This window comes from Stylophora pistillata, chromosome 14, assembly GCF_964205215.1.
Source record: "Stylophora pistillata chromosome 14, jaStyPist1.2, whole genome shotgun sequence".
Classification (NCBI taxonomy): domain Eukaryota; kingdom Metazoa; phylum Cnidaria; class Anthozoa; order Scleractinia; family Pocilloporidae; genus Stylophora; species Stylophora pistillata.
Window position 1 is genome coordinate 9,015,322 of NC_142532.1, and position 288,358 is coordinate 9,303,679.

Here is a 288,358-nt window from a genome sequence, read left to right on the forward strand (position 1 = left end):
AAGTTTTGCACATTATCGTCAAGGAGACTGCTTGGCTTGATTTTGAATTAAAGTGCTACTGAAACGTAATTTTCATATCCGAGATTTTTGCAATATAATAGAGTTTGAACGTTATTTGCAAATGCTGTATACTTTTTTTGGGCCAACGCATGGCGGAAAGTACATTTTTAACCATTCAAAGTTGACCGGCTGAAATCAAATTTGGCGGCCATCTTGGCGTGGCCAAAACAGCCCTGCGACGTCACTGGTTGTGTACTTCTGTGAAAGAAGGGTGAAAGCATGGACTGTGGCTTGCATGTTGGAAAGCCGAAAAAGAGGATTTCGGGCAAAATGTCATCCTCGTCTTCTTCATCGGCGGCCATATCGGCATCTTGGCTATATGCGAGAGGTTCGCCTGGATAGGGAGCAAAATTCCCGACTGATACCGAGAACGAATCTCTACCAGTCTATTTAGTTAATCGGCAACCGTCGAGATCCACAAGATTAGGATCGAAACCGCGGTCTTGCCTGACCATCTACAGAAAATGTCGAAAGACATTATAACGGCAGATGGGCTACTAAACGCCCTGGGCCAAAGCAATGCCATTCAGAGAAGAAAAGATGGAAGCCTCATACGACACCGCCACTGAAGATGATCTACTCGGCAAGTCTGAGGATAACGAACAAATCCCTCTGTACCAAATGCCTACCAGACCATGCCCAGAATCCCTACAATATAGGACGAGAGCCAAAATAAGAGCAGACGAGGATTTCAAAACTGAGATAAAGCAAATCCTCAACGACGCGGAGCAAGAAACAGTAAAGGCGATAATGTGTTTCTATGAACGTGAAATCGGTCGTTTTAATACCGAAATAAAGAAAAGAAAACGAGCCAAAACGGCTTGAAACACTGAACACTAAGAACTATAGTACGATCGAGTCAGCGCGCGTGGCGCAAGCTGAAAGCAATCAAGACAACTTAACGATCGTGACAGTAAAAAAAAAAAAAAAATAGCTGTACATCTACAAAGGCGAACGATTCGAAAAAGACGCAATCCCTGATGTGCGTACTCAGTGCCACACATAAAGCAAATTCTCATGAAAAACTGGCATTTAATAGAAACACAACCACTACTGAGCGAACTATACAAAAATCCGCCGCTCGCATCTTACAAAAGAGGGCGGTCGCTCAAAGACATACTCGTGAGGGCTAAACTTTGAATAGGCTACTCTAAACACACGCTGGGGAGTCGTGTAGGCCTGTCAACCCCATTTTACGCCACCATCTTCCTCTTCGCTACTGGAGAAAACTTCGCTTCGTTCAGAAGAAGATTCACTTGACAAAACTTCAATATCTGCCTTCTCCTTCGCCCACGAATACAAACAAACAGCGAGTGAAATAAACCACGCTATCGGAGTGAACACAACCAGTGACGTCATCAATCCATTTCGCTCGGTACCAGAGCCCGGACATGGTTTTGTGTAAAATGTTTGATTTGAACGGTTAAAAAATATATCTTTCGCTTCTTTTTGGCCAAAGCAAATTATCTCATGATGATCAGCATATTCAAAACTACAGGTTAGAGCAAAAAATTCAGATACAAAAATTTTGTTTCAGTAGCACTTTAACAGTTAAGACCTCGTTTTATTTTTATGTACAAGAAAAAGTTTCTCAAATACAATTCAAGAATTACGGTCCTTATTTACTTTCTACGCCCCAACAGAACACTTCGGCCATAGTCGCTTGAGTATGTTTGCGAAGATCTGTCAAACCAATCATCGCCTCGATGGGTTATTTACCATATTTACCACGGTCCCCGATCGATCCTCCATCGTGCGACGGTTCCAGTGAATATTTTATGGGTAAAGTTATGACTTTCGCTTTCGCTTTCGGAATTTGCGTTGATTAGAATTTCTGCACTGCACAATACTGTACGGTGAAGAGTCTTTTTGGAGAGTCTTTTCGTACTTAAGCCTCTTAACTGAATTCTGTTCTCTGATATGGGGCAATTTCTTAGCAACAGCAGGAACTTCCTCGTGCAGACGCATAACCCCTTGACACTCAGACTCACTGCCTGACTTCGGATTATCTACACAATAAAAACCATACAACTGAGTACCATGGGGCCTCCTTAATTTCCATACACCTTAGCCGTGAGTTCAAGGGGATCTCTGCCATCCTAAGATTCCTCAGCGTGGGTGCAAACTCAGTAAACAAAACCACTAGAAGTTGCTTTGGAAGTAATTCAGATCCAGCATCTAAATCATTAAATCATCATCTAAATCATTCTAAATCATAATCGTTAGTTATGTTATATAAGTGCTTGTATGATAAGGGGCCATTTTATATGTGATTTTTATAATTTTAGAAATGTACCGTATAGTTTACGTGGGCCCAGTACAAGGCTAGATTTACATCCATTTAATCTTCAGTTTTTACATCGGTCATTTTCATTTTTAGCTAGTAAACTTTGGAATACGCTACCCCCTAATCTCAGAGAATCTCAAGAAATTTTTTCATTCAAGCGTTCTCTTAAAGTGCCCCTGAAACGAAAATTTACCATTTTATTTTGGCCTAAATTGTTTACACAATGTTGAATTGGGTCAAGTTAAGACCCTTTTTGCCATTAAAAACTCAAAAGAAACCTTCGATGACCAATTTTTACCGCTTCAAAGTCGTCCAAAAATCGTCCGCCATTGCTGAAAACATGTTCCAACCGAGCTCGCAAAACGTCATCATGACGTCAAAGGCTCAACAAACTTTGCTTTCTCACAACTCTCTTTGTTCGCTGCACAGAGAATCACACATTTTACTTTTTTGAGAACTGTTTCGTTGTCAGTCAGGAAATGTCGACTTTTTCAGACGATGAATTGTCCCAGAAATCATCTGAAGCTTCTGTGGATAGTTTTGCGTCGACAAACGATGAATTTTTGCCATGCGAATAAAGATAAACACAGAACGGCACGACATGCGGCTTTTGTGGTCGCATCGCTTTATCGCCTTCGAAGTGTATTTTTGCTTGTCGTAAGGGATTCTCCTTTTTTGTAAGAAATGATCGGGTGATTAGTAAAAGTAGTTTTCGGCAATGGCTAATTGTGTATCCGAAGGCGGATATTGGAAGTTTGTGAAAGCCAATTCTAAGCCATCAATGTGTTTTCCCCGATGCATTTGGTCTCATTAACCCTTTCCTACGTGTTTTCTACTGCGAGGATCGTGCATCGTACGTGTGTCTTTTACTATCTGTGCTTTGAGAGGTTTGAAGTGAACTCTGTTGTTGAGTTGCACATTGGCCTCTTTTGTCTATTCTGTCTTATTCACAATGACTATTGTTGTGTTGCTTCAGTGAGGTTTAACGCAGAGTTTGTTTCAACTCTTTTAGAGCCGTGACCTCATTGCGTTACAAAGTATTTTTTGGCTTAGACGGCAGTCTGCAAGTAGCGTTATGACAATTTTCCAAGTAGCTCTGAAGGGCGATAGAAGACTGAACCGGTGGCATTCAGTTTGATATGAAACAGAACTGGTTTTTTGTTTGGTCCGTGAAAGGTGTAACGGAGGCGCATTCGTCTTGCGAATAAATCTCGCAAAAGTTGGCCTGATTTTAAATTCGATTGTCACGGGCGTTGGGATGAATTTGAGTTCCTTTGATAGCACGCTGACTTGGCTGTCAGATGGTTGATAGTTTGACAGGTTTTTAAGGAAATCTTCATTTTCTTGGTTTTTTGGCTGCAAGCCAACATTTTAAAGTGTTTTTACGCTCTGTGTCTTAAGCTGTTTGTTCTGCTTTTGCTGCAGCTTTTTTTAGAATCAGAGCACACAATTATATTTTTCATCTCTTTTGTATTAAAGTGAGCTCTTTGAGGTCAGAAAAGTCAATCCTCAATTCGGCTATTTTATCATTCTTATTTACAATGTTCACCGAGTACTTTCCCTTGTGTAAGGTATTCTGCCAGAGAGTTGTTAAAGGGGGATATTTATCATCTCATATGTAAAGGTGACAAAATCCGTGGAGGTTCGTAGACTTCGCTTTCTGGCGTCGAGATCGCACTGAGGACAGTTTTTCTTGTCCCTTCTCTTCTTGAACAGTAGACATTTAACCCGACAGAATTCTTCGCATAGATCATTCAAAGTACGCAGATCTCTCGAAACATTCTCCGAGAAGTGTTCGGAGTAGATCACAAATATTTCTGTAGGATTGAAGTTTACTCGGCAAGGTCGCACAAATCGCATCCGTTTTTCATGCTCTGATCTATTTGCAAGGCTCCAAAGCAGAGAAATACCTGCAGCATGGTCTGCACGATTACTTCAGCTTTGAATTACGCATCGATGGCCAGTCATTTCTGTTGAGTTTTTGTAAGAATAGAGTAAAGCACTCTGTTATGTTTGCTTGACATTTTGCCATGTGAGATTTTCGCGTTGAGCCTTTGACGTCACTTCCTCTGAGTCCTTCTATCAACTTCCGGAACATGTCCATCCATCAAATAATGGCGGACGCGAAATCGTGAATTTAACGGCCCGAAAAAAGATATTTCTGGTGCTCGGTCTAAACTGAAATTTGGCAGAGTAGGCGAAGGAGACACACTCAACACGAAAATGGAAAAAAATGATGTACGAGAATTTTGATCTCAGAGGCACCTTAAAGCCCACATGGCTTAGCGGTGGTGATTGTAAATATTGTTATTGTCAATATTGTAAATTTTCGTTCAGAGCTCTTATCCATGATCTTCGATCCTGTTTTTAGTTATTTAATAGATCTACTTATTATTTGTATTCTTACAGAAATTATGTTTTCTTTCTAATTGTACATACACGTACACGTTTTAACGAGAACTTCTGTACTCCTAGGTGTCACGTGTCTAAATAAAGGATTGATTGATTGATTGACTTCGCGATTAATGGCCAAGGAAGTTAAAGAATTCATCAGGAGAACAAAATAATAAAGATTAGATTTCTTGGGACTTTACGTAGAGTGTATACTTCTTGCTAACGAAAGATTTGGCTTTGCCATTTGGATTCTGGCTGAGGTAATAAAAGAGACAATAGATCGCTCTTTAAGTGAGAAAAAGAGGACGTGTTTCTTAATAAACGGATTGACAGCAAAGTTCCATTAAACTGAATACACATCTTCTAATATTTGCTCTGGTGTGAGGTTGTCTAGATCATTTTCAGCCATAAATTATTTTTTTGGGATCGAGAACTTGGTCTACAACTGAAGAATTTTCATGAGAGATACGTACAGTGGATAACCCATATCCAGTTGATTCGTGCTTTACAAATCGGTATTCCTATTTTCTCAGTGTGCAGAAAGTTTGTCTCCATGGACCTAGTTACATGGTCTAACTCTCTTGTAGCATCCGAACTGCTGTGAGCAAGTTTTCTTCTCCAAGTATGCCTGTGTCAGTCACTTACTAACAACTAACTTAATAAAATCTTCTATCACCTTAATCTCCAGCCTTAGAATATATCATCTTTAATTTCAACATCATTCGGCGCATGAGCATCACATATCGAAATTCCTATCTTCTCAGTATGCAGGGCGTTTGTCACCATTGACCTAGTTAGGCGTCCCAGCTTGCCTCAAGTCTCGTTTAGCCCAGTGGTAGAGCATCAAAGTGCTAATCGCAAAGTTGTGGGTGGGATTCGCATAAGGAGCACTCGCAATTTTTTTCCTCCGTGTGTGCCTGTAACACTCACTGAATAACATAATAATACCATCTTCATTAACATCTATCGTAAAATAGGTTGTGGTTAGTCATCGTGGTAAACAACACTTAAAAAATAAATGTAATCGTTTGTCTCACGATTTGGTCACTTGAGATGTGGATCGCGACGTTTCGACTGCATACTGCTAGTTTTCTTCAGGCGATGAGATCGACTGAGTACGGGTCACCTATATGTTGTTGTTTTGGTCAGCTGTAATGGGAAGGAATTCTACGGCTGTGATTGGTGCATCTTTCGGATCAGCTTCCCTCTGTGGTCCGCTGCAGCACGGCTCCCCTTCTGTTGTGTTTTTTTGATCGTCAGCATCCAGGTTTCTGGGATTTTAATTCCACTATTCCTGTCAATTTTGTCAAGGTAAAGTTTTATGTGAATTGCCTCTTGCACCCTGCGTGTGCAGAAATGGGGATCACGGTCCATAAACTTTACTTCGTGTGGGCATGAGACGGCGACGGTCTGCGTCTTAGCGAGTAGGATATCTCAGTCGTGTTCCTTGATTCTCTCCCCTGCATAGGTCTGCCAATTTCACCGATGTAAACCTTTCCGTACTCACAGGGAATCCTTTAGACTTCGCAATCTTGTTAAGCCGGGTCGACCGCATCCTTCGGGCGTACGAGTTGTGATCGTTGCATAGTTTCTGACTTGAAGACAGCGCGAATGCCTTGTTGTTACGCGTATGCCTGTGACATAGGGCAGGAATTCGATGAATCTCGTTGAAGGGTTCAGAGCTGGCAGTCGGAGTCTTGGTTTTTGTGCGCGAAAGAGGAAGTATAACCGTTAGAAACAAGAACAGGTGATAGATGTTTCTTCTCAATGGAGAAAGCAGAGGGTTTTTTTAGAAGACGTTTCGCACGCTCGTAAAGGCACTTGACAATACCTCACTTTACTGATTGCGGATGGTGAGAATCATAGGTTAGGTATTGGTCAGTGTGTGTCGGCTTGTAGCTCCGGTGTCGAGGAAGGCGAGTTGTACAGTACAGTACAGCACAGTAGTACAGGATCTGTTTTAAAACTCCACAATGTGGCTCTTTCGATTTCATTTACAACATTTTGCGGGGGACTTTGGCCAGACTGCATTGAGAAGTTTACAATTGTGAAGGACACTTTTGCAGATAACCCCAATCTGAGAATCAAGGCCAGACCACAACACCGGGAGCTACGTTCCCCATTCTTTGCGATAAGTGTATGGGTTTTTTAACGTCCCCTGCTAACCACTACAGAGAAGATGCAGGAGACGGGGCCTACGGTTTTTCGTCCTTATCCGAGAAGACTAGAATGTCTAACCATTTGCAGATGTCATAGGAAAGGCAGCACATTCTCCTCAGTTATTTTGAGACCTTGAGTGTTGGTACGGTCGGGGAGCGTGAACCCTCGGCCTACCCGCACGTCAATCCGGCGCTCTACAACATGAACTGATCAAAATGCCACGGTTTCAACTGTTGGATTTTCCTTCCACGTTTTTAGCTTCGACGCAACAACTTCTCAACATTATTGACTGTTCTGGGCACTCCGTGTTTTCAAGTTGGCCGGGATTTTCCTTTTTTTTCGCTATGCTTAATTTGGACGAGAACAGTTGGTTTATTTTACAGTTAGTAAACACAGTGTATTAATTCTCCATTTTATAACTTAAAAGACTCAGTTTAACTTTACTTAGGACTAAATCTGAAAGTTCACTCGTAACTTTCTTTACCTTCAAAGACCCTTACATCGTCTTTTTTGGCGGACCAGCGCTTTTATTTCACCATCACTGAACTCTAAAAACAAGAGATTGTTTTTCTCCATAATTATAATTCCATATCAGTCTCTCAGATCAATGATTGACTAAGACTGGCCTAGAATTGTGTTTTAACCATAATGAAAAGGAAAAGAGAGTAGTTTAGTAATTTAGTAGGGTCAAATCCTTCTTTTAAATTTTAATTTTTTTGCAGCCTACTCAGTAGCGACAGAAGTGAACAAAGGAATAAAGGTTGATAGTTTCGAAAGAAACTGTTTGGGGCTGCGTCGGTGGGAGTAACGAAATAATTTGGATATATCAACAAAGTTGAAATGGTAAATTGGCCACCGTAACGATTACAAAAGCTGACGTTTCGAGCGTTAGCCCTTAGTCGGAGCGAAAGGAGAACAAAGGAGGTCAGCGAAATAATTAACGATTATTCCACGAGCGCGCGTTGGAATACAAACGCGAGTGGAATAATTGTTTTTATTAAAAACGCCCCCAAGAAATTATTATTTTGTAAGAAGAAACCGGATTTTTTAGCTCCCTTTTGATTTTAAGCTGATGCGTACGCTTACCATATTTGTAGATTATGGTATATTGGCTGATATACAATAATGGCTAAGCCAATAAAAAGTCTTGAATTGCATTATCCAATGATCCAGTTTTTGATAATAGTAATTGTTACAACCTGGATCATTGGATAATCCAATTCAAGAAATTTAATGGCTTAGCCATTATGGTATATCAGCCAATATACCATAATCTACAAATATTGACCACTTTCATAAATGGCTGCCGGATTAATATTCTTTGGTTGAAATTTAAATTAGCCTTTCTGGCCTCGCTTGAGATAATGTTTTCTTTTGAATTTTGTACTGGAGAACGAGGCCAGAAAGGTTAATTTAAAATTAAACAAAAGAATATTAATCTGGCAGCCATTTATGAAAGTGGTCTATGGTAAGCATAAGCGTCAGCTAAAAATTAAAAGGGAGCTAAGAAATTTAAGATTTGGTAAGATTTGTCTAATATCTTGGGGGCGTTTTTAATAAAACCATTATTCCACTCGCGCTTGTTGGATATGACATGATTATAGCGAACTCGGCGCTACGCGCCTCGTTGGCTTTCTATCACCTCATATCCAACGTGGGCTCGTAGAATAATTGTTAAATAGATCAGAGATCGCCCTCACCTAAGGGAGGTTCATGGCACTGTGTGAGATGCAGTGTGCTATTTGTTTACGCTCTGTAATCCGGATCAAATGATCCGGGCTCGAGCCTCGGTCGGGTTATTTTGTTCTTGGGAAAAACAATTTTCTTCCAGTGGGACTCTTTCCCTCCCTGACCCTTACCTGTTGTACCTGCTGGTGCATTTTCTCTCGAGAAAGTAACCACATCAGTTCTCTCAAAATCCTTAGCATCCCTTGCTAGGCAACGGATCTATTTCCTATCCTCTGGTCCTGGAGCTTTCAGCGATGAAAGATCCAGCACTTTACAGACAACACCTATTGGTGGAACTGATTCGGACTGGAGAGACTGGGAAACATCGCGAGGTTGGACAAGAGATTTTTCTTGATTCCATAAAATGTGAAAAAAGAAACAACAAAATCACTTGCTTCCAATTACCCATTATTCTGCATTTCCAAGGAAACATGTTATGTACTTCTTTCGATGAAAAAAGGGCAGAAAGAATAACCTTTGATAGGCAATAACAATTGGGTTGAGAAAGTATTTTGCTTCATACAAAACAACCACAATCATAGAAGGCAATTTACAGGAAACTGACCTTTTGAAAAGAGATCAACTGCCCCTTTTCTCTCATTAACAGCATCGTGGAGTGGGTTAAATTCCCCTTCGAATCGTTCAGCCACGAAGGTCTGGACTTGGCAATATCCTGGGTTCCCTGATAAGTTAGAAAAGGATGTATTTAGGCCCTTTGTAAGTAAATAGAAATTATAAAACACAAAAAAAAAAAAAAAAAAATCAACAGAAATAAGCAAATGTATAACTGTTACAAGAAAAAAGGAAGAAACTTACTTTGTGGAAAGGGAACTAACATCACGTCTCTTTCACCGCCTACACTTGGTCTTTGTGGCTGAATAGATGCTACAGCTTCGCCGGGTAAGACAGGCGATTTCTTCTGACATCCATCTTGAATCCCTATTACATAGAAAAATATGAAAATTGCACCATAGCAATCGTTTTATGGTAGGCATAAATACCAAACTACAGAATGATCACGAAGAGAAACTGCTCTTATCGCTGGAACTGATCGACCGATGTTACCGCCACAGAACTGCAGTTTTATAGCTTTAAACGGCTGGACATTTAGGTGGTCATTATATGGAGTTATCAAGTAAGATACTTGGTTACCCGGATGTAAAGAGATTTTTTTTTTAGTTACTTTTACAAAAAAAAAAAAAAAAAAAAAAAAAACTCTATGTTAACGTATAGAGTGGTGTTTTGGTGTAGTGTAATCTGATCGGCGCAATTTGGTATATCTCTAAGCAGTCTGATTGGCGCATTTTCTGGTGTATCTCAAAGCAATGTGATTGGCGCAATTTTTTGGTGTATCACAAACCAATCAGATTGTAGTATTTTTCGATGTCGCACCAATCAGAGCGTTCTTGCTGATTTGTGGTTTGACAGGTCTTACAAATTTCAGCGAATCAACGCGTGACTCGGAGAAAGCGGTTCGCGAATTAAGGAAACGTATTAGTCGAGTTGGGAAAGCGGTGGAGTTGTGATCGTTGTACGATTATGGTTATTCTTCGTTCTAAAGGAGACTGAGTGGAACATAAGAAAAATTTTGAATCAAACATTGTTTGAGATGTTGATGGAAGCAACTTCAAAATACTAGGCCAGTATTGACTGTTATGAATGGATTGCTCCCGCGGTCCCGATGTCGAAAAATAATATTAAAAGAGAGGAGATTTAAACCAGTGGTCCCGCATTCAAGCTTTCCTGAAGTCGAAGAATAATGAAATAATATGGCCGTTAAACTAACGCCTCCGTAGTCGTGTGCTTACGAAGTCGAATGATATAGCAAGAGGGCCGTTAAACTTGTACTCCCGTAATTCCGCGTTTTTGAAGTTGAAGAATAATTGAAGGAAAGGGGAAGTTTACCTAGTGTTGACGCAGTCCAGCGCTTACTTTATTTCGTTTTCTCGACTGAGGGATATCTCATTGCGATATATGAATTCCATTTTGAATTTCGCTTAAAGAACGAGGTAAGAATGACATCTTTAAGAATTGTGAGTTCATCTACCCAGTGAAATGGCTGTCCTTCGTGAGGACTTAATCGCTATGATCTGTCGGGACTAGGCATTTTTTACTCCCAATTGCAAGTTAAACCCTGCATCGTAAGTACTTTTGTTCTTGGGCCATCGTAATTTGATCAAAAATAAGACACAAGCAGCAGTGATAAACATATTGAACTTGCACATTTTGATTATGACTTGCCGTCTCGTATGTACTCAACATACATTTTTAAAAGTAACCTTTGGAATTTAAAACAGCTATGTATAGATATAACTAAGGTGAGGGGACTGGAACCAAGATTAAGCAAAAAAACTTAACAATAAACAATAACACTAGAGCAGATTATAAAGCAAGAATACTTCAGCCATTCCTTAACACGTCAAGGCCACTGGACATAATATCAAGTGGGATCATTTTGATATTTTGGCGAAGAGCAAAACAGACTACCATTTTAAAATCAAAGAGTCCTTACTTATTCAAAAACTTGAGCCAGCTTTCAACGTGAACGACGGAAGTGAAAAGTTGTTTTCTGCTGTGTATTGTCGTTTCTGTGGTTCTATATGGCGAATTTGAGCGATTTGGTAGATTTAGCGTTGACTGTTACTTTACTGTATAAGAAGGAGACAGGGGTGGAAAGCTCATTTTCAACCGCTCCAGCGCAAAGCCGATTTTCACCCAGAAATTAGAATCGCCCGCCTTCTAAATCAAACACCAGATAAACTAAATGGTTGACGCTTCTTCTCGTGTCATTAAAATCGAAATAATTTGAATATATCAACAAAGTTGAAATGGTAAATTGGCCACCTTTACGATTATAAAAGCTGGCGTTTCGAGTGTTAGCCCTTCGTCGGAGCGAATAGAGGAATTGTGGGTTGTGTGTGCTTTTAAAGGCAGAAAAAGGAGCTACCTGATTGGTGGGAACATGGCAACGAGAAAAACAAGAATAAATACGCGGAATGAAAAGCGGTCGTTGATACCTGTGGGATTTAGACTGCCGGTTTGAAAGATGAGCTTTTGTTGAAGAGTTTTCCGGCTTTCCGTGCTACTTAAGTGTAAGGAAAGACCGCAGATTGCCATGTGTTACTTAGAGTGGTTAGGTAAATTAAAATGTCTAGCGACTGGTTTCGATGTGTCCTTGTCATTCCTCTCCACGTCGCGAAGGTGTTCTCGGAAACGGTAACCTAGTCTTCTGTTTGTTTCGCCGATGTAAATCTTTTTGCAATAAGTGCAAGTTCTGCAATAGATTACATCGGCGGAGGTGCACGTGAAGTGATCAGTAATCTTAATGGATCGTTTGGGTCCCAATATTTTCTGTGTTGTGAATGAAAGGACACGTTTTGCATCGTGCACGAGCGCATTTAAAGGTGCCTGGTTGGTCATTAGTCTGAAAAGAACTTCTGACCAAAAAATTGCCTATGTTTTTGTCGCGTCTGAATGAAATGAGCGGAGGCTATGAAAAGATAGTGCTTGTCTCTGGATTGAGGGTGAAACGTGAGAGTGAATGGAATGCGGTCGGAATCTTCCTTTTGTGACGTTTCTAGTGCTGAATGTCGAACAATAAGTTGGCCGTCATTCAATCGAAGATCCATTCAAAATCCAAGCGCTAACCGCCAAAAAACTTTCGAGAAATGCAGCTTTCCAAGCGATCGGCATCCGCGGCACAGATTTCGTGTGCCAGGGAGCAACCGTCACGCTGTTTGCTCCACGCTGATTGGATGATGGTAAACAATGCCCTGTTTCAAATGCCTCATGTGAGAGGGGTGTCAGGGGCATATTCGCGCCGGCGATTTATCTACTGATGCGCCAGAAACCTCGCACCAGGCTAGTAAATAAGACACCTGACACTAAAGAGCAGCTAAATTTCATAAGCCATACGTGTGAGCATTGCGGACCTATTCATTTTATTTTATTTTATTTTTTTTAATTTTATGGCAATTCCTTTTTCTGAGACTTTCATTTCATATTATGTTTTAGGATTTTCCATCTTTCTGTGTCTTAAGATATTCCACAAAATTCCATGATCCACCGTTCCTCCCTGTGACGAATCCGCGCCACAAAGGTGGGCGCCCTCCAACATACACAAAACACGAAACATAAACAAGCCCGAGAAGACACGCCACAACACAACTAAACGTAGGCCTAGAAATATTTATTACTCTAAGTAAGACAATTTGGTAATTAACAATTACAATCAACAAAAAAAGCAATTAACTAAATTATTTAACCTAATTACGATGATACGATAAAACTAAATTGCTGAGTTAATTACCTAAATTACTTTACAAGAGTTTAAATAATTTTAAACTAGAATGCGCTAACTATATTTACAAGAGTATTATTAAAGTGCACCTAAACCCAAAATTTTTTTTTCGCTTAACGAAATAAGCTTATTTTTTGGAGTATTTCTGTGCAAAAATTTTTTGATTTGCTCAAATCTTTAATTTTCTATGCCCAGTCAAAATACGGAAAATCGGCCGCCATCTTGCCCCACGACCGAGTTTAAAGAAGAATGGCTCTAGCGGGTAATGTGACGTCAAATCGAGAACACGAAAGTCTGCATCTCACACATTTTCACTTGTTTGGGAAGATTGTCGTCAATATTGTCCGAAATATGCCGACTAGGTGTGTTGTATGAAGAATGTATGAAACGCGATACCCTCTTGCAAATTTCGCACGTTGCTACATCCTTCTACAACACACTTAGTCGGCATATTTTCGGACAATTATCGACTACAACCTTCCCAAACAAGTGAAAATGTGTGAAATGCAGACTTTCGTGTTCTCGATTTGACGTCACATTACCCACTAGAGCCATTCCTCTTTAAACTCGGTCGTGGGGCAAGATGGCGGCCGATTTTCCGTATTTTGACTGGGCATAGAAAATTGAAGATTTGAGCAAATAAAAAAAATTTTTGCGCAGAAATACTCAAAAAAATAAGCTTACTTCGTTAAGCGAAAAAAGTTTTTTGGGTGTAGGTGCACTTTAAGGTAAAAAGGTAGGGTTTTTTTTTCCAGTTCAGTTCGGTTAGGTTTCACCTTACGCCCGCGTCCGTGTTCTTGTCTTGTCCACAACTCACCACGCTCCACCAACAAACGGTGCCCTGCCAAACCAAACTCCCGATTCTCCATCCAGGTTCCCGTCTCAGCAGTTTTCAACTTTGCTCGTGTCCTTCGTTTCAGCTTTGCTTCGTCTTCTGAAAACTTTGCAGTTTTCAACTTTTTACTTCTCGTAACTTGACTCGCTCAGACTTGTTGTTGAATCAGTTACTATCTCTTCTTCCTTTAGCTCACAGTCTAGTAGATTCTTTGCACACCCGTCCCACCGGCAAATGGTTTTCTACTTTGAAGTGGAAACGATTTTTCTGAAAGAACTTGTCAGAAATGATATTGTGCCGAGTCTCCGTTCTCTCCAATTTTTCCACGCTCTTCGCTCGTAACTCACAGACCTTCACCTCACTTCTTTGTAACCGTGCCCAATTCCTTCATTATATACGGATGCAATGTGCGAGAAAAAGGGGAGAAAACTATTGAATATATAGACTAAAGGTCAATTACACGATTAAAGAATACGAATTACGTAACAGATACAAATACCACACACTAGCCATATCCTAAGAGAGTAAAAAAATGCACTACATAATCCTAAGTTAATTATTTTTGAAAACTTTCATGACACTCCCTTCCTTCGTTCCATCATTCAGTTGAAAGACTACAACTTGCTTGCTTTGCAAAGTTAGTAGCTGTTTTTTGGCTAAAGTCACTGGTTCAAACAGTCAATTGTTTTCGTTTCAAATAAACAAAAATAGTAGCCCTTCAGATGAGAGCACAATGGAGTCAATGACTAGGAAAGCAAATATTGCAGATCTGTAATTGAATTTGTTTTGGAGCCAAGTTTTCTGGAATGGTTTTTTTTTTTTTGGTTAGACAAATTGTTTGACTGGCTAACTTACATAAGCAAAACAAAATGAAATGGAAATCTGTACTTTGCAAAATGAACTTAAAATATGTAATTTAGGAAACGGTAGTCTGTAATTTGCCAAATGTTAATCTCTTAATCTCACAAATTTCAGAGAGCTGTTCAATTAAGAAATTGATGACAGAAAGGACTGAATGGATAGACTAATTAAAGTGCTACAGAAACGAAATTTTCGTATCTGAAATTTTTGCTCTAACCTGTACTTTTGAACATGGTGATCGTCATGAGATAATTTGCGAAATGGATTGATGACGTCACTGGTTGTGTTCACTCCGATAGCATGGTTTATTTCACTCACTGTTTGTTTGTATTCGTGGGCGAAGGAGATGGCAGATATTGAAGTTTTGTCAAGTGAATCTTCTTCTGAACGAAGCGAAGTTGTCTCCAGTAGCGAAGAGGAAGATGGTGCCGTAAAATGGGTTTGACCGGCCTACACGACTCCCCAGCGTGTGTTTTGAGTAGCCTATTCAAAGTTTAGCCCTCATGAGTATGTCTTTGAGCGACCGCCCTCTTTTGTAAGATACGAGCGGCGGATTTTTGTATAGTTCGCTCAGTAGTGGTTGTGTTTCTATTAAATGCCAGTTTTTCATGAGAATTTGCTTTTTATATGGCACTGAGTACGCACATCAGAGATTGCATCTTTTTCGAATCGTTCGCCTTTGTAGATGTACAGCTATTTTTTTTACTGTCTCGATCGTTAAGTTGTCTTGATTGCTTTCAGCTTGCGCCACGCGCGCTGATTCGATCGTCCTACAGTTCTTAGTGTTCATTGTTCCAGCCGTTTTGGCTCGTTTTCTTTTCTTTATTTCGGTATTAAAACGACCGATTTCACGTTCATAGAAGCACATGATCGCCTTTACTGTTTCTTGCTCCGCGTTGTGAAGGATTTGCTTTATCTCATATTTGAAATCCTCGTCTGCTCTTATTTTGGCCCTCGCCCTATATTGTAGGGATTCTGGGCATGTTCTGCTGGGCATTTTGTACAGAGGGATTTGTTCGTTATCCTCAGACTTGCCGAGTAGATCATCTTCAGTGGCGGTGTCGTATGAGGCTTCCATGTTTTCTTCATTCTCTGCATGGCATTGCTTTGGTCCGGGGCGTTTAGTAGCCCATCTGCCGTAATAATGTCTTTCGACATTTTCTGTAGATGGTCAGGCAAGACCGCGGTTTCGATCCTAATCTTGTGGATCTCGTCAGTTGCCGATTAATTAAATAGACTGGTTGAGACTCGTTGTCGGTATCAGTCGGGAATTTTGCTCCCTATCCAGGCGAACCTCTCGCAGATAGCCAAGATGCCGATATGGCCGCCGATGAAGAAGACGAGGATGGCATTTTGCCCAAAATCCTCTTTTTCGGCTTCCCAACATGCAAGCCACACTCCATGCTTTTACCCTTCTTTCACAGAAGTACACAACCAGTGACGTCACAGGGCTGTTTTGGCAGCGCCAAGATGGCCGCCAATTTTGATCTCAGCCGGTCAACTTCGAATTGTTAAAAATGTACTTTCCGCTATGCGTTGGCCCATAAAAAGTACACAGCGTTTGCAAATAACGTTGAAACTCTATTATGTTGCAAAAATCTCGGATATGAAAATTACGTTTCAGTAGCACTTTAATTGATGATTGAATGATTGGAACAGACAGATATACCTGGACTAGGAACTGGGTCTGACGCCTACTCACAGACCTGACTTTTTCCCTTCCTAACAGTGTAGAGATTGCTTGAGCTTGAAATGTTACATTTGCTATTTCTGGTGTCTCCTGACCCACCTGCATCCAGTAAAGATATGAATAATATGAATATAGATATATAGACCACTTTCATAAATGGCTGCCGGATTAAAATTCTTTTGTTCGCATATAAATTTGCCTAGGTGGCCTCGTTCTCCAGTACAAAATTAAAAAGAATACATTATCTCAAGCGAGCCCACTCGGGCAAATTTAAATTTAAACAAAAGAATATTAATCCAGCAGCCATTTATGAAAGTGGTCTATGTAATATATCAACCCCAAACCCCAATTTGGACTTCGACCAACAATATGTTCTCAAATATAACCATTAATTTTTGGAAAAACTGTACCATTGAAATTTAAATATTTACATGGAGTATGTGACCCTTGACATTAGTATATACTATAACAATGGATAGCATTGAGGGCACACTCTGATCGGCTACTCAAACTTAAAGTATCCTTTACTATTCACTTCTGAGCAAGATGCACAAGATTTTTTGTGGCCAAGAATATTGTAACTTTTGCAGGAATAAATGAATAAAATTAATACTTTTATGCTATATTATCTAACTTTTTTAGTAGATACAAAAACAACTATTCACTTCCTTGTCAGGGACTAGCACTGGATATCTACCTCGCTGTTCATAGCTTGGTAAATATGCACCTTCATGCAGCCATCTCCACTTTGGTGAAAAGTCGTTGTAACTGCATGAAATTTAGTGAAACCCTCTGCCTATCAAAAGAGAAAACTTACCAAATGCAAGTTCATACATCATCTTAACAAGATCACCACAAGGCTTTTCCCAGCTGTACACCTTGAAGTAGTTATGACAAAGAATCTTAGCCTCTTCAAGTCGTAAATTCCTGGTTTTGCGACTCACAGCCTTTATTGCACTGGCCCATTTGGCAGGATCCTCTGAATCCACTATACACTGTGACCCATGGGGCACCTCATGTAAGGCTTGTGCAATTCCTGAGTTTTCACTGACAAGTACTGGAAGACCAGCAGATATGGCCTCAAGAGCACTCAAACCAAATCCCTCGCTTCTTGATGGCAATATAGCAATATCCACCTCACAGAATAAGTTGGCTAATGTTTCCCTGTCTCCATCAAAGCTGCGGACAATTAGCTGATTACGACTAATACCACACTGAAGTAACTTTTCTGCTATTTCATCTTCTTTTCCTCTCTGTTTGGTAGCAAACTTGAGTTGGTATGATTTATCCTGTAGGTTAGCAATAGCTTTTGCACCAATTTCGTATCCTTTAGCATCAAAATCTTCACTATCACCACTCTCGATTACCAAGACACAAAATGTTTTTCTTTCATCACTTGCTTGCTGCACATCTGAAAATTCAGTGAAAATGCTTGGGGTCAGGTTAAAAACATCCTGTTTTTTGAGTTGGCGCTTGTATATTTCAGTTAGCTTGGGGCCAATGGCTACTACTTGATCAGCCATTTCACATAGTTCTATTTCTGTTTTCTGCATTTGTTGACCTTTAGAAATGCTTTTGTACATTCCAATTTCTTCAGGGGCGGAATGGACAACTTGAATCCATTTGCAATGACTGCACTTTTTGTTTTTCTTAATAAGTGGAATTTGCCGACCAAGACCTACTCCATGCCCTATAACACAATCCATTGCATGACCGTCAGGTACAGAGGCTAACCAATCATCTGGTTCATAACCAGGAATTTTAACAGCCTCGATTAGTTTAACACTGTAGTTACTATCAGCACTTTTCTTGTCCTCTTCACTACACTGAGGTAAGAAGACACTGACTTCCACATTGGGATGTTTAGCCATCTGTATTGCTAGCTCTCTGTTAATGGTTGTCAAATCTCCATTGCTTGAAGGTTTCCATTCAGCACTCAGCAGGGTGACTCTCAGTTTTCTTTCCCCACAGTCTTTCTGTAAGCACAATATTTATGATTTTGGAAAATTAAATTATATGTATTGAATAAAAAAAACTCATTTCATGAATTATTTTACTTTTCAATTTTCGATTCATTTGGGAACTTCCCAAACCTAAAAACAGATAAGTGAAAGTTGTACAAAGATTTCCTTAGCTTTGATCATCCAGAAAGAAAAGTACACACATTTCCATGTCTTGAGTAAAAAGGTTTGGACAATTGTGATCATGAATTAGTCCTCAGACCCTATATGAGGAAATTCGAATAGGACATTCCAAAATTCTGCGAGGTTTTTACAAAACTTTGTCCTTCCCTTGAGTCAAAGGTTGTTGCTGTAAAATCATCTTTTATTTTTAAGTGACATGAACTTACTTTACTCTCCTATTAATTTTTTTCCCAAACAGACCTCCCACCCGGTAAAAACATACAATTATATAGTTTTCAATCTGCTGGCATGTAATTTGCTCCTGAAGTGTGAGGGTTGGCAGGAACAAACAGATAAAAAAATGTATTTAAATCCGAATTCTCAATAGAATGAAATGACACTAGAGTGAATAAAAAAACTCTTTTTAGCATGTTGTGTCAAATATTGCCACTGTTAATTATTTTCAAACAAAGTTAACTGATACACTACCTCTAATTGTCTGGACATCGTAGGCACCTTTACGGTCAATGCTGATAAGGATGTTGCTAAAATAAACATCAAAAATTTAATTAGTTGCAAAAAAACCGTTTAATCACTGACATGAGACTACCATATTACATGGCAACTTGAAATTAAGAATACAGGACTTTTTGCACAAGTTTTGGACCGTTTGCACAATTCTTAAGGGTCGTTTCGAACGATAATTATAAGTGAGAAACATGAATATAAAAGGTATTCTAATTGATACTAAAAAGATATTTCACCTTCACATGTCATTTTAAATAGGATCCAACCACGAGAACATAGATATTTATTTACATAATAACTTCAACTAGATCGAAACGTTTGTGAACATGATCACGATATTCTTGCTTAAAGAAAGGAACAAATCTTTCTCTCTATGATAATGTAGTGACAGTTACTTTCAAAATCAACATGGCGTCCTTAGCGTGGGTCGTCGATGTTTGTAGTGGTGATGTACTGTCAAAACTAAAAAGTTTTTCATTTAACAAAGTAAAAGTAATAGAAGTAATCGTTCAAATAGGGAGTTCTTTACACTTTCATGGAAAGAAAGATTTGTTCTTTTCTTAAAGTAAGTAGTGGTTGTGTTCACAAGCGTTTTTGTGAAGTGTTTTGGGTAGAGAGCGTATTTTGCTTCATACATAGCTTAAAGAAAAAAAGAAACGAAGATAATCATAGAAGGAAATTTACAGGCAACTGACCTTCTGAAACGCGATCAACTGTCCCTTTGCTCTCATTAACAGCATCTTGGAGTTGGTTAAATTCTCCTTCAAATTGTTCAGCCACGAGGGGCTGGACTTGGCAATATCCTGGGTTCCCTGTTAGGTTAGAAAAGGATAAATTCAATAAAAGACGATAGATAAACAATAGAAATGAACAAATGTATAACAAGAAAAAAAGGAAGAAACTAACCTTGCGGGAAAGGAACTGGCAACATGTTACTTTCATTGCCTATACTTGGTCGATGTGGCTGAATATATGTCACAGCTTCGCCAGGTAAGACAGGTGATTTCTTCTGACATCCATCTGAGATCCCTGTTACAAAGAAAAAAATGATTATTGGACCAAATGAATCGTTTATGGTTGGCATAAAATACCAAACTACAGAATGACCGTGAAAGGAAACTTCTCTCATCGCTAGAACAGATCGACTGACACGAGATCAGAGTTATAGCTAACCTTTCCCAAGTTGAGTTCCCCCTCCACGTTGATGAGTTTCCATCTGCTGTTGATAAAGACAGGTAGTCAATATGAATATAGGCTTCTATGGACAAATTAGGCGAAATGAGTACGAACGAATGAAAACGAATAATTACCCAATCAGTTGATCGTGAATCTGAGATAAGATGAAATCCATTATTTCCCAAATAGGAGTATTCGCTATCAAACCTTATACACGATTCCTATAAAGGTAATCCGACGGGAAGTAGGGGGTTGAAGTCTTACTTCTTGGAAATGGCAGCTTTAATGCGTCCTAACACTAAATCAACTGGCAAACCCCTCGGCACGAAAGGCAAAAAGGGCCCCGGGAAACACTTTGAATTATTCGAAAAACATTAAACAAGTCTCGTTCACACGTAAGAGCTGCTAATATTTGCTATTAAACCGTTTAGCCCATGTAGTCTCTATGTAAAATTGTCGATCATGATAATGCTTGGGAGGATGTTTGCGCATCTCTTGAAGGTTCTGGCAATCCAATTTATCATGAAATAAATAATTTTGGAAGAACGAAGCTGTAACGAAATATAAATCACGTGAAAATGCATCTGTTTTTCCTAAAATGTTGCTACCGCATTACCATAGACGATTAGCCACTTCTTTGCTCGTGCTCAGAATTGTTGAGAACTTGGTCATGAATGAAAGTAACAACTTTGCTGCGCACACATAATTTCTAATCGGGTGTGGTTACCAATTAATAGCAGGATGTAAACATCTTTTCTCACCTTTTCCTTACCAGGAGAAATCCATGGAGCAAACTGCTCGACCTGAATCCTGTTATCCACAGTGGTTACTGAATTGTTACATACGGCCAGCATTTCATCCCTTAAATTTGACTCTGAAATGAAGTGAAGGCATTCCTCTTGCTCACAACTTTCTTTGCGATGTCGTGTGCAGAAGCTGACCACGCGTCCATGGGAACAAACAGGACAAAGGAAACTCACTTCGCATCCAACGTTCTTCACCCAGAAGAATTTTTGCCACATGCGATCAATGATCGAGGTTAGCTGGTTTCGAAAAGCTCGAATTGAGGCCACATCGACCACATCAGTGGCACTTTTTACACTGAGGACAACGACCTCGATTGTGGAAGAGTGGCAAAGGAGAACCACGGAGAGGCCTTGTTCCGGAAAGATGGAAAATCTGGCAAAATTGTTAAAAGTTTTGGGGAGATCTACGCCGGGAAATTCTTTTCTACACCACTGCAAAAATTCCAGCACAAACCGAGGAAACAAGCCAGGTGGGACCCGACCTGTGTCGAATTTGAGAAAAAGAGAGGGGATTTGCGAAGAGTCAACTAGATGACTAATCTGATTTGGCGGAAGCGTTTGCAACATAGATGGCACCAAGAAATGTTTGTTGCTCGAGTCATCTGATGATGGCCAAGGACACATCAAGCTGAATTTTTCCATAATCGCGATAAGAGTTTTATGGGTTTTTTTCCGAGGAGTTAAAGAGCTCCAAACATTTTTGAGAAGTTTTTCTTCCAGTATTCCCTCTTCCTGGAGTTTTTCCCACAGATGTACAAAGTCTTCGTCTTCGCGATGGAACCTGACAGTTATTACACTCTTGAATACGTCAATCAACCACTGAATATCCAAGAAAACTACCTCTCTCAATTCTGGAGAATCGTCAAAGTGAATCAAAACTCGCAGATCGTGCAAAAAGTTTAGCAGTGTCTGTACCTCGTTTTCGTTAATGTTACAAAATTTGGAAGCAATATATTTTGCTGTAGAGAGGGTGATAAACTTGTGATCATCTTCCTTTAGGACGCGAAGGACATTTTCGTATCTCAACCACTTAATCGGAATAACCTCGTTCACGTGTGGTAACTTTTTAGAAACGAAATGTACGGCCTCTCGTAGGCGCATGATTTCTTTACATTCGGACTCAGTGCCTGATTTAGTGTTATCAACACAAAACACGTCAAACAAATGGGCACCATATGGCTTTTTTTTCAAATCGCCAAATATTTTACTGGCAAGTTTAGATGAATCACGATTGTTATAGGGATGATCAGCATGTGTGCACACCAGAAAGACGGCTGGAAATTTCTTCAAAGGCACCCCTGTTTCGGGATCCACTTGTTGGCAATCACTCTGTTCCACTAGGGAAGCCAAAGAACTCATCCAAAAGTCTAAATAGTCAAAGTTCGTTTTCAGATTATGTTTATCTTCAATCTCTTCATAAACTCCCTGCTTCGACAACGGTTTGGCTTCTTCGCTCGGATCTCTGCTCAAGTCATAGACCAAAAAGTAGATTGCTCTTCTTGTGAGAAAGAGGGGATGCGTCACGTAATACACTGATTGTCCAGCAAAGTCCCACATTATTGAAAAGATGTCTTCTCTATCGTCTTCCCAGTTGTCTCGAAGGAGCTGGGGAAGTACCGTCGCAACTTCGTCGAAATCCGGCAATCTTTCCAGTGAGGTGGGAAGAAAATCTACTTCTGGTTCTAATTCAGTAGGAGTCCGTACTTCTCCCGTTGGTAAATGAGGTTCATGGTCGGTGGTATTGGTTGGTACTGGATTTCTGGATGATTCTAAGACGTCTGCTAAGCTTGGATTCTCATTGGGTTCGCTTTCCTCTGGGCTGGCAATTTCTTCATTTGACTCGACTGAGCTTGTTCTTTTGACTTCTGCAACTTTTTCGCGCGTGGTCAATTTCTCTGCAACCCACTGTGCTGTCTTATGCTCAAATGAAATAACCTCGGTACCAATGTTTGCCTCGTCTTTTTTTCCTGTCTTCCATATTTCGGTTGTTACTTTAAACTGATAGCAATCGACGTCAATTCCCTTGGTGCTATCCTCTTCTGGGTCGAAGCAAATCCCTTTCAAGGACTTCTTTACGCTGGTTTTTCCAGATCGATCCTGTCCAACTATTAATAAAGGCACTCTCCTGACACATGCTTGACCTTCAGCTAGGGCATTTAAGTAGGTTGCCAAAGCCAAAGGACCTCGAGCACGAATCGCTGGAGGAACTGCAACTAAAGGAAATAATACTTGTAGTTTGGAGACGAAATGTGACAACAACAATGAAAAATACGTATCGCTTGCATACAGCGATGTTCTAATTTCCCTAAAGAGGGAAGGAACCAGATAAAAAACAAACAAGCAGAAGTTACTTGGCTTTGGTTATGGCATTTTTCGCGGCCGAGAAGTTAATCGACAACTCAAAGATAACTCAGAATTTTGCGAATTGGATGTTACTCCCGATATTTGTTTTTGTAATGATTTAACGCAATTTTTCACCTTGAGCCTTATCGCTCATGAACTTTGTGACTTTTTTCGCGGATTGAAATCATTAACAAGTTAACTTTTCTTGTCAGTAAAAACATCTTGTGTTCATATAATAAAAAATAATAATGTAAGGTTGCGTGTAGATATGGAATTTCTCTTCTCGTTTTCGAAATCAATATCCCACCCGTTCGCTGCAGTCACTCGTGAGAAACCGAGTTGAACAAGAGACACGCTTCACAAATAGCCTGAATGTGATTTAGACACTTAAGACAAAGATGACATCACTTCTACATCTTAATGTTTTGCCTGGCTTAGCAACGTACTGTAACAGAAATTACATGCCGCTTTGGAAAGGTCCCGTTCGTTACCTTTGGTTATTCTGATTCAGTGAATTTCCGTGTTAGTATATTTCCATGTTTTTAATTTGAAAAATAGATAATAGAGCCCTTAACTGACGCTGGCGCGAGCCATGCTGGAACTTGTCAATAAAAACATATTAGAATTTTGTTAAACTTTTGAACTCTCTCTTCGACTCCCCACGACCAATGTTTTCAACTCACCTTTTCTTTCTACTCCATTACTCTTCAAGGCAGCAACAACAAAGCATTGAACTTCCTTGACAAACTCGAGAAACTCCGGTAGCTGTTGCACTAAACTCTCGGGTTTCCACAGCCCACCACTGAGCAGCCTGTCCCACTCTTCGCAATGTAGGTGTACATCAGTCTACGAAAAAATCAAAGTAGACAGAAACCATGATATAACCTGGCACTCTGCTCAGCAATATATATAAAGTATGAAGATAGAGATTGTCGTGGAAAGCAAACAGCACCTTTCCAAAAGGGCCTCTATTACTATTTTTTCCTTCATACAACATAAAAGCATTGCATGGTTTAAGAGTAACATCTGCAACACCCGCAGTGTCTGCGGAATTGCCCATAAATAAAAGTAAAAGAAAGTAGTCTCGCCACTTCGAGGTTTCTTTATAGTTTCTTCAGTTGAATCTGGTGGTTATCCACTCTGATAAAGCAATTAATTTCTTCGCTGTTTTAAAGATATTCCAGGAGTTAAGAATTTGTGGCAAAAATTGTGGAAGTTAACATCGCTGAAACTTATCACGCTCTTCATAATTAGGGGGCAAAATGAAGCAAACAGCCAATACCGATTCTCTGTAACTTCCATTTGTCGCATCAGCGCTCCACGATATTTCCTTCGACAGGATAACACTGAAACCAGGTTTAGACGTGTACACATTTCGTTTGGAAAGCCGCTTGTGAATCAAACGAAATCCCTGGGGCATCTCATTCTCGGGGAGTCTCAGGCCAAACGGGTCGTCATCCTTCAAAGTCAGCCCAGATAGATATCTTGCTAACACACGTATAACTTCTTCTTCGGGCTTATAAGCTACACGTTTGGCCCTTCCTATTAAAGCATACACCAAGAAGAACATTTTAGAAAGGTTTATCGATCCTAGATTAACAACTGGAAGGCCTCTATTTACGACGTTTTCGAAAAAGTCGCAGAAGTCATGGTATCACAATCATGCCGATTCCTAACCCACGATTAGTATTTCAATAAGGATATAATGTTTACTTTCTATATGGTTATACTTTGGGCAGACTGCTAAAATGTATCTTACTAAATATTGGGTGCTCTTAAGAAAAATTAGCGTTCCATGAAATCAGTACGAATTTGGAAGGCTCGGATTAACTAGAGTCGCGTTGAATGTTCATGATTCAAAATAGATCCAAGGATTTCAAGGTATTGTCGGAGGATTTATATAGTTCATTTGTAAATATGCTAATTTTTTAATGGATCTTCCTCGTCTTCAGTTTTTCTTTTTGGGAAAAGAGGCCACAAATTACTCATCAAGGATAGTTCTCTCTTATCATGGCCCTAATGGCTACCTAAATTACAAACCACCCACTTATTCCAATTAAGCAACGAATATTCATATACCTGCATGTTCATTGATTATGAGTCTGCAATCAAACTCACACCCGGGAAACAAAATATCTGCTTGCAAACATCTCCGCGACGGGAGAACCACCCAGCCTCGACTTCGCAACCGAGTGGATTCATCGGTGAAGTGAATCTCTTCCATGATATTTCTGACGTCAGTGACTGGGATTGGGATACCTTCTAGCTTCTCCTTACCATCCTTTTTTGTGACCCATACCTGAAAAGAAAAATGAAAAATTTTATGTAAAATCATCTTTAATTTGATTGCTTTTAGCTTTCCCATTCGAATGCTTTGTTTAGTAGCTGTCGTAGCTTAATACATACATATATTTAACATTAGTGGATAGTAGTAAAATTGGGCTTACTTACACAAAGGTTTTATCTTTTCGACACAAAGTAACTTAGTAGAGTCAGTGCTTATTAAAAACTTCTAGGTTGGGTTAGGCTTTCTCTTACTGTTTCTGTTACTGTGCAGATGTGCAGAGCAATAACTTCGAAACTGCCCGTAATGTTCAACGATAACACCTTGTTTCATATGACTTTTATTTCTTTATTTACCGGCCATTATTTTCAAAGTTTTCGTTATGTAATGAATTGCTTATAACATCATAAAAGCCGGCTATATCTCTCCAGAAAAATTTACCCAGGCCTGTTGTTATAATTGGGCTAGTCGCCGCCCATGTAATCAGACCCTTTAACTGACTTACCTTGCATCTCAATTGACGACTGCATGGAGTAAGGAATGTTAAGTCATATCTTGCGGCGTAATCACGATATTCTTTCGGTGTACTTTCATAGAAATAGTTTTCGAACGAATCTGCCATAAAATCCACGCCTTCTTGAAATGCAACCTTCCAATAATTTCCATCGGCTGAATATTGAAACCTTGTTGCTGCATCATCTATGCTCCATTCTCCTGGTGGGTAACAGAGCCTCTTTAAGTTTGGTTTGTACTGTTGTTAATCACTAGTTGGGACATCCTTGATTCGAATGGTTATTTCAAGTAAGAGGAAGAAAATGCATCGCGTAAAATTAGTTAATGATGAAAATAGAAATAAAAACAATTCCATACTAATACAGTGCTTTGTATAATGTTTAATCACAAGCGCTTAACGGTAACCTTAGCCTTCATTACATCCAGTTTGAATTCACTGGTGATCTTTGCAATCTAAATGGCTCTCGTCGGCGCAACTTATTCCTGAAAAGCACCATTATAGATTCTTAATCGCATCTAAAACACAACAACCAATCAAATTTTAGGGCTTCTGTAAAGAAACCATTCAAGTTGAAGGAAAATGAAAGACAAATTTTGAAACTTATTAAATAACAGCTCAAAGCTGACGGTCAATGAAATATTTGTACAGACTAGAAACCTGAATTGGAGCGGCTGAATTTTGCGATTTCAAAATGAATTCAATGAAGTGGTAATTAAACTTTTTATCGTGCCATTTTGGTCTGAAATCACACTTCAAATCAAAGTCACCCTGTCCGCTCGTTTGATTTTGAAATCACGAGTATGATTTCAGACCTAAGTATATACAAGCAAAACTCTTAGCATGCTCATTGGTTAAGAACCCGCCAATTAATCCTAAACAGTAAGGAAAGTTGAAATAGAGTACAAAAGGTCCAAATCGAGTACAATAAGTTGAAATTAACTCGATTGACAAGCAAGTTGCAAAGCACAACAACAAAAAAATAGCGGAGAAAGTAACAACGTTTTAATCCAGAGTTTGAGAGAGAACGCTTAAAAACAAACAAACCCCAACGAAGGAAAAACAACTGCATAAAAGTCTGGCTTCCAAAAACGGCTATGAAATTATGAACCAGAGGCCTTGAATAAAATTCATGGGGAGTTTTAGGCAAAAGTTCGTTCGAAAGATGGGGATGATCACGAGCGTGATAGCTTTCGTGCAATGGTTAATGCTGTCGACCGATATCTAACAGAAAAGAATTCAAATGCTCAATTATTCTTGACAGCAAGAGGTTTTAAAAGTTTGAAGCAAGTTCTTGAGGAAAAAGCCCGACTTCTCCGGCAACAAGGCAAAGGCAAGTGGCCAAACTGGTGAGTCATGACACGAAATTAGTTTTAACAATTTTAAAATTTTAACATTTGCATAAGAGCCTCACTAAAACGTTCTTTGATCTTGAACGTAAGGATAATGTTAAATACTTTGGGGTAATAATTGACCAACATTTATCCTGGAAACACCACATTAGTTATATTACTCTAAAAATCAGCAGAAATATTGGAATTATTTCGAGACTAAGACTCTTTGTCCCTTTAAAAACACTTCAAAGTATTTACAATTCATTAATTTCTCCCTATATATCTTATGACCTCGTTGCCTGGGGCCAAGCTTCCAACTCTCATTTAGAAAAAATTCTTATACTCCAAGAGAGAGCTGTTCGCCTCATCAATTTTCTGACCTTCAGAACGCATGCGATTCCATATTTCGCCCAATCTAACATTTTGCCAATCTCAATGCTCTACTTCAAACTTTCATCAATCTTGATGTTTGATATAACCCCTAACTCTGCACCTCAAAATATCTGTAGTCTATTTACTTCTACACAAGACATAACATACATCAGTAAAATACTCGCCCATCATCTTCTGGTAGCTACTATATTAATCATTCTAGGCTCAATCATCATAAAAATTCTTTTTCCATTGTTGGTGCTAAAATTTGGAACAGCATTCCCGAAAGCTATCGAAAACTACCAAGGCACATGTTCAAAAAGAAAATTCAAGCATTACTATTTGAAACTCTAGAAACTCTGGACAGTTACGCTGACACTAGCACTCTTATTTCTGAAATAAAAAAGGCATCTTAATTACAATTCAATCATAAATTATAATATTTTTCTTCACTTTTTATCACTTTTTTTCCTCTTTTGAAAAATAATGTATTCAAATCGACTTTTTTAACGCCTTCAATGAGTAATTCGTGTTTGTTTGTCCTTAACATCATCCGCCTAGATTAGCTCGCTATTTGCAGGCGGTGTTTATTGTAAGTAATTGTTTTGGAAGACCTATAAACTTGAAACTTGAAACTTGAACTTGAAACTTGAGATAAATACAGCTTAAAAGGAAAAAAAGGTTCTTATTATTGCTTGTAAATTATTAGCTACTTATCACATGATTTTTCACGTGCAATTTGAGATAAATTGGCACTTGTAACTTTCTCAGGGATGATAAATTGCACGAGCCCTACGAGCGCGTGCAATACGGTCAGCCTCTGAAAAATTTACTTCAGGTAATTTATGTCAAGTTGCACTTCAAATCATTTGATTACCTGTACTAATAATATACATGAAAACATTAGTTATGATTGGTGAAGATAAATGCAGTTTTCAGGTAATACAGGTTATACATTTCACTACACTCAGTTCAATTACCATTAGAAGATATTTTGGAATTGTAGCTATAAAACTGGAGTTTGAAATGACATTTTTATTTCGACAAATACTGTCCCTCTAAAATCGATGATGTTCAGTTTTTTTCTCGCTGAATTTAGTTGAATGAAAGAGCTTTTGATCTATACTGTTTTTGAACCCTGGTTAAATAGGTTGAGTTGAATTATGTGATTGCCAAATGAAGTAAATTGTGACTTTCATATACAAATGGAAAAAAACAAAACATAAACAAACGTGATATGAACACCAACACATTTGATTGCTTCAGGCTAGGTTACTTAAGCTATTGCCTTAAGTCTTCCTACGGAATCCTTTTGCATTACGTAACAAAAGAATTCTGTAGAAGGATAAATAACATAATGCAAATGATATTAGGAAAGGGATACAGATAATCGTTATCTGATTAATGATTTATGGCTCTATATATTGATATGATCCCTACCATAGAGGCTTTTTCTGACTGACCTTTTTAGCAAAAATAAATCGTGTTTCATCAGCAACCCCGCTTAATTCAAAAGTAAAATATATATTAGCATGCTGTGAAAAAATGAACTGTAAAAATGCTTGATACTTAGCACGACTTTCGTGACATGTAATAATCATAATTTAACCAGCGAGGCCGATAGATTGTATAGTTCAAAAACCTTAAACACACTCGCTTTTCGCATGTGCTACCGATTACAAGTTTTTACCTTCACTGGGTCCCCGGATTACAGCCGATCCAAAATGACACCAGAGATCAGCCTCTAAAGGATTCTTTGCTTCTTCACGGCCTTTCATTTTACGAAGTGACTCCAACACGGCGTCTTGAAGTCCCGACAGATAAGTTGAGTCACTTACAGATTTCTAATGGCAAAAGAATACAAGTTTTACCAGACTCGCATACATTGGTGTACAACAAATTGGATGGTAACTATGATAGACTTTATTTACCTATCTTCAAAACCATATGATCATAAGAGAATACGATTAAAACGATGTGAATTTTTGAGGATTTGGGTCTCTGATCAAATATATTCCTAATAAATCAGTCGAAGTTTGATTCCCCCGTACAATCAACTTGATATATTTACGAATCTGCCATCTCTTTCCATAATCTACAACCCATTTAATTGGTACTAGGGAGGAGATTCCAAGAGTTATCTTTTCTCTGTGAAAAGAAAACAACATCAATACAGGTGGCACAGGTACTGGTGACTCAGTAGCTTTCGTTGTGCTCCATAAAGAATAAAAATACATGGGCCGCTGCACACATGTAAAGGATAGTAGACCAACCTGCAAAAGCCGAAGGAATCGAAATCGGGGGCAACTGAAAACAAATTTAGCATATCTTCTGCATCAAAAGGGTTCTATGTTAAGCCCATATCAAGGACCTCATTTAGTGCCAAGTAAAGAAACATTACCCTGAACGAAGTTATAATTTTTTTGCCAATGATAATTATACTAAGGAAGACACACCTGTTGGCCCACTTCACTTGAAGGTCTCAGTCGATACAGCCCTTCTTTATCTGGGACCAAAACCAACTTCAGTTTACAGTTTTCAGAGAGATTCCAGCCATCAATGAAGCCACAGATTTTGAGTTCGTTTTTCCTACCTCTAAGTCTTCCTCTAGCCTGAAATTGAAGTCTTCTTTAGTAATTTTACAGATCTTTGTGATTAAGAAAAGACAGCTTTTTTCATTACAGTCATGCATACGTGAGCAAATATTCGGATACCAAGCCAGAAAAACGTACATCACATGCCTGGCTGTAAGTGCCGCAAAAAAAAGAGAACCTTGATTATCTCTTGTGAAAACAAGCAATCCCTGTTAAGGGTAATACTTTTCAAAAAAAATTCCATGAGGGGACTAAAAAGTGAATGCATTAGGGTATTACAAAATGGATATCAAATACTTACAATTTTGATTCCAATGAGCAGTTTGACATGCTCCCTTTGCTTCTTTGTCCCTTTCGTAATATACACTTCCCAATCTTTCCGCGTTATTTCTGCTCCTGTTTCGTTGCTTAACTCACGAAGATTAGCTCCCAGCCTACCAATTATCAAACCTTTATATTCCGATGGAATTTCTACTTTCTCAGAAGTGTTAATCTCGATCTCCTCCTGTGAAGAAAACAAAACAAGAAAACCGAAACAAACAAAAGTATAATTCAATTATCAAAATCTTAAGGTAGGGTCATTTCCATCACCAAAGCTATTCGTTATTATTAATGTATGAATGGTTAAAATTTTTCCAATGATGGTTTAGTTTGTTTTTTGATGAGTTTATCTAAGTCGTATTGATAAGACTTAATCTTTGGCCAATGCAATGAAATCATGGAAGCATTCTCAACAGGTAACTACTCATCCGAACAATATGTAAGAAAGGCAAGTCCAAGCAGTGTTTGCATCAATAGATCTAGCTAAATTACTACCTAAATCGATCAGCAATAATTTGGGCAGAAAGTGGTTCTTTCAAGGCCAAGGTTCTTTCAACCTCCTTCAGCCTTCGTTGATTCGAATACCCCTGCCCTGAAAGCATCTTACTTTCTCCAAGAAAGCGAACAATTTCTCCAACTTTGCGTCTTGCCGTAAGAAGTCCTAAACAGCTTCGGTTCCTTTGCAGCTAAAAGCTTTATTGATAAAAACCACCCCGGCGGAATTAAGGAGTCAATCAAGAGATCAAGCCGGCTAGACCGAAGGATTTGATTCTACTCCATAGAATCTTTAAGTCTATCTTTCGATTAATATAACTAACGATTTTTCACTATTATTTCAGTTTTTTTAGTAAGAAGGAATCTCTTATTCGCAAGAAGTAACTTATCGAACAATTGCCGTGGAAAGATGATTGAGTAATGACAAATACTGTGTTCACACTGAGTGAATTTAAGACATTCCCTATTTTAAGATATCGGATTATTTATCAGCGACTACTACATAACTGATCTCATAATCATCAAGTTCGTTTGAATCACAATCGATCTACACTTGACGTACTTTAAATAACAAAGAAAGTCTGACTGTCCATCGCTGGAGAAGTTTAATAAATGCATGTCGTCAAAGATTCATATCAAATAGTGTCATAAATATAGCTTTGGCATCATGCACACTTGTGTATTTTCCTGTTTAAGTCTAATGGGGCTGTCTCCAAGAAATTTCTGTTAATTAAGACGAAAGTGAAATTCTATGACGACAGAAGGTTACCCAGCGATATTCTAAGGCTCGATCATTTTTGTATCTTGTTTCAGTAAGGCTCGATTACTTTTGCGTCTTACCATTGCCTTCGCTGGTGCATTTCCCCCAATCGTCTTTTAAAAACGGCTGAAAGAGCTCGTCGGTCGATCGGTTCTCACTTCGACCTTTTGTTCCTTAGTTTACTTGAAAATAGTTTTGTTTAAGGCCGAGATGTTTGAGAGAAACGAGCACTTTGCGACAAGAAGTACTTCCGTCATGGCCTATGTAGTGCTCAACTAGACAATAATGATTTTTAACGATCGCAAGGCATGATGGAATCTTTGCATCACTGGAGCATATGCCTAGATACGCAAGTCCCAAATGGCCTGAGAATCTAACCGAAATTTCTCCAAGAAATTTCTGTTAATCTCATTTTTGTCGCTAAAAATCTTGAAATTTTCCTTAAAAATCCCGATTAACCTCAAATATTATTTTGGAAGTAATGATAATAGTGATAATATAATGATAATATAGTTTATTTCGGACCACTTGCAGCCTAAGGCTGAATTACTGGTACAGTTTTAAGAATATACACACTGGAAACCTAAATAAATATATACACACAATACTTTACACAGGTTGATACTTAACGGTAACGAAATTTTTAAAACGCTCAGTTCTGACAAGTGTGCGGTGAGAAGATTTGCCTGATCGCAGACACATTTGCGTTGTGCTGTGAAGTACCCGCTCATGAATATGGGGGTATAAAGGATGGCCTGGGCGAATTTTACGAATAAACCGCTCGCATGCAGCTGCGCGGCGCGCCGACAAGGTCTGAATGGCGGCCTTTTCAAGGGTATGATCGTATGGAAGGTCAGGCCATATAATAGAAAGAGCCCTTTTCTGGACGTCTTCCAGTGCATTATCCAGGTACTTTGGCAAGTAATCGCATAATTTGCATAAAACACAAGATTCTTGTGGTGAAATTGCGTGGAAGCACCTTTTAAACTGATTAAAAATCATCAGGTTTTTACTAGACTATGAGAGTGGTTCGTCAGCTTCGTCTCCATTCATAGTTCCCTTTTAAACAAACGATGATAATAAACAATCAGCAGAGCATGACATTTACATGGAGCTCGGTTGGATAGAGCGGAAGAAGAACCAAGTGAATTCATATTTATGCCATTGGCTGTATTTCATTACTCATAATCGTCTAAAAATTCTTAAATTTTCTAAACATCTCGTTTGACTCTAAAACTTCTAAAAAAATACAGAATTTTTGTATTTAGCTCGATCGATTAGGTTGATTTTAAATTCGGATTAGAAACTCTGTTTTACTTCTAAATACTGAGAAAAGTTTCGCAACAACGGATCAAGAATTAAGATCAAGCCAAAGTGGCTTTTTAAAAGTACTTTCATAGATCTGTCATCACTCCAGTGGAATCATTTACCATATTTCAAACATGGTCCCCAATAGAACCGTCACCATCCATCATAGAACTACTGAGGGCTCCCGTGAACATTTGCATCTAGAGCTCTGATTAATTTCCGGCTCCATTTATGAGAATTTCGCTTTCACAGTTTAATTTGATTATGATTTCTTCACTGCAGAGAAATGACAAAAGATGAGGTCGGGTAAAGGATAAATCAAATACTTTTTGCTTTATGAGTCGTTCATTGTCTTTGCTTGATTTGACCTAATGGTGTCGACACTGATATTTAGTATCAAAGACAAGGATCTTAGTCTTATACACTGTTCACCTAACGACGTTAGCAAGATTTTAAGTGAGTTGAAACCTCGTAAATCTCCTGGTCCGGACAGTATACATTCCATGATCTTAAAGAAATACGCTGGAATCCTAGCTTCCTCGTTAAGTGATGTTTTTAATGTGTCTTTTATATCGGACATGTTACCACACAATTGGAAATTGGCTGACATCACTCCTTTGCATAAGAAAGGCGCTAAAACCAATCGAAAGAACTATCGTCCAGTCTCACTGACACCAGTGGTGTGCAAAGTGTGCGAAGTGATAGTAAGACAGCAGCTTGTCCACTTTTGGACTGCAAACGAGGTCTTTATTCCGGAGCAATTTGGCTTCCTGAAAGGGAAATCTTGTCTTTATCAATTTTTATCGTCGTTTCACGACTGGGCCCGTGAGAGAAACAAAGGCCTGTCAACTGATGTTATATTCTTAGACCTTTCAAAAGCGTTTGACTCAGATGAGTGCCACAAGAACGCCTTTTGACAAAGATATACGCTTATGGTATCCAAGGCCCACTCCTGTCTTGGCTCAGATGTTTTCTTACCAATCGATACCAGCGCGTTGTTCTACGGGGACATCACTCATCTTGGACTTTAGTTTCGTCTGGTGTACCTCGTGGGACCGTACTAGGGCCGATTTTATTTCTCATTTATATTAATGATCTTTGAAGAAACATTATGTCAAACACAAAACTCTTCGCAGACGATATGGAGGTGTATAGGATACTCAGGGATACTAAGGAAGATGTTGAAGAATTACAGAAAGATCTTATTAAGCTGGAATCTTGGAACAATGACTGGCAGCTGAAGTTTAACACAGATAAATGCGAAGCAATGCGCATTTAAAAAAAGAATGATTTCTCAAGTCCCCAATACTATTTATGTGGTAACCAGTTCAAAGCTGTATCTGAAGTTAAATACCTCGGAATCTACATTACTTCGAACTTTTCGTGGAGTATGCAAGCTAACAAATGCGCAAACAGGGCAAACAGTGTACTTGGATTCATAAGGCGAACGGTGGGTTCTAAAAACCCTGAGGTGTTTTCTAAACTTTATGCCTAGCCCGTCCGATACTCGAGTACTACTCCCCAGTTTGGTGTCCGCACCTTAAAAAAGATTCAAACACCTTGGAGAAGGTACAACGTAGAACATCCAAATGGGCCCTAGGAAAAATTGGGCAAGATATGACCTACGAAGAGCGCTTAAAACTTCTTAAATGGCCAACACTTGAGCAAAGAAGATTATTCTCGTCACTTACCGAGTGTTAAAAGACAATAAATAAACTTACTGGACTTGATCCCTCGGCACTTTTCACGTTTGCACACGATTTTCGGCCTTTAAGAGCCAATCACCGTTTTAAACATAATAATTTGGATATATCAACAAAGTTGAAATGGTAAATTGGCCACCGTAACGATTACAAAAGCTGACGTTTCGAGCGTTAGCCCTTCGTTGGAGCTGTTTCGTCGGAGTTGTTTTAAACATAAGTTTGCATCAGCAACCTTAAATAGTTTCAAATATTCTTTTTTTATACGTATAATTAATAGTTGGAATAATCTGCCAAAGGAAATCGCTGAGGCGGAAAATTTGAATATTTTTAAGAATAGACTGAGAAGTCACCGCGTAAATTTTGCTACTTAACACTAAGGTCTTATTTTTGATTATTATATATCTATGATTGTATCTTAATTAATGTCATAACATATTTTATTACTAGGAGATAAACTAGAAAGGGATAACCTCTTTTATCTCCTTTTCACTTTTTATTGATTGTGAATAAACATTTATTATTATTGTTATTATTATTATTATTATTATTATTACTATCCCCTCAACGGTGAAAGACGTTAAAATCATCCTCTCTTAACTAGCACTCTTGACTTAAAATTATGCCTGTTGCAATAGTATAACCTGCCAACTCACAAGCGTCCCGATTACTCCCATTTTAGAATCTGAATAACAATCTAATAATAATAATAATAATAAAGGTCTTTATTAAGAATTATTGTGCAAACAGACGTGCAACAATTAACATGAATAGAATATCAGCATCCCCCCTGTGATTACATAATGTTAAAAAAAACACATAATGAGTTGGGGGGGGGGGGGGAGAAAGAGATTCAGAGCCGTCTTAAATCTTGCAGCAATTAAGTCAGGGTGGGTCTTTGTCCTTAAGACTTAGATATTGGTTTAAAATACTCAATGATTTCTTACGCTAATTCCTCGCATATAATTTATTACTGTTACAGTGTTCATATGTTTTGACGAGTCTTCGCTTGTGTACCAGAAACTCATGGGGTAACCGACAGTGTACGACACTATTCTTCATTCCTTTAAAACTAAGAGAATTTCTTCTTTGAATATATTACACTTTTTCGCGGCAGTATGAGTTATGAAAGATACATTCGATCGAATAGCTGATTGATGAATTATTAATTATGGAACAAGTACTTTCTTCCACACGTTCTACTCTATAAATAAAGGGCCTCACGGAAGAACAGTTTTAAATTGTTGATGATCTCGTGGTGTGACGCACCGTATCACCTGTAACAAACTAATTAAGTTTTCAAGTGTTTACGTCACTGTGTCGCAGTTCACTGCAAATAACACTCTGAACTTGTTTGACAAATTGAAGAAACTCAGGTAATTTTGCAACGATGTCTTCAGGCTTCCAATTTTCATTCTTTAATTGTTCGTCCCAGTCTTTGCAGTGTAGATGCAGATCAATCTGCAAAAGAAAAAGACAGTCCATCGTTTACATGCTGAAAATGATACGAGTCAACAAAACACTGAAAACCGAGACTCTTCATGATTGGCCTTTAGTAACATTGTATTGTTTTGTCAGGTTACTCATGAAGGCGAGTATTTATTTCATTACAACACAGTGAGCGCCTAATTCAATAGGCAAGGATGTTATTCATAATGATGATGATCATAATTTTAGTACCGTCTCTCTTTTCTCTTCTTCCTCTATATCGCTGGACAACGATATCTCTCTAGAAAGGATAACTAAAAATCCAGCTTGTGGTTCGAATATAGTTCGATGAGAGCATCGTCTGTGACGTAGAAATAACTCCTTCGACAAAGATTCCTCGGCAGGGAGATTTGGTCCATTCACTTCGTCGTCTTCGGTGAACGTAAAAGTTATGTTGGACAGATATGACAACAGAGCTCGTCTTTCATTTTTGTCTAGATCTGCAGCATAGCCGGTAGAGACGGCATCATCTATAAGAAAAATATAATCTTAATATGTTTGGAAAAAGTTTAAACAAACCAGACTTAGACTGGTGTATTATTGACTCAAAAGCAACTGAAAAGATTTGCATTTTGGAAATGGTATCTTAAATTGTATACGTTGTTACGTTAATTTCGATACTTCGGAAGCTCGAATAACCTAAAATTATTTATACATTGTAGTCACCATCAGTCTTCTCATTGGCTAAACGCCCACAGTCAATTCTGAGAAACAGCGCAACCTATAGATTATTCACTAATCTGTATCTACAGATTAGTGAATAATCTGTAGGTTTCGCGCGCAATGCATGATTTCCGGTGGAGCAGTATCAAGTTCACGGACAGCGAAGTAAGAATGGCTTCTCGATTCGCTTCATCGACCCTGCGAGAAATTGAGAAATTACGTGAAGATAAAGATTCAGAAAATACTAAAAGATCGACAGTTTTCTTCAATGATACTTTCTTTAGAAATGCAATTAGCTTTTCTGCAATTGATTGTTTTATAACAAACGGTGAAAATTTGTTTACCACACAGTTGTACATTTTTAAGTGTTCGAAAATAAACTGTGTTCGCTGCGATAATGCGTTTGGCGTCATTTTCTTTAAAACAATGTATAATAAAACAGTTATTGGATGAGGTTTTTGTGATATCCAGAATAATCAAGGTCTCGGTTAGTGTTATCAGCCGAAGCCGAAGGCTTCGGCTGATAACACTTACATCGACCTTGATTATTCCGGATATCACAAAAAGCCTCATCCAATAATTGTTTATAATCCCACATATCCATGCATTACTTCTTTTATCTAATTCCTTTCGGATTAATTAATCTTTTTTTATTAAAACCCTCCTAAAATTTCTAACTTGCTCATTTCATTGTAACTCCTTGAGAGTTCAAAGTTACACGGACCGGCAAACTGAAATTTAGTATAGAACATTTTCCTTACGACGCTGATACCACGTGCTATGACCAATAGTATTCCCATCGGTTATTTGATGTTTCATGGCAGACAAAGCTTTTTAAAACGCATTTTACGGTTTATTCCCAAAATTTTGGCAACTTGAATTAAGATTGTTTACTAAAAAAAACAGTGGATGACTTAAGAAAGAAAATACTAAAATAACACTAACCACTTCGTTCTCGTAAAGTTATTCTACAATCAAACTCGCTTCCAGGAAACAAAATGTCAGCCTGTAGAAACCTACGAGATGGAAGGACCAGCCATCCTCGGCACCGCGAGCGTGTTTTTTCATCTTCGAAGTGAATTTTTTCGATTATGTTTTTGACGTCACAAAATGGGACTGCTTTCTCTTTCACTGTGTTGTCAGCGTCCTTGTTCAGTACCCATATCTGTTGTACAGAACAATAATCATGTTACGACTTTTAAAAGGAAACAATAACTTCAAGTGACCCCTTTTCTACCATTGTTACCAGGTTATCATTCAATTCATCTTAACTTCCATAATTCATGCTTTGGGTTACCATTTTAAACGGTGTCCTTCTGCAATCAAACAAATGTAAGTGCTTGCATCCTAGGGTTGAAAATAGTTTCTAAATTTTAAAATGAGCCTACACATATAGGCTACTAAAAAGATAAGTTTTCCGCAAACCGTAAATTGAGCCAGACAAATATAATCTTTAAATGATACAAAATCAGCCATTAGGTCTAGAATCCTAAAAAACTGGGTTGTAAAACCTGTATTAAGCTGGTTAAAATTTCCTCCCTGCACCCCTTCTCCATACCTTCCCCTTCAATTCGTGTCCGCTGGATACAACGAAGGTCAAGTCATATCTTGCATAATATTCCCTGGGGTACTTCTGACCGAAGTTTCTCTCTAAGACGTGCTTGTCAACATTAACACCTTCTTGAAATGCGATTTTCCAGTAATCCTGTCCTTCCTGAGATTGTAATTTTTTTGTTGCTTCTTCGACACTCCATTGTTCTTCACCTGAAACCTCCTCTGTAAGCAATCAAGCGTTCATATTAGTATTACAGGTACTACAGGTTTAGCCGAAGCCAACTTCAGTTCTTAACTATAAGAATGCTACCGGTGAGTCTCCAGTGTATTTTGATCATTATTCTTGCTTATTCGCATTTAGATGAGCGATCAGCAAAGCTAGGAGATACGTGGAATAGATTTGATTTTTTGGTAATTTTTTTGTAAGTTTCATTACATAGTTATTCGAAGACGTATTAATCAAATACTTTAAAAACGAAGAGTCCATTAATACTTACGAAAATAAAGCTGTAAGAGTCTCCTACCACAGATCATAATCAGTAACTATACCTTCATCGGGTCCGCGAATAATTACTTTTCCAAAATGACACCACATGTCCGCCCGCGACCCCTTTTCCCTTTTGATCCTGCCCAGAGATTGCAAAGCATCTTCTTTCAGCCTCGACTCGTATGCCGTGCTATCACTACAACTTGATTCCTGAAAAAACAAAACAAAACAAAACAAAAAAATACAAAACGGAGGAAAATCTTTTACTAATTTTCTTGAATAATTAGCTACTATTAACAACTAGTTGGCTAGTGGTGGATATCCACTGTTAGCCAGCGGCACCGAGGTTAATAGTTGTTTTGGTATATGATAAAACATTGATAAAGAACACCAAAATACGATTTTAACTCACCTATCCCTGCAACGAATATGATATTTTTGGGTGCGAATCCCGAGCGGGTAGTTCAGAGGTGAATATCAAAAGATATTCGGAGTTTGAGTAGCCAATCAGAGCACGCCTCTGACGTTATTCATGGTTTTGTTATATAAGAGCCTTTAGTAGCCCTCCCTCTCCACAACCCGTAACCAGTTTGAACCATGATTACTCATTGGAGATCTACTATAGGAATTTAAGTCAATGATGGTAAGTTTTTTCAAAGCTGTGCTGCTAATTAACTACCTGAAGAAAGTGACAAGTGATAGTGACTGATAATTATGTATAAGATAGTTTGAAGGTTGGTGCTGGCATGTTAAAGCGTATTATGATAAATATCTGACGTGAGAATACACCACACAGGTTAATGGTACTTTTCGTGCGCGCCTATTGGTTGGTTTGGAAGTGAATAGCAACTACCATTCACCTCCAAGCAGGCAGAAAGACAAAATCATGCGACAACAATTTAATTTCCGACCATTTTTCGGTATATTTACGGAAATAGACCAATATTTTGCTAAATGTGTGGCACATACTAAGACAAGTGTTTACCTCAGTGTCGTTGAAAGTGGTGAATAATTGGTGAATAATTGTAGAATATCATAACCAAGAAAAAGAACCAAACGACTTTATCAAAAATCATCAAAACAATAAAAATAAACTTACAAAAACCGCTGAAGACGAAACAAAAACAAAAAAATAGAATAACTAGAACGGGACAAAAAAAAAAAAAAAACAGCAACAGCAGCGGAAGCTGTCGATCATGTCTTTTTTACTGAATTGTCGTCTTCCGAGTAAACAAACCTGCAATGATTCATATTCCTCGACCGGTTGCAGTCGATATTGTTTATCTTTTTCCAGAAGACACAACCAACTTTTCAGAGGCTCCAGTTTTAACTTAGAATTTTCCGGAAGACTCCAGCCATCGATATAGCAACAAACCTTATTGCAGGGCTTTTCAACTCCCCTTAGCCTTGCCCCTGCCTTTAGATAGAATAATCAAGGAGTTAAAATAAATTCAGTATATTGCAAACAAAGATGATAACTTGAATTTTGGATTGCCGCTTTAATCAGCGAGATATTATAACAGTGCAAGATTTAGTACTTTTCCCGAAATAATTATATAATAACGATTATGGCACTGACTTATATCAGTTTTACATATTATGACAAATAAAAGCGCCAGAAATGGAAAATGCAGTTACAGTTTTGCGGAAAATTTCTTGAGAGGCAATCCATTTTCATTTTCTGCATATACCACATTTATCGATGAATCGATTTTCTCAGTGGCCTATATTGCAGATGTAAATATACGACCAATTAGATTGCATATTTTCATGCTGATAGATAGATTGATGCCCTTAACCTGTTCACGTGGATTTAATTCCAGGCAAAGACAGACAAACAAATTTCCTTTAAAAGGAAAATTTCTCACGAAATGGTACAATTTCGGCAACTCGTAAAAGTATTCCAAACACTTGTTTCAGAAACTATTAGATTAAGTTCTGAGTTCGAATTGATCAGGACAACTGAACTGTGGACCTCGGTATAGAAGGCGATACTCACCACTTTACTCCAAATACGTAATTTTGCCATATCTCTCTGAGACTTGCTACCACTCGTTATATACACTTCCCCTTGTATACGAATCATTGTTGCCCCGGTCTGTGTCATGATTTCTTTGAGGGTATCGCCTCCAGCACCAAAGGCAATTCCTTTGTAGTCATCTGGAATTTTTATCAATTCACCGGGAGTTCCTTCTGTTTTCCTTCTCTTAACTTCCTCCTGTTAATATCATACAGAAAACAAAGACCTCAGAGTTGAAAAATAGTTCTCATGATGTAGAGAGATATACTATGAAAATGTTGCAAATTGCCCAACTACTAACGACTAAAGGTCGGCATCCCTGAGCTCCCATAAGTGATTGTCAAAGACAAGGTAAAGGGCTGAAATTTTCATCTATGCAAAATTTTATTTATCTGACAGACAATTTATTGGGCAATTTCATTACCTCATTTCGAGTAAAAGGATAGCCTGATGCAATTGCAGTTCCTTCTTTTAAGTTATTTTTTCGTAAAACGGTGAAAATTCATAGAACCTTTCCAGGTTTTAAACTTACCACTTTTTCTGAGATTAATCTCTTCGCAAGTATTCTTTGTTCCGTGTTACCAGTGATGGCAAATCCTTCATCATCTTTGCTCCTCGAAGTGATATTTGCCCCAGAACTGTTTCTTATTTTCTTCATCACTAGTCCTCCTCTTCCAATAACATGACCTTTGAATTCCTTAGGAACGTACAGATATTCGCTGCCCATTGTCCTTTGAGGGTTTATCAATACAATCTGGGGTTATTTTCTTAAAACCATAAAAAATGGTTTTGTTCCATGAGCAGTTTTCCTTTCCGAAGTCGATATTGGGAAAGTTGACATGAAAAGTATTCCCTCTTTTTGTTTTTCCATTGAAAAATGCTTTTGGCTGCGTTCATTTATGATTTTGCATCTGAATAGTTTACAAGTACAAGTACATGCACTGCAATGTTTCCCATATCTCATCGCAAACATGGCCTACAGTTAATATGAAAGATTATTGTAATATGATACATTGTGCATAACCTAACTGCATAATAAGACACGATATGAGTAAATGGGGTAAGTGTCCAAAGCAAATGTGGTGCCGCGTTGGTGTGGGTATAATTTGGTTTTATCCATTGAGTTGATAGTGCAAATTGGCCACCGCAAGGAGCTGCGGGATAACGCTGACTAAGGGCGGCTAACACTCGAAACGTCAGCTCTAGAAGCTCTTTACTGTGGCCAATTCACGAAATCGACTCAGTTATATAAAACAAAATTATGTTAAAACAACACAATAAAATGGGTGAGAGTTTTTGAAGAATGGTATGACAAAACTTTCCGCGAGAAAAACTTCAGCAGGGTTTTTGGGTTTTATAAGAAGTGGTTAAGCGGCGTGTAAAGAATAGGCACCAAAAGAGCTCAGGTGCCAAGAGGTGAATAACGTATACTCAACTGCTGTTCTACCTGAAAAAGAGGTATTCATTACCTCTTGAAAGTAAAGGACAGAGAAAATTGGTCAAAACTTCCAATTCTGGCAGCTTACCGTCGTCAAAGACCTTAATCAGACAATAATTCATATGCGTTCTGTCAAAACGCCTGTAGAATGATACTTTCATTTCACCGATGACCATTGGTTTTTAAACGCTCTGATCACGCAATAAATTACTCATCATCAACTTTGCTGATAAACAAAAATATTACTTTAAATCAAAACAATGGCCAAACCATTCTTCGATAAACTTAAACGAAGCTAAATTACACTTTTTTGTTAAGGTTGTCGTTAAGTGTATTTAAAATGAAGAGTCTCTTTCTGAACGAATATTTGATATAATTGTCTTACCGTTTTGCGTTTGATTCCATATGAACAGAGGTGCTTGTAAAATAATTTATCCAGCATCGATCGATACAACACTGGTAGTGATCGAGATAAAGCCGGAAGTACCTCTGGTGTTGCTGAAAACCTTGATCTGAACACTTGGAACACTTCGGCTATCTCAAAAGCTGGAAACAATGGAATCTTTTCCTGGCTCACTTTTATCGATGACAAATACTCAAAATTAATACTCGCTAGCTAAATATTTCTCTCCTAATTGACATTTGTTGCGTCTTGTCACCCGCAGATCGACTTCAGAGCCCGCAATATGCTTTTCCAGCGAACAAGACTTAACTATGTCATGTACAATATACCCAAATTCCCTAGAAGAGTATTTTCTTTAATCATTTGCCATCGGCTCACTTAAATCTTAAGATGTTTTCTTTGGTGGTTCGTAGTGTGAACGATAGGACAATAGAAACAGTCATCCAACATTTTTTTGAAATGACGAAAACGTGTTCGTGCAAAACTGACAACATCAATTAAGATTGCTGCGCAAAAAAATTAAAACAAAAAACTATCCAAAACAGTGTTAAACTTTGTAACGAGCATCTTCTTTCCAATTGATATCAAGAAATGGAAAAAGAATAGTAAGCCATAAGGCTGCAAAGACAGCGTACCAAACTCAACGTGAACGAATTGCGTGACATTTTCTTCCTAGGATGCACTGCGGCCGTAGTTTGTATCGGCAGTCAATGATTAGACTTCCATCCCGGAAGTATTCTGAGTTTACTCGCAGTGGACCGATTTGAAGATTTTTAAGCGTAGTTGCTATTTGGGGAAGATTACTACACTAAGGAAATGATGTGGTAAGCATAAAATGTATTTGAGTTCGTTATGTTCAAGATTAATGATCGATTATTCGACGAGCCGTATGTGTATACATTGTTGAAAGCTGGAATTTCGGTCAATCTAGAGCGAGTAAGATCACTTGTCCTGTTTCCTAACATATTGGAAACTTTAATTATTGAAGGACATGAAAGTACGTCTTTTATGGTAATTATCGTTGTTCACGTATGATGCGCGATCCTCGCAGTTGAGAGCGCTGTTCAATCGAACTGATTTATTAAGATGTGTACAGCTGGCAAAACCTGCGTCTGCTAACAATATTGTTACTCAAAGCTATCAAGGCAATTATAGATTTCGTAATATCTTATTTTCAAATGAAAAGTAACTCTCTGTGTTTTCCTTGTTTTTTCCCTGCTATGATTTAGATCATCTTTTCGACATGCTTGTTTAATCATTTTTTAGATCTCTTCTTTAATGTAAATTACAGAAACGGTCAAGTGAGTACTTGTGTTAAGTATCAAAGAGTTCCGCCAGTGATATAGAATCTAATGATGTTCGATTCGTCGCCGATGTTTTCGAAAATTAAAGGGACTTTACTTCATATTATTAAACGCTTCATCTTCACATGTTTGTGAAAATCTTAATAAGTCAAGTTTTATTAATATTAAAATTTGTTTATGTGTATTTATGATCGTCTTTGACGGAAGAATTTGATTTTGAGTATAAGCAAGTCGTATTACGTTCTCTTTCATCTTTCATGATTAAAATCGTGACCCTTGTGAAATTAGGAAAGTTTACAAATAGTACCTTTGCGACGATTTTTTAAAATTCTGCGCATTCGTTTGTTGTATGTCATTCCCTAACCACCTTCAAATTCTGTGAAATTCAATTAATATTAAAAACGCCAAAGCTTACTTGCTGCTACTCTTTGTATTGAACTGATCTCTGGCAGAAATAAACTTTATTGGCGAGCCAGGAAAACGAAATGATGGTAATGTATATGTTTAACTTAGTAATAAAGCCTAACAGGTCGCAAATAAACATTAAAGATAATGTAACGTTGGTATGTCCGAACAGTTTTACTGAGTGCGTGACACAGAATATGGAATAATTAATTGCGAAGATAATTCATCCATAGCAGTTGCAAATGCAACTTTATTCTTCGACGAAAGGTTGCAGCGAAATCTATTGAGACCCTCACTCGATTCGTTAAGTTGAGATGTACGATTGCATGGGAGATCAAACAAGATCTCTGATTCGTTCAATGTAAAGGCAGCAACTGACAATTTTCAAAAGTAAATTAATAAGTTTCGTGATTTATACTGAGTGATAGGTAGACGTATTGCATAATTATACAAGCACGTGAGCCCTGGGAAGTAAGGTGCCTCAGTGCCAGCATTACTTTTCTGTGTTCAGTCAATGAATCATTGGACTTAGTGACAACAATTAGTCTTGGTTCCTTGTTTGAGGTTTGGTAGATATTTTTATATGCCTTGCTGATGGTAGGTTTTATCATAGTTTTAAGAGCGTGTCCACTAGAAAAATGGGCAGAACCGGGCAGGGGCGATAAACGTCAAATGACCGATTTGGCTCAAACTTGGTACAAATGCTAAGTATCATGAGTTAACAAATGTGTGAAAAAAATAGGTCTAAATATTTCATTTCCTGGAAGATATAGGGTCCCCATGAGAAAACCCCCATTTCCTGCATTTTTTGCATAATCAATTAGCTAACTTTGCATTGCTGCTGTGAAAAACTGAAAATACATCTGCAAATTCAATCAACTGGATTCTATTTCATATCTATCAGACTTTTAGAAAATTGAATTGTTTTAACTTTTTCATTTTATTTCTTCCCTTATCTCTCGCTTAAGTAAAGACGACTTTTTCTGGTTTTGACACAGTCCAAAAATAAGGGTACTTTAAGGCCCAATATCTCCGATGAGCAACTACTTCTAATCATTATTCCTATATTGGTAGTGAAAGCCATCACTGAACTTCCAAAATCAGGAACAAAATTTTTGGGAAATTTATTTCATAGCCCGTGCTGACGTGAAAGTTACATCTACCTCTTGCTTTTTAGTCTCTATCATCGACAAATCTCTAGTCTTTATTGAATATACAAGTAAAAATACATACCTATATTTACATGTTTAAATTATTAATTAAAAAGTTAAAAAGCGAAAGAAAATTTAAAATACAGTCTAGTAATGTAACTAGCTTTGAAACGTTCTGTCTTGACACAAGGTAGTAGGCTTGTTTGAGTTCTCAAACGTTTGGAAGATTCTTTAACTTTGGGCAACAAATTGTACAGTGGATGAGTAGGCAGGCAACTAATCCTCTTTGAGATTGACCTATCTGTTTTCTCAAGCAAATCATATATATCGATAACATAGGATATAAAACTGCGTTTATGACATCTATGAAGGAACCGCTGCACAGTATTAAGTTCAGGCACAGAGGCTGCATACACCGGTAAACCATACGAAATTTTAGGTAAAACTAAAGACTGAATCAGATAATCAATTTCCGCTTGGTTATATCCTTTCTTCCTTAAGCTCCTTAACATATAGAGGCACTTATTCGCTTCGGAGAGTTTTCGTTTAATGTACTCTGTAAATCTTCCATTGTTTTGGAAAGTCACTCCGAGTAGCGCTAGAAATTCGACCTGCTCGATATTACCAATAGGACTAAGATTTACGTGTCCCTTCTTCTTCAAAACTAATTCTTTACAGATACAATGAATATATGAAGTTCATATATTTTGAACTGCAGTATTAAATATGTATGATGCACGATCCTTCGCAGTAGATAGCGCTATATTTATGCATAAACAGCGCTATCTACTGCGAAGGATCGTGCATCATCCGTAATTCTTTACACTTGGAAAGATTGCAAGGCATATAGTTAGCACTTGACCAGCTAAGGTATTGCAAAATTACACCACTAGCACAATCAGTCCCGGCCTTATTTACAAAAACTTGCATCGTAGTATCATCGGCATATTTACTAAGAGAAGCACCAGGACAGTTTACAAGATCGAGATCATTAATAAAAAGATTAAACAAGTAAGGGCCACTGACGCTACCCTGTGTTGTGCCTTTGTTTACATTATACCAGCAATAGCTGCTACCCCCAAACACTAACCGTTGTTTTCGATTTCGTAAAAAACTAAGATACCAGTTGATAATGTACGGATTTAAGCTAAGGGCCTTTAGTTTATCACTAAGTATACTATGCATCACGTTGTCGAATGCCTAAGCAAAATCCATAGCAAACAGTCGAACTTATGTACAATCCCTCTCATCCAACGCTTTCAAACAGTTATACTGCATATTGATCAAAGCATCTGTGCAGTTGCATTCTTCCCGGTACGCATATTGGCTCGGGCCTGGATTTTCTACAAACGCGTGTTTACTGAATTTGTGATAAACAGTTTTCTCAAAACACCTGGCAATAACAAGGGTCACGTTAATACCTCGAAAGTCCTGGTGGTTCGAAGGCATGTCCACCTTGGGGAGTGGACTGATGTTAGACTCCTTCCATGCTTCAGGCAATGTATAGGAACACAGAGATAAGTTCCAAATAAAAGTAACCACCAGAGCTAAGAGTAAAGCATTATCTCTCCAAACCCAGTAGGGTATATTGTCTGGTCCTGATGCTGTCTTTTTGATCTTAGACAAAGCCATCATAGCTTGGGTTTCACTAAGTCGAGGCGATGGATGATTTTCTCTATCGATTTCTAGGAACAAAGGCTCCATGTAACTATCATCTTGACAAATTTTTGCGAAAAATTCATTCAGACCACGCAGAAAACTTTCATTCAGGACAGGCTGCGGTTTGTTTTTCCTTTGAGAAATATTATCCACTCTGCGCCACCACGGCATAGTTCCTGTAGCCTCAGCGCGACCCCACATTCCTAGAAGCATTGGCTCTCGACTTCTTTTTTAACAGGTACTTGACAAGGGGAGTCATTCAAGGGGGATCTTTTGAAGACAAAGTCACAGTTCTAACGGGAAAACACATATTCATAAGGGAAAGCAAAGATTCATTCAGTGTATTGGTTAGGACCATCAATACCTTGGGCATTTAGAACAGCTGTCCAATCACACGTCTGAATCATCGATTCAAATTTGATCTTACGGAGTTCTCTAAAGTCTCTGAAGCTATACTTCCTTCGAACAGGTCTAAGCTTCTTACCCGGTGGTAAAATCACACCCACATGATCGGTTTTTATCAAAGCTTGATATGGAAATGGTGTTTGAAACAACTCAACAACAAATCATCAAAATTCCGTACACCACATCTTTGTTTTATTAACTTAAAATAACTTGAAATTTACAAGAAATTTCCCAGAGAGTATCGTGTAAACATGAACGAGGAGAGAATATTTGAATAGCGCAAGTTGAGCTATTTTTGAGAACTTTTTTCGCAGCCATATTTGGATTATTCTTGAGGAAATGCAGCAGTTGATGATGAACATCAAGCGTGCATGTAGTCAAACTTTCTGACAAAAGAAATCTAGGAAGAGACTTGATAGTACATTCATGTCTCTGTGGTGCCTCAGTGGCAACTTTTGGCTTCATATCATTTGTTAGATAAGCCATTATGGCAACAGTGTTTCAGATTCGATTTGCTTCGTTGTCTTGTTGAAATATTAAAAGCAGACAGAGCTCTCGGAAAGATCCACCAAAATGATTGGTCTTTTACGGCGAGATGCTTATCGACTTACATGATATGTGTTGGTGGCAAAAAGGTAATTCGATGCCCTAAAAGCTGATGTTACTCAAAAGGACAATCCGCCATCTTTGATCAGATCGCGCCTGTTTTGCTTCGCAATTTTGTTCAGCGGTCAACTATGACATTCATTTGTTATGTTGTGTTTCTAGTATACAAAGTTTAAAATATAACAAAGATTTACGGCTACCAAAATATTTGACTTGTTAGTCGGGTGACCGACTTAATAGGTTTACCCTCGTATTTCTCCTCAAAGCTCAGTCACGTGCAATGGGGAATACCGCAGACAAGTAATAGGGGCGCAACCTTCTTCAAAACATAATTACTTTCAATGATTGCTGAGAAAAATTACCAGCTTAATTGTAGTGAAAGCTACACTGGTAATCTACATAATTGTGATTCAATGATTGATGGATATCAGTACAGTATGTCTATAGACTGGGCTTTTGAATCACTCTTATCGCAAAATCACTCTCCATTTATTCTTACAATAGAATGTGTTGGGGTCAGTATCTATCATACTGATAATGGGAGTTATAAGATATTTCATTCTCATTCAAGAGTCGAATATGGTAGAAGCCACCCCTCAAGTACATGTGTACTATTAGAAGTGCCATCTATTCAGGGCTTAGTACAGTATTTCCAGACTATACACTCCTTCAGTCACAATTATGAACTCCGAGGAGTGCAGATTAGTACATATGAAATAACTGCAGTGAAGAGTTTGAGAGAAGAACACAACTGCTCTTATAAACAAAGCTCTGCTGTAGGGCTTTATACACTGTGTTACTCAATAGCAAAGCCTTGTAGTTATTGGATTTCCAGAAGCCTTTGTTGCATAGCTGACCAAGGAAGTAAATTCTATCGTAACATGGGCATCAACAGGTGTCTTAAAAGGGCAGATTTATACACAAGTGCAAAACAAGAAATAAAAATAAGTGGTATATTTGTGGAGTTGACATATCACTCCAACTTTAAGCTCAAAGGTATGGGATGTTATCCAGTACTTTAAACAATACAGAAAACAAGTTGGAAAACTTAATTTTCAAGAACTACAGCAAAAATACAGGGTTTCTATTGTGGCGTGTAAGTTACTGTATTAGTTGTATTTCTCAACAAACAATCAGAGCAAAGTACATGTTCTCCTTATTGACCTATGAAGATAATTGTGAACCTGCAATACAAGGAATAAAATTAAGTGGTACACCATCATTAGTACAAGCTATTTCTAACATTGTTACAAAGAAACAAAACAGATATTGTTGACTGCGAAATGCAATTTTTTTCTTGTACATCTTACATGGACCTTCATCAAATCAAACACATCATTCAAAAACACAGGCAAAAATTTAGTTATGACAATTTAGAACCCATTCCGAAAAAGAAAAGACTGCAATAGACAAGTTCTAAAAATCAAATCAAATACAAAGTTAGACAACAGCATGAGAGTGAGACAATCCCAACTATTGATGTCTGCATTAAAGAATTCAAAGAGAAAATCAGAGAAAGTCCTAATTAGGTATGCTGTGTATACAATGTTTTCACGATGAATTATACTTCCCTGCATTCATATCAGTGCGATTACAGTTTCATTTTTTTTTTTTCACATATGCATCAATTGCTATGTACATATCACCCCTGGTAAGGGGGGACTCCTTAAATAAAAAGGACTGAGGTGCTCATCGTACCTTTTAGGGGTTAAAACAGGCGGGTTTAGTAGCTCTTGGGCTGCTCAGCCTCAAAAGATCCACAGCAGCTGCCTCTATGATACCTTTTAGGGTATTGCGCTGACAATTTGTGACAGTGTGTCATTGTAAAATTGGTGCCTCTCAGAGATGAAAACAAATTTTTTACCCTACGCCCACAAAGCAAGACCTTAGTACCTCTTTGTATTTCTTTTAGAACCACTGCGCACCATGAATAGTCAACACTTGTAACGGCACATCTACCTGTAGCCCGACTTACGATCTTAGATCGTCTTGTTATTTGTTAAGCTTGAGATAGTTGCTGGTTCACCGAAAAACAAATAAGCCGGTGATATATTGGTCTCCTCTCAGCACAAGGAAAAAGAAAATTTCTTGTAAATTTCAAGTTATTTTAAGTTGATAAGATAAACATGTGGTTTACGAATTTTGATGAGAGAGACGAAAAAGCGGGAGGTAGATGTAACTTTCCCTTCAGCACGGGCTATGAAATAAATTGCCCAAAAATTTTGTTACTGATTTTGAAAGTCCAGCGATGGCAATTCACTGCCCATATAGGAATAATGATTATAAGTAGTTGCTCATTGGGCCTTAAAATACCCTTATTTTTGGACTTTGTCAAAACCAGAAAAAGTCGTCTTTACTTAAGCGAGAGGTAAGGGACGAAATAAAATGAAAAAGTTAAAAAAATTCAATTTCCTAAAAGTCTGTAGATATGAAAGAGAATTCAATTGATTGAATTTGCAGATGTATTTTCAGTTTTTCATAGCAGCAATGCAAAGTTAGCTAATTGATTATGCAAAAATTGCAGGAAATGGGGGCTTTCCCAGGGAGACCCTATATCTCCCTGAGAATTAAACATTTTGACCTATTTTTTTCCACACATTTGTTAACTCATGATACTTAGCATTTGCGCCAAGTTTGAGACAAATCGGTGATTTGAAGTTTATCGCCCCTTTCCCGGTCTTCTCGTGGACACGGTCTTAACTGTTCTTTCATAAGGACTTCATAATTTAATTGATCCATGATCTTTTTTTACGGTACTTATGAAGTACACTTCGACGATCCCGCTAGATTATCTAGTGGTCACTCTCAGGAGGTAGACCACTAGATAATCGTCGGTTTTGTGACGAAGAAGAAATATATTTGTACGTCGTGCTGAATTGATTTTTGTTTTATTATATATTTGTCTTTTTTTTTTATTGTTTTTGTTCTTGGTTTTGTCATTTTCAAACAGCTGTCATAGGAGTATTTCTTCCGCTATTGTGCTCCTCTATTTTGGATGTTGATTTAGTGGGTTGGTTAGTTTTCTCATTTTGGATTTTTTCGACAAAAACGACGGTAATGTTACAAACTCACATAACCAACAGTGTCATTAAAATGAAAAAAGTTTGGTCTTAGATTTCAAAGGAAAAATATTGAAAAGTTTTAGATTATCGAGTATGTCATGATAAAGTCCAAGGGAAACATTTGCACAACACAAAATGATTTAGAGACAAACAGCTTGAGTTAATAGTAAATGTTTTTCAGATTCATCTGGTACCAAGGAAAAAAACTATGGCGGCATTTTTGGTTGAATTCGTGCCGGTTCCAGTAGAGTTGAAAGGCTTTGTCATTGGTAAGCATCGTGCTGCGATAAATGAAATGATCGAGCTTTCTGGAGCGACAATTGATCCCGGAAACACAGATCAGGCAGGGTTTACTATCGTTGGAAACAAAGAGGGAATAGAGATGGTCAAACAGCTTATATCTGAAAAACTGGTCAGTTCAAGATACGGTATTGTGTTAAGATAAACATTAATTCATATCTGTATCCTTTTAGAGGCAGCTGCCCCAGCCAAACTACCTACAGGAAGCTAAACTGTCTTCATTTGTCCATTAGCTAAAAGAAAACACTCATACTTAAGGGTTTGAAAAACCAAATGATTGCAAACTACAAATTTATGCCGAGAAACAGAATCCCTACTTTAAACATCACAGATTCTTCACTGAACATCAATTTCCTTTTTTATAGGCGGAGCTGAATGAAGAGCTGATTAAAATTCCAGATAAATACAAAGGCAGGGTGATTGGGAAGTGGAAAGCTAATTTACGGAAGATAGAAACCCAGACCGGAGTAAAACTTTTTGTTAGGGAACGAGAAGTATTTATAGTACGTGGGACAGAACAACAACGGCGACATGCAAAAATAAGCATTGGAACAACTGTGGTGAGTACTAATTTGTTCTTTGATGATTATCCGCCAAGCGAGACTGCTGTGCGAGCGTGATTTAGGATACTCTTTATGAACACCAGATGCAGCCACCAAAGGATGAAAAGAAAATAGCGGTGGCAGTTATCAAGTGTGGTAAATTTTTGAGAATGGAAATACGAGGTGCCGCTTATCGTAAACTGAAGAGTAATTTTAGGATTAGATTTTTATGAATGGTAACCACCAAAATCTGATAACTCACAAAGATATGTATGGTCTGAAAACATGCTTTTAATTAAATGTATCGTATTTTCCTTTCCATTCGTCGTGTCCTAATGTACAGTACTCTCGTAAGGCCTTTGGTTTGTTGTATGGGCCGGTAGCTGTTATTCAGTTGATTCCTTCAAACTGCAGGTAAACATGAAACTTCTGGCCTATACCACAAGCTCATGGCGAAAGGAACATTTAGGCCTGACATAGACAGAGAAAATGAAAAAGAAGATTCGTTCAAAAAGGAGTTGTTAGATGCGTCACAAGTAACAAACAATATTCCGCCGAAAACTCTCAAACTGTTATTTTGTTTGTTTGTTTGTTTGTTTTTTTTGTTTTTTTGTTTTTTTGTTTTCATTTCCTCATCGATGAAGACACTGAGATCTCCTGGAATTCTAAATCTAGAGTAAACCATAACAAGAAGGTGAATGGTCAAGAAAAACTGGAAGAAGAATTAAAAAATAGTTGAAAGTTCGGAAAAAAAGAAGACTCACACTTTATGGTTTCTATAAAAATGCTTCAATCCTTCAAATCAAATCAAATCCAACTTTACTTATCGAGAGTAGCAAGAAATAGTTACAATACTGATAAACTTATGACTCTCCTACATTAAAAACATCCTATTTCTATGTTAAAATATCCTATATATATGTATATAAATATTTTTTTAATTTTCATTTATTTAATTTAATCAAACTTCAGATTTTTACAGTCACAAAGACAATCAAATCAATCAATCGCTCAATCTGAGATCAATCATCGCTGAATAGTACTGATCGCTTTGCGTGGAGGATTATTTCACGCTCTTGGTTGGTAATCTGTCGGTACGTTGAAGGGAAATCCAGCGCCTTTGACAGCAGGTTCTCCGTCACTGTTAAATTGTTTCACTGTTAAATTAAGCTACAGCTGCATGAATAACGTTAAATCAATTATCTCCAGCCACAACAAAGCCGAAATAAGAAAATCCACAGTCGCTGAAGGAAACAACAAAAACTGTAACTACCGTACTGACCGGACACGTGCCCCATGGCATATACCAGGCCGCAAACAACAAGGGAAACATATATCGGACTTTGTGACACTCCATTTAAATAAAGATATAGAAATCACATTTGTTCATTCCGTAATGAATGTTATAGAAACGTAACTGAGCTTAGTAAGCATATCTGGAACCTGAAAGACCGGAACATTGAGTACAACGTCAAATGGCGCAAAATAAAACGGGTAAGATCTTACTCGAACGTCAACAAGAATTTTAATTTGTGTTTGTGGGAGAAATATTTTATTTTTTGTAAACCCGGAATGTCAACCCTAAACAACCGAAATGAATTAGCATCGTCCTGTAGATACTCTAGGAAATTTCTACTAAAAATTTCATCACCTAATTAGCGCGCGCCGCACTACACAGCACACGTTTTTTCAAATAACTTTGACTGTAACCGTTTTTCAGGCAGTTGTCTGATGATTGCATCTGATGGAGGATGAAACTCTGAGTAGCAATTAAATGTCTTGGACCAAATAACCAAACTCGTTGCCGATAATATTAATTACTGCCGTCTAGTCCAACTATTGAGCACTTTGATAGTCGATAAGGAACATTCTAACGTAATATTGTGTTTGTGTGTGTGTGTGTGTCTGAATGTGTGTGTGTGTGTGTGTGTGTGTGTGTGTGTGCGTGTGTATGTATGTATATAAATACATATTGGCGATATATCGGAAGAACAAAGTGCGATAAACGACGATAATCGTTTGCATTACTTTTGCACAGTGCTGTATTATGTCAAACATAAATAGTAAAGATGTAATACTGATAAAAATACAAAAAGAGAAAATGGGAAACAACTCAAAAAAGTGAAAAACAAAAGACATTGCTAATTCACTTAAAAATGACGAATTTTTTTACTAAAATGGCAAAAGTAGTCATTCAGGTATTTACGTAGACCTTAATTTGACATCTTAATTTTGTCTTTAACACTGGTTGGTAACGAATTCCAAAGTTTTGCACTACTTACTGAGAACGTCCTACCACTCTAGCTCAGTTTCCCTATTAAATCTCTTGGAGACAAGGTTCCATTCTCCGTATCGACTTTTCCTATTATGTATATCTGAGTTTATAGTAATTAAACTGTCCATATATTGAGGGAAATCACCTGCTAAGAATGAGTAAATACTTATTTATTATTGCTTCGTCGTAAAATGGAAGCCATACTAATGTAATGTCTTAGAGCTGTCAGGGTGGACAAGAAAGTGATGCAGTTTGTGTGCCGACTAAGTTGCTTTTTTATATACAAAAAGATGTTTGTATGTTTGCCCTCCAATTTATTTAAGTCTCTCGAAACTCCAATTATCAATGTCCATCAAAGGCGTTTATTGCCCTTAATTCTCCCCTCAATCTCAGAGAATATTTTAATTAAAGATCAAGCAAGTACTACAGTGAGTGTTTCATCAAAAGGAGAAATTCACACATGGTACGAAGAAAGTTTTGGTTGATCATTTCTGATTTTAATCAAATAATTAAGTTCTATTCAGCTGAATAACCGTGTGACTTAGAACACTAACTGTAATTCAAGACCCACTTTGTGGTTGCATTTTAATTACTTCTGACCACTAATAATGATGCCTTGAAATCCCCAGGCTAGAGCAAGAGTAATGGATTTTGAAAACGAACTTTATAAAGTTTGCTCTTATGTCGACGGTTGTCACCTTCCAATGAACTGTAAACTCAAGCTTGAGGAGGCGGCAGAGGAGGATTGTATCCCTCTGCAAGGATCTCAAACTGAAACCCAATATCGACTGAAGCCAGCCGAGCTCTGTGAAAGGGAGGTATGTTTCATGTCCAACATCCGAAGGGAGCAAATTTGTTTGTCAACCCGTATTGAGCATATTTCATTCTATAACAAGAGACGGACGGAAGAACACTTTGACCTTTTTTGTGATTTAAACTCAGCCTTTTGCATTCCACGCTACCACAGTTAAAACTTCTACCTGTTTATGCAAACTACATTTCCATTGTTGCTCTAAATTCTTCCCCTCAGTCTCAGTGAATATTCGCAATACTCAATCGTGATGCCAGGTTCTTTTTTTTCCACCTCTTTCATGAATCTCAAAAATCTTACACCAAATCAAAATCATGATTTTATCGCGAACTGGTAGACCATTTACTCAAAACGCAAATTTAAATCTGGGCAGGATTCCTACCATGACCGTAATGACCCCGTATATCAATCAGACCTTGGGGATGAAGTTTTAATGTCTCTCAGAAAGATTAAAAATAACATGGAGACGGCTGAGAATCCGAAGGCTGACATGTGGTGCCATTTAGGAACCTCTATCATTCGAGCACCTGATGAAGGTAGTATTCAATTTTCTCTTTCATTGATAAATTTACGTCCCAGGAACAGCTTGGAACGAAAGTTCCATCTTAATTAAATGTTGTATTTTCCTCTTAAGTCCTCACTTCCTTGTTATCCTTGTAGCCATTTCTCCTTCGTGTTCTCCGAAGTGTTCTCTCCTTTTTGTTTCCGGCTTGCATTTCCTCACAGATAACGCCGACCTGGCTGAATTGCCACACCTCGTAAGACTTACAAAGTGGTTCATTCTCCAGCACAATCATACTTTCAATGTCTTTCTTTGTGTCATAGATGACGACGTTCTCCAGCAAACGTGGGGAATCGAAGAGATAACAGAAAAGTTTCAAAGGCCCGATGCAGGAGAAAGATTTTGGAAAGTTTCTTTCAGAGAACGAGATGATATTACTGATGGTATCTTTAAAAGAACTGGCTACACAAAGATTACTGAAGGCGACGAATATATCTGCAGATATGACCTGACATATCTGACACCCTGCTTTTATCAACTTAGGTGTAAGGTAGGTTATAGCACTCTTTTACCTCTTTACCTCGGACATGGACAACGAACGCGCTGGTAATGAATAATACAACTCCTACGATCCTCTGTTATATTTTTACACTAAACTTTTTTGTCCTTAATTTCATTTGGCTTGTTAGTTCCTCGATGGCCCATGCATCGACTGAGCGAACGAAAACTTTCCACACTAATCACGCTAGTACAAGAGAAGAAATTAATGTGGACATCAAGTAGTTGTCGCATTTCTCAAGGTCATCAGCGGAATTTTTTCAAGGTTTTGTTTTTACATCTGATGTAGATAACGGCATGAAACTCTCGCTTCGAACCTTTTGTTACGAAAAAGCGCAGATTCATGTTCCATATCCAAAACTTTGGATACTGTAGAAACTTCACGATAAATACATTTAATAGCCTGACTCATTATCGCGAGACAAACGATCATTTATCATTTAACCACGATGAACAACATCCATGGTATCCTGATGACCTCGTTGAGTCCATTCACCCCACTTTCGTGGAACAAGAACAGAACAGTCACTGTAACTTCAATTATCTTAGGTCTCGTTTATTCCAATCTCTCTTACGAGACGTCATCTTGCGACGTCATCGCACGCAAGAAATACTCACTGATTAGATATCTTTCTATATGCCATAATGCTGATAAGTGACAGGCTGACTTAATGACCCAATGACTGAATAATTTACTGAATGACCGCCTAACTAACTGACTTATCGACTGATCTCGGTCGGCTGCTAGAATAACAGACACAATGACTGACTAACCGACCGACTGACTCACTGGCTGACTGACGGACGGACGGTTGGACAGACTGACTGATATAACTAATGAAATAAAAAGGCAGTCAAGGACCACACTGAAGAACCGACTGGAACACGGTTTCACTCTGTTTTCCTATCCGTTTTAATCTTTACCAGATTGTAGGGTAGGTTAAAAATGAAATCATGAACCTACACCGCATTACACGCTGAGCCTCTTTTTCCCTTATTAATGTGAAAGGTGTGGGTGGCAAAGAGCAGCGTAAAGAAAAGGCTCGAAGATATACCAATCCCTTTTAGTGACGTTAAGAATGTAGTGGAGGAGATTTATTTCGAAGATGAAACGACCCGAGCACGCTGTCGTGGTTGGCTGGTACTAAAATCTCGAAGATATTTGCAGAGCGACATTCTGTTTCCTGGCTGCGACCTGGACTGCAGGTTCACCATCCGTGAGCGAAGAGGTAAGTCTAAGAATTTTGTTCAGTTGTGAAAGTTGTCATTATATTCATATCTATTCATCTATCATTTACTCGTTCTTTCATTCATCTATTTATTCATCCCTTCATCATCGATCCGTCCATTCATTCAACCTTCATTCATCCTTTCTCGTGCAGTTAATCGCAGTCGATGAAAACTGAAGTTAAATTTTCTATGGTGCTGCACCATTTTTTGTTAACCCATGGCATCTTTTTTCATATTTTCACGTAGTTCGTTCCAAGCCAAAAATTTACCATCTTCATTTGCGTCATCACTGCGCCTAAGCATCGCATATCATAGTATGCAAAAGTTTAAAGGCTGATAGTTTCGAAAGAAACTGTTTGGGGCTGCGTCGGTGGGGATAACGAAATAATTTGGATGTATCAACAAAGTTGAAATAGTAAATTGGCCACCGTAACGATTACAAAAGCTGACGTTTCGAGCGCTAGCCCTACGTCGGAGCGAAAGGGCTAACGACTAAGGGCTAATGCTCGAAACGTCAGCTTTTGTAATCGTTACGGTGGCCAATTTACCATTTCAATTTTGTTGATATATCCAAATTATATACAAAAGTTTGTCACATAGGACATTGTTAAACTGCGTAGCTTACCTTGAGTCGCCTATTGCTAATTGATAAAGTGTCCGAGCTTCTATTTCGAGGGTCGATAATTCGGATCTTATTGAGAGCATTCGGAGTTTCTTTTTCATCTGAATATGCTTATGTCTATCACCCAATAACATCTTCGTTCTTTTAAATTATCAGGCCTAAAAATTTTCCATCTTCATTTACGTCATAATTTCACATAAGCTAGCCACTTACCCTTGTTATCTTCGCAGTATGCAGGCAGTCAGTAACCATGGTAAAATAAAATCGGCTTAACGGGATAACTTGCAACAAGTCTCCTAAAGCTCAGTGGCAGTGTCCAAAGCAGAAAGTAGTGGGTCTGATGGACTGCCATTGGGAGCACTTGAAGTTTGTTTATTTGTTCTCCAAGTATGTCTGTGTTATTCACTGAATAACATCTTCCTACCCTCGTCGATTTTTATCCGAAATCTCACTCGTTCGCTACGCTCATTCGTTTGATTTCTGGTTGTACCCACTCGTCCGTAAATACCTTAGGACAGAATTTCCGCGCATTGTTTTATCATTACTTCACCTGTTCTTGGGGCGTCAACCTCATGGAGTGTGCAATTTTTTTCCTTCAGTTAGGATGCCTATTCATTAAAACAGCAGCATTTACCCGGTTGTTACTCAGACGTCGAGCAAAGGAAGCTTTCATTCAGATTTTAACCAATTACGTCCTTCATTCATCTAAAGAGCTTTCATCCATCGATCTGTTGATTAAGTATTGCACCCCGATAAGAAAAAATGCCAGTTCAATTTAATAGGTTAATAATTTTTCAGTATTATAAAAATCTTAGTCACCTAAATACGCAACAAAGCTGTGCAGAAATAAAGAACTCGAAACAGAAAAACATGGGTGTGCTTACAGTGAATTTCATTGGGATGAAGTTCGTTCCAAATCCCCCTGTCAAATGATCATATGCCTCATCAAACAACTCTTAGATTCTTGCATTATAGGTTTTGTTCTTTTCAAAGTAATCTTTATTACTTACTGTTGTGATATATCTATCTTGCCACAGATTATGCAGTTGTAAGTGGAGATGTTCCAAAAATAGAAGTGAGACGCACTTTGTCTACGTACCTTTCTCGGTTAACTTTGGCAGATGAGGATACCTTTGGATTACGTCTTCCAGATCATGATATCCCTGAAGGATTTCATCTACTCCATAAGCGATGCTGCAAGAGAAAAATGTACAGCAATCGTCCGGAATTCTTTGCCATACTTTCACAGGAGAACTCATGGTGGACTGACTCTTCGGGAAATGAAGCAAACAGAGAATCGGTAACATTTTATTTTTAACTGCTGTAAATCTCACAAATACCACCAAAAATGGCATGTTTTACTAAAGAAGACACTTTCGAGTCCTAACTTTACCTTTATTTGTTTCTAATGGGTAGACTGACCTCCACCTACACAGCAAAGAATGCGACAGACTTCTTATGAGTACAGATTGGCAACCGGAAATCATAGTTCAAAAGTTGCCTGCATTTCTTAATTTTGTAAAGGAGATTCAAGGCTTCGTTGTGCGCGAAATGAAAGAATACGGATCGACAAGAACAGGTTAGAAAACACATGCTGTCTTTCCTTGTATTTAAGCGGATGAAGAAGCATCCGTACTAAATTTGTCTCCTTCTAACACCCGATTTTCCCAGTGAAGATTTTTCTTCGCATCAAAACGTCAGAGGTACTAATAAAGAAAACGTTCGAAGCTTACAATGCTATCAGAGCACCTTCCCAAGAGAGCTGACTAAATTCGTCTTTATTTGGTTGATGAGGTATCAACCATATGAATTTTCATTTAAAATGGCAAAACCAGGAAAAAAAAGCCCCAACAAGACCTAACGTATTCCAACAAGTTTGTCTGGTGATTTAAGACCTATAACGTGATAAAAATTAATTGTAATTACGCCATCTTTCTTTTAAAGAAGACTTTTTACAAGGTGGCTAACTATTCTTGGCGAGTATTTTTTTGTATTTTTTGGAAATTATTTGTTAAGTATCATAAATGCCTAAAATGTTAAGCAACTTCCTTTTCCTCACGAATCACTATAGTCTGAAATATGGGACCTAAAATTCTGTATTGAATCTGAGAGTGATACCGTCTCATTTAAATGACACTCTCTCATTTTATAAAGAGGTACTGTTTCTATTTGTATAAGTTTTTCATCGAGTATTTATATAATTATTCATAAACTTGTCTGTTTATGTATTTATCAACGAAATTTTTTTCTCCTTGTCTTATTTACATGATAATGTTTTGTTGCTTTCGATCATTTAGTTCCTCCAGAAATCCTTGCAAGGGGCCCTTTAGCTTTACAAGCCTACTACCGCGCTTTAGACGAAGGAAAGATCAGAGACAGGAGAGTACCGCTGATGTTAGTCGGACAGGACCGATCCGGAAAGACTAGCTTGAAGAAATCGTTAAAGGGTGTATGCTTCAACCCAGAGGAGGAGAGCACTGTGGGCATCGATTTAGATCGTTACCATTTTCAAGTGACAACAGAAATGTGGATGACAGGAAAAAAGAATGAAGGAGGAGACGTTGATGAAGAAGCTATTTCATTTGCGCAAAATGCTGCACGGTTGGCTGCTGACACATTAAGAAAGGCACAAACTGTCTCTGAGTTTGGAAGAGAAAGCATTGTTGATGAACGAGGCTATAATGTTGAAGAAACAGATGGTCTCTTGGAGGCAATCCCCAGTGACGAAACGGTTTGCTCAGAGGAAACCGAGTTAACAGAGGATCAGTTATCCACTAAAAGTAGCTCTGATACAAATGTCAAGGCGGTACGAGAAGTTCTTGACCCAAATACACTAGAAGCCGAAGACGATTTACCTCATCCTACAACAAAACAAGCTTCAGATTTTGAAGAAATTGCTCCAAGAATTGAAAATTTACTTAAAGACGAGGGGAAGAAAGACGATGAAGAAGATATTTACTCCATTCTGTGGGATTTTGCCGGACAATCTGTTTATTACGTGACACATCCTCTCTTTCTCACCAGAAGAGCGATTTACTTTCTTGTTTATGACCTCAGCAAAAATCCAGACGAAAAGGCTAAGCCTCTCGTGAAGCAGGGAGTGTACAAAAAGTTCCAAGACAGCTTCAACCTGAAAACTAACTTGGATTACCTAGATTTCTGGATGAATTCGTTGGTGTCATTAGCCAATCATCAAACAAGCCATGGAAGGGATCTAGAGCCTGGATCTGATGTACTTAAGGTGCAACTTCCAGTTGTTTATCTGGTCTGCACCCACGCTGATGAACCTTATGATGGCAGAGAACCATTCGAACTTGCGAATGAAGTGTATGGGACTTTGAAAGAGAGACCCTACGGTGCCCATTTGTTTGACGTGTATTGTGTGGATAATACAAAGTCAGGCAGTGAGTCTGAGTGTCAAGAAGTCATGCGCTTACGACAGGATGTTCACTATGTTTCTAAGGAATTGCCGCATGTCAAAGAATTAATTCCTGTTAAGTGGCTAAAGTACGAAAAGACACTCCAATGTATGAAAAAGGAAGGGCAGAAGTGGATTTCACTTGCTACAGCAAAGCGCGTTGCATTTGAGCAGTGCCAAATCGAGAGTGAAGATGAATTTAAGACGTTGCTAAACTTTCTACATGACCTAAGAGTCCTAATCCATTTCGATGACACAGCAGATCTGAACGATATGGTAGTCCTGGATTCTCAGTGGTTGATAGACGTTTTCAAAAAGGTGATAACTGTAAAACCCTACCACTGGAAAGAAAAGCCATTTGTAGAATTGTGGTGTCGGCTCGAAAAGGAAGGAATTCTGGAGGAAAAGCTTTTAGAACATGTCTGGAAGCCTTTGATTATCCACAAAGAAACATCTGAAAGCTTAATTGCAATAATGGAGAGATTTAGTTTACTGTGTTCATGGCCCTCATCTGATGTTTCGGGCAACAAACAGTACCTGGTACCATCAATGTTGAAGTCACATCCACCAGAAGCTGTCATGAAGTTGGTGTCAACTGCACAAATGCCTTCTCTTTTTCTCAAATTTGAATCAGGTAAAGTGCCTTCTGGCTTATTTCCCCGATTAATACAACAGTTCTTGCTTTGGGGGAAAGAAATCTGCTGGAGCTCAGTAAAGCCAAAGATGTACCACAGCTTTGTCAGGTTTTTTCTTTCACAAGATGATGGAAGCTCTGTAATTCTTCTTTGTCACTCGTGTTACATTGAGGTTGTCTATCATCGAGGGAGTGTAGAAGATGGGTTAGTTCATGCTTTAGGGTCCCAGAAGTCGATGGATATCTGCTATAACGAACACGATTTAACGTACGTCCGTGTCATCTGTAGACAGTTAGGTTTGATTCTGGAGTGTATGCGCAATCAGTTCTGCTGGTTGAATAGTATGAGATACACAATGGGAATCATCTGCCCAGTTTGCCGTGAACAAAGTGCCATCGACTATTGTGATAAGCATCAAAATCTAGATTGCAAAGAAGAGGAATGCCTCCACTTTTGGTCCCAGTCTGATTTGTTTAGTTCTAAGGAGGAAGTCTTTTGCAACAAGTCGGTTAGTGCGCATAATAGCGGATTCAACCCTGAGCGCTGGGCTCCTTGGTTTCCATCTCAAGATGATCGGGTAATTATCATTACGAGCCTGCAGCAAAAAAATTACTCAACTATTGCAGGTCAAATAATGTAATTTTGCTGAGTATTAAAAATCTTGAATCAGGGACTGTAGAAACATGGTTGTCAATCTTAGAGAAGAAGAAATTCAAAAGGCCATGTGGAGCCTATCTGATTGTTGCAGAATTTCGGAAGATTTTAAAGAGCGTAACGGACATGTTCAAACCATTCTCAGAACCTGTTTTTATGCTAAGGACAAAAAATTAATAAAACGCGGTGTGGCAAAGACAAAGCATTATATCGTGAATTTTCGGCCGTCTATGAACCACAGTTTTGTAATTTATAGATCCTGAAATGTGCGATAATATTTCAATCATCTCGTTTTTTTAAATCATAGGTGTCATACGGTAACTACAGTGATAAACATTTATCTATAGATAAAGGTGAGCCTCCTGCCTAGATTTGCACATTTATGACAATTGAAGCAGTATCTCGTCTGCAATTGAAGCAATATCTCGACATTGTTTTTCTATTGTTATCTCTTAATTCGCTCTGCCTCCTTGTTTTAAACAATATTTCAAAATCATCTGCTGTACTGGGTAAGAGAAAGTGCAAACAGTCATTCAATGATCTATTTGCTTAAAGTACTCTTTTGTATTCACTCAAGACAAATCAATCATCTCACCTTCACACAGTTGCACAGTTCTCAAAATATTCAATTCCAAAGTGTCAAGAACCTGGTTAGAGAGTTTTAACATGTATCAGTATTTATGTTGTCATAAACTTATGATTTTTAGGAAATGAAGATGAAGACCTTTCTATTCCTGCTGAGGTTCTAGACGACTCCCTTTGGTCACGTTCGAATGGCTGCGAAGATGTTGTACGGCAACTGGAAGACAAACTCAACCTGGACCGAGCCGCTTTGCGAGATTCCGATCCTGATGTAAAGAAGCTGATTCGTTACGTGGCCAGAAAGGCTAACATCAAAGGCCGTTATGATGTGATTAAAGAGTTGAGAAGTATTGTGCCATCAGGAACTACGGGTAAGATCGCTTTTAAAGCTTCCCAGCTACTGTAAGAACTCAAATGCACCAAGAGATCAAATTTATTCAGTCGAGTAAAAGAAATAAATACCCATCCAAGTGAAATACAAACGTAGTCCTCCCTGGTCATATTTTGTAGTCACAGCAGTTATTGGGGTATCCCGCGTAATGTATCAAAATTTTAACAGTTTGGTTGGCTTTGCCTGCCAAGCAAATGGTTTTATGTTTATCACGAATTCGTCCTATGGTCAGATTTTGATAAACGTAGTGCACGAAATGTTCGGGACACTCAAAGTTCGCAACTAAAGACTATCTACCAAAGAGCGTATGGTGACGCAAACCGTAATTTTATCAAAATGTTTGGTATGTCTCGGACTTCTTCCAATAAGCCGAGTTAGCCGAATCTTGTTTTGGTTCAGAGCATTTATCCTTGAACCTAACCTTCCGAACCTTTTGAATGTTATGCATTTGTTATGCATTTGTCCTTGAACCTAACCTTCCGAACCTTTTGAATGTTATGCATTTGTCCTTGAACCTAACATTCCGAACCTTTTGAATGTTATGCATTTGTTATGCATTTTTCCTTGAACCTAACCTTCCGAACCTTTTGAATTTTATTTCTTTTCGTTAGCTCCTTTGTTGCGTGAGAGCCTTCAAGTTGGAAAAATGCCGTTCAGTGAGCGAAGAGAGCTCACCATTGCCCTAAGCGGTAAGGCTATAAACATTACAATACGTCAGTCCGAGAGCAGATCAGTTCAACCTTCCATATATATATTGAGCATGCAGGAGGTTTTGAGAAACCGGAAAGAAAGATAGAGTTCCTCAAGTTGTTGTTGAGAACAAATTCCAGCTAACTATTTTGAATTCTCCCAGATTATACAAAAAGAGTTTCTAATGTAGTCACTTGGCTTTGCGTTGTTTCTAAGATTAAATTTTATCTTTGACAAAAAGCCCGCCTTCCTCGATGAAAATAGATTTCTAAGCAAAGAAGTTTAGTTGCAAGTATAAACCAGTTTTTTTAACTTTTGTTGTAGTATTTATTGTAGTCAAGAGAAAATTTGCAAAATTTACGGAACAATGAATGATGAAGGTACATGTATTATCTCCAGAACCAGTTGTATTAATGAAACGTGTTTACTTTTATAGGTGTACAGGAGTGGAAGATTTTTGCCGAGAAACTGGGGTTGACCCCAACGGAAATTCGTTTCCTCGACCAACGCACCTTGAATCCAGTTGAAGCTACCTTGAACTACGTTGTACAAAGAAGTCAGATAACTGTGGGAGATCTTTACGCCATTTTAAACGAATGTGAGCTACCTGTCATAGCCGATGTGCTCTGAGAGAAAATTGATATTCAAATCATGTAAATGGTAACTTTACGCAAAAGATGTTTTCTTGAATAAATTTTCTTACTCCTCCATGTCTTCATGGGTCTCTCAATAAATCAAATGCGAGAAATAAAGAAAATTCTTCCTTGTACGTCATGTCGATATTTTTTTATAATTTACCGCGGGATCTTATTCCTCCCCTAGCGTAGGAAATTTTTAAGAGAAAATTTAAGCCGAGAACTCTTGTTTTGACTGTTTTCCCGCTTCCAAACTGCACTTTACGGTAATTTCAAAACTAACTGGCAACTTAGCTGACCTTTGACAAATATTGCAAAGTATTTTTTTTTAACTATATTTCAAATATGTTTAAAAACAAAGGCGGAACATAAAGCCCCGTAAAACGACTCGCCTCCAACTAACTAAACAAAAGAATTAATAAGCGTTTATAATATGGGGCTAACGTAAAGGCAAATTGTGCGAGATTATTTAGATTTTTATACGCAAAAGGAACAAAGTCTGATTTACTAAGCGCAAAATTCGAATGTTCTCAAATTCGGAACAGAAATCTGATCGTGGCAGAGTGGTGATTAGATAGTCTGTAGAGCAAAAGGGAAAAGGAAGTGTAAAGCGGTAAATTGCCCTGCGATCATTTTCTGCCCACAACGTTTGTTTTTGTTTTTGTTATTGTTCCTTTTTCCTTTTCAATATCCACGCTGATAATGGTTAGAATCAGGGAAGAGGGACTGCCCTTAGTATATGAATAAAAGGCGCAAGGGACGAAACACTTTGAAACATTACTCCTAAGCCAAACCTATGCTCTCCTTACCACTGCACCACAAACTGAACCTGTCCAGGGATTTACTTTTTAAAGCAATGTAAAAGCAAAATGAACTTCGTCAGACTTGTGAGAAACAGCTTTTTGCATTATGAAAACAGCCACCGTCCCTATCACCTACTCACCGAAACTCTTTTCATCCAAATAATTCTACCTGTATCGTGCCTATGGGGAGAATGTCCCTCATTCAGTTTACCCGACGGTAAATAAAAATCTGCTGCTCGTATGGTTGGCGGTTATCACGTGTTCTTCGAAGTCGTCTTCGCTATGGTTCTCAAGTGGCCATTTTGAGTCATTCTAAGATCGTTTAACTGAGCTTATTTTCATCTCATTTTGACCGCTTTTCTTGTCATACGCGAAAATGTTCAGTAGTCCATTGTGTAGTCCAGGCAACGCCCTGTAGCTATTTTGGGCAAGTACATCGATACATGTATTTTAAACTGCGTGTATTCGAAGCCCCTTTCTCTCATTCTTCCTTGTCGGCAGTTAGAAAGGAAAATTAATTTTAAAAAAACCGGGTCTGTCTCCTTTCTCCAAACCTGTAACGTCACATTTTTACGTAAACGCTCATAAGAGTTCACTAAATCCTTTCATAGAGGGGAGTTTCCCATTTGAAAGTTGATTTACTTTACTCGGCCTCGACGTTCATGAATCTCGATAGAACTGAGCTATGACAGCAGTATTCAATCTTCGCTTCTCGTAAGCAAGCTGTTTCAGAAGAACGTGCTAAGTCTGGATGCCACTTATGAAAACTACCCGTTTAGATATGACCGTTAACGTCTGAAACAAGAAAAAAGCAGTATGAAACGTTGATAAAAATGCTTTTCTTCGTTTTGCGATGTCGACGTTCTTATCACTTATACAATGTTTGACACCTTTTTCTTGGCAGGCATACTTGGCGAGAAAGCGACTAATACTCACCGAGAGAGCTGACAAGCTGGAAGGAGCTATTTGCACGCGTAACTTCTCGCTAACCCATACTGTGTTAAATCACTTGCGCCCAGTAGATAGAACGACTGTTGCGCCCTCCATGTTATGCCACACAACTCTCTGCTAGCTGCTGGACATATGCTTGCTAGCCTGGCCGAGTATAGTTTATTAAGACTGGCGCGAGATTGTTTCAAGTATTCCGGGAGAAACTGGTGACAAATGACTTTCCGGAAGTACTTCCGGCTAGGTTGTTTTTGAAGTTTTTTCAAATGCTTATTCTTGGCGAGTCGTTCGACATTTATGTTTGATATACGAGCTGCCACTTACTGAAGAAAGAGACAACGCTGCCTGATACCTATGGGAAGTCGTGGTTTTGATAGAAGGCGATGGAACGACGCAAAAGGAGGGTAAGGGGTCGTAAGTAAAGTAATTGAATCAATCTTTAGATTGTTGCTTGAAAATATATTTCACTTTACTAGTAATTCAGGGATCCGTTCTGCTTCTTTTCTTTATTATTTTCACTGAAAGAAATGTTGATGCGATTTGCTCAAATCTAAATATTCAATTTGTCCTCAGTTGGTCTCTGAAGATCGCGTTTCGAATCCGTATTTCCTCGTCACATCTTGTCTAATTTAGCTTTTCGTTTTCGTCGTCCGTATACAGAACCGAGGAATTATATACAGTCCCAGCGTAGTCACTTACAACGAGAAAGTGTATTTTTTTCTTAGGAACAAAGTCAATCTGAAAACCAAGAGATCTGCAAATGCAAATATCGATGTTATGAACCGTGCTTTGGGAATGTCCTGATACCAAATAAGAATGTCCTGATACCAAAATAAGACGTTTGACACTGAGCAGTATTTTATAGTTCATGTGTGCAAAGTTTCAAAAATTCAGCTTTTTTTTGGGGGGGGGGAATCAATTTGTCTCAGTCAGTAAAGCTACAATACGGTGTTTTCAGAATCATCATCTAGTCCTTTCAGAATTATATAAGGGGATTCTGTATAACAATTGTTGATGCTTGCTATCGGAATGATCGATATTTCTATATTGATACGGAAGAATCCTACAAACAAGCTATTGCTGCAGTGCTTTCCATGTATTACTTTTCGCAGTCTTACGTTGACCTTGAGCTATCATTTTATCTAGTGTAATTTCCCTTTTCCTCCGACTAAAAATTTGCCTCGCTTTGTTTTGACCTTTAAACCGTAATTGAGTGACCGGAATCTGTTTTTTTCTTTACAATAATACCTCTGAGTCATTCATTGAAATTGTGAGGTTATAGGAAATGATTACAAACCGGAGAAGCTTCAATTGTCAAACAATTTCTCCTGGTCAGCACTAAAGGAATTATATAGACGAGAGTGCAGAGAATATCGACACTGAAAACATAAAACAATTAAAAAACAAACACACTGGTATACTCTTTTTTCTGTACATAATTACACTGTTTAGTAAAGTTTTGGTTTGAAGTCTATTGCTAAATCCTGATAAAGCAGAGACTAGTGCTCAATATTTATAGAATTGAATCTGCACTTCATGAATCTTACCTACATAATGTATTAGTACTGTATCTCCAAGCTTATCTGGACAATTGAAGAAATTCGATGATAATACTAAATATTCATTTTTGATGTATGCATTAAGGATAAATTTCACATCAAAGACAAATATAAATAGAAATAAGTATGTTAAATTAGAAGACCATCTTTGTTATTGCTTACCGAATGCAGTTTGTGCGACAATCGATCCTAAATTTATGTTATGGGATAATTAATTCTCTATATTTAACTTGAAGTGACATGGTATGCATGGTATTTCTTCCTTAATTTGTAAGCTACACAGGGATGGGGGTTTCTTTCGGTGATATAGGCTTTACCAGATGGTTGTTGAAAAATGTTTTTAGAATAAAAGACGTGACTTGCTCTAGGTGATGATTTTATTTCCATACTTTGGTGTTTGAGACCTGTCATATTCTTTACATTCCCGAAGCTTCTGCATTCTCCCTACTTTCTGGAGGTTCATCAAATGTATCAAAGTACAAGTTAGGGTTATGTAATGGTGGACACTTCGGAGTGAAATCATCATCCCTGTCACTTGAATTTATTGTGCTTTTATGAATGGCATTAATCACTTCTCAAGAGGATTTACTTTTTAGTTGTTCAGCAAGGCAGTTCAATGGTTGAAATGCTCATTCAAAGTTATCTCTGCCTCCAAAACTTGAGTTAATTGCACTGTGAGGGGTAACAACTTAAAAATTGCTTTGTTGGATGCTGAATCTGGTGTACATCCCTGCTTAGTAGAATCAAATCGGCCCACTTTGCTCATTTTGTTTCAGGGCATTTGTCACCCATTTGTTCCTTTGTTTTCACTAGATTGATCATTGAATCATTGATAAAACTTATTGGCAAAAATGTGTTTTGGTCGTAATTGCTAGATTTTTCCCTCTCAGGAGCCACAGTGTAATTGATGTTGTCACGATCAGACACAAAAGTTATAGGAATTATCACAGTTTTGTTACAGTGCTGTAGCAGGAGTCTTTCAAATCAGCTGCCTGGACTCATATTTGGAAGAATAGAGATGTTTTGATGAAGAAGAATTGCTTTGATTTAATAAATTCTTGCTGATAATAAGATAAAAGACATTGATAGAGTTGGTACCAGAGATACAACTTCAAGATAATTATATACAAAGTACTATAGTTTTATTCACCATTATATCAGAAAGTATTAAAAACTGGATCATTGGATAATGCAATTCAAGACTTTTTATTGGCTTAGCCATTATGGTATATGAGCCAATATACCATAATCTACAAATATGGTAAGCGTACGCATCAACTTAAAATTCAAAGAGAGCTAAAAAATTTAAGATTAATTTTGTCTAATATCTTAGGGGCATTTTTGACAAAATAATTATTCCACTCGAGCTTGTTGGATACGAGATGATTATAGCCAAGTCGGCGCTACGCGCCTCGTTGGCTATCTATCATCTCATATCCAACTCGCGGCTCGTGGAATAATAGTCAAATAATATTCAAGCAAATAAATGAAAAGCCAATAACAGTAAATTTGAAAAAAAGTTGATTAAGACACAATTCAACACTCTTTGGCCTTTAGAAATCAAAAAATTAATGAAAGCCAATACCCTATTCTGTCACCATATTAATTAAGACACAATTCCCTTTTTGCCTTTGAGAAATCGGCAGTTCAATTCATTACCCTTTCAGTCTCCAGATTAACCCTTTAACTCCCAGAAGTGACTAGCATACTGAACTTATCCCTATCATACCCATACATTATCCACCAAAAAGGTAATGAGAGTACTTAAACTACTCTACTCAAGTAGATGCTGTTATCCTGATCTAACAGCAAACTCCCATTACTAATTTTCAAGAAAACGTTTAGCAGCCAGAGGGGAGAATTAACAGTCAGATCTTGGGAGTTAAAGAGTTACGCCAGTCACAGGTCAACACTCTGGCTATGACAGCAATTTACAATACAAGTGCGAAACACACAACAACAACTTCAAGGGTTGATGAGCAACATGGCTCATTAGATTTACCCCAAATTGCAATAAGTATAATTATTATAATAATAATAACCAGTATTTATAAAGCGCACATATCAAGAAACTCCCATGGCGTTTAACAACACTTTCGGGGGACTTTAGACGGACTGCATCAAGCAGTTTACAATATCAATCGAAGGAAACTTATTTGAAGAGGCCCCATTCCCCCAATTCCCAGTAAACAGGCCAAATAAACACAATAAACAGGCAAATAAACACTTTCACAGGACAGCACACTGTTAAACTCAGCAAATAGAGAGACAAAGTTTGCGCACTCATGGAAAATTCATCGATAACAACCCACTAGAAGCCTGTAATAGCCTTTTCCTTGTTAGCTCCTGTTACTGCCCTCAAGCTCGACTGAGACGTACGCTAAGACCTAAAAAGTTCAATTGTAGAACCTTGTCGTGTCACAGTGTAGGATCCGAAAAGAGCCTAACTATTCTTATGGTTCACAGATCGGCTTCTAACCACCTCAAGAAAAAAAATGAAGAGGCGATGGAGAGTGAAGTAGTTGAGGTGCAAAGTGATTTGAAAGGTCATGTGATTGGGAAGGGCGGATGTAATATTAGAGAAATCATGGCGAAATCTGGAGCACGGATTAGCTCGAGGAGAGATGCGGATAACTTCCTAATCAGCGGCGATACGGAACAACGAGCATGCGCCAAGAGTCTTATTTTAGGGAAGGTGGTAAGTTTCTACTGATGGTTTCTAAAACGTCGAGAGAGCGACAACCCAAATTTCGTGAGATTTCGGTCATTAGCTTAGATGAGCATTAAATGGCAAAGAAGAACTCTTCTTCGCACATTAACAGTGTCTCCGTCACGCATGGATTCGCTGAAAATAAGATCACTTTCATTCATTACCGAGGATGAAAATTTCGAGCTGAGTTTGCAAAAATGGCCTCGGTCCCAATCAAACAGGTGCTGCTTCTTCAGTTTGTTGTAATTGATCTCGTCCTTGACTGGCTAAGATGTGTCTGAAATCCAATCATTTCTTAATTTCTTAAAACAGCAAGAAGTATTGTGCAAGAAAAAAGAGGCACCTTCCCTTGGTGAGCATGTCGAGATTCCTCAAGAGTTTAAAGGCTTAGTAATGGGGAAAGGAGGAGATAATCTCCGTGATATCAGCACTCAGACAGGAGCAAAAGTCGTAAGGAAAGATGGTGAAGTTTATATAGCTAGTGGGAATGAACAGCAACGACAACAGGCCAAACTGTATATTAACACTATCATCGTAAGTTCATTCCTACATAGAATATTCATGAAAAAGAAAAACAAGTCTTTGCAATTCTCTGTTGAAAGCTGAAATGATGATAGGGTCGAAACGCACAATATGGAGGATCCTTGAGAAAAATAAAAGACGCTGATCGAGAAAATCATGAGGTGTCTGATATAGCTTCGAGCCCCAAAAGTAATGTTCTACCACTTACAAATACAATTATAGGTACAGATGTGATAAACTGTCAATTAATTGTGATGAGTTTTACTTTAAAACAGCTGAGGCAGTATTAAACTTAATTGTTATTTTTTTAAGGATGGAGCAAGATTAAGGGGAGTGGAAAACGAATTCAACAAAGTATGTTGTTTCATTGATGGCTGTAATCTGCCAAGGGATTGTAAATTGAGGCTAGAGCAAGTTTCGGAGGGAGAGCGCATGGTTCTTCCCGGACTGCAAAGTCAATATCGACTGAAACCTGCTGAGGACTATGAACATCAGGTTTGCTCATAACAGTTGACATTAAAAGCGATTTATTTTCGAGGACGGTTAGCTATGTACATTTTGCAGTAAATGGTTTGAACCCGGGGGTAACATGTGAAGGTGTAGTCTGATCGTCCGGGTGAGTGTAGTCCTGAGAAGGACTGTTGTCGGTGGTAGTGACTGACGTTTCGACAACCTGTGCGGAAGTCATCATCAGAGTCAAGTGAATGATTGTTGTCAGTAGAATGTTCTTATTCCAGTTCGTGTGAAATGATCGGTTGGTTTTGCCGTGATGTTATTGGCTGTAAGACTCAAGTGACGTAAGTCGGTCGTGATTGGTCTGTTTCGATCTGTCGGTAAAGTTAGGTCGTTCTTTTTCGGTCGTTTGTGATGTTTATGTCGTGAATGAGTCGTTTGTATGGAGCGGGTAGTTGTTGACATCTGTTTAGGGGAGTCTGTTCTAAGTTAGTAAACCAGCTTTCCAGAGTCAGTCGTTGAAAATAGTCAGTGCTGTTGGTTAGGCATTGCGCAGAGTCCCAGTCAATGTTGTGGTTGGTAAGTCGATGGTGTTCAGCAATGTGATTGCTGACATCACCTTTCCTCGTCGCCCGTCTGTGTTCAGTCAGTCTTGTTGTGAGGTTTCTGCCAGTCTCACCGATGTAGGAGGCTTGGCAGTCGGAACAATTGATCTTATAAATCGTTCCCTGTCTGTTCCTCGGTTCGTCTTTGTCTTTAACGTTGGTTAGTAACTGACGTAGTGTGGTGATGGGTTTGTGGGCGACGCGGATATTGAAGGGTAGTAAGATGCGCGAGATGTTTTCAGACATGCCTTTTATGTACGGTATGTATAGATGTCAACAACTACCCGCTCCATAGAAACGACTCATTCACGACATAAACATCACAAAAGACCGAAAAAGAACGACCTAACTTTACCGACAGATCGAAACAGACCAATCACGACCGACTTACGTCACTTGAGTCTTACAGCCAATAACATCACGGCAAAACCAACCGATCATTTCACACGAACTGGAATAAGAACATTCTACTGACAACAATCATTCACTTGACTCTGATGATGACTTCCGCACAGGTTGTCGAAACGTCAGTCACTACCACCGACAACAGTCCTTCTCAGGACTACACTCACCCGGACGATCAGACTACACCTTCATATGTACATTTTATTATTTATGTTCAAAACTGCACGTAAAAACTATGACTCTATAGATAAAATATCAAAGAAACAAAAGTATTGGTAAACTTACCGATAAGACGAAAAATACCGAGAAACTTTTGCTTGTTAGTTAAAATGAACAGCAAGAATGACCACGAGGTCACGTAGGCGAATGTCTAATGGTACCTTGGGGGTATCAATATGATTCACTGAAGCACATCCCATTCAAGAAACCGTACGTTGCTGTTACGTCACCCTTTAACAATAATTTATTCAACACTTCAAGAGGAAACATAAAATTCCTATTTGTAAACAAATATTTTCTTTACGATGAATATATGAAGTTCATATATTTTAAACTGCGGTTGTAGATACGTATGATGCACGATCCTCGCAGTAGAGAGCGCTATTTATGCAATAGTGAAAATCAGACCTGAAAAAAATCAGGCCTGTACGGGATTCGATTGGTAGAGCGCTGTACTAGTATCGCAAAGGTCAGTGGTTCGAATCCCGTACAGGCCTGATTTTTTTTTTTCAGGTCTGATTTTCACTATTGCATAAATAGCGCTCTCTACTGCGAGGATCGTGCATCGTACGTAAATATTTTCTTTATTAAAATCTTTTTTTCCTAACCAACTTAGTGTTTCATGTGGTCGTTGGTCTTACTTCTTCCTTTTCTCGTTTAGCTCGCGGGGCCGCATGGATTTATATTTATATGCACCGCCCCTCGCTTAGCTCAATTGGTTAGAGCGCAGGATTGTGTTGTGCGGGAGATCGAGGGTTCGTTCCTCGACTGGACCAATACTCATGGTCTTAAAATAACTGAGGAGAATTTGCTGGATTTCTATAATATCAAAAAATGGATAGGTATTCTAGTCTTCTCGAATAAGGACGAATAAACCGTAGGCCCCGTCTCCTGCAGGGTTAGGGGTAGGAGACGTTAATTTTCCACGCACGAGATTACTGTGTGGTGGATGTCCTCCTCTGGGGTAGGATGGGTGGGTGTTGTTGTAAGAATGGCCCTGAAAAGCCCTATGAGGGAATGGTCAATTAACGTATGTATGTATGTATGTCTGTCTGTCTGTCTGTCTGTCTGTCTGACTGTAGGTAGGAAGGCAGGCAGGCAGGCAGGCAGGCAGGCAGGTAGGCAGGTAGGTAGGTATGTATTCTGCCCTCCTCACGCTAACGCGAACGGCCACTCATGAGGGGATTTTTGTCCGCGGGAACCGTTCTATTGTGTAATAAGTGAACCTTTTCATTACCAAAGTCTAAGACCATCAAAAACATTTTTATGATCAACTTAATGTTTAATTTTCCCGTTGACGCCGTAGATGTTTTTCAAGGAACTCGGCAATTACGCAAGTGCAGCTGTGAAATTCTCTTTTCCACACTTAAACTACTAGTAGCTTCATTTACTATAAACGTAATTCGGGAATATGACAGCCTTTTCAGTGGAAAAGAGTTTGTTAACCTATATCTTTAACATTTTGCATTCATCAAACTTATTACCTCGACATCAGGATTTGAAATTGAAAATTGATCTAATTCAGGAACCAGATAGTACTGCTGAAGGCTATCAGTCGCAGATTATGGATGCTGCATTAAAGGCACTGCGTCAAATAAAGTTTGAAACCGAAGAGCTACCGAAGGCTGACATGTGGTGTCACTTGGGAAAGGCCATCGTTAGAGGACCCGATGAAGGTAATTTCATCCATATCCATTCCCATATCATTCCTTTCTTCCGTAACTTTGACTTTTGTCGTTTTTGTTTTCACTGTCATTAATGTCGGCTCTTAGTGTGTTATGGATGTACATATGTGTCACTTCTGGGTACAACAATACAGTACAATACTTTTGAGAGACATTTGCAAGTTACTCTTATTATCAAGGAGAGATGAGAAACTGTCGGTGAAATTTGTAAAATAATTTTCATCCGCGGAAACGACTTTAATACAATATTAAGCAAAACTTGGTTCACACTCGTTCGTTTATTTGTTATGGACGAGCTCTTACTGATAAAAAATACAAAAAGAACCGTTACGTCGAATATTTGGAAATAGACTAAGTATTCCTCAGATATAGTGCATTAGGCCTGATTTTTATCAGTGAATCTTGCCATTTGAAGAGGAGCAGACCGCGGATTTCTGATTCACCATTACGAAAGAAAGTGACCAAAAAAAAAATATGTTCTGTCTATTTTGTTTTCTTGTAGAGGAAGTGACTGAAGGGGAATGGAGTATTGATGAAGCTACAGGAAAGCTTCAATCTTCAGAAGCTGAAAACTACTGGAAAGTGGCCTTTAAAGAAGGTTTAAATCTCGATGAGAAGATCCTGGAGGGTCATTTGTGTAAAACGACGACTGAAGATTTCAAAGTGAGATATGATTTAACATATTTGACACCATGTGGGCATCAAGTGCGATGCAAGGTAAGGCGAGATTACGGTTAGAAATGGTCACGGGTCCACATAATGTCCAAGGAATGCAATAAGCGTAAAATAGGTCAGTGCACCATCTGATTAAGCTTACGTTGGAAAAGCTTCGTGAAAAAAAAAACAGAGATTCTTTTAAAAAAAACCTCAAGCAATGCTATACAAAGTGATATGCAAAAAAAATCAGTAAATGCGTTTTCTTCGTTTCATCCAAGACCCACTACAAGTCTCATGTAACCTTTTATGAATAGGTATGGGTGGCAAAAGCGGATATAAATAAGAAATTGGAGGACATTCCAATTCCTTTCAGCGACGTGAAGAATATCCTGGAGACAATTCCCTTTGAGGACGAAAAAACACGGTCTACATGTCGGGGATGGCTAGTCCTTCCTTCTCGAAGATATTTACAAGCCGACATTTTGTTTCCTGGTTGTGAATTTGATTGCAGGTTAACTATTCGAGGGCGAACAGGTAAGTTTGAAACGAAGATAATTTAGTATCATAAAGACCTCTGAAATAAAATTCATTTAAGTCAATTGCTATTTTAACAACATACACTGTTGAAACTTTACGTGAGTATGGTACCTGCAAAGAGAACTATAATTAGTGAAGAGTTCACTGTAATAAGTAAACTCCTTAAGGTAATACGCAACTTCTAGAAAGCTGAAATTCAGATATATAACTACAAGCCCCCTAAGGTTTTCTTGAAACACCCTACACAGTAGTAAATTTGCCATTGTAAGCTTACAAGAGAAATTCAGTTCTGACTGAGTAATAAGTCAATTTGACAACCTTAAGCATGTCAGCATGAACTCGCATTCATGGAATGTGCTTTTCCTGACGTTCTAGGCCTCACTTTCAAAGTAAGGCCAACTGCAAACATATTTTTAAAAGATAGGCTTCTGCTTGAGATAAAAAAAAATACTTCCACATGAAAGGGTTTGCACTTTTCCCCTCTTTCTAGATGGTTGCCTTAGATTGTTTATACCTTTGGTCACTGTCATCACCAAAGACCTACTATGTCCAAAAGAAGCTAAAATCCCGCATCGAACAGTCTGTGGGGCTAAAAACAGCGTCCATAGTGAATGATTTCGAATCTTCGAGCAAGTCTCTTGTTTGTGAATTAACATTTTTAGGACAGTTTAACGTGAAAATAATAATATTCAATCATATCATTATCATCATAATCATTATTATCATCATTTGTATCGCTTTTTCTGTAGATCATGCGGCCATCGCAGACTATGCACCAGAAGAAGAAGTAAGACTCATCTTGTCAAAGTATCTCTCTGGACTGACTTTCGATGAATGTGACGATTTCGGACTCCGCCTTCCCGCGGAGGCCATACCCGAGGGATTTCACTTGATCTATAAACGATCCTCCAGAAGAACTTTGTACACCACCAGTGAGGGATATGCTATTATTATTTCCAAAGAAAGCTCGTGGCGTAGTGACATCTCAAACGTGGACTCCAGAGAATCGGTATGGGCCCCTCCATCGGCCGGTCAAAATGATCTTTTTGTGTGTATGGATATAATTATTATAATATTCATAAATTATTATAATTATTCATAAATTATTATAATAATCGGCCTCAATTTTTTACGAATCACAGACTCTTCAAAGTGGTGGGCTTAGCCTTCTTAGAACAAAACTATTCATAAATTCTTCAAAAAGTGTTCCTCCCCATACTAAGCATGTTATGTAATGTCACTCAACGTTTCTTTTTGCATTTCTTTTGGACCTCATTTTTCGCTCGTGGGACTTGAATTATGAATTGACGCCGAGCGTCGAAATTTGAGAAGGACTCATGCTTTCCGACTAAGGTCCCAATTTATTATGTCCTACAAAGACATTAATGCATGCTTTGTAAAACAGTTCTCGGTATGCGAACCAGTAATTTTTGTACGTCTATTAACAACTGCTCGTCAGTTTCAGTGTGATGTTCAAACAGCTGTAAACGAAGAAACAATATAACGCAAAAATCTGCATCTGGTATGATGTATTGGAAGCATTTAAGACAGGAGCCATAAAATGATCATTATACGATTCATTGTTTTTCAGTGTTTAATCATTGCGTTTCAGTGTTTACTTATGCCTGATTGCTTTTATACGTTTGTAGACTGATCTTCATTTGCACTGTAAAGAGTTGGATGAAGCTCTTTGCACTGAGGATTGGAACCCAGATGACATAGTTGCGAGGCTTCCGGACTTCTTGCAGTTTTTGAAACAAGTCCAAAGTTTTGTTGCACGTGAAATGGCGGAATGAAAATATTCTTAAGGATTGTAATTTTTATATTAACATTTTTGGAAGTTGTTTTTAAAATTTTGTGAAACGTTGAAAACATCGTTCAAAAATTTCGTTGATATCAAGTCTAGCCATTATCGGAAAAATTCAGTTTCCGTCAAATGCAGCCCCACGAATTTGACTGTTGTTTACATACTTCTTCATGACTACAACAGGCTCCAAAATAAAATATTTAAAAATATTTAAAGTAAATATATCATGATTCCGGCTCCCCACTTTTGAAAGCGCAGGTTTTGTCAACTTACAGGCCGCTCGTCGCAGTGTATGAGAGGGTTTAAACTTAGGAAAGCCTTTATTGATACGTGTTTTTTTATATGACGCGTGTGACAGAGAAGTCTTTTCATCCTCAGACAAAGTTAAAGTTTTGAGAACGGAACCAGTTTTCCGAGACTGAAGCCCAAGTAAAACTGTTACCTTCGAGAAATATAATTACCATCTCTGAGGAAATATATACAGGTACGTTCGTAGGCAAGAGTAGGCTTTTCCGTTTTTTTTTTTTTTTTTTTAAATCATACAGATATTTTCACAGCGCGCATGATAAAATGTTTAGGAACAGCTCATCGTCAAAAACGTTTTAATCGTGGGCTGTGGACTTTTCAGTAGTCATTTGTTCGACTTTGTGAACGATCCATTTTTTATCTCCTGTCATAAAAATCGCATTTAACGTAAAGTTTGAACATTGGAGAATCTCACTAGATATTTCCTTTTAAGTGGGGTATTTACGATCTCGTGATGAATAAACACTTATCGCGAGCAAAATGTGACTCATGGTACCGTTTAAATGATTTCAGTATGCAGGGTTGTAAAGTAGCATATTTATTTACGGCTTTGACGTTCCCGCTCTGACTTTCTTTCAAAACAATCCTGTTTATAGCTGTAGGAACTTTGCTATCAGGGTTGGTTTTGAGTAAGAGTACTCATTAGACATGTGCAGAGCTTAATACAGAAGGTAGCGATCAAACAAGACGACACATGGTTTCTGTTACTCGGAGGTTCGTGCTACGCACTCATCAGACATTTAATTGAATCTGTCTGATGAGTGCGTTATTTTAATTAAATCTGTCTGATCAGAGCTGAGCAAAGAGTCTCCAGCAATCTGATTGGTCGAGCGGTTCCTTATATGACGCTATATAAACCGCTCCACGCGGTTTATATAAAATGTTAAAATAGAATGTTAATAAATGTTACTAAAATGTTTTTTAGAAATTTCTCTGTTCGGCTCTGAAATTATACTAAAACAATTATTCGCCTCAGATTCGGTGAATATTGTCCAAAAATCCCCTCGACTTCGTCTCGGGGATTATTCGACGATATTCACCGAACCTGAGGCGAATAATTGTTCAATATATATATATATATATATATATATATATATATATATATATATATATTGGCATACAAAGCTTTGCTTTCATGTCCAAATTGAGCACTCTAACTAGGATGAGTCATTGCTCTGCAATTGCGCATGCTCGCTAGTGTACTCTAGTTTGAGCACTCTGGCATGGCTTAGACGATACCACAAAGGTTGGATCGTTTGGGGTGACCATATTGGTTCTCCTCCATCCTAGCATTAGCTCTGCACTGATGAGGCCCAGGTCTCGCATGGTAAGTGTTGCTTCATACTCTTGTAGTTTGAAGTTGGTTCTGGTGTTTTTCGAGGTCTGAGTTGGATAAGTGAGTACCTGCCGGGAGGGAAAACTTGCGACTTTTTCCTCCCTGGCAGTGGTTGTTTTCTTTGGTTCCGTTTTGGTCGCCCATCCCTTTTTTTGGATTTCTCGGTCGATCTGAACTTGCTTTCCTTTTTGCTTTTTCTCTGTTTCGGTCACCCATCCCTCTGACTTGTCTTTGGGTTGGGTCCGAGTTTCAGCATGGTCGTGTCCTTTAATAGGACCATCGACGTTGACTGTCAGGGGCTCCCTGAGGAGGTACTTTTCTCGGAAGCGGTTGGTTTGTTGCTGGGTTTTTTTGACCGTGAGTCTGACCATCGGGTGGCTGCGGTGCAGGCATGTCCTGGCCGTGTTGCGAGAGTCACTTTTGCTGAGAACGGCGATGCTGCTAAGTTATTTTTTGAGGAGCTAGGTGTCATCAAGTTGGGGGATGTAGAGTGTAGGGTGGTTAAACCCCCTCCTCCTCCTCCCCAGCTTACTACTGTTGTAGTCTCTTGGTTTCCCTTTGAGGGATCAAACGACGCCATCAGCACAGCTTTGTCTGCATATGGTACGGTCAAATCTGTTCGCAATCAGGTTTGGCCCGGAAGGCCTTCAGTGTCCACCGGGTCACGCATTGTCCAAATGGTTATTAGGAATGTCATTTCACCGTTTATTTCTATCCGTGGCGTCCGCTGTAAAATTTGGTATAGGGGGCAACCCCTCCAGTGTACTACTTGTCATAAAGTTGGTCATAAGTCGGCAGAGTGTCCCCTTAGGGGCAAATGCTTCCGATGCCGTCAAGGTGGACATCTAGCTAGGAACTGTCAGACGACCGTGGGTGCTCAACCTGCTGTAGACACATCAGTAGAGATGGACATACCCTCGTCTGTAGCTCAAGAAAATGATGTGACAGCTGAGACAATTGCTCCCGTCCCTAATGACGTTGTTGCTGAGTCTGAAGAGTGCGATTATAACCTTGAGGCCAGCGAGGACCGTTTTCCAACCTGCACATCGGTTGACCAAGTACCATCAGTCAATGTCTCCCGTAAACGCGCTGCTCCCCAGACTTCTCCGGTTTCAAAAGGAACTGTAAAGAAGCCTGCTACAACGGATACAACCCAGTCGATTTCCGTACCAGTCGCTAATAAGATAACCGTGCCGCCCTCCGTTACGTCGGTCATTTCTTCCAAGTCCAGAAGTGAAATTCTCGAATTGCTATCCACACCTCCTGGCCTTTCAGGTGATAGAGTAGACCTCCTACGGTTAACATCACACCTTCAAGTTCCTCCTGGTTCAATTGCCTTTGTTCTCAACCCGCAAAATGGTCCTCCTAGACATGTGCTAAAGTACACTCCGAAGAAATAGTTTAATATTAGTTTAAAAATTTAAAACCTAAAAATGAAAACTAAAAAGTAGTTTAAGTTATTTAAGTTATCGAGTGTGTGTGTTCAATTTTTGGTGTGAGTGTGTTAATTTTTGTTGAGGTGGGGTTCGATTCCCCAGCGAGTTTGGTGTCTGGTGACCCTCGTTTCTGGTGGACCCCAACCCTAAGGCATTGCACGCAAGCCATGGGTGGGATTAGTCCTGTTGGTCGGCGGGCATTGCACACGCCCTTCATCGGGGGCCCGGCCGTCCACCTTAAACATAAAAAAAACTGCACTGATGAGGCCCAGAAGGCCGAAACAGTACTGTCTGCAGTTAGATATAGCTCTTTGGCATACAAAGCTTTGCTTTCATGTCCAAATTGAGCACTCTAACTAGGATGAGTCATTGCTCTGCAATTGCGCATGCTCGCTAGTGTACTCTAGTTTAAGCACTCTGGCATGGCTTAGACGATACCACAAAGGTTGGATCGTTTGGGGTGACCATATTGGTTCTCCTCCATCCTAGCATTAGCACTGCACTGATGAGGCCCAGAAGGCCGAAGCAGTACTGTCTGCAGTTAGTTATATATATATATATGTATATATAAGCGAAATAGGCAACGTAGGATCCATGACAGTGCTCCACAATGAAGGAGCGATTACAGTAGCAAATGGACTACTCAAGTGACGCACATATGGAATTTAATACAGCCTGTTTCGTAGACCAACAAAAGTTGATCCACTCATCAGTTAAACTTCATACACACTGAGGCATCGTGACGGTTAACTCTAACTCAGCAACGTGATCACATGACATTGTTTAAAAAATTCAAATCTTGAAAACCGTGCGCGCGCCGATAATAGCGTTACGAATACCTAAGAATATATTTTCGCCGATATCTACAATTGGATATTATTTCACTTCGCACATTCGAAAACGAATGCCCTTTAGGAGGGGAATGTTTGCAAAGCGATGTCGTCTACCAAGCCACAGTCGCTACCAGGGACGAAACTGAAACGTACGTTGGCCTCACAGCGACAGATTTTAAGACTAGATGGCGCAACCACCAAATGTCGTTCAACCACGAGAGACGGCGAAATGACACAGAGCTGAGCAAGTACCTGTGGAAACTAAAGGAGAAGAGGGAAGACTATTCGATTTCATGGAAAATTATTGCTAGGGCTAGATCATATTCCAATGCCACAAAACGTTGCAATTTATGCCTCACTGAGAAATTTTTTATCTTGTCTTATCCACATGAAGCCTCTTTAAACAAGCGAAGTGAAATAATATCCAATTGAAGACATCGGCGAAAATATATTCTCAGGTATTCTTAACGCTATTATCGGCGCGCGCACGGTTTTCAAGATTTGAATTTTTTAAACAATGTCATGTGATCACGTTGCTGAGTTAGAGTTAACCGTCAGGATGCCTCAGTGTGTATGGAGTTTAACTGATGAGTGGATCAACTTTTGTTGAAGGCCGAAACAGTACTGTCTGCAGTTAGTTATATATATATATATATATATATATATATATATATATATGCCAAAAGGTGGGTCAAACCTTGAGGACGGCATGCAACGATTAATCCAAAGCGTCCAATTCAAGAATACGAAATGCCAGTTTCAGAAAGAGCTGAATAAAGACATCAAGTTGATTAAAAACGAAAATCGCTTATTCGTTAAAGCGGACAAATCTACCAATTTTTACAAGCTAGAGGCCACGAAGTATAATCAACTCCTGAACGACAACATCAAAACATACAAGAAAGCTGACAGCAAGCAACTCAGAAAAACTGACGCCGCAGCCAAAGCAATCACGAAGAAAATAGGTATTGACGACCGGGTCGAAGTTACCGCCCAGAGAGATGCGTTCGTAACACTTAAAGACCATAAAGACAATTTCTTAAACCGACTCACTTGTCGTTTGATCAACCCATCAAAACAGGAAATTGGAAAAATAAGCAAGAAAATTCTCGAAAATATTAACCAGAAACTTGTAAATGCAACAGACGTTAATCAATGGAAGAACACATCCTCTGTGGTGCAGTGGTTCAAAAACTTACCAAATAAATGCGAATCTGCTTTCATCAGCTTCGATGTTGTAGAATTCTACCCCTCAATAACGAAAGATCTACTCGGACGTGCCCTCGACTTCGCGTCTAACTACACGACCATCTCCCCAGATGATGGCCAAATCGTCCTGCTTGCTAAAGAATCACTTCTAACAACAACAAACATATGAAACATATGTGTGAACTGCGGTTATGAGACGTATGTGAGAACGATCCTTCGCAGTAGAGCACTATTTGAGCAATAGTGGAAATCAGACCTGAAAAAAAAATTTCAGGCCTGTACGGGATTCGAACCACTGACCTCTGCGATACTAGTGCAGCGCTCTACCAATTGAGCTAACAAGCCAACTGGGAGCAGGCCATCAAATTAATTCGATATAAACCCTGGGTCGTTTGGGGTGACCGTCTCGGTTCTCCCCCATCCTAGCATTAGCACTGCACTGATGAGGCCCAGAAGGCCGAAACAGTACTGTCTGCAGTTAGTTATATATATATATATATATACCTGCAGACAGTGCACACTGTTTCGACCTATGTGGGTCTCATCAGTGCAGTGCAGACACTGGGCCAAGCTCTGGAATAAACCATTGCCTGGGCGCTACATTTGTGGGACCAAGTGCAGGCATGTTGCCATGCGAGAGTGCTCAAATCACAACTAAGGTGATGAGCTTCGCCCGAAGGCTAAGTGCATGGCAACCCCATATATATATATATGTATGTATGTATGTATGTAAAGAAAGATGAAGAGTCCCCACGAGGCATCGAAACTTCGGTAAGGTGCCCTTTATACACAAATACATTTATTCAGCGATAATTGAATGTTCCATTTATTTTTTGATATTTTCAAAGCAAATCCAGTATGCTCCTCTTACCTGGTCATGGTTTTGCACATACTTTCACAGACCTCATAAATCAGTCGACTCCTTCGATAGCTGTATTGTTTATCAATCTTTATGAGTTCATAAATATAATTCTTCGGAAATAGAGATGGGACTCTTTCTGTCCCTGTTGAAGTAGACTCCCTTTTCTTACGGTCGAATGATTACAAGGAAGTCGCACGACAACTGAAACACAAGTTCAAGCTGGACGAAGCAGCCTTGCGAGACCCTGATCCTGACAAAAAGGTACTGATTCGTTGACTAGCAATGTCACAATTTGTGCTTAGAGTTTTGTTCGTAAAACATGATTATCGAATCGCGTTACAAAAGGTAATGTCACGCCCTGCAGCCACGTGCTGACATCGGACACCGTTAAGGTATATGAACTTTGTACGTACGAGACATCGGGTCTTCTGTCTTCTAAGCATGTGCTGCTAGCCGTAGTTTTGATTGCCGAATAAAGCTGTTACAAAGCCTCAACCTCTGCGTCCTACAAGCAAGAAAGCCTAACACCGAAGGGCGCCGTGATGTGATTAAAGAGTTGAGAAGTATAGCGCCATCAGGGACTACAGGTAAGTTCGTTTTTAAAACTTTCCCACTGATGAAAGACATTCAGATTTCGCTAACAAGCAAGAGAGAAAGAGACGAAGGAAAATATATCGAGACGCAAGCTGTAAGCGTCGCGGACTAAACGTCATGCAATGAAGTGATCAGGAATTGCGCGGAAGAGGGATATTCTGCATTGTTTTGCATATTTAACTCGTATATTCCTAATCGGTATGATTCTTTTTTTTAAATCTGATTCACATTCAAGCATGAACTGCCTGGAGGCAAATTGAGACGCTTTATATTTATAACAGACACATATTCCCGCCGTTGTGTCTTTGTTCATTTCGATGACATTGCACCATTTATCGTCATTTTCATTTTTTCTTACTTCTGTCATCAAAATGTTTAGTTTGTCTCGAACGTCTCCCATTTTGTTTAACCAGATTCATTTTGCTTCAAAACATTTACCCTCGAACTCAACCTTCCTTTAGGTTCTTAGGTGGTCCGCTCTTGGACTCCCTTTTTCTGAGAATAGCATTTTTTTTTTGCTAGTTCCACTATTGCCTGAGAGCCTTCATGTTCGACAAATTCTTTAGGGAAGAAAGCTCACCATTGCCCTTAGCGGTAAGGCTATAAAGCAAAGTATTTGAGCTATTCACATTACCTCATCAGTCGAAGACCATAAAATTACCACATATAACCTCCTTGTTCTTTCTTCATCTCCCGTCCCTCAATCAGTTCCTCTCCCACTTGCTTTCGTAAACTTTCATATATACTTTCGCCCTCTCACTTTGCGCTCTGTTTTTGTTTGCGTAAGATGAGAAACTAGAATAGTCCCCCTATAATTTGAGCATGATGAAAAATAGTTTGCTAAGTAAAGTACGTTTAGTTGAAAGTATAAACCAGATTCATTACAAACTTTTATTGTAGCATTCCACAAAATTTGGAAAAAAAATACAAACCAAAGGATGATGAACGTGTATGTATAATTCGAAGAACCATTTGTATCAATTAAGCACGTTTACCCTTGTAGGTAGAGACGAGTGGAAGCTTTTAGCTGAGAAACTGGGGCTTGACCTTGACGAGATTCGTTTCCTTGACAAGCACACCTTGAATCCAGCTGATGCTGTTTTGGGTTACATTGGAAAAAGATATCCGATAACTGTGGGAGATCTTTACGACCCTTTAAACGAATGTGAGCTACACGTCATAGCCGATTTTCTGTAAGATGAGTTCTTCTCCTTCGTGTTGGAGACAGCAGTTAATAAACGTAGTCACCTATTTAAATCGGGTAAATGTTACCGTTTGTACGTATGATGCACGATCCTCGCAGTAGATAGCGCTATTTATGCAATAGCGAAAATCAGGCTTGTACGGGACTCGAACCACTGACCTCTGCGATACTAGTGCAGCGCTCTACCAATTGAGCTAACAAGCCAACTGGGAGCAGGCCGTTAAGTTGATTCGTAATAAACCCGTGAAAGTGATAAATGAGATACAATGAATATATATGAAGTTCATATATTTTTGAACTGCGGTATTAGATACATATGAGTATCTAATACCGCATACCGATACATACAGTATCGCAGAGGTCAGTGGTTCGAATCCCGTACAGGCCTGATTTTTTTCAGGTCTGATTTTCGCTATTGCTTAAATAGCGCTATCTACTGCGAGGATCGTACATCGTATGTATCTGATACCGCAGTTCAAAATATATGAACTTCATATATTTCATTGTATCTCATTTATCACTTTCACGGGTTTATTACGAATCAACTTAACGGCCTGTTCCCAGTTGGCTTGTTAGCTCAATTGATAGAGCGCTGCACTAGTATCGCAGAGGTCAGTGCTTCGAATCCCGTACAGGCCTGATTTTTTTCAGGTCTAATTTTCGCTATTGCTTAAATAGCGCTATCTACTGCGAGGATCGTACATCATATGTAGGTAGAGATTAACAAATAATAGTACTTACAATGATAACAGTGATGACAATAGTAATATGATACTAATTTAAAGGACTAGCTCGAAAGCCTCATGGTTCCCCTATCTTCTGGGCTCCAACAACGCTTACCCATGCTTTTTTTTTAATTTCGCCTATTTATTGGAAATAGTTTCATTTATTGCAATTCCATATTTTGAGACTCTTGTTTCAGGATATTCCGTCGTCCTGCGTCTTTAGCTCTTCCGCCATTCCACCGATCCACCGTTCTATCATTCTGTTGAATAACTCGAGCATGCTTTCTTCGCTAATTTAGCGCCCCTTTTCGGCAAAAGTTGCTAATTTAAACAGTAAAATGTAAAAGGAAAAATTCCTCAGAGCCTACGTGATGTGTAGATCACGTCTATTCTGATATTTCTGCGAGGAAAAGTTTTTATTTCAATTATGCGTCGGTGGATGCCACCACTGTGAAAATATTTTGAGGAGTCTATCGCCTTTTGAAGTGTCATGTACATTAAGAACTTTTAAAAATTATTTATTCGTCGGATCTACATAATTTACTGATTTGAATGTTAAAATGCTCCTTCCTATTTAAATTCACGACTCATACACAAGAGTGGGTGAGCAGCTCGAACTAGGAGCCCGAGTATTTAATGCCGTCCGACAAAGTTACACAGAGTAGTAAACAACTAGTCATCACCTCTCGGGCTAAAACGTTTTGTGTGCCGCCGCCTGATACGAAAACCCAAAAACCCAATGGGAAAAATGGGAACGTATTCTCCATCCAAATGCAGGCGCACCGACCTCTGGGGGTTAGAGGTAAAACAGCTTAATTGCATGCAAGATAAAATTTAACATAAAACTAGAAAAGTTCGAGAGCTGAGATGAATACATTAAAAATGTCAAACCTTAAATACACCATACAACAAAAGACTCAATTAACGCCATAGCGGCCCACGTGCTAACATACCAATAGGAAAATATTTACATTCTTTGTCACTGCCACTTACAGTTTAGTTCCGCCGAATGTAAATACATCTCTTCGAAGAAGAGAAAGCATATTTTTGTAAGAAAAACTTCTGTTTTAAATCGTGCACAATCCTGTAATGATTGTGAGAAGTTTATCGCTTTCTCCTCTCTACCATAAATGTCGCGGCAAAAACTGAAAACCTAATGTGCTAGTGACTATATTCCAGAATCACAAAAGGAGATGATTCATCTGTGTAACGAATGCGAATTTCGAGCTACTAAGGACTACTATCGCTTTCTGCTCTCTTCCATAATGTCACGGATAAAACTGGAAACATAACGAGCTAGTGACTATAATCCAGAATCACAAAAGGAGATAATTCATCTGTGTATCGACTGCGAATGTCGAACTACTAAGATACTCCGAAAAAAGAGAGTAAGTATCAGTGGGAAGCGTCGGGTCAAAATTGGGCCAAGATGGGATTTGTATTGTTACACTCACTCACTCACTCACTCTCCTCGGCAACATCACGTGGCTTCGCGAAACGGGAAATTGTGCACAAAGGTCAAATTTATGTTCTAAGAGTTACAATGTTAGTTGCTAAATCGTGTCGAAGACCTGGCGAAATTAGAAAATCAATTTCACACGCATTTGTTCAAAATTCGTACAATAAGTTGGGAGAATTACAACAAATTGACAAAACAGGTGTGAAACTAATTTTTTCGTTTCACCAATAACCACTGGCTTTTATACATACTGATCAATATTCAAAGATTTCATCATGAACTTTGGTTGATGATAACTGTATGTATTACTTTTAGAATCAAGAAAACAACAGCGAAGGTTCACTGCAACACCATTAGACGAAGCTAAAATACATTGATTTGTTAAGGTTGTCGTCAAATGTATTCGAAACGACGAGAATATTCTTGTATGAATATGATATAATTCGCTTTTTTTTTGCTTTAGACTCCATAAATTATGATCGGGGATGCTCTCAAACTTAATCTACTCAACTTAAGATCTATACAGGACAGGATGCGATCGATGCAGCCGGAAGTACTTCTTGGTCGAAAAATGAACAGACGAAGGTGCTCTAAGCTGGAAATAATGGAATATTTTATTGTATCAGTTTTAACAGTGAAGACCGTTCACCATGAAAACTTGTTTGCTAAAACTCTCTCTTCTAATTGACATTTGCTGCTTGTTAACTGTCTACTTAGCCCGAGATAATATTTTCCAGCGAAATGGACAATACTTCTTCATGTACGGTATAACCAATTATCCCATAAGCACATTTTTGTTAATCATTTCCTTCCATCTCCCTTTCACTCCCTGCAATCTAATTTCGTTTTTTTTTTTTTTTTTTGGGGGGGGGGGGATAGTGTATGTGACAGGACAAGAAGAACTGTCATCGTACATTAATTTTTGTACATTTATAATTTGTCTCCTACTCAATTATATGCAATATTAGTGGCTGATATTTGGGAATTGGGGAGGTATACACGACCAACCCCCGCTCCTCCACCCCGGCTTAGCTCAAGGTCTGGATCCGTCACTAATTATGGTGGTATTAATTGAGTAGGGGACAATAAAAACAAAAACTTACTACTTATGAATTGATAAAGTCGTTGTTGAAAAAACATTCATGGTTTGTTAGAAAATAAATAATGAATAAATAAATATAAATGAGAGTGTGCAAAAATGTCATAACGCATAACAGCACAAATCCATCAGAACAAACCTATTTTGTCCATTTAAAGTTGTTTTCAACCAACAATATCTCAATGATACCTTAAGAGAATGAACCTGATAGGAAAAAAGAAGTGGCAATTGCTACATTTTTTTCGGGATAATCCTTCTTTAAAGATCTAGTTATTCCCCAGAAGAGTTTCTTTAGGGGAAGTTGATGCGAGTTAGGGAAGTATCGCTTTCAAAACAAAAGAAGGACAGACTCTTTTTCTTCACCGAATTCTTCTGAAAATTCATCATTAGCTTCTGGCGGAAAGCTGACTGAAAGCCTCCTTTTCGAATTAAATCACTACATGAAAATTTTCTTTGTGAAAATTAGTTAGCTGTTACTTGAGTAGACTGAATTCCTTAACTATTTACAATTTCAAGCTTAAGGTTGATGTACGATTTGTCTTGACAACAGTTTTGAGTTAATTATTCCGAAATTCACTTCGAGGAGGACACTAAGAACGCCTATTGGTCCATCCTTTTTACAAATATATTTCTATGACAGAAAAAAATGCGCACATTCAGCTCTGACACATTTTATCATCAAGTTTTAATTCACGACAAAATAAATATACCTAACTGCATGACTGAAACAATGAATAATAATCCGCCGCTTGATCATACTCTTAAGTAAGTGCGCTCAACTATGACAAGGCAGTTGGTAGGCTTAGGTTTGGTGCTATTACAACAAGTCCGCGATTAAGGGAAACCCGCAGTCTACTAACACGTTGTAGAGTTGGCCCACACACATCATGGAGCAGTTTTCCAAAATAACTGCAAATGGATTTTTAAAACGATTGTCGAGACAACGGATATGCGAATCTTGAAAGCCCAGCTTCTCTGCGACAATCTTCCACTCATCGCCTCCTAAAAAATTAAATTGGAAAAGTTCAAAATGCTGAGAAGACAAAAAACGAAGCCCTTTCAGCTTAGATGTCGTAACGTCTATAAACGGTAATTATGTTTTATTGGGGTTCGTGAACTCTTTTAGAGGAAATAATGACATACCGTGACAAACAAAAATAGAGCACCCGAGTTGTGGTAATATAATGTAATATTTAAGGGTGACTTTGTACATTGACCGAGTGAAAATCGTAAAATGTGGCACATGGTCGAAAAATTTAAAACCTTCATATTTTGCCCAGTGACACCATATAGTGAACACAGAAATGTGGTAAGGTTTTCTTTTTCAGACTTGCTTCTTTATCCTAGAAAATTCACGAAAACTGAAACGAGCGTCGGTAGCCGTAAAATGGCGGAAATCCGTGACCCGAGTAGAGGCAAATGAACTTTGCTCATGAAAAGTGGAAAAGAAAGCAAGCCCATATCAATTTTATAAATTTGTATAGGAAGGATAGAGAAACGGTTTAAGTCTAAAACGGGACCATTTTCATTTAATTTGGAGCTCATGAAACGTTTTTGAAAATCATCAATATTTCAAAATCCAAATATCGTATTTCGTAGCAAATTTTTCATTATCATTTTTCCCATGCGGTATAACTCAGAATCCGCTCAGGTTAAGCTCATGATAAGTGGAAATAGTATTGTTTTCGAGGATATAGAAATTACTTTGGGGCTTTTCATTTCCGCGCAGAAAAACCAGGCTAAACCTTGTGAAAATCGCAACATCGGCATTACGTCACAACCAGGCGGTGTGCGCACTCCGATTGCATTGCATTGTGGTAGCGTTATTTTCAATATGGCAGTAAAAGCGGTAGAAATGGGTAGAGTTTGACTGAATATTCCGTGAAAGTTAGGTCATATCTTTTTCCTTTCACTATAGGTAAATATGATTTGATATATTCTGAACGTGTAGAAGTATTTTCCGTGCGTATTTGTCACGTATTATATCGTTCTCAAGGACAAACGCAAGTACTGTATTTTAGCATGTAAATTGAGGCCGGTTTTCGAGCAGGTCAAATTCGTTGTACGTCGTAGTTTGAAGCCTTTCAAAGATTTGTATGACCACTTTGATCCTTCTTCAACAGCTCTGACCAAACGCGCTCAAACGCGCTCCAACGGTACAAATTTTTTAGGCATTTTAAGTGACTGTTTGAGACCCTTTTGTGGAGCGAAAAGGCCCATTGTTGTGTGGGAAAAGTTCGTGTATTACAAGGTCTCTGTCTCTCTAATATGCGTTTGCATGTCAAGGGTCAATTCACAGCTGAATTACTCGTGTCTAGGAATATAATTACTGACTTTGAAATTATTCATCCCGCCATCAGTTGTGAGTGTAACTGTTGCCATTTGTGTCGAGATTCTTGGGCAGATTGCAGTTTCGAATCTTTCTAAATAAAGTCAGTTGTCTCCTAAGAACGAATTGGTCACGGAGGAATGGCCATCCTCGGAGACCCAGGGACTGTGAGTCGATTTCAAGTTAAGGGCAGAAGAGCCCCTGGGGACATTGTCTTACAAGACTAGTTCCAAACGGTCGCAGTCGTTCTGGCATCTGATTGGTGCCAGAAAATCTTTGTGTTTTTCTGTCCAATCAGAGTGAAGTGTCCTTTTGTGTGTTTTAACACAAACATATACAACAAGCTCTGTTGCTCGCTATGTTTGTTTTGGGCCGTGCGACGAAGCTTTGCCCGACGTGAAAAGTTTCAGTCTCAGCACACAATGTAAGAGAAATCGATCAGATTGTCCGCGAAATCTTACCGGAAATTATACCGAATACTTTCGCAAGTATCACAAGAGAACGAGTTTAAAAGTTTGCGAGGTTCGTATAAAACATAATGGTTGCAAGCATTGATATGTCGCTTTAAACGTTAGATGAGATGTAAGCCTAAATCTTTCAAGATTTTTTGTATAATTTGCTGTAACTGAGACTTTTCCAATCCCGTGAAGCTATTTCGTCGCACGGGCCACGCAGGTATGTCGAGCAACTGGCGCTTACGCAACTTTTTGTGCACGCCCGGCCAAAATCTAATCTAATCTTCGCTTGAAAAAAAGAAAAGCTATAGGTGGAAACTTTTCTTTATTAGATGCGGGTAGATAACCCTGTACTAAGCTGACATTTACAATAAAGCAAGCCCGCCCTTTCCATGCAATATTTCTTGGTCTTTGGTTTTGTTTTCCTCAATGAAAGCAGCATCGATTCCCAATGATCAAATGTATTTAACTTGGTCTTCAACAATCGACAAAAGAGGTGAAATGACAATGACCAAAGGACTAGAAGAGAATCCGTGGCCTTTCGAAGCTCAAGAATTTGAACACTCAACGCAGCAGTTGAAAGCACAGGCAGCCCACGCTCACTACTAGAAAAGCGGACGTGACTCTTAACGTGTTGCGCAACGTTTTATATTTATAAAGGTTTGTATGGGGTGTTATCGGTTTGCCTTAAAAGAGAAAAAAATGTCTTGTTTTGAAATAAAATGGGCTTACCTTATTGCTTTGTTGTTTTCTTTGTTGATTCCGAGCGTCTTAGGCCATTTTGAAGTGTCTTCGGCGAGTTAGCGCTATGTTGGTGTTCAACTACTAAAAGAAAGACAAGGCCGGAAACCTATTTTAGAAGTGTCCGTCGCCCGAAGCAAATAATTCCGCCTAAAAATTACCACCAGTCTCGATTCCTCCAGAAAATCAAAGCAGAGATGTTGCAGTTTCATTTCCATTCACTCGATTCCCAATTCCTTCCACAGATCTTTCACTAGCGATGCTTTTATCTCCAGATCGATCGGCTTTCCAATTTCGAATTTGGCTGCTTGAAAAATTTGCGCCCGTTGGCCGATCGCACAGTATGTTGGGTAACAAAAATAAGCCCGGCGAGGGTAGCCAGCGACCTGCAGTCGACAAACAAACCAGTTAGCTCCCCTGGTACCCTCGAGAGGTTTTGTCAAGACCGCATTGTTTTGATCGACCAATCAAATGTGTGATCAAAACAATGCGGTCTTGACAAAACCTCTCGAGGGTACCAGGGGAGCTAACTGGTTTGTTTGTCGACTGCAGGTCGCTGGCTACCCTCGCCGGGCTTATTTTTGTTACCCAACATACTGTGCGATCGGCCAACGGGCTGCAAATGTTTCAAGCAGCCAAATTCGAAATTGGAAAGCCGATCGATCTGGAGATAAAAGCATTGCTAGTGAAAGATCTGTGGGAGGAATTGGGAATCGAGTGAATGGAAATGAAACTGCAAGATCTCTGCTTTGATTTTCTGGAGGAATCGAGACTGGTGGTAATTTTTTGGCGGAATTATTTGCTTCGGGCGACGGACACTTCTAAAATAGATTTCCGGCCTTGTCTTTCTTTTAGCAGTTGAACACCAACAGAGCGCTAACTCCCCGAAGACGCTTCAAAATGGCCTAAGACGCTCGGAATCAACAAAGAAAACAACAAAGCAATAAGGTAAGCCCATTTTATTTCAAAACAAGACATTTTTTTCTCTCCTTTAAGGCAAACCGATAACATCCCATACAAACCTTTCTAAATATAAAACGTTACGCAACACGTTAAGAGTCACGTCCGCTTTTCTAGTAGTGAGCTTAGGCTGCCTGTGTTGAAAGATTAAACTTTCTCCAAACCCCTTCGGTAACTGTCCGAAAACATATCTCCTTTCCACGATGTTCTCGATGATTAGTCTTTGTTTAGATTTTAATTAGCTAATCGGAAACAAATCTAAGCTTTCTTTAAGTGCTTGCTGGAGGTCGTCCAGGTACTTAACGTTCTCTGCAACTTTGGCCATATTGTAAAGACTTTACTACAAAGCAACGATTAGAATTTGGCGCGCACAGAAAGCTACGCAAGCGTAAGCGCCAGTTGCTTGACATACCTGCGTGGCCCGTGCTACGAAATAACTTCACGGAATTGGAAAAGTTTCAGTCACAACAAATTGTACAAAAATTCTAAAAAGGTTTTAAGCTTACATCTCATCTAACGTTTAAAGCGACATATCAATGCCCGCAACCATTATGTGTTATACGAACCTCGCAAACTTTTAAACACGTTCTCTTGTTATACCTACGAAAGTATTCGGTAAAATTTCCGGTAAGATTTCGCGGACAATCTGATCGATTTCTCTTACGTTGTGTGCTGAGACTGAAACTTTTCACGTCGGGCAAAGCTTCGTCGTACGGCCCAAACAAACATAGCGAGCAACAGAGCTTGTTGTATATGTGCGTGTTAAAACACAAGAAAGGACACTTCACTCTGATTGGGCAGAAAAGCACAAAGATTTTCTGGCACCAATCAGATGCCAGAACGACTGCGACCGTTTGGAACTAGTCTCGTAAGGCAATGTCCCCAGGGGCTCTTCTGCCCTTAACTTGAAATCGACTCACAGCCCCTGGGTCTCCGAGGATGAGGAATGACAGGAGTAGCGCAGGCCCGTCAAACGTTTTAACTTTCGAAGGAATGGCAACAGACAGTGGATCCCCATTACAATCCATGTATACTCACCCCGTATCTCCCTCCCACCAAAGATGTTCACTCCAACGCGTGAAGATGCAAATAGCTCAATTTTTGTTTTACGACCATGATGCAACGCAATCGGAGTGCGCACACCGCCTGCGTCACAACATAACCTTATTAGGAACCCTGTGGTTAACACCGGAATTCCAAGTACATTCTAGCAGTTAGCACCGAGTTCGATAAGGAAATCAATATAACAAGCTAGCCTTGCATAGCTAATTAACGACGACAGATTGGTCTTTATCTCTGCTTTCGTTTCAAATTCTCATCCATTTCCCATGGCGAAATTGTTTACAATATCACATTCCGTAAGTTAGCGGAGGGCGTCTATTTTCCATGGCATATTCGAACACATTTGAGTTTTAAGAAAGTTCTAGGGTAAAATTTAGCTTCATTTTGGACTTGAAAGAGGACAATTCAATCATTTATACCGGTAGGGCAAATGTTCTTTGCCGAAAACGTTGAAGACGGGAAACAATCTAATACTGCTGTAGATGTAACTTACTCAAGCGTTTATCACGCAAGGCTGAAATTATTTCAATCACAAAAAAACAAATTTTCTTCTTCTCTTGCGGTTTTTTTGGTCCCTGAAATCACGTATAATAATATGTAAACAACACTTCTTCATTAGATATATAGAATATATTACCTTGGATGAGTGTTTCACTGAAAAGCAGAGATACAAATGTGGGAGGACTCACCCCCGCCCCGTTGAAAACTCCTTTGGTAACTGTTTTTAACTGAAAATAATTAGACTTAGTCGTGAGGGAATAACGACACTGTGGTTGAGTTTTTCGGTGATTAACAGATGACATCGTTTGACAGAGGGATACTAAAATTATTATGCTAGAAGAAAATATGATGCGTTGATCAATTGAAACTTGAACATCACCTCCACCCAGGAACTTTAACTTTTGAAGATTAGTTCCCGCCCCTCTGGGCCAAAATCATGTTCAAATGCCCTGCCCAAGTGCCAGATTTTAGTGAGTCTCAATGGAGTTCACCGTCAGCCGTAAAACAGCCAAAAAAAATTAGCTGTTAAGTATAAAAGTTGACAAATTTTAACCGTCAGTCGTAAAAAGCGTTAACCGTACAAAAATTAGCATTAGCCATATAAAATTAGGTAGTCAGGAAAACCAGGAATCCGGAATTCCGCCGGAATATTTCAATGTCTGTTTTTTCAATTCAAAACGACTCCGATGATTTTCCGAAGTGTGTACGAGCTCCGAATATACTCCGATGAGTGGGACGAAGAATATGCGATGGTTTCCGAAGTTACAAAGAGAGCCCTGAATATTTGAAGGTTTGTTTTTTCAATTCTTCTTTCTTTTTTCAAGATTTTTCCGAAGAGTGTACGAGCTCCGAATATATACTCCGAGGATTAACCGAAAACTATCCGAGGGTCTCCGAAGTTACTCGGAGATCCTTGAGGAACAATTGAATCCCCGGCTTCATTTGTTTTTTATCGCCTTATTTATTTCATCTTTTGTTTATTTTTAATTATTACCTTATCTATTTTTAACGGCCGTGAAAGTAAATAATAAACAGCAAATCATTCGTCAAATTATAGGTTAACATGGTCAGCGTCCCTTTAATCGAGATCTCGATTATTCATTAAAAGAGTACAAAGAAAATATAGCAATGCCTTAGTCAGTCTGCCATTTACACAATTTCAATTTCGGGAAAGCACTGCTTACCCGAAAGCGACAAGCTCTTCCGTTAGAGACAGGCCTCCCTCATTCCTCCTCAACAGACCTTGCAGGTTCTCCAGCCTACCTTTCCGAAGAGCGTACGAGCTCCGAATATTTAATAATTATTCGCCGAAGGTGAGGTGAATATCGTCGAATAACCCCCGAGACGAAGTCGAGGGGATTATTCGACAATATTCACCGAACCTGAGGCGAATTGTTTTAGTATAATTTCAGAGCTCAACAACAGAGAAATTTCTAAAATCATAACATTTTAGTAACTTTATCAACATTTTATTTTAACATTTTATATAAACCGCGTCGAGCGGTTTATATAGCGTCATATAAGGAACCGCTCGACCAATCAGATCGCTGGAAACTCTTTGCTCAGCTCTGAAATTATACTAAAACGTCATATAAGGAACCGCTCGACCAATCAGATTGCTGGAAACTCTTCGCTCAGCTCTGAAATTATACTAAACTCGAAGATTCGAAGATTAACCAAAGATTATCTGAAGGTTTTCGAAGTTACCCGAAGATCCCTGAATTTTTCAAGGCCTGTTTTTAATTTAAAACAACTCCGAAGATTTTCCAAGGGGTGTACAAGCTGTGCATATACTCCGAAGTTACTCGAGGATCCGGCCTGAGGAACAATCGAACCCCCGTGAACATGGTCGAACACCTATGAGGAATTAAGAAAACGCTGAAGAATCTATTTTTATGTTAGTTACACGGAATTTTTGATGGTGAATTTTGTCTTAGCCAAGTGAAAAGTGCATGGATATTGGGTAAATTCAAATCAGTTTGTTTCTGGTTGGACAGTTAACCAACCCGATATCCCACTCCTTTTTTTACGTCCGAAGAACAAAGAAAGATCGAGAACGCAGGCCTTGTGAAGACTCGGCATGCAATAAAATACGTTAGTGACGCCATTGTCTAAAAACTGATCACGAAATAATTTTTTTGAGTTAAACTTGAATTAATAACTTGAATTTTGAATAAAAAGATCAGATCTACAGCCACAGCATCAGACTTTTTCCCTGGCCAGCAAGGTGTCTCACGTGGCCACAGCAATGGGAGGGGCTGGCCAAAATCATCCTTTTGGATCCCCAGGGCCGTTACCACAGTCATTTACGACATCTATGTTTAGCCAAAGGCTGTCGCCGGCGATGTTTTCTACGCAGCAGCATTCGTTTAGCGGTATGCGTCCACTCCAACCATCCGTGCCATCCTTTACCGCCGAAACCCATCATTCCTAAATCTTCTAATCCTTTCTTTTAAATGAAGCTAAAAGGAAACATCTCAAAATGTAACGGATGTGAAGGAAGCTTTCAAAGACTCTCAACTTGTTGATAGCATGGCAGTCATTGGACGTTTAGAGGTGGACTGGTATCCAAATCTGTACTTAGATGGCACAAAATGTTGGAAGTTAGGAAGAGCACAAAGAAGATACTACCATACTAACATAGCATGTATGTGCACACGTCGTCCCTGGTTCCATAGAGGCCACTTGCTATATTCTCTTTGTACCCTTTTAATGAATAATCGAGATCTCGATTAAAGGGACGCTGACCATGTTAACCTGTAATTTGACGAATGATTTGCTGTTTATTATTTAGTTTCACGGCAGTTAAAAAATAGATAAGTTGATAATTAAAAATAAACAAAAGATGAAATAAAAAAGTCGATAAAAATACAAATGAAGCCGGGGGTTCGATTGTTCCTCGAGGATCTCCGGCTAACTTCGGAGACCTTCGGATAGTTTTCGGTTAATCCTTGGAGCTCGTACACTCTTCGAAAAAGTCTTAAAAAAAGAAAAAAGAAGAATTGAGAGAACAAGCCTTCCAAAGATTAGGGCTCTCTGGGTAACTTCGAAAACCATCGAATAATCTTCGTTTTAATCATTGGAGTATATTCGGAGCTCGTACACTCTTCGGAAAATCATCGGCGTCGTTTTGAATTAGAAAAACAGACGTTGAAATATTCCGGCGGAATTCCGGATTCCTGGTTTTCCAGACTACCATAAAATTAATGGCTAACTGATTACGACTGTTAGCCGTGAAAGTGAATGGCTCAGAAGATAGGGTCTGCAAGGTCTAGGTTTTGAAGCTTAAATAGTCAAATCAATTACAAGTCAATAATTAATAAATAGGAAAGTCACGGTCGTTGATCTTACCTTTTGAAACAGATGTGACAATCAAATGAGGGTCTCATGGGAAGGTGTTTTCAACGGGGCGGGGCGAGTCCTCCTACAGTTGTATCGCTGCTTTTCAGTGACACACTCTTCCAAGGTAACATATTCTATATTATCTAATGAAGTGTTATTTACATATTATTATACGTGATTTTTGGGACCGAAAAACCGCAAGAGAAGAAGAAAAATTTTTTTTTTGTGATTGAAATAATTTCAGCCTTGCGCGGACAAACGTGCGAGTAAATTACTGACAGCAGTGTTTAAAAATGGAAAAAGTGTAGTCAGGAGATGTCATGAGTTTTATTGAAATTGGTTGCCTCTGACTGTTGTTATTTCTGAAAAAGACGTTTCGGCTAATTCTTAAGCCTTCATCAGTGATATGAAAAACGAAGATCGTTATCATACGCTATTTATAATGGTAATTGAACTGAGTGGAGTGCAATTTGGGCTGAAATCATACGCGTGATTTCAAAATCGAACGAGCGCTCGTTCGATTTGAAATCACAAGTATGATTTCAGACCAAAATTGCACGACACGAGGTTCAATTACCACTTTATTACATCCATTTTGAAATCGCCCAAATACAGAACTTGGTCAATTCAAATATTTTATTGATGCAGTACTGAGCCGGTTTTTAAATAAAAAGCGGAACCGGAAACGCATTTACATCTTATTTTGTATGCAAAACAAAAAGACTTTGACGTCATGTGTCAAAAACTCAGTCAAGCGTATCAAAAGAAAGACAAGTTTCATTCAAGAAATTCAAGAAGTCCTCAATAACTAAGAAAAATAGTGAAGCGTTAAAGTTCAATCCTCGTCGTCTGACTCAATGATGTAAGCCCTTCGTTTCTTCTGTGGTTGGGGTGGAGAATTCTGGCTGTCTCTGGAGAAGAAATTGAAGGTGCAGCCTGTGTAATTCTGCGATGGAACGGGAGCAGCAGAACTGAAGGCTTCCATGCGGTACTGCGGAGACTGCAATGGAAAACGTGGTTGAAATCCTGAAAATTCAGCTGGCTGAAAAACAGGATTGGAACCCATGGCCTGATACATTTGGCCTTGCTGTTGGACGTGATAAATAGGAACCAGAGGTGTTCGTATATGTTGGATTGCAATCTCTTGATTTGAGGCTTGATTTGCAGTGTTTTGGTGGGAGACTTCGTTTTCTTGATTTTCGTTTGACACGTCTTTATATCCACTGATGATGTGAGACAGTTCTTTCCTGTGATTCTCGTCTATTTGATCGTAGTCGTCTAACGAAGATTCATGTGCATGGCCTGTTATTTCACAGATGATATTGCGCGGTTGACCTGATTTCTTCAGTTTTGATACCAATGTTTTCCTCATGCTGTGGTTCGTCAGCTTCTTATTCGTCCTGAGACAGAAGGCCATGGATTTCATTAAATTGCCGATGGTGTTTTGTCCCATTCGAACTTTGGTATACCAAACATCTGCTGATTTAGGACGATTTATGATGCTTAGATAGAGTGGCCCTGTGTTCTTCATTCCTTCGGGTCGCTTGGACAATCAAAGCTTGAATAGCCGCACTGGATCGCTTTTTCCGCCATCGGTGCTGAACATTGCTTGTGGTGTTGTTCTTCGCCTGATGGTGAGACCACTGCTCCGTGTTTTAGTGGGACCTTCTCTGAACTCAACAACTTCAGTTCCATCTCCTCGCTGTCTTATAATTACGTCTTCCACGTACGCATCGTAGTGTTCTTGGCGACCACGAAATCCCAGTTGTTCCGTCAAATTTTCAAAGTTGACATTGGTCAAGACGTTTCCATTAAGATCACCCAACTGACCTTTTTCCCACAGGGCTGACTCTTCTTCAGATGTGATTGGCTGAGCTTTGTTGGGTCTCTTTCCCTTTCCTTGTTGACGCAGGGAAATTGCTTTCGCATTGAGGATTTCTCGTGAGGAGTGAAACTCCCTCGATTGCACGATGCTCAATGGATAGTTCTTCTCCTTTAGATATCGTTCTATGGCACTCTGCATGATTTTAAGGGATTCTGGCTCGTAATCATCTCCGTCCTTTTTTCTTACTTCGGCGTAAAACTTACCCAGGACTTTGTCAAGTTCTTCAGGCGCCGTTGTTTCGATGGAGACATATTCAAGATGGCAGCATTGACACCAGCTTCTGAAAACATTCATCCATTGTTTTGTGGAGAGGGACGTATTTTTATTGGAAGTGACAGACTTAAGCTCATGTATTTCATCGCTTGAAATGATGGGAAATCTTGCAACATCCAACTCTTGTAGTAGCTTTTGATTTTCTTCGTTTGTTGTTGACTCGGTGGACTCGGGATCGCGCGGATTTTGAGCTTGAGAAGGTACAAAATCGTCAAAATATTCACCAAAATGTAGACAAAAAGTGGGAAAGTCCCTGGCATGTTGGTCTTCAGCCTGAAGAATCTAATTGTTATCATTCAAAAACTGGAAGAAATTAAACTCATCCATTTTTGGGGGGAAAAAATAAGAGTTTTGGAAACAAAAGTTGCAAAATTTGCCAGATGATACTCTCTGTTTTTCATTTTCCTGCAATTTGATTGGTCACTTTAAACAAGCCTTGAAATCTGATTGGTTGTTTGTTTTAAGTGTAAATTCCTCATTGGCTGGAAAAAGATGTGATTTGGAGCAAAAAATGGTGCGATTTGGGAATAAATCGCACCAATTAGAGCCAATCAGATTACAGGGACCACCAGTGATTTCAAAATGGATGTAATAAAAAGTTAAAAACGTGACGCGAAGCTTGCGCGGGTAACTATGCATTTGATGCTCGCACGAGGTCTTTATAGGCTTCTGGAAGTACGATGTGATCTTTCCCAGCATTCGGATCCAAAGTAGAGTGCCAGACTTCAAGGAAAAGTCTCTCGTGGTTATTAGTTTCGAAACCAACGACCCTGACATTTGTGAAATCCATGTTATGGTCGAAAAGGTGGACATCAGCTTGCGACTTTGGAGTTTAAGTTAAAACCTGCAACTGCCTTTTTGTGCTCCGCAGTTCTGGTCTTTAAAGATCTTTCTGTTTGGCCATAGTACTTAAAATTGCACTGTGTGCAATTGATTTTGTCCACCATGCCTGACTTCTGGCGGTCAGGTTTGTCTAGCTCCTTGGGGCGTGGAAAAAGGCTGTTGATTGTTTGTTGTGGTTTGTAGGCTACTTTGACCTTTTGTTGTTTCAATATGCGACTTATTTTCTCGGAAACACCCTGTACATACGGCAGCACTACAAAGCCATTGAAGTTGGTCTGGGCGGGTTGTTTAAATAACACTGTGTCACAGTTCCGTATAAAAGGCATTGGATAATTGTTATCTCGCAGAACGGCCTTTACTCGTTGTATTTCTTCCCGTCTGCCTTTATTGGTAGATGGAATGTTGTTTGCTCTTTTCAGTAAGGTGTTGACAACGGATCTTTTATGGCACATAGGATGACAGGAAAAGAAATCGAGATAACGGTCGGTATGTGTCGCTTTTCTGTAAACATCCACCTGCATTTTTGTGCCGAATCTACTTGTTATGGTGTCTAAAAAAGGCAAGCCTTGTCCGTTGGTGTTTTCTAATTCTATAGTAAACTGTATGTTCGGGTTAATTGAGTTCAAATGTTTGTGGAAATTGTCGACTTGATCCTTTTTGATACAAGAATGACTATCGTCAACATACCTAAACCACAATTTGGGAGGGTATGGGAACGTGGAGATTGCCGTTTCCTCAATTTCTTCCATAACCAGGTTGGCTAAAACAGGACTAATGGGAGAACCCATGGCGCATCCAAAAATCTGTTTGTAGTGGTCGCCATCATATTTAAAATAATTTTGGTTGAGGACAAATTCTGAAAGTCTCAAAATGTTGTCAACAGAAAGATTGGTACGTTCTGCTAGATTCTGGTCTCGTTGTAGTCTCTCCTTGGTTATCGTGAGGGCTAAGTCCACAGGTATGGAAGTGGACAGGGACTTCACGTCGAAGGAGACCATGACTTCATCGCTGGAGATGGAAAGCTGATTTATTTGTTGCGTGAAAACGGAACTGTTTTGGACTGTGTAGGTGTTCTTTCTTAGAGGTGACAGGACTGAAACTAGATATTTGGAGACCGCACAAGTCGGGCTACCGATAGTGCTAGTGATGGGTCGCAATGGCCTTCCAGGTTTATGAATTTTCGGAAGACCGTAAGAAGATACTAGCGTTGAATTACCGCAGTGTAGTTTCTGTATAAACTTGGGCCAATTCGCGGTGCTGTGCTGTTATTCTCGTTTTTGATAGTAAGGAGGATTTTGTTAAGATATTTTTCAACACTTGTTGTGGGTTCAATCTCTTATCCGTTAATTTCAGGTACGTTTTTGTGTCGTTTAATAAAACGGCTACTTTCTCTTTGTACTCATCACTATCCATCACAACTATGGATCTTCCTTTATCGGCTGGAAGGATCTTTACAGTCTCATCCTTTCTCAGGTTTTGTAGCACTTTTTCCTGCTCTTTCGTTATATTGGCTGTCGTGGGTACTTTGCAGTTCTTAAGAATATTCGTAACAGAAACGCGTATTGTGTCTTTAGCCGACTGGTTGAGACCGAAAATGCCATTTTCAACTGAAGATAAGATTTTTGCGATGGGAATTTTCTTTGGAGTGATGGAGAAGTTGAGACCTTTGAGCGCACTCGAGAAAGTCCAAAATGAAGCTCAATTTTACCCTAGTACTTTCTTAAAACTCAAATGTGTTCGAAAATGCCATGGAAAATAGACGCCCTCCGCTAACTTACGGAATGTGATATTGTAAACAATTTCGCCATAGAAAATGGATGAAAATTTGAAACGAAAGCAGGGATAAAAACCAAGCCGTCGTCGTTAGCTATGCAAGGCTAGCTTGTTATATTGATTTCCTAATCGAACACAGTGCTAACTGCTAGAATGTGCATGGAATTGCGGAGTCAACCGAATACCCAATTAGATTATGTCGTGACGTAAGTGACAATATTGCGATTTTCACAAAGTTTAGCCTGGTTTTTCCGCGCGGAAATGAAAAGCCGCAAAATAATTGTTATATCCTCCAAAACAGTACTATTTCCACTTATCATGAGCTTAACCTGAGCCGATTCTGAGTTGTACCGCATGGGAAAAATGATACGAAATGCGATATTTGGATTTTGAAATATTGGTGATTTTCAAAGCGTTTCGTTAACTCCAAATTAAATGAAATGGTCCCGTTTTAGACTTAAACCGTTTCTCTATCCGCTTCCTACACAAATTTATAAAACTGATATGAGCTTGCTTTCTTTTCCACTTTTCATGAGAAAAGTTCATTTGCTTCTACTCGGGTCACTGATTTCCGCCATTTTACGGCCACCTACGCTCGTTTAAGTTTTCGTGAATTTTTTAGGATTAAGAAGCAAGTCTGGAAAAAGAAAACCTTACCACGTTTCTATATTCTATATTCGTCTCTGACTGAAATATGAGGATAGTCATTTTTCGGTCGATGTGCCTCCTCTCACGCGGTGTTGAAAAAAAGTCGCTCTTAAATCATATAAAGGTATATTTAAAAATATGTTTAAATTAACCAGAAAAATAAAAATATAAATCCAGTGGAAAAGTCAAGCACTGCTATTAAGCTTTGCAAACGTATATTCTGGCCAGAAGACAGTTTATAAAAGAGACTTATTAGAGAAAAAATGCGTCAGATAGTTTGAGAATGAATCAGAATTTTGAAGCTGCAAGACAAACAACCGCTATCTTAGTGTCCCTTTTAAGGTCTAATGGCCTCCCTTAAGTAAGTTCCACAATATACTAGGCTTTTAGTAGCAAAAAAACGCTTAATATTTGACGAGATCGGAGCTATTCACTTGAGGAACAAATTGAGCATTATTTCTGACTAATTAGTTATGCAAACTGATGCAACTGATTTGGCAAATAAACCATGAAACAACTCCATTTAAAAAATTAATCAACTTACCACACAAACGCACAGCGAGATCAGTTTTCAGGCGAATGGGAATTTCCAGAACATTGCAACACTCTTCAAGTAAAGGACCTAAGGGAAAAAAATATACACACATTGTTAATTTTTTAAAAAATTTACAATTTGAGGATTTGAGAATGACTGGAAATTATGCAGCTTGAAGATGCCAGCAGGCTATCCATTTAGGGTGATTGCTCATTACTACACCGCGTACCCTGTACTGCACATGACATCACGTAATTGCTACGATGATCTTTTGCCCTTGAACGGTGACTTGTGTTATTTTGCATAATCTTGGTGTTTAATTATCTCATTTACCTACCCTCATTTACCTACCCATTTCCCTCATTTACCTACCCCTAACCGCCTCCCGGTTAGCTCAATTGGTTAGAGCGCCAGATTATGTTGTGCGGGAGGTCGAGGGTTCGAGCCCCGGCCGCACCGATACTCATAGTCTTAAAATAAGTGAAGAGAATTTGCTACCTTTCTGTAACCAAAAAATGGATAGATATTCTAGTCTTCTCGGATAAGGACGAATAAACCTTAGGCCCCGTCTCCTGCAGGGTTAGGGGTAGGAGACGCTAATTTCCCACGCACAAGATTACTGTGTGGTGGATGTCCTTCCCTGGGGTGGGATGGGTGGGAATTGCCCTGAAGAGCCCCTATGGGGAGAGGTCAAGTAACGTATGTACGTATGTATGTACGTATTTTATTTTAAGAGAAGTTACAAAAATTTATCGGAAGGGGAAAAAAGATATACTTAAATGAGTACACGAAACCTTTACTGGAAGAGGCAAATTGTGACCCTCAAAGCAAAGACCAGAGGAACATTCTTCCATCAATTATGTATCAAACTGTTCCAAACGCTCGAGACTTTTTACCTATCGTCTTTTTTGAAGTTTCTATTAAAAAACCTTTCCTTCTAGCTGCCGCAAAATGTACCGTGAACCGACAAAATAACGTGCGAGAACCCGAACAGGGCTAAATAGGGTAAAATCAGCCCATCAAATCATTTCAACAAGCACGGTGACCCACCTTTTTTCTTTCAGCTGTCGAAATAGAGAATGCCAGGGAAAGTTTCAAAGAAATCGTTCAATAATTTTATTTCTGAGGAATCACCTTAAGTTCACCTTTCGGTCTAGTGGCTTGGAATATAATTATTGTAAGGAAAAAATTTCGCGGTCTGTGCTTGGAAGATAACAATAATTTTATGGCTTCTCCCCGCAGATTAATTTCAGTACTTCAAATGGGACTGTATATTTTATAGGGGACAACAAAGGAAAGAGAAAATCGTCCCCACCTGTTGTCCCTGCTGGCATGGTTTTTCTCAAGTATTCGGCTACGTCAGTCCTATTAAGACACTTTGCCTCTCTCATAAGGCAACGGATCCACTTTTTTGCCTCAGTCTTATGTTCTGCCAGTGGATCTTTGAACGAAGAATCATCAAGCTTAAGATGTTGCAACAGTTTAGCCACAACTGTTTCGGAATGTTCTGACTTTAATTGCAGAAACTCGCGAATACCGGAGGGTAACTCAAGAGTACTTTCTTCGCGCCCTAAATAAGCGAAAACAACAACAATAAACAAAAAAGCTAACAAACACTTAAATTAAAATTTTTTAAACACTTTGGATGATCAGAAAAGGACAGTGTACGTTGACTTTCTATTACCAAAACGGAAGTAAAGAAGGCAATCTATATATAAATGAATAAAGACTGATAGTTTCGAAAGAAACTGTTTGGGGCCGCGTCGGTGCGAGTAACGAAATAATTTGGATATATTATTTCTATTCGCTCCGACGAAGGGCTAACGCTCGAAACGTCAGCTTTTGTAATCGTTACGGTGGCCAATTTACCACTTCAACTTTGTTGATATATCCCAATCTACATATAAGACTGACAATGCAGATACATGTAGAAGGCAAGCGATTTACAAACCATACAATTAAAGAAGTAAAATATTCAATAACAGTTGACTTTCAAAAAGGAATGAAACTTACATTTGCTTGTGTTCACAGCATCTTGTAGTTTCTTAGTTCCTAACTGGAACTGATCACTCAATAGGGGCTGCATTTGCCAAGATCCTGGAAAAAAGGTCGCAAAAAAATATAAGTACACTAAACACTTGAGGGCTCTTTGGTGGGTTAGAGAAAAGATGCATTTCGAGCTCATTGTCATAAACGGGCTTATTAGGGCACCAAAGATTATTGGAATGATTGTCTTATCCACAAGAAACAAAAGATTGGAAACTAGCCTGCCAAAGATGGTACTAAAATCCTTTCCACCTCAGTGCTTACGAGTGTTGATAGCTGAAGAGATGTTACTGCTTCGTGACGTAACTCAGTTGACTTCTCCTCGGCTCTATCTAAGATACAAATTGAATAAGAATAAATTCAAAATGATTATATGAATGATTTAGTGAAGCCAAGAGACACCGAACTACGCGAGATACCGCAGAAAGGAACATCACAGACAACTGAAATAGATTGATAAATCGTAGATAATCAAGATTCGAAAATGGTGGCTAACCTTTCAAAATAGGTCTCTCATCACGTTGACCAGTCACCACCTGCCGGTAAATAAGGTGAGTCGTTACAAATAACAGGGGGTATTTTGGGGAACTACGCAAAATGAGCGTGGCTAATTCTAAGCGAAGAATAGCTCAAACATTAGTTAGTCTTGTACCTCATAGTAGACAAAAAATAACTATTTCCTTGGAACCAGTCATTACGAAACTTGATTGATTGTCTCAATAAGTCACTTAAAAATGTACATACTGGTTTGCATCGAAGTTTTGCCGTCTAATCTGAAGAATAATATTATACACGATAACATTTTTTTTCTTTAGTCGGTTTTTAATTACGATTAAAACTAACAATCTAATTGCTATCACATGCTTGTAAGATAATATAAACGATGAAGAAACCATATTTTCTGACCTTGTCCTCACTAAGAGAAATCCAGGGAGCAAAGTCTTCAGCCTGAATTCGGTTATCCTGAGCGGTTGCAAATTTTTTGCAAAGAACCTGCGGTGTTTTATTGTCAAAATCTGACTCTGAAATGAAGTGGAGGCAATCTTCTTGCTCACAATTTTCTATAAAATGCTGTGTGCAGAAGCTGACCATGCGTCCATGGGAACAGATGGGACATAGGAAACATACCCTACATGCAACGTTCTTCACCCAGAAGAACTTGTTCCAGATGCGATCTATCATCAAGGTTAGTTGGCTACGAAAAACTCGAATTGAGGCCATATCAACCATACCAATTTCACTATTTACACTGACTACAATGACCTCAATCGCAGAAGAGTGGCAAAGGAGAACAATCGAGAGGCCTTGGTCAGGGAAGATGTAAAATCTAGCAAAATTGTTGTAAATTTGGGGCGGTACTGAGCGAGGAAATTCTATTCTACACCACAGAAAGAATTCTAACACAAATCGTGGAAATAAACCTGGAGGGACCTGACCTGCATCAAATTTGAGAAAAAGAGAGGGAATTTGTGCAGATTCAACGAGACTACTAATCATTTTTGGTGGATTCGTCCGCAGCATTGATGGCACCAGATAATGCTTGTTGCATGAGTCCTGTGACGATGGCCATGGACACAACAAGCTGAATTTCTCCATAATTGCAATAAGGGTTTCGTGAGTTTCTTTCTGAGGAATCAAAGAATTCCAAACATGTTTGAGAAGTTTTTCTTCCAGGATTCCCTCTTTTTCGAGTTTGAGCCAAAGATCAGCAAAGTTTTTCTCTTCCGAATCGTAGGACCTGACGGTTATTACACTTTTGAATACGTCAATCAGCCATTGGGTATCCAAGATGACTAAATCACTCAATTCTGGAGAGTCATCAAAGTGGATCAAAACTCGGAGATCGTGCAAAAAGTTTAACAAAGTTACTATCTCATTGTTTTTGTTTATCTTGCAAACTTTGAAAGCAATCTCTTTTGCAGTTGCGAGAGAGATGAATTTGCGATCATTTTCCTTGATCACGCGAAGCGCATTTTCGTATTTCAACCACTTGATCGGAATAGCTTCATTTACATGTGGTAACTCCGTAGCAACTTCATGTACCTTCTCCCGCAATCGCATGATTTCTTGACATTCGAACTCAGAGCCTGACACAGTGTTATCAACACAAAACACGTCAAACAAGTGGGCACCATTTGGCTTGGCTTTTAAATCGCCAAATATTTCTTTGGCTAGTGCAAAAGGATTACGGTTACAATATGGTTTGTCAGCATGAGTGCACACCAGGAAAACAGCTGGAAGCTTCTTTGGAAGTACCTCCTTTTCGGAGCTTTGCGGGCGATTTTTTTGTTCCATTAAGGAGGCCAAAGAACTCATCCAAAACTCTAGGTAATCAAAATTCGTTTTTAGATTATATTTATCTTCAATTTTTCTGTAGACTCCTTGCTTCACAAGGGGTATGGCTTTGTCGCTTGGATTTCTACTCAAGTCATAAACCAAAAAGTAGATTGCTCTTCTTGTAAGAAAAAGTGGGTGTGTCACGTAGTAAACAGACTGTCCAGCAAAGTCCCACGTAATTGAGTAAATATCTCCTCTATCGTCTTTCCAATCATCTTGAAGGAACTGTGAAATTAACTTTGCAATGCCCTCCGGCACTTCTCCTGAGGTACTGTTGAGTACGTCATCGTCGTACTTTGTTGGAGTTAGATTATATTCTCCTCTTGTTGTTAAAGAAGGTTCACCGAGTGAAGGATGAACGTTTGCTCGATTTGTAGGAGACCCCGATGGTTCCGTGTAACTTGCAGTCTCACTGGGGTATCTTTCCTCCAAAGTGTTAGTTTCTTCGAAGTCATCATAATTTTCTGACAAGGTACTACCTCTTCCTCGAACGTTAGCAACGTTCTCTTCCTCCATTAATTTATCTGCAATCCACCTAGCTGTATTATGTTCAAAAGAAAAAGATGCTTCATCAAAGTTTTCGCGTAAGTCTTTTTTTCCTGTCTTCCACACTTCTGTGGTTACTTTACAATCATAGGTATCGACTTCGATGCCTACGGTGCTATCTTCATCTGGGTTGAAACTAATCCCTTTCAAGGACTTCTTCACGCTAGTCTTTCCAGACCGATCTTGTCCAACGAACATCAACGGCACTCGCTTTACACAAGTTTGACCTTCGGCCAGGGCATCTTTGTAGGCTTCTAGAGCTTCAGGACCACGAGCACGAATCTCTGGAGGAACTGTAAATGTGACAATCAAGAAATGCACATTAATAAATCTCAATAATGAAGATGGAATTGATAGTGAATCAAACAAACAAGAAATAAGAGACACGTAGACAATAAAAACCAAACATCAACCAATCCATCGAATTTTATCTTCAAAGCAAACAGGATATATCTCTTCTTAAACGTTATATTTATTATTTATTCATCTATTAGTTATTTCTTCTGTGTAGGATCGATCTCAAAAAGAGAACTACTTTCCTTTGAATGGGGCAAAATACTTGTGATTTCATCTAAAACCTAAATCCTAAAAATCGGGGTATGCATGTATGTATGGGAATAGTGGCTCTTTATTCCTAGGCAATAATTTGATATGATATCATATATATTATATGAAGGAGTGACAATATTGGTATAAAATCTCTAGCGAGCTCCAGCTATATAGAGCATGTCACCACATGTCGTCAGTTCTCAGAGCCCTCACTTCCTTGCTCCTTTTCTTCAGTATGATCTGGAAAAACCCCGTAGAAAGCCATAGATGGTATTGAACTTAAATAGGCTAGCGGTAATCATTGGCACAACACCAAGAACCTAAATTGAAATATAAATTTTTAAGCTATGAAAACATTTTCTTCTCCTGTGAAAATCTGTCGAAAGTAAGCAGACTACTTAGGCTCTTGGACTTCTTCTACTTTTGCGAAAGCTTTCTCGTATGCTCTCTTTTAGAGAATTTCAACCCAAAGCTAGAGTACTCGAGCTCGATTCCAATCAATAAACGAAACTGACCGTCCAAAAATTTGCATTACATATTGAGTAAAAGGAGAGCAATAAGAGTCATTGCAGGCCTCTGGCGTATTTTTTGGACACAAAAAAACAGTTTGCACGTACAAAATTAGTTTACGTATAAATTACTTCACATATGTAGAAAGGAAAGAGTCATTGCCTACTTCCAAAGATAAATCCTAATATCGCTCAATTTAATTTTTAGATACGGATGGGTCTTAATGGCCATTCCTTGATTGCGCGACAAGAACTGAAAATGAAATTTTGCAAAGAGGCGCGTTCCCAGCACATTATCTCTTCGGAATATATTGCCATAAAAAACACAACCATTTTGAAATTGTGTTCTTCAGCAATACCTCTTAATTTTCTTTTAATCAGCCACGTTAAACATATATGACGTTAGTGCCGATTTATTACAAACACTCGAAGGATGTCAGTTTCTCACCTGTTGTGGATCCATATCCGTTCATCTCCCGTACGACAAAGTCTTGAATTTCCTTTACAAATTGAATAAATTCAGGCAGTTTCTGAGCAATTACTTCCGGTTCCCAGTCTGTCCCATTTAGGAGTTTATCACACTCTTCGCTGTGTAAGTGGAGGTCAGTCTACCCATTGCACAAGAAAAAGAGAGAATTAGCGAGGAAAACTTAAAATTTAGTTGTTTTGCTAAACATGCTAACTATTTTTCATAAAAATATGCGATTTGCAACCGTTAAACATACGTTATTACCGATTTTCTGCTTCTTTCATTCCCTAGGGGGTCAATCCACCATGAATCTTCCTGAGAAAGTATGGCAAAGAATCCTGGACGCGTGCTGTACATTTTTCGCTGACAACATCGCTTATGAAGTAAGTGGAATCCGTCAGGGAAATCGTTATCTGGGAGACGTAATCCGAAGGCATCCTCATCTGTCAAAGTTAATCGGGACAAGTATGTAGACAAAGCACGTCTCACTTCGATTTCGGGTACGTCTCCTCTAATAGCAGTACGATCTGTAACAAGACAAGTTTTACGCAAAAGTTTTAACCGGAATCAATAAAATTGACCTCTTCAAGTAAAAATATTCGTGTCAAACCGATGCATGTCAAAAGCCCATGAATTGTGCGATAAGGAGGAATGATTAAGTACACTTTTACGTAGACTTGGGTATCCATAGGGGCAAAGTGACCGTTCAGCCTGGACAGTCGAAGATTTTCATGTCCAACTTAACTGGCATTTGAAAAAGAAATTTGAACGGGAAATAAAAAGAGAGAAGTCCCTGTTCTTTCTTCTCTAAGAGAAACTCATGATCAGGTCGTGTATAGGTGGAAGGGGAGAGGAGATAAGAAGGTAGAGAGTACGTGAACGAATGAAAAACTAAACGAGAGGCCATTTGTTTCAGAACGACAAGGACCGAAAAAAACAATTTTCTAGTCTTGCCTGTTCGCCCACGCATGGTGAACCTGCAGTCTAGCTCGCAACCAGGAAAAAGAATGTCGGTCTGTAAATATTTTCTAGATTTAAGTACCAGCCATCCACGACAGCGTGATTGCATTGTTTCATCTTCAAATTGGATCTCTTCTAAGACATTCTTTACGTCACTAAAAGGAATTGGTATATCTTCCAGCCTTTTCTTTACGCTACTCTTTGCTACCCACACCTGTTCAAAAAGATAGAGAAACACAGCACGTGAAGTATGAGCTCCTGCCGGGCCAGTATTCACAACGTTGTGAGGTCACTTTTCGGCAAACGATAGGGGCGTAACACAGTAATCGGCGGTGAAACGAAAAAAGGCAAAAAATTGTTCGAACTCACCTTACATCTAAGTTGGTTAAAACAAGGCGTCAGATATGTTAGGTCATATCTGGAGATGTATTCATTGTCTTCGGTGATCTCTTTGAGGCCAGTTCTTTTAAAGATGTCCTCAGGAATATCATCTCGCTCTCTAAAAGAAACTTTCCAAAACATTTTTTCTCCTGAATCAGGCCTTTGAAAATTTTCTGCTATCTCTTCGATGTCCCACGTTTTTTGACCAATATCGTCTGCAAAAAAGAGAGAGGTATGTCAGATTGGCGAACAACATGAGTTATGACTTGGAAAAAAATTATGCAAGTCTAAGTACAAGATGGTAAAAAATGCCATTAAAGGAGAAACCGCAAAATAAGATTAACGAAAAGAAGTTAAAAGGAGCACACAAAACTTTTCAACGGGATGGTCAGTTAATTCACCTGTTATTCATCGACGCAAAATATCCAAACAAGTATGAATATTACCTTCCTCACGAACTCTTATAATAGAGGTCCCCAAATGACACCACATATCGGCTTTCGGACTCTCATCTGTCTCCCTGTTATCTTTAATCTTGCGTAAGGACATCAAAACTTCGTATTTAAGGTCGGATTGGTACACGGTGTCATTTCGGTCATGGTGCAAATTCTGCCCAGATAAACATGTTAGTATTACGCAAAGATTGCTTTAAGAATTCTAGTTCTCGAGTCAAAAATGTGGCTACATCTAGAAGCAGATAGGCTTATAATATATCATGTCATAAATATTTCAAGAACGACGGTCAAAGAAAACTTCTACGTCACCCGTGAGTAACACCCGGAACACGGACAACCAGATTTTTCAGCGTCATAAAATGCATGATCATAATCTGTACGAGTTCGAATATAGTCTTGCATGGAATTCAACCAAGCTCAAACTCATAAAAATGTATCAGCTGTTAATTGTATTCAGTTGAAAGTGAATGATTCGATACCTTAATAGCAGCATAGGCTGAATTGCTAAGGTCTACAGTGCTACCAGGGTTGAGATCGGACGTCAGCATTATCAGGCGCCTCTGGCAGCCGCTTTAGTCCATGTAACGACCTCACCTTTTCCCCCCACACATCCCACCCCAGGGGAGGACATCCATCACACAGTAATCTCGTGTGTGGGAAATTAACGTCTCCTACCCCTAACCCTGCAGGAGACGGGACCTCCGGGTCCTCATCCGAGAAGACAAGAATATCTATCCATTTCTTTGATGTTACAGAAAGGTAGCAAAATCTCCTCAATTATTTTAAGACCATGAGTATTGGTCCGGCCGGGGCTCGAGCCCTCGACCTCCCGCACAACACAATCCGGCGCTCTAACCAATTGAGCTAACCAGGAGGCGAGTTCTTGTTCAATATTGCCATTTAACAAACGAGGCTCATCAGTATGGAAATGTAATTTTAAACCTAACTATCTTCACTCAATTTGTAGGATTCGCAGACCTATGTTTTTGACAGAGCATTCTTAAAGACTATTTCAAAAGCATGATCACGACGTAACACAATGTATTGAACATTCCGGTTCATTACCTTATCACAAAAGAAAGAGAATGAGCCAACTCATGTACATTACTGTAGCAAAATCAAACCAAGAAGAATACCTTACTCTCGCAGTGCTCAGCTAGTTCGAGTCGATACTGTGTCTCAGACCCTGGAAGCGACATGCGATCTTCCATTTGCACCTCCTGAAGCTTGAGTTTACAGTTTGCAGGAAGATGACAACCATCGACGTAAGCGCGAACTTTGTAAAATTCGTTTTCAAAATACTTCAATCTTGCTCCAGCCTAGAAGTTTAAAAGGCAACTTTAACGAAAGAAAGCTGGTTTTATCGCACGCATCACATCCTTATTACTGGTTTTAGTCAAGCAGGTCTAGAAATCAGGTAGCGATGGCTCTTTGGCAATTCAAATGAACAAACCTTGATGAATGAAGCATCAGAAGCTATTGAACTTGTACTGAATTAGTACGCCACAATATTCAGAGGGGTGGCGATGGAACCTTACAATGCTGTTTGAATCCTTATGCCGCTAAATATTAATTTCTAGAGTATAAAAACGATTCTATAGATCTAGTTCGTGAAGATATATCCCCAGTAGTATTAAAGCGATCTCGCTCTCCGATTAAGAATCAATTTGTAACTTTAAACATACCACAATTGTTCCGATGTTCATTTTTGCATGTCGCCGTTGCTGATGCGTTCCACGGACTATATACACTTCTCCATCCTTCACAATAAGTTTAACTTCTGTTTGGGTCTCTATCTGGCGTAAAGTAGCTCTATATTTTCCAATTACTCTGCCTTTGTATGAGTTTGGAATTTCTACCAGTTCATCCCAATTATTATTCAACTCCTCCTATGAAAAGGAACTAATGGTCAATTCAGAATCCATATTGTACACCAGAGAGTTTTGAATAAGCAACTCTGCTGTTGACATCATTTGCGTTTTTGATATTTTGTGGATCTATGTCATTTCCCAAACACTGGCGGTGAACAAGAGGAGCTTAAGACTTATTACACTTATGATTATACTTGCTCAGTATCTTTTAAAACACCGAAAGTTCTTCAGTGAGTTTACCGCAATATAATGTAGCGTTAATCTTAAAGTAACCAAACCATAGCGTATATCTGGAACTAACCAATTTTTCTGAAATAAGCTGCCTCGCCACTTCTAATTCCTCAGGGCGTCCACTGACTATAAATCCTGCATGTTCTCTTCTCCCAGGCTCAATTATGGCTCCAGATCTCGTCATCATTTCATTTATCACACTTCGATGCCTACCGATGATATGGGCTTTCAAATCTATTGGAACTGGTATAAATTCTCTTTCCATTGCCTCCGTGTTTACTTCCTTGGTATTAGCTAGATATCACTAAAACAAAAAAGCTGTATTGAAATAAAATCATCGCCTCTTGTTATTAAGGCCAACACATTTTTTGCGTCGTGTTTATGGCTTTCCCATCAGGTCATTACCTCTCTACATTAACTCTTTGAATGGTGAGTTTCATTCTCATTCTTTTTCTATTTTGACCTTTGAATGTTCCTGTTTCATTCTATTATACTATTACAACGCTAAAACAACTGATGAAGAACTAAACAGAGAACTCACACAACCTAGCTATTACTTCATTATCGCGCTCACTGTTAATTTCATGTATTTTATCATAAAATAGAGAAGTTTTCATGATTTCGAGACTCGATCGTGAAGTGTGCTTGTACTACTCATACTAAAATTGCAAATCACTTAGCGTTTTTAAGCGAGACAGTTTTTTGCGTTAAGATGACCCTGATTTGAATAACATTGCGTGAATTGGTGAGCACCTTACATTTCAAATCCCCAAGCCTTTTTAAACGAGACAATTTTTGCGTTAACTTGATGACCCTGAGTTAAATGACGTAAAATTACACAGTTTTACACAGATTTCAAGAGGTCGATGCTTGTTGGGGAATTATCGGTCTAGAACCAAATGGAAACATTCAACAAAACTTTCTGAATATTTTCTTATTTTGAATTAATTATAAGGTGGTATTAAAATTGAGGTCACCACTTATATGTGATGAGTTTCAACCATCATTTTGCTGATATTTACTCTTAAGTAGACTTATAGTTACCATACAGCTCTAAGTTTGTTTACAACTTAATGCAAAGGACTGATTAAACATCTTTTAATATACATGCCCGACGACAGGGAAACCGCTACAATTACACATTGCGTGACAACTAAAAAATTGTTGTTTCATGGGCAAGTGCGTTTTACAAATGATTCCTCCTTCATTCCTTCGACGATCAATCTTATATGAATTTCCCCTCTGTCGACTGAGTCTGGATGAACATGAATTATAAAGTTTAATATCAACTCCCTATTGATCAGATGTTAAAACTAAGTGTTCACATTACCTAAACACAATATGCCTGTGATTGTACTGTCCGCATGATCTTGTTTAAAGAAAACGATTAAAGAACCAGGTCGAATAAGGTAATGTCACATTTTCACCCTTTTGAAAGGGTAATTTCATAGTGAACGCAATTTATGCCATCTGAAAAACCAGCTTTAAGATTTACAAAGGAGTCACGTCCCATTTGAGGAAAAAAATATGACAAAATGGATGACTACAGTTTTAGCTTTAGATATAACACTTTGATGAGCAGTGCCAAACAATTAACAACATTTCGATCAACGTCAATAATTAGGAAAGTAGTAACTGGCAGTTTTCTCTTACCGTAGAGTAGTTATTCCGTCCTGAAATAGGAAAGTTAATCCGACTTATTGTAGAGCTGACTGAATCGCTCTGCAATGATTACGAGTTTGGCTGCCCGGCTTTTAGTCGATAAAAGCAATCATTTTTCCGCCTAAATTGACCCCAAGTTAGTCTCTTGCTTTTAGCATGACATGTGTTGCATTTCACTGTACAACCGAAAGCCGACTATGTGTCGAAATCTTAAAATCTATCAAGTTTAGTCGACGCAAGGCACTTAGGGTAGCCAACTTAAATTTACTTCTGTCATATAACCCAACCGCAGTGCATGCTAGGAAATAGGTTTAGCCGCAGACAATTAGTTGATGATAGCCCCAGTTATCTGCAATGGTCTATTTAATACCTTATGAAGAAAGTAAATGAGTGTATAACGTCAATGTAACAAGCTTTCGGCAAAAACGGGGGCAAAAGATTGATTCAAGGATTCTGGAAGAAACTGGTAACAAATGATTTCCGGAAGTGCTTCCGGTTAGGTTGTTTCTTAAGTTTATTCGAATGCTTACTCTTCGGGAATCGTTCGACATTCATGTTAAATTTACGAGCTGCCACTTACTAAAGAAAGAGCAAGCGCTGCCTGATATCCATGGGAAGTCGTGGTTTTGACAGAAGGCGATGGAAAGACTCAAAAGGAAGGTAAGAAGTCGTAAGTAAAGTAATTGAATCAACCTTTAGATTGTTGCTTTGAACGATATTTACCTTTACTACAAATAAGCGAATTCAGGGATCCATTTTGCTCCTTTTCCTTATCTTATCCAGTAAAAGAAATGTAGATGCGATTTGCTCCAATCTGAATTTTCAATTTGTCCTCAGTTGATGTCTGAAGATCATGTTTCGAATTCGTATTTCCTCGCACATCTTGCCTAATTTAGGTTTCCGTCGTCCCTATACAGAGCCTGGGACTTAAATACAGTCCAATTGTAGTCATTTACAAGGGGAAAGTGTTTTTTTTCCTTAGGAACGAAATTATGATAAACAGTCCAATCTGAAAACTAAGAGATCTGCATATAAGCATATAGTGGTCAATGTGTTCATACAGGTAATTAACAGTACTCATGTATTGTAATATCGTGATAGGATATAGGCCGTAACATAAAGCAAACTTTTTTCGCTATTCACATCTCAGTATAATCATGTATAATTTTCTAAACAGTATAATTCATGCCCGAAAACAAGACAAAATCGCCTCAAGTTAGAAGAACGCATATCCCTTGGAAGGTAGAAAAAAGTTAAGACACTACTCTGCGCTTAAACCTTTAGATCCCTGCAGGCGTACCTCATGACAGAATACGGCATATGATTCGCATTTTGACGAACTATGCGAAAACTATTCAAACGCGTAGTTCTCCTCAAACTTATAAGTCCCTGCCTGCAAGGGAAACTAAGAAAGACTTAACGGAGTCATCAGACCTCTTTTAATATATGGGAGCAAGGTTTGGGACTGCTGCAGTTCAGAGAATCTCAAAATGATTCTTAAACTTCAGAAGAGAGCGGCAAGCATTATTTTATATGCAGACAAGAAAACACATATCCCTTACGAAAACAAACCTATTTTATTTCTATTTAATGCCTATTTTAATGCTATCACCTCTATTTTGTACTGTTTTATTTTCTCAGACTTATATTTTATACCTATTTTACCTGAAAGGGAAAATAGAACCACTATTTTAACCATATTTTAAGGCAAAGTTGAACAAGGTGGTGTATTTTTAATTTCTATTTTCTCAAAATGAGCAGAAAAATAACCAGCTAAACAGACTATTTTAATCATATTTTATTTTCTACATCAGTAAAATAGTGATCAAATAGTCTGCTTTATTTCTGTTTTCTGCTGATAGGACATACTAAAGCCATTTCCTTTGAAAAATATGAAAAAAATAGGCTATCACAACCCTATTTTATCAAAGAAAATGTTGACTAACTGCAAAATAGATATAGAATAGACTGTTTTATGTCTATTTTATAGGTATTTGATTCCTATTTTTTCAAGTTTTTTCCTTTTTTATTCCTATTTTATGTCTATTTTAAATGTACTTACATCCTATTTTTGGTTTTTTTTTCTATTTTATCCCTGTTTTATGTCTATTTTATCTTATAACTAATATTTCATTAATGCTATTTTCATACTATTTTATCAATGAATTGCATGCGCATTTTCTCTATTTTAAAGCTATTTTTACAGCAGTTATGACTTGCCAACCAGACTATTTTTTACTATTTTTTGTTTCAAAATAATAGCTTTCAAATAGTTAAAAAACAGCTTTCATATAGTCTGGAAAATAGAGAAAAAATACACAAAAAATTGGTGGAAAATAGTTTAAAAAATAGATATATAATAGGCACTTTTTTCGTAAGGGTATAACTTTTCATAATAACCTAAATTGGCTTCCTCTCACAAAGCAAATGTTAATCAAAGGAAAAGCTCTAGTCAGGAGGGAGGGGGTGACTCCTAGGTGAACATTGGATGACTGATAACTACCAGTATGACATCACAAATGATTTTCAATATGGATTATAATACTCGATATTTATCTTTGAATTATGAATCAAGGATCAATTTCCACATCAAGGATAAAGACAAATATAAATGAAAATAAATATGTTAAATTAGAAGACCGTCTTTGTTATTGCTTACCGAATGCCGTTTGTGCGACAATCGATCTTAAATTTATGTTCTCGGATAAATAATTCTTTATACTTAAACTCAAGTGACAAGGTATGCATGGTTTTTCGTCCTTAATTTCTAAGTTATACAGAGATGAGGGTTTCCTTCAGTGATATATGCTTTACCAGATGGTTCTCGAAAACATTTTTTAGAATAAAACACGTGACCTGCTCAAGGTGATGATTTTTATTTCCATACTTTAGTGTTTGAGATCTGTCAAATTCTATACATTCCCAGAGCTCCTGAGATCTCACCATTTGAAATATATAATATATAATTTCTCACTTTCTGTAGAATCATCAAATGTATCAAGGTACAAGTTAGGGATGTGTAATGATGGACACTTCAGAGTGAAATCATCATCTCTGTCATTTGAATTTATGGTAATAATAATAATAATAATAATAATAATAATAATAATAATAATAATAATAAACTTTATTTAATGAGGGTTATGCAAGGCAGTAAATATACTGAAAAACCTGAGTGGCCCTTAATAAATAGTACAAATTAAAAAACTTATGACATTACATAAAAGCATTAAAGACTAACTATATAAGGAGTTATTTAAATACAACTATAATATCAAAGTTAAAATTTAAACTATATAGCATATTAAAAAACAGAGCAAAGATGAGGCTAGTTTACAAAATGCTTTTATGAATGGCATTAATCATCTCTTAAAAGGATTTACTTTTTAGTTGTTTAGCGAGACAGTTCAATGGTTGAAATATTACTTTGTTGGATGCCTTTCTAGTGTACATGCCTGCTTAGTAGAAGTCAAATCAGCCCACTTTGCGCCTTTTGTTTCAGGATTATTGTTACCCTTTTGTTCATCTGTTTTCACTAAATTGATAATTGAATCATTGATAAAACTTACAGGCAAAAATGTGTTTTGGGCGTAATTGCTAGATTTTCCCCTCTCAGGAGCCACAGTGTAATTGATATTGTCATGATCAGACCAAAAGTTGCAGGAATTATCACAGTCTTGTTACAGAGTGTAGCAGAAGAACTTTCAAACCAGCTATTTTAATTCATTCGTATTTGGAAGTATAGAGATGTTGTGTTGGAGAAGAATTGCTTTGATTTTGTCAAGTTAATAAATTTTTGATAAAGGTAAAAGACATTGATAGAATGAGTACCACAGATACAACATCAAGATATTGATTGGAGAGCAATTTGTTTAATACCCAGCAGAGCAAGTTATTTTGCCTTGTACAATTTTGATGGAACATTGAGAGAGTACTGAAGTTTAAAAAGCTTGCAAAGTAAAAGAAACAATAACCTCTAGTACAGTATGAAAAAACAGAGCAATCATCACAGAATGATGAATACTATAAATACCCTTGGGGACTGAAAAGCCAAGAAATGTCAAAAAAGACATCATACAACAGCAACAAGCCTGCTAAATAATAATTACATACAAAGCACTATAGTTTTATTCACCATGATATGGGAAAACAATATACAAGCAAATAAATAAAAAGCCAAAAACAGTACAATACAAAAAAAAACAGATTAAGACACAAATCAACACTCTTTAGCCTTTAGAAATAAGCAAACTAATGCAAGCCAATATCCTTTTCTTTCACCAAATTAAGACACAATTCCCTTTTTGCCTTTCGGAAATCAGCAATTTCAAGTCATTACCCTTTCGGTCTCCAGATTAACCTTTTAACTCCCAGAAGTGATTGATATAAAACTTCTGCCTATCATATCCATACGTTATCCCCCAAACAAGTAATGAGAGTACTCAAACTATACTCTACTCAAATAGATGTTGTTATCCTGATCTAACAGCAAATTATTAATTTTCAAGGAATTGTGTAGCAGCCAGAGGGGAGAATTAACAATCAGATCTTGGGAGTTAAAGGGTCAGGACAAAAGTCAAAACTCTGGCTATAGTGGCAATTTACAATACAGGCTCTGAAAAATTATCACAAGAGCACAAAGAGCGTTTGAAATAAAGAGCCACAAGCGAAAAAGATAACACAAGCCAACAAAATAAATAAGTAGAATCTTTGGATCTAACCAAGGTCTTTACAGCACTAGCAGACAAGATAAGTATCTAATCGTGGCTGACCACTATTAAACACGACGACAACTTCAAGGATTGAAGTTGTCGTAATATCGGCGTCATTTTCGATAACACCGTTATGATGTCTTTTCATATTAACAACATAGTTAAAGGGGCATTCCACCACCTAAGAAATATAGTTAAGATTCGTAAATATATCAAGTTCTTGTACGCGCATTTGTAAATTCGAAGCTGGATCTATGCAACTCACTTTTGTATGGTCTTCCCAAGTATGAAATTAACAAACTGCAATATGTGTCCAAAATGCTGCAGCACGTGCGATTGCTTGCTTTAGTAAGTTTGATCACATAAGCGATACTCTAAAGGAGCTGCACTTAAGATACTCAACAATTTAGCTCCTGATTATTTCCTTGACCTAATTTATGTTTATGAACCTACGAGGTACCTTGGCTCATCTTCAGACAAGTGGCGTCTTATTATCAAACCCTATAACTTAAAGACATATGGTTTAAGGGCTTTCTCAGTTATTGCCCCAATACTTTGGAACGATTTACCTATTGACATTAGATCAATCGACGATGTAAACAAATTCAAATCTAGATTGAAGACCTTTCTTTTTAAGCAAGTTTATGAACTATCCTAGGTTCTCCATTTTGTAATTTTGTTATTATGTATATATATATATATATATACATAATATATATATATATATATAGGTATACGATTTTAGTCCTTTTTAAAGCATTGTAAAGCGCTTAGCACTGAAAAGGATAGGCGCTATATAAATATTTTATTATTATTATTATTATTATTATTATTATTATTATTATATGGGCAAAATGATTCACTAGATTCACCCCAAATTACAATAAGTATAAACCTACATAGATAAAGAAGAAAACCTCCCTTTATGAGTCCGATTTGTCCAAAGTTTACAGAAAAACTAGCGTACGTTTTGGTTTGTTTTGACACGCATGGAGTAAATATGGCGATCAGCCGCACTCATCCCGAATTGTATTTAGTGAAATTACAAATAAACACTTTCACAAGACAGTACACTGTTTAACTCGGACAATATAGACACAAAGTTTGCACACCCACGGAAAATTAATCAATAGCAACCCCCTAGAAGCCTGTAATGGCCTTTTCTTTGTTAGCTCCTAGTGCTGTAGCTCGACTGAGACGTACAGTAAGACCTAAAAGTTCAATTGTAGAACCTTATCGTTTCACAGTGCAGAATCCAAAAAGAGCCTAACTATTCTTATGGTTCACAGATCAGCTTATAACCGCCTCAAGACAAAAAATAAAGAGGCGATGGAGAGTGAATTAGTTGAGGTGCAAAGTGATTTGAAAGGTCATGTGATTGGGAGGGGCGGATGTAACATTAAAGAAATCATAGCGAAATCTGGAGCACGGATTAGCTCGAGGAGAGATGAGGATAACTTCCTAATCAGCGGCGATAAGGAGCAACGAGCATGGGCCAAGAGGCTTATTTTAGAGAAGGTGGTAAGTTTCTACTGATCGTTTCGAAAACGTCGAGTGAGCGACAACATAAATTTCGTAAGAATTCGGTCATTAGCATTCATGGGCCTTAAATGGCAAAGAGGAACTCTTTTCCCAGTTACCATATTAGCATTGCCTCCGTCATGCAAGAAATCGTTCCCATAGTGACACAAAACTGCTTAAAATGAGATTACTTTCATTCATTACTGAGGAGGAAAATTTCGAGCTAAGTTTGCCAAAATAGCCTTGGTCCCTTTCAAACAGATGCTGCTTCTTCACTTTGTTGTAGCTGATCTCGTCCTGGACTGGCTAAGATTCGTCTAAAATCTAATCATTCCTTAATTTCTTAAAACAGCAAGAAGTATTGTGCAAGAAAAAAGAGGCACCTTCCCTTGGTGAGCATGTCGAGATTCCTCAAGAGTTTAAAGGCTTAGTAATGGGGAGAGGAGGAGATAATCTCCGCGATATCAGCACTCAGACAGGAGCAAAAGTCTTGAGGAAAGATGGTGAAGTTTATATAACTGGTGGGAATGAACAGCGACGACAACAGGCCAAACTGTGTATTAACACTATCATCGTAAGTTCATTCCTACATAGAATATTCATAAAAAAAGAAAATAAGCCTTTGCAATTCGGTGTTGAAAGCTGAAATGATGATAGGGGTCGAAACGCACAATATGGAGGATACTTGAAAAAAATAAAAGACGTTGATTGAGAAAATCATGAAGTGTCTGATAGAGCTTCGAGCCCCACAAGTGATGTTGTTCTACATACAGATATAACTATAGGTACAGATGTGATAAACTGTCAATTTTAATTAAAATTGTGATGAGTTTTACTTTAAAAAAGCTGAAGCAGTATCAAGATTTGTTATTTTTTTAAGGCTGGAGCAAGATTAAGGGGAGTGGAAAACGAATTCAACAAAGTATGTTGTTTCATCGATGGCTGTAATCTGCCAAGGGATTCTAAACTGAGGCTGGAGCAAGTTTCAAAGGGAGAGCGCATGGTTCTTCCCAGACTGCAAAGTCAATATCGACTGAAACCTGCTGAGGACTATGAACATCAGGTTTGCTCAAAACAGTTGACATTAAAAGCGATGTATGTCCGAAACACGCCAGGACGGTTACCTATTTATATTTTATTATTTATTACACTTTTTTTCCTAATATACTTAGTGTTTCAAATGGCCACCGCTCTTCCTTCTTCTTCCTTTCCTCTTTTAGCTCGCGGGACCGCACGGATTTATTCTGCCGTGCTCACGCCGACGAGAACGGCCACTTATAAGGGGATTTTTGTCCGCGGGAACCGTTCTACTGTGTAATAAATTAACCTTTTCATTACCAAAGTCTGAGACCATCAAAAATATTTTTATGATCAACTTTATGTTTAATTTTCCCGTTGACGCCGCAAATGTTTTTCAAGGAAGTCACGTTAGTACAGCCCGTGAAATTTTTTTTCGCCAGACTTAAACTAATATTAGCTTCATTTACGATAAACGTAATTCGGAAACATGACATAGCCTTTTCAGTGGAAAAGAGATTATTAACGTATATCTTATACATTTTGCATTCATCAAACTTATTACCTCGACATCAGGATTTGAAATTGAAAATTGATCTAATTCAGGAACCAGATAGTACTGCTGAAGGTTATCACTCGCAGATTATGGATGCTGCATTAAAGGCACTGCGTCAAATAAAGTTTGAAACCGAAGAGCTACCGAAGGCTGACATGTGGTGTCACTTGGGAAAGGCCATCGTTAGAGGACCCGATGAAGGTAATTTCATCCATATCCATTCCCATATCATTCCTTTCTTCCGTAACTTTGACTTTTGTCGTTTTTGTTTTCACTGTCATTAATGTCGGCTCTTACTGTGTTATGGATGTACACATGTGTCATTTCTGGGTATAACAATACAGTACAATACTTTTGACAGAAATTTGCAAATTACTCTTATTATCAAGGAGAGATGAGGAACTGTCGGTGAAATTTGTAAAATAATTTTCATCCACGGAAACGACTGTAATACAATATTAAGCGAAACTTGGTTCACACTCGTTCGTTTATTCGTTAAGGACGAGCTCTTACTGATAAAAAATACTAAAAGAATCATTAAGTCGAATATTTGGAAATAGACTAAAGATTCCTTAGATATAGGGAATCAGGCCTGATTTTTAGCAGTGAATCTCACTATTTGAAGATGAGCTGACACCGGATATGAAAACAAAAAAATGTTTTGTCTGTTTTGTTTTCTTGTAGAAGAAGTGGCTGAAGGGGAGTGGAGTATTGATGAAGCTACAGGAAAGCTTCAATCTTCAGAAACAGAAAACTACTGGAAAGTGGCCTTTAAAGAAGGTGTAAATCTCGATGAGAAAATCCTGGAGGGTCATTTGTGTAAAACGACGACCGAAGATTTCAAAGTGAGATATGATTTAACATATTTGACACCATGTGGGCATCAAGTGCGATGCAAGGTAAGGCGAGATTACGGTTAGAAATGGTGGTCCACATAATGTCCAAGGTATACAATAGGCATAAAATAGGTCAGTGCACCATCTAATTAAGCTTACTTTGTTACAAAAGCTTTGTGAAAAAAAAAAGAGATTCGTTTAAAAAGCCTCAAGCAATGCTATACAATGTGATATTTAAAGATATTCAGTAAATGCGTTTTCGTTTTATCCAAGACCCTATTACAAGTCTCATGTAACCTTTTATAAATAGGTATGGGTGGCAAAAGCGGATATAAATAAGAAATTGGAGGACATTCCAATCCCTTTCAGCGACGTGAAGAATATCCTGGAGACTATTCACTTTGAGGACGAAAAAACACGGTCTACATGTCGGGGATGGCTAGTTCTTCCTTCTCGAAGATATTTACAAGCCAACATTTTGTTTCCTAGTTGTGAATTTGATTGCAGGTTAACTATTCGAGGGCGAACAGGTAGGTTTGAAACGAATATAAGTTAGTATCATAAAGACCTCTGAAATATCATTCATTTAAGTCAATTGCTATTTTAACAATATACACTGTTGAAACTTTATGTGAGTATGGTGCCTGCAAAGAGAACTATAATCAGTGAAAAGTTCACTGTCCAAGGAAAGAAGAATTTTAAGAAAGATATGATAACAAGTAAACTCCTCAAGGTAATATGCAACTTCTAGAAAGTTGAAATTCAGATATATAACTACAACCTTCCTAAGGTTTTCTTGAAACACCCTGCACAGTAGTAAATTTACCCCTGTAAGCTTAGAAGGTAAAGACCGTTCTGATTGAGTAATAAGTCAATTTGACAACCTTAAGTACATTAGCATAAACTCGCATTCATGGAATAGCTAGGCTTTCCCTGACGTTCTAGGCCTCACTCTCAAAGTAAAGCCAACTACGAACATCTTTTAAAGAGATGGGCTTCTGCTTGAAATAAAAAAAATATTTCCACATGAAAGGGTCTGCACTTTCCCCCTCCTTCCGGATGGTGGCCTTAGAGTGTTTATACCTTTGGTCACTGTCATCAGCGGGAGCGGACAAAATAACGGCCGGACACGAATTTAGGCCTCACGTTCTAGGCCTCACTTTCAAAGTAAAGCCAACTACGAATATCTTTTAAAGAGATGGGCTTCTGCTTGAAATAAAAAAAATATTTCCACATGAAAGGGTCTGCACTTTCCCCCTCCTTCCGGATGGTGGCCTTAGAGTGTTTATACCTTTGGTCACTGTCATCAGCGGGAGCGGACAAAATGGCGGCCGGACACGAATCTTTAAGCTCCATGGAACTAGCAATTTTGCTGCTTATGACTACCTTATTCCTTCATGGAAATGTCAACACTAGTTCTCTTATTCTACGAAGAGACACTTCAGCCGCAATGGAACACTGGTCGCTAGCCGTAGCCAACACAAGCTTACTGAATTCTCGCAAGACCACTCCAAGCCGCGGCCAATGGAAAACTATACTTGTCTACGAGATTTTCTCACACTTCGAACGGCACAAGTAGCTTCCAAATCTACCGACTCATAACGGGAGGAGACATCCACCCAAACCCCGGACCTACAACGAAAATGTCCAAACATCCCTGCAAAGAGTGTGGCGAATGCGTGCGTTCCAATCAAGATTCCCTACTATGTGTTCAGTGTAATAGGCTATTTTACAGTTGTGTACTTAGTTGCCAAGCCTTTGATTCAGAGTGAGGCTAAAGATGACCTTGTTGTGAGACCTCTATCTAGTTAGCATGGTAACAAAGTGATTTACGTATATGTGCACGATCCTTCGCAGCAAAAAGCACTATTTAAGCAATAGTGAAAATCAGACCTGAAAAAAATTCAGGCCTGTACGGGATTCGAACCACTGACCTCTGCGATACTAGTGCAGCGCTCTACCAATTGAGCTAACAAGCCAACTGGGAGCAGGCCATCAAATTAAATAGTGCTTTACTGCGAAGGATCGTGCACATATACGTTTCATAACCGCAGTTCATATATATGTATTTCATATGTTTGTTGTTTGATTTATCATCTACGGGTTTATGTCGAATTAATTTGATGGCCTGCTCCCAGTTGGCTTGTTAGCTCAATTGGTAGAGCGCTGCTCTAGTATCGCAGAGGTCAGTGGTTCGAATCCCGTACATGCCTGAATTTTTTTCAGGTCTGATTTTCACTATTGCTTAAATAGTGCTTTACTGCGAAGGATCGTGCACATATACGTTTCATAACCGCAGTTCATATATATGTATTTCAAAGTGATTTACATTTGAAAGGCAGCAAGGTTTGTATCATAACAAGGTCATCCCAACCACGTTTATCCAAAAACTGGCACATTGACTCTGATTTGTGGTGGAAATCAGAGTCATCACTACATGGCGCCAAGAGGGTTGGTTGGCATCTCGGCAGCTCTTTACTTATTTCACCTTCTTTTCTTTATTTTGCCGGTAAACCGGCATAAAATATTTCGACATGGCAGTCTGCTTGGTGAAGAACCTTTGGAAGGATTAAACGAGCGCTGGAAAAGCGACTTCAAGGCAAAAATAGCTCAAACTGCGCTGAATGAGTTTGCAGCTCGAGCAGTTGATATGGCGGGCAACCATAAAGTCAAACTCTCAAAGCACACCACCTCTACTTTGGCCTATTGCCTATGCTTATCGCTACTCTTGTCCAGTGGCAATGTTGAGCGAAACCCTGGTCCAAAATCAACTTCTCAAAGTGGAAACTTCAAGTTGAGTACGGTAAAAGGCTTAAGAATTTGTAATTTGAATGTGCGAAGTCTTGCATGTCAACAAGATGGATGAGATCCGAGTTTTTTGTGAGACCCACCTACCGCACGTTCTGTCCCTAAACGAAACTTGGCTAGATTCATCAATCAGTGACAGTGAAATTCAGCTTCCCGGCTACTCACTCGTACGAAGAGATAAAACTCGTCGAAATGGTGGTGGTCTCATTTACATTTCCTCGAACCTCAATTACAAAGTTATTCAAGAATTTGAAAATGATCAACCGGATATTCAATGCCTTTGGATGGAAATAACACCTCCAAAATCTAAAGGTTTTATTTTCTGTTCCTGCTACCGCCCACCGAATGCGGACAACGTTGCAACTTACGTTGAGGGCTTGAGAAATATGTTAACAGTAATGGCTGATCGGGAAAAGGAAATTGTCATTACCGGGGATCTGAATTTCGACCTGAAACAGTCGAATAAACCTGCATCTACGAAGCGCTTTATGAACATGGCGAAAGAGTTTAGTCTGCGGCAGATTATTGACAATTTCACTCGCATAACTGAAAATTCAAAGACCCTGATCGATTTATTTTTTACCAGTCGTCCGGATCTATATGTCTCCGGAGTAATACCAGTTGGCTTTAGTGATCACTCCGCAACATATGCCGTCCGTAAATTACATCGTTTGAAACCGCCTCCCCCGAGGATAATTGATACCCGGAATTTCAAGCGTTTTAATCGTGATGCTTTCACTGAAGATCTAAATAAAGTTCCATGGTCATTGATAAATTCCTTCGCAGATGTTGAGGACGCATGGAACTCATTTAAACACCTTTTTTGTGAAGAAGCCGACACCCATGCCCCAAGAATCCGCGTGCGAGTCAGGGGAAATAAAGTACCATGGCTGACACGTGAGGTAAAACATCTAATAAATGAAAGAGACCGCTTTCATAATCTGGCATTGAGGTCAAACAATGAGCTTCATTGGAGCTCTTACAAGCGCTTACGCAATGTTGTGACTTTGAAGCTCAGAAAAGAGAAAGAAAGATATTACAACGAACTGTTCCAGGAGACAAGAGGAGATTCCCGTGGGACCTGGAAAAACCTAAAACGGCTACTCGGAAATGGCTCAAAGAGTAGCAGCGCTACTGCTCGTACAGCTAATGAAGCAAAAGACAAGTGTAACACCTTCAATAGCTTCTTTGTCTCTTGTGCCGAAGATTTAAGGTCGATCCACCGATCAACCGCGCGATCCTTTTCCAAATGGCTACCGCAAATTGTCCGCCCAGAAAAATTTAATCTACGAAAGATCACCGTGACGGAAGTTAGAAAGGCTCTTAAAGATTTAAAACCGAAGAAAGCTACAGGTGTTGATGGTATTCCATCTCGTCTACTAAAAGACGGATCAGACGCCCTGGCCTATCCACTATCGCTCATTTTTAATTTAACTATCCAACAAAACGTTATCCCTGCAGAATGGAAAAAAGCGAAGGTGACCCCTTTACATAAATCAGGTTCAAAAGATGACCCAAGAAACTACCGCCCCATATCGGTATTACCAGTGGTATCTAAAGTCCTAGAGCGTTTAATCCACAAGCAGCTTGCAAGTTTTTTTGATGATCATAACTTGCTCTGTAAATTACAGTCCGGTTTTAGAAGAATGCACTCAACTGAGACGGCTGTAACTTATTTCGCCGACGAGATTCTCCTGAATATGGATAAGGGCCTTGTTACTGGTTCTGTGTTTATTGACCTGGCAAAGGCTTTCGACACAGTTGACCATGACATTTTGCTCAGAAAATTAGAGTACTATGGTATATGTGAGGAAAGCCTTCTATGGTTTAAGGACTACTTTACGGGAAGAAAGCAGTTCGTGCAAATTGATTCTCATTCATCTGAAGAGCTTGCTATAACTTCTGGAGTGCCACAAGGGTCCATCCTCGGACCCTTGTTATTCATTGTCTACATTAATGATTTACCACGTTGTGTCAAACACTGTTCTGTAAATATGTACGCTGACGACACAGTTTTATATCTTGCTGGCCCAACAGTAGACAATTTAACTTTTTACTTTAATCAAGATCTTCAATGTCTATCTGAATGGCTAGAAGACAACAATCTTGTTCTCAATGTTTCAAAAACTAAGTGTGTACTATTTACATCTCGAAGGCATAAAGAGCGCGATTGTATTTTAAATCTTAATCTTATCGGAAAGCTCATTTCTTGCGAAACTACTTTTAAATACCTAGGCGTGGTGTTCGACAATTTTATGACTTGGAAGGCTCACGCAGACTATATGTGTAAAAAGGTGGCGTCAAGAGTTAGTATTCTGGGCCGCATTAGAAGTTTCGTCACAAAAGAGGCAGCAATACTTGTTCATAATACCTTAATTCTTCCCTTATTTGATTACTGTGACATTGCCTGGAGTAACCTTTTACAACAAGATATAGATCGACTACAGCGCTTACAAAATAGATCTGCACGGATTATTACACGTTGCTCTCGGTCATCTGAAGCAATAGATCAGCTGCAATGGCCGACTCTTTCCAGTAGACGCTATTACCACAAGGCTAAACTCGTTTTTCTCTGTCTCCACTCATTAGTTCCTAGTTACTTTTCATCATATTTTACCAGATTTTCGAATATTCACAATTATTCCACGAGGCAAAGTCTGAGGCTATCCCTACCAAAAGTAAAACAGAATTTTGGGAGAAGGACCTTTCTTTTTACTGGCGCAGAAATTTTTAATAAACTTCCTTTAAACATTGTGAAGAGTGAAAACATTCAAACGTTCTGTCGCCGAGCAAAACATTTCCTTTTACCGTAATTTTGATAATTTTGATATTTTATTTACTATGTTATGTTTTAATTGTGTTTTAGCTTTGTAGTTTTAGGCTGTTAATGTAGTTGTAAAATCTTAGTCATTATATATACATATATATCTATTCTAGAAATTTGATGTAAATTATTTCAATACAGGGCCCCTATGGATACCAGCCTTAGAGCTGAATGGGCTACCCTGTGTAAATAAAGTTTGCTTTGCTTTGCTTTGCTTTAGCCTCACTCCCGTTCAAAGGCTTGGCAACCAAGCACACAACTGTAAAATGGACTATTCCTTCTCGCACACTAAATGCCTGAACTTGACAAAAGCGATGTTTAAAAGCTACTCAGATAAGCAGGTCATGGACTGGAAGTGCTCGCTATGCTCCTTGCCATTTAGTAATGGGGATTGTTCTTTTAATACGGAGCCAGATTTTGATCGCGAAATTGGGAAGGAATCATCTTTTAATACATCAATGGATGAAAATCACACTAATGGTGGATATGCAAATGACGACGCTACAATCCTGGAACAAAGAAAAGATAATCCCAGCGGTGCATTCATTATGCATTTAAACATAAACAGCATCCAGAATAAATTTGAAGAGCTCAAAGAGCCGAATGATGTTTTAAAAGCTCACATCCTGGTTATATCCGAGACTAAGATCGATAGTTCGTATCCTAATAGCCAATTTACCCTAAACGGATACCACATGTATCGGAAAGACAGAGTAAAAGGTGGCGGAGGACTCATTGTTTATTTCTCCTCTGTAATTCCATCAAAGAAATTAACACTACCGAGAGCATACAAAACGCTTGAAGCTGTCGCTGTCGCTGTCGAATCCAGGACAGGGAGAACTGATATAGCATTACTTGCTATCTATAGGCTGCCTAGACCGTCTAGGAAAGGCAGAAAAATACCATCCGAGGACAAATACCTTCAAAAAGTAGAGGAAGAAATCAACGACATCTGTCAGTGGCTATGTTTTCAAAAAAAAAACAATCGTCATTGTTGGTGATTTAAACATGGACAGGTTACGAGCTGACAGTGCTGAGGGACAGATTCTAACTGATCTTCAAGAAATTAACAACTTGGAGTGCTTGATAACAAAACCAACAAGAATATCAGTTCACTCACAAACGCTTCTCGATGTTCTGCTCACAAATACCCCAGAACTTTTTGTAAAAAGGGGAACGTACGATCCAGGACTAAGTGATCCTTGTATGGTAGACGGAGAAACGAAAGAGAAAGTTCATAAGCACAGAACGAAGGTAACTACCTACAGGCAGACGAGAAACGCCGATTTTCAACAGCTCAACCACGAACTTTTAGAAGCACCGTGACATGTGGGTGAAATATTCACTGATGTAGATGATAAGTACGAGTATTGGACCGCCCTCTTTGAGTGCACAGTGAACGCACACGCCCCTATCAAAAGAAAACGCGTGCGTAAAAAGGACGTACCCTACATGACCCCAACTTGGAAAAAGGCCATAAGGAACAAGAGGAAACACGCCATACTGTTTACGAAGAACCGAACGCCAGAGAACATGGAACTTAAAAGAAAGTACAAGAATATTGCCACACGCGAACGGAGGAAGGCTATCATGGAATACTGGTTCGCCAAGTCAGAGGAGCTGAAATCGAAGCCAAGGGAGTTTTACAACGCCTTTAGGCCATTTATTAATAGCAAAACTAAGGAGTCCACCTTAATCAGTTTAAAAACAGAAGAGGGCATCATTGTAAAAGACCAATGCGAGGTAGCTGAGCAATTAGTGAACTATTTCACCATAGCTGCTGTTAGCATTGTAGGAGACAATGCTATTTGCATCACAGAAGAGAACCATGACAACCATGGCAGCGTTAAAGCTCTAAGAGAAGCATACCAAGGAACGCACTTCGAGTTCAATCGCGTCAGCAAGGATCAAGTGCAAAAGGCGCTTGAAAATATCAACCCCAATAAGTCCTGTGGGTGGGATCCCGGAGCACCGCCTAAACTCCTTAAGAACGTGACCTGTGGAATTGCCCCATCGCTAATGACTCTCTACAACAGCTGTATCGAGCTGGGGCGATGGCCTTGTGCGTGGAAAATGGGAGAGTGGACGCCAGTGTTTAAAAAAGGTGACAGACAACTGGCGAAGAACTATCGTCCCATCACGTCCCTTGTTACCGTAGATAAGACATTTGAGCATATGCTCAGTTAGCAAATCACCGGGCACTATAATCCAACTCTCTATCAGAGAATGGCAGCTTATGGAAGACATCATAGCTGTCAGACCACTCTACTTAGACTCGTGGAAGACTGGAAATCAGCTGTTGACAGAAAGGAACTGGTGTACATACTGTCTACTGACTTGAGTAAAGCCTTTGACTCTCTTAGCCATTCTCTAATCGTAAAGAATCTCGAGGCCTATGGCATTGGACAAAATTCTCTCAACCTTCTTAGATCATACTTTGACAATAGGCTCAATAGAGTGAAAATAAAAGGAGTGACAAGTGACTGGAAAAGGATGGTGCTTAGCTGCCCGCAAGGCTCGTCCTTTGGCCCTCTTCTGTGGAATTTGTTCCAAAATGATACGTCATTTTATATAAATAATGCTAATTTGAGCATGTATGCCGACGACCATCAGATGTATGTCACGGGGAAGAAGCATGACCTTGTCGCGCAAAGTATCAAGATACATGAAGAGAAAGCTCTGTCCTGGTACAAGAACAACTATCTCTCAACCAACCCAGAAAAGTTCCAGCTATTAACGATCAACCCGAGAAATGTTGACAAAGACAACGATAATCAAAATTTTTCTGTTGATGGTCATACTATTAAGAGAATGGGGGAAATACGGCTTTTAGGAGTTCAAATAGATGAAAAATTGAGTTTTACTAGTCATATCAGTGATCTATGCTCTAAGGCCAATCAAAAAGTAGGGGTCCAAGTGCGGCTACGCAATGTGATACCCTGTAATGCTAAACTATCACTTTACAGGTCTTCAATTCTGCCCCATATAACCTACTGTCATTTAGTATGGCACTTTTGTAATGCATCGGATCGGAGAAAGCTTGAGCGGATTCAGGAGCGAGCACTTAGGGCGGTGTACAAAACTAGATCAGCGTCCTATCAAGAACTGCTAAGTCGCGCTAAACTACCGACGTTGAACAATCGGCGCCTACAAGACATGGCCACTTTGATGTTTAAAGTTAAGCATAGTCTCGTACCTGAGAATATTTCTGACTTATTTAATATAAAGAACACTCAATATAATTTACGGAACAGTGACTTTGAACTGCCAAGATTCGAAACTGTAAGATTTGGTAGGAATTCTGTTAAATATATGGGACCTCTCATCTGGTCGAAGTTAACGATAGAAACTCTAAATTCGTTCAAGAAGAACATAAGAAAAGTCAACCCTTCAACTCTCGTTGAAATTTAAAACTTAACTAAATAACTTCATAATCTTTTTAATTATCTACTGTAAATAACTATCATCTACGTATGTAAATGTATGTGCCTTTTAAATTTTTTAGTGTCCCCCATTAGCTTATAGCTAAAAACATAGACACTTAAATAAAGTTTTTCATTTCATTCACCAAAGACCTATCATATCCAGAAGAAGCTAAAATTCCCGAATCGAACAGTCTTTGGGGCTAAAAAAAGCTTCCATAGAGAATGAATTCGAATCTTCAAGCTAGTCTCTTCTTTGGGAATTAACAGTTTTAAGACAGTTTAACATCAAAATTATAATATCATAATCATCATAATCATTATTATCATCATTTGTATCGCTTTTTCTGTAGATCATGCGGCCATCGCAGACTATGCACCAGAAGAAGAAGTAAGACTCATCTTGTCTAAGTATCTCTCTGGACTGACTTTCGATGAATGTGACGATTTCGGACTCCGTCTTCCCGCGGAGGCCATACCCGAGGGATTTCACTTGATCCATAAACGATCCTCCAGAAGAACTTTGTACACCACTAGTGAGGGATACGCTATTATTATTTCCAAAGAAAGCTCGTGGCGTAGTGACATCTCAAACGTGGACTCCAGAGAATCGGTATGGGCCCCTCCATCGGCCGGTCAAAATGATCTTTTTGTGTGTATGGATATAATTATTATACAAATCGGCCTCAATTTTTTATGAATCACAGACTCTTCAAAGTGGTAGGCTTAGCCTTCTTAGAACAAAGTTATCCATAAATTCTTTAAAAGGTGTTCCTCCCCATACTTAGCATGTCATGTAAGTGTCACTCAACTTTTCTTTTTGCATTTCTTTTGGACTTGCGCGTGGGACTTGAATTATGAATTGACACCGAGTGTCGAAATTTGAGAAGGACCCTTGCTTTCCTACTAAGTTCCCGATTTATTATGTCAGACAAAGATATTCATGTCATACAAAGAATAGATACAATGAATATAAGAAGTTCTTATATTTTGAACTGCGGTATTAGATACGTATGATGCACGATCCTCGCAGTAGATAGCGCTATTTATGCAATAGCGAAAATCAGACCTGAAAAAAATCAGGCCTGTACGGATTTATTACGGGTTTATCTACTGCGAGGATCGTGCATCATACGTATCTAATACCGCAGTTCAAAATATAAGAACTTCTTATATTCATTGTATCTCATTTATCACTTTCACGGGTTTATTACGAATCAACTTAACGGCCTGCTCCCAGTTGGCTTGTTAGCTCAATTGATAGAGCGCTGCACTAGTATCGCAGAGGTCAGTGGTTCGAGTCCCGTACAGGCCTGATTTTTTTCAGGTCTGATTTTCGCTATTGCATAAATAGCGCTATCTACTGCGAGTATCGTGCATCATACGTATCTAATACCGCAGTTCAAAATATAAGAACTTCTTATATTCATTGTATCTCATTTATCACTTTCACGGGTTTATTACGAATCAACTTAACGGCCTGCTCCCAGTTGGCTTGTTAGCTCAATTGGTAGAGCGCTGCACTAGTATGTCAGAGGTCAGTGGTTCGAGTCCCGTACAGGCCTGATTTTTTTCAGGTCTGATTTTCGCTATTGCATAAATAGCGCTATCTACTGCGAGGATCGTGCATCATACGTAAAGATATAGCATGTTTTGCTAAAGAAGACACTTTCGAGTCCTAACTTTACCTTTATTTGTTTCTAATGGGTAGACTGACCTCCACCTACACAGCGAAGAATGCGACAGACTTCTTATGAGTACAGATTGGCAACCGGAAATCATAGTTCAAAAGTTGCCTGCGTTTCTTAATTTTGTAAAGGAGATTCGAGGCTTCGTTGTGCGCGAAATGAAAGAATACGGATCGACAAGAACAGGTTAGAAAACACATGCTGTCTCTCCTTGTATTTAAGCGGATGAAGAAGCATCCATACTAAATTTGTCTCCTTCTAACACTGGATTTTCCCAGTGAGGATTTTTATTCGCATCAAACCGTCAGAGGTACTAATAAAGAAAACATTCGAAGGTTACAATGCTAGCAGAGCACCTTCCCAAGAAAGCAGACTAAATTCGTCTTTATTTGGTTGATGAGGTATCAACCATATGTATTTTCATTTAAAATGGCAAAACCAGGAAAAAAGGCCCAACAAGACCTAGCGTATCCCTACAAGTTTGTCTGGTGATTTAAGACCCATAACGTGATCAAACTTAATTGTAATTACGCCATCTTTCTTTTAAAGAAGACTTTTTACAAGGTGGCTAACTATTCTTGGCGAGTATTTTTTTGTATTTTTTGGAAATTATTTGTTAAGTATCATAAATGCCTAAAATGTTAAGCAACTTCCTTTTCCTCACGAATCACTATAATCACTAAAATATGGGACCTAAAATTCTGTATTGAACCTGAGAGTGATACCGTCTCATTTAAATGACACTCTCTCATTTTATAAAGAGGTACTGTTTCTATTTGTATAAGTTTTTCATCGAGTATTTATATAATTATTCATAAACTTGTCTGTTTATGTATTTATCAACGAAATTTTTTTCTCCTTGTCTTATTTACATGTTAATGTATTGTTGCTTTCGATCATTTAGTTCCTCCAGAAATCCTCGCAAGGGGCCCTTTAGCTTTACAAGCCTACTACCGCGCTTTAGACGAAGGAAAGATCAGAGACAGGAGAGTACCGCTGATGTTAGTCGGACAGGACCGATCCGGAAAGACTAGCTTGAAGAAATCGTTAAAGGGTGTATGCTTCAACCCAGAGGAGGAGAGCACTGTGGGCATCGATTTAGATCGTTACCATTTTCAAGTGACAACAGAAATGTGGATGACAGGAAAAAAGAATGAAGGAGGAGACGTTGATGAAGAAGCTATTTCATTTGCACAAAATGCTGCACGGTTGGCTGCTGACACATTAAGAAAGGCACAAACTGTCTCTGAGTTTGGAAGAGAAAGCATTGTTGATGAACGAGGCTATAATGTTGAAGAAACAGATGGTCTCTTGGAGGCAATCCCCAGGGACGAAACGGTTTGCTCAGAGGAAACCGAGTTAACAGAGGATCAGTTATCCACTAAAAGTAGCTCTGATACAAATGTCAAGGCGGTACGAGAAGTTCTTGACCCAAATACACTAGAAGCCGAAGACGATTTACCTCATCCTACAACAAAACAAGCATCAGATTTTGAAGAAATTGCTCCAAGAATTGAAAGTTTACTTAAAGACGAGGGGAAGAAAGACGATGAAGAAGATATTTACTCCATTCTGTGGGATTTTGCCGGACAATCTGTTTATTACGTGACACATCCTCTCTTTCTCACCACAAGAGCGATTTACTTTCTTGTTTATGACCTCAGCAAAAATCCAGACGAAAAGGCTAAGCCTCTCGTGAAGCAGGGAGTGTACAAAACGTTCCAAGACTGTTTCAACCTGAAAACTAACTTGGATTACCTAGATTTCTGGATGAATTCGTTGGCGTCATTAGCCAATCATCAAACAAGCCATGGAAGGGATCTAGAGCCTGGATCTGATGTACTTCCGATGCAACTTCCAGTTGTTTATCTGGTCTGCACCCACGCTGATGAACCTTATGATGGCAGAGAACCATTCGAACTTGCGAATGAAGTGTATGGGACTTTGAAAGAGAGACCCTACGGTGCCCATTTGTTTGACGTGTATTGTGTGGATAATACAAAGTCAGGCAGTGAGTCTGAGTGTCAAGAAGTCATGCGCTTACGACAGGATGTTCACTCTGTTTCTAAGGAATTGCCGCATGTCAAAGAAGTAATTCCTGTTAAGTGGCTAAAGTACGAAAAGACACTCCAATGTATGAAAAAGGAAGGGCAAAAGTGGATTTCACTTGCCACAGCAAAGCGCGTTGCATTTGAGCAGTGCCAAATCGAGAGTGAGGATGAATTTAAGACGTTGCTAAACTTTCTACATGACCTAAGAGTCCTAATCCATTTCGATGACACAGCAGATCTGAACGATATGGTAGTCCTGGATTCTCAGTGGTTGATAGACGTTTTCAAAAAGGTGATAACTGTAAAACCCTACCACTGGAAAGAAAAGCCATTTGTAGAATTGTGGTGTCGGCTCGAAAAGGAAGGAATTCTGGAGGAAAAGCTTTTAGAACATGTCTGGAAGCCTTTGATTATCCACAAAGAAACATCTGAAAGCTTAATTGCAATAATGGAGAGATTTAGTTTACTGTGTTCATGGCCCTCCTCTGATGTTTCGGGCAACAAACAGTACCTGGTACCATCAATGTTGAAGTCACATCCACCAGAAACTGTCATGAAGTTGGTGTCAACTGCACAAATGCCTTCTCTTTTTCTCAAATTTGAATCTGGTAAAGTGCCATCTGGCTTATTTCCCCGATTAGTACTACAGTTCTTGCTCTGGGGGAAAGAAATCTGCTGGAGCTCAGTAAAACCAAAGATGTACCACAGCTTTGTCAGGTTTTTTCTTTCACAAGATGATGGAAGCTCTGTAATTCTTCTTTGTCACTCGTGTTACATTGAGGTTGTCTATCATCGAGGGAGTGTAGAAAATGGGTTAGTTAATGCTTTAGGGTCTCAGAATTCGATGGATATCTGCTATAAAGAACAGGATTTAAAGTACGTCCGTGTCATCTGTAGACAGTTAGGTTTGATTCTGGAGTGTATGCGCAATCAGTTCTGCTGGTTGAATAGTATGAGATACACAATGGGAATCATCTGCCCAGTTTGCCGTGAACAAAGTGCCAACGACTATTGTGATAAGCATCAGAGTCTAGATTGCAAAGAAGAGGAATGCCTCCACTTTTGGCCCCAGTCTGATTTGTTTAGTTCTAAGGAGGAAGTCTTTTGCAACAAATCGGTTTGTGCGCATAATAGCGGATTCAACCCTGAGCGCTGGGCTCCGTGGTTTCCATCTCAGGATGATCGGGTAATTATAATTATGAGCCTGCGGCAAAGAAATTACTCAACTACTGCAAGTCAAACAATGTCATTTTGCTGAGGCTTAAAAATCTTGAATCAGGGAGTGTAGAAACATGGTTGTCAATCTATAGAGAAGAAGAAATTCAAAACGCCATTTGGAGTATATCTGATTGTTGCAGAATTTCGGAAGATTTTAAAGACCATAACGGAGATGTTCAAACTATTCTCAGAACATTTTTTTATGCTAAGCCAAAAAATTAACAAAACGCAGTGTGGCAAGGACAAAGCATTATACTGTGAATTTTCGGTCGTCTATGAAGCACAGTTTTGTAATTTTCAGATCCTGAAATGTGCGATAATATTTCAATCGTCCCGTTTTTTATGTCATAGGTGTCATGCGGTAACTACAGTGATAAACATTTGTCTATAGATGAAGGTGAGCTTCCTGCCTAGATTTGCACATTTTTGATAATTGAAGTAGTATCTCGTCTGCAGCACATTAGCGACATTGCTTTTCTCTTATTATCTCATAAATCGCTCTGCCTCCTTGTTTTAAACAATATTTCAAAATCGTCTGCTGTACTGGTTAAGAGTAAGTGCAAACAGTCATTCAATGATCTATTTGTTTAAAGTATTCTTTCGTATTCACTCAAGGCAAATCAATCATGTCACCTTCATACAGTTGCACAGTTCTCAAAATATTAAATTCCAAAGTGCCAAGAACCTGGTTAGAGAGTTTTAACATGTATCAGTATATATGTTTTCATAAACTTATTCTTAGGAAATGAAGATGAAGTCCTTTCTGTTCCTACTGAGGTTCTAGACGACTCCCTTTGGTCACGTTCGAATGGCTGCAAAGATGTTGTACGGCAACTGGAAGAGAAACTCAGCCTGGACCGCGCCGCTTTGAGAGATCCCGATCCTGATGTAAAGAAGCTGATTCGTTACATGGCCAGAAAGGCTAACATCAAAGGCCGTTATGATGTGATTAAAGAGTTGAGAAGTATTGTGCCATCAGGGACTACAGGTAAGATCGCTTTTAAAGCTTCCCAACTGCTGTGAGAACTCAAATGCACCAAGAGATCAAATTTATTCAGTCGAGAAAAAGAAATAAATATCCATCCAAGTGAAATACAAACGTAGTTCTCGATGGTCATATTTTGTAGTCACAGCGGTTATTGGGGTATCCCGTGTAATGTATCAGAATTTTAACAGTTTGGTTGGCTTTGTCTGCCAAGCAAATTGTTTTATGTTTATCACGAATTCGACCTATGGTCAGATTTTGATAACCGTAGAGCACGAAATGTTCGAGACACTCAAATTTCGCAACTAAAGACTATCTACCAAAGAGCATATGGCCGTGATGCAAACCGTAATTTCATCAAAATGTTTGGTTTGTCTCGGACTTCTTCCAATAGGCCAAGTTAGCCAAATCTTGTTTTGGTTCGGAGCATTTGTCCTTGAACCTAACCTTCCGAACCTTTTGGATGTTAAGTTGTTTGCTCATGGATTCCTTTTTCTGAGAAATATTTTATTTCTTTTTTGTTAGCTCCTTTGTTGCGTGAGAGCCTTCAAGTTGGAAAAATGCCTTTCAGTCAGCGAAGAGAGCTCACCATTGCCCTAAGCGGTAAGGCTATAAACATTACAATACATCAGTCCGAGACCAGATCAGTTCAACCTTCCATATATATATTGAGCATGCAGGAGGTTTTGAGAAACCGGAAAGAAAGATAAAGAGTTCCTCAAGTTGTTGTTGAGAACAAATACCAGCTAACTATTTTAAATTCTCCCAAATTATACAAGTAGAATTGCTAATGTAATACTTGGCTTTGTGTTGTTTCCAAGTTTAAATGTTATCTTTGACAAGAAGTCCGCCTTGCTCGATGAAAATAGATTTCTAAGCAAAGAAGTTTAGTTGCAAGTGTAAACCAGTTTTTTAACTTTTGTTGTAGTATTTATGGTAGTCAAGAGAAAATTTGCAAAATTTACGAAACAAAGAATTATGAACGTACATGTATTATCTCCAGAACCAGTTCTATTAATGAAACGTGTTTACTTTTATAGGTGTACAGGAGTGGAAGATTTTTGCCGAGAAACTGGGGTTAAAACCAACGGAAATTCGTTTCCTCGACCAACGCACCTTGAATCCAGTTGAAGCTGCCTTGAACTACGTTGTACAAAGATGCCAGATAACTGTGGGAGATCTTTACGTCATTTTAAACGACTCTGAGCTACCTGTCATAGCCGATCTGCTCTGAGAGAAAATTGATATTCAAATCATGTAAATGTTAACTTTTACACAAAAGATGTTTTCTTAGATAAATTTTCTTACTCCTCATGTCTTCATGGGTCTCTTAATAAATCAAATGCGACAAAAGAAGAAAATTCTTTCTTGTGCGCCATGTCGATAATTGTTTATAACTTACCTCGGGGTCTTTTTCCTCCCCTAGCGTAGGAAATTTTTAAGACAAAATTTAAGCCGAGATAACTTTCTGTTTTGACTGTTTTTCCGCTTACAAACCGCACCAGTTTACGGTAATTTCAAAACTAACTGGCAACATCGCTAACCTTTGACAAATATTGGAAAGCATTTTTTTAAACTATATTTCAAATATGTTTTAAAATAACGGCGGAACATAAAGCCACGTAAAACGACTTGCCTCCAACCAGGGGCTGCTGCTCCAACTAAGTAAACAAAAGAATTTATAAGCGTTTATAATATGGGGCTAACGTAAAGGTAAACTGTGCGAGATTATTTAGATTTTTATGCGCAAAAGGAATAAAATCTGATTTGCTAAGCGCAAAATTCGAATGTTCTCAAATTCGGAACAGAAATCTGATCGTGGCAGAGTCGTGATTAGATAATCTGTAGAGCACCGGGGAAAAAAGGTGTAAAGCGGTAAATTGCCCTGCGATCATTTTCTGCCCACAACGTTCGTTTTTGTTATGGTTATGGTTCCTTTTTCCTTTTCAATATCCACGCTGATAATGGTTACAATTAGGGAAGAGGGACTGCCCTTAGTATATGAATGAAAGGCGCAAGGCACTAAGCACTTTGAAACATTACTCCTAGGCCAAACCTATGCTCTACTTACCACTGTACCACAAACTGAACCTCTACAGCGATTTACCTTTTAAAGCAATGTAAAAGCAAAATGAACTCCGTCAAACTTGTGGGCAACAGCTTTTGCTTTATGAAAACAGCCATCGTCCCTATCACCTACCAACCGTAACTCTTTTCATCCAAATAATTCTACCTGTATCGTGCCTATGGGGAGAACGTCTCATTCAGTTCACCCGACGATAAATAAAAATCTGCTGCTCGTATGGTTAGCGGTTACTGGTAAAGTTATCACGTGTTCTTCGAAGTCGTCTTCGCTATGGTTCTCAAGTGGCCATTTTGCGTCATTCTAAGATCGTTCAACTGAGCTTATTTTCATCTCATTTTGACCGCTTTTCCTGTCATGAGGGGAAATGTTCAGTAGTCCTGTAATGAAGTGTGTCGTCCAGGCAGCGCCTTGTAGCTATTTTGGGCAAGTACATGTATACATAAACATGTACATGTACCCCTTTCTTTCATTCTTCCTTCTCGGCAGTCAGAAAGGAAAATTAGTTTTTAAAAAAACTGGGTCTGTCTCCTTTTTCCAAATCTGTAACGTCATATTTTTACATAAACACTGATAAGAGTTCACTAAATCCTTTCATAGAGGGGAGTTCCCACTTGAAAACTGATTTACTTTACTCGGCCTCGACGTTCATGAATCTCGATAGAACTGAGCTACAACAGCAATATTCAATATTCACATCTCGTAAGCAACCTGTTTTAGAAGAACGTGCTAATTCTGGACGCCACTTATGAAACTACCCGTTTAGATATGACCGTTAACGTTTGAAACAAGAAAAAAGCAGCAGGAAACTTTGATAAAAATGGTTGTCTTCGTTTTGCGATGTCGACGTTTTTATGACTTATACAATGTTTGACACCTTTTTCTCGGCAGGCATACTTGGAGAGAAAGCGACTAATGCTCACCGAGAGAGCTGACAAGCCGGAAGGAGCTATTTGCACGCGTAACTTCTCCCTAACCTATACTATTGGAAAATTCATTACCTGACGAGGGAATTCCGCGTTAAGTTGCACGCGAAAACCGATATCGCACGAATCGCGAGGCGATGAGTGCGATATCGATTTTCAAGTGCAGCTTAACGCGGAATTCACGAGTCAGGTAATGAATTTTCCTTGAATCGCAGAACTGAATGAAAGTAAGAAAACAAGAAATTAAATCGACAATATTATTGTTTGTTTTTATCCCGAGCGCGTGCTCTAGAAAGCCATTTCAAAGCCAACTGTCAGAAGTGTCATTATGTTAGCGAATAGAAAGCAAGGTTAGTCGCTCACGTTTGAACCTTCGACAATTTTCTTTGTACCTCGTGTTCGATTTTACATTAATTTTCGAACTTTTTAAACAAGCTTCACACTATTTAAGGATAATAGTGGTATTTCAATGAATTTACAAGCCGTTTATCGTTAACATCTTTTTTTCAAAATTCCAAATAGTTTGCTTGAGAAGGATAATTTACACCTTTGACATCTTTGGTGGCAAACTGAGAGAAATGAAGTGTGCAAGCGAAAGCACTGATTTAAAGTGCAATAACATCGCGATTAATATAAGGTAAGTGCCTTGAAGTGTAAATACGTGTATTGATCGATTCTTTATTCCTTTGAAAACAAAGAAGTGTTTCATGAAAAGTCCAAAAACTTTCATCTTTTTATTTGTAGAAATTCACCACAGGCGACTGCCATTAGCTGAATCGTTGGGATGAGCATTCGACTGAAAGTTGATGGAAATATTCACTGGAGAGTTGTTGAACGATACATTGGTGAACAATCCACCTAGAACTCTTGCTGCTAGATCATCAATGCCGTTATTCATTGATGTTGTGTTATTGCCAACTACTGATGGAAGTGCAACGTTGTTGACATAAATATCTCGCAAAGCTTTAGTGCGTGGACCGTCGCCGGCGTTGGCAGCTGTGACAGTCGTAGTGGTACGACTCAAAACCCAGCCAACTTGCTTGACATCCTTTGTTGTTTTTCTAAAAGATTATGGCTGCAGATGGATACTGAACCCGGGTTGGCGTGACCTGTTAGCTCGGAGATTGTTTTTTCTGGGGCCGTGCTCACAGGATTTTCTCGCTTTCGGGTTGTCGTGAGCGAAAGAGGTTTTTCATGCCTTTCCAAGAATTTGAAGTTCAATTCAAAACAAGGAAGAACCCCAGGCTCACTTTGAAAACGCTTTTGTTGTATTTGCTCTTTAGAAGGTGACAATGGTTTTGAAAACATTTTAAATTGACTTAGAAACCAAACTTTGTAGGAAATGATTACAAACCGGAGAAGCTTCAATTGTCAAACAAAGTCTCCTGGTCAGCACTAAAGGAATTATATAGACGAGAGTGCAGAGAATATCGACACTGAAAACATAAAACAATTCAAAAAACAAACACACTGGTATATTTTTTTTTCTTTACATAATTACACTGTTAAGTAAAGTTTTGGTTTCAAGTCTATTGCTAAACCCTTATAAAGCAGAGACTAATGCTCAATATTTATAGAATTGAATCTGCACTTCATGAACCTTGCCTACATAATGTATTAGTACTGTATCTCCAAGCCTATCTGGTCAGGACAATTGAAGAAATTCGATGATAATACTTAATATTCATCTTTGATGTATGCATTAAGGATAAATTTCATATCAAAAACATATATAAACAGAAATAAGTATGTTAAATTAGAAGACCGTCTTTGTTATTGCTTACCGAATGCAGTTTGTGCGACAATCGATCCTAAATTTATGTTATAGGATAATAAATTCTCTATATTTAACTTAAAGTGACATGGTATGCATGGTATTTCTTCCTTAATTTGTAAGCTACACAGAGATGGGCTTTCTTTCGGTGATATAGGCTTTACCAGTTGGTTGTTAGCATGGCGGTTAGACGTGTCCCTTTCGCCTCCGTAGTTTTAATGATCTTTTTACTTTTATTTGGTTTTCAACCAGAAGAAATTTTATCTAGAAACATATTATATTGTGCTTCCCGTGCACCGCTAGGCTTTGACAGTCCAGGAACTTCTGTGGGGGAAGTAACTAGCCTGAAACGACTGGATTTCACGTGGAGAACGAGCCGCCACCTTGGATTTCGACTTCATGGAAAAGGTTACTTTCGCTCTAGAATGAATTATCATCACAAATCAACTGCTAGTTTTCAATTGATCCGACTAGTTAAAAGCGGAGATGTAAGTATTAATCTTGGTCCCACTGCTATTCCAGTTGTAATTGGTAATCGACGTCCGACAAACTGTTATCCTGATAATGCCACTCGTGTTTCACCGCGTTTGTATGGCTTGGACTACTTGAGAAATGTTCAACGACAAACTGACTTTGTATCTCGCAGTTATATTTCCTGCTTTGCTCAGCTTTGCCTGCTTAATGTAAGATCTGTTAAGAATAAGGCGATGATAGTGAAAGACTATGTTGTGGACAATGATATTGATATTATGGCTTTGGCAGAAACATGGCTGCGACCTGGAAGTACCAATGATGTTAAAGTGGGAACTTTGTGTCCTACTGGCTATACGTTGCTACATGTTCCAAGATCTCATTCCAGGGGAGGAGGAGTTGATGTGTTATTTAAAGACAATCTTAATATCAACTCCTCAATGTGTGACACCTTTCATTCATTTGAATTCATGGATGTCCGTCTCAGAAGCCTTCAGTGTATTAGGATCCTGGTTATTTATCGTCCACCCGACAACAACTCCTGTTTGCTTTTCTTTGAAGAGTTCTTCAGATTACTAGAGCAAACTGCTGCTGAGCCTTCGGGATGTTTATTGATAACGGGTGACTTCAACTTCCATATGGATGATCCTGACAATGCTAATGCCAAGCGGTTTGCAGACCTTCTTGAGTCATATGATCTGAAACAACATGTCAATTGTGGAACTCATACCAGCGGCCATACCCTTGATTTAGTCATTACAAGATCAGATGACTCACTTATCAGGATACCAAAGTTAAGGATCCTGTTATTTCGGATCATCTTGTAATTCATTGTGTGTTTTCTATTCAGAAACCTCAATTTAGAAAAAAATTGATTAACACTCCTTAAATATGGACTCCTTTTGCAAGCACAATATGGATTCTCCTTTGATACAAGATCAAGCTACTGACTTAGATACGATGGTAGATCAGTATGATAGGGTTCTGCGACAGTTATTGGACCAACATGCTCCAAAAAAGAAACATCTGGTAACTGTAAGGCCATCTGCACCGTGGTATACATCGGATGTCGTTGCTGAGTAAAGGAAAAGAAGAAGACTGGAACGGAAGTGGCGTGCTTCGCGGCTACAGTGGGACCGGGATCAATATGTTCGTCAATACTGTGTGGTTAACAACCTAATTGCTACATTGAAATCAGCGCACTACACTACAATCATCAATGAACATCCCTCAGATCAAAGGATTTTATTCGCGACTGTTAATAAATTACTTCAAAAACCATCTGAGAAGCGTTATCCACCCTCTGTTGATAATTCTGCTCTGTCAAATTCATTTGCTGATTTCTTTGTTAACAAGATTGATAAAATTCACTCCAAACTTGTTCATAGGAATATCATCGTAGAGCCCTTTCGTCTAATACCATTAACATGTCCTGTGGAGTTCAATAACTTTAGAGAGGTTAGCCAAGAGGAAGTAAAGGTGTTTGCGTGTAAGCCCTCTTCTAAGTCAAGTGTCTTGGATCCTTTACCTGCAATGGTTCTAAAGGGCTGTTTCTCGGTGTTGCTACTTACAATAACTAAGTTTGTCAATTTGTCTCTCTCAACTGGCAAAATGCCTATTGCATTGAAAGTCACTGCTTTATCTCCGTCCCTGAAGAAAAATGATGCTGACTTCAAACCGTTTTCAAATTTTCCTCCTATCTCCAATCTGACACTAGTCTCAAAGATCATTGAGAAAGCCGTTGCTGAACAATTGACTGACCATGTAAAGTCATACCATCTAGATGTGATGTATCAGTCTGCCTTCAAGGTCTTGGACTCGACTGAGACGGCCTTACTAAAAGTACGAAATGACATACTGCGTGCTGTTGATGATAACAAGTTGGTTATACTCCTTCTACTCGACTTGTCCTCAGCCTTTGATACGGTTGACCATTTGATACTGTTATCTAGACTCTCCTATCCTTTTGGTATAAAGGGTAATGCCCCTGCTTGATTTGATTCGTATCTTAAATCTCGCAAACAGTTTGTGAAAATTGAAGATTGTCAGTCATCATAACTTTGTTTAGCACATGGGGTGCCTCAAGGATCTGTGTTAGGTCCCTTGCTGTATTTATTATATACATTTCCGATTGCTGATATTATCAATTTTCATAGCCTACAGTACCATTTGTATGCTGATGATTCTCAACTTTACATTTCTTTTAAAACTGACTGCTTTGCTGACCTCGCTCAAGCTAAGTCATCTATTAAGCTGTGTCAAAGATATTGACTGGTAGATGACAAACAACATGCTAAAGCTCAATCAGGAGTAAACTGAACTGATTGTAATTAGTTCAAAATTCCGATTAAAGCCTGCCATTTCATATGTGTCAGTTGGTGATGAACAAATACTCCCCAAATCTTCAGCTAGGAATCTCGGTGTCATATTTGACGAATGCTGTAACATGGTGGAACATGTAAATAAGATCTGAAAAACGTCGTACTCCCACTTAAGGAACATTTCTAAAATTAGGAAGTACCTCACTGAGGAAACTACGGAAATTCTTGTTCGTGCATTTGTTAGTTCAAAACTAGACTATTGTAACTCTTTATTGTATGGCCTCCCTAAGCATATGATAAGTAGTTTAGAGTCTGTGCAAAACACGGAAAATAAACACTGCGTTAAATAAAGTTTGAAACCGAAGAGCTACCGAAGGCTGACATGTGGTGTCACTTGGGAAAAGCCATCGTTAGAGGACCCGATGAAGGTAATTTCATCCATATCCATTCCCATATCATTCTTTTCTACTGTAACGTTGACTTTTGTCGTTTTTGTTTTCTCTGTCATTAATGTCGGCTCTTAGTGTGTTATTAATTTATATTGATATACATATGTGTCACTTCTGGGTATAACAATACCGTACAATACTTTTGACAGACATTTGCAAATTACTCTTATTATCAAGAAGAGATGAGAAACTGTCGGTGAAATTTGTAACATAATTTTCATCCACGGAAACGACTTTAATACAATATTAAGCGAAACTTGGTTTACACTCGTTCGTTTATTCGTTAAGGACGAGCTCTTACTGATAAAAAATACTAAAAGAACCAATACGTCGAATATTTGGAAACAGACTAAGGATTCCTCAGATTTATCAGTGAATCGTACTATTTGAAGAGGAGCAGACCGCGGATTTCTGATTCATCATTACAAAGGAAAGTAATGAAAACAAAAATATGTTCTGTCTATTTTGTTTTCTTGTAGAGGAAGTGACCGAAGGGGAATGGAGTATTGATGAAGCTACAAGAAAGCTTCAATCTTCAGAAGCTGAAAACTACTGGAAAGTGGCCTTTGAAGAAGGTTTAAATCTCGATGAGAAAATCCTGGAGGGTCATTTGTGTAAAACGACGACCGAAGATTTCAAAGTGAGATATGATTTCACATATTTGACACCATGTGGGCATCAAGTGCGATGCAAGGTAAGGCGAGATTACGGTTAGAGATGGTGGTCCATATAATGTCCAAGGTATACAATAGGCATAAAATAGGTCAGTGCACCATCTCATTAAGCTTAAGTTGGAAAAGCAGAGATTCGTTTAAAAAAACCTCAAGCAATGCTATACATAGTGATATGCAAAAAAGTTCAGTAAATGTGTTTTCTTCGTTTTATCTAAGACCCTACTACAAGTCTCATGTAACCTTTTATAAATAGGTATGGGTGGCAAAAGCGGATATAAATAAGAAATTGGAGGACATTCCAATTCCTTTCAGCGACGTGAAGAATATCCTGGAGACAATTCCCTTTGAGGACGAAAAAACACTGTATACATGTCGGGGATGGCTAGTTCTTCCTTCTCGAAGATATTACAAGCCGACATTTTGTTTCCAAGTTGTGAATTTGATTGCAGGTTAACTACTCGAGGACGAACAGGTAGGTTTGAAACGAATATAATTTAGTATCATAAAGACCTCTGAAATATCATCAAGTTAAGTCAATTGCTATTTTAACAACGTACACTGTTGAAATTTTATGTGAGTATGGTACCTGCAAAGAGAACTATAATCAGTGAAAAGTTCACTGTCCAAGGAAAGAAGAATTTTAAGAAAGATCCGATAATAAGTAAACTCCTTACGGTCACATGCAACTTCTAGAAAGCTGAAATTCAGATATATAACTACAACCCTCCTAAGGTTTTCTTGAAACACCCTACACAGTAGTAAATTTGCCATTGTAAGCTTACAAGGGAAAGACAGTTCTGACTGAGTAATAAGTCAATTTGACAACCTTAAGCATGTCAGCATGAACTCGCATTTATGGAATGGGCTTTTCCTGACGTTCTAGGCCTCACTTTCAAAGTAAGGCCAACTGCAAACATATTTTTAAGACATAGGCTTCTGCTTGAAATAAAAAAAATATTTCCACATGAAAGGGTTTGCACTTTTCCCCTCTTTCTAGATGGTGGCCTTAGATTGTTTATACCTCTGGTCACTGTCATCACCAAAGACCTACTATATCCAAAAGAAGCTAAAATCCCGCATCGAACAGTCTGTGGGGCTAAAAACAGCTTCCATAGTGAATTATTTCGAATCTTCGAGCTAGTCTCTTGTTTGTGAATTAACAGTTTTAGGACAGTTTAAACGTGAAAATTATAATATTCAATCATATCATTATCATCATAATCATTATTATCATTATTTGTATCGCTTTTTCTGTAGATCATGCGGCCATCGCAGACTATGCACCAGAAGAAGAAGTAAGACTCATCTTGTCAAAGTATCTCTCTGGACTGACTTTCGATGAATGTGACGATTTCGGACTCCGCCTTCCCGCGGACGCTATACCCGAGGGATTTCACTTGATCCATAAACGATCCTCCAGAAGAACTCTGTACACCACCAATGAGGGATACGCTATCATTATTTCCAAAGAAAGCTCGTGGCGTAGTGACATCTCAGACGTGGACTCCACAGAATCGGTATGGGCCCCTCCGTCGGCCGGTCAAAATGATCTTTTTGTGTGTATGAATATAATTATTATAATAATCGGTCTCAATTTTTTACGAATCACAGACTCTTCAAACTGGTGGGTTTAGCCTTCTTAGAACAAAATTATTCAGAAATTCTTCAAAAAGTGTTCATCCCCATACTTAGCATGTCATGTAAATGTCACTCAACTTTTCTTTTTTCATTTCTTTTGGACTTAACCTCATTTTTTGCTCGTGGGACTTGAATTATGAATTGACACCGAGCGTCGAAATTTGAGAAGGACTCATGCTTTCCGACTAAGTTCCCAATTTATTATGTTCCACAAAGACATTCATGCATGCTTTGTAAAACAGTTCTCGGTATGCGAAACAGTAATTTTTGTACGTCTATCAACAACTGCTCGTCAGTTTCAGTGTGATGTTCAAACAGCTGTAAACGAAGAAACAATATAACGCGAAAATCTGCATCTGGTATGATGTATTGGAAGCATTTAAGACAGGAGCCATAAAATGACCATTATACGATTCATTGCTTTTCAGCGTTTAATCATTACGTTTCAGTGTTTACTTATGTCTGATTGCTTTTATATGTTTGTAGACTGATCTTCATTTGCACTGTAAAGAGTGGGATGAGGTTCTTTGCACTGAGGATTGGAACCCAGATGACATAGTTGCGAGGCTTCCGGAGTTCTTGCAGTTTTTGAAACAAGTCCAAAGTTATCTTGCACGTGAAATGACAGAATGAAAATATTCTTAAGGATTGTTATTTTTATATTAACTTTTTTAAAATTTGTTTTTAAATTTTTGTGAAATGTTGAAAACATCGTTCGAAAATTTCGTTGCTATCAAGTCTACCCGTTATCGGAAAAATTCGGTTTCCGTCAAATGCAGCCCCACGAATTTGACTGTTGTTTACATACTTCTTCATGACTACAACAGGCTCGAAAATAAATTTTTTATATTTAAAGTAAATATATCATGTTTCCGGCTCCCCACTTTTGAAAGCGCAGGTTTTGTCAACTTACAGGCCGCTCGTCTCAGTGTATGAGAGGGTTTAAACTTAGGAAAGCTTTTATTGATACGTGTTTTTAATATGACACGTGTGACAGCGATTTTCGCTTCCAAGAGAAGTCTTTTCATCCTCAGACAAAGTTAAAGTTTTGAGAACGGAACCAGTTTTCCGAGACTGAAGCCCAAGTAAAACTGTTACCTTCGAGAAATATAATTATCATCTCTGAGGAAATATATACGGGTACGTTCCTAGGCAAGAGTAGGCTTTTGCGTTTTTTTTTTTATCATACAGATAATTTCACAGCGCGCATGATAAAATGTTTAGGAACAGCTCATCGTCAAAAACGTTTATTTCGTGGGCTGTGGACTTTTCAGTGGTCATTTGTTCGACTTTGCGAACGATCAATTTCTTATCTCCTGTCATAAAAATCGCATTTAACGTAAAGTTTGAACATTGGAGAATCTCACTAGATATTTCCTTTTAAGTGGGGTATTTACGATCCTGTGAAGAATAAACACTTATCGCGAGCAAAATGTGACTCATGGTACCGTTTAAATGATTTCAGTATGCAGGGTTGTAAAGTAGCATATTTATTTATCTCTTTATACGGCTTTGAAAGTCAGAGTTCCCACTCTGACTTTCTTTCAAAACAATCTTGTTTATAGCTGTAGAAACTTTGCTACCAGGGTTGGTTTTGAGTAAGAGTACTCAATACACATATGCAGAGCTTAATATAGAAGGTAGCGATCAAACAAGACGACACATGGTTTTTGTTACTCGGAGTTTCGTGCTTACGCACTCATCAGACAGATTTAATTAAATGTCTGGCGAGTGCGTAATTTTAATTAAATCTGTCTGATCAGAGCTGAGCAAAGAGTTTCCAGCAATCTGATTGGTAAAGAGGTTCCTTATATGACGCTATATAAACCGCTCCACGCGGTTTATATAAAATGTTAAAATAGAATGTTAATAAATGTTCCTAAAATGTTATGATTTTAGAAATTCTCTGTTGTTCGGCTCCGAAATTATACTAAAACAATTATTCGCCTCAGGTTCGGTGAATATCGTGGAAAAATCCCCTCGACTTCGTCTCGGGGATTATTCGACGATATTCACCGAACCTGAGGCGAATAATTGTTAAATATATACATATATATATAACTGCAGACAGTGCACACTGTTTCGACCTATGTGGGTCTCATCAGTGCAGTGCAGACACTGGGCCAAGCTCTGGAATAAACCATTGCCTGAGCGCTACACTTGTGGGACCAAGTGTAGGCATGTTGCCATGCGAGAGTGCTCAAATCACAACTAAGGTGATGAGCTTCGCCCGAAGGCTAAGTGCATGGCAACCCCAGTGTAGAGTGCTCAATCGCAAGGTAGCCAAAAGGCAAAGCCAAGCGAGAGCTTGGCTTTGCCTTATATACATATATATATATATATATACATGCCTTATATACTCTAGTTTGAGCACTCTGGCATGGCTTAGACGATACCACAAAGGTTGGGTCGTTTGGGGTGACCGTCTCGGTTCTCCCCCATCCTAGCATTAGCACTGCACTGATGAGGCCCAGAAGGCCGAAACAGTACTGTCTGCAGTTAGTTATATATATATATATATATATATATATATATATATATATATAGATCTTGAAGTATAATTATATATATATATATATATATATATATATATATAATTATACTTCAAGATCTAGGTTACTTCAACTTTTACTGCAACTCTGAGTTTCATGCCTCTTGCGGAGCAATCGTCAGGCAACTGCCAGAAATAACGGTTACAATCCACCGAAATTTAAAAGACAGAACAATGTGTACATGCGCGCGCAATATACTACACGCGCTATCGTAACGTTACGTTCTTTAACAGGAATTTCCTGACATGTCTGCAAATGATATCAGCTCATTTTTTTTTGTTTAAACTTGCCATTTGCGGTTTACGAATGATAAAATATTTTTCCCACAAACACAAATTGCATCTCTTGGCTACATTGGAATAAGAACTAGCTTGTTTCACCTTGTGCCACTTAATATTAAACTTAGCGTTCTTATCTTTAAGACTCCATATATTAAGTAGCATGCCTGTAGCGTTCGTTTCAAAATGAACACAAGTGGTTCCTGTAACGGATTTTAAACGCGGTGTCACTTGTTGCGTAGTATCGCTGAGTATTTTTACGAGTTGTGTCGTATTTTGAAGAGCCCGTAGGGCGAGTCAAAATACAAATAACGAGTAAAAAATACTCAGCGATACTACAAAACAAAACGTCTAATAAGTTATTTATTATCCAACACGCCAAACTGTTTTTTCAGTGCGGGCGAATTTCGCGGATATTTATTTACGGGGAGTGCGTGACAGAAGTGTGCGAAGCGGAACGGAATTGGCGCGTTGTTGTGCTGCTGTTTTTATTTTCTTCATTAAATGAAGACATTTTCTGCTCGTCAAGCTGTTTTTCTTCGTTCGATCCATCTAATAAACTTGGATCTATATTTTCCAGCCATTCTGACTCTTCGTCGTCGGAAATATGATTCAAATTGTCCGCCATTTGTTTTTTGTTTTCGTAACTACAATCCAATTCTTCGCTTGCGCGATGCAAGAAAACCCGTTTAACCGGCACTACAATAGACGAGTACCAATACCGCGTGATATTTGTACTCGTTTATGGCGTTATTTGTACTCGTCTAGGTGTAGTTGGATAATAAAAGGCAATATTTTCTTCTGTGCGCGGGCTATTTTCTTTGCTTTAAAGTATACTTTTTCTCCTTCAGAAACATCTTCAGAGATACGTTTCTAAAAACCCTCATCTAGCTTCCCTCTATTCTCCTAGCGTATTTTGAAACTCTGCACGTTTTTGCTAAACGTGGAGCGAGACAAATTCGTTCTCAGGATGCGTAGGGCTTATCCTTTTACAAATCCCGTATTTACGCTTTATGGAAAAAGTTCTCGTGATAGAAGTTCTCTGTCTCTTTAATATGCGTTTGCATGTCAAGGGTTAATTCCCTGGTAAGTAACTCGCGTCTAGGAATATAATTTCTGACTCTGATATTATTCATTCCGCCATCGGCTGCAAGTGTAACTGTTGCCAATTGTGTCGAGATTCTTTGGCCGATTGCAGTTTCGAATCTTTCCTAATAAGGTCGGTTGCCTCCGAAGAACGAATTCGTCACGGAGAAAAAACGGGAGTCGCGCACGCCCGTCAACCTTTTTAACTTTCGAAAGAACGGTAACTGCCACCAAAGAAGTTCACTCGAACGGATCAAAATGCAAGTGACTCATTTTTTGTTTTACGACCATGATGCGACGCAATCAGAGTGCGCACACCGCCTCGAAACTTAGATTTCTCTCGATGTGGCGCACACATATCCATACCACTTTTCTATGATTGTCATGTGTACCCTTCACGAACATTAAGTTGATGGGTTTCTTTATGCATTGAATAAATAAAACACATTACCAAGAATAAACAATTGAAACACAAACGAAAGGATACAGTGAAAAGAATAGGTTCTAACTATAAGTCAATCTTTTCGAAAAAGATCTTATTGCAAACAATTATATGAGTGTTAATTATAAAAGACGTTAATTTGCGGAACTTAATTAAAGCGTCTATACGGCCAACAGGGTTTTTATTGTTTTGGTATCTCTTTAACTTCTAAAAAAGTATTCTAAAAAAAACTTGGATGCTGACGCCTCTTCACCCTAAAATCGAGCTTTAAAGTTCCCGCTTCGGCCACGCCCAATAAAGTTGACCGCGTAAGGGAAGATTGGTTATAATTTACGTCACTCCAGGAGCGTCTCGAGCGTCGTGTTGTTACTTTGTTTGACAAACGTAGTACTTTTACAAAACATCTATCGGGCATAGTTATGTTGCCGAAAACTCTTTACCCTACTGAAAAAAAAAACCGGTGAAATGAACCACTGGCGGGATTTGGCGAGTTCCTGATTTGACGTCACGACCCATTCTGAACCCAATCCCCGACTCACGGTCACCTTCAATGGGCGTGGCCAAAGCAGGAAGTTTAAAGCTCGATTTCAGCGCGAAGACTCGTCAGAATCCAATTTTTATTTAAGAATACTTTTTTACATGTTAAAAACATACCAAAACTATAATAACCCTGTTAGCCGTATAGACACTTTAATTAAAACATATTGAACTGAATTGACTCAAAATATAGCGATAGTGGCTCCTGTTGTTTGGTTATAATTGAACGGGGTTTTTTTTCACTTTTAATTCTACCTTGATTATGGAGACTTACTGATGTGCATTTCTCGATTGTCACATTTACAGTTCCTCCAGAGATTCGTGCTCGTGGTCCTCTAGCTTTAGAAGCCTACAACAATGCCTTGGCAGAGGGTCAAACTTGTGTAAAGAGAGTGCCGTTGATGTTTGTTGGACAGGATCGGTCAGGAAAGACTAGCCTGAAGAAGTCCTTGAAAGGGATTTGTTTCAACCCAGATGAGGATAGCACCGTGGGCATCGATGTCGATAACTACCATTTCAAAGTTACCACCGAAATATGGATGACATGAAAAAAGGATCAAGACGAAATAGTCGGTGAGAAGTTAATTTCGTTTGAGCATAACGCAGCTCGGTGGATTGCAGATAAATTGATGGCGGAAGAAAACGTTGCTGATGTCACAGGAACAGGTATTACCAAGTCAGAACATTATGATGACTTTGAAGAAACTGACACCTTAGAGGGAAGATACCCCAGTGAGACAACAAGTTACACGGACCCATCGGAATCACCTATAAATCCAGCATACGCTCATCCTTCGCACGGTGAACCTCCTTTAACATTTAAAGAAGAACATGATTTAACTCCAACAAAGTACGGGGAAGATATAATCAACTGCACCTCAAGAAAGGTGCCGGAATTTGAAGACATTGCCAAGTTAATTCAACAGATCCTTTAAGATGATTTGGAAGACGATAGAGAGGATATTCACTCAATTATGTGGGACTTTGCTGGACAGTCTGTTTACTACGTGACACACCCAATCTTTCTTACAAGAAGGGCAATCTACTTTTTGGTCTATGACTTAAGCAGAAATCCAAGCGACAAAGCCATACCTCTGGTGAGGCAAGGAGTTTATAGAGAAATTGACGATAAAAGTAACTTAAAAACGAATATGGATTACCTAGTGTTTTGGATGAGTTCCTTGGCTTCCTTGGTGGAACCGAATAATCTTCCGTATGTGAGCCCCGAAATGGAGGTGCTTCCAAAGAAGCTTCCGGCTGTTTTCCTGGTGTGCACTCATGCTGACAAACCATATTGTAACCGTAATTCTTCTGCACTAGCCAGAGAAATATTTGGTAATTTAAAAACCAAGCCATATGGTGCCCAGTTGTTTGACGTGTTTTGTGTTGATAACACTAAGTCAGGCACTGAATCTGAATGTCAAGAAATCATGCGACTGCGAGAGGTTGTACAGGAAGTTGCTAAGAACTTATCACATGTAAATGAAGCTATTCCGATCAAGTGGTTAAAATACGAAAATGCCCTTCGCTTGATCAAGGAAAATGATTGCAAATTTGTTTCTCTTTCAACCGCAAAAGAGATTGCTTCGAATGATTGCAAGATAAGCAAAATCAACGAGATGTCGACATTGCTAAACTTTTTGCACGATTTGCGAGTTTTGATCCACTTTAATGACACGCCAGAATTGAGTGATTTGGTTACATTGGATCCCCAATGGCTGATTGACATATTCAAGAGTGTAATAACTGTCAGGCCCTACCACTCGAATGAGAAAAACTTTGCTGAGCTTTGGTTCAAACTAGAAACAGAGGGAATCCTTGAAGAAAAACTTCTTAAACATGTTTGGAATTCTTTGACAGAAACCCAAGAAAGCCTTATCGCAATGATGGAGAGATTCAGCTTGTTGTGTCCTTGGCCAACTTCACAAGACTCGTGCAACAGGCATTATCTGGTGCCATCTATGCTACAAACGCATCCGCCAAAAATGATTAGTAATCTCGTTGAATCTGCACAACTTCCCTCTCTTTTTATCAAATTTAATGCAGGTCAGGTCCCTCCAGGTTTATTTCCACGATTTGAGTCAGAATTCTTTCAGTGGTGTCGAAAACAATTTCCTCGCTTACCAACACCGCAATTTTATAAAAACTTTGCGAGATATTACATCTTCCCGAACCAAGGTCTCTCGATTGTTTTCCTTTGCCACTCTTCTGCGATTGAGGTCATTATACTGAGTGTACATAATGAATTTGACATGGTTGATATGACCTCAATTCGAGCTTTTCGTAGCCACCTAACTTTGATGATAGATCGCATTTGGAACAAGTTCTTTTGGGTGAGGAACGTTGGATATAAGGTATGTTTCCTATGTCCGATCTGTTCCCATGGACGCGTGGTCAGTTTCTGCAAACAACATAATGAAGAGAATTGTAAGGAAGAGCAATGCCTCCACTTCATTTCAGAGTCAGATCTTGGAAATGAAACACCGCAGGTTTTTTGCACAAAATCTGCAACCGCTCGGGATGACCGAATTCAAGCTGAGGATTTTGCTCCCTGGATTTCTCCTTGTAAGGGAAAGGTCAGGAATGACAGTTTTTTATCTTTTACATTAATAGCCATTATCATCTTCCAAGCATATGAGAGATATTAGATTGTTAGCATTTCCAGCCTGAAGAAAGAAATTGTTATCATGTAAAGTAATTCTTAGAAGTAGATGGAAACTAGTGACTGGTTATAAGGAAGTCAGTTGGCTTTTGTTTCCTATGAGGTACAAGATTAATCCGATGCAGTGAGCTATTCGGCCACGCTTAGAATCAGTCACGCTCATTTCGCGTAATTGCTGTAAAATACCATTCGTTATTATTAACGACTCACTTTATTTACCAGCAGGTGGTGACTGGTCAACGTAATGAGAGACCTAACTTGAAAGGTAAACCACCATTTCATATCTTTATCACCTCCGAGCGATCAAACTATTTCAGTTATTTGCGATGTTCCTTTCTGCGGTCTCTCGTATAGTTCGGTATCTCGTGGCTTCACTAAATCATTCATATAATCATTTTTCAATTTAATCCTATGCATTTCGTGTCAGTCGTGTGTTCTAGCGATAAGAGAAGTTAACGTTTGCGGTCATCCTGTGGTTTGGTAAATGAATCCTTCCATAAACGATTCGTACAGTCCAATGAGTGTTTTTTTTTCCTAGTAATACTGAGGGATCTCTGATGGATGCCAGAAGAAATCATGGGTGTTACCCGGCAAAGCTGTAGCATCTATTCAGCCACAAGGACCAAGTGTAGGCAGTGAAAGTGATATGTTGCAAGTTCCTTTTGCACAAGGTTAGTTTCTTCCTCTTTTCTTGTCATGCATTAGCTCATTACTATTGTTTATTCTTCGTGTTTTATCTTTCTGTTGTATTACAAGGGCCTTGAATGCATTATTTTCTAACCTAGGTGGGAACCCAGGATATTGTCAAGTCCAGGTCCTCGTGGCTGAACAATTCGAAGGAGAATTTAACCAACTCCAAGATGCTGTTCATGAGAGAAAAGGAACAGTTTTTCTTGTTTCAGGGGGTCAGTTGCCTGTAAATTGCCTATTATCACTATGTTTGTTTTTGAGTTTTTTTTAAAGAAAACTAATCTTTCTAGTCAGTTGTTATTGCCTACCGTTAAGGGTATTCTTTCTGACCTTTTGTCATCAAAATAAGTACATAAGATGTTTTCCTTCCTTGCAGAATAATAAGTAATCGGAAGTAAGTAGTTTTGTTTTATCGCACATTTAAGGGTATGGAGAAAAATCGCTTGCCCTACCTTGCGATGTTTCCCAGGCTCTCCAGTCTGAGTCGGTCCCTGCAGAAGATGTTGTTTGTAAACTGCTGGATCTTCCATCGCTGAAAACTCCAGCACCAGAGGATAGGAAATGGATCCGTTGCCTTATGAGGGATGCTAAGGATTGTGATAGAACTGATGTGCTTACTTTCTTGAGAAAAATGCGCCAGAGGGTACAACAGGTGAGAGTTTAAATTATTGTTAATACTGCCTCAGTATCGGGGAGGGCGAGAGTTCCATTGGGAGAGATTTGTCACAATAACACGACTGGGGCTGCGCCCGGACCACTCGATCCGGATTACAGAGCGTGGACCATTAGCACACTGCAACTCACACCGGCGTACCACGAACATCTTCTAGGTGAGGGCGATCTCTGACCTATTTACCTTTTTTCGCTGCCCCTTTGTTTACTTCTGTCGTTAATGAGTAGGCTGGAAAAAACAATTAATAATTAAAAAAAAACATTTGACGCTACTAAACCACTAAGGTACTTTCCTTTCCTTTTCGTTACGGTTAAAACACAATTTTAGACCCATCTTAATTAATCATTTATCTGTCACACTGGTATTAATTTATCTTACGCTACTCCTTCCAAGTTGAGGTCTGTCAAAAATCCAGACAATGTCCGATCGAGTTTTGAGACATGACGTTTGAAATATTAGAGGAAAATTCATTACTTGACGCGTGAATTCCGTGTTAAATTGCACGTGAAAACCGATATCGCACGAATCGCGAAGAGATGAGTGCAATATCGGTTTTGGAGTGCAATTTAACGTGGAATTCATGAGTCAAGTAATGGATTTTCCTTGAATCGCATAATTGTCGACAGTCTCAATTCTACACACACGGTTGCCAATTAAAGTGTCAAAATTAACCGAATTCAGAAGACACCACAATACCTTTTTTTATTTCAGGCCCTTTACTTGAAGAAAGTCTTAGCGTTCTGAAAATTCCAATTAAACGGAGAACTGATCTAGCAGTTCGCTTGTGTGGTAAGTTAGAGAGTAGTTTTGTTGCATTTATTTTCCACATCATTTTGTTTATGTCGATTGTTTTTTTTTCCAGTTTCTTACTATAGTTAAAGAGCATAAAGAAACCCACCAAATTCCTGTTGTAGTTTTTTGCAGAAATCATGAGGCCCGGGTTTTGTTATATCGTTAATATTCAAGTGGAGTTCCTTTTATTGATGAGTTACTCTTGGTGTATCTCTGCAACTGATTTTGGTATGGACTAACTCGTTAAACGTCCCCTCTGCTGTTTCGTTGGCGAGAAAACCCGGCTTAAACTTATTACCAACTACGATTAAGTGTCGGTGCCTAAACCCGAAAAAAGTGTAAAGTTGCATGGCTTTTGATGGGGGTTCATATTTTCCGTTGTTTTTCAAGAAGGAAGACTTTCTTTGTGCGGAGAATGGGGACTTTGGAAGTGCGCAAGTTTTGGTTCATTTCTCAGTTTGCAAAACAGTTTTTCGTGAATCACTCCCCCCCCGCCTTCCCACTGAAGGGTTTTGAGTGATACAGGATGTTCATACTTTCACTGTTGCTTCTCTTTTACAAATGAGTACAACTCTTCTACATACCATGTTACTGACTTTTCGGGAGGCGATGAATGGAAGATTGTTGTTGACAAACTGGGTTTTGAAGATGCATACATTCGTTGTTTTGACCAGCGTTTTAAAAACCCAGTTGATGTTATTCTACATCACTGTGGTTTAAATGTGGGGCAACCCTACGACGTACTGGTCAAATGTGATTTTCCTGCACTCGCACATTTGTTGTAGAAGACCAATTTTTCCCCGTGCTTTCTATTTGTTTAAGGTTTTAATTCACGAACTATGATCAAACGAAGCGTAAGACTAAGTAATGGGTCATTTGTTGTGGTTATAAAGTATTTATATTCTCGTAGAATTTATTATTAAAAATAGATGTTTACTGAGAAGATAGAAGCTCCAAGAAATTGAATATTAAGTAGTTAGTGATATGCATTTAGATGCATGTAACAGAACGAATTTAAACCTTTCATGAGTAAGCGCCACGCTAGCGAGGATCCCTATGGTGTCGCTTGTTAAACAGGTTTCACTCTTATCGATTGATCAACATTACTGGTTGGGTATTACGTGTTACTTTTCGACTTGTGTGATATGAGATGTTAGCAAAGTGCCATGACAGAACGGAAAACCCGTGCACTGTAAGTACCTCTGGTTGTCCCATACAAAGCCTTAGAAAAGTTTTCTAAGGCTTTGTATGGGACAACCAGAGGTACTTACAGTGCACGGGTTTTCCGTCCTGTCATGATTAGATGGCCTGAAAACTGATGTAAATCGAACAGAAAGTATAATCCGCCATCCTTGATCATATTGCTGAGGCTTGTAATTTTGTTTAGCGGTTAATTGACAGATAATTAACAACTATTCACCGAAGTGGAGGTGGTTAGTGGTGGATATTTACGGAGCCGCGAAGTGGCGAGGTAAATACCCACCGCTAACCACCGACACTAAGGTGAATAGTTGTTTTAGTATATACTAAAACAGTGAGATAATATACACCACCGTCGTTAATTTGAGTGATTTCTTCGCTTGTCACGGATGCAAACCGAGGTGCCATTTTTTCCCGAGTTGCTCGGAGGTAAATAGCAAAGGATATTCGGAGTTTGACTAGGCCAATCAGAGCGCGCCTTCAACGCTATCCACTGTTTTAGTATATACTAAAATCGAGTATACTAGGTTTTAAATGCGACAAAAATTAGTCAGTGACTTTTGATTTGTTAAATATGAGATAGTTGCTGGCTCACAAAATCAAAGGAAACTGTGAATAGGTCGTGGATACATTGGGTTCTAATGAGTTTTGAAGATAATTAAATTCTAATGGGTGACTCCCGGATACAGTTGAAACTACTTGGTATTACTTTGAACTGCTGGGGTGAGGTTGGGTGAGGTGGGGTGAGGCTGGGTGAGGTGGGGTGAGGTTAGGTGAGGTGGGGTGAGGTTGGGTGAGGTTGGGTGAGGTGGGGTGAGGTGGGGTGAGGTGGGGTGAGGTGGGGTGAGGTGGGGTGAGGTGGGGTGAGGTGGGGTGAGGTGGGGTGAGGTGGGGTGAGGTTGGGTGAGGTGGGGTGAGGTTAGGTGAGGTGGGGTGAGGTTGGGTGAGGTTGGGTGAGGTGGGGAGAGGTGGGGTGAGGTGGGGTGAGGTTGGGTGAGGTGGGGTGAGGTTAGGTTAGTTAGAATTCACATTTGGTACAAATGTGAATTCTAACTTAACTAACTAACTAAATAGCAGACTACAGACTGCAGGTTGGATACTGAATGCAGACTGGAAATTTTGAAAAGTCATCTTACAACTTACCGAGTGTCACGCAAGATTTCGCCTTTCGGCAATCACTTTCATGATCATTTGCACTATTTGGGAATATTCCTTGCCCGTTTCCTCGCATATTTTGTTTTTAACAAAGCGGCCACTGAATTGGGTTTTTAAAAAAGCGGCCACAATCGTTTTCAAATAGAATTTCAAGCGTTCGCATAGTCTTCTCATTTCGCGCGCGAGATGTCAGTATTCTTTGTTTTCAACCACGTGACAAAAATTTGCTACGCCATACGCAGCCGCCATGTTGGGGGATAACTAAACTTTCAAAATGGCTTCTTCCGAAGGCGTGCCCGATGTGAACCTTCACTATTCGGATTACTTTGCGGGTGTAGAGGGTCCTACGAAGTCAAGGTACCACGAAAAAATATCTGTTTAAGGCTTCGACCGATACGCGTTGAGAAAAAGTGATTTCTCCGAAAACATCGAGCTCCTTCTGGACGTTCAATATCCAGATATTGTGAACTACTTACAAAAACCCAAATAAAGTTGTTGTGTTCGCCAGAGTTAGTCACGGTAGTGTATTTTTTTATGATCTCGGACAGAAGCACACAGAGCAAAATAAAGGACTCATTTTTTATCAACCTCGGCTAACAACTCTTGTTTTACCAGGTAATTTGGTCACTTCAACTAAGTTGAAATTGTAAATTGGCCACCGTTAAGTGTTAAAAAGCTGAAGTTTCGAGCGTCAGCCCTTTTGTCAGAGCGATCTAGTCGATCTTGACACGACAGCTGCAAATTCAGAAGACATATCACTCATAGTACTCACATTAGCGAGTGATAGGGCATATTTCAAGGATCTAAATTTTGGATTTAGAATTAGGACTTTTTGTGTACTCTCACTTGGTGAATCGTTCACAGAGAGCCCGGGACATCCTACTTTCAACATGGTTTCTGGCAGAAAAATATGGAACTGTAATTGCTTCCCATTGCTATTGCATAGCAGGGTTATGTGAAGGGTGATCTCATGTTGGGGCAGAGCTTTTTGCTGTGGAGGCGGGTGTTAGAATTACAGATGCTACCACATGTACACAGGAAAAGAACAAATGGCTTCTCTCTAGTCATATGAAAGAAATCCCCATTACCAATAAGTGAGATGGATTTTACCTCTGCCTGAAGTAAGCATGAATTGATGGTGGAGAAACACTCGTTAGTCCTATGGCTACTAGATCTAACCCTGAGATCTGAACAACCAGGACACCTAACCCAACCCCAGAAGAGCAGAAAGCTATTTTAGAAGTATTTCTGGCTGTACAGTAAATCCAACAGTATTGTCCCTTGTCGCACCTTTAAATGAGCAGTATACTTGTAATATACCTAATCATTCTAAGCAACATATGGCAATCTGCGATCTTTCCTTGCACTTAGGTGGCACGGAAAGCCGTAAAAATCTTAAACAAAAGCTCATCTTTCAAACCGGCGGTCAAAATCCCACAGGGATCAACGAACGCTTTTCATTCCACTAAATTATTCATGTTTTTCTCGTTCCCATGTTCCACCAATAACGTAGCTCCATTTTCTGCCTTTAAAAGCACACACAACCCACAATTCCTCTATTCGCTCCGACGAAGGGCTAACGCTCGAAACGTCAGCTTTTGTAATCGTTACGGTGGCCAATTTGCCATTTCAACTTTGTTGATATATCCAAATTATTTCGTTCCTCCCACCGACGCAGCCCCAAACAGTTTCTTTCGAAACTATCAGCCTTTATTCATTTATACTAGTAAAGAAATTGGTAATGTACCCAAGCCCTTGCCCGATAGCTTTTTTTTAGAGAAGAGTGTTTGCAGTTAGATTACCGGTACGTAGAGTTGTTGCAGCCGTGTCAACAAATATTGCTTGAGATTACACCTGATGAGTGTGGAGCAATAGAAGCTTCAACTAGAAAGCAGTCACAATATAAAGTTTGGTACCAAATGGCAGGCAGGCAGTTCGTATTACTGCTTCCAATCTAAAAACTTCTTGCAAAACAAATACAGCTAAGCCTGCTAAGAGTCTTTTTAAGTCCATATGCTACCCTGAAGCCCACAAGTTTTCAACTGCGGCCACAAGGTGGGGTTGTGAAAACGAGGGTAAGGCTCACAAAGCTTACCAGTCTGACAATTTCTGAACATGAGTCTTTGACAATTTCTGACCATGAGTCTTTGACAATTTCTGACCATGAGTCTTTGACAATTTCTGACAGTGGTCTCAATATTGATCTAAGGTGACCATACATGGGAGCTTCTCCTGATGGTATTATTAACTGCAAATGCTGGGGGATGGGTGTGTGTGAATAAAACGTCCATTTGCACACAAGGATTCCACAATCACTGAGGCTGCTGGCCAAACCAACTTTTGTTTAAAGAAAGATGAGTTTGGTAAAGTTCATCTTGACAAAAGTCATGCCTACTACCAAGTTCAGGCCCAGATCTTTATCTGTGAGGTTGAAAATTGTGATTTTGTGGTGTGAATAACAATAGATCGCTTTGTGCAGAAATTCTTCCTGACCAAGAGTTTTGGAAAAATGCACGCTCTGTTTCCTCTGGTTTCTTGAGCAAGTGCATTTTGCCTGAAATTGTAGGGAAGAAATATAATATAGGGTGTGAAGCTCTAGCCATTCCATCTTCTTCAACATCATCTGGTGATGAAGAAGACGAAAGGCTGTGGTGCTATTGTCAACAAGATTTGGAGGGCAGCACATTAATTGGCTGTGACAATGATTTGTGCAAGATAAAATGGTATCATATGTCATGTTTGAAGTTGAAAGAAGAGCCTTTAGGAAACTAGATCTGTCCAACTTTTTGTAGAAAAAATTAACTGAGCAATCATGATTGAAATGTCAAGGTTATTCAATTGTACTTCAACCGCCAAAATATTACTTTGAGGGTGCTCCTTTCTTTATCAAAATGCTAACTGAAGTTTATGGTTGTGTGTCGTATAGGCATCTGTTAACGACTAGCATCTGTGACACAAACTTAACAAATGTTGCTTGTCAATGTTGTACCTTAAAGCTGTGTTTTTGTCAACTTGAGAATTACTGAAGTTCTTTAATGACAGGTTGTGGCTAGCCTTAACTACAGCCTTTATATGAAAAATTGTACATGAAGTACCTGGAATCAAACTGGTTGTAAGTTCACTTCGATCAAATGGTACAATACATGGACTCTGATAAATTGGTGAGTGCATAGCACACTATGGCAGCTTTGTCAATAAGAGCCAGAGACTCACCTGGTTTTGTCTTTACCAACAAAACAATACCGGCATCCGCAAAGTATGTGCGTGGTTATCCCCCAGTTTGTGTTGTCATTATCACTATTTAGAAAACACAGCATCAACCCCACAAGTATCAGTAATTATCTGAATCTCAAACTAAACTGTATACGTATGCGCCAAGTTTGGAAAAATTTATTACAAAAGAAACATACAGCCTTGAAAGCTTAAACAAAAACCACTTTTCAATTGCTTTCTTGTTCATACCTGTAACACAACCAAATTCAAAACAACCAAAGACAACACAGAGTGGCATGATAAGAGGGGAAACTAAAACTGTAAAACGATCATACCGGCTTCCGCAATGCACGTGGGCGGTGTAGTATCCAACAAAAAAATTTACCGTTCACACAAAATAAAGGTATTACAATCCAAACTACAGCACAAGTCTTAAAATAGTCTACATTGGCATACCGACAAGTATTGACAGCTATTTAGAATGCATGACATTGACAAGTATATCCCTAACACCTTCAACTGACACTTCAGACAGCTATGTTATGGGGATTGTAACGCGTGGTTATCCCCCAACATGGCTGACCCCGGTTTTTTAATTTATGCCGACGTCACGTGCAGACAAAGAATTGAAAAAAAAAAGACAGCTTTTGTATGTGGTACGAACTCTCCACCTTTTAAACCGACATGTGTATATTTTCAATAAAGGGGGTGATTTTCTAATTAAACTGTGGTGCTGCGTCGGTGGGGGTAACAATGTAATTTGGTAATATCAACTAAGTTGAAATTGTAAATTGGCCACCGTAAAGAGTTAAAAAGCTAGGGCTTTCGAACTTAGTCTTTCAACTCTTTACGGTGGTCAATTTACAATTTCAACTTAGTTGATATTACCAGATTACTGTCTATATTTTCATTTTGTTGACAATAATGTGGACTTAGACCAAAACTGTTCATTTATTTATTAAACTTCCACTGAGTTAAAAAATAAGCTCAATAGTAAAACGAAAAGCGAAAAGCAAAGAGCTCAGTGAGGAACAATCACAACAGAGCAAACTCCAACTAGGTGAAAGTCCAAAAGTTCCTTCGACTTGATATATTTTTAACGTTCAGGGGCGTACACATAATGATTTTCACAATTGTTTGCGTAGTCACCAAATTGTTTTGCGTAGTCACCAGTAGTATTGTTTGCGTAGTCACCAAACCATCACCAGAAATCGGGGACATCTCGAGCCCGTTACGAAATGTCAGCAGTATATCGTATTACAGACAATTCAATATAGCGGGGATGGAAGTGAAGTAAACACGTAACTTTCTATTTCGTAAAACTCCGCCAGAGAAAGGCCTGGTACGTTACTATCCCAGAAAGCCAAAGGAGACGTCAAAACAAGGAAAATGGCGGCCAAACTGTGCAGCTAGAGGGACTTGTATCTTTTGTGTTCTTCCTTCCTAAAACTGGGATATTTAAAAATGGCGTAATGGGCTTTTGAACTCTGTGAAAATACGATGAGTCTTCCGGCTCAAGGAAAATTTGTGAGCCGACATATTCGACCGTTTACGAGCGATTTAGTTGAGCAAACTTCTACAGAATGCATATCGAACTACGCAGTTGCGAATCTTTACAACTTGACGGTTGTTCCCACGACAAAAGAATTGTAACACCTAATCTAAACAGATTTTAAGAGTTTGTATGGGAAAATGCAGTCAGAATTATGAGTTTACTCGTATACGTTGGGAAAAGGTAGGCTTGAATTTGAGTATTTCTTTTTCGTAGCAATGGACGCTTTAACTGATGCAGACTGCATTTCCAACTACGCAGCGAAAGAATATCCCATTCTTAGACAGCTATTTTGAAAAAACAATCTTTTCCCATATATTTTCTTATACTGTTTCGGCGCCATTTTGCTTGTAACACGAGAACCGCCTCCGCCACATTGTCCCAAATTTCTGGCAATGAGAGGTAAAACCATCTGAAAAGTAAACAATTGGCCGGTTACGAAAACAACGCTTCACTTTCCCTTATGGTAATTCGCCGGTTACTCATCTTAGCGATATATAATGATATAAATACTGACAGCTCGCAGTGAGAAGCATGAAGGCTTGAAATTGTATTTAAAAACGATTAAGGCCTGGCCGCTTGTTAAAAACAAAACATACCTGGGAAAGGCGAACAATATTCCACAACAATGCAAATAATGGCGAAAGATGATTACGGAAAAGCGATTGCATTAAGTGTCTTCGGCTCATAGTTACACTATTAGTTTTTCAAAGGGCTTTGACTCTGTTACACATGTGCTCACTGCGACGAGTATTTTAATTAAAATCGAAACTCCTTCGAAGAAACGTCGAGTTAAATTGTAGCGTCGCAGCATTATTTCGGATATGTGATAGAGGCGTTCCCGTATAATTTCGGAAGGTCGCTATCAATTGGTCTGTCGTCGCCATATCGATTTCTTTACATCTGAGTGAGTGACATATTTGCACATTCTGCCCCATTCTAATAGTCATTGCTACGCTTCGCGTACCTACGACTAAAAACGAAAGAGGAAAATTCTCTCAGCACAACGAAAATAAAATGGTGAATAACTGATTGGTGCATATTCCAATGGAAGTTTTCTGCCTCTAAGATTTGATTTGTAATCTTATGTTGCCCACTTTTATATCTGGTATTTCTTCGAGTTTAGGTTAATAATTGCTTCATTGCAAAAGTGCCGATCATTTAATGAAAGTTAGTGTAAAAAGGGGGGGTGGGGGGTGTGGGAGGAGACTAACTATTTATTACCTTAGCAGGTAATCAAATATAAGCTATCGAGGTCTTGGCTATCGGATTACATCGCTTAGCACATGGCGGGTCATTCGAAAATGCAGGCACTGCGATGAATGTTAATAAAGCAACTGGTCGTTAAGCATTCAGTGATGTCTGAAATACTTCGACTAAAAGCAAAGATCAGATTTTCTTGATTGACATTTTCTTTGAAATCATGGCGTTTTAATTGACAAATCTGTCAGATTTCACGCCAGACAAAAAATTTATCCTGCTCCGAGGCAGGACGGCGGCGCCTTTGAAGTTTGGTAAACCTTGACAAAAATTTAGTAGATCTAAAAATTACCGAGCGGACTTGTCTCAAGGAACTGGTGACAGATTTTTTCGCAAAACAAACAAAAATTTGTGGTCGGATACATCGTATCACCTATAACAAAACTAATTAAGTTTTCAAGCGTCTACATTGCTGTGACGCAGTTCACTTCAAATAACACTCTGAAATCGTTTAACAAATCAAAGAAACTCAGGTAACTTTGCAACGATGTCTTCAGGCTTCCAATTTTCGTACTTTAATTGTTCGTCCTAGTCTTTGCAATGTAGATGCAGATCAATCTGCAAAAGAAAAATAGACGGTTCATTAGTAGATAGCTTCACATGCTGAAATTAAAGTAGATATGTCAACAAAACAGGGAAAATCGAAACTCTTCGTGATTGGCCACTAGTAACAAAATGGATATTACGATTAAATATTGTATTGTTTTTTCCAGGTAACTCATGAGGGCGGGTATTTATTTCATTACAGTACTGTGGGCGTCTAATTCAATTCGCGAGGATGTTATTCACGATAATGATGATGATCATAGTTTTAATACCATCCCTCTTTTCTCTTCTTCCTCTATATCGCTGGACAACGATATATCTCTAGAAAGGATAACTAAAAATCCAGCTTGTGGTTTGAATAAAGTTCGATGAGTACATCGTCTGTCACGTAGAAATAACTCCTTCGACAAAGATTCCTCAGCAGGGAGATTTGGTCCATTCACTGCATCGCCTTCGGTGAACGTAAAACTTATGTTGGGCAGATATGACAACAGAGCTCGTCTTTCGTTTTCGTCTAGATCTGCAGGATAATCGGTAGAGACGGCATCATCCATGAGAAAAAATATAATTGTAATATGTTTGGAAAAAATTTAAAGAAACAACACTTAGACTGGTGTATTATCGACTGAAAAGCAACCTTTTATCTAAATCTGAAATGATTTGAATTTTGGAAATGGTACCTCAAACTATTTAAGTTTAGACACCGTATTGAAATATGGCGTCCAAGTTGGATTACCATCGTTCTGGGCTTACTAGCCTCGTCCTCACGTGGAAAACACAAAAGGATTATCACATGTGTGAGGCTAGTAAGTCCAGAACAATGGCAGTTACAGTTGGACACCATATTTCGATTCGGTGTCTAGTACCATGTATCCATGCATTACTCCCTTTATCTATTTTTTTTTTTTTTTTTGTTACTGATTAATCTTTTTAGATGATAACTCTGCCAAAATTGCCAACTTGCTCATTTTATTTCAACTCATTGAGAGTTCAAAGTTACACGGACCGGAAAACTGAAATTTAGTAGAGAACATAGAACATTTTCCTTACGACGTTAATACCATGGGATATGACCTATAGTATTCCCAATGGGTATGGGATATTTCATGGCGGACACAGCCTTTAAAAACGCATTTTATGGTATATTCCCTGAATTTTGGAAACTTGAACTAGGATTTTTCACTAAAAGAAATTTTGATTTAATACAAGGAAATACTAAAATAACACTTACCCCTTCGTTCTCGTAAAGTTATTCTGCAGTCAAGCTCGCTTCCAGGAAACAAAACTTCAGCCTGTAGAAACCTACGGGATGGAAGAACCAGCTATCCTCGACAATGCAAGCGTGTATTTTTTTCATCTTCGAAGTGAAGTTGTTCGATTATGTTTCTGACGTCACAAAATGGGACTGCTTTCTCTTTGACCGTATTGTCAGAGTCCTTGTTCAGTACCCATGTCTATTGTACAAAAAAATCACGTTACGACTTCTCAAGGAAGTAGTGATCTCAAGTAACACTTTTTTTTACCAGTAGATACTAGGTTATCATTCAATTTGTCTTAACTTTCATAATTCATGCTTTGGGTTACCATCTCAAACAAAGTGTCAAACAAATGTAAATGCTTGCATTCATGATAAAGGCTTGGAAATAGTTTCTTAAATTTTGAAATGAGCCTAAACTGTAATACATATAGGCTACTGTAAAGTGGAAAAGTTTTCCGTAAACCTTAATTTAAGCTAAACAAATATAATCGTGAAATGATGCAAAATCAACCATTAGGTCCAGAATACAAAAAAACTGGGATGTAAAATCAAGTATTGAGCTAGTTAAAATTTCCACCCTGCACCCCTTCTCATTCTTCATTCTCATTCTCATCCCCTTCACCCCTCAATTCATGTCCGCTGGATACAACGAAGGTCAAGTCATATCTTGCATGAAATTCTCTGGGGTTTTTCTAACGAAAGTTTCTCTCAAAGACGCGCTTATCTGCATTAAACACCTTTGAATGCGATTTTTCTGTAATCCTGTCCTTCCTGAGGTTGTAATTTTTTTGTTGCTTGTTCAACGCTCCATTGTTCTTCACCTGAAACCTCCGTTCTAAGCAACCAAGCGTTTCACGTTAGTACCACATGTACTGCAGGTTTAGCCGGAGCCAACTTCAGTTCTTATCTATTAGAATGCTACCAGTGAGTCTCCAGTATATTTTGATCATTAATCTTGCTTATATATTATCATTTAGATAAGTGATCACCAAAGCTAGGAGATTTGATTTTATGACAGTTTTTTTTGTACTTTAAAAAACGAAGAGTCAACTGATACCTACAAAAAGAAAACTGTAAAAGTCTCCTGCTACAGATCATTATCTGTAACTTTACCTTCGTCTGGTCTGCAAATAATTACTTTTCTAAAATGACACCACGTGTTGGCCTGGACCCCTTTTTCGTTTTGATCCTGCTCAGAGATTGCATAGCATCTTCTTTCAGTCTCAACTCGCAAGCCCTGCTATCATTACAACTTGATTCCTGGCAAAAAAAAAAAAAAAAACAAGAGATCTCTTATTGTTTTTCCTTAATATTTAACTACTGTTAACAACTAGATGGCTAGTGGTGGATATCCATCGTATGCCAGCGACACTGAGGTCAATAGTTGTTATAGTATATGCTAAAACTATGATAATATAACATCAAAAGATGATTTTAACTCACTTATTCTTGCAACAATTAGAATATTTTGGGGCATTAAATTCGCAGCAAGATTCGAGTTTATAGCGTTATTTATTTTTTCTTTGTGTTATGCAACACAAATGCGACGACCGCACAGGGAAAAATTAATTAAAAATAGTTGTATCGTATTTTCGTCCTTTTAACCTTCAGGCAAATATCACGAAATTGATGACATTGCCTTTGAAGGGAGCACCATTGGTAATATACCCCTCGCAACTTACAACTGAAACTAAATGAAACTGTTTACCTTTAACCCAATAGAATTTCTGCATTGAATACAAATTTCCGATAACTGTTATTAAGTCGAAACGAGAGTAATATAAGTATGTATGGGTAGTAAATGTTGTCTTCTCATGGGAAGTAGATGAGAAATTTCGTGTCAAAAATTTCGTTCATAAACGCCTCTCCGGCAGCACTTTGATTTTCAGGTCTACTGAATATGATAACCCACAAGTATACAGGGATGTGTAGCTTTAGGTTTGGCGGTCAGCGTTTGTCGTGTGGTCAACACTAGCCCCTTGATTAAAATCCTTATAACGATTGTTCATGATATTCTTGTATACAAGTGATACAGCGACAGCGAAATAACGCGATCAGTATACGCGCTTGAACTTTAATTTTCAGTATTCGTCCTTGTATCTCGCTGTCAACTTTGAATACTGGTCCACGTATCTAGCACTACAGTTACACATTCAATTCATATGTGACGGAATAGTGTATTTGAGTGAACTTTTATCATTGTAGACAATTTATCGTGCTCGTTTTTAAACAGCCTGCAATCCTGGACATATCTGCTATTTTAGAGGCAGCTACAATTTTTATTCTCTCTTTTAGAGATCTCTTGTTATCCATCAGATAAAAAACCCCGATATTTTCTCTTGAAGTTAATATTTTAGAAGCTTCAGTGATTTTCAAATTCGGCTTAAACTGTTTTAATTAATGATATATTAGAGTAGAAGAAACATGCAGCCTTCGCAGGTAAGGTTTAAGAAAATTCTGTGTTTGAAGTGCGGCCAGTTGTATTTTTAGTCGATTTAATTTGTTCTTCAGTTGCAATTTCAAATATCAGAAGTGTTTAAAATAAATCTAATGCGTGCATAAGATTTAATGTGAGGTGGTATTCTCAGAATGTTGCCTTGATTCCCTCGGCACATTGACCACTTTCATAAATGGCTGCCGGATTAATATTCTTTTGTTTAAATTTAAATTAGCCCTTCTGACCTCGCTTGAGATAATGTATACTTTTGAATTTTGTGCTGGAGAACGAGGCCAGAAAGGCTAACTTCAATCTAAACAAAAGAATATTAATTTGGCAGCCATTTATGAAAGTGGTCTATGAAGTTCACATAATTATTTTTTCTTCAAACCTTGACATTCATTTTTGCAAAATGCTTATTATAGAAGTTTAGAATTTTAAACATATATCTACAAATCAGTTTTCTGGTTATAGTTTGTACATATAGACCAACACTTAATTTTCAGACAGTCATCCTTCCAATTTTATAGCATCAAGTATACTGTAAGGGTTAAGTTTTGCTTCATTTTGGCTTTAGAGAGAAAAAAACGTGTAAAGTAAAATAAAGCTGAGAAACATGATTGTTATCAGGCTCTATTTTGAACTCTGAATAAATATTATTGTACTGCTAACATCGTTGTGCATTAATAAATTTGATGAGAATTATTAAAGAAGTACTTACTCTCTCTGGGTGGGGAAAATAGGACAAAATGCTTTGAGAACCTGCGGTAGAGTTGTGTCCAGGAAGTGAAATTTGACGAGTAGCAATTAATCGAGAAGCGGTAAACACGGGAAATTGCATCCCTTGCACGAATTCACCGTTGCAAAAAATACCTGGAAATGAGTGCTTTCAACTGGTTAACTTCAGCAGACGCTATTAACTCTGACTCCAGTGAACATAAAGTTGGAATGCGCAAAACGGCTGTTAATGGCAGAATACACGTTGTTTTCCATAGCTTAACCGAGCAGCAATAAATGGCAAAACGCCGGAAAATCCGTTTTAACCAATTTTCTCGAATTCACCATGCGGAAAAACGTTGGAAAATGCATGCTTTCGACTGGAAAACTCTTGTGAACATTTCGTTCACTGGGCGAAAAATGTTTGCGAACAGAAGAAAACATGACATTTTCTATGAGTTATGTAGATAGCTTTATTAAGGAGTCCCCGGGCCGGCTTAAATGTGACTTACTTTACAATGGAACTAAACGTTATCTTTAGATATAAAAAACAAACCTAAAATGTAACCTACAATAAAATACAAACGTAGAAGTATCAACACCAAAATACTGATAATTACGATTACTACTAATAATTAGAACTGTTCGCCATAATAGAAGTGTTTTTAAATCTGTTGGTCTACAAATAGGTAGTTTGAAGTATCTCTGGCTACGGGTGGAATAAGTGGACCCGTTGCGTGGCGGCAGCAGATCCATGATGCAGCTTATGGCTTTGGTCCTTTACAATTTGGAATGTGAAGTTTCGTGCCATGTCGGTGTGTAAAAATAACTCTAAAAAAGGCCGAACTTCAATTTTTTTCGAGTTTCCAAGGGAAGAGGGACTGAGAAAAAAGTGGATTGACTTCGGTCGTCGCTCTGAACAAGATAATTCAGACCTCGTCGGCAAGTTAGATTTAGAAGGTCATTTCACATACGGCTCGTCCCCTTTTAACGCTGATGTGTTGAGTGAATTATCCAAAAATAAGGGTTTTAAGTTAGTTGCCCTTAACATTACTAGTCGCGACAGCTTAGGAACTTTGATGCAAATTCATTCCGGGCAGAACTTTACTTAGTACCTTGGCACCTAGTTCATCTGGAAGATAATCCAAATGGTGCCTGGGAAATTTGGTGACGTTTGTTTTTAGAAATATGTGACTTCCATGCACCAAGACGTAAAGGAAAGTAAGAAATAATTGTGCTCCCTGACTAACACCAGAGATTGAAAGGGTGATGTTTGAGAGGGACAAACTGAAAAGGGCTGCAATTATCATCAGTTCAGATGCTCATTGGAGAGAATATAAGATTGCTCGAAACAATGTTAATGCTAATATCAGGAAAGCAAAAACTAACTACTGTAAAAGATATTTCGAAACAAATCTAGGGGATATTAAGAAATCATGGAAAGGAGTAAATTCAATATTAGGCCGAAATTTACCAACCACTGAAATAAATAGAATAGATGTTGGAGATAACTCAAGTACTACCCCATTAGAAGTCTATAATGCTCTTAATTATCACTTTACCCACATTGGGCCTAGGTTAGCCGATAATATTCCCAAAACTAGTGTTTGTTTCGAGGACTACATTACGCCATCGGAGTCTAGTTTTACCCTGCATGAGACTCACTGCGGTGTTGTTCACCGTTTAGTGAGTTCCCTTAGAGTCGATAAGGCTACGGGCATAGATGGTATATTTCTGCAAGGCTTTTAAAAGAAGCTTGTCCTGAGATCGTGCTTTCTCTCTGTTGCCAACTGCCCGTTGGCCAGCGAATTCTACCAAAATAAAACTTAATCCCACACAGTCTAGAGACAAAAACATGGGCTCGTCTGACCCGCCATCTTGTTGTGTTATTGTGTAGTTTTCGGATCGCTAATTAAAACCTTTTGCAGTTCTCGCTCGTTGTCCAAGTCTTATTAGGGAGCTTTAGCAACGACGACGGCAACGGCAACGAGAACGGCAGAAAACAATAGGCTTAATGAGCAAAAACAATCCCCCTGCACGTGCGTTTAACATTTTGGTACAGTTTTTTGCCGTTCTCGGCAAAACAACAACTGAACGTGAAATAACCAAACTTTAGGTTTTCTCGAGAACGTGAGCGCATGACGGTTAATTTTTCTTTCTTTCTCCTTACTTTAACGCCGTTCGTAGTGATATAGTCCCTCAATAGTTCGCCAGCATTTTCCAAGTGAAACACATCGGAATAACCTCGAAAGAGTTACAAAAACGAAAAGTTAGATCTCGACACGACGTTTTCGTTGGCGTCGCCGTCGTCGTTGCTAAAGCTTCCTATTTTGTTTGGACAACCTTCGCCACACTCTCACCCAAATAATTAACCTATCCATTAGGTGTGGGTATTTTCCTGACGAATGGAAAATTTCTAAGGTACTACTTCTATATCAGGAGGATATCAACATCTATAGACCTATATCTATTCTTGGGTTTCACCCACGTGACCAATAGCTTAGCAACGGTTACTATCCGCCGTCTTGGTGTCCCTTGAGCGTTGGCTATAATCATCTCATCCACAAAGCGCGAGTGGAGTAATTGTTTAATTAAAAACGCCCCCAAGATATTCGCCATTTTTACGTTGAGCGGGGAAATAAGTCGAGTCAGTAGGCGCAAGGCACGCTGGGGCGACTTTAGGGGACGCGTTTCAAGATGGCGGCGAAGAAGGACAGCGATGGCGACACAATAACGCTTCCTGAACAAGATATTCCTGGAGCAGAGCTCCCAAAGCCCCCTGAAAATTGCACAGTGGCAATATTAAAACGTAGGTTGACCTGCAGAGGAGCGAAAGTTTCGGGTAAAAGGAACGTATCGATCAAAAGGTCAGTATTTTGTCGAACTACTATATATGCCGAAAATGTAGTGAATTTTAGTACAAAACTCTCTTTCATTTTCAGAGTAAATGATTACATAGGCTCTGGTTTGGATTCCAAAAACCTCATCGATCCTGATGGTGGCATAAATATTCAAAACAAGCGCAAAAAACTTGGATTACAATAGGAACAAGAGACAACGCTTATTGACTTTCCTACCAAGGGATTTGTTGTAGGAATCAACTCGAAGCTGAATGTTGGCTATCCCCAAATTTGGAAGTCTTTAATCGACGATGTGGAGTTTAAAAAACACTTATCAGTTGAAAAACCAATCGTCAAGGGATACAATTTTTATAAATCAGGAAAATTGGAAGCAATTTATACTAAACAGGAGGGTGAACTGTTTTACGTCAAAGGCCAAGTAAAGTCATCTTATGACAAGGAAGCTGACAAGAATAAAAACATCTACACTGTCAAAATGATCTTAAATGCAAGTTCACGAGTTAAACAAGCTGTCTGCCCATACCCCTTAGGAAGTGATGGACGGTGCAATCACCTAGCTGCTACTTTATTTGTTATGGAAGATGCATGTAAGAAAGCTGCTAGCACAACTACAGAAAGTGAAGATGAATTGCCCTGTACGTCAAAACCTTGTAAATGGAGCATTCCAAAGATACGAAAACAAGAACCTACTAGCTTGAAAGTGCCTTGTATAAAGAGCTTAACTTTGGTTCAGATAAGCAACATAAGAACATGAAAACACTGAGTTATATATGTCATTACGAGAGTCAAGAACATATTGAAGTTGCAAAATAAACAGTAAGGACAGATCTGTGCCATATTGCCATGCTTTTGTTGATATGTGTTATAGTGTTAATGAACTAGGGTTTAATTAATGTTATAGTGTTAATGAAGTAGGATTTAAATAATAGGAACCATCACTAGGTGTAAGATACATGACATGAGAGGTCCCAGAGAGTAAACATATATAGCTAAGTTGCATGCATATTGAGGTTGTGATATATTGTGTAACTCTAGTTTTAGGTAGTGATTATTAAAGTTCGGTCGGCCGTTTTAACCAGGGATTGGCGTCACTTTTCTGCAGTAAGACACAACAACTGGCGACGAGGATGGCTGAAGGAGAAGAACCGACGAATCCGACGGCACAACATATGGTGGCAGTGAATTCGCTCATCGGTCGAGTTGAGGAGTTTGTACCGGGCTCAGACTGGAAGCATTATGTCGAGCGAATGGAAATGTTCTTCGAGGTCAACAATGTGTTGGAAGAAAAAAAGGTACCAACAATACTTACCTTAATGGGTAATAAGATGTATGCGTTACTTAGAAGCATTGTATCTCCAAGAAGGCCGAGAGATTTGTCTTTTGCGGAAATTGTGGATAATTTGGCCAAGCACCTGGATCCGAAGCCGATAGTCATAGCCGAGCGTTTCAAGTTCCACAAGGCGGAACAGCAAGAGTTGGAAGCAATAAGAGACTTCGTTGCTAGATTGAAAAAGTTGGCTGAGACTTGTGAGTTTGGCGGTTATCGCGAAGAGGCGATTCGGGATCGATTCGTATGTGGTTTAAAGGAGCGAACGATTCAACGCAAGTTACTCGCGGTAGCGGACTTAACTTTACAAACGGCTGTCGAGAGGGCGTGTGCTGCGGAACTGACCGAGAAGGAAACCACTGCATTGCATGGAGGAAGTGTGGAAGAAGCAAAAAAAGTGGCAGCTACATTTCCTAAGTGCTTTCGTTGTGGAAAAGTCAATCACTCGTCGGACATGTGTTTCTTTCGCAATTCCAAGTGTCATGGTTGTCAAAAGGTGGGTCACATTGTGAAGAAATGTCCTGAGAAGGAGCAAAAACCTGAAAATGGGAAGAAAAAGTGGAACGCAAAGTCGAAATTTGGGAAAAAAAAGAAGAAACAGCAGAAGGTTCGTTTCGTCGAAGAAGATGTGGCAGTCAGGCAATCAGTGAGCAGAAATGATTGGCCCATTTTTACAGTCTCAGACTCCCGTGAAACACGTAAAGAGTTTATTGTACCAGTAGCAATCAATGGGAAAACTGTGGACATGGAACTTGACACTGGAGCTTCTGTAACTATTATTCCCAAGAGTATTTGGACTGATGTTCTCGCGTCAAAACCTGTGGAACGCACAGACGTGAAACTACGAAGTTATTCTGGTCACGAAATTCCTGTTATTGGAGAAGCTAGAGTTCAAGTTGCATACCGCGATCAAGAAGCAGTATTACCGGTTGTTATCACAGGAAATGATGGTCCAGTGTTAATGGGTCGCGATTGGCTGTCCGTGTTGAAGTTGGACTGGGGACAGATCAAGCAGATTTCCTTAGAATCGGTTAACAAGTTGGACTCGCTTCGAACGAAGTATTCATCGTTATTTGATGGTAATCTGGGAACCATTAAAGGAGTTACTGCACATTTGAAGCTTAAAGAAAACGCAGTGCCGCAGTTCTTTAAACCCAGACCAGTACCGTTCGCGTTAAAAGAGAAGATTGCTGACGAACTTCAAAGACTGGAAAAGATCGGTGTGCTGGAAAAAGTGGATTTTTCGGATTGGGCTACGCCCATCGTCCCCGTGCTGAAACCTGACGGCAGTGTTCGAATCTGTGGTGATTACAAGGTAACGATTAACCCTGTTTTGGATGTACCAGAACACCCAATGCCTACGGCTGATGACCTGTTCACCCAGTTAAATGGATGGGAAAAGTTTACCAAGCTGGACTTGTCTTCAGCGTACCAGCAAGTGCTTTTGGATGAGGAATCGAGACAGTACGTAACGATCAATACTCACCTTGGCCTATTCCGATACACCCGTCTCCCCTTTGGTGTAGCGTCTAGTCCTGCAATTTTTCAGAAGATAATGGATTCAGTCATCACTGGTCTTCAGGGTGTTGGTGGTATTCTCGATGATCTCATTATCACTGGCTCAAATGATGAAGCACATTTTCGCAATCTGGAAGGCGCTTTGGAGCGAATGAGCTGCATGGGAATAAAGTTGAAGAAAGAAAAGTGTGTGTTTATGAAGCCATCAGTAGGATACTTCGCTTTCGTGGTAGATCGTGATGGTATTCACCCATCTCCTCGTAAGGTTCAAGCTATTCAAGAGGTGCCAGTACCGGGGAACCCAACGGAACTGAAATCCTTTCTGGGATTGATTAATTACTATCGCAGATTTATTCCTGACATGGCTACCCTGGCTCAGCCCTTGAATCGTTTATTAGTGGAGAACATTCCGTGGAAATGGTCAAAACAATGTCAAGAAGCATTTCAGAAGCTGAAAGGCTTTTTGCAATCCGCACCTTTGCTGGCACATTACGATCCAAAGAAGCCGGTGCGACTGGCAGTTGATTCATCGTTTTTTGGATTAGGAGCTGTGTTGTCACACATTTCTGAGGATGGCGAAGAGAAGCCGATAGCTTTTGCATCCCGTACTCTTTCCTCGAGTGAACAGAACTATTCAATGATTGAAAAGGAGGCTTTGGCAATTATCTTTGGTGTAAAAAAGTTTCACCAGTACCTGTTTGGTCGACGATTTACTTTGCTGACAGATCACAAACCCCTAACCTACATCCTTGGTCCGAAACGTGGGATTCCAGTCCTTGCCGCGTCTCGCCTACAGCGATGGTCTATTCAACTGGCAGCTTACACTTATGACATTGAATATCGTGCGTCTAAGAACCATGGAAATGCAGACGCATTGTCTCGCTTGCCTAGGAAAACCATTGAAGAAGCTGACGACTGGTCGATAGAGGGAGATCAAGTCAACAAAGTCCGAATTGAAGGTACACCCATTACAGCAACCAGAATCAGAGAGGCTACAAGAAGTGATCCTGTTATGTCACGTGTCTTACATTACGTATTGCATGGTTGGCCAGCAGAAGAGAATACGCCAGAGGAACTCAGATTTTATTGCGCCAAACGTGAAGAGTTTACAGTTGAGGATAGTTGTTTGTTGCGTGGTACAAGAGTAGTGATACCCTCTAGATATCGACAGGAAGTGCTGTCTGAATTACATCTTAACCACCCAGGAATGGTGCGAATGAAGTCTTTGGCACGATTGCATGTCTGGTGGCCAAACCTGGACAGTGACATCGAACAGACCGTGAGAGATTGCATTGATTGTCAAGCCAACCGTTGTAGGGCGCCTTTTAAGGTGGTCAACCCATGGATCTGGCCTACTCGCCCGTGGCAGCGTTTACATGTGGATTTTGCTGGACCATTCAATAGAGGAATGTTTCTTATAGTGGTTGATGCCAAGTCTAAGTGGATGGAAGTGATTCAAATGTCCTCCACCAGTGCCTGCGCCACAATTGGAGCTCTACGCGGCTTGTTTGCTACGCATGGCTTGCCGGAGGAGATAGTGGCCGACAATGGTCCGCAGTTTGTCGCAGGGGAAATGAAAGATTTCTTAACTTCAAATGGTGTTCGCCTGTGTTTGTCGTCACCATATCATCCTGCATCCAATGGTGAAGCTGAACGTGCAGTTCGGACATTTAAGGAAGCCATGAGAGTCATGAAGAATGAACCGGGTACCCAAACGCAGAAATTGGCTCGATTCCTTTTGAGCTACCGAACCACGCCCCATACCGCCACTGGGTGTCCACCAGCAGAAATTTTGATGGGTCGCAGATTGAGAACAAGGCTTGAGTTGCTTAGAACCGACTTGTCTGCACGGATGGAAAAAAAGTCGAGGAGGATAAATCCCATGGTTCGACGCGGTTTTGAGATTGGTGAACCTGTCATGGTGAAGGATTATCGTAATCGTGGATCCGCTTGGACTAAGGGGGTTGTTCAAGATTGGCTGGGTCCGGTCACATACCGAGTGCAAGTTGAAAAGTTGCTCTGGAAAAGACATGTCGATCAGTTGCGAGAACTAGCTGGCTCAAAGGTAGCCGATGTTCAGCCGAATAGCTGTGAATTACCAGAGATCGATTTGCCTGAGAAGGTAGATGCAAGTGTGTCTGTTACAAATCAAGACCTATCGCCCCAACAACAGTCTATGCCGAATGAGAAGTCTACCAAGCCCTCGGTTGAAGTCGCATCACCTGGACAGAGTATTACACTAGAAGATGTTACGCATAATACTGTTCCTGAAGAGCCCAGACGTCGTTCATCTAGAATTCGATCGAAACCTAAACGTTTAATTGAAGAGATGTAGTTGAACATTGAACTCTCAGTAGAACACTCTCAATTACGGCAATTACACGTTTCGGAATAGTTTTCGCTTCGTTTCTTTCGCTTTGCCTATTTTTCTGTTAATTTAATTTGTAGTTTAAGCGGGAGGAGATGTTATAGTGTTAATGAACTAGGGTTTAATTAATGTTATAGTGTTAATGAAGTAGGATTTAAATAATAGGAACCATCACTAGGTGTAAGATACATGACATGAGAGGTCCCAGAGAGTAAACATATATAGCTAAGTTGCATGCATATTGAGGTTGTGATATATTGTGTAACTCTAGTTTTAGGTAGTGATTATTAAAGTTCGGTCGGCCGTTTTAACCAGGGATTGGCGTCACTTTTCTGCAGTAAGACACAACAATATGCTGTTATGTTGTTTGTATGGACATAGTTTTTAACTATGTCCATACATAATGATTGGTGTATTATTGTTTTCATATTATATATGCATAAATAATATAACAGTGAAATCTCATTGTCTACTGCCGTCTAACTAATCATGAATATATTTGGCAAAATAAATTTTCGTAAGATTTAAGTAAAAATTAAAACTTCATCATATAAAAATGGTTTCCATATATTAAAGTCCAAAATGACAATTAATTGCATTTTCTGGTATAGTTTAGACAAACAAAAAATGCTAGCATATTGATAATTTTCGGAAATGATGGCTTTGTAAGTATTTCGAAAGTTGTTTAAGAAAGTGTGACATTGTGTAGGAAGGAATAATTTTTCATGTCATAGGCACTTTAATTTGACAGTTATAACAAGCGGGGAAATTCCAGTTCTTTATTCCATCGCATTTCACCATGGAAATTTCTAGGATAAACAAGTTCTGGGAATAGATTTTTAAAGTAACATAACAGCATATCAACGAAAGCATGGCGATATCGTACAGATCTGTCCTGTTCTTGACTCTCATAACTCATAACTCAGTGTTTTCATGTTCTTATATTGCTTATCTGAACCAAAGTTAAGCATATAGTGCAACATTGAACGTTTTCTTTGATTTTCTTGTGGTTTTGCTAGCAGCTTTCTTACATACATCTTCCATAGCAAATAAAGTAGCAGCTACGTGATAGCACCGTCCATCATTTCCTGAGGGGCATGGGCAGACAGCTTGTTTAACTCGTGAACTTGCATTTAAGATCATTTTGACAGTGTAGATGTTTTTATTCGTGTCAGCTTCCTTGTCATAAGATGACTTTACTTGGCTCTTGAAGTAAAACAGTTCACCCTCCTGTCTAGTATAAATTGCTTCCACTTTTCCTGATTTATAAAAATTGTATCCCTTGACGATTGGTTTTTCAACTGATAATTGTTTTTTAAACTCCACATCGTCGATTAAAGACTTCCAAATTTGGGGATAGCCAACATTCAGCTTCGAGGTGATTCCTACAACAAATCCCTTGGTAGGAAAGTCAATAAGCGTTGTCTCTTGTTCCTATTGTAATCCAAGTTTTTTGCGCTTGTTTTGAATATTTATGCCACCATCAGGATCGATGAGGTTTTTGGAATCCAAACCGGAGCGTATGTAATCATTTACCCTGCAAATGAACGAGAGTTTTGTACTAAAATTCACTACATTTTCGACATATATAGTAGTTCGACAAAATACTGACCTTTTGATCAATTCGTTCCTTTTACCCGAAACTTTCGCTCCTCTGCAGGTCAACCTACGTTTTAATATTGCCACTGTGCAATTTTCAGGGGGCTTTGGGAGCTCTGCTCCAGGAATATCTTGTTCAGTAAGCGTTATTGTGTCGCCATCGCTGTCCTTCATCACCGCCATCTTGAGACGCGTCCCCTAAAGTCGCCCCAGCGTGCCTTGCGCCTACTGAATCGACCCATTTCCCCGTTCAACGTAAAATGGCGAATTAGACAAATCTTTTACCTCCCTTTTAATTTTCAACTGACGCGTACGCTTACCATATTTGTAGATTATGGTATAATGGCTAAGCCAAGAAAAGGTCTTGAATTGCATTATCCAATGATCCAGTTTTTAATAATTAACAACTATTCACCGAAGTGGAGGTGGTTAGTGGTGGATATAAATATCTACCGCTAACCACTGACAATGAGGTGAATAATTGTTTTAGTATACACTAAAGCAGTGAGATAATATACACCACCGTCGTTAATTTGAATGATTTCTTCGCTTGTCACGGATGCAAACCGGGACGCTATTTCTTCCCGAGTTGCTCGGAGGTAAATAGCAAAGGATATTCGGAGTTTGACTAGCCAATCAGAGCGCCCCTTCGACGCTATCCACTGCTGTAGTATATACTAATTATAATAATTTGGATATATCAACAAAGTTGAAATGGTAAATTGGCCACCGTAACGATTACAAAAGCTGACGTTTCGAGCGTTAGCCCTTCGTCGGTGCGACGAAGGGCTAACGATGTCGAGTAAAAGTCGAGTCGAGTAAAAGTCGTATTATCATATTGGCACGATCTTATTTCAGAGTAAAAGTCGAGTCTAATAAATGTCGAGTAAAAGTCGATGTCGAGTAAAAGTCGTATTATCATATTGGCACGATCTTATTTCAGAGTAAAAGTCGAGTCTAATGCTAGACTTTTATCCCTTTCATCCCTTATCCCCTTTTTATCCCTTAGCTTTTATCCCTTAGATTATTATCATATTGGCACGATCTTATTTCAGAGTAAAAGTCGAGTCTAATGCTTGACTCGACTTTTACTCTGAAATAAGATCGTGCCAATATGATAATAATCTAAGGGATAAAAGCTGATAATGACTGTCCTGCCATTAAAGTCCCATCATGTGATAACTTTCTCTACCTTAGTTTATTCGAATATGGATTTGTTTAAAGCCGTGATGCTCGAGAGAATCGAGCTTTAAAGCAACCGGAGAAACTTGTGCCATCGCTGATGAAATGTCCGGACGGCAAAAGATCATGTTGAATCTCGTCTTCAGGAATTTCTCGGTCAGTTTTCAAGATGGAGGCGGGTCCAGTGAAAGAACACCTCTTACACACACACCTCTCTAAAAGGACTGCCTATTGGTGCTTTTCTTGCATGGTATTTTATAAGTTTAATCTGTTCAAAACGAAGATGACAGCTCGTGGGAGGTTTTCGTTCCGCCAAGGCAGGTCAGTCAGAAAAACGATCATGTCACGATTTGTAATTTAGAGCGCAGGTTTTTTATGACTAATACCTGATGACATCACTCAAATTTATCCGGTAATAAGAAGTTAAATGAAGGATGATAGAGAGTGGCATCCTCCACCACCAGTGAAGACCAACTTCGGGCAAGAGGCTCTTACAGCGCAAAATTCAGAGTGACGCGCCTGAAAGATAACACGCTCTCTTTCCATACGACGGATGCCTCTAGATCTTACTCTAAGAAATGTTATGTACTTTAACTATTTTGTAACACTGTTTATTTATGCTTAATTGTTATCCCAATTGATAAAATGTTTTTTTCGTATGATATTATTTACCTAAAAGCTGCCTTTTTATGCCGTGTGTTATTGTCTTTAATTCTTTAACTCTCAATCTATCTTTTTTACGGGGGGGGGGGGGGTGAGAGTGGGGTCGGCATCTACTAAATTAGCCTTTGATATTTGGATGATCTCAAGATTTTACAGTTTTCAGTTTTTTTTCTGGTGTAGCAAGGTATTTTTAAATTGACTGTATTCATTTTTTATCCATATTTGTACAAAATAGAACAAATCCCTTGGACAAACCTATTTTGTCCATGATCAAGAGATCATAAACAATTGCTAATTTGTCGCAATTTCTTATGAATTTTGGCGTTCGAAATTGTTTAACAATGATATTTAAGTAGTACTCTTGGAAAAGAACCTGATAGGAAAAACAATAGCATTTGCCCTATATCCCAATGATATGTCCAGTTACATTCGAAATCGGAGAAGAAAGATGAAAGAGTGGCTGTGCGAGACTTTTCAGGTAATTGTGATGAAATAAAACATAAAATTGTACGAAATGTACGCATTGAGTTTACCCACACGTTCGGTACACTTCAACCAACAGGCAATAGCCTCGCTTACACGTGGCTAACGACATATGCAGCCGAACGCAAGCTTACTATAAAATATTTTCCCACCAGAATCATGATAGAGACATTAACTAAGTAGTATTACGTTTTCAATGAGAACTCCTCGTCTCTTGACAAATCTACTAATGTTTAAAAGCAGGGGACATGTGCTAGATTGTAAATGCTAGGTTGTTTCTGTTGTGCGTAAGCCCATCGCCGACTGACTGCTGATTTAAACTTTTTGGATAACGGCATAGTTTTGCGCCTGATTTCATCAGTGTCTCAGCTTTACGTACGAACAAATTTAGTAACTCAGTCGAGGTTATTTATCCTAATGATAAATGACCTGAGGGTCCGTGAATTCCATTCCTGGAAATATGTGGATGACACTACTGTAGCCGAGATCGTGCCACGAGGAGAGTCGAGCAACATCCAAAGTGCTGTTCACGCTATTAAAACCTGGTGGTGCGATCAACGAATGACCCTAAATGCCGATAAGTGTAAAGTCATGAACATGAACGACTTTGAGAAGAACAAGCATGCTTTCGCTGTAACCTTTAATGGGAAGGATCTCTCTGTTGTTAGCCCTGTCAAGATCTTAGGTGTGACTCTCTCTAAACATCTTACGTGGAATGATCATATATCTGAGGCGATCAAGAAAGCCAATAAGAGATTATATTTCCTGGTTCTCCTTAGGAGAGCGGGAGTGGACCCTCGTGATATAATCAACTTTTACTGCTCTGTTATCAAACCTGTCCTGGAATATTGTTCTTCCGTTTTTGACCATGCATTGCCCGAGTATTTAAGTCATGATATCGAGCGAGTACAGAAAAGGGCGTTAAGCATCATCTTACCAGATTGTTGTTATAGTCTATGCTTGAGTAACCATAATTTAGACACTTTGCAGTCTCGGCGCGAGGAACATTGTTCTAAACTGTTTGATTCAATCTCTAATGACCACAAACTATCTCACTTATTTCCTACCAATCATGTAAACCATTATAACCTAAGGAGAATTAGAAAGTACGACCTCCCTGGCGTGCGCATCCCGAGCATGTGCCGACTCAAACGACACTGTGTGAATATTCGATTGATCAAGCCTACCTAGTATTACTCGATATTGGTGATACTTTATCTTTTTATGGTTTCTGATAGAATTGTAATTTTTTATTATATTCCTGTATATATTATAGTCCTGTATGTCTCTATTATAACATGGTATATCATTGTAAAATATTATGCAATTCAGCCCCTTGGCTGCGATGTAATATTTGTTTTTTTTTTAACTATTAGACGGAACGCAACAGAACGCGGGATGGCCTCAGAAAGTCAAAATCGTGTATTTCAAAGAAAACCAGAGGAAAGAAAACAAGGTACAATTAACTTATTTATCCAATTGATTTCCGGGCAACGTTCATTTCACAATTCCAAGCTGAAATGAGTGACGTCACTAACAGTTAAAACAATTATCATTTCAAAGGAAAGCACGTGACTCACTTTTTCTCGAGATAGAATCAGAAATGTAGGAGTTACGATATAAATTAACAAGGGCATGAAGAATCATGCATATTACCCAGCTCTAGCCGAATTTTTCTCTCATAACCTTTGAATAAACACTACATCCATCTTGTTGGATACGATTTTTATTCAAGGGAGTGTATTTCATATAGTAGTTTCCCTCAGTATGCGGCTTTTAATCGAGGGCAGTGTTTAACGGAGTAACTAAGCTATCTGATTCAAATATAAATTTGTAATAATATCTATTACTTGATGGTTGAATCAGTTGCTAACAGATCCTTCAAAGTGAAAGAGAACTACTAGTTTCAAAGCAAGTCAGCTAGGATAGGCATCCCACAGTCTTTCAAAACGTCATAAAGATTTCCCACAGTTATGAGATATTTTTGCGCAGCGTAACCCAAAACTTCAAGCACTTGATTTCTTGTGCGCTTGTCCATAAAACGTATCTCTGCGGGGGTCAGTCCCAGTTTTTCAGCAAATATCTCCCAATCCTCTCGCCCTACAAGAATAGATATTGAAGTATATTCAAAAGTTATTGCCGTCTACCCTCCGCTTCTTCATTTGCAAATTTCTTCTAAATGTTTTTAAAACACCAGGTTTATGTTTCCAGCTACAATGCAAGAACATTGCTAAAATTGTTTTTCTGTTTGGCACGATTTTTGCCAATGTTACAGATTAGTCATTAAAAGGCAAGATGAAGGCGAGAACAAATTTTCGTTTTGTGCTTCTCTTCCTCTCTTCTGATCTGCTCTTTCCTTCCCCCCTCCCCCCGCTTTTTCTCTCCCGTCCTGCCCTGTCAATTTTTTTTGCCTTTTCTTTTTCTTCCTTTTTCAATTTTCACGAGGCAATTCAGTTTTAACTGGTAAGGGCAAAATCATTTGAGTGAGCGATAGGTCCACCAGATTAAATGAAGAGATTTTGCTTACAGGTTCCTAAGTAAAAAGAATATCTCTCGTCCAGAGGAGGGGGAAGGGGTACAAGAATTATTTCCGGGGATATGATGAGAGTAATAAGAGAGATTGTAAATGCGTGAGTAAGTGAGGGCATGTAAGTCGATGATGAGAGTAATAAGAGAGGTTGTAAATGCGTGAGTAAGTGAGGGCATGTAAGTCGATAGCGAAGAGCTGTAGGGAAGGAAGGTAGGAAGGAGGGAGAAGGAAGGAACAAAGAGAGGAGAAGGGAGGGAGAAAGGAAGGAGAATGGAAGAAGGAAACTCAAGGAAGGAAGGATGGAAGGAAGGAGAAGGGGAAGGAAGGAAACGGAAGAAAGGAAAGAAGGGAGAAAGGAAGGAAGGAAGAGAAGAAGGAGAATGAAGGAGAAGGAAGCGGGGGGGAAAGGGAGCAAGGAAGAAAGGAAGGAGGAGGCTTTTGATTTGAAAACGCTTCTGATTCGAAACACTCATCTAGCCTCTATTATGTGAAAATGTCTTAAGCCTTTGATACCATGAGAAAGCCTCACCACTGAGGATAATTGTCAGTTCTCTTAGCTGACTTTTAGGAATATCTTGGACTTGGAGGGTCTCAGGCAGCTTTGGACCTGAAATGAACAACAGCAGTATTCGTGAAAAGTAGATTTCAAAGGCAGACTACTGGCTGGTGGTCTGAAACTAAACTTGGAGGGTCTAAATGGGGTTAACTTAGTCAGCTGTTTGATGTAAAAAATGACGACTTTTAACCATTCATCATTAAAAAAAAGGTTAACCGTATTATTATTTCTTTTACAGAGGCGGACAGAAATTAACCGGTAGCCGTAAATGTATCCAAAATTTTAATCATAGGCCGTAAAGGTCATCATCCCTCTGAGACTCTTAATTTACAGATGTGCGTTTTACTTTACTCAGCAATTTCGAAGGTTTTGGTGGAAAATAAAGAGGCAAAGTTATTTAACTTTGTTAAACGAAAAATAAATCAAAACCGTTTTTTGGATATTTGCTATCTAATTTCCACATGGGAAGGCGAATGAACGACCTGTTCAGGCTTCTGGCGAGTTCTAAGTCCGTATAAAAACACTTATTAGAACCACTCACCGTCTCCGCTTTCTTACCTGTTGTCCCTGCTGGCGCAACTTCTCTTAAATAGGTAAAAACATCAATCCTGCCATGTTCTTTAGCATTCCTCGCAAGGCAACGGATCCATTTCTCACTTTCAGGTTTTGGATGTTCCAGCGAGGCGTCATCAAGATTGTGAAGCAATCTATCTACAACCTCTTTTGGAGAGTCTAATGTTGACTGGAGAGATTCGCTAACTTTGTGAGGCAGAACGAGAGATTTGTCTTTATTCCCTAACATATCGAAAAAAACCACAGAGATAAACAAAATGTGCCACAAAGAAGAAATCTAGCATTATCGGCCAAAAGTGAAAGAACTTGAGGTAAAAAAGGGCAACCTGATGCAGAAATGGAAGGAACGCTATGAATGATCGGCCTTAGGGGTAACGCACTTTGCACTCAGCTTAAAATTAAACAACCAAAATGATTAATGGCCAAGAGTCTGAAGAATCAGCAGCCACGGAATCAGGAACTGGCTCGTAGACGGCGGAAGCAGCAACTGGCTCCACAGATACGATGTTTCCAACGGTTGCAACTGTCGCACTGAACTCCTTGCATGTTGACGCGCTCGGACTAGCCTCTTATATGACATACACTTTGAAGACATCGTGGATTGAACTCGTTTTCTAGTGGTGATCGTGATCGTAGCTTGATGCTTTATGATTGCTCGCAATAAAATACCCCTTTTATACACAGCCACGGAATCAGTGTGTCGCGAAGTTCTGATTTCTCATCGGTTAATGCTAATGATGTTTGCAAACTTATTTCTCACTTTTAGAACATTCCGTAAAAGATCACACACTAATTAGCTGATATTGATGAGAATGTCACATGTTAAACAACAGATATGTTTGTGGTGAAGGTGATACTGTTAGCCACCTTTTACTGGCGACTGACATGGGACATGAAAATATCTAAATTAATAGTTCATTAAATGACGTGTATATCTTGCTTAACAATCTATTAAGATCGCTCGCGCGCCCTTGAAAGAACAAATAAACCCTCATGTAAGGGACTTACGAGGTGTACTCTACTTTTTTAATTATCAGTTTTCTTACATCAAACAGCAAAATAGGCCACACTGGACAATATTTGTATTTGAATGATCTTTTTTAATACACCTCGGACTGTAACGTCATAGTTTATTCCACGATAATTTATTCCATCATCGCTATACATCATACATCGGTAGCCTGGTGGCTAATCTGAAGGGCAGAGTGAATACAACGTACTCGAATCGTTGCAAGGCACAACATCACCTATAATCTTTAAAGATCAGTGGCAAGTAATACTTCACATTACAACATGGAGCGAAGTAACTTACGTTGTGAGCGAAGTAACTTATTTGATGGAGCGATCTAGCTTTCGAGTGGAGCGATCTAACTTTTGGCTGAAGCGATCTAACTGGGAGCGATTTAAACACGGTGCGATCAAACCGGTACCAGAAATTCGACGCGGAATGGCGAAAGAAATATTATCTCACCCAAACGGACAAAGGCTCATGGTTTAGGCAATCTTCGCTGCTAGAACTCGATCAGCAACCATTAAGTTTTGCTGTGGCGTGCTTTAAGCCGCTTTTATTACTACTTTTTTTGATAAAAAAAGGTTCCTTATAATCAGCGGGACACTTCTGTATTCAGTGTGTTGACATCACTTGACATGTGGTCACCCAAAGGCGTGAATGGTTTGGAGAAATTTGGAATCGACAAAAAAAAATCTTTCCATGTTTTTACGCGAACGTGCCTTCTTTGAACGAGTCAATAGGGTATGTAAACCTTACGGATTGCAATGAAACACTAACCCAAAAACCCTTGTTAGGAATACCGTTTATCAAAATGGATCTCCCGCAACGGCCTCCTATGATTCATGCGTATCGGTAAAACGCTAATCAGCAAACTTGACAGATAAACTGCAAGTAACAAATATGAAAATATCAGAAAATCCCCACACGGTTTTGAAGATTCAACTCCTCAGGACTGAAATTGTGCAGAAGTTTTATTTGTGTGGTCGGATTTGATATTTGATTAATTCGCTCAAAGAAACATCGTCCATTTTAGATGGTCGCGCCTCATTTGGATTAAGATAGGATCAAGCTAAAACGAAATTACTTTTTCCGATCGAATAGTGTTTTTCATAAACATTTCACTGATATCTAGTTTATGTTGGCTATGTTTTAATAGCACGTAATTCTTTTTTTTTTTTTCTTTGCGAAGGACATCCGCGAAGGTCTACCATATCCTTAAATGAAGGAAAGCAAAGAAGATAATTTAAGACCAGCAATGTAGATATCAAGCTATTTACAAACCATACAATCAGAGAAGAAGAAGAATTAATTACGCAATTGACTTTCCCTCGCTCAAAGGAATGAAATGTACTATTGCTTGTGTTTACAACAACTTGAAGTTTGTTCATTCTTAGCTGGAAATGGTTCGACATTAAAGATATGTGCACTGAACACTTCAGGACTCTATGGTGGATTAGAGAAAAGATGCATTCGAGCACGTGGTATGTTCACGGGCTCAATAAGGCACCACAGATTATTGGAATCAAATGAACTTAATTACAAAAAGCAAAAAAATTGGAAACTAACCTGTTGCAGAAGGACCTAGCATCCTTTCCACCTCAGTGCTTGCGAGTGGTCGTAGCTGAAGAGATGTCACAGCTTCGCTAACTAACTCAGTTGACATCTCCTCGGCTCCATCTGAATCACAAGATACAAATTGCAGAGGAATAAATTCAAAGTGATTATATGAATGATTTAGTGTAGCCTATAGACACCGAACTACACGAGAGAACGTAGAAAAGAACATCACAAACAACTGAAATAGATTGATCGATCGAAGGTAATTAAGATACGAAAATGGCGGCTAACCTTTCAAGATAGGTCTCTCCTCATGTTGACTAGTCACCACCTGCTGGTAAATAAGGTGAACTGTTAATAATAACAAAGGTATTTTCAAGGAATTACGCGAAATGTGCATGCTTAATTTTAAGCGAAGAATAGCTCAACACATTTTGTTAATCTTTTACCTCGTGGGAAACAAAAGTCAACTGATTTCATCAGAACCTGTCATTAGTTATGTCGACGTTTTGCCGTTTACTTCAAAGAATTTCAATTCTGATGACAAATTCTTTCTTCAGGTTGAAAATACTAACAATCTAATGTCGCTCACATGCTCTCAGGATAACTATGGCTATTAATGTAAAAGATAAACAAACCATCTTTCTGACCTTTTCCTCACTAGGAGAAATCCACGGAACAAAGTCCTCGGCTTGAATTCGGTTATCCCGTGCGGTTGCGGATTTTGTGCAAAAAACCTGCTGTGTTTCATTTCCTAAATCTGACTCTGAAATGAAGTGGAGGCATTCCTCTTGCTTACAATTTTCTTCATTATGTTGAGTGCAGAAGCCGACCACGCGTCCATGAGAACAGATGGGACATAGGAAACATACTTTGCATCCAAAGTTCTTAACCCAGAAGAACTTGTTCCAAATGCAATCTACCATTAAAGTCAGCTGGCTACGAAAAGCTCGAATTGAGGTCATATCAACCGTGTCAATGTCATTATTTGCGCTGAGTACGATGACCTCAATCGCAGAGGAGTGGCAAAGGAGGACAATCGAGAGGCCGCGGTTAGGGACGAGGTGAAATCTAGCAAAATTGTTGTAAAATTGGGGCGGTGCTAGGGGAGAAAATGTTTTTTTACCCCACGAAAAGAATTCCAACACAAATCGTGGAAATAAACCTGGGGGGACCTGACCTGCATCAAATTTGAGAAAAAGAGACGGAAGTTGTGCAGATTCAACAAGATTACCGATCCTTTCTGGCGGATGCGTCCGCAGCATTGATGGCACCAGATAATGCTTGTTGCAGGGGTGTTCTGACGATGGCCAACGACACATCAAGCTGAATTTCTCCATAATTGCAATAAGGCTTTCGTGGGTTTCTGTCTGAGGAATCAAAGAATTCCAAACATGTTTGAGGAGTTTTTCTTCAAGGATTCCCTCTGTTTCGAGTTTGTACCAAAGATCAGCAAAGTTTTCCTCTCTCGAGTGGTAGGGCCTCACAGTTATTACGTTTTTGAAAACGTCAATCAGCCACTGGGTATCCAAGATAACCAAATCACTCAATTCCAGTGTGTCATCGAAGTGGATCAAAACTCGCAGATCGTGCAAAAAGTTTAACAATGTTAAAATCTCTTTGTTTTTATTTATCCTGCAAAATTTGGAAGCAATCTGTTTTGCAGTTGCGAGAGAGATGAATTTGCGATCATTTTCCTTGATCGCACGAAGAGCATTTTCGTACTTCAACCACTTGATCGGAATAGCCTCATTTACATGTGGTAACTCCTTAGCAACTTCAAGTACCTTTTCTCGCAATCGCCTGATTTCTTGACACTCGGACTCAGTGCCTGACTTAGTGTTATCAACACAAAACACGCCAACCAATTGGGCACCATATGGCTTGGTTTTTAAATTGCCAAATATTTCTCTGGCTAATGCAGAAGGATTACGGTTACAATATGGTTTGTCAGCATGAGTGCACACCAGGAAAACAGCTGGAAGCCTCTTTGGAAGTACCTCCTTTTCGGGGTTTTGCGGGCGATTATTTTGTTCCATTAAGGAGGCCAAAGAACTCATCCAAAACTCTAGGTAATCCAAATTCGTTTTTAGATTATATCTATCTTCAATTTCTCTGTAGACTCCTTGTTTCACCTGGGGTATGGCTTTGTCGCTTGGATTTCTACTCAAGTCATAAACCAAAAAGTAGATTGCTCTTCTTGTAAGAAAGAGTGGGTGTGTCACGTAGTAAACAGACTGTCCAGCGAAGTCCCACGTGGTTGAATAAATATCCTCCCTATCGTCTTTCCAATCATCTTGAAGGAACTGTGGAATTAACTTCGCAATGCCCTCCGGCACTTCTCCTGAGGTACTGTCGAGTACGTCCTCGTCGTACTGTGTTGGAGTTAGATTATATTCTCCTCTTGTTGTTAAAAAAGGTTCACCGAGTGAAGGATGAACGTTTGCTCGATCTGTAGGAGACTCCGACGGTTCCGTGTAACTTGCAGTCTTGCTGGGGTATGTTTCCTCCAAGGTGTTAGTTTCTTCGAAGTCATCATAATTTTCTGACAAGGTACTACCTCTTCTTGCAACGTTAGCAACGTTCTCTTCCTCCATTAATTTATCTGCAATCCACCTAGCTGTATTATGTTCAAAAGAAATAGATGCTTCATCAAAGTTTTCGCCTAAGTCTTTTTTTCCTGTCTTCCATACTTCGGTGGTTACTTTAAAATCATAGGTATCGACTTCGATGCCTACGGTGCTATCTTCTTCGGGGTTGAAACTAATCCCTTTCAAGGACTTCTTCACGCTAGTCTTTCCAGATCGATCTTGTCCAACGAACATCAACGGCACTCTCTTTACACAAGTTTGACCTTCGGACAGGGCATCTTTGTAGGCTTCTAGAGCTTCAGGACCACGAGCACGAATCTCTGGAGGATCTGTAAATGTGACAATCAAGAAATGCACATTAATAAATTTCAATAATGAAGATGGAATTGATAGGGAATCAAACAAACAAGAAGTAAGAGACATGTAGACAAACAAAACCAAGCATCAACCAATCCATCGAATTTTATCTTCAAAGCAAACAGGATATATCTCTTCTTAAACGTTATATCATTTATTAGTTATTTATCTATTAGTTATTTCTTCTGTGTAGGATCGATCTCAAAAAGAGAACTGCTTTCCTTTGAATGGGGCAAAATACTTGTGATTTCATCTCAAACCTAAATCCTAAAAATCGGGGTATGTATGTATGTAAGAGAATAGCAGCACTTTATTCCTAGGCAATAATTTGATATGATATCATAGATATCATATGAAGGAGTGACGATATTGGTATAATGATCTCTAGCGAGCTCCGGCTATATAGAACATGTCACCATTTATAAAATTTCGACAGTTCTCAGAGCCCTCCCTTCCTCGCTCCTTTTTCTCCAGTATGATCTGGAAAAAACCCCTTAGAAAGCCATAGATGGTATTGAACTTAAATAGGCTAGCGGTAATCATTGGTACAATACCAAGAATCTAAATTGAAATCTAAATTTTTAAGCTATGAAAACATTTTCTTCTCATGTGAAAATCTGTTGAAAGTAAGCAGACTACTTAGGCTCTTGGACTTCTTCTACTTTTGCGAAGGATTTCTCACATGCTCTGTTTTAGAGAATTTCAATCCAAAGCTAGAGTACTCGAGCTCGATTCCAATCAATAAATGAAACTGACCGTCTAAAAATTGAAATTACAACTTGAGCAAAAGGAGAGCAATGAGAGTCATTGCAGTCCTCTGGCGTATTTTTTGTACACAAAAAAACAGTTTGCACGTATAAAATTATTTTACGTATAAATTACTTCACATATGTAGAAAGGAAAGAGTCACTGCCTACTTCCAAAGATAAGTCCTAATATTGCTCAATTTAATTTTTAGATTCGGGTGAGTCTTAAAGGCTATCCCTTGATTGCGCGACAAGAATTGAAAATGAAATTTTACAAAGAGGCGCGTTCCCAGCACATCTCTTCGGAATATATTGCCATAAAAAACACAACCATTTTGAAATTGTGTTCTTTAGCAATACCTCTTAATTTTCTTTTAATCAGCCACGTTAGACATTTATGACGTTAGTGCCGATTTATTACAAACACTCACCTGTTGTTGTGGATCCATATCCGTTCATCTCCCGTACGACAAAGTCTTGAATTTCCTTTACAAATTGAATAAATTCAGGTAGTTTCTGAGCAATTACTTCCGGTTCCCAGTCTGTCCCATTTAGGAGTTTATCACACTCTTCGCTGTGTAAGTGGAGGTCAGTCTACCCATTGCACAAGAAAAAGAGAGAATTAGCGAGGAAAACTTAAAATTTAGTTGTTTTGCTAAACATGCTAACTATTTTTCATAAAAATATGCGATTTGCAACCGTTAAACATACGTTATTACCGATTTTCTGCTTCTTTCATTTCCTAGGGGGTCAATCCACCATGAATCTTCCTGAGAAAGTATGGCAAAGAATCCTGGACGCGTGCTGTACATTTTTCGCTGACAACATCGCTTATGAAGTAAGTGGAATCCGTCAGGGAAATCGTGATCTGGGAGACGTAATCCGAAGGCATCCTCATCTGTCAAAGTTAATCGGGACAAGTATGTAGACAAAGCGCGTCTCACTTCAATTTCGGGTACGTCTCCTCTAGTAGCTATAGCAGTGCGATCTGTAACAAGACAAGTTTTAATAAAAGTTTTAACCGGAATCAATAAAATTGACCTCTTCAAGTAAAAATATTCGTGTCAAGCCGATGCATGTCAAAAGCCCATGAATTGTGCGATAAGGAGGAATGATTAAGTACACTTTTGCGTAGACTTGGGTATCCATAGAGGCAAAGTGACCGTTCAGCCTGGACAGTCGAAGATTTCCATGTCCAACTCAACTGGCATTTGAAAAAGAAATTTGAATGGAAAATAAAAAGAGAAACTTTCCTGTTCTTTCTTCTCTAAGAGAAACTCATGATCAGGTCGTGTATAGGTGGAAGGGGAGAGGAGATAAGAAGGTAGAGAGTAAGTGAACGAATGAAAAACTAAACGAAAATCCATTTGTTTTAGAACGACAAGGACCAAAAAAAAAAAACAATTTTCTAGTCTTGCCTGTTCGCCCACGCATGGTGAACCTGCAGTCTAAATCGCAACCAGGAAAAAGAATGTCGGTCTGTAAATATTTTCTAGATTTAAGTACCAGCCATCCACGACAGCGTGATTGCATTGTTTCATCTTCAAATCGAATCTCTTCTAAAACATTCTTTACGTCACTAAAAGGAATTGGTATATCTTCCAGCCTTTTCTTTACGCTACTCTTTGCCACCCACACCTGTTCAAAAAGATGGCGAAACACAGCACGTGAAGCATAACCTCCTGCCGGGCCGGTATTCATAACTTTGTGAGGTCACTGGCTTTTCGGCAAACGATAGGGGCACTTTGGGAGAGTCTACGTTCGACAACAAAACGAAGCGAAACTTCATCAAAGGGGAATTTCTTTTTAGGTGAAGGTAAAATACATGTTCCATGAGCGGTAAACGAAAAGAGTAAAAAATAAGCAATATTCAAAGCCAAAAAGAAGCAGACGGGCGTGACACAGTAATCGGCGGTGAAACGAAAAGAGGTAAAAAATTTTTCGAACTCACCTTACATCTAAGTTGGTAAAAACAAGGCGTCAGATATGTTAGGTCATATCTGGAGATGTATTCATTGTCTTCGGTGATCTCTTTGAGGCCAGTTCTTGTAAAGATGTCCTCAGGAATATCATCTCGCTCTCTAAAAGAAACTTTCCAAAACATTTTTTCTCCTGTATCAGGCCTTTGAAAATTTTCTGCTATCTCTTCGATGTCCCACGTTTTTTGGCCAACATCGTCTACAAAAAAGAGAGAGGTATGTCAGATTGGCGAACAAGAAGACTAAGAAAACCAAGACAAAGACTTGGAAAAAATGCAAGTCTAAGTACAAGATGGTAACAAATGCGATTAAAAGAGAAACAGCAAAATAAGATCAACGAAAAGAAGTTAAAAGGAGCATAAAACTTTTCAACGGGATGGTCAGTTAATTCACCTTTCAAACAACAACAAACATATGAAACACATGTGTGAACTGCGGTTATGAGACGTATATGAGAACGATCCTTCGCAGTAAAGCACTATTTGAGCAATAGTGAAAATCAGACCTGAAAAAAATTTCAGGCCTGTATGGGATTCGAACCACTGACCTCTGCGATACTAGTGCAGCGCTCTACCAATTGAGCTAACAAGCCAACTGGGAGTAGGCCATCAAATTAATTCGATATAAACCCGTAGATGATAAATCAAACAACAACAAACATATGAAACATATGTGTGAACTGCGGTTATGAGACGTATATGAGAACGATCCTTCGCAGTAAAGCACTATTTGAGCAATAGTGAAAATCAGACCTGAAAAAAATTTCAGGCCTGTATGGCCTGAGCGTTCCATACAGGCCTGAAATTTTTTTCAGGTCTGATTTTCACTATTGCTCAAATAGTGCTTTACTGCGAAGGATCGTTCTCATATACGTCTCATAACCGCAGTTCACACATATGTTTCATATGTTTGTTGTTGTTTGATTTATCATCTACGGGTTTATATCGAATTAATTTGATGGCCTACTCCCAGTTGGCTTGTTAGCTCAATTGGTAGAGCGCTGCACTAGTATCGCAGAGGTCAGTGGTTCGAATCCCATACAGGCCTGAAATTTTTTTCAGGTCTGATTTTCACTATTGCTCAAATAGTGCTTTACTGCGAAGGATCGTTCTCATATACGTTAATTCACCTTTATTCATCGACGCAAAATATTCAAACAAGTATATATATTACCTTCGTCACGTACTCTAACAATAGAGGTCCCCAAATGACACCACATATCGGCTTTCGGACTCTCATCTGTCTCCCTGTTATCTTTAATCTTGCGTAAGGACATCAAAACTTCGTCTTTAAGATCGGATTGGTACACGGTGTCATTTCGGTCATGGTGCAAATTCTGCCCAGATAAACATGTTAGTATTACGCAAAGATTTCTTTATGAGTCCTAGTTCTCGAGTCAAAAATGTGGCTACATCTACAAGCAGATAGGTTTATAATGAATCATGTCATAAATATTTCAAGAACGACGGTCAAAGAAAACTTCTACGTCACCCGTGAGTAACACCCGGAGCACGGACAACCAGATTTTTCAGCGTCATAAAATGCGTGATCATAATCTGTATGAGCTCGAAAATAGTCTTGCGTGGAATTCAACCAAGCTCAAAGTCATAAAAATGTATCAGCTGTCAATTGTATTCAGTTCTTGTTCAATATTGCCATTTAACAAACAAGGCCCATCAGTATAAAAATGCAATTTTAAACCAAACTATCTTCACTCAGTTTGAAGGATTCGCAGACCTACGTTTTTGACAAAGCAGTCTTAAAGACTATTGCGTCTTAAAGTCTAAAAGTCTTAAAGACTAAAGCATGATCACGACGCAACACAATGTATTGAACATTCCGGTTATTACCTTATCACACAAGAAAAAGAATGAGCCAACTCTTGTACATTCAGTTACTGTAGCAGAATCAAACAAAGAAGAATACCTCACTCTCGCAGAGCTCAGCTAGTTCGAGTCGATACTGCGTCTCAGACCCTGGAAGCGGCATGCGATCTTCCATTTGCACCTCCTGAAGCTTGAGTTTACAGTTGGCAGGAAGATGACAACCATCGACGTAAGCACTAACTTTGTAAAATTCGTTTTCAAAATTCTTCAATCTTGCTCCAGCCTAGAAGTTTAAAAGGCGACGTTAACGAAAGAAAGCTGGTTTTATCGCACGTATCACATCCTTATTACTGGTTTTAGCCAAGCAGGTCTAGAAATCAGGTGCTGATGGCTCTTTGGCAATTCAAATGAACAAACCTTGATGAATTAAGCATCAGAAGCTATTAAAAGTTGTACTGAATTAGTAAGCCACAATATTCAGAGGGGTGGCGATGGAACCTGACTTGAGAAAAATAAATAATGCAATGCTGTTTGAATTCTTATGCCGCCAAACATTAATTTTTAGAGTATGAAAAAAGATTGTATATATAGATCTAGTTCGCGAAGATAAAATCGCCAGTAGTATAAAAGCGATCTCGCTCACCGATTAAGAATCAGTTTGTAACTTTAAACATACCACAATTGTTCCGATGTTCATTTTTGCATGTCGCCGTTGCTGTTGTGTTCCACGGACTATATATACTTCTCCATCCTTCACAATAAGTTTAACTTCCGTTTGGGTCTCTATCTGGCGTAAAGTAGCTCTATATTTTCCAATAACTCTGCCTTTGAATGTGTTTGGAATTTCTACCAGCTCTTCTCGATTATTATTCAACTCCTGCTATGAAAAAGAACCGATGGTCAATTCAGAATCCATATTGTAACATCAGGAAGTTTTGAATAAGCAACTCTGCTGTTGACATTATTTGCGTTTTTGACACTTTATGAATATATGTCATTTCCCAAACAATGACGGTGAACAAGAAGAAGTTAAGACTTATTGTACTTATTATTATACTTGTTCAGTATCTTTTAAAACACTGAAAGTTCTTCAGTGAGTTTACCGCAATATAATGTAGCGTTAATCTTAAAGTTACCAAACCATAGCGTATATCTGGAACTAACCAGTTTTTCTGAAATAAGCTGCCTTGCCATTTCTAATTCCTCAGGGCGTCCACTGACTATAAATCCTGCATGTTCTCTTCTCCCAGGCTCAATTATGGCTCCAGATCTCCTCATCATTTCATTAATCCCACTACGATGCCTACCGATGATATGGGCTTTCAAATCTATTGGAACTTGTATAAATTCTCTTTCCATTGCCCCCGTGCTTACCTCCTTGGTATTAGCGATATGACTAAAACAAACAAGCTGTATTAAAATAAAATCATCGCCTCGTTTTATTAAGGCCAACACATTTTTTGCGTCGTGTTTATGGCTTTCCCATCTCAGGTCATTACCTCTCTACATTAACTCTTTGAATGGTGAGTTTCATTCTCATTTTTTTTTTTGACCTTTGAATGTTCCTATCTCGTTTTACGACACTATTACAACACTAAAACAACTGATGAAGAACTAAACAGAGAAGTCACACAACCTAGTACTTCATTATCGCGCTCACTGTTAATTTCATGTATTTTATCATAAAATAGAGAAGTTTTCATGATTTCGAGACTCGATCGTGAAGTGTGCTTGTACTACTCATGCTAAAATTGCAAATCACTTAGCGTTTTTAAGCGAGACAGTTTTTTTGCGTTGAGATGACCCTGATTTGAATAACATATCGTGATTTGGCGAGCACCTTACATTTCAAATCCCTTAGCCTTTTTAAGCGAGACAGCTTTTGCGTTAACTTGATGACCCTGATTTAAATGACGTAAAATTACACAGTTTTACGCAGATTTCAAGAGGTCGATGCTTGTTGGGGAATTATTGGTCTAGAACCAAATGGAAACATTCATCAAAACTTTCTGAATATTTTCTTATTTTGAATTAATTATAAGGTGGTATTGAAATTGAGGTCACCACTTATATGTGATGAGTTTCAACCATCATTTTGCTGATATTTACTCTAAAGTAGACTTATAGTTACCATACAGCTCTAAGTTTGTTTACAACTTAATGAAAAGGAATGATTAATCATTTTTTGATAAACAAGCCCGACGACAGGGAACCGCTACAACTACACATTGTGTGACAACTAAAATATGTTGTTTCATGGGCAAGTGCGTTTTACGAACGATTTCTCCTTCATTCCTTCGCTGATCAATCTCATATGAATTTCCCCTCTGTCGACTGAATCTGGATGAACATGAATTATAACGTTTAATATCAACTCCCTATTGATCAGATGTTAAAAAACTAAGTGTTCACATTACCTAAACACAATATGCCTGTGATTGTACTGTCCGGATGATCTTGTTTAAAGAAAACGGTTAAAGAACCAGATGGAATAAGGTAATGTCACATTTTCACCCTTTTGAAAGGGTAATTTGACAGTGAAAGCAATTCACGCCATCTGAAAAACCAGCTTTAAGATTTACAAAGGAGTCACGTCCCATTTGAGAAAAAAATATGACAAAAATGGTTGACTACAATTGTAGCTTTAGATATAACAGTTTGATGAGCAGTGCCAAACACTTAATAACATTTCGATCAACGTCAAGAATTAGGAAAGAAGTACCTAGCAGTTTTCTCTTACCGTAGAGTCGTTATTCCGTCATGAAATAGGAAAGTTATTCCGACTTATAGTCGAGCTGACTGAATCGCTCTCCAATGATTACGAGTTTGGCTCCCCGGCTTTTAGTCGATAAAAGCAACCATTTTTCTTCCTAGAATGACCCCAAATCAATCTCTTGCTTTTAGCATGACATGTGTTGCGTTCCACTGTACAACCGAAGGCCGACTATGCGTCGAAATCTTAAAATCTCTCAAGTTTAGTCGACGCAAGGCACTTAGGGATAGCCAACTTGACTTTATTTCTGTCATATACCCCAACCGCAGTGCATGCTAGGAAATAAGTTTAGCCGCAGATAATCAGTTGATGATAGCCGCAATTAATATCTGCAATGGTCTAATTATTACCTTATGAAGAAAGTAAATGAGTGTATAACGTCAATGTAACAAGCATTCGGCAAGAACGCGAAGAACTCTAGCGTAAGGAAGCTAACAAGCATGAAAGAGGTTTTTATGGGTGAAACTCTCGCAAAGCGTGAGTTCTCGCCGTTCTAAATCACTCACGCCTGATAAATGGAGTGTATTTTACGAAAGTTATTTGTTACCATGACAACGGGGGCAAAAGATTGATTCAAGTACTCTGGAAGAGACTGGTAACAAATGATTTCCGGAAGTGCTTCCGGTTAGGTTGTTTTAAAGTTTATTCGATTGCTTACTCTTCGGGAATCGTTCGACATTCATGTTAAATTTACGAGCTGCCACTTACTAAAGAAAGAGCAAGCGCTGCCTGATATCCATGGGAAGTCGTGGTTTTGACAGAAGGCGATGGAACGACTCAAAAGGAGGGTAAGAAGTCGTAAAGTAATTGAAGCAACCTTTAGATTGTTGCTTGGAACGATATTTAACTTTACTATAAATAAGCGGTAGTAATTCAGGGATCCATTTTGCTTCTTTTCCTTATCTTATCCAGTAAAAGAAATGTAGATGCGATTTCCTCCAATCTGAATTTTCAATTTGTCCTCAGTTGATGTCTGAAGATCATGTTTCGAATTCGTATTTCCTCGCACATCTTGTCTAATTAGGGTTTCCGTCGTCCCTTTACAGAGCCTGGAACTTAAATACAGTCCAATTGTAGTCATTTACGACGGAAAAGTGTTATTTTTTTCTTAGTAACGAAATTATGATAAACAGTTCAATCTGAAAACTAAGAGATCTGCAAATGCAAATATCGATTAGACTGTTTAATTTATAATTAACCGTGCTTATGCATTGAAATAGCATGACAAAATTTAAGTCGTGACATAATGCAAACTCTTTGTGGTCACTCCGCGGTATAATGTATAAATATAAAAAGTATTTATCATAACACGTTTAAATTATCAAACAAGGGCAATTCAAGACTCTGACTGCCATGGAAACGAAATCATTGACGAAATCAATTTGTAAACGAAGAGATCTGCAGAAGCATATGGTGGTTAATGCATTCACACAGGCAATTAAAAATACTCGTGTATTGTAATATCGTGATACGATATAGGCAGTAACATAAAGCAAACTTTTTTGCTATTCACATCTCAGTATAATGCATAAATTTAAACAATATCATTCATGCACGAAAACAAAACGAAATCGCCGCTAGTTAGAAGAAAGCATATCCCTTGGAAGGTAGAAAAAAGTTAAGACACTACTCTGTGCTTAAACCTTTAGATCCCTGTAGGCTTACCTCATGACAGGAATACGGCATATGATCCGCATTTTGACGAACTATGCGAAAAACTGTTCAATCGCGTAGTTCTCCTCAAACTTATAAGTCCCTGCATGCAAGGGAAACTAAGAAAAACTTATTATAACGGAGTCATCCGTTATAATAAGAGACCTCTTTTGATATACGGGAGCAAGGTTTGGGACTGCTGCAGTTCAGAGAATCTCAAAACGATTCTTAAACTTCAGAAGAGAGCGGTAAGCATTATTTTATATGCAGACAAGAAAACACATAACTTTTCATAATAACCTAAATTGGCTTCCTCTCACAAAGCAAATGTTAATCAAAAGAAAAGTTCTAGTCAGGAGGGAGGGGGTGACTCCTTGGTGAACATTGGATGACTGATCACTACCAGTATGACATCACAAACGATTTTCAATATGGATTATAATACTCAATATTTATCTTTGATTTATGAATCAAAGATCAATTTCTACATCAAGGACAAAGACAAATATAAATGAGAATAAATATGTTAAATTAGAAGACCGTCTTTGTTATTGCTTACCGAATGCCGTTCGTGCGACAATCGATCTTAAATTTATGTTCTCGGATAAATAATTCTTCAAACTTAAATTCAAGTGACAAGGTATGCATGGTTTTTCTTCCTTAATTTCTGAGTTACACAGAGATGAGGGCTTCCTTCGGTGATATATGCTTTACCAGATGGTTCTCGAGAAAAACTTTTTTTAATAAAACACGTGAACTGCTCAAGGTGATGATTTTTATTTCCCTAATTTGGTGTTTGAGATCTGTCAAATTCTATACATTCCCAGAGCTTCTGAGATCTCACCATTTGAAATATATAATATATAATTTCTCACTTTCTGTAGAATCATCAAATGTATCAAGTTACAAGTTAGGGATGTGTAATGATGCACACTCCAGAGTGAAATCATATCTCTGTCATTTGAATTTATGGTAACAATAATAATAATAATAATAATAATAATAATAATAATAATAATAATAATAATAATAATAATAACGATAATCAATTTTATTTAATGAGGGTTACGCAAGACAGTAAATATACTAAAAAATCAGTGGCCCTTAATAAATAGTACAAATTAAAAAACTTATGACATTACGTAAGAGCATTAAAGACTAACTATATAAGGAGTAATTTAAATACAACTATAATATAAAATTTAAAATTTAAACTATATAGTATATTTAAAAACAGAGCAAACATGAGGCTAGTTAACAAAATGCTTTTATGAATGGCATTAATCATCTCTTAAGAGGATTTACTTTTTAGTTGTTTAGCGAGACAATTCAATGGTTGAAATATCACTTTGTTGGATGCCTTTCTAGTGTACATCCCTGCTTAGTAGAAGTCAAATCAGCCCACTTAGCGCCTTTTGTTTCAGGATTATTGTCACCCTTTTGTTCATCTGTTTTCACTAAATTGATAATGGAATCATTGATAAAACTTGCTGGAAATAATGTGTTTTGGTCGTAAATGCTAGATTTTTTTCCCTCAAGAGCCACAGTGTAATTGATATTGTCAAGATCAGACCAAAAGTTGTAGGAATTATCACAGTCTTGTTACAGAGCGTAGCAGAAGAACTTTCAAACCAGCTATTTTAATTGATTTGTATTTGGAAGTATAGAGATGTTGTGATGGAGAAGAATTGCCTTGATTTTGTCAAGTTAATAAATTCTTGCTGAAGATAAAAGACATTGATAGAGTGACTACCACAGATACAACATCAAGATATTGATTGGAGAGCAATTTGTTTAATACCCAGCAGAGCAAGTTATTTTGCCTTGTACAATTTTGATGGAAGATTGAGAGAGTACTGAAGTTTAAAAATCTTGCAAAATATAAGAAACAATAACCTCGTGTACAGTATGAAAAAACAGAGCAGTCATCACAGAATGATTTTACTATAAATACCCTTGGGGACTGCAAAGCCAAGAAATGTCAAAAAAGTCTTATAGTTTTATTCACCATGATATGGAAAAACAATATACAAGCAAATAAATAGAAAGCCAAAAACAGTAAAATACGAAAAAAAAAAACAGATTAAGACACAAATCAATACTCTTTAGCCTTTAGAAATAAGCAAACTAATGCAAGCCAATATCCTTTTCTTTCACCAGATTAAGACACAATTCCCTTTTTGCCTTTCGGAAATCAGCAGTTTCAAGTCATTACCCTTTCGGTCTCCAGATTAACCTTTTAACTCCTAGAGATGATTGATATAAAACTTCTGCCTATCATATCCATACGTTATCCCCCAAACAAGTAATGAGAGTACTCAAACTACTCTACTCAAGTAGATGTTGTTATCCTGATCTAACAGCAAATTCCCATTATTGATTTTCCAGGAATTGTGTAGCAGCCAGAGGGGAGAATTAACAATCAGATCTTGGGAGTTAAAGGGTTAGGACAAAAGTCAAAACTCTGGCTCTAGCGGCAATTTACAATACAGGCTCTAAAAGTTATCACAAGAGCACAAAGAGCGTTTAAAATAAAGAGCCACAAGCGAAAAAGATAAACACAAGCCAACAAAATAAATAAGTAGAATCTTTGGATCTAAACAAGGTCTTTACAACACTAGCAGACAAGATAAGTATCTAATCGTGGCTGACCACTATTAAACACGACGACAACTTCAAGGATTGAAGTCGTCATAATATCGGCGTCATTTTCGATAACACCGTAATGATGTCTTTTCATATTAACAACATAGTTAAAGGGGCATTCCAACACCTAAGAAATATAGTTAAGATTCGTAAATATATCAATCTCACAACAGCTAAAGTTCTTGTACACGCATTTGTAAATTCGAAGCTGGGTCTATGCAACTCACTTTTGTACGGTCTTCCCAAGTATGAAATTAACAAACTGCAATGTGTCCAAAATGCTGCAGCACGAGTGATTGCTTGCTTAAGTAAGTTTGATCACATCAGCGATACTCTAAAGGAGCTGCACTGGCTGCTGGTGGAGCAAAGAGTAATCTTTAAGATTAATCTTATTTGTTTTAAGATACTCAACAATTTAGCTCCTAATTATTTGGTTGACCTAATTCATGTTTATAAACCTACGAGGAACCTTCGCTCATCTTCAGACAAGTGGCGTCTTATTATTAAACCCTATAACTTAAAGACATATGGTTTAAGGGCTTTCTCAGTTATTGCCCCTATACTTTGGAACGATTTACCTATTGACATTAGATCAATCGACGATGTAAACAAGTTCAAATCTAGATTGAAGACCTTTCTTTTTAAGCAAGTTTATGAACTATCTTAGGTTCTCCATTTTGTAATTTTGTTATTATACGATTTTAGTCCTTTTTAAAGTATAAGTAAATATTTTATTATTATTATTATATGAGAAAAATGATTCGTTAGATTCACCCCAAATTACAATAAGTAGAAACCTACGTAGATAAAGAAGAAAACCTCCCTTTATGGGTCCGATTTGTCCAAAGTTTACAGAAAAAATAGCGTACGTTTTGGTTTGTTTTGACACGCGCGGAGTAAATATGGCGATCAGCCGTTAAACTCGGACAATATAGACTCAAAGCTTGCACACTCACGGAAAATTAATCAATAAAAACCCACTAGAAGCCTGTAATGGCCTTTTCTTTGTTAGCCCCTAGTACTGCCCTAAAGCTCAACTGAGACGTACACTAAGACCTAAAAAGTTCAATTGTAGAACCTTATCGTGTCACAGTGCAGGATCCAAAAAGAGCCTAACTATTCTTCTGGTTCACAGATCAGCTTATAACCGCCTCAAGACAAAAAATAAAGAGGCGATGGAGAGTGAATTAGTTGAGGTGCAAAGTGATTTGAAAGGTCATGTGATTGGGAAGGGAGGATATAACATTAAAGAAATCATGGCGAAATCTGGAGCACAGATTAGCTCGGGGAGAGATGAGGATAACTTCCTAATCAGCGGCGATAGGGAGCAACGAGCATGCGCCAAGAGTCTTATTTTAGAGAAGGTGGTAAGTTTCTACTGATGGTTTCGAAAACGTCGAGTGAGCGACAACATAAATTTCGTAAGAATTCGGTCATTAGCATTCATGGGCCTTAAATGGCAAAGAGGAACTCTTTTCCCAGTTACCATATTAACATTGCCTCCGTCATGCAAGAAATCGCTCCCATGGTGACACAAAACTGCCTAAAATAAGATCACTTTCATTTATTACTGAGGAGGAAAATTTCGAGCTAAGTTTGCCAAAATAGCCTTGGTCCCTTTCAAGCAAATGCTGCTTCTTCACTTTGTTGTAGCTGATCTCGTCCTGGACTGGCTAAGATTCGTCTAAAATCTATTCATTCCTAAATTTCTTAAAACAGCAAGAAGTATTGTGCAAGAAAAAAGAGGCACCTTCCCTTGGTGAGCATGTCGAGATTCCTCAAGAGTTTAAAGGCTTAGTAATGGGGAGAGGAGGAGATAATCTCCGTGATATCAGCACTCAGACAGGAGCAAAAGTCGTAAGGAAAGGTGGTGAAGTTTATATAGCTGGTGGGAACGAACGGCAACGACAACAGGCCAAACTGTATATTAACACTACCATCGTAAGTTCATTCCTACATAGAATATTCATAAAAAAGAAAAAAAAGCCTTTGCAATTTTCTGTTGAAAGCTGAAATGATGACAGGGTCGAAACGCACAATATGGAGGATATACTTGAGAAAAATAAAAGACGCTGATCGAGAAAATCATGAAGTGTCTGATATAGCTTCGAGCCCCAAAAGTAATGTTCTACCACTTTCAGATATAATTATAGGTGCAGATGTGATAAACTGTCAATTAATTGTGACGAGTTTTACTTTAAAACAGCTGAAGCAGTATCAAGATTTGTTATTTTTTTAAGGCTGGAGCGAGACTAAGGGGAGTGGAAAACGAATTCAATAAAGTATGTCGTTTCATTGATGGCTGTAATCTGCCAAGGGATTGTAAACTGAGGCTGGAGCAAGTTTCAGAGGGAGAGCGCATGGTTCTTCCCGGACTGCAAAGTCAATATCGACTGAAACCTGCTGAGGACTATGAACATCAGGTTTGCTCAAAACAGTTGACATTAAAAGCGATATATTTTCGAGGACGCTTAGCTATGTACATTTTATTATTTATGTTCAAAACTACACGTAAAAACTATGACTCTATAGGTAAAATATCAAAGAAACAAAAATATTGGTAAACTTACCAATACGACGAAAAATACCGAGAAACTTTTGGTTGTCAGTTAAAATGAACAGCAAGAATGACCACGAGGTCACGTAAGCGAATGTATAATGGTACCTTAGGGGGTATCAATATGATTCACTGAAGCACATCCCATCCTAATCAACTTAGTGTTTCATATGGCCGTCGGTCTTACTTCTTCCTTTTCTCGTTTAGCTCGCGGGGCCGCACGGATTTATATTTATATGCACCGCCCCCGGTTAGCTCAATTGGTTAGAGCGCCGAATTGTGTTGTGCGGGAGGTCGAGGGTTCGCTCCCCGGCTGGACCAATACTCATGGTCTTAAAATAACTGAGGAGAATTTGCTGGATTTCTATAATATCAAGAAATGGATAGGTATTCTAGTCTTCTCGGATAAGGACGAATAAACCGTAGGCCCCGTCTCCTGCAGGGTTAGGGGTAGGAGACGTTAATTTCCCACGCACGAGATTACTGTGTGGTGGATGTCCTCCACTGGGGTAGGATGGGTGGGTGTTGTTGTAAGAATGGCCCTGAAAAGCCCTATGAGGGAGTGGTCAATTAACGTATGTATGTATTCTGCCCTTCTCACGCTAATGCGAACGGCCGCTCATGAGGGGTTTTTGTCCGCGGGAACCGTTCTATTGTATAATAAATGAACCTTTTCATTACCAAAGTCTGAGACCATCAAAAACATTTTTATGATCAACTTAATGTTTAATTTTCCCGTTGACGCCGTAGATGTTTTTCAAGGAACTCTGCAATTACGCAAGTGCAGCTGTGAAATTTTCTTTTCCACACTTAAACTACTAGTAGCTTCATTTACGATAAACGTAATTCGGGAATATGACATAGCCTTTTCAGTGGAAAAGAGTTTATTAACGTATATCTTTTACATTTTGCATTCATCAAACTTATTACCTCGGCACCAAGATTTGAAATTGAAAATTGATCTAATTCAGGAACCAGATAGTACTGCTGAAGGCTATCAGTCGCAGATTATGGATGCTGCATTAAAGGCACTGCGTCAAATAAAGTTTGAAACCGAAGAGCTACCGAAGGCTGACATGTGGTGTCACTTGGGAAAGGCCATCGTTAGAGGACCCGATGAAGGTAATTTCATCCATATCCATTCCCATATCATTCCTTTCTTCCGTAACGTTGACTTTTGTCGTTTTTGGTTTCACTGTCATTAATGTCGGCTCTTAGTGTGTTATTGATGTACATATGTGTCACTTCTGGGTACAACAATACAGTACAAAACTTTTGACAGACATTTGCAAATTACTCTTATTATCAAGTAGAGATGAGAAACTGTCGGTGAAATTTGTAAAATAATTTTCATCCACGGAAACGACTTTAATACAATATTAAGCGAAACTTGGTTCACACTCGTTCGTTTATTCGTTAAGGACGAGCTCTTACTGATAAAAAATACTGAAAGAATCGTTAAGTCGAATATTTGGAAATAGACTAAGGATTCCTTAGATATAGGGAATCAGGCCTGATTTTTAGTAGTGAATCTCACTATTTGAAGAGGAGCTGACCCCGGATATGAAAACAAAAAATGTTTTGTCCATTTTGTTTTCTTGTAGAAGAAGTGACTGAAGGGGAGTGGAGTATTGATGAAGCTACGGGAAAGCTTCAATCTTCAGAAACAGAAAACTACTGGAAAGTGGCCTTTAAAGAAGGTGTAAATCTTCATGAGAAAATCCTGGAGGGTAATTTGTGTAAAACGACGACCGAAGATTTCAAAGTGAGATATGATTTAACATATTCGACACCATGTGGGCATCAAGTGCGATGCAAGGTAAGGCGAGATTACGGTTAAAAATGGTCACGGGTCCACATAATGTCCAAGGTATACAATGGGCATAAAATTGGTCAGTGCACCATCTAAATAAGCTTACTTTATTACAGAAGCTTTGTGAGAAAAAAAAAAGAGATTCGTTTAAAAAGCCTCAAGCAATGCTATACAAAGTGATATTAAAAGATATTCAGTAAATGCGTTTTCTTCGTTTTATCCAAGACCCTATTACAAGTCTCATGTAACCTTTTATAAATAGGTATGGGTGGCAAAAGCGGATATAAATAAGAAATTGGAGGAAATTCCAATCCCTTTCAGCGACGTGAAGAATATCCTGGAGGCTATTCACTTTGAGGACGAAAAAACACGGTCTACATGTCGGGGATGGCTAGTTCTTCCTTCTCGAAGATATTTACAAGCCGACATTTTGTTTCCTAGTTGTGAATTTGATTGCAGGTTAACTATTCGAGGGCGAACAGGTAAGTTTGAAACGAATATAATTTAGTATCACAAAGACCTCTGAAATATCATTCATTTAAGTCAATTGCTATTTTAACAACGTACACTGTTAAAACTTTATGTGAGTATGGTTCCTGCAAAGAGAACTATAATCAGTGAAAAGTTTACAGTCCAAGGAAAGAAGAATTTTAAGAAAGATATGATAACAAGTAAACTCCTCAAGGTAATATACAACTTCTAGAGAGTTGAAATGCAGATATATAACTACAACCCTCCTAAGGTTTTCTTGAAACATCCTGCACAGCAGTAAATTTACCCCTGTAAGCTTACAAGGGAAAGACAGTTTTGATTGAGTAATAAGTAAATTTGACCACCATACATCAGCATAAACTCGCATTCATGGAATAGCTGGGCTTTCCCTGACGTTCTAGGCCTCACTTTCAAAGTAAGGCCAACTACGAACATATTTTAAAGAGATGGGCTTCTGCTTGAAATAAATAAAACATTTCCACATGAAAGGGTCTGCACTTTCCCCCTCCTTCCGGATGGTGGCCTTAGAGTGTTTATACCTTTGGTCACTGTCATCACCAAAGACCTATCATATCCAAAAGAAGCTAAAATTCCCAAATCGAACAGTCTGTGGGGCTAAAAACAGCTTCAAGCTAGTCTCTTGTTTGTGAATTAACAGTTTTAAGACAGTTTAACATCAAAATGATAATATTTGATCATATCATAATCATCATAATCATTATTATCATCATTTGAATCACTTTTTCTGTAGATCATGCGGCCATCGCAGACTATGCACCAGAAGAAGAAGTAAGACTCATCTTGTCAAAGTATCTCTCTGGACTGACTTTCGATGAATGTGACGATTTCGGACTCCGCCTTCCCGCGGAGGCCATACCCGAGGGATTTCACTTGATCCATAAACGATCCTCCAGAAGAACTTTGTACACCACCAGTGAGGGATACGCTATCATTATTTCCAAAGAAAGCTCGTGGCGTAGTGATATCTCAAACGTGGACTCCACAGAATCGGTATGGGCCCCTCCATCGGCTGGTCAAAATGATTCTTTTGTGTGTATGGATATAATTATTATACAAATCGGCCTCAATTTTTTATGAATCACAGACTCTTCAAAGTGGTAGGCTTAGCCTTCTTAGAACAAAGTTATCCATAAATTCTTCAAAAGGTGTTCCTACCCATACTTAGCATGTCATATAAATGTCACTCAACTTTTCTTTTTGGAGCAAGTTTTCTTTATGCAACTAGTGAATTACGAATTGACACCGAGTGTCAAAATTTGAGAAGGACCCTTGCTTTTCGACTAAGTTCCCAATTTATTATGCCATACAAAGATATTCATGCCTGCTTTGTAAAACAGTTGTCGGTATGCAAACCAGTAATTTTTGTACGTCTATTTCCAACTGCTCGTCAGCTTCAGTGTGATGTTCGAATGGCTTTACACGAAGAAACAATATAACGCGAAAATCTGCATCTGGTATGATTTATTGGAAGCATTTAAGACGGAAGCCATAAAATGACCATTTACGTATATGTGCACGATCCTCGCAGTAAAGCACTATTTAACCAATAGTGAGAGTCAGACCTGAAAAAATTCAGGCCTGTACCGGATTCGAACCACTAACCTCTGCGATACTAGTGCAGCGCTCTACCAATTGAGCTAACAAGCCAACTGGGAGCAGGCCATCAAGTTAATTCGACATAAACCCGTAAGATGATAAATCAAATGCAAAGAATGTATGAAAGACATATATTTGAAATGCGGTTATGAAAGGTATATGTGTACGATCCTCGCATTAAATCACTATTTAAGCAATAGTGAGAATCAGACCTGAAAAAAAATTAGGCCTGTACGGGATTCGAACCACTGACCTCTGCGATACTAGTGCAGCACTCTACCAATTGAGCTAACGAGCCAACTGGGAGCAGGCCAGGCAGGCCCGTACAGGCCTGGATTTTTTCAGGTCTGATTCTCATTATTGTTTAAATAATACTTTACTGCGAGGATCGTGCACATATACGTTTCTTAACCGCAGCTCAAATATATGCCTTTCATATATTCTTTGTGTTTGATTTATCATCTTACGGGTTTATGTCGAGTTAATTTGATGGCCTGCTCTCAGTTGGCTTGTTAGCTCAATTGGCAGAGCGCTGCATTAGTGTCGCAGAGGTCAATGGTTCGAATCCCGTACAGGCCGGAATTTTTTCAGGTCTGGTTCTCACTATTGCTTTAATAGTGCTTTACTGCGAGGATCGTGCACATATACGTTTCATAACCGCAGTTCAAATATGTGTCTTTCATATATTTTTTGTGTTTAAAATGACGATTAGACGATTAATTTTTTTTCAGTGTTTAATCATTGCATTTCAGTATTTACTTATGCCTGATTGCTTTTGTATGTTTGTAGACTGATCTTCATTTGCACTGTAAAGAGTGGGATGAGGTTCTTTGCACAGAGAATTGGAACCCAGAAGACATAGTTGCGAGGCTTCCGGAGTTTTTGCAGTTTTTGAAACAAGTCCAAAGTTTTGTTGCACGTGAAATGGCAGAATCAAAACATTCTTAAGGATTGTAACTTTTATATTAATTTTTTTGTAATTTATTTTTAAATTTTTGTGAAATGTTAAAAACATCGTTCAAAAAATCTCGTAGATATCAAGTCTAGCCATTCTCGGAAAATATATTCAATATAAAAGGGAATATTGGATAAGTTTGAACGATTTCATTCAATAGAATTCAATGCTACCAATGCTAGTCACATTACCACCGACTTTCCGTGCTCGAAGATATATCCTATCCAGGACTTAAATTGTCGCCATTGCTTCCTCGTGATGCCCGCACGTAAGTTAGAGTCAATATTTCACTGACTTATCGTCTCTTATTGAACGAAACTTTAAGTGGTTTTCCCACACACCATAAAAATCAGGGACGTAGTAACTAGAATCCTGCGTTATTCTCAGACACTTTTTTTTCCATACGCCTTCGTTACCAACGGGTGTCCGACCGACGAGTACCCGTGACCGACAACCCAACGTCACTTTCAGCAGCTTTGGCAACAGTACGTGTTAACATTTTCGAACTTTAAGGAGCTAGAACACTTGTTAAACTTGATTTTTCAAAAAAAGAAATCTTAAATGAGACAGAGATGCGGTTATTTTTTCCACAAAGATGGATTTTATGTTCACTTTCTATTCGGTTTATCAACGTTTCTGTTGTTAAGCGAACCAGCAATAGTTTTCTCTTTTAAGATATTTTCACTAACAAGCAATTTTTGTTCTCGAGATGTATTTTGAAGGAAAATTTGTACTTCGTGTGCACATAACGTAGAAGTTAGAACTAACATATAATTATGGGCATATCACTTTGAAATCTTAAAATAACTAATATGGGTAGAAGCAATTAACTCAAATCACGTTCCCGTCTTCTTCCAGCGTAAATCTAAGCTTAACCGATTAGGTTCGAATAGAAACTATGAGCAAAATACTTTTATTAGCGAGATCAACCCTCATAAATCATTATTGGTTTTATCTTCCGGTGTCAGTGATATCTAAGGACAATTTTTTCAGTGTTATTTTGTCGGCGGTGATCTTGGTTGTTTTTTCACAAAATTTGGGCGAGGTCGAAGCCGACACCTCGTTAGTGTCATTTAACCTCCATTTATTACACTAAGAGTCGAATAAATCACAATATTTCAGCCATGAAGCGATATTTAAGTCAAAACGGGAATATAAGTTTAAGTCAAAACAGGAATGTAATTCTACGGACTGATCTTAACTTAATATAACTTGCCCAAACAGGCTCTTTTAGAATATTGCAACGTTTCTCGATTCATCTTGCATGGCAACACATCCACTTCAGTGGATCCTTCCCTTCTCCAAACTTTATTCATTTTACTCAAGATCAGACTTAACTTAAGGAAAAAAGAATGAAGGTGGTTGGTACAAGTACCTGTCATATACTTAACGACCATAATTCAACCAAGGTAAAAGAGTCGATAGGTAAGGTACCGAGAACTAAGCACATTACACTGTTGAGAAAGAAAATATCATGATGATAATTCCAGAACTGCTATACTGTCCTTTCTTTTGTACTCATTTAGTCAACGTCTCTAGGTTGAAAGAACGTCATATCTTTTAATTGGGATATATCAACAAAGTTGAAATGGTAAATTGGCCACCGTAACGATTACAAAAGCTGACGTTTCGGGCGTTGTCTTGGCTCCCCAAGAATTCTTATGTCAGTCGATGTCGAGTTTATTTGGTTTGGCGAAGGTGGCTTTCTTGAAACTGTCATAAGTGCCTGTGCCCTCAATGACCTTTATTTCTCTCGGGAAACAGGTTCGTGCATTGCACCGTTTTCAAAGCTAAATTGGCGATTAACTATTTAAGTCATCAGCTCATGTGTATTTGTTACAGAACCATTAGTCGACTGGGAAACGAGTTGAGAGGACGAAAACATTTTTAAAAAGTACGCCATGGTTAAGTTATGTTTCACATTAGCTTCGGCTTCCATCTTACTTTTAACACAAGTTTTTGCTAAGGGTAAGTAAAGTCAACACTTACAATAAACAATATCTTCCATTAAATTGTTCTCAAGAAACTGTAAAGTCCATTATACACGATTTCTACGGTGGTTTCCCCATCTACTGACTGATCTAAGAAAATGAGGTCTGAGTTATTGGTTTTCCGGAAATTGACCAGTATTCCTTTTGCGGCTGAACACGGCATTATGTTTCCAATAATTTCACATAATTTGGCATCCATCGACGCATAATTTAAATCAAAATAGCACATCACGGAGGCCTCATGTAACTTTTTTCTTTGAAAAGGAAGCATTTTACTGTTTGAATCAGCGACTTATGCCGAAAAAAGCCGCTAACTTTGCAAAGCGAACAAAGCTGAGAAATACGATACCTTGAGTTATTCAACAGATCAATGACATGGAGGAACGGGGCATCGGCGGAATGGCGGAATATCTTTTACGCAGAATGACGGAGTATCCTAAAACGTGGAATGCTTTGTATTAAACAGAAGAAGTCTCAAAAGATGGAGTTATGATAAAAAAACAAAATTATTTATAATTAACAGGCGAAATTAAAAGAAGCATAGGTAATCACTGTTGGGGCCCAGAGGATTGGGGAACAACGAGGCTTTCGAGCTTGCCCCTTTAAATTATAGTATTATTAATATTGTTATCACTATTATTATTGTGATTAACAGTATCTTCTACCTTTTAATAACTGTTTAAGTGTCAATTTGACAGTATATTCTTCAATCATCTTTCTCTTGTTGAACAGCTGTGGTCAATGCAAATTGAAATTCGAATCCTGGTTAGAAGATGCCATTTTAAAGAGTTTTTCAATTCCGTTCACCTTCTACTTATTCCCCGGCTTAACATATCTTCTTCGCCAGAAATCGTAGACAGTCAGTGGTTTGAACGGCGGGCGTATAAATCTCGGTATTCAATATGGCGGACGGACGAAAGAAAAATCATTGGAAGGGCTCTTACCGCAGCTTAAATGCTCTTAGTTCCGCAGATTTCATGGAGAATAGATCGAAAAGAAGGAAAAGCTCTTATTTTCAAAGATATCTCCGCTAAAAAAATTTTTCAAGGTTGAAAGGAAGTTCTGGGGGGAATATCAGACATGGCATTTAATGTTGATTGTACTTTCCTTCAAATTCCCGCTTTTTTTTCGATTTTTAGCCGATTATTTTGTATGGCGGCTTTTCTTATCTTTACGTACCTCATGTATGGTAATAAAAATGTGTTAAAACAAAATGGCGGGTGAAGTAAAAAGAAAACAAACCGCTCGTAGGAGCATTTTTCCCCAGGTAAGGGCTTCATTTCCTCGCATCTCGCATTTCTGGAAAATGCCACCTTACTAATTCAAAAGGCACCGTGTTAAGGGATTTCTTTTGGAGCGAAGAAACGTTTGCTTTCCAAGTTAAACTTCATATATTTCGGATATGATGATGGGGAACCGAATCGGTGCAACCGTTTCCTCGTAGCAGACTAAAGAAACCATGAAAGTGAGCGCTATTTTGAGAATAAGAGAAAGGAAAGTGTGGCTGTTATGTGAGGTTATTGGAATGAAAACGCACCTTCTAAAACCAGTTTTTTCTCACTTTTCTTTCAATTGAAATACAGTTCGAACTTGACTCTATCTATTTTGATGATGGGGAACATTAAGTTTCTAGCAGCAGTGACATAAAATGCGAAATATTTTTATTTCCCCATTACTTCCTTTGTACTTCGCAGCCATATTTAATCCGCATTTCCGCGCTTAGCGCATCCTCGCAGCCATTTTGACAACCATCTTGAATAGGATTTCTGGCTATGTTTACCGTTATTGGTTGGTCACAGTCTTGACTGTTGACTCCCCAAACCTCAATATATAGTGTCACCACGGTGGAGGCACCCCCCGAAAATCTGTGTTTGGGCTCACGGAAGGGTCTGCAGCTCGCTGAGTAAGCGGGCAAGCGTTAATGTTATGAAATTTTTCAACTTTCGACCAATTAGAAATTATTCTGAATCATTTAAATATCTTCTATCCATAGAAAGTAAACTATGTTTCCAAAGTTCCTGTTACTTTATTTCCGATGCGGAATCAGGCGGGACATGGTCGGACAACCGAAAAACCTGTCAAGGGAAGGGTGGCGACCTCGTCTCCATAGAAACTGAAGCCGAATGGAGCTTCCTCAACGACCAGATCCAAAAGCGTTGTATCGGGCAGCCTAACGAATGGCATATAGGTCTGCATAAAGTTAACAGGGATTGGAAGTGGGTGAGTGGAAGCAAGCTTAGCATTAAGAAATGGCAGACGACTGTTGGCGCGCCATCTGGTGATGGAGATAAAGCGGTGATGTCAAAGGATTACCCACCGGACAAACAAGGGCAGTTTAATGATCTTCCAAACCGACAAAAAAGGGCTTACATTTGTGAAATGCCTAAAGGTAATGTCCAAAACGCATGGTAGCTGAGAACTTTAACTCGCCGAATTACTGAATACTTGACCAGTCCAAATTTTATTACGGAGTTGATTCTTGTTACCTCGTGAGGTTAACAGAGATTCTCTTAGGGAGATAAAGAGAAAAAAAGACGCAGCCCTGAATGTGGGGCCTTGGCAAAACGGATCGATCCTAAAAAAAACTGTTTAAAATTACTTATAGGCTGGACGATAGAATGGAGTGAAGAAAGGAATCAGTCAAATTTTCAATTGAGAAAAGCGAAAGATTACAATCTTCTCTATCATTGGATGAGGCATAATTGAAAACGAAGCTGAAATTTATGCTCTCATAATTTCAACGCAATATTTTTCTCTCCTCTGCCAAGTTAAAGATTGTCTGCAATTTTCGTACATAGTGTCTTTTTCTATAACAGCCGAGCAAACAATTTGTGTTTATAAAAAAATGGTTCTTAAATCACCTGCTCTGCGGAATGGAATCCTGCTTTAATGCTAGTTTTAAAATTTCTAGTCATAGACACCAACTTTTCTTTTTCCTCTTTCAGATTCCTCATGAAGTCAGGAAAAAGTCAGTTAAAAAAACAACAACAACAAAAGAAAAACGCGCAGAGAAGGACTTTAGTTAAATATCGAAAAAAGCGGATCAACTTCGATAACATAAAGGCTTTGTTCTTAAATCAAAAATTGACCTTATATGGCAATTTTTGAAATACTAGTGCTTACAAGTTCAAAATACACACGGAACTTTCGAAATTTCCGACCAGCCGAGCGGCAACTTTAAATGATAAGGTAGATTTCTTTCTAAGCAGAACGTTTCGTTGCGGTGGCTGGTGGGGATAACGGTTGCTATAAAAAATTAAAAGCTGCAGTTCACGACAAGCATGACATTGGCATCGGTTGGTTTTACTTTATGCAGTGTTCCTTTTAGCTTCAATCTAAGATCTGCTTTGTTTGTTTCTACTCACTTCATAGTTGTCTCATTTTTGAAAGATCAATAAAAGTGGATAAACAAGACCAACAAAATTTTGGTTTTGCATTTTTTTAGCATTGAGGTCTGGGTGCATGCTCGATGGTTGTTTACTTTGGTTGATTTTCTAGGCAATAGCAGCGGTCAAAAACCAAAAATACTCAAATAACTAAGGATTTAAGCGCGGCGATTATCTTTCCATACGATTACAAAAATAATGGGAATGAGAAGCAGGCATCTGGTCGAGGGCTCGGGATATGTCAATTCCACTTGAACTATTTATAACTGGTCTCACGAACCGAAGCTTTTGCTATGCGAAGTGGGAAACTTCAAAAAGCAAAACAACAAAGATCGCGAAACAAAGATTACAAAAAGCTAGAAAGAAAAGGGCAGCCAATCGTCGGTGACGGTGGTGATGACATCAAGAGTGCCGCACTGACGATTGAACGAGATAAGGACCGGAAATACTTTTTAATTTATTAATTAATAATAATAATACTTAATAATACTTATTAATTTTAAGAAGTGTAGTTTTTAGCGCTTGAGTAGTGTTCATTCCTGCGATGATCGATCTCACTTTAATTCCTTTCACCGCAATTCATATAATATATATGATTTTCATATATTCACAAGCGTTGACTCGTCACTTCACGGATTTTTTGCGAACTAACACGATAACCAGCTCTAAGTTAGCTTGTTAGCTCAGTTGGTAGAGCACTGCACCGGTATCGCAGAGGTCATGGGTTCAAATCCCGAACAGGCCTGGATTTTTTTTCATCCCCTATTTTCACTACTGCTTGAGTAGTGTTCATTTGCACTGTAAAGAGTAGGATAAGGTTCTTTGCACTGAGGCCTCTAGGGTTCTTGTAGTTTTTGAAACAAGTCCAAAGCTTTGTTGCACATGAAATGACAAGGTTAAAATATTCTTAAAGGATTGTTGTTTTTTTATTAATTATTTTATGAAATGTTTTGGAAATTTTTTTGAAATGTTAAAAAATTGTTCAATAATTTTCTTCACATCCCATCTAGCCCTTCTCGGAAAAATTCAACCCCGTTTTTGCACAATGTAGGCATTCTTGCTGAACAGCCCCACTAATTTGACTAAAGCTTAAATATTTCTTTATGCAAGAAACAGGCTCAGAAGTGAAATTTATATTAAGATAAATCTATTTTTGTTCTCAGCCCCCCCGCTTTTAGCAGCGTAGGCTATAGCAACATACAGGCCGTTCGTCGCAATATTTGAGTGCAAGCATTAACAAAACAACGAAGTTTTTGAATACAACGACCTTTAGACATTAAGCTAGGATAGCTACCAGGTGGAAAATAACATCACAGGAAAATTAAAAGCGATGCGAATATTCTCATAAACGAATAATTTGCTATAAATGGAGCGGGAGCCTGGTTGTTAAAACTAGGTTAGCTGTCTTTTGGAATTAAATTAACCAAACTCCTTCTGACACCATAAGTAGTTGCACAGTCGCGTACGAACTACAATCTGGGATTAAGGGGTGGTTAATGATTGCTTATACCGTATTTAGGTAACAGTAGATTGTTCCCATTCATTTTGTTTTTCGCACTGAAATCTGTCAACCTTCCCCCCACCCTCGTAGAACCTCATATTGAATTAAGTTTAATATTGCAGACCCAGGGGTAGACCAAAAGAAAAAACATGGGGGCCGTCATAAATATCATCATCACCACCGTCATCTTTGTCATCATTCCGCCATTTGTAACAATACGAGCAACGATTTTTGGCTTTAAAACCGAGAAGCGTCTTAACAGTTCCATAGACGTTAAAGTAGACTCTCAAAGTGTGTCTGATTCTTGGCTACGCATGCGTATCTAATCCACGACTCTTATGGTTACCACATAAGTTTGATGGCGCAATACATGAACCTGTTTCCCGAGAGAAATAAAGGTCATTGATGGCACGGGAACCCATGACAGTTTCAAGAAAGCCACCTTCGCAAAACCAAATAAACTCAACATCGACTGACATAAGAATTTTTGGGGAGCCAATACAATTAAAAGATACGATTGGAGACCTTCACTAAATGAGTACAAAAGAAAGGACAGTATAGCAGTTCTGGAATTATCATCACGATGCTTTCTTTCTCAACAGCGTTTAATGTGCTTCGTTCTCGGTACCTTGCCCATCAACTCTTTTACGTAGGTTGAATTATGGTCGTTAAATATATGACAGGTACTTGTACCAACCAATTCAATTCCTTTTTCCTTAAGTTAAGTCTGATCTTGAGTAAAATGAATAAAGTTTAAAGAAGGGAAGGATCCACTGAAGTGGATGTATTACCATGCAATATGAATTGAGAAACGGTGCAATATCGTAAAAGAGCCTATTTGGGCAAGCTATATCAAGTTAAGACCAGTCCGTAGAGTTATTTTCCCATTTTGACTCAAATATCGCTGCCTGGCTGAAATATTGCGATTTACTCGTAATTCAACTCTTAGTGTAATGAATGGAGGTTAAATGACACTAACGAGGTGTTGGCTTAGACGTCGCCTAAATTTTGTGAAAAAAGAACTAAGACCACCACCGACAAAACAAAACTGAGAATATTGTTCGCAGGTACCACTAACACCGGAAGATAAAACCAGTAATGCTTTATGAGGGTTGGCCCTGCTGATAAAATTATTTTGCTCATAGCGTCTATTCGAAACAAATCAGTTGACCTAACATTAAGCTGGAAGAAGATAGGAACGTGGTTTGACTTAAAGGCCCATTTTCAACCGAGATGCCTTGCGCGCCCGGATCATTTTTCATATATGAAAAATACGCTATTTTCCTTGTAGTTGCGGAATCGCTTTGATATCTTCTTCCATCTTACTAATTAGGGCTTTCAAAGTTCCATCTTGAATCATGTGCGAACAACAAACTATCGTAGTATCCATATCAGTAAATAGTTTTTAATTCTTACATGTATGACGGTGAAAAACGTCATTTGAAAAGTTGATGTCGCTGAAGAAGCGGTCTAGAGGAAGGCCGAGTCTGCCCGGCTAGGCAAAGGTTATTCGACTTCGAGAGTCTGTGTATGATTTATGGAGGGCAAGGAAAACAATCATGGGTTTCGGTAACACTACAGACAGTGCTTTTGCAGAAATGTTATTGCATTGTTCCCACGATGGAACTAGAGACTCCGAAGAGATTTTTTCGAGGTGAGAATAATTATTTAACTGATTTTTATTTGAGATCCTGAGATAAGTATGTAAGCGATCTCATTTGTACAAGTCATTATTCTATAATTGAAATGCGTAAATTAATTCCGTTTTGGCTAGTATTGGTTATCTGTTTATATTTTATTTAGTGTTGAAGCCGAACAATTTCCTTCAACATCAAGTAAGCTTTGTACAAGTTTTATGCACAGACTCGATTTATGATTTTTCAGTCTCAAATATTTAGCTGCAAATTTTTTTACTGTGTTCTTCACCAAATCTTTGTCTTTCTTTTTCATAGTGTTTGTGAATGACTATCAGAGTTCGCCATTTAACAATAGCGCGATTCCAAAACAAAAACAAACGACTGCGAAGGATCTTGGATGAAAATGGGCCTTTAATTGCTTCTACCCATAATAGTGATTCTAAGATTTCAAAATGATATGCCAATGATTATATGTTAGTTATAACCTCTATGTTATGTGCAAATGAAGCATAATTTTTTCTTTAACTTATAACTCGAGAATAAGAAATTGCTTGCCAGGAAAAATGTCTTGAAGTGAAAAAAAAACTATAGCTACTTTGCATGACAACAGATGTTGATAAACCGAAGAGAAAGTGAACATAAAATCCATCTTTGTGGAAAAAATGACCACAACTTTCTAGTCGCATAAATGTGTAGAGGTACCCTGTTGATATCACCTGTTGCAATAGTGACAAGTTAATGATCTCATACAGCAATTTAATTAACTTGTGCACCGAACCGAGAGACGTTATGAAAGATGCATTGTCCATCCTCGTAAACTCTTTATCAATTTTATAGGTGCTCGTTGCTGATAGAATGGGACGTACGGTTAACTTCTTCTTATAGGTTTTTGGTAGCCCATATAGGTGTGCTAGTCTCGAGCCTGAAGGACTTACAGATTGAGCAATGTCCTTTGGAAGGATTCTGCGAACGGTAGATTGTAACATTTTTTCTCCAATCAACAGCGGGTGATAGTGTTTGGGCGGCCTACCTCTGGATTTTCGTCTTTCTAGTGGGACAGAACGGAACTTGTTGGTGTCGTTAACAGACGCTTCAGATAATAAAAGTATGTACTTTCTGAGGAGTGTGAGCGCTTAAAGTATTTATTCTCACATTGGGACTACCCTCACCACCTTATCAACTCCGCCATTAACACCTTTATTAACTCGAGAGTTGCTGACCAGCAGCAATTGCAGGTGTTGCGAAGATTGGCGAAAAATGATGTAACCCGAGTAGTCATACTTCAAGGACCAAGACTCAGCTAACATTGTTAAGACGCAGTTGAAAGACCTTAGCATTAAGCTCCAAACCACAATTCAGGCCGTATTTGTCAGTCGGAAAATTGGCCAAGACCTTAAAGAATGTGAGACAAAACCACAGCTGGTTAATCAACAGTGCGTAGTGTACCAATTTAAATGTAACCTGTGCGATACAGGGAGCTATGTTGGTTACACACGGGGACATTTATATGCCCGCGTGGATAGCCATGAGAGCACGTCATCTTCAGTACGCAAGAACTACGACAACGACCACGCAGGTGCTGTCCCTGAGGACCTTCTTAGCTGTTTCAAAGTTCTCAAGAAGTGCATGAACAAATTCGATTGTCTTGTCAACGAGATGCTTTACATCAAACAATTAACACCGAGTTTGAACGTGCAAACGGATTCTATCTGTGCTAAAGTATATGTGTAGCTACCTCCCCTATGCCAATTAATTGTAACTCTTGAACTCGCATTTGTTAATTTAATTTTCATTTGTACCCTTGATAATGGCGTCATGAAGTCGCCGAAACGTCGGGCTATTATATCGCTCGTTTTTACCTGTCTATGTATTACTAAATCTTTGTTAATACGAAGTACAAGTTATCCTTCAAAATATATCTCGAGAACAAAAAATTGCTTGCTAGGGAAAATGTCTTAAGAGGAAAAACTATTGCTGATTTGCATGATAACAGACACGTTGATAAACCGAATAGAAAGTGAACATAGAATCCATCTTTGTAGAAAAAGAAAGCAAATCTGTCTCTTTTTTTTTTTTTTTTTTTTTAAATCAAGCTTAACAAGTGTCTAATATTTTAGGGGACGCTTTCTAAATAAGTTGATAATTTCAAATTCTGCCGATCAAAAGAAAGACACGACTTAAAAATCACAAAAATAGGTCAAGTTCATTTCCCCCTGGAACAGGCCTAGACCAAAAGGTTATAATCTCTTGGCCTGGAGTTAAAAATACCGATCACAAGAAAAAAATAAAACTTTGAATATGCTCCACAACTTTCTAGTCGCATAAATGTGTAGATGTACCCTGTTGATATCACCTGTTAATGATCAAGTTAATGATCTCATACAGCAATTTAATTAACTTGTACACCGAACCGAGAGACGTGGTGAAGGGTGCATCGTTCATCCTCTTGAACTCTTTATCATAATTTTATCATCGCATCATCCGCTGGTGGGTGTACTCTCTGAAAGCCACGTATAAGCACATAATTATTTGGGGTCCTCGGGGAGAGGTAAAGGTTTTATTACCTTACCCGGATATCTACAATTATAGTTATTGGCCCATTTTCCCTTTGCCATTGTCTTGAGTTTCGTCTTTCTTTGCTTTGGAATACTTAGCCAAGAAGTGCAAGAGGTTTAAAAATAAAAATTATTGAGAGACCATTTTTCAGAATAAAGTCGTCAAAAAGTAAAGAATATATTTGTCTCTTTGAATATTTTAACTGTTGTCTAAACATGCAAAATAGGCGAAAGATATCAGACAGACGTAGCAGCCTCTCTTAAAGGTTACAAAGAATAACCGATAACCCGTTAATGTTAACATCACAAACGGAAAAATCCTCCATCATGCGTAGACGCTCTACTTTTTTCTACTTTTCTTAATGTTTCCGAGCCTCCTCTTCTGATCAGTGGAAAACCGTTGGAATATTGGGGAGGGTCGATCGCGCAAATTTCCTTCTAACCTGTCAAGTAGAACTGAAACTACACTTCCCCGAGCTCCTTAAAGTCCGGAAATGGTAACACGCACTGTTGCCAAAGCTGCTGACAGTGACTATGGGTTGTCGATCAGGTACCCGTCGGTCGGATGGCCGTTGATAACGAAGACGTATGGAAAAAAAGTGCCTGAGAATAACGCAGGATTCTAGTAACCACGTCCCTGATTTTTATGGTGTGTGGGAACACCACTTAAGGTGTCGCTCAATAAGAGACGATAAGTGAGTGAAATATTAACTCTAGCTTACGTACGGGCATCGCGAGGAAGCAATGGCGACAATTTAAGTCTCGGAAAGTTGGCGTTTATGTGACTAGCAATGATGGCATTAAATTGTGTTAGATGAAATCGTTCAAAATAATCCAACATTCCCTATTTTATTGGATAACTTTGAACATTTGAACACCAAAACCGAAAACCCGTTACTCATCCCAAGACATTTTCAAAGACGAAAGCGAGCGACGCAGTCATCAGTGGAGACAGAAATGTTCCGAGGAGGTCAATGAAGGGTCTTGTCCTTCTATTCTACGAGCTATATGTCCCTGGCGCGAGAGCCAGTGAGAAGAAATTTAACCCTGACATCATTGAAGTGAATGTAGTTGTGAATGGAATTCCGAATAAGGTTTACAGTCGAGCAATGAGTACAACAAAATGTTATGACGGAGACTAATTCGGTCTTTTCTTTGATCTCAGAAGCGTGAAAGACAGTGATGGGCATTGAAGTGGATTGAGATTGGTGAGAAAGAGGAACATCCTTTGAATAATTTATGAATAACTTTGTCCTAAGAAAGAAAAGCCCACCACTTTGAATAGTGTCGGTGATTATTAAAAATTTGAGGCCATTTTGTATGATATTTACATCAATACAGAAACGAAACATAATTTTCACAGGCCGATGGAGGGGCCAATACCGATTCTCAGGGGTCTACCTTAGAGAATTCATTACGCTGCGAGCTCTCTTTGGAAATAGAGATGGCTTATCCCACGTTAGTAGTGTACAAAGTTCGTCTAAGGGATCGTTCATGGATCAAGTGAAATTCCTCGGGTAGGGCTTCCTTTGGAAGGTGGAGTCCGAAATCGTAATTATCATAGAAAGTCAGTCCAGAAAGGCCAACATTATGATATAAGCATAATGTGATTTCATCTCGAGGCCCGTGATAGCTAAGTATTTAGGTGTGCCGTTGCTCGGGGCAAGGAGCGTTGTCGATCACAAAGCTTAAGCCAATCAAATAAGGTCAGATAAAATAGCACCAAGATTATAGGCAAGGTCATTTCCTCTCCTGGTCCTTCTCCCCTCAATTCCCATCGTGCTAACATCCGAACACAGATTTTCGGTACTGTAGAAGAATTTTCCTGCCCCCTCCCCATGCTCCGGTCTTTTTGTCTAGCTTTCGTTGCCCTTTTATACGTACTTGGCTCGCTGCTGATATTTAACCCCACCTTTGCTTAAGAGATTTCTTAATGTTTATTATATCAATGTTCTTGATGTCGGGTGAAATAAAAGCGTCACTATTGTGGCCAATTGATCCCACATTAGCAGTTATCATTTTATCTCCCGTCAATCTTGTCAGCAAACTGGTGCGACGTCACGCAGAGCTTCAGTTCCGTTTCAGTTGAGTCACGCGGGTTTCGTGATAAAAAGATATTTTGACAAGATAAGTTTTCCTTCTTCTGATACACACACTATATATGGTGTGCAATGGGTGCATGATCTACAGAAAAAGCCATACAAATGATGATAATAATATTGATGATAATGATGATAGATTTTCACAATTTTTTTGTAAAATATGATGATTTTCATGTTAAATTGTCTACAGTGTCAATTCAGGACCAAGAGACTAGCTAGAGGATTCTAAATAATTCACTATGGAAGATGGTTTTAGCCCGGTTAGACCATGTTACCTCTTCTCAAATTGAATTGTCTCGAGGATGTTCTTCACGTTTCTGAAAGGGAATAAAATATCCTTTAACTTCTTATTTACACCCACTACTGCCACCCACGCCAATTTCTTAAAGGTTATATGAGAGACTGCCGTTTGATGAGTTGCTACTCCGAGAGGAACACTTTGATGCGATGCGAGTCCCTCTTTTTTCTCAAAGCTTTTCCAACTTAGCTGTATCAGTCGCTGTACTGATCATGAATACCCTGAAGAGCTCATAACTTGCATAAAATCCACCTTTGTAAAAGAAATAACCACATGACATGTGGTGACATCTAATGCAGGCTTGACAATTGACCCCTGGTAGAAGCTTAGAACCCTGTGTTGATCTCAATGAATTTCTTTTGCCCGGGTTTTTCCATTAATCTTATTTATCTTAAGATCAAGGCTTTCGTACAGCTTGAGGTTCTTATGATGAATGATGACTCCACTTGCTCCTGAGAGATTAATGATGAATAGAGTTTAGAAGCTGTTTCCAAGTCTCAACGACAAAGAATAGTACGTCATGGTGGTCTTGGTTCTTTTTTTCACAAAATTTAGGCGACTCCAAAGCCAACACCTCGTTAGTGTCATTTAACCTCCAATTACTACACTAGGAGTCAAATTACATCCATTTCAGTGGACCCTTCCCTTCACCAAACTTCGTTCACGAAACTCGAGATCAGACTCGACTGAATGCAATTTTAGTTAAAGCTTTCAAAGATAACATCAAACAATGCATAACATCTTTATCATGAGTTTTTTCATACCTTCTTTAATCCACATAATGTTTCCCTTTTTTAACCAATTTTCGCTGGTACCCTACGCATGCGTTTTTTGACAATTTTTACTCAAGTGGCAACTAAATAATCAACCACGCAGTATATTCATGTGGTTGGTGCAAATACCTGTCATAATACTTAGCGACCATAATTCAACTCAGGTAAAAGAGCTGATGGGTAAGGTACCGAGAAATAAACACATGAAACGCTTTTTTGAAAGAAAACATGATCATTCCAGAACTGCTATAATGTCTTTTCTTTTGTATTCGTTTAGGGACCGTTTTCTGATTGAAAGGAGGTCCTATCTATTAATCAATTTGGCTCCCCAGAAATTATTATGTCATTCGATGTTGCGTTTATTTGATTTGGCGAAGGTGGCTGTTTTGAAACTGTCATGGGTGCCTGTGCCCTCAATGAACTTTATTTCTCTCGGGTAACAGGTTCATGCATTGCACAATTTTCAAAGCTAAACTATTTAAATCATCAGCTTATGTGTATTTGTTACTGATCCATCAGTCGATTGGAAGACGAGTAGAGAGGACGAAAACATTTAAATAAAGAACGCCATGGTTAAGTTATGTTTCTTAGCAGCTTCGGCTTCCATCTTAGTTTTAACACAAGTTTTTGCCAAGGGTGAATAAAATAAATACTTAATCTAAACTACGCACTGGCCAAGTGGCTTGATGACAAGCTCAAACCGCTGTCTTTGAATCAACACACCGTTACTGACATCTTCGATTTCATAAGTGAAGTGCGACAACTGAAAATCAACAAAGGTTATATCTTGGTATCGTATGACGTATTACGGTTTACAGTTGTAGTTAAAAGTGGCCTTCCCTTTTTTAATGCTTGCCGCATTGCTTCTTTGCAATTGGTTACGCCACTCATTTTAACATATTTAGTATTCTTATCTCTTTAGTTTTTAGGGTTTTTTTCTTGTATTTTGTCCCTTGCTTTCTTTGTAATTAGGTTTTTTGTTATCTTTTTATTAGCACCAGTTCATTAGTCGTTATCTGTAATTACGTAATCATTAGCACTTCGATCCTATTTAATGCTCTTTTTTGATTTCAAAAGTTGTAAATAACTGAAGAAGGTCTCTGACCGAAATGTTTTTTTATTAAAATCTCTTATTTTTTACGTCAGAAGTTCGCCATCCTCGCTATTTTTAAACTTTCTATATAATAATTACTATTAATATATAGGATGGATGTTTTTTATTTTCAAAGAAGATTTTCCGAGATATTTCTCTTTAGCTAGGTTGAACTCGGAAATAGTTAAGGATAGGATTAGGAAGTAACAGAATGTAATCAAGAGAATGTAATCATTAGAATGAAATAATTATGTGAAATAAGACCTATGACAGATTTTATTTTAATTAAGTTTATTATTATTATTATTATTATTATTATAATTATTATTATTATAGAAAAAAAATCCGTTTGTGAGAACAGTTATAAAAAGTTCAAGTGGAATTGACATATCCCGAGCCCTGGACTAAGTGCCTGCTTTACAGTGCCTACATTATTTTTGTACTCGTATCGAATGATAATCACCCGACTTAAAACCTTAGATGTTTGAATATTTTTGGTTTTCGACCGCTGCTATTGACTAGAAAATCAACTAAAGTAAGCAACCATCGAGCATTCACTCAGATCTCAATGCCAAAAAAAGCAAAACTAAATGTTGTTAGTAACTCGTGGTCTTGGATGTGCACTTTTATTGTTCTTTCAAAAATGAGACAAATATGGAGTGAGTAGAAGCAAACAAAACAGATCTCATTCATTATTAAAGTCATTAACGAACTAAAGTCCTTCTCTGTGCATCTGTCTTTTTGTTGTTGTTGTTGCTGTTGTTTTTTTAACTGACTTTTTTCTGACTTTATGAAGAATCTTAAAGAGGAAAAAAATTTTCTCTATGATTAGAAATTTTAAAAATAACAATAAAGCAGGATTCCATTCCGCGGAGCAGGTGATTTAAGAAGTTTTAGAAACACAAACTGTTTGCTCGACTGTAATACAAAAAGACAATATGCACAACAATTTTGCAGACAATATATAACGTGAGAAAAAGATTGCGTTGAAATTATGAGCATAACTTTCAGCTTCGTTTTCAATTATGTTTCATCCAGTGATATAGAAGAATGTGGTAAATCTTTCGCTTTTCCCAATTAAAAATTTGACTGATTCCTTTCTCACTATTCTTTCACCTCGCCTTTAAGTAATTTAAACAGGTTTTTTTGGGATCGATCCGTTTTGCTGAGGCTCCAAATCCACACTTGTGTCTTTTTTTCTCTTTATCTCCCTAATTATCTATTCATCTCCGATTCCTAATTATTAAAAAAATTAAAACTCAGGGTATCCCTGTTAACCACAGGAGGTCACAAGAATCAACTCCGAAATAAAACTTAAACTGATCAATTCTGCGATTTAAAGTGCTCAGTTACCATGCGTTTTGGACATTACCTTTAGGCATTTCACAAATGTAAGCCCTTTTTTGCTGGTTTGAAAGATCATTAGACAGCCCTTGTTTTCCCGGTGGGTAATCCTTTGACATCACCGCTTTATCTCCATCAGCAGATGGCGCGCCAACAGTCGCCTGCCATTTCTTAATGCCAAGCTTGCTTCCACTCACCCACTTCCAATCCCTGTTAACTTTATGCAGACCTATATGCCATCCGTTAGGTTGCCCGATGCAACGCTTTTGGATTTGGTCGTTGAGGAAGCTCCATTCGGCTTCAGTTTCTATGGAGACGAGGTCGCCACCCTTCCCTTGACAGGTTTTTCGGTTGTCGGACCATGTCCCGCATGATTCCGCATCGGAAATTAAGTAACAGGAGCTTTGGAAACATAGTTTACTTTCTATAGATAGAAGATATTTACATGATTCAGAATAATTTCAGTTGAAAGTTGCAGAAATTTCATAACATCAACACTTGCCCGCTTACTCAGCGAGCTGCAGACCCTTCCGTGAGTCCAAACACAGATTTTCAGGGGGTGCTTCCGCGGTAGTGACACTGTAGAGTGAGGTTTGAGGAGTAAAGAGCAACCAATAACGGTAAAAAGATATGTTAAAAATAAGGAAAAGGTGAACGGAATTGAAAAACTCTTTCAAATGGCATCCTCTAACTGGGATTCGAATTTTAATTTGCATTGACCTCATCTGTTCAACAAGAGAAAGATGATTAAAAAGTAAACTGTCAAATTGACATTTAAATAATAATTAAATGGTGGAAAATAATGATAATAACAATAATAATAATGACAACGATATTACTAGTAGTATAGTATAGCAGGCAGTCGTCGGACCATGTCCATGACTAGCGCAATTGGGACAAACACTTTCTCTCGTGGCTAAGAAGCCCAATTCTAGAACGGCAGACACGGCCGCATCTACTGCACACGAAGACACATTCCACTGGAACACACGTTGCTTTGTTCATTGCTGCTCTTCTCTTAGCTCTTCTATCATCAGCTTCAGCTTTCAGCCTTTCCTCTCCCGCCTGGAGTGCCAGACTGCACACAGACCTCCAATCACTCCGATCGGCAGCATGTAGCTCCCAGTTATCTGTTGGCAGGCCAGTGGCGAGCATATCTCTCTTGCATACGTCCTTGAAACGCAGCTTAGGTCTGCCAATAGGCCTCGAAGCGGATTCCAGCTCGCCATACAGCAGATCCTTGGGGATTCGCCCATCCTCCATCCGGTACGCATGACCGAGCCACCTCAATCTGCGCTGTCTTATCAGGATGAACATCGAGGGGATATTGGCTCTTGTAAGTACCTCATTGTTAGAGACCTAATCTGTCCATGAGATGGAGAGGATGCGACGAAGACACCTCATATGGAAGATGTTTAAGCGCTTTTCCTGACTAGCGTAGGTAGTCCAGGACTCGCTACCAAACAATAAGGTGTTCACGATGCAGGCACGATACACAGCAACTTTAGTTTGGGTAGTTAGCTTCTTGCTCTCCCAGACACGGGCAGACAGCTTAGCCATGTTGGTTGCAGCCTTGCCAATTCTCTTTCCAATCTCCACTTCAGGGCAGTTGTTGTTTGAGGTGGTGGAGCCGGGAAAGGTAAACTGTGTGACGGCTTTCAAGGTGTAATCTTTGATCGTTACGGCAGGTGGGGCTGCATTGTCCTGGCACATGACTTTCGTCTTCTTTAGGCTGATTGTAAGTCTGAGGGCCTCACATGCGTCAGAAAACTGATTGAGGAGGAGTTGGAGTTTTTCAGCGCTGTGATCAACGAGGGCAATATCATCGGCAAAGAGAAGGTCACGGATGGCTACCTTACGCACTTTGGTCTTGGCTCTAAGGCGTGCAGGGTTGAAGAGTTTACCATCAGAACGAGATCGTATCAGGATGCCTTCTTCAGAGGACTTGAAAGCATGACTCAGTAAAACTGAAAAGAAGATGTTGAAGAGAGTTGAGGCTAGCACACATCCTTGTTTTACGCCGCTGTTTATATCGAATGCCTCAGACCTGTTTCCGCATACTGCACTGTGCCCTGAGACCCATCATGGAAAGATTTGATGAAGCTCAGGAGTTTAGGAGGACAGCCAAGTGAGGGCAGAATCTTGAAAAGGCCGTCTCTACTTACAAGGTCAAACGCCTTTGTCAAGTCGATGAATGCAATGTAGAGTGGCTGTTGTTGCTCTTTGCACTTCTCCTAGAGTTGTCTCAAAGAGAAAATCATGTCCTCAGTCGACCGATTAGAGCGGAAACTACACTGGGATTCAGGGTACACCCTTTCAGCAATCTTTAGAAGGCGGTATAATGCTAGTCGGGCAAACAGCTTTCCAGCAATGCACAGAAGTGAGATGCCACGGTAATTCTTGCGATCACTGCGGTCTCCTTTGTTCTTGTATAGGGTTGAGATAATAGAATCCCTCATCTCCTGGGGAACTTATCCCTCTTCCCAGAATTTGCAGAGTAGCTGGTGGAGATTGTCGAGCAATTGGTTTCCACTGCATTTGCAGACTTTAGCCGGGATACGGTCAAGCCCAGGGGCCTTTCCAGACGATATGTGACTGACTGCCTTTGAGAGATCTTCCTTGGTGGGGGCTCATCTAGTTCAAACATGATGGGAAGCCTTTCAATGAAGTCAAGGACAGAGGGTAAGACAGAGCTCGATCTACCATACAGCTCGCTATAGTATTCCACCCAGCACTCCATTAGTCTTGATTTATCAGTAATGATTTCACCAGTTGATGTTTTGAGTGGTGAGGACTTGGACTGTGTAGGTCCAATCGCCTTCTTGATACCCTTAAACATGCCCCTAGAATTTCCAGTGTCAGCAGCTGACTGGATTTCATCACAGAGATTCATACAAAAGTTGTTAGAACAGATCTTACATTTTTCATTCGCACGACGCCTGGCCTCCCGAAGTGCTTCCAAAGAGCTAGGTAATGGATTACGCTGGTGGCTCTGCAGGGCATTCCTCTTTGCTTCGATGAGCGGCTGAAGAGTCGCGATGTTTGCATTGAACCAATCCTGGCTTTTGCGTACATTCTTGCCAAAGGCCTTTAATGCGGCAGCAAGGAGGGTGTCCTTGATATGGCTCCAATGGTCCTCTGTGTTAAGTTTCAGGCAGTCTCCGAGTTTCGAGCTCAGGATTTCGTTGAATATAGAGACATTTTCAGGGATGGCGGTGGCAGAAACATTAATAGTGTAGCAGATTGTTTGACACGATGGAACTTTTTTGGACGTAACTGGATCTTCGTGCAGACAAGGGAGTGATCAGTGTCACAATTAGCACTGTGGTATGCCCTTGTAGTACGAATGTTATTAAGGTGTTCCCGTCTTGAGATGATGAGGTCGAGTTGGTGCCAGTTTTTAGATCTGGGGTGCATCCACGAGAACCTATGGTGCAGCCTCACGCCAAAGAATGTGTTTGTAATACAGAGGTGATGATAGGTGCAAAGCTCAAGAAGGCGTTGACCATGTTCATTGCATTTGCCAACACCAAAGTGACCAAGACAATCAAGCCAGGAGCCTTGATCGTTGCCCACTCTAGCGCTCAAATCGCCGAGGAGAATCAGCACTTCGTTGTTTGGGATATGTTTAATAGCATCATCCAATTGGCTGTAAAAGGTATCCTTGGCATCGGTACTCGAAGTCAGGGTTGAAGCGTAGACAGAAAGCAAATTGGTGGGGCCTAGATCGGTATTGAGTTTTATGTGCATGATACGCTCAGACTTGGTTGAGCCCGGCTCCACCATCTGTACTAGCTTGTTGCTGACAGCAAAACCAACTCCATGTACTCTAGGCTCATCTTCATCTCTACCCTGCCAGAAAAATGTGTATTCCTTTTCCGTTAGGCTTCCGCAACCAGCTATGCACGTTTCCTGTAAAGCAGCGATATCAACCTTGAGCCTAAACAATTCTCTGCTGATGACAGCTGTTTTGCGTGCCCCATCAATGTCGCGTATGTCATTGGTAAGTCCGGTCAGCATCGTTCGGACGTTCCAACTCCCAAGTGTAAGAGCTGGTCTTCTTCTAATAGACCCTTGATTCTTAGGTGAATAAGTCGCAGCCCACTTGTCAGACTGTTTCCAGACTTAACTCGTGCTCACCCCAGCAAAACAGGCGGGTAGTAGCGGGAAAGCACGTTATTGACTGGGGGCTACCCATTTTAAGCGGGCCGTAGCTATCCAGTGGGGCTAAAAAGCCCCTCCCACTGTCAGGAATGACTCCTGGCGTCTGGCTATACGCCAATCAAGCCATGACTTAATTAGAACCGGTAACTGCCACTCCCCGGTTTGTTTCCATGCCAGGCGAAGCCGTAGGGCATGCTGAAGTTGCCTCTCCATGCGCTTCCCTGGGCGGTTGATATGGAGATACTGGTTTGCCCAAGTCCCAGAATCCCCCTCTCGGTCTTGCTGGTAGAGTCCGAAGGAAAGGCAGGGCCAGTACGTTCGGGACCAGGTCGACTGCAGGAGTTGCCAGAAAATGATATAGCGTCAAAACTGCCTTACGGGGCTCCACTCCGGTTTTTCTGTCAGGGTTTGCTCCCTTAGCCTTTAGCTATCCCTAGCCACCACAAGGCAGTGGGACCGTAACCCTGGTTAAGGGAGGCTAAGGGTGTGCTAACACTTGCCCAAGGTGTCCACCCAGGCTAGTGGAGGGAAGGAAGCGCCTTATTTTTCCTTTTCTAGACCGGCTCCAAGCAAGGTCTAGCCATTACCCGTGACAACGATAATAATATGATTTAAAGGGGCTAGTTCGAAAGCCTCGGGGTTCCCCAATCCTCTGGGCCCCAGCAGTGAATACCTATGCTTCTTTTAATTTGGGCTGTTAATTATAAATAATTTTGTTATTTTATTACAACTCCATCTGCAGATGTATGCAGGCGCCGGTGATGGCTGCAACGAATTTTCACGTTCTGATATTAGTTCTATATTTCCTTTTACTACAAAGCAAAGTTCCCTCATTTTTGGGTTCGACCCATTTATTTAAAGATGGCAGTTATTTATTTTATCCCTGGACTTCTACTGGAGACCAAAAGAATGACTTTCCCTAGTTCTTCATTTCAAACCAGCCTACAGTGGTTCGACGCTCATTAAGTTCAACGGGTCTCTGCCAAATGAGATTCCCGCTATCTAACTGGACTAAGCATGGGTATTTATCACTGTTGATTCCTGGTCATGATCCACCGCTTGATTTAACGGTGTACAAAGATTTTCTTAGAAATCCTGGTCCTGGAAGTGTTCAGAATTAATTTGATCGAAGTTTTCAGAATGAATTTCATCGAAGGAGCTGCGATTTGCAGACGCACTGTTCCTCTATAACTACAACTACATATTCCCGTGCGGAATTACTTGGTATTCAGCATCGCTTCAATTGTTCCCTTGATTGTTCCATAGTTCCTGTATAGAAGTTAAGTGGTATTTTTAAATATCGAGGACGCAGAGGTGGTCAACGAATAAGACAGCGATAGATCCCTGTGCTTATTTCTTATCCTCCAGATATTGCTCGTTCAAACTATATGATCTCTCGTACTCTGGTTAATGTTAACATTGATCAGCAAGAGTCAGGAAAGCAATTAAGATTAAGCTGCCTAAATGCTAGATCACTGAAGAATAAATCTGCTGACTTTGTTTGTTACGTGGAGTCGTGTGCAGCAGATATTATTACCATCACTGAGATCTGGCTTACAGCTGACGATACTGCACATCGTGTTGAGATCACTCCTCCTGGATTCAAGTTTCTGGACCAACCACGACTAGGTCGTATCGGGGGAGGAACTGCTATATTGCTCAGAGATAACATCAATGTAAATAAATTTGATGCCGGTGATCGTAATTCTTTCGAGTTTTCAGAATGGATTATAAAGCATGGGTCCTTTACACTACGGACTATTATTATTTACCGTCCACCATATTCGACAAACCATCCAGTTACTATCAGAACATTCATCGCGGAGTTCTCTACATATTTGGAATCCATTGTTATGTCGTCTGAACCGTTGCTGATAACCGGGGATTTCAACATACATGTTGATCAGCTGAGTGATCCAGATAGTGATATTTTTCTTGAGTTACTTGAATCTATGGGTTTCCTCCAACATGTGGATAAACCGACGCATCGATCGGGTCACACCCTTGATCTGATTATCACTCGACAATGTGACGTTGTTCTGGCTAGTGCTCCCACGACTGACTACTTTCTATCAGACCATTGTTCTGTCTTATGTGATCTTAATGTTGTGAAACCGGCCTTACCAACAAAAACAATATCCTACAGGAAAATTAAAGATATTGATCGGCAAATTTTACGTGATGAGTTGGCGGAAACTAAGTTGTGCCTGAATAGTCCTAACACCCTAGATGATCTCGTTGAATGTTATAATTCAACCCTTTCTTCACTTCTTGATCGTCATGCTCCGCTGTTAACTAAGAGATTTAAAATCAGACCTCTTGTGCCCTGGTTTAATAATGATATTAAACAAGCGAGGAAGGAAAGGCGAAGGGCAGAAAAAAAATGGCGCCGAAATGGCTGTGCTTCTGATTTTTTGGAATTTAAATCTAAGAGGAACTACACCACTTATCTTATGAATACTGCGCGTCGTGAATTTTTTAAGGAATTCATCGATAAGAACAGTTCCAATCCGAGGGATTTGTTCACGGCAACTAAGAAACTACTGAAGCATGATCATGTTGTTCCCTTTCCACCATCAAATAATTTATTAACTCTTGCCAATGAGATGGGCACGTTCTTTATTGATAAGATCAGAACGATTCACACTAAGCTTGATAAATTAACACCTTCAGCTTTATCAGAAGTTTTTGGCGATGATACTGAATCATGGTCTGGTCCTTTGATGTATCATTTTAAACCATTGTCAGAAGGACGTATGCGTAAACTCTTTGAAGGTTTTCCTAAGAAAAGTTGTATTTTGGATCCCATGCCAACGTCTTTGGTGATTAACTGTATTGACGTGCTTTTTCCAGTTATTACTAAAGTCATTAATCTGTCCCTGGAGTCTGGTTCGTTCGCATTAAACTGGAAATGTGCACTGGTTAATCCGTTATTAAAGAAGACCGGTCTTGATCTGGTATTTAAGAACTATAGGCCAGTCAATAATCCTCAGTATGTGTCAAAACTTACTGAAAGAGCTGTCTTCAATCAGTTGCATGAACATATGATGGCAAATAGCATTTATCCCTTATTCCAGTCTGCATATAGAAAATACCACAGAACTGAGACTGCATTACTGAGAGTAATGAATTATATTCTTTTAAAGATGAACTCCCAACATGTAACGTTATTGGTTCTATTGGATCTTAGCGCAGCATTTGACACAGTGTCCCACGATGAGTTGCTCGATCGTTTGCGTAATGATATTGGTTTACGTGGGAATGTTCTCAAATGGTTCCACTCCTATCTTTCTCAAAGAAGCCAGCGGGTCTCTATACATGGTACTCTGTCCAATTATTTTGAATTGGACTGTGGTGTTCCACAGGGCACTTGCCTTGGACCTTTATTATTCATAGTTTATGCATCAAAGCTATTCGCTATCATAAAGAAACATCTTCCTAGTGTGCATTGCTTTGCTGATGATACGCAATTGTATCTTACCTTCAAGTCTGATGATAAGTCTAGTCTTGATGAAGCTGTCAGTGCTATGAATAAATGTATTTGTGATTTAAGAAGTTGGACGATTAGGGATAGGCTAATGATTAATGACGATAAAACTGAGTTGATCTTAATAGGAACTAGACAACAATTAGGTAAGATCAACGATGAATGGAACATTTCTGTAGGTGATTGTGATATTTATCCTAGTTCCTGTGTTAGAAATCTGAGTGCATGGTTTGATAATAAGTTGTCTATGTCAACGCACGTTAATAAAATTTATAATTCCGCGTTTTATCACCTACATAATATTAGGAGGATTAAGAATTGTTTATCCCGCGATTCGTTATCAACGCTTATTCATGCTTTTATCGCTAGTCGCTTAGAATATTGTAACGGACTTTTGTCTGGCCTTCCTAAGTCGCAAATAGACAAATTGCAACGTGTGCAGAATGCTGCGGCTAGACTTGTACTGAGTTTAAGTAAGTATTCGCATATTTCTCCTGCGCTTTGTCAACTTCATTGGTTACCAGTACAACATCGTGTTCATTTTAAGATCATAATTTTAAAATTTAAAGCTATTCATGGAGGGGCGCCTAGGTATATCATTGAACTAATTAACATCAAGCCTAGGTCTGTATATAATCTTAGATCAAATCAAAGTTTATTACTTGACCCTCCTAAGGGGAAAATGCTTGCCACGTTGGGGGACAGATCATTCTCTGCTGCTGCCCCGTACTTATGGTATCCTCTGCCAGCTGAATTACGTGATATTCAATCATTTTCCATTTTTAAATGTGAAGCGTATTCAACGAGGGAAAAGGTTTCAATATATTTACAACTCACGAGCACATGGCATTACTTGACAACCTCACAACAAAACGTAGGGGGAGACTGGAACCAATACTACTCAGTCTCTACAAATACACCACATCTCCCTCTTTCTTCGACCGAACTACAACGGAAATAACAACAAGGAACGGAGTCCGAGAACATAGTCCTAACAGTCCATGTAAAAACTCCAACATTAACTAGGAATGTCTGATGACAACAGTTAAATGTACGGAAGTCCCAGCATTACTTCAGATAGACTCTATAAGTCTATCCGGAGCTCTTCGCCCCCTGGAAGATCGGCGAAACGGGGTGGGGGCAGCTTCCACAGACTGGGGAGGAGCCGTCGCTGGTGCCTCCGCTGTTACTGCCGGTGTTACGTCCTGCTTTTGATCCTGAGCTGAATCTGTTTCAGCTGATACACCTTCTTGGGCATCAGGTGGTACCTGGGGTTGTCCGGAAATATCCGACCTGACTGGAATAGCCCATGGAACCTCCAAGGACTGGTCCTGATACTCTCTCTCTCCACCTGGTTCTGATGGCGACCTGCCCATGCCGTCCCGTCTCACGTGATCGACGTGACGCTTTCACACTCTGCCGTCATTTAATACTATTATGTACGACTTGGGTCCACTTCGCTCAGCTATCGAGCCTTGCCACCAGGTGTCCTCTTTTCTGAGGTCTTTCACTGAAACTCTATCCCCGGGGTAAAATTCTCTGAACTTGGCATGTTCGTCGTGCGTGGCCTTCTGCTTTGCTTGGGAATCCATGACCTTCTCTTCTAAGTTTGGGCGGAGGAGAGTTAGCCGCGTTCGTAGTTCGCGACCCAGGAACAGGCTAGTGGGTGTTTTGCCAGTCGTGGGATGTCTTGATGACCGATAGGATAAGAGGAAGTTCGCAATACGTTGCTGAATAGAAAGTTTGCTGCCCTTGCAAGCCTTTAGATGGTTCTTGAACGATTGCACCATACGCTCTGCTAACCCATTGCTCGCTGCGTGATAAGGTGCTACCCGTACGTGTTTCACACCGTTCACTTTTAAGAAATGAGCAAACTCTTCACTGCGAAACTGCGGCCCGTTATCGCTAACGCAGTGAATTGGTATTCCGTATCTGGCAAATAGTTCCTGTAAGATCGCGATTATCGCTGTTGCTGTCGTGTTTTGTGGCATGTAGAAAATCTCGGGCCAACGAGAATGCGCGTCAACAACAATGAGATAATGTTTCTTTTCGTACTCAGCAAAGTCAATGTGAATACGGTGCCAGGGGTTGCTAGGCCACAACCATGGCGCAAGTGGAGCTACAGCGGGTGATTTCCGAACCCGCTGGCACCTACCACAGCTTCTCACCGTCTGCTCAATTTCCAGATCAATGTTAGGCCACCATATATAGCTACGAGCTAACTCTTTCATACGGACGATGCCCGGGTGCCCTGTATGTAATTCTTCCAACATATCATTCTGGTACCGTGTAGGAATGATAACTCGTACTCCCCACAGCAAACAATCCTGCTCGATAGACAATTCGAAACGACGATTAAAGAAAGGTTTTAGGCGCAAGTCGTCAGTGTGCTGAGGCCAACCATGTCTCACGAGTCGCAGCAACTTGGAGAGCACAGGGTCTACCCGTGTCGCATGACTGATTTCCTTGTGCGTGACGGGCAATGAATCAATCAAACGCTCTTCAACTCTAAACACTGCGTGTTCGCCTCCTGCTGTTGACGACAAAGGTAGGCGTGATAAGGCGTCGGCGACCGCATTCTGTTTGGATGGAACAAATCTAATGTCGTAATCAAAAGCTGCGAGCATTATTGCCCATCGTTGTAGCCGCATAGCCGCCAGGGATGGAATTGCAGTTTTTGGCCCGAAAATCCGCTCTAGAGGCTTGTGGTCGGTAAGGATCGTAAAATGTCGACCATAAAGGTATAGATGGAACCGCTTTAATCCAAATACAATTGCCAGAGCCTCTTTATCAATCTGACCGTACCGTTGTTCGTGTTCGTTAAGCGTTCGCGATGCGTAAGAGATGGGACGACGTATGCCATTGGAATAGACGTGCATTATAACCACGCCCAGACCATAAGGCGAGGCGTCGACGGATAGTTCTACAGGGAGTTCTGGGTTGTAATGCGTCAAGGTAGTTTCTGATGTGAGCCCTTGTTTCACGTTGCTGAATGCTTGTTCACAACTTGACGTCCAGTTCCACGGTCTATTGCCCAACAATTCATACAAAGGGTGCGCCATAGTTGATAGCCTCGGAATAAAGTTGCTAAGTGCTGCTAGCATTCCCAGGAAGGAACGTAATTCTGTCACGTTACTTGGCGAGGGGGCCTCCCTGATAGCTTTCACCTTTTCGTCCGTCGGCTGAAGCCCCCCTTCAGAAAAGCGTAGACCAAAGTATACCACGGAAGGTGCCAAAAACACACATTTGGGAAGCTTGACTCTTAGCCCGTACTTCTGAAACTGCTTGAAGACATTTTCTAAATTACGAAGGTGTTCCTCATCGTTGACCCCTCCTACCAAAAGATCAACCATAATCACACAAGTTCCCTCCAGACCTGCGAGCACTTGCCCAATAAAACGTTGCCAGATAGCGGGACTGGATGAAATGCCAAATGGCAGACGCGTATATCGAAATAGGCCCTTGTGTGTATTGATCGTGCATAGCTGTTGAGAGGCCTTATCCAACACCAATTGTTGCTAGGCGCTTCTCAGATCGATCTTGGTGAACTTCATCCATGTAGAAACTTTTCCACGAATCTCGTCCAACGTTGGAATAAGGAATTGTTCCGTCTGAATTGCGGGATTAACTGTACCCTTGTAGTCCCCGCAAACTCGTACCGACCGATCGGTCTTAGGAACGCTGACAATGGGTGTGGCCCATTCACTGACTTCTACTGGCTCTATGACCCCCTCCTCTTCCATTCGCTTCAGTTCTTTCTCCACTGCGGGCCGTATTGCGTAGGGAACTGGGCGGGCTCTCTGAAACACTGGTTTCGCGTTTTCTTTCAAATGCAAGGTGGCTGTTACCCCTTTTACCGTACCAAGTTCTACCTTAAATATTTCTGCATATCGCTCCTTTAGGTGCTCAATTCGCTCGTCATTTTCCTGCCCCACCGCTAGTTGGCCATGCGAGGGCGAAAACAAGTTGTGCCAGTCTAAGTGGATCTTCGTCATCCACGCCCTGCCAAACAGTGGCGGGGCGTGCCGCTTAGCCCGAACAATGAGTAACGGCAGAGTCATCTGCTGGCCATTATAGGCCACGTCAACTAGGACTTGCCCTGCAACGTCTAGAGGTGTGCCGGTGTAGGCATGGAACGAGCGATTGACTGGTCGTAGTGCTAGGTATTTGAAGTTCCGCTCGTAATCTGCGTAACTCATAACAGACGCTGCTGCCCCAGTATCCACTTCCATGAGAACTTCAACATCCTCAATCCTGACTGGGACCTTAATAGCGGGGGTTGAGATCTCTGAGCCCTGTATTTTAGTCTGGGATGATTCATTTACGCCGAGAATAGAACCGAGGAATTCATCTTCAGTTCCCTCTGGATCCTGATCTGTGTGGCGGACGTGCTGATTTTCTACCCTTTTCTGTAAGAAGGCCCCGTGCTACGACATTCCGATTGTAAGTGACCCATTTTATGACATTTATAACACTCTGCGGTTTTGTATCTACAATGCTCCTGTGCGTGATTCGTTAGACCGCAACGATTACACCTTTTCGTTTTTGTTACGCCTTGGGCGTTTGCACCGCGATGTCCACTTGGTCTTGCCCCGAGACTGCGTGACAGAAAATTGTCACGCTGGACTTTGTTGACACGCTCGTCGGATTCTTCTCCGTGTGAACCTCCAAGATTACGAACGTCCTTGTGTGCAGCTTCTTGTGCAATAGCAGTGTCCACCGCCTCTTAGAACGTAAAGTTTCGCGTTAAAAGTTTCTGCTTGATTTGTTCCGAGTGCAATCCACAAATAAATCGATCGCGTAAACTTTCATTCAGTTGCTCATTTGTGAATTCGCACGTCCCTGCGAGTTTTTTTAAAGTTCGCACATACTCAGAGATTGACTGACTTGGTTTTTGACAAGCTGAGTGGAACCGATATCTTTCTGCTACCGTCAAACGCGTAGGCCTAAAATATCCACGAAGGAGTGTCGCCAGCTGATCGAATGTTTGCGTGTTGGGGGCATCCGGGAACGCTAAATCTTTCAATACTCTGTACGAAGTGCTCCCAATCGACGTCAGTAAGATCGCCCTACGTTTGGCTGCGTTATCCTCATCATCATTGATGTCATAAGCCGTGAAGCACTCTTAAAGACGCTCCAAATAACTCTCGATGTCTTCGGTTTCAGCGTCAAACTCGTTGAAAGGAGGTCTGCCTGCCATTCTCCCGACACTTTCTTCAGTGAAATGTAGTCGTTTTGGACTTCTCGAACGTATTTCCGAATAGCTCTACGCTGGACAGAGTTGCCTTTAAAGCCCACGCATGGGTTTTGGGAATCCTCGTCGCCACTGAAGCATATTCAACGAGGGAAAAGGTTTCAATATATTTACAACTCACGAGCACATGGCATTACTTGACAACCTCACAACAAAACGTAGGGGGAGACTGGAACCAATACTACTCAGTCTCTACAAATACACCACAAAATGTAAGCTGAAAACTTATTTATTTCGTGCAGCTTTCTCAAAGTACCCTGTCTGACAATTACTTTTATTAGTATTACTAATTAAGTTCCTTATTAACATCCTTATTCCTAATTAAGATCCTTATTATGGATATTCCATATTATTCTTATTTTCAACGTACATTGTTAATATTAATGTACATGTAATTAGTTTTATAAATTGGAATTTACTGTAGTATTCTAAGTTGTTAAGCGCTGTTGATCATTGAATGAAAATAGCGATCTAGAAGTTATTAAAATTAAATTAAATTAAATCTTATGAGACTTCTTATGTTTAATACAAGGCATTCCGCGTTTTAGGATATTCCGTCATTCTGCGTCTTACGATATTCCACCATTGCGCCGATCCCCCGCCTCTCCGTGCCTTTGATTATCCCAAGGTATCGTTTTTCTCATCTTTGCTCGCTTCGCGAATTTAGCGGCTGTTTTCGGGATAGATTGATGATTCAAACAGTAAAATGCTCTCCTTTCAAAGAAAAAATTTCCCCAAGGCTTTCGTGCTGTGCAGTTTTGATTTAAATTATGCGTCGATGGATGCCACTGTGAAATTATTGGAAATATGATGCCGTGTTCAGCCACAAAAGGAATTATCATCGATTTCTGGAAAACCAATCATTCAGACCTCATTTTCGTAGATCAGCCAGTAGAAAGGGAAACAACGTTAATGATAGTGTATAATGAACTTCGCAGTTCCTTAAGAACAATTTAATAGAAGAAAGTGTTTATTATAAGTGCTGATTTTACTTACCTTTAGCAAATACCTTTGTTTATAGCAAGATGGAAACCGAAGCTAATATGATACATAACTTAACCATGGCGTACTTTTTGAAATTGGTTTCGTCCTCTTAACTCGTTTCTCAGTCGACTGAGGGTTCTGTAACAAATACATATGAGCCGATGATTTAAATTGTTAATGGCGAATTTAGCTTTGAAAATGGCGCAATGCATGAACCTGTTACCCGATAGAAATAAAGCTCATTGAGGGCACAGGCACCCACGACAGTTTCAAGAAAGCCACCTTCACCAAACCAAATAAACTCAACATCGACCAACAAAAGAATTCTTGGGGAGCTAGTATAATTAATAGATATGACGTTCTTTCAACCTGGAGACGTTCACTAAACAATTACAAAAGAAAAGACAGTATAGCAGTTCTGGAATGATCATGTTTTCTTTCTCAACAGCGTTTAATGTGGTCAGTTCTCGGTATCTTACCCATCAACTCTTTTACCCAGGTTGAATTATGGTCGTTAAGTATTATGACAGGTACGTGTACCAACCACATGATAATACTGCGTGGCTGGTTATTTAGTTTCCATATCAGTAAAAGAAGTAAAACAATGTATGTTTACGATACCATTAAAAATTGGTTAAAAAGGGAAACATTATGTGGATTATAGACGATAAAAAAAAAGCTCATGATGAAAATGTAATGCATTGTTTTATGTTATCTTTCGAACCTTCCACTAAACGCCCATTCATCATTTTAAACTCGAGGTAGTACTCGAATCAAGCCAGGAGATATCGATAAGATGTATAAGTTCCTCTTCTCCTCCATTCCTTTTTCCTTAAGTTAAGTCTGATCTTGAGTAAAATGAATAAAGTTTGGAAAAGGGAAGGATCCACTGGCTGAAGTGGATGAATTACCATGCAATATGAATTGAGAAACGATGCAATATCCTTAAAGAGCCTGTTTGGGTCAGTTATATCAAGTTAAGGTCAGTCCGTGGAATCATATTCCTGTTTTGGCTTAACGAAAACATCGCTGCATGGCTGAAATATTATATGGAGATTAAATAACACTAAGGAGGTGTTGGCTTCGACTTCGCCTAAATTTTGTGAAAAAACAACTAAGACCACCACCGACAAAATAGAACTGAACGAATTGATTTCAGATATTACTGACACTGGAAGATAAAACCAGTAATGATTTATGAGGTTTGACTTAGCTGATAAAAGTATTTTTCTCATAGTTTCTATTCGAACGAAATCAGTTAAGCTTAGTTATACTCTGATTTGAGTTAATTGATGTCCGTGTGTTAGTGATTCTAAGATTTCAAAATGACATCCTTATCATTATATGTTAGCTCTAACGTCTACGTTGTGTGTACAAAAAGTATAAATTTTCCTTTAAATTATAACTCGCGAACAAAAAATTGCTTGCTAGGGAAAATGTGTTCAAGAAAAAGAAACTATTGTTAATTTGCATGAAAACAGACACGTTGATAAACCGAATAGAAGGTCAACATAAAATCCATCTTTGTACAAAAAATAACCACATCTCTGTCTCATTTAATACTTCTTTGAAAAATCAAGTTTACCAAGTGTCTAGTTTTTTAGGGGACGCGTTCTAAATAAGTTGATAATTTCAAATTCTGCCGATCAATACAAAGACACGACTTACACTCACAAAAGTACATCAAGGAATTATGTTTATTTCCCCTGCAACAGGCCTAGACCAAGAGATTATAATCTCCTGGCATAGAGTTAAAAATATCGATTACAAGAAAAAAAAGCCTTGAAATGTACCCTGTTGATATCACCTGTTGCACTAGTGACAAGTTAATGATCTCATACAGCAATTGAATTAACTTGTGCACCGAACCGAGAGACGTGGTGATGGGGGTAGAGTTCATCCTCTTGAGCTCTTTATCATAATTTGATCATTGCATCATCCGCTGGTGGATTTACTCTCTGAAAGCCAAGTGTAAGCATATACTTATTTGGGGTCCTTGCGGAAAGGTAAAGGTTTTCTTACCTTACCCGGATATCTACCATTATTGGTATTCAGCCATGGCCCATTTTTCCTGTGCCATTGTCTTGAGTTTCGTCTTCCTTTACTTTGGAATACTTAGCCAAGGTAACTAAGGAGTTTATAAAAACTATTTGATGGGATAGCATTTTTTCAGAATTTTAACCAATGTCTAAACTATTTTTGTGACGACAGGGAAAAGAGATCGTTTAGACATTATGAATGAGACTGGAGAGGATATTCCTTCAGGTAAAGTAGAATCCAAACAGTTCGATACGAAGGAAATGGGAGAAGGATTATAGGACAATCACCTCTTTGCCTAATTATCGATCTTTCTGTCTACTTGTCGATTTTTTCAGAAATATTTGTATCTTTATTTGTATATTTAGGAGAAGACGGCTTCATTGTGACATTACTAGTATTCTCTGGTATGCCTGACCCAAAGTGGACAATCCGTAAAGATAACTCTGCCTACAGCAAACTAGAAGACCTTTATAGCCGTGTAAAGAAATACGACCCGGAGGACGCACCACCAAAGCTTGGGTACGAGGGATTCTTAGTGCAACAAGTAAAAAATGGGGAAAAAAGTCAAGAAAAATTAGTCGTGGGCGATAAAACAAAGAAAGAACAACTATTTCTGTTAGAAAGTGCCCCCAAAGAGAGGATAGCTCCGAACATTAAGGATATTGTAAAGCAAGAGATTGTGAGTGGAAAGGTGCAAGCGGTAAAGCGTACAGTCAAACGTTATGCACCATCCCATGACCCAGAATGCTGGAATGGTGCAGACCATGTCGAGAATAACAACTGCTACAACTATGCGAGCACAAAGAGGACCGACACCTTTGCCCAGCCTGGGCGTGCAGCCAAAAAAATGTTTCCTTTTCCGTTCTATAGAGCTGAAGATATAAAAGAAGCTGCAATTGCTGACGGTTGTGTTTTCAAAGAGGCTAAAAGGCATATGCGTGCTCCCTCCGGCGATGAACATTTGGTCGCGTTGGTGGTTTACTTGGGTAAGTCGACTTTCCATTTCAATAAGGTCGATCATAAACCTTTTGCGATATAGAGGCTTCAAAGATCTTTATAAATAACGCAGGGATAGCTTGTACGTCTCGATGTATCAATGGACCCTAAAATTATGTCGGCTGGGGTTTATCGCTGCTCGTGGAGACGTACATAATGACCTGGGAAGATCGAGGGTAAAATTGGGTAATTGGGATTTCCCAATTCCCCAGGCTGGGGTTGGGTCAAGAGATATCCCACCCATCTAAAAACTCCTAAGGAAAAACCCTTAAATTAAGCCATATGTCATGTTACCCTGAAAGTTTGTTGAAACAAATTTACACCATCGAGCGAGAACGAAGGCATCCAAGATCTGCCACGGGAATGTTGCAAACAGACTTCAAAACAAAACATTTCTCTTGACTCAGCTGAGTTGAAAGATGATTTAGTGTCCTTGAAAAGAATCAGACTGTCCTAAAACCTTCCAGTTTTCGTTTTTTTAGCCCCCGCATTACATAGATACAAGAGAAATGGGGGGAAGGTAAGAGTGTCGGTTGGAATGAAAAAATTCCGTTAAAGTTACTTTTAAGTTTTTTTTTTAACATTTAAAGGACGAAAAGGGACGAAAATATGTCTTCCTGGCTGTTGCACTTTCAATTATCGCTAATGAAAGACTATTCTACCATTTTTAGTTTTAGAATACGCAAACTCTTTAATAAGCTCACAAGTAGCTCAGCCCACTTAGTGCATTTCTTCTCAATAAACCAATGAATAAAAAATAACAACAAAATCGTAATTTTCTTATAGGTGACCCAAATATTCCTAGAGATCGCGATTACCACTGGTACCGCTTGGACAATACAGGATACTGGTCTCACAAACCAGGCAAAACTCCTGCCACTGACCTTGACGGGAATGATGACAAGATCCGTGATCCAAGAAACGCGGCCAATGGTCTCATACCCTATAAATTTGTCTGTTTTATGACCATGAATAGAAAGAAAATGAACGTCTTCTAAGAAGAACCTTTCTTCCCTCCAATTGGAGGTTGAACATTGTTCAGGAAAACCAGAACTTGAAAAAAAAACGAATCGTGCGGGAGTTTCCACGTCACTGCTCGTCTAACAGGTTTAAAAGTCCTAATGATTCCTGAATGTAGCATAGTAAGAACTTTCCCTGTAAAAGTCCAAAATAAAATGACTGATAAGCAATATAACAGAAAAGTTGGCCTGCAGGTTGCTCAGAAAAACCTTGGTGATATTTAAATATTTCGGTTTTTCAGTTGAAATGAGTATGTCCGCTTGGTTTGTGTGAACTCGATCCAGCACAAATGAAATAGCGTGTCTCACCTAACATGTACGTTTTACCTCGATTTGCATCGTTGCCTTGTTAAATTGTTAAACAGAGTGAGAGCTCTTGGAGAGGTCGATCAAAATTACTGGTGTGGTATTGCGTGATGCGTTTTGACTTACTTGATATATGACAGTGGCAAAAGGATCCTTTGATGCCCTGAAACTGATCTAAATCAAAAGGACAAGCCGCCAGTCTTAATCACTTCCAGCCTGTAATTTTTCCAGCAGTTAACTTTAATACTCATTCGGCAGATCAAATCATGCTTCGTGCTAATAACATGTATCGCCAAAATATTTCGCTTTTTACGTTTTAAGCTTAAGTTGCTGATTCACCGAAAAAGAGAAAAATAGTAGTATCCTGGTCTTCTCTCAGCAGAAGGAAAAAGAAATCTAAATGGTGAAAAGCTGATACTTATACAGAAATGTCTTAGATGTCTTATTCGAGGTTTTCTACTTCTTAGTTTGATTTCTAATCTCTTACTGTCTACTTTCATATCGAATTGTATTTTTAAAATTACAGACTATTAATGAGGGATGGGGCTAAGAGGAGGAGGGGGTAAACATGCAAATTAGATGAAAGATATTCGTGGTAAATATCAGACAAAACTAGCAGCCTCTCTTAAAGGTTACAAAGAATAACCAATAATCCGCTAATGTTAACATCAAAAACGGAAAAATCCTCCATCATGCGTAGATGCTTCTACTTTTTTCTACTTTTCTTAGTGATTCAGCGCCTTCTCTTCTGATCAGCAGAAAACGGTTGGAATATTGGGTAGGGTCGATCGCGCACATTTCCTTCTAACCTGTCAAGTAGAGCTGAAACTATACTTCCCCGAACTCCTTAAAGGTCGAAAATGTTAACACGTACTGTTGCCAAAGCTGCTGACAGTGACTATGGGTTGTCTTTCAGATACCCGTCGGTCGGATACCCTTTGGTAACGAAAAGATATGGAAAAAAAATGTCTGAGGATAACGCAGGATTCTAGTAACCACGTCCCTGATTTTTATGGTGTGTGAGAAAACCACGTGCACTTAACGTTTCGCTCGATAAGAGACGATAAGTCAGTGAAATATTGACCCTAACCTACTTACAGGCATCGCGAAGAAACAATGGCGACGATTTTTAAAAGTCTTGGATAGAATATATCTTCAAGCACGGAAAATCGGTGGTTATGTGACTAGCATTAGTGGCATTAAAATCTGAGAGATGAAATCGTTCAAACTAATCCAATATTCCCTTTTGAGCATTTTTCGACAGAAGAACAAATCAAGGCACACCACGACTTTTTTAAGAGAAGGTACAATACTGGTGATGATCCTGTCGTATGACAATCAACAATATTGCTATTTCAGCGAACGACGGTAAGAGGATCATTCAAGGTGATAATATTTACACGTTCGTTCGTGGACACTTCAAACATCGCGAGTGAGACATTAAGAGGGTGAATAATTCAAAGTGTCTTTTTTTTTTAAATCAGAGTTACTTTTGAAAAAAAAGTTGCACCAGGACTATTTGAAATCAAAATGCACAAGAACTGTACTTTAAATTAAGGTTGACTTCGAGTCAACCTTGATTTCAAGGATAGATTCATGGCTTGTCTTTAAAATCAAGGTTGTCTCCAAAATGCGCCAGAAAAAAGTGTACTTAAAATCAAGGTTGACTTCGAGTCAACCCTTGATTTCAAGGTTTACTTCATGGGTTGCCTTAAAAAAGCGAGGTTGTCTCCAAACTGCGTCAGGAACCCCATTTTCCTATCTCTCTATCATAGATTTTACAGCAAAGCTATTCCCCTTACCATAGGGTAGTTCAATAAATACATGAAAGCAATTCCGTAATAGTCAGAGCAACAGAACAGACTAATGACAATTCCAATGAAATACCTCCGCTCAGTATCCTGAGGGCTTGAGACCGATCAACTGTGATGCGTTTGGCAAACAGTTTTTTAACCCTTGGCAAAACAGAGAACTCAAGCTGATATAATCACTTTCAATGCTCAATTCCTGTCTGAATGAAAAATGATAAAAGCGACAAAACTTGTAAACTGAGGAAACGAAAATTGCTGTCCGTCACCCTCGCGTTGCGTAAATAGTCCACTGCTTACTTTTTCAGTAAAGGAAAGTGCTGTGGACGCACCCAGACATGCGTGCAGCTTGATGCTTACAGCCTGGCAATGATAGTAGCGGCCTCGATAATCTCGGAGTTTACAATAACGTTCAGAAAGGAGATCCATCTGTGGTTTATTCTAGGTCAATGGTCAAGTACTCAAACACGGACGTCTGGGCCCCGTTGTTCGAAGACCGAATAACTCGAGGTTAATTCTTTAATATGAGTTTCCTTATTCCTTTGTTCAAAACCCTTTTTCGGATTATTCTCTCTACACCTTTTAAGCATCCAAGCATCAAATCGTAAACAAAAAAAACCAACCTGAATTTTCTTTGAAAGCTTTCTGATCTGCGATCAAATTTGACACTAGCCCTGGGTTATCTTAACCTGGCTTTGAACAACCCTTCTAAGTATGTTAAAGGGAAAGATGAAACAAGAAAGCAACCGCAGCTGCAGAAACTGCTGAAATGAGATGAAGTCGGCCATCCAACCGTGTTGAGGGCTACACTCCGAATTATCCTTCAAGGTTACCATCCCTACCCCTACGCTATCACAAAGGAACCCAAACTTAAACTAAAGCTGGGGTTGGTTCAAGGGCAACAGGGAATATCTACACATCCGTAGCCTGTAAGTTTGCTTTCTTGGTGCGTCGACGGGAGCGCGATTCCCACGGGTTTCGAGGCAGCAAGGGCTGCAAGCACACGAGGTGTCTGTAAGGGTTTCGCTAGGGTTCTGCAAGGGTTCTGGCATGAAAATGTCCCTTTTTTCCGTGCTAGATGGGTCAAACCTCCACCACGCTCGCGTCCCTTGACGGCTTCAATCTTGCAGGCTTCGAAACTTGTGCTCTAACGCCAATGAGAGCCTGCGGGCAGGTTACGTTCAAACATCATGATATAATTGCACAGCAGCGTTTTGAAAGTTCACTTTGAAAGCGATGAACGTATAGGAAAGAAAGCTAGGTCAGAGTTTAGTGTTAAGAGGGCTACAAACCTTCTGTTAAAAGAAGGTAATTATGATAAAGGGTAGAAAAACATAATTTGGTTTTAAACAGAGATCGGGGCTTAGAAAACCATTTTGTAGTACTTGAAACTTCCCGATAGCTTTTTTTTTAGATCATATCGAGAGATAGTCAGTGCAATTAAAATCGTAGACCTTTGAGTTTTGTTGGTTTTCGGCCGAGACTATTGATTTGAGAATCAACTAAAGAAAACTATAAATTTTTCTGGGAGCTTTACGAAACGTGCGCGCTGTTAGCCATTTCTAGGCCATTTCTTGATTGTCTGGCCGTCTGAAATGCTTGATCGATTTAAACTTAGCGCGCGTCACGCACGAAAGTCCTGGATGAAGTCGCCTCACTCTGTGCGATGTCTTCTTAAGCTTTTGTAGCCTTTACAAAGTATCAAGTATCAATAAGAATTCATAGAAACTTCAATAACTCAAATTCCAAAAAGAAGTGGTTGGTTACTCATTTGTTACTCATTCCACTTTTGTTGTTCATTAGAAAATGAGACAGATTTGAAGTGAGTAGTCAGAATCAAAAAAGATCTCCATCATATTCTGAGCTAACATATGTTTGCCAACTTCATGAGGAATCTAAGGAGGAAAGAATCGAGAAGGCAATTAGTCTCTTTATAGTTAGAAATTAAATCACAACAATTCGTGATTCCGTTTGGCTGAACAGGTGATTCAAGAGCCATTTGACTTCTACCAAAAGTTTTTGGCTTGATCGTAATAAACAAACACCATGGACGAAATTCTTGCAAACGTATAAGGATTTTTAAGATGCACGAAAAAAGTGAGGAATCGCATCCAAGAACAAATCATTATTAGTTATGCTCCATCCAATAGTAAAGAAGATTATAATCTACCTTTTCCCTTTGAACAATTAAAGGTTTCAACAGTTCACTTTTTCAATACTAAGATGCAAAGACTACTTTCTCGTAGGTTACTTTTAAATAGCTTTTTATGGCTTGATCCGTTTGGCAGGGACCAAAGTTCATTTAGCTTTCCTTGCCTTTGGGTATTTCACAAATGTAAGCTCTTTTGATCCAGTTTGGGAGATCATTAAATAGCCCTTTCTTTGTCGGTGGGTAATCCTTTGACATCACCGCTTTATTTCCATCACCAGAAGGCTCGCCATGGGTCGTTTGCCATTTCTCTATTGTCAGGGGGCTATTATTCACCCACTTCCAGACTCCACCCACTTTATTCAGGCCAATGTGCCATTCGTTAGGCTGCCCAATGCAACGCTTTTGAAGTTCATCATTGAGGAAACTCCATTCGGCTTCGGTCTCAATGGAAACAAGGTCACCACCCTTTCCTTTGCAGGTTTCTCGGTTGGCGGTCCATGTTCCGGGTGATTCCGCATCAGAAATAATGTAACAGGAACTTTGGAAACATGGCTTAGTTTCTATGAGTAGAAGATATTTAAATGATTGAGAATAATTTTGAAAGCTGCAGAAATTTCCCATAGCATCAACGCTTACTCAGCAAGCTGCAGACCCTTCCGTGAGCCCAGACACAGATTTCCAGGGATCACCAGCCAAAACATAGTACAGGAGCAACCAATAACGGTGAAAGAAAAAATATGAAGTAAAAGGAATCTTAAAACCTTTTAAAATGGCATCCCCTAACCGGAAATAGAGTTTCAATTTACACTGACCACAGCAACATACTGTTAATTTGAAACGGGTCTAACCTGTATGGCCACAGTTACGTCAAACCTAAACTCTTTGAAACTGCTTGACACGCACGCACACACGCGTACGAGGCAGCTTTTGGTTTTCTGAAATTTTAAGGTGCTCGTACTAGTTTCCTCGCGCGGGGAACAGGTAACTTTTGCGTCACGCGCGAGAGAAATGTACGAAAAAAGCGCGAGATTAAAAGACGAAAATTTAAAACAAAGATGGCGGCGCGAGGATTTTTTTCTACTTATGTGAGAAGTTTACCTATGAGCTTGTATTTGATGTGTTGAGCGGCCACTGGGAATACAGGAGATAGAAAGTAAGATAAAGAAGACGATTTTCGGAGAAGTAAAGGTTGCTTCACTTCACATTTAAAAGAAATATTCAATCGATATGAAATCTTGCGACGGCGAAAAAAGAAGACCTCAAGTGAAGGATAATCTACCTCAAGTGGAAGAAGACTTTGAAACTTAAAGGAAAATAATATGATATAGCCAGACGTCGAGTGTAGGATTTTTAAGATGAGCCAGGGAGGCTATCTTTGACAGCTGTTTAATGATTTTCTTAGCAGTAAACGTCTGTAAACATCAGATCGTAGGCGCGCGCGCGAGCACACGCAATTGTCAGCGGTAGCTAAAACAGATCATGAGCAAATGTCGATCTTATAGAATCCAGATTTTTAAATGCGCGAGAACGCGCGTGGAAATTGCTAAACTCATGAAAGCTATTGCATGAAAACAAGTCCGGTGACCCCTTCCTTTTATTGTTCCAATATGATAATAACGTCGAAAGGAATCATCAAAAAAAAATAGAAAATTCTACGGAAGGAAATTGCGATATCTGAAAATTGCCTTTTTTGTAGATTTTCTAAAATTCTGCTCCGTAGAATTTTTTAAAAATATTTGTGCACTTTCCTTTTCAAGTGCCAAAAGCAATCACTGAAAAAAATCATGGGGTCACCGGGTTAGTTTTCGAATTATTTAAGCCGCAAGCTAAAAAATGCGTCTGAATAAGCCTATGAAAGCGTTGCCATGGAAACTGCTAGTGGCGAAATGACACCTATTTTTGAATAACCAATGATTATATATGTCAAACCCGTAAAAGTGTTCAACTGGCCTTGGTCAGTCTTTCTGTTGTATTCTTTCAAAGTTACAAACCATCAAAAAGATGAAAACCGGTACGAGCCACCTTAAAGATTACCCAATTTACACCAATTGTTCGCGCGCGACTCCCGTTCACCGTTAACCTGAAATAAAGGAAGCAACTGCTGCGCAGAATTTAATAGTTTTTTTTCACCCCGTAACATTTGCCAGAGCAAGACCACTATTAAACCTTACAAATGGTTTAATTCCGGCAACGCAAACACTGATGAATACAAGAATTTAAAAATAGACAAGGACTGCATATGGCTACTGGTATAGCACAATTCTGATAGCATTGAAAAGAGGTAGAGGTTGTACAAGGACGCTAGAAGGTAGTGTTGCAGAACATTTGTCACAAGCAAAACAGGAAACCTGCGGATCCCACAAGTTTATGAGTACTTTGTTCCACAAGAGAAAGATTATTCAAGAATGTACTATCTAATTGAAATTCAAAAGATAATTAAATGGTAAAAATAATAATTGTAGTGATAATAATAACAATAATAATAATAATAATAATAATAATAGCAATAATGATAATAGTAATAATGATAATAGTAATAAATTATAATAGTGCTACAATTTAAAGGGGCTAGCTCGAGAGCCGCAAGGTTCCCCAATCCTCTGGGCCCCAACAATGACTATCTATAATCTCACCAGTTTATTCTAAATAATTTTGTTATGTTATTTTAACTCCATTCTTTGAGACTTCTTTTGTTTCATACAAGGCATTCCGCGGCTTGGGATATTCAGTCATGACGCCGATCCCTCGTTCCTCCGTGTCATTCATCTGTTGAATAACTCAAGGTATCGTATTTCGAAGCTTTGCTTGCTTCGCAAATTTAGCGGGTTCTTTCGGCATAAGTCTCTGATTTAAACAATATAATGCTCCCTTTTCGAAGAAATATTTTTGCTAGGAAAACGATTGTTTTTAAAAGTGCACATTCCTGAAATGATTGGGAGATGTTTATCGTTGTCTGCTGTGTTTCGTAGCGTCACTACAAGCTTCGCCTCCTCTAGAAGGTACTACCCACAAAAATGCAAACTATAAGCTATTCTACCCCTTTTATCAAAGTTTGAAAATCTGGAAACGTCATGCCGTGTTCAGCAGCAAAAGGAGTACTGATCGATCTCTGGAAAACCAATAATTCAGACCTCATTTTCTTAGATCAGTCAATAGAATTTTATAGACAAAGTGGTTGGAGAGAGGCATCCAAAGCCACCGTTAACAGTGCATAATGAAATTTACAGTTCCTAAAGAACAATTCAATAGAAGAAAGTGTTTAGATTAAGTATTTATTTTACTTACCCTTGGCAAAAACTTGTGTTAAAAGTAAGATGGAAGCCGAAGCTGCTAAGAAACACAACTTAATCATGGCGTCCTTTATTTAAATGTTTTCGTCCTCTCTACTCGTCTTCCAATCGACTGATGGATCAGTAACAAATACACATAAGCTGATGATTTAAATAGTTTCGCTTTGAAAACTGTGCAATGCATGAACCTGTTACGCGAGAGAAATAAAGTTCATTGAGGGCACAGGCACCCATGACAGTTTCAAGAAAGCCACCTTCTCCAAATCAAATAAACACAACATCGAATGACATAATAATTTCTGGGGAGCCAAATTGATTAATCGATAGGACGTCCTTTCAATAAGGAAACGTTCACTAAACGAGTACAAAAGAAAAGACAGTATGGCTGTTCTGGGATGATCATGTTTTCTTTCAAAAAAGCGTTTCATATGGTCAGTTCTCGGTACCTTACCCATCAACTCTTTTACCTGAGTTGAATTATGGTCGTTTAAGTATCATGACAGGTATTTGCACCAACCACATGAAAATACTGCGTGGCTGATTATTTAGTTGCCACTTGAGTAAAAGTTGTCAAAAAACGCATGTGTAAGGTACCAGCGAAAATTGGTTAAAAAAGGGAAACATTATGTGGATTAAAGAAGGTATGAAAAAACTCATGATAAAGATGTTATGCATTGTTTAATGTTATCTTTGAAAGCTTTAACTAAAACTGCATTCAGTCGAGTCTGATATCGAGTTTCGTGAACAAAGTTTGGTGAAGGGAAGGGTCAACTGAAATGGATGTAATTTGACTCTTAGTGCAGTAATTGGAGGTTAAATGACACTAACGAGGTGTTGGCTTCGGAGTCGCCCAAGTTTTGTGAAAAAAAGGACCAAGACCACCATGACATACTATTCTTTGTCGTTGAGACTTGGAAACACTTTCTAAACTTTATTCATCATTAACCTCTCAGGAGCAAGTGGAGTCATCATTCATCATAAGAACCTCAAGCTGTACGAAACCCTTCATCTTAAGATAAATAAGATTCATAGAAGAATAAGCTTCGTGGAAAAACCCTGGCAAAAGAAATTCATTGAGATCAACACAGGGTTCTAAGCTTCTACCAGGGATCAATTGTCAAGCCTGCATTAGATGGATTTTATGCAAGTCATGAGCTCTTCAGGGTATTCATGATCAGTACAGCGACTGATACAGCTAAGTTGGAAAAGCTTTGAGAAAAACGAGGGACTCGCATCGCATCAAAGTGTTCCTCTCGGAGTACCAACGCAACAAACGACAGTCTCTCATATAACCTTTAAGAAATAGGCGTGGGTGGCAATAGTGGGTGTCAATAAGAAGTTAGAGGATATTCCATTCCATTTCAGAAACGTGAAGAATATCCTCGAGACAATTCAATTTGAGAAGAGGTAACATGGTCTAAACGGGCTAAAACCATCTTCCATAGTGAATTATTTAGAATCCTCTAGCTAGTCTCTTGGTCCTGAATTGACACTGTAGACAATTTAACATGAAAATCATCATATTTTACAAAAAAATTGTGAAAATCTATCATCATTATCATCAATATTATTATCATCATTTGTATCGCTTTTTCTGTAGATCATGCACCCATTGCACACTATATATAGTGTGTGCATCAGAAGAAGTAAAACTTATCTTGTCAAAATATCTTTTATCACGAAACCCGCGTGACTCAACTGAAACGGAACTGAAGCTTTGCGTGACGTCGCACTAGTTTGCTGACAAGATTGACGGAAGATATAATGATAACTGCTAATGTGGGATCAATTGGCCACAATAGTGATGCTTTTGTTCACCCGACATCAAGAACATTGATATGATAAACATCAAGCAATCTCTTAAGCAAAGGTGGGGTTAAATATCAGCAACGAGCCAAGTACGTATGAAAGGGCAACGAAAGCCTGAAAAAAAGACCAGAGCATGGGGAGGGGGCAGGAAAATTCTTCTAGAGTTCCGAAAATCTGTGTTCGGATGTTAGCACGATGGGAATTGAGGCGAGAAGGACCAGGAGAGGAAATGACCTTGCGTATAACCTTGGTGCTATTTTATCTGACCTCATTTGATTGGCTTAAGCTCTGTGATCGACAACGCTCCTTGCCCCGAGCAACAGCACACCTAAATACTTAACTATCACGGGCCTCGAGATAAAATCACATTATGCTTATATCATAATGTTGGCCTTTCTAGACTGACTTTCTATGATAATTACGATTTCGGACTCCACCTTCCAAAGGAAGCCCTACCCGAGGAATTTCACTTGATTCATGAACGATCCCTCAGAAGAACTTTGTACACTACTAACGTGGGATAAGCCATCTTTATTTCCAAAGAGAGCTCGTAGCGTAATGAAATCTCTAAGGTAGACCCCTGAGAATCGGTATTGGCCCCTCCATCGGCCTGTGAAAATTATGTTTCGTTTCTGTATTGATGTTTATATCATACAAAATGGCCTCAAATTTTTAATAATCACCGACACTATTCAAAGCGGTGGGCTTTTCTTTCTTAGGACAAAGTTATTCATAAATTATTCAAAGGATGTTCCTCTTTCTCACCAATCTCAATCCACTTCAATGCCCATCACTGTCTTTCACGCTTCTGAGATCAAAGAAAAGACCGAATTAGTCTCCGTCATAACATTTTGTTGTATTCATTGCTCGACTGTAAACCTTATTCGGAATTCCATTCACAACTACATTCACTTCAATGATGTCAGGGTTGAATTTCTTCTCACTGGCTCTCGCGCCAGGGACACATGGCTCGTAGAATAGAAGGACAAGACCCTTCATTGACCTTGTTAGATTTTCCCTAATTTTGGTTTCCCTGTTCTACGTAGAAGCTAGTGTCACGAGACCTGTTTTCCATATTTGGTATTGTACACGAGGTTTTCTGCTTTTCGATTAAAAACAGTTCTTCCGCCATCTTGATCTGGTTACTGTGTTCCTGGCCTTTTATTCGGAATACACAACAGATCTCCTCGGAACATTTCTGCCTCATCAATGCTAGTCACATAAACACCAACTTTCTGTGCTCGAAGATATATCCTACTTGTAGCCACGAGAATTATTTTTTTTGATCAGTTCTGTCGTTCGTCTTTGTTAATTGTAATTAGTGTAAATAGTTCTCGTCTCGATAGTTCAGTTCTGTATTTATTAGTTTGTATTTTTTCGTGCTGTCAAAATATAAATTAAGTTTGTCAGCGTTGTTTCATGTAATCGCCTTTGAGTATTGTGTAGCCTTGTTTAGTCTATTGTTTTAGCCTTTATCCGCTACATAACATCGTAGTTGTAATTTTCATTCAGTCGTTGTCATTCCGGAGTGCCGTACAGATCTTGTAAGTAGTTACGCTTTCGTTTGTATTTTCCTGTAGTTTTTCGTATTCCTTTCGTTGTATTTTAGTTTCGTTGGGTTTAAGTTCGCATTGTTACTTCTGTATTTTTTTTTTTGTGTTATGTACAAGTGAATAGTCGAGATTAAAAAAGGGTACGTATTTCAAACTGTGACGGAGTGTCAGTTACACTACCCAAGACTTAAATTGTCGCAATTGCTTCCTCGCGATGCCCGCACGTAAGTTAGAGTCAATATTTCACTGACTTATCGTCTCTTATCGAGCGACACCTTAAGTGGTTTTCCCACACATCAAAAAAATCAGGGACGTTATTTTTTCTACAAAGATTGATTTTATGTTCACTTTCTATTCGGTTTAGCAACAAGTCTGTTGTCATACAAATCAGCAATAGTTTTTTCTTTTAAGACATTTTCCCTAGCAAGCAATTTTTTGTTCTCGAGATATATTTTGAAGGATAATTTGTACTTCGTGTGCACATAACGTAGCAGTTACAACTAACATATAATGATAAGCAATATCATTTTGAAGTCTTAGAATCACTAATACGAGTAGAAGCAATTAACTCAAATCACGTTCCCATCTTCTTCCAGCGTATATCTAAGCTTAACTGATTTGGTTCGAATAGAAACTATGAGAAAAATACTTTTATCAGCAAAGTCAAACCTCATAAATCATCACTGGTTTTATCTTTCGGTGTCGGTGATATCTGAGAACAATTTTCTCAGTTGTATTTTGTCGGTGGTGGTCTTGGTTGTTTCTTCACAAAATTTAGGCGACTTCGAAGCCAACACCTCGTTAGTGTCATTTAACCTCCATTCATTACACTAAGAGTCGAATTACGAACAAATCACGATATTTCAGCCATGCAGCTATGTTTAAGTCAAAACGAGAATATAAGTTTAAGTCAAAACAGGAATATAATTCTACGGACTGATCTTAACCTGATATAACTTGTCCAAACAGGCTCTTTTAGGATATTGCACAGTTTCTCAATTCATATTGCATGGTAATACATCCACTTCAATGGATCCTTCCCTTCTCCAAACTTTATTCATTTTGCTCAAGATCAGACTTCAATTAAAGAAAAAGGAATGGAGGTGGTTGGTACAAGTACCTGTCATAATACTTAGCGACCATAATTCAACCTGGGTAAAAGATTTGATGGGTAAGGTACCGAGAACTAAGAACATTAAAGGCTGTTAGAAAGAAAACATCATGATGATAAATTCAGAACTGCTATTCTGTCCTTTCTTTTGTACTCATTTAGTGAACGTCTCCAGGTTGAAAGGACGTCATATCTTTTATTTGTATTGGCTCCCCAAAAATTCTTATGTCAGTCGATGTCGAGTTTATTTGGTTTGGCGAAGGTGGCTTTTTTAAAACTGTGATGGGTGCCTGTGCCCACAACGGGCTTTATTTCTCTCGGGTAACAGGTTCATGCATTGTGCCCTTTTCAAAGCTAAATTTTCATTTAACTACTTACCTCATCAGCTCATGCGTATTTGTTACAGAATCATCAGTTTACTGGGAAATGAGTTGAGAGGACGAAAACATTTTAAAAAGTACGCCATTATTGAGATATGTTTTACATTAGCTTCTGCTTACATCTTACTTTTAACGCAAGTATTTGCTAAAGGTAAGTAAAATTAATACTTATAATAAACACTTTCTTCCATTAAATTGTTCTTAAGAAACTGTACAGTTCATTATACACTATTACCACGGTGGTTTCCCTTTCGACTGATTGATCTAAGAAAATGAGGTCTGAATTATTGGTTTTTCAGAATACGATCAGTATTCTTTTTGTGGCTGAACACGGCATTATGTTTCCAATAATTTCACATAATTTGGCATCCATCGACGCATAATTTAAATCAAAACTGCACATCACGGAGGCCTTAGGTAATTTTTTTTCTTTGAAAAGAGAGCATTTTACTGTTTGAATCAGCGACTTATGCCGAAAAGAAGCCGCTAAATTTGCGAGGCGAGCAAAGCTGAGAAATACGATACCTTGAGTTATTCAACAGATCAATTACATGGAGGAACGGGGATCCGCAGAATGGCGGACTGTCTTTTACTCAGAATGACGGAATGTCCTAAAATATCTTGTATTAAACAGAAGAAGTCTCAAAAGATGGAGTTGCAATAAAGTAACAAAATTATTTAAAATAAACAGGCGAAGTTAAAAGAAGCATAGGTAATCACTGTTGGGGTCCAGAGGATTGGGGAACAAGGAGGCTTTCGAGCTAGCCCCTTTAAATTATAGTATTATTTTTATCACTATTATTATTGTGATTATCAATATCTTTTACCATTTAATCACTGTTTAAATGTCAATTTGATAGTAAAGTCTAGAATCATCTTTCTCTTGTTGAACAGCTGTGGACAATGCAAATTGAAATTCGAATCCTGGTTAGAAGCTGCCATTTTAAAGAGTTTTTCAATTTCCCTCAGTAAGCGGGCAAGCGTTGATGTTATGAAATTTCTGCAACTTTCAACTGAAATCATGTAAATATCTTCTATCCATAGAAAGAAAACTATGTTTCCAAAGTTCCTGTTACTTTATTTCCGATGGGGAATCAGGCGGGACAAGCTGTTGCGGTGTCCCTGCCTGTCGGCGAAGCTAATAAACTAAACTAAACTAAACTAATTTCACCTCAGTCTTTTTTCTCCTGTTATAGATTGTCTGCAAAATTGTATTGCATTTTGTCTTTTTGTACTACAGTCGAGCAAACAGTTTGTGTTTATAAAAAATGGTTCCTAAATCGCCTGCTTCGAGTGAAGTCCTGCTTACCTGTTATTTTTAAAATTTCTAATCATACCGACCAACTTTTTTTCCTCTTTCAGATTCTTCATAAGGTCGGAAAAAACTCAGTTAAAAAAAGCGACAACAACAACTACAACAACAAAACGAAAGAAGCACAGAGAAAGACTTTACTTCTTTAATGACTTTAATAATGAATGAGATCTGTTTTGTTTGTTTCTACTCACTTCATATTTGTCTCATTTTTGAAAGAACAATATAAGTGCACATCCAAGACCATGAGTTACTAAGAACATTTTGGCTTTGCATTTTTTGGCTTTGAGGTCTGAGTGAATGCTCGATGGTTGTTTACTTTGGTTGATTTTCTAGTCAATAGCAGCCGTCGAAAACCAAACTGAATATTCAAACATCTAAGGTTTTAAATACGGTGATTATCTTTCGATACGATCACAAAAATAATGGGAATGAGAAGCAGGCACTTGGTCCAGTGATTACCTATGCTTCTTTTAATTTCGCCTGTTAACTATGTATTATTTTGTTATTTTATTACAACTCCATCTTTTGAGACTTCTTCTGTTTAAAGCAAGGTATTCCGCGTTTTAGGATATTCCGCCATTCTGCGTCTTACGATATTCCGCCATTGCGCCGATCCCCGCCCCTCCATGCCTTTGATATGTAGAATAACCCAAGATATCATATTTCTCAGCTTTGCTCGCTTCGCAGATTTAGCGGCTGTTTTTGACATAGATCGCTGATTCAAACAGTAAAATGCTTTTTTTTAAGAAGATATCGATCACAAGAAAAAAAAAGCTTTGAATACGTTCCGCAACTATCTAATCGCATAAATGTGTAAATGTACCCTGTTGATATCACCTGTTGCAATAGTGATAAGTTAATGATGTCATACAGCAATTTAATTAACTTGTGCACCGAACCGACAGACGTGGTGAAGGGTGCATCGTTCATCCTCTTGCGCTGTTTATTATAATTTTATCATTGCATCATCCGCTGGTGGGTTTACTCTCTGAAAGCCACGTGCATTCATATACTTATTTGGGGTCCTCGGGGAAAGGCAAAGGTTTTATTACCTTACCCGGACATCTACAATTATTGGTATTCAACCATGGCCTATTTTTCCTTTGCCGTTGTCTTGAGTTTCGTCTTCCTTTGCTTTGAAATACTTAGCCAAGGTAGCTAAGAAGTTTAAAAAACAATTTGTTGGGATAGTACTTTTCCAGAATTTTAACTATTGTCTAAACTATTTTTGCGGCGACAGGGAAAAGAAATCGTTTAAACATTATGAATGAGACTGGAGAGGATATTCCTTCAGGTAAAGTAGAATCCAAACAGTTTGTTACAAAAGGAATGGGAGAAGAATTATAGGACAATCACCTCTTTGCCTAATTATCGATTTTTCTATCTACCTATCAATTTTTTACGGAAATTTTTGTATCTTTGCATGTATATTTAGGAGACGGCTTTATTGTGACATAACTAGTATTTTCTGGTATGCCTGACCCAAAGTGGACAATCCGTAAAGGTGACTCTGCCTACAGCAAACTAGAAGACCTTTATAGCCGTGTAAAGAAATACGACCTGGAGGACGCACCACCAAAGCTTGGGTACGAGGGATTCTTAGTGCAAAAGGTTAAAAATGGGGAAAAAAGTAGAGAAAATTGGTCGTGGGCGATAAAACAGAGAAAGATCAACTATTCCTGTTAGAAACTGCCCCTAAAGAAAGGATAGCGCCGAATATTAAAAAAATTTCTGAGGATAACGCAGGATTCGGTTAGCTCAATGGATAGAGGGCTGGACTGTTTTGCGGGAGGTCGAAGGTTCGAGCCCCGGCCGGACCAACACTCAGGGTCTTAAAATAATTTAGAAGAATATGCTACCTTTCTATAACATCAAGAAATGGTTAGATATTCTAGTCTCGGATAGGGACGAATAAGTGAAGGTCCCGTCTCCTCAGGGTTAGGGGCAGGAGACGTTAATTTCCCTCGCACGAGATTACTGTGTGATGGATGTCCTCCCCTTGGTTGCGATGAGTGGGTTTACTGGGCCTGCAGTAATTGGCGCAAGCTGTTGCGGTGTCCCTGCCTGTCGGCGAAGCTAATAAACTAAACTAGATAATAAATCAGTAAAATATTGACTCTAACCTACTTACAGGCATCGCAAAGAAACAATGGCAATGATTTTTAAAAGTCTTGGATAGGATATATATCTTCGAGCACGGAAAATCGGTGGTTATGTGACGAGCGTTAGTGCCATTAAAATCTGGGAGATGAAATCGTTTAAACTGATCCAATATTCCCTTTTAAACCTTTTAAGCTGGATAACTTTGAACATTTGAAGACCAAAAGTGAAAAACCGAAAATCCCAATGCCCCCTTCGTCACTCATCACAAGACAGTTTTAATAGCGAAAGTGACCGGCATGGTTATCAGTAAAGGAAGAAATGTTCCGAGGAGGTCAATAATCCAAATATCGTCAACCTCTTTACTGTTGTCAAGATATATAAAACAAGTCTGCGTGGAACAACAATAAATATAGACTGTTTGGTTGGAGATAGAAGCTTTAGAGGCTTTCCCCTTTCTCTTGAAAAAGATGCGGATGTAATCATTGGACCAACTGTGATGTGTTGGGCAAAAAATTTTTTAATCCTTGGCAAAAGAGAGAACTCAAGCTGATATAATCACTTTCAACGCTCAATTCCTATCTGAATAATAAGAAATGACAAAAGCGATAAAACTTGGTAGCTGAGGAAACGAAAATTGTTGTCCGTTACTCTTGCGTTGCGTAAATAGTCCACTACTTAACTTTTTTAAAGGAAAGTGCTATGGACACACCCAGACATGCGTGTAGCTTGATGCTTACAGCCTGGCAATGATAGCAGCGGCCTCGGTAATCTCGGAGTTTACAATAACGCTCAGGAAGGATGTGCATCTGTGGTTTATTCTAGGTCAATGGACATGTCAACTACTCAAACACGGACGTTTTTAGTGTCGTCAAAGGGTCAGTTCTGTTCGAGGCCCAGTTGTTCGAAGGCCGATTAACTCGGAGTTAATTTTTTAATACGGGTTTCTTTATTCCTTTGTTCAAAACCCTTTTTACATCATGAATTGCGCGCGTGCGCAAGAGCGAGTTGTAGATATGATGTGAAGAATGGCTCTCGCTCGCTCGCTCGATTGGTCGATTCCTGTAACCTTTTTTTCGATTTTAGGCTTTTGAGTGCATTTGAAAGTTTTTGGCTAGTAATAAACAAACGAAATGGCGACCTTTGCTAGTAAGCCAGATTTTAAAAGAAATTTGAAAGAAATTTGAAAGAACTGCCTCCTTCCGAAAAGACTGTCGTCAATTGCTTATTTCCTATGCTAAGCCTCATGGACCAGTTTCTAGAGACTCAATTTCTAGATGGATTAAACAAACCATGAAATCTGCTGACATTGGCATTAGGGTTTTTAAAAGTCATAGCACACGATCAGCTTCAACCTCTGCAGCCAAGTGGTAGATGTCTCTATTGAATATATTATGGCTACAGCTGGCTGGAGATCAGATTCAGTATTTGCACGGTTCTATAATAGACCAGTTGTGAAGCAAAACAATTTTGCAGAAGCTGTGCTTGCCAGCAAATAACATTCAGTCTTATTTTACTGTTATTGCACATGTGAAGTATGGTTTTACTCATCAGTATACTACATAAAATCTATTGACCACAGGGTAAAAGTTTGTGCATGTCATCTTTCACTTGAGGGCTGATTTTGTGAGACTTTGAGCTTTAAAATCTCACGTGACCTCCGATTGTATGCAAATGCGAGGTAGAATTGGAAAATTAAATGAAACTTACCTGTAAGTTGAAGTTTGATAGAGATTCTACCGTAGCAGTGGTAGGAATGAGGAGGTCACATCTCTCCCTATACCCCATAGTACCCTGGGCCTTGGTGTATTTTTATTTAATTATTTACTCAAATTCAAGTACACAGATAATCAAAACAAAAACAAAAACAAGGAGTTAAATATATATACAAGTATAAAAAAGAGATATCTGAGTAATTAGGCCAGTTTATACAGAATTCTAGATTCCTTATTTTAAATAAACTGCCTGTGATAAAATACAAAAATATTAAAAAACTAACATAGACAAATAGCAACAACAATAAGTAATCAAAAACTATAAACATTTATACTTACTTAAGTTAAATTTACTGATATAAAACTTATTCACTTTCTTACTAAACAATGCCTTCAACTGCATTCTACAAAGTCATCCAAATCCTTTAAAGAATGAGCTCAGATACGCATGCTTGCTATCTCACGTGACACCTCATTCCTGCTAATGCTACGGTAGACTTTCTATCAAACTTCAACTTAATTGTAAGTTTCGTTTAATTTTCCAATTTTTCGGTGTTTGGATACAATGAAATATACGAAGTTCATATATTTTGAACTGCGGTATTAGATACGTATGATGCACGATCCTCGCAGTAGATAGCGCTATTTAAGGAATAGCGAAAATCAGACCTGAAAAAAAAAAAAAAATCAGGCCTGTACGGGATTCGAACCACTGACCTCTGCGATACTAGTGCAGCGCACTACCAATTGAGCTAACAAGCCAACTGGGAGCAGGCCGTTAAGTTGATTCGTAATAAACCCGTGAAAGTGATAAATCAGATACAATGAAATATATGAAGTTCATATATTTTGAACTGCGGTATTAGATACGTATGATGCACGATCCTCGCAGTGCTAACAATTACCGCCCAATGTCGGTGATTCCAATAATGGCGAAGGTGTTTGAAAGGATAGTTTATGAACAGTTATATGCATATTTGGAAGAGCACGATATTTTATGTCAAAACCAATCAGGGTTTCGTGCTAATCATTCAACTGTAACAGCTTTGTTGGAAGCGACAGATTCTTGGGCATATAATATTGATAACGAGAAAATCAATGGAGTCATTTTTCTAGATTTGAAAAAAGCTTTTGACACTGTTGATCATCAGATCCTTCTATCGAAACTAAACTATTATGGTATACATGGAAAATCTTTCAGATGGTTTCAGTCATATTTGGAAAACCGAACACAAAAATGCTCTGTCAACGGGTCGCTATCCAGTAGCTACTCGTTGACTTGCGGCGTCCCTCAAGGGACCATCCTCGGTCCATTATTGTTCTTATTATATATCAACGATCTTCCAAATTGCTTATCAAATTGTAAACCGAGAATGTATGCCGATGACACGCACCTCACATATGCGGGAAGCAATCTTGAGAACGTTCAGTTTTGTCTAAATGAAGACCTAGAAAACGTCTTCAACTGGCTACAAGCGAACAAACTCACGTTGAACATGACTAAAACCGAATTCATGCTAATAGGGTCGAGGCAGAGACTGAATACTCTCACAGCATCACCAACAATTAGAATGAACAATACTCAAGTGAGCCAGGTTTCAGCTACAAAATCGCTTGGTGTAATAATAGACGATAAACTCGATTGGCATAGTCACATCGAAAAATTAACGAAAAAGATCGCCTCTGGTATCGGGGCCCTAAAGCGAATTAGGCACCTGATCCCAGCATCAACCTTACATCTCATCTACAAAGCTTTAGTAAAACCTCACTTTGATTACTGTGACCTTGTTTGGGGTAGCTGTGGGAAAACGCTACGAGACAAACTGCAGAGATTGCAGAATAGAGCAGCCCGTGTGTTGACATTCTCTAACTATGATGCTGATGCAACTGAGCTACTCGAGTTTTTAGGGTGGAAAAATCTTGCACGCCAGCAGGAAATCCATAAAGCCACTATGACGTTTAGATGTCTGCACGGGCTAGCTCCAAGGTATCTATATTCAAAGTTCACGTGGCGTGACTCTGCTTATGACCTCAGGGACTCTGAAAATAAGCTTAATGTTCCACTACCGCGCACTAATTATTACAGAAAAAGCTTTAGCTACAATGGCGCCACATTATGGAACAGTTTACCACGCGATATAAGGAACACAGAGTCTCTGGGGTTATTTAAACGTAAGATCAATGACATTTTTAAAGTCTAACGCACGGCATTCACGGAAAACAGCTTTAGTGTTATAGTATGTAGTTTTAATTTTAAATATCTTAGCGTATGTGATATGTATTTTTATAGGCTGATGAATTGATCGTGTCTAAATAAAGATTACAATACAATACAAAGTAGATAGCGCTATTTAAGCAATAGCGAAAATCAGACCTGAAAAAAAAATCAGGCCTGTACGGGATTCGAACCATTGACCTCTGCGATACTAGTGCAGCGCTCTACCAATTGAGCTAACAAGCCAACTGGGAGCAGGCCGTTAAGTTGATTCGTAATAAACCCGTGAAAGTGATAAATCAGATACAATGAAATATATGAAGTTCATATATTTTGAACTGCGGTATTAGATACGTATGATGCACGATCCTCGCAGTAGATAGCGCTATTTAAGCAATAGCGAAAATCAGACCTGAAAAAAAAAAAAAAAAAAAAAAGTTGCTACGTTTTTGAAGATTCCCGCTTTTGAAGATTCCCCGTTTTAAAGATTCCCGCTTTTGAAGATTCCCCGTTTTAAAGATTCCCGCTTTTAAAGATTTCCCGTTTGAAAGATTCCCACTTTTAAAGATTCTCCTTTTTAAAGATTACCGCTTTTACAAATTTTCCATTTTAAAGATTCCCGCTTTTAAGGATTCTCCATTTTAAAGATTCCTGCTTTTCTCCTTTCCAATTCCCCACCCCCCCCCCCCCGTTCCCTCTTTTAAAGACAGCGGACGATAACCAGGGAAAAGCAGACGGTGTCGCGACATCTTGACAGCAAGTGTTCATGCGTTCAGCCCGTGAAGAACCCAACGGGCATTAAATTAACTATTGCTTTATGCAAAGAAATCCCGGACTGCCGTTTTCATTTAATCGTCAAGTGCTGCGAGGGTTTCTTTTCTGTTAGAAACTCAGCTCACCAGCAGCGTACATTTATGCAAGCGCAAGAAGAAACCACTTGGTCAGAAAGAGAGAGACAAAAACTCATGATTGTTTATGAAGTTCATGAAGTTTATGGAGAAGAAAAGCAAATGTTAGAATTAAAGTCCCTATGACACCTATTTTTTAGCATTAGATTATAAAAATAGAAGCATGTATAGGGTGTCTGGTAACATTTGTGAATGATTCTGATGCGTCTTTGTTAGTTTACGAGGCGATAAAAGTCCGAAATTGTAGCGAACTTAGGCTTCCCGTATCTCTTTGGCCATGTTGAAGAGTACTGATACCTACATATTCGTGACGTCATGGTACTAAGTCCAGGTTTATCAAAGAAGCTAAGTGGGCTTGGAATATAGTGCCTACGATCTTTTAAGCAAAAAAAAAAAATAGATAAAATTCCGTTTCGATGTTTGGTGTTGTTCGAATATCCCTGACTCAAGAAGAATATTTCAATCTACGAGATTCCTTTCGAGGGCGATCAAAGGCCAGAGGCCATGAAAAGGCGAAAGAGGTGGATTCAGTTTGTGAGCGCAGTGTACTAACTGGACACCGACTCCGTATTTACGCATACGCTCAATACCGTAATTATTTTCTTATAAGCCGATCCTGGCTATATGCTGAGACCCTAAACTTTTAGCTTTCAGAAGCTGTTGGATTTTTATTAAAAATAAGCCATAAGTGGACACCGACTTCGAATTCGCGCATATGTTCGGAACTGTAAACATTTCCCTATAAGCCGAGGCCAAAACTTTTGTTGAAATATTTTAAAGAGGTCCACACGAGTTGTTAACTGAGACGAATGGTGAGCTTAAATTGTACGGTGAATTCGAAGTATCCTACATTAGATCAAATACTTCTGAGGTGGTTTTCGCCTTTTCGGGGCAGAGTAGTCAAGAAGAAAAGCAATGTTGTGAAGCGAGATTTAACGAAAGTAGTATAGAAATGCACAAAATAAATATTCACACGCCAGATCTAGCTTTAACTTGAATGAATGCGTTTTAAACATTTTAAAATGTACATAGCTCAATCTTTAACCCTATAAAATACCGTACATTTTAGGCTCTCCTTTTCATTCAGCTCTTTAGTTTGTTCGGCTATGCTCTTGTGCTTTGTTTCAAACGCGGGAATCGGCGGTAAAACAACTCACGTGGGCTACTACCGTTTATCACCTGGGAGGGGAGATAAGTTAAAATTATGGCGGCAAAGAGAACCTGGGGACGATATGTGACTCCTTTTAACTGTACTTCCGGTAATTTCGTTTCGTTTCAAAACTGGACCGGATATACCAAGGAGCTGAAGCTTCGAGAGGAGTAGCCGGTGTGGAACCTTATCAAATGCCTTTGACAGGTCAAGATGGATTACGTCCACCTGTTGGCTAATGGCTAGTTTGTCTAAAATATCGTGATACACCTCAAGTAGTTGCGTTTCTGTGGATTTTCCTGGCTGGAAGCCATGCTGGAGTTGGTGAAGAAAAGACGATAAATGAGGGTAGCAGTGATTAAACACGCATCGTTCGATAACTTTGGAGACAATGCATAAAAGAGAAATTGGCCTGTAATTCTCCGCTAGGGTAAGATCGCCCTTTTTAAAGACGGGTGCAATGTTCGCGCGCTTCCAATTTGCTGGAAAAGAGCCCCTAGACAGCGACATGTTAAAGAGCCTGCATAATTAAGGGGCCATTTCAGCGGCAGTATGTTTTAGGAGTGAACCAGCGATGTCATCTGGTCCACCGGCCTTACTTGGATCAATATTCGACAAAGCCTCCATCACTTCAGTAACTGTAAGCATAACAGAGTCAAATTTCGTGCAATCATTGACGCCATAGGGTGACTCGTGACTGATGAGTGGAGAGTCGGGAGCTGGACTAAATACAGAATAGAAGAACTTGTTACGCAAGTTCGCTTTGTCGCGGCTATCCGTCACGAAGCTTCGACCATCGCTGAGAAAATTGAGGGACAGCTTATCCAATGTACGCGATTTAACATACGACCAGAACCTCTTAGAGTTTTCGAAGATGCTAGTTTTTAGTTTTTCTGCAAGATCTTTCTTCTTTTCCAAGATCATAGCTTTCATGGACCTTCGAAGGCCATTGTATTTAGCCTTGTTTGACGACGAATTAGTTTGCGCAAGCTTTTTCCTGGCGGTACGTGTCTTTCTTTTTTAACAAAGAAAGGAGCTCATTATCAATCCACGGTGGGTCGAGCACATTGCGAGGTTTACACTTCGGGACGTGATCATTAACAGCAGAAAAATAAAGATCGAACCAATTGGACAAAGAGGCATTGACATCGTTTGAAACAAAGCACATATCCCATGGGATGCACTCAAGTGCTTGTTTAAGACTACACCAGTCTGCTCGCTTAAAATTGTAAACAGAGCGCATAATTTTGGGCCTTTTTGGGATTTTAAGTTCAAGTTGGAAATTTATAACTTTGTGGTCTGTAGCGATTATGTTATCAAAACCATGGATAAGACGAAGCTTTGTAGGGATTGTTGTTAGGAAAAGGTCGAGTATGTTAGGCCCCCTTGTGGGAAAATCGATCGGCTGCCATAAGTAGTTGTCTGATAATTTTAGTAAAATAATTATGCATTGTGTCGCTTGAAGTAGCGGTTCCAGTAGACCAGTCGATGTTAGGTAGGTTGAAGTCACCGAGGATCATAACGCAAAGTTTTTTTTAATTCCTTGAGATAATTTAGGTTTGTGTCGGGAGGTCTGTAGAAGACAATAGCAAGGATTTTTCTTCTCTGGTTCGGGCGCAATTCGCACGTCAAGATTTCAGCTTTCCCTTCCAGGTCAAATCTACGGAGGCAGATTATATTGTTTCTCACTGCCAGGAATATACCAACACCGATTCGCGTCTCTCTGTCCCGTCTGTGGATGGTGAACTCAGAGGTTGGGAGAATTTCACTGTTCATGATGTGGGGTTTTAGCCACGACTCAACACAAAAAATCAGGTCTTTTCCCATAGCGAGGGCTTGAAACTCATCTATTTTGTTGACTATACTTCTTGAATTTAGGTACAGACCACTAATGTTTGTTGGCGGGCCAGGGTTGGAAGAAATGTCTCAAGAGAGTAACAGGAGGCCAACTAGATGTTTTCCATTTGAGCCTGTGAAGTTCCGAGTCGATCGGTGACAAAATAAACTTTGTCCAGAAATTGGCTTTTCGTTGTGAGTAGCCTTGGTAAAATTCCACAATTCAAAATAAAGATCCTTGGAATGCAATTTGTTGTAATGGTGTCCGACAGAAACTAGTAAAAGCTTGGTAATTATGAACAGGAAAACGCAGAAACAGGAATAATGGAAAGTTAAAACATCTAGAACTTGTTGTTGCTACATTTTCTTCTTTTTCAGGTTTTAGCAAAAAAACTATCGTGAAATCCAAATGAAACAGAAACAGAATTTACAACAGTCATTTTTATCATCCTAAAATTATTTTTGTTATATATTCTTATTTTTCAACCTTGATAAAAGGAATAATGAGAAATTCTTTTCTATCATCCAGGAGTTGTTGTGGTTATATATTTTCTTTTTAAGCCTCTCACATTATAACATTTTCGATGTTCATGTTTCAGTTTTTTAATACTTGTTGCAGCTCAATGAGCATATTGAGAAAACCTCAAAGCGCAACCTTTAGTGACAAATGAATCAAAAAATTGTTTCCAACCAAACAAAAAAGGTTAAGGAGAACTATATCTGTAATTTTTGAATAGCCAAATAAACTTACAGTTTCATTGGTGGATTGTAATTGTTTATGTTCTTATTAGATACATCTGGGCAGCACTCCTTTACCTATTGGGTACACTCCAAGTTTTAAGTTCATTACATCTGAGGTTAGCACATTATGTTCATGTTGATGTTAAATTTTGACCGAAATCCTGTGGATCATTATGCAAGCAACTAACCAGCTCCTATGAGACCTGGTACCTAATTGATTTTCAAAAGTACTACTGTTAACTGAATCAGTAAGGAAAGTAATGGTTGTTGATAGAAAAACAGTTAGTTTACTATAACATATTAACACGTTATGTTCATGTTAAGGTCTGACAGGCAAAGAGTTGAATTTGATAAAGAATACAATTATTTCTGGAAAAAAAAGTGCTCATTTCATGGTAAACTTCCTTTACGGAACACTTTCATCGGGACCTGCGGCACTTCAGTTAAAACATATTGGACCTACTCTCTACAGAACTCTCTTCAAGTATACGAATTGAAATACGTGTATCAACCATTCACATTAGTGTAAGTAGGTAGATCATATTCCCGCACTAGAAGCATGTACGCTTTGCGGACCTATTGTTTTCGATGTGCTAATGGCTCGTTTGAATTTGGCCCTTCTATGTTGTCCTCCCTGTCCTCCATCTTACCGCTTTGAGTTGCAATTTCGAATTGAATCGCCACGTATTCCGGAATATAATTAAAGTTCGAGTCATCGGAGAGGAAATTTTCGTCAGAACAGCAATAAATATCGGACATAATGACACGAAACTATCACCGAAATAGCCAGGTAAATTACTGATCACAAAGCCCACTTGTTTGCATGATAAGAACACATGGTGATATAGCGGCCAGACATTTTATCTACAGATTATAGAGCTTGATAAAAAATTCAAAAACGGTAAAATACCGCTAATGTTGCTAAAACATGTTCTAGAGTCATTATATTTAGATGTAAAATAATAAAAAAATAATTGTCATTGGGACTTTAAGGTGGCCACGAATAAGAAGAAGTACATGTACTGCTAAACATCTACACAGCCCGGCTCCGCGGCAGAAGTCGTTTCAAATTTTTTGTGAAAGAAAAAATGTTCTGCGGGAAATAAAAAGTTTCTTTCCAATGAATATTTATCTGCAAAGCTTTATATAACTTAGGACTGAGTTTAGCTCGTTATCATCACAGCCTGCAAATCCTGAACAACCTTACTTCAGCACTGAAGTATTCCTTTGGTAAAGTCAGACATTTCTTACTTTCTGATTGGTTTCTGTGCATTCCGATACCGGGCTTCCCAAGAAGACCTCAAACCTAGTTAAGTTATTTAGTTCTGTGTAAACAGCTTCTCTAATAACTGTGGTTTAGTTATCAAACCTCGGTAAGCGGTAACCTTGGTGAAACTCTTTCGTGAAAACATGGCATTAGACGACCAGGCCCCCCGTTATACATGCAGCAGCCTTCATAAGCACAAGAAAATTAAAAGAAACAATTTCCTTCATTCTTTTTCTTGCGCAAATGATTATTTCATAAGTGGGAACTGCAGTGAATGAACACGAGCATAAGTTCAATGATATGTTAAATAAGGACATGGTTGGTATAAGCAGGATAGTGCTCGCTGATTGCCTGAAAGTCTTTCGCTTATGTTTATGCTTATTCTTATGCCAACCAAGTCCTCAATAGACGGCATGAGCATAAAAAGAACACATCTATTTGATAATCTTATGCATATATGCTTATCCTTATGTCCGAGCGTCCCATCCAGCGCATAAGTTTTATATGCATATCCCTATGCTTACATCGCATGTAAATACCGAGCTTAATATTGCAACAGTATTCAGTTTTCGATAAACAAAACAGCTCCCTTTTGAACTTTCTTTCCACAAACCTTTACAGTAAAATCTGAAACGGTGATTGTCTTACCGTGCCTAACTCCTACTCAGACCATATTTTCTGTCTTTGAGGCCTAATTTAATTTCACATCATATTCCTCAAAACGTTCATTTACGAGTCCAACACTTCTTAAAACGATTCATACCCCAGTATGGAAATCAAACATCAATTTCTATTGACGACACATAAATTACATTGGTTAATCCAATTCACGAGTTGGCTCACAGAGCCTTTGATTCGGATTATTTTCTCTATACCTTTTAAGCATCCAAGCACCAAATCGTAGACAAAAAGAACCATACTGAATTTTCTTTGAAAGCTTTCTGATCTGAGATCAAATTTCACGCTAGCCCTGGGTTAACCCGGCTTCGAACAACCCTTCCAAATATGTTAAAGGGAAAGATGAAACAATAAAGCATGGTACAAGCGCAACTGCTGAAATGAGATGAAGTTGGCCATCCAACCGTGTTGAGGTCTATACTCCAAATATCTTTCAAGGTTACCATCCCTACCCGCACGCTATCACAAAGGAACCCAAACTTAAACTATCGCTGCGGGTTCGTTCAAGGGCAACAGGGAATATCTACACATCCGTGGCCTGTAAGTTTGCTCTCTTGGTGCTTCGACGGGAGCGCGATTCCCGCAGGTTTCGAGGCAGCAAGCGCTGCAAGCGTACGAGGGGTCTGTAAGGGTTTCGCTAGGGTTCTGCAAGGATTCTGCAAGGGTTCTGGCGCGAAAATGTCTCTTTTATGCGTGCCACATGGGTCAAACCTTCACCACGCTCGCGTCCCTCAACGGCTTGAATCTTTCGGGCTTCGCAACTCGTGCTTTAACGCCGATGAGAGCATGCAGGCAGGTTACGTTCAAACATCATGATATAATTGCAAAGCAGCTTTTTGAAAGTTCACTTTGTAAACGGCGGAACGTATAGGGGAAAATCTAAGTCAGAGTTTAGGATTAAGAAGGCTACAAGCCTTATGTTAAAAGAAATTAATTATGATAAAGGGAAAAAAAACATAATTTGGTTTTAAACAGTGACCGGGGCTTTACGAAACCTGCCCACAGTTACCTATTTTCAGGCCATTTCTTGATTGTCTGACCGTCTGAAATGTTTGGTCGATTTAAATTTAGCGAACGTCACGCACGAAAGTCCCGAATGAAGTCGCCTCACTCTGCGCGATGTTTTCTTAAGTTTTTGTAGCCTTTAATAACTATAAAGTATCAATAAGAATTCATAGAAACAATAACTCAAACTCCAAAAAGAAGTGGTTGGTTACTCATTTGTTACTCATTCCACTTTTATTGTTCTTCCGAAAATGAGACAGATTTGAAGTGAGTAGTCAGAATCAAAAGAGATCTCCATCATGCTCTGAGCTACCATATGTTTGCCAATTTCATGAGGAATCTAAGGAGGAAAGAATCGAAATGGCAATTGATCTCTTTATAGTTAGAAATTAAATCACAAAAAGTCACGATTCTGTTTGGCTGAAAAGGTGATTCAAGAGCCATTTGACTTCCACCAGAAAATTTCGGCTTCATCGTAATAAACAAACACTATGGACGAAATTCTTGAAAACATATAATGATTTTTAAGGAGCACAAAAAAAGGGAGGGAATCGTATTGGAGAACAAATCATTCTTAGTTATGCTCCATCCAATAGTACAGAAGATTATAATTTGTCTTTTCCCTTTGAAAAATTAAAGTTTTTACCAGTTCAATTTTTTAATACTAAGATGCTAAGACTACTTTCTCGTAGGTTACTTTTAAATAGCTTTTTATGGCTCGATCCGTTTGGCAGGGACTAAAGTTTATTTAGCTTTCCTTACCTCTGGGTATTTCACAAATGTAAGCTCTTTTGATCCAGTTTGGGAGATCATTAAACAGCCCTTTCTTTGTTGGTGGGTAATCCTTTGACATCACCGCTTTATTTCCATCACCAGAAGGCTCGCCATGGGTCGTTTGCCATTTCTCTATTGTCAGGGGGCTATCATTCACCCACTTCCAAACTCCACCCACTTTATTCAGGCCAATGTGCCATTCGTTAGGCTGCCCAATGCAACGCTTTTGAAGTTCATCATTGAGGAAGCTCCATTCGGCTTCGGTCTCAATGGAAACCAGGTCACCTCCCTCTCCTTGGCAGGTTTCTCGGTTGGCGGTCCATGTTCCGGGTGATTCCGCATCAGAAATAATGTAACAGGAACTTTGGAAGCAGGGATTGGGTCCCACTCCTATGAATAGAAAGTATGTTTTTTCAGTAAACATCGAGTTGAGATGGATGGGTTGTGTTTATTTTACACACCAAGCACAGCAGGAAACAGATATTTAACTCATTGCTTACATCGTCTAGTTGCATTTATGGCGTACAGTCGACATACTTAACTCTACTGACCCCTCAAGGGAACAAAACAAATGGTCAAGTTATTAAGTGAATCAAATTTGGAAATGAAATGGTGCGTTGTTGACGTGTTTCTTTCTTGGCCAAACGGTGAGCGTTTAAGCACGTTGGTTGCAGGAATGATTAACTGGAGTAACCGAGAAAATATTTTCGTAGTTGAAAGGATTTGCAATAGATATAATTATAAGGTCCTTGAAAATCAGCAGTTTTATTCTAACTTGAGATATTTGAGGTGTGGGATATCTAAGAGTATCAATCATTATAAACAGGGACCAGTAATGAGACGAGAATCATTTTTAATTACTCCGGCTACTGGTTTGCGGTTAATGAACCAAAAAACATAAGTAAATGTAGGGGTAAATCAATTTGATTTTAACTGACACATGCAGAACAAACGCAAGATGACTTTTAGTTATCTGTTGTAGGAACCCGTTGTTATATGTTGTTAGGAACCCGTTGTAATTTGATTTTTTTTCCAGTGGATGCCCTGTAAAAAGTTTTGTTATTCCTTACACATGATTACTACTCAGCGAGAAGAAGCGAATTACAACTCAGAAAAGATCTCATAATGTCTGGTGACTACGTATTTTTTTCCTCATTATTGACTGCTTACCATGAGCAATGTCTTGAAAACAAAACAATACCAATCCCAAGGTAGCCGTGAAGAAAACGTTCGCCATGCCTTCTATCAGAGCTTGTGCAATAAAATATGTCTTAGAAATATTTCTGCTTCTTACGACGTACGTGTATGTGGACTTCAAAGCTTGTGTTGTAGACTTGAAAACGTTCCTCTGCGTCTAACGATATATGCATGTGTAGTCACATGCATAATTTAACGAATTTTAACTTATTCAAACGAAGCGTGGGGTCGTGTGAAAAGACCTTACTAGGTCAACCTGTCGCAAAGAAGCTAGAAATTATATTCAGGGCATAGATATGCATAATCAACTGTGGTAAACTGTTGTGCCGTAAAAGATACAGACCTGTCGATGATTTTTAGTCTCGCTTTTCACATTGTCCCTCAAGACAATTTCACACTTGATTAAAAAGCGCAATATAAAAAGCTCGAATTTATTTGGTCGATGTTAAACTCCTCTTTTGCGGCCATCCAAACCGACCAGGCACAGTTTGAGTTAAACCGAACCTCTTGTGCTAAAAATTGACCCCACAAGTATTTCAGGGCACCTGACGAAGATGACTGTGAAGTCCACTAATACATATTAGTATTTTGTCTCATAATTGACGATATCATTCATTTCTTTGGACACTAACTTTGTGCTCCTACTTATAGTACCCGTTAAAAAAGGATCATTTCTGTTATTCTGCTCTGAAAAAAGTTTTGACTGGTAAACGTAAATCAGCCCTGCTCAAGTTTTTTTAGTTAAGTCCGAGTTGATGGAATTTGTCAATTTACATTTTTTTTTCTATTTTATGCGGTTTCATAAGATGCAAACGGTAGCACAAAATTAAACTTCTCTCAGTTATCACTATAGAATGCTTAGTTAGTCTTGCATTATTTTGCTCTCCACTACTTGTGAGTGTGTTTATATAGAGTTAGCCTGTACCATGCTCTTAGGTTAGACGACCACCAGCAAGCGCTCGAAACAGGTTCAAATATCGACACACTAAAATCAATGCTGCTTGACTTAATGCTATATATCTGGAGTCGTAACTTCTCGAGGTCAAATCGTTCGTGTCGCTCAAATAATTTTTATTTTTGTCAGTTTTGTGTAGAAAAGCCTGCTTCAACACATTAGCGACTTACATATAACCTTACAAAGTCTTGTGAGCAGAAATACAACATCTTAAGAGGGGAGGTAAAGTAGACTGACACACTTCAAGAATGATGAACGTGAATCGTTGGAATACTTAGTGTACTATGACTTCTCAAAAGGCTATCATCTATTGCAATGATAAATACTTAGAAAATAGAAATGGAACACCGTGTTATGGACGTTTGTTTAAATGTCTACTTAAGCTTCAAACACAGAATATGATGTTTGACAATTGAACGACCGACCATGTAGAGAAGCCTCTTAGGAACCTCCATTATTTCATGCCTCAAAGGGAAATATAAAGACGGGATTGTCAATTAGAGATGAGTTAAAGAAAAAGAGTCCTCGTGCAATTATTTTATATGCTAACTCCAGTAATCGTGGAGGCCTGTCAATACATTTATATAATGCTTTAATATAAAAATAATTGCTGTCTCAACTTTTTCCTATGTAGTAAAAATCATAGTTTGAACAATTTCAAGTACCTTACTATAACCATTGTTATAGCAGACAATAGAATGAATGCAGTGTATAGGGACTTTCCCCGAGGACTTGGGCGTACTCTTCGACAGACTTATGACAAGGTTATAAAACGGCACTTAAAACAACACTGGTTAGCTAAGAAATTACAGGATCCTCTGCTGAAGTCTCCGAAAATCTCTGTTCAACAGCGTAACTTCACCATAATTTTAAACATATCTTTTAGTGGGAGTTTTTTCCACGGTAAAAATATAAGCCAGGGACATACTTGCATTGTTTAAGCCAGTGGCTTTGTGCTAACTGATACTAGTGACACTTATACAATAATAGAGGACTATCCAAAGACTCGGGCGAAATTTTCGATCGCTATCGCATCACGCAAAATAGACCAAGGCCGGAAAGATCATAGCTAGTGTAACTGGCGTTTTTAACATGTGGTTTATTATAAAGAAGGCAGTTGTAATGAACGTTCCTTTAGCTCTCGCTGCTTCATTGCTCCAACTCTAATCGGAGATTGGAGCTTGGCAATGAACAATAATGCAGGGAATTCCACGTTATCTTTCATGCGAAAGATCGATATGCCCTCAACACAATAAAGCAATTCGTGGGATATTTCTGTCCTGATGCGCGCTTGTCAATCAACTGGTTCTTCAGCTAGAACATTTCAACGCCTACGTTACATTTTACGTGGTCTACAATAGGATTTAGTGACTTCTTTTAGGGACTATATCTTTCTGAAGTGAGAAAAAAATATTAAATAGTACATCTAAAAGGTCAGTCACAGACATCATAAGACTATGTAGGTAACAAATCATTTTTAGTGGGACATGTACCTTTGCTCGGCGAATAATTCTAAAAACCCACGCACTTATGCATTACTCAGAGTACTCAAACGCCCACCCAAGAATCTATCCCGTCTTGGTATAAAGAAGGAGTTAGCTTATTCGTCCGGTAGTCATATTCTGGATTTAGCGAGATCAAAAAGGAGCATTCCAAAGCAGGTTGATGTCCCAACGCAAAATGTGGCGTTGGATCGTTTTAGTGATGCTTATCATTGTCTTTGTTCAGGGAATAGCACAAGGTTAAAGATGGTGTTTTCCTGTTTAATTCCTATTCACAAATTGCATCTGATCAATTTAAAGAGAATTTTCTCAGATAATTTTTTGCTACTAATTCACCAAGATAACCCTTCGGAATGGAGTGATCATTTAGTCTCCCCCAACTCTAAACAACTGACCTGATTTTTGTCGTCTGTTACAATTTCAAATTTTACTGGAAAGTTGAAAAAACAATACCTGACCAAGGCTTTTGTCTTCCCAAAGTTTGTCACCACTGTTATCTTTCATTTTTCAACAGGAAAGAAACCCAAAGGACGCAAAAAGAAAAATGACAGCAGTGGAGGTAAAACAGATCTAGATTAACATATATGCTGATGTGATTCAACTGATTTCCTTAACTCATTTGTTTCGTCCAGACAGCCTTAACGTCGTGCTAGAAGTGTTTTCTGGCGTACGCGACCCAAGCTGGACGGTCCAACAGGGTAACTCACATTACCAAGATATCATAGCTTCATTAGACGATGCCACAACGTACCAGCCAGACGAAGCCCCCTCAAAACTCGGATACCAGGGATTTGTGGTACAAGAAACAAAACAAGGACAGAAAAGATCGCCAAAGTTAGTGGTTGGTTCTGAGACAGAGAGCTTACAACTGAAGTTACTTCAGAGCAGCCCAGAAGGCAAGTTATCGTCCAATGTGCGAAACATCGTGGAAATGGAAATCCGAAATGGAAATGTATCTGCGGTGAGAAGGAGAAGGAAACGATATGCTCCGTGGTACAACCCGAGTTATTGGAACGGACCAGCTCATGTGCGGGATAACAACTGCTACAACTATGCAAGCACAATCCGGAATAACACCTTTGCACAACCTGGCTTTGGAGCGGGACAGCCATACCCTTTTAGATTTACTGCCCAAGACATGAAACGAGCTACAGAGGCTGATGGCTGTGTTACCCAGGTGACCAAGAAACACATGTGCGCCCCAATGGGACCTGAACACCTGATTGCACTGTTTGTCTACATTGGTGAGTACAGGTGCATCGTTGGATAACCAAATTTGGCCTTTAAAAATATATTTATATTTAGCTTATACTCTTATAAAGGAAGGCAGCCTACCATACTATTACAGTACTATTTTTACTATTCTACTTTACCTATCTTGTTTTGGAATTCAAAAAATCGAAAATGACCAAGACACAAGGAGAATACGGGTACCGTACATCACACATTTTCGTAGAGATCACAGGCAATATCGTACTTCACGCCTACGTATTTCTTAAAAATTTCAGCTCAGTTTTGTTCTTTCTTTTTTCACAGGCAATCCAAATTCTTTTTTCGATCGTGATTTTCACTTTTACCGACTGGATAATAACGGATACTGGTCACACAAAGCTGGACAAACTCCTGCCACAAATTTAGATGGAGCAGGAAACTATATCCGTGACCCACGAAAAGCTGTAAACGGCTACTTTGATTATAAGTTTGTCTGCTTCATGACTGTGGACAGAAACAACGTAACTATACAGGGATATACTGAATGATATCCGATTGTTTCTCTCTCGTAACTAGTTGGCCTATATATGTTACAAAGGTTGCTTTCATGTAAAAGCTACAAACTCTCTCACACGTATAATAAATTGATTGCATCAGGAAAAAAAAACATTTTGCATTTTCTCTTTGTTGTCTTATAACGAAACTTCACTTCAGAAGGCCAATTTAATCATGCAGTGGTACAAGAGAAACCAGTCTCATCCCTTACGGATTACGAAGTGGAAATTCCCGGCGTGAAGTTAAGCCGGATTGAGAAATTACAGTTTTCGCTCATTTCTTGTGTGCTGTAAGTCAGTTGTGTGCTTATACCAAAACCACGATCCGTTTGATCAGATCTCTTTATTTTCCCATGGCTTTAAATCCGCCTTCACGGTGCACAATGACAATCTCTCAAAATGGCGGCCAAGCTTAAAGATTAATGAATTAGAATATATGAAAATGAAAATGAATTAGAATATATTTTTCGCTTTTTGCAAAAAGCGAAAAATCGACCAGCTTCAAACCTTCAAAACGGTATGTGTGGCATCATGTCAAACTACATGCTGGCACAAAGTTTGGTCCTTATACTAAAATAATATGTAATAAAAAATTTGGGTAATTCAGAAACGTGCCGGCAAAACATAAAGCTTGGCGACACACTGTGGCCAGAGGTCACGAATTTGCATGATGCAAATCAGTTGTAGAAATCGTACCGCCTAACGGTTCTAGTGTAGGAAGGGCTCTTTTGACGGCTTCAACATAGAATGTACAAGAATGATGACCAGTATTTAATAGCGTTTGATTCTTTTCAAGCCAATGAGGTTTTTGTTTTCTTTCTCGATACTGTCTTGAGGAAAAGCAAAATGTTTCAGTTGCGTGACAATTGTCACGTTGGATCAAGGTGAAGTTGCCGAGTAAAGCGGACACGATCCTTTATTTCGTCAAAACTCCATTCTAAAGCATCCAGTCCTATGTATCTCGTTTTAAATTATATGTATAAACTCTTTAATGAGTCTTTATCGAACAACATCTCGCCGGCCTGATCCTGTTTGACTTCAGGCTGACTGCCAAGTGCGGTTCGAAGGGGACTTTTTCATTTCCGGTTTGCGCCTTTAACACGGGGACCGCGGAGCTATAAGGTTGAGTGGGCTGTAGTCCCACCAAGAACAATTTATTATTATTATTTATTTTAATCTTTGTAATTAAAAAAAGTAGACAAATTTTTCCTAGGACTGAACCCCTTTTCCGGTGATTTCAGAAGCTCTAGATTTCAAAAATTGCAGGGGGGAGCATATCCTGAGCATATCCTGTTAAACTGCGCTGCATGAGCAGCATTTAACAAGGTCTTCGAGCAGAGCGATATAAGATGTCTTTTTTCTCTGATCAACCCCAGGTTACATTTTAATGTAACTGCTCAAAAATAGACTCCTTAGCATTTGACAAATTAAACCCTTCTTCCATAGCAACCAGATCCTCCTCAGTTACAGCTTGTGCGCAGAGGGCTGTCTGCTGTTTCACTTTTGGTGCCATTCTGGAAAAAATGAAGCTACTTGTTGAGTCGCCAAAAACTCGGACACACTGAACAAGCGCTTCCCTTTCGAACCCTTTGCTCTTCTCATTTCTGTTGCAAACATTTCCGCTTCGACCTTTTTGCCACTTCCTTGTTTGATAGTAAATCTAACAGTCAGATATTCTCGTTGCTTTTCGTTAAACCGGTAAGCTTTCTTAACTTGTTTGAAAGCGAAGCCTTCAATCTTACGAGGATAGGTTTCAGGAGGTAGAGGAATAGTTGGCACGGAACTTGAACCTTCCTCGAGCCTTGCGGCATATTTAACCTTCGCTTTATCAAGAAATGTCTCCCTTTCAACCGTCTTTGTGCATGTCCCGAACGCGAGATGCTTTTCCAGAGAAGAATGCCTTTGGAAACTACGCGTGCCGCCCTCTTTTGGACATGGAAACACTTGAACATCGCCTTTCGCTTCACGGCCAGTAGGCTTCACTTAGTAGGCTCGTTAAGTTTTCTCCTTGGGGCGATCTCTTTAAATTCGCCGAGGGAATATTTTGGTAATGGCGTTCTGTGGAAAATAATAACATGAAAGATGATTAACGACAAAATCAAACAAACCTAGAAATTGTCCAGAGCGAGATTTGGTGCGTTTCCCACAGCGAAAATAGCATAAGGTGCAGCTTGTGCACTGCTACCTAAATGAAGTAAAAGTTTCTTTTTCCAGTATAGCGTTCGAAATAAAAAAACTTGAAATAAATTTTTATAACAAAAACTGGCGCCAGGTTTGATGTTTTCAAGTGATGTTGATTTCAAGCTTTCCCTCGCTGAATTTTTCAGTCTCAAAACTAAAGAGAGATCATGCTACATTATAGCTAGAAACTGGAAAGAGAATATAACGTAAACTTTACCATTTGTTCCTTCCAAAGAGATGCATTTGCCGGGGTCTTTATCAAATGTCTACCACACCCTCATTCCACTAGGATAAAATCTGAAGTTGTTCAGTAAACTGATGTCATTAATCTCCTTTTGCGTGGGGGAACAGTTTCGCGTTCCCCTAGACTGTCTAACACTAGTCACTACACGAATCCCAGAACTTGCAACACAAGCCTCCCCCCCCCCCCAAAAAAAAAAAGAGAGGCAAAGCTACAGAATGACATCGTTTTCTTTTTATGCCCTGTGAAAAACCTCTCACGTGTTTACCTTAAAGAAAAAGACCGTGATTACAGCATAGAGAATTATCGCCCAGACTGCAACACGGTATAATTGTTACCGTGACATAAGTCCTTTTTACCAATTTTTGTGACAGAAATGTGGCCCTTTTTCCGAAAAAGATAAGAGTAAATAGCATAAAAAATAGTTGGGCTGTTATCTTAGGTGAAAAACTACACAGCAGAAGCGTGCGGTGTTGCGTGACTTCGTTTACTCGCACAACATTTTTCAAGATATGCAAGATATTTCGAAAGAAATATTATCGCAGTTGCATAAAACGTAGCTATTCAACTAAGAATAATGTTGATAATAAACACCTAGTCAACAAAAATGGTGAAATATACAGCGGCCCTTATCTATAGCTAGGTGTAGGTCAGTAGTGCTGTTGAAATAGCGAGTCAACAATAACAGTCTTCTGCAATTCAAATTAACAGAAAATTTCGTATCTACACATCAATTTACAGCCCTCTTCAGCAATGTCTATGGACTTTTTATTGTATAATTTCATATCACTTCCATATCAAATAATTATTTTAACCATCTTTGACTATCTTGTTTACTTCGTAGCTCTCAAGGACGATTTCTAGAACTGATTTGTATCATGCAAATTCATGACCGTGGCTACATTGCGTCGTAAACTCTTGTATTTTGCCGGCACTTTTCTGAATTACCCAAATTTTTTATTTCATATTATTTTAGTATAAGGACCAAACTTTGTGCCAGCATGCATTTTGACATGATTTCTCACATACCAAGACGCGTTTTGAAGACTTGAAGTTGCTCGAATTTTCTCTTTTTGCAACAAGTGTTTGAGAGTACTTTGTTAAAAAATCTTGTAATTTTTAAAATTAAACCAAAGCTCCTAAAAGTGCCATAAATAAAAATCAAATGAATTATATTTTCAAGTAAAAACATCCCCGATTTCTTACGAAACATCCTCCTTCAGTACTAGCACACTAAAGTTTCTCAATTTTACTGTATTTTTTACATAATTAATTAGGTAAAAACCCGAATTTTCGTTTTTCCCCATTTTCTCGGAAACATTTGATTTTTCAGACTTCGAAATATTTTTTTCTAATAAATCTCCCTAAAAGGGTTTTCCAGTAAAATTATCAGAATTTTCGAATTTTCAGCTTGGCCAGCGATTCTCGATATTTACAGTCATGGGCTCTTAAGAAATGTCCAAATTGTTGGTCCTCTGCATTAAATAGATTGTTTGCCAATTTCATATTTTACATGTGGAATAACAAATTGGCTCCCCCTTGGGAAGATCTACTGCCAGATTTTAAAGTAAATAAAGATGCAAGGTTGTCAGGAACATTATATTTGATGACATCAAACACGAACAGCAGTAAACAGCTGTTGTAGAAGTATGACATGGGAAGCCAGTGAAGACTTTGAGGATCATCTTGTTCGTGAATTAGTCTAGCTGCTCTTTCATGTATAGGATTCAAGGAGAAGCTTGTTTTGGGTTGATTTTATGTGTTTGATATCGCCAACACAGAAATTCATACTTGGAAAGTGTGCAAAAATAACAAAGAATGAGGTAAGTCAAGATTTGATGAGATTTTGAAGCTATAAACCTTTAGTTGAAACTATTTTGTAGCGCTGGCGTTTTGTTACTTCCAGAGCTAGGGTTCAATATTTTTTGGTTTGGGGCAACAAAGGCTTGACAAAGAAACTTGAAGAAAAGACTGTTGATTTCTGTTCTTTGTATGTTGTTTTGTTTGGTTTCTGTTACAATGTGTATTACGTTACGCGTGACGCTTACGTCATGACCTCGCTTTTGTATGATGCACGATCCTCGCAGTAGATAGCGCTATTTAAACAATAGCGAAAATCAGACCAGGCCTGTACGGGATTCGAACCACTAGTGCAGCGCTCTTACCAATTGAGCTAACAAGCCAACTGGGAGCAGGCCGTTAAGTTGATTCGTAATAAACCCGTGAAAGTGATACATCAGATACAATGAAATATATGAAGTTCATATATTTTGAACTGCGGTATTAGATACGTATGATGCACGTACAGTCCTGATTTTTTTCAGATCTGATTTTCGCTATTGCTTAAATAGCGCTATCTACTGCGAGGATCGTGCATCATACGTATTTAATACCGCAGTTCAAAGTATATGAACTTCATATATTTCATTGTATCTGATGTATCACTTTCACGGGTTTATTACGAATCAACTTAACGGCCTGCTCCCAGTTGGCTTGTTAGCTCAATTGGTAAGAGCGCTGCACTAGTATCGCAGAGGTCAGTGGTTCGAATCCCGTACAGGCCTGATTTTTTTCAGGTCTGATTTTCGCTATTGCTTAAATAGCGCTATCTACTGCGAGGATCGTGCATCATACGTATCTAATACCGCAGTTCAAAATATATGAACTTCATATATTTTATTGTATCTGAAAGTTATCTTCGTTAATCGGCAATCTTAAAAACCGCGTGTGGAGTCACTAAAGCTCTCTTCTCATCAACAATATCCCTCCAATATTGTTACATGGTGGCAGCCGTACCGAGTTTAAACGTTCAACAGTGACTACTGCTGTCGTCGTTTTCTCATCGAATCCTCAAGAACCTCGCTCTCCTACGAACATTGTTTACTGCCTCACTCAAGCAGTGTCTCGATTTCTCATCGTGTACTCTCTGGAAACTGCCGATACTATTCCCACCTGTGTGAAACTCCCTGCAGTTCGTACACCTCCGTCTCCTGAAATGATTAGGTAAATTAAAATGTCTAGCGACTGGTTTCGATGTGTCCTTGTCATTCTTTTCCACGTCTCGAAAGTGTTCTCGGAGTCAGTCACCTAGTCTTCTGCCTGTTTCGCCGATGTATATCTTTTTGCAATAAGTGCAAGTTATTCAATAGATTACATTGGCGGAGGTGCACGTGAAGTGATCGGTGATCTTAATGGATCGTTTAGGTCCCGATATTTTATAAGTGTTGTGAATGAAAGGACACGTTTTACATTGTGCACGAGCGCATTTAAAAGTGCCTGTTTGGTCATTAGTTTGAAAAGAACTTCTGACCAAAAAATTGCCTATGTTTTTGTCGCGTTTGAATGAAACGAGAGGAGGCTGCGAAAAGATAATGCTTGTCTCTGGATCGTTTTGAAGTAATTTAAAGTTTTTAAGAATGATGGATTTAACTGAGTGGTTGTGAGGGTGAAACGTGAGAGTGAATGGAATGCGGTCGGAATCTTCGTTATGCGACGTTTGTAGTGCTGAATGTCGATCAATAAGTTGGGCGCGCTGGTAACTCGCTTGAACGACAGAAACAGGGTAACCACGTTTATCGAAAAACTGGCACATTGACTCTCATTCTAAGCAACATATGGCAATCTGCGGTCTTTCCTTACACTTAGGTGGCACGGAAAGCAGTAAAACTCTTGAACAAAAGCTCATCTTTCAAACCGGCAGTCTAAATCCCACAGGGATCAACGAA

The 288,358-nt window shown here is 38.9% G+C and overlaps 16 protein-coding genes, 2 long non-coding RNA genes and 3 pseudogenes across 36 annotated transcripts; 10 read left to right on the top strand and 11 right to left on the bottom strand.

Annotated features, from left to right (window-relative positions):
• Positions 1–13,242: 13,242 nt before the first annotated feature.
• Positions 13,243–32,253, bottom strand: LOC111344458 (uncharacterized). 4 transcript variants are annotated; one of them, XM_088746068.1, is made up of 16 exons: positions 32,043–32,253; positions 30,688–30,891; positions 30,249–30,404; positions 29,483–29,636; positions 26,081–26,289; positions 25,371–25,590; positions 24,574–24,833; positions 23,975–24,137; positions 20,904–23,161; positions 20,140–20,182; positions 19,873–19,995; positions 19,662–19,778; positions 18,928–18,983; positions 17,133–18,291; positions 16,295–16,414; positions 13,243–14,149 (listed from the first exon to the last, which is right to left on the bottom strand). In XM_088746068.1, exons 1-15 carry the CDS (start codon positions 32,043–32,045, stop codon positions 16,320–16,322), a joined length of 5,220 nt encoding a protein of 1,739 aa, XP_088602194.1. In that variant the 5' UTR covers positions 32,046–32,253; the 3' UTR covers positions 13,243–14,149; positions 16,295–16,319. The 4 variants fall into 4 exon arrangements, with proteins under 4 accessions (XP_088602194.1, XP_088602195.1, XP_088602193.1 ...); XM_088746069.1 differs by having other exon boundaries at positions 13,244–14,149; positions 20,140–20,185; positions 20,904–23,155; XM_088746067.1 differs by having other exon boundaries at positions 13,244–14,149; positions 20,140–20,185.
• Positions 32,254–35,446: 3,193 nt separating this feature from the next.
• LOC111344461 (uncharacterized) lies at positions 35,447–43,301 on the bottom strand. 4 transcript variants are annotated; one of them, XM_088746086.1, is made up of 9 exons: positions 43,006–43,301; positions 41,715–41,913; positions 41,162–41,380; positions 40,400–40,579; positions 39,225–39,372; positions 38,680–38,897; positions 38,142–38,286; positions 36,651–36,928; positions 35,447–36,431 (listed from the first exon to the last, which is right to left on the bottom strand). In XM_088746086.1, the coding sequence occupies exons 1-9, from the start codon at positions 43,023–43,025 to the stop codon at positions 36,270–36,272; spliced, it is 1,569 nt and encodes a 522-aa protein (XP_088602212.1). In that variant the 5' UTR covers positions 43,026–43,301; the 3' UTR covers positions 35,447–36,269. The 4 variants fall into 4 exon arrangements, with proteins under 4 accessions (XP_088602212.1, XP_088602211.1, XP_022807425.2 ...); XM_088746085.1 differs by having other exon boundaries at positions 38,067–38,286; positions 41,715–41,949; positions 43,108–43,300; XM_022951690.2 differs by having other exon boundaries at positions 38,067–38,286; positions 43,006–43,300.
• A 398-nt stretch (positions 43,302–43,699) lies between these two features.
• Positions 43,700–65,594, top strand: LOC148716404 (uncharacterized). Of its 2 annotated transcripts, XM_088746079.1 has the most exons (15): positions 43,700–43,847; positions 51,797–52,027; positions 52,281–52,475; positions 55,362–55,550; positions 55,917–56,079; positions 56,369–56,595; positions 57,613–57,832; positions 59,493–59,755; positions 59,872–60,034; positions 60,753–63,085; positions 63,470–63,515; positions 63,870–64,115; positions 64,747–64,824; positions 65,262–65,337; positions 65,433–65,594. In XM_088746079.1, exons 2-15 carry the CDS (start codon positions 51,824–51,826, stop codon positions 65,464–65,466), a joined length of 4,437 nt encoding a protein of 1,478 aa, XP_088602205.1. In that variant the 5' UTR covers positions 43,700–43,847; positions 51,797–51,823; the 3' UTR covers positions 65,467–65,594. The 2 variants fall into 2 exon arrangements, with proteins under 2 accessions (XP_088602205.1, XP_088602204.1); XM_088746078.1 differs by having other exon boundaries at positions 65,262–65,594.
• LOC148716405 (uncharacterized) lies at positions 47,114–47,743 on the bottom strand. Its single transcript, XM_088744583.1, has one exon. It carries the CDS (start codon positions 47,741–47,743, stop codon positions 47,114–47,116), a length of 630 nt encoding a protein of 209 aa, XP_088600709.1.
• Positions 65,595–67,429: 1,835 nt separating the features above from the next.
• On the top strand, positions 67,430–79,604 carry LOC148716406 (uncharacterized). 2 transcript variants are annotated; one of them, XM_088746083.1, is made up of 9 exons: positions 67,430–67,615; positions 71,237–71,468; positions 71,793–72,014; positions 72,315–72,497; positions 75,210–75,360; positions 75,872–76,086; positions 76,341–76,560; positions 77,313–77,572; positions 78,213–79,604. In XM_088746083.1, the coding sequence occupies exons 1-9, from the start codon at positions 67,566–67,568 to the stop codon at positions 78,357–78,359; spliced, it is 1,680 nt and encodes a 559-aa protein (XP_088602209.1). In that variant the 5' UTR covers positions 67,430–67,565; the 3' UTR covers positions 78,360–79,604. The 2 variants fall into 2 exon arrangements, with proteins under 2 accessions (XP_088602209.1, XP_088602210.1); XM_088746084.1 differs by lacking the exon at positions 71,237–71,468 and having other exon boundaries at positions 67,433–67,615.
• A 9,321-nt stretch (positions 79,605–88,925) lies between these two features.
• Positions 88,926–117,038, bottom strand: LOC111346698 (uncharacterized). The gene is made up of 16 exons (XM_022953974.2): positions 116,788–117,038; positions 115,205–115,438; positions 114,718–114,921; positions 114,169–114,351; positions 113,024–113,186; positions 112,566–112,792; positions 112,191–112,410; positions 111,501–111,763; positions 111,216–111,375; positions 107,733–110,002; positions 107,323–107,362; positions 107,048–107,158; positions 106,794–106,877; positions 106,096–106,350; positions 104,790–104,867; positions 88,926–90,435 (listed from the first exon to the last, which is right to left on the bottom strand). Exons 2-16 carry the CDS (start codon positions 115,397–115,399, stop codon positions 90,251–90,253), a joined length of 4,638 nt encoding a protein of 1,545 aa, XP_022809709.2. The 5' UTR covers positions 115,400–115,438; positions 116,788–117,038; the 3' UTR covers positions 88,926–90,250.
• On the bottom strand, positions 99,659–101,002 carry LOC111321495 (uncharacterized protein KIAA1958-like; annotated as a pseudogene).
• Positions 101,780–104,781, bottom strand: LOC148716407 (uncharacterized). The gene has a single exon (XM_088746104.1). The coding sequence runs from the start codon at positions 102,820–102,822 to the stop codon at positions 101,794–101,796; it is 1,029 nt and encodes a 342-aa protein (XP_088602230.1). The 5' UTR covers positions 102,823–104,781; the 3' UTR covers positions 101,780–101,793.
• Positions 117,039–117,122: 84 nt separating the features above from the next.
• LOC111329790 (uncharacterized) lies at positions 117,123–141,748 on the top strand. 3 transcript variants are annotated; one of them, XM_088746071.1, is made up of 15 exons: positions 117,123–117,262; positions 117,363–117,456; positions 122,798–123,029; positions 123,382–123,603; positions 123,910–124,092; positions 124,653–124,803; positions 125,287–125,501; positions 125,749–125,968; positions 134,846–135,105; positions 136,204–136,366; positions 137,085–139,417; positions 139,801–139,846; positions 140,192–140,437; positions 140,960–141,037; positions 141,475–141,748. In XM_088746071.1, the coding sequence occupies exons 2-15, from the start codon at positions 117,407–117,409 to the stop codon at positions 141,666–141,668; spliced, it is 4,593 nt and encodes a 1,530-aa protein (XP_088602197.1). In that variant the 5' UTR covers positions 117,123–117,262; positions 117,363–117,406; the 3' UTR covers positions 141,669–141,748. The 3 variants fall into 3 exon arrangements, 2 of the variants coding, with proteins under 2 accessions (XP_088602197.1, XP_088602198.1); XM_088746072.1 differs by lacking the exons at positions 117,123–117,262; positions 117,363–117,456 and adding an exon at positions 117,800–117,859; XR_015995682.1 differs by lacking the exon at positions 141,475–141,748 and having other exon boundaries at positions 117,138–117,456; positions 140,227–140,437.
• LOC148716408 (uncharacterized) lies at positions 131,337–133,553 on the top strand (annotated as a pseudogene).
• Positions 141,749–143,979: 2,231 nt separating the features above from the next.
• Positions 143,980–148,389, top strand: LOC148716409 (uncharacterized). Its single transcript, XM_088746101.1, has 2 exons — positions 143,980–144,080; positions 144,188–148,389. Exon 2 carries the CDS (start codon positions 145,397–145,399, stop codon positions 146,513–146,515), a length of 1,119 nt encoding a protein of 372 aa, XP_088602227.1. The 5' UTR covers positions 143,980–144,080; positions 144,188–145,396; the 3' UTR covers positions 146,516–148,389.
• On the top strand, positions 148,353–161,682 carry LOC111345807 (uncharacterized; annotated as a pseudogene). The gene is made up of 12 exons (XR_015995685.1): positions 148,353–148,437; positions 148,938–149,152; positions 149,386–149,604; positions 150,390–150,649; positions 151,257–151,398; positions 152,341–152,361; positions 155,972–158,241; positions 158,550–158,592; positions 158,876–158,998; positions 159,113–159,232; positions 159,443–159,669; positions 160,402–161,682. The product of XR_015995685.1 is annotated as an uncharacterized LOC111345807 (transcript).
• Positions 161,683–168,122: 6,440 nt separating this feature from the next.
• LOC111345808 (uncharacterized) lies at positions 168,123–171,923 on the bottom strand. Of its 2 annotated transcripts, XR_015995688.1 has the most exons (4): positions 171,404–171,923; positions 170,640–170,862; positions 169,681–169,928; positions 168,123–169,420 (listed from the first exon to the last, which is right to left on the bottom strand). It is a non-coding gene; the product is annotated as an uncharacterized LOC111345808 (long non-coding RNA). The 2 variants fall into 2 exon arrangements; XR_015995687.1 differs by lacking the exon at positions 168,123–169,420 and having other exon boundaries at positions 169,486–169,928.
• Positions 171,924–187,220: 15,297 nt separating this feature from the next.
• Positions 187,221–202,562, bottom strand: LOC111329770 (uncharacterized). 5 transcript variants are annotated; one of them, XM_088746075.1, is made up of 15 exons: positions 202,289–202,558; positions 200,713–200,944; positions 200,225–200,425; positions 199,649–199,831; positions 198,896–199,058; positions 197,695–197,921; positions 197,162–197,381; positions 196,463–196,731; positions 196,175–196,337; positions 192,700–194,969; positions 192,341–192,383; positions 192,059–192,169; positions 189,466–189,702; positions 188,881–188,958; positions 187,221–187,921 (listed from the first exon to the last, which is right to left on the bottom strand). In XM_088746075.1, the coding sequence occupies exons 2-15, from the start codon at positions 200,905–200,907 to the stop codon at positions 187,728–187,730; spliced, it is 4,554 nt and encodes a 1,517-aa protein (XP_088602201.1). In that variant the 5' UTR covers positions 200,908–200,944; positions 202,289–202,558; the 3' UTR covers positions 187,221–187,727. The 5 variants fall into 5 exon arrangements, with proteins under 5 accessions (XP_088602201.1, XP_088602200.1, XP_088602199.1 ...); XM_088746074.1 differs by having other exon boundaries at positions 192,341–192,380; positions 200,225–200,428; XM_088746073.1 differs by having other exon boundaries at positions 200,225–200,428.
• Positions 202,563–202,920: 358 nt separating this feature from the next.
• On the top strand, positions 202,921–214,181 carry LOC111329792 (uncharacterized). 2 transcript variants are annotated; one of them, XM_088746081.1, is made up of 9 exons: positions 202,921–203,109; positions 207,756–207,987; positions 208,340–208,561; positions 208,861–209,043; positions 210,149–210,299; positions 210,782–210,996; positions 211,253–211,472; positions 212,234–212,493; positions 213,889–214,181. In XM_088746081.1, exons 1-9 carry the CDS (start codon positions 203,060–203,062, stop codon positions 214,045–214,047), a joined length of 1,692 nt encoding a protein of 563 aa, XP_088602207.1. In that variant the 5' UTR covers positions 202,921–203,059; the 3' UTR covers positions 214,048–214,181. The 2 variants fall into 2 exon arrangements, with proteins under 2 accessions (XP_088602207.1, XP_088602208.1); XM_088746082.1 differs by lacking the exon at positions 207,756–207,987 and having other exon boundaries at positions 202,924–203,109.
• A 1,255-nt stretch (positions 214,182–215,436) lies between these two features.
• LOC148716410 (lithostathine-1-alpha-like) lies at positions 215,437–219,468 on the top strand. The gene is made up of 3 exons (XM_088746115.1): positions 215,437–216,022; positions 218,039–218,434; positions 218,991–219,468. Exons 1-3 carry the CDS (start codon positions 215,956–215,958, stop codon positions 218,999–219,001), a joined length of 474 nt encoding a protein of 157 aa, XP_088602241.1. The 5' UTR covers positions 215,437–215,955; the 3' UTR covers positions 219,002–219,468.
• Positions 219,469–227,042: 7,574 nt separating this feature from the next.
• Positions 227,043–230,894, bottom strand: LOC148716411 (uncharacterized). The gene is made up of 2 exons (XR_015995690.1): positions 230,763–230,894; positions 227,043–229,060 (listed from the first exon to the last, which is right to left on the bottom strand). It is a non-coding gene; the product is annotated as an uncharacterized LOC148716411 (long non-coding RNA).
• Positions 230,895–246,558: 15,664 nt separating this feature from the next.
• On the top strand, positions 246,559–248,861 carry LOC148716412 (uncharacterized). The gene is made up of 4 exons (XM_088746106.1): positions 246,559–246,747; positions 246,835–246,888; positions 247,029–247,649; positions 248,446–248,861. Exons 1-4 carry the CDS (start codon positions 246,681–246,683, stop codon positions 248,655–248,657), a joined length of 954 nt encoding a protein of 317 aa, XP_088602232.1. The 5' UTR covers positions 246,559–246,680; the 3' UTR covers positions 248,658–248,861.
• Positions 248,862–252,562: 3,701 nt separating this feature from the next.
• On the bottom strand, positions 252,563–256,444 carry LOC148716413 (C-type lectin domain family 4 member E-like). Of its 2 annotated transcripts, XM_088746114.1 has the most exons (3): positions 256,230–256,444; positions 253,109–253,504; positions 252,563–252,687 (listed from the first exon to the last, which is right to left on the bottom strand). In XM_088746114.1, exons 1-3 carry the CDS (start codon positions 256,294–256,296, stop codon positions 252,677–252,679), a joined length of 474 nt encoding a protein of 157 aa, XP_088602240.1. In that variant the 5' UTR covers positions 256,297–256,444; the 3' UTR covers positions 252,563–252,676. The 2 variants fall into 2 exon arrangements, with proteins under 2 accessions (XP_088602240.1, XP_088602239.1); XM_088746113.1 differs by having other exon boundaries at positions 252,563–253,504.
• A 19,788-nt stretch (positions 256,445–276,232) lies between these two features.
• Positions 276,233–278,159, bottom strand: LOC111346442 (C-type lectin domain family 4 member E-like). The gene is made up of 3 exons (XM_088746112.1): positions 277,962–278,159; positions 276,780–277,181; positions 276,233–276,357 (listed from the first exon to the last, which is right to left on the bottom strand). Exons 1-3 carry the CDS (start codon positions 278,026–278,028, stop codon positions 276,347–276,349), a joined length of 480 nt encoding a protein of 159 aa, XP_088602238.1. The 5' UTR covers positions 278,029–278,159; the 3' UTR covers positions 276,233–276,346.
• A 2,365-nt stretch (positions 278,160–280,524) lies between these two features.
• LOC148716414 (uncharacterized) lies at positions 280,525–282,315 on the top strand. The gene is made up of 4 exons (XM_088746105.1): positions 280,525–280,684; positions 280,960–281,004; positions 281,078–281,689; positions 281,982–282,315. The coding sequence occupies exons 1-4, from the start codon at positions 280,609–280,611 to the stop codon at positions 282,203–282,205; spliced, it is 957 nt and encodes a 318-aa protein (XP_088602231.1). The 5' UTR covers positions 280,525–280,608; the 3' UTR covers positions 282,206–282,315.
• Positions 282,316–288,358: the final 6,043 nt, after the last annotated feature.

Bases quoted from the DNA above. Each gene is read 5' to 3' on its own strand.
- LOC111346698 (XM_022953974.2), bottom strand. From the start codon at position 115,399: ATGGAAAGAGAATTTATACCAGTTCCAATAGATTTGAAAGCCCATATC. The intron at 114,922-115,204 runs GTTAGTTCCAGA...TCCTTTTCATAG, and splicing joins AGCTTATTTCAGAAAAATTG to GAGGAGTTGAATAATAATTG. The intron at 107,363-107,732 runs GTCAGAAAATAT...ATTTACCGGCAG, and splicing joins TTTCTCTTAGTGAGGACAAG to GTGGTGACTGGTCAACGTGA.
- LOC148716412 (XM_088746106.1), top strand. From the start codon at position 246,681: ATGGCCCATTTTTCCTGTGCCATTGTCTTGAGTTTCGTCTTCCTTTAC. The intron at 246,748-246,834 runs GTAACTAAGGAG...TTGTGACGACAG, and splicing joins CTTTGGAATACTTAGCCAAG to GGAAAAGAGATCGTTTAGAC. The intron at 246,889-247,028 runs GTAAAGTAGAAT...TTGTATATTTAG, and splicing joins TGGAGAGGATATTCCTTCAG to GAGAAGACGGCTTCATTGTG.
- LOC111344461 (XM_022951690.2), bottom strand. From the start codon at position 43,025: ATGGAATCAAACGCAAAACG. The intron at 40,580-41,161 runs GTGAGTATCGCC...TTCTATCTAAAG, and splicing joins TACGTATTTGGAGTAAAGTG to GCAGGGGCAAGGCTAAGGGG. The intron at 38,287-38,679 runs GTATGGAGAAGG...TCTGTACAACAG, and splicing joins GACACGAATTGAAGGGGAAG to ATATGGGTACTGAACAAGGA.
- LOC111346442 (XM_088746112.1), bottom strand. From the start codon at position 278,028: ATGGCGAACGTTTTCTTCACGGCTACCTTGGGATTGGTATTGTTTTGT. The intron at 277,182-277,961 runs GTAAGCAGTCAA...TTCTATTCATAG, and splicing joins TTTTCAAGACATTGCTCATG to GAGTGGGACCCAATCCCTGC.
- LOC148716413 (XM_088746113.1), bottom strand. From the start codon at position 256,296: ATGATTAAGTTGTGTTTCTTAGCAGCTTCGGCTTCCATCTTACTTTTA. The intron at 253,505-256,229 runs GTAAGTAAAATA...TTCTACTCATAG, and splicing joins AACACAAGTTTTTGCCAAGG to AAACTAAGCCATGTTTCCAA.
- LOC148716404 (XM_088746078.1), top strand. From the start codon at position 51,824: ATGGCGGCATTTTTGGTTGAATTCGTGCCGGTTCCAGTAGAGTTGAAA. The intron at 60,035-60,752 runs GTTAGAAAACAC...TCGATCATTTAG, and splicing joins ATACGGATCGACAAGAACAG to TTCCTCCAGAAATCCTTGCA. The intron at 63,086-63,469 runs GTAATTATCATT...TTTAAATCATAG, and splicing joins TTCCATCTCAAGATGATCGG to GTGTCATACGGTAACTACAG.
- LOC111344458 (XM_088746067.1), bottom strand. The intron at 30,405-30,687 runs GTAAGTATTTGA...CTTCAATTTCAG, and splicing joins TGCTCATTGGAATCAAAATT to GCTAGAGGAAGACTTAGAGG. The intron at 29,637-30,248 runs GTGTGTCTTCCT...TTTTGCCATTAG, and splicing joins CAAGTGAAGTGGGCCAACAG to AAATCTGTAAGTGACTCAAC.
- LOC148716409 (XM_088746101.1), top strand. From the start codon at position 145,397: ATGGCGGTTAGACGTGTCCCTTTCGCCTCCGTAGTTTTAATGATCTTT.
- LOC148716406 (XM_088746083.1), top strand. From the start codon at position 67,566: ATGGGAAGTCGTGGTTTTGATAGAAGGCGATGGAACGACGCAAAAGGA. The intron at 67,616-71,236 runs GTAAGGGGTCGT...TATGGTTCACAG, and splicing joins TGGAACGACGCAAAAGGAGG to ATCGGCTTCTAACCACCTCA. The intron at 75,361-75,871 runs GTAATTTCATCC...GTTTTCTTGTAG, and splicing joins CGTTAGAGGACCCGATGAAG to AGGAAGTGACTGAAGGGGAA.
- LOC111329790 (XM_088746071.1), top strand. From the start codon at position 117,407: ATGGGAAGTCGTGGTTTTGACAGAAGGCGATGGAAAGACTCAAAAGGA. The intron at 124,804-125,286 runs GTAATTTCATCC...GTTTTCTTGTAG, and splicing joins CGTTAGAGGACCCGATGAAG to AAGAAGTGGCTGAAGGGGAG. The intron at 140,438-140,959 runs GTAAGATCGCTT...CTTTTTTGTTAG, and splicing joins TGTGCCATCAGGGACTACAG to CTCCTTTGTTGCGTGAGAGC.
- LOC148716405 (XM_088744583.1), bottom strand. From the start codon at position 47,743: ATGTGGGGTCGCGCTGAGGCTACAGGAACTATGCCGTGGTGGCGCAGA.
- LOC148716407 (XM_088746104.1), bottom strand. From the start codon at position 102,822: ATGGTCTCCTTCGACGTGAAGTCCCTGTCCACTTCCATACCTGTGGAC.
- LOC111329792 (XM_088746081.1), top strand. From the start codon at position 203,060: ATGGGAAGTCGTGGTTTTGACAGAAGGCGATGGAACGACTCAAAAGGA. The intron at 208,562-208,860 runs GTAAGTTCATTC...TATTTTTTTAAG, and splicing joins TGTATATTAACACTACCATC to GCTGGAGCGAGACTAAGGGG. The intron at 211,473-212,233 runs GTAAGTTTGAAA...CTTTTTCTGTAG, and splicing joins AACTATTCGAGGGCGAACAG to ATCATGCGGCCATCGCAGAC.
- LOC148716410 (XM_088746115.1), top strand. From the start codon at position 215,956: ATGGTTAAGTTATGTTTCACATTAGCTTCGGCTTCCATCTTACTTTTA. The intron at 216,023-218,038 runs GTAAGTAAAGTC...TTCTATCCATAG, and splicing joins AACACAAGTTTTTGCTAAGG to AAAGTAAACTATGTTTCCAA.
- LOC148716414 (XM_088746105.1), top strand. From the start codon at position 280,609: ATGTCCCAACGCAAAATGTGGCGTTGGATCGTTTTAGTGATGCTTATC. The intron at 280,685-280,959 runs GTTAAAGATGGT...ATTTTTCAACAG, and splicing joins TGTTCAGGGAATAGCACAAG to GAAAGAAACCCAAAGGACGC. The intron at 281,005-281,077 runs GTAAAACAGATC...TGTTTCGTCCAG, and splicing joins GAAAAATGACAGCAGTGGAG to ACAGCCTTAACGTCGTGCTA.
- LOC111329770 (XM_088746073.1), bottom strand. From the start codon at position 200,907: ATGGAAAGAGAATTTATACAAGTTCCAATAGATTTGAAAGCCCATATC. The intron at 189,703-192,058 runs GTTAGTTTCCAA...TCGATATGTTAG, and splicing joins GCTAGGTCCTTCTGCAACAG to GGAATAAAGACAAATCTCTC. The intron at 187,922-188,880 runs GTGAGGCTTTCT...CTATTCTTGTAG, and splicing joins ACTGACAATTATCCTCAGTG to GGCGAGAGGATTGGGAGATA.